Source organism: Peromyscus eremicus, chromosome 4 (assembly GCF_949786415.1).
Source record: "Peromyscus eremicus chromosome 4, PerEre_H2_v1, whole genome shotgun sequence".
In the NCBI taxonomy this organism is placed as follows: Eukaryota; Metazoa; Chordata; class Mammalia; order Rodentia; family Cricetidae; genus Peromyscus; species Peromyscus eremicus.
In genome coordinates this window covers 106,099,609-106,382,970 of record NC_081419.1, presented here as the reverse complement: position 1 = coordinate 106,382,970, position 283,362 = coordinate 106,099,609, and the positions used below count along the sequence as shown (strand labels likewise).

General features: G+C 44.7%; 5 protein-coding genes, 1 long non-coding RNA gene and 2 pseudogenes across 7 annotated transcripts; 4 read left to right on the top strand and 4 right to left on the bottom strand.

The window, feature by feature from the left end:
- Nucleotides 1–22,257: 22,257 nt before the first annotated feature.
- Prokr2 (prokineticin receptor 2) lies at nt 22,258–30,226 on the top strand. The gene is made up of 2 exons (XM_059259594.1): nt 22,258–22,730; nt 29,229–30,226. The coding sequence occupies exons 1-2, from the start codon at nt 22,273–22,275 to the stop codon at nt 29,923–29,925; spliced, it is 1,155 nt and encodes a 384-aa protein (XP_059115577.1). The 5' UTR covers nt 22,258–22,272; the 3' UTR covers nt 29,926–30,226.
- Nucleotides 30,227–50,184: 19,958 nt separating this feature from the next.
- LOC131908556 (voltage-dependent anion-selective channel protein 1-like) lies at nt 50,185–51,358 on the top strand (annotated as a pseudogene).
- Nucleotides 51,359–51,555: 197 nt separating this feature from the next.
- On the bottom strand, nt 51,556–54,450 carry LOC131907869 (U6 snRNA-associated Sm-like protein LSm5). The gene is made up of 2 exons (XM_059258945.1): nt 54,184–54,450; nt 51,556–51,627 (listed from the first exon to the last, which is right to left on the bottom strand). Exons 1-2 carry the CDS (start codon nt 54,448–54,450, stop codon nt 51,556–51,558), a joined length of 339 nt encoding a protein of 112 aa, XP_059114928.1.
- A 31,340-nt stretch (nt 54,451–85,790) lies between these two features.
- Cds2 (CDP-diacylglycerol synthase 2) lies at nt 85,791–135,070 on the bottom strand. Its single transcript, XM_059261474.1, has 13 exons — nt 134,788–135,070; nt 100,249–100,385; nt 99,266–99,362; nt 98,149–98,246; nt 96,357–96,496; nt 96,016–96,074; nt 95,134–95,216; nt 91,281–91,368; nt 90,623–90,691; nt 89,707–89,859; nt 86,938–87,057; nt 86,459–86,562; nt 85,791–86,025 (listed from the first exon to the last, which is right to left on the bottom strand). Exons 1-13 carry the CDS (start codon nt 134,839–134,841, stop codon nt 85,893–85,895), a joined length of 1,335 nt encoding a protein of 444 aa, XP_059117457.1. The 5' UTR covers nt 134,842–135,070; the 3' UTR covers nt 85,791–85,892.
- Nucleotides 135,071–141,602: 6,532 nt separating this feature from the next.
- On the bottom strand, nt 141,603–147,485 carry LOC131909692 (uncharacterized). The gene is made up of 3 exons (XR_009378901.1): nt 146,449–147,485; nt 143,590–143,683; nt 141,603–141,828 (listed from the first exon to the last, which is right to left on the bottom strand). It is a non-coding gene; the product is annotated as an uncharacterized LOC131909692 (long non-coding RNA).
- On the top strand, nt 146,780–151,087 carry Pcna (proliferating cell nuclear antigen). The gene is made up of 6 exons (XM_059261473.1): nt 146,780–147,173; nt 148,196–148,293; nt 148,444–148,511; nt 148,880–149,074; nt 150,495–150,618; nt 150,699–151,087. Exons 1-6 carry the CDS (start codon nt 146,953–146,955, stop codon nt 150,776–150,778), a joined length of 786 nt encoding a protein of 261 aa, XP_059117456.1. The 5' UTR covers nt 146,780–146,952; the 3' UTR covers nt 150,779–151,087.
- A 1,521-nt stretch (nt 151,088–152,608) lies between these two features.
- Tmem230 (transmembrane protein 230) lies at nt 152,609–163,358 on the top strand. 2 transcript variants are annotated; one of them, XM_059261471.1, is made up of 5 exons: nt 152,609–152,843; nt 153,796–153,894; nt 154,409–154,527; nt 156,176–156,298; nt 159,768–163,358. In XM_059261471.1, the coding sequence occupies exons 3-5, from the start codon at nt 154,429–154,431 to the stop codon at nt 159,906–159,908; spliced, it is 363 nt and encodes a 120-aa protein (XP_059117454.1). In that variant the 5' UTR covers nt 152,609–152,843; nt 153,796–153,894; nt 154,409–154,428; the 3' UTR covers nt 159,909–163,358. The 2 variants fall into 2 exon arrangements, with proteins under 2 accessions (XP_059117454.1, XP_059117455.1); XM_059261472.1 differs by lacking the exon at nt 153,796–153,894.
- Nucleotides 163,359–166,898: 3,540 nt separating this feature from the next.
- On the bottom strand, nt 166,899–167,855 carry LOC131908554 (large ribosomal subunit protein uL18-like; annotated as a pseudogene).
- Between the last annotated feature and the right edge of the window lie 115,507 nt (nt 167,856–283,362).

Below are 283,362 nucleotides of genomic sequence, written 5' to 3'. Positions count from 1 at the left end.
TCTTGGGACCGCCTCCTTCTTCCTTGGTGTATATGGTTCCTCTAAGCATCATCTGCAGAGCTGACTCAATAGTCACGAACTGCCTTAGCTCATGCTGGTCTGGAAATGTTCCTATTTACTCACAAGTCTTAAAGGCTAATCGTGCTGGATCTACCACTCTGGGTTGGCAGGGTTTGAAATACAATCAGCCTCTCTCTGGGTTCTGAGAGTTGCCGATGAGAGACCCGTTACTAGTTTGCTGTTGTCCTTGTATTTTTGACATCCTGACTATAATGTGTCATGGAGATATTCTTCTCTGGTCATCACATCTGTTAGGGGGCCTCCCATATGACTGGCTATTTCTCTCCCTAGATTTGGGGCATTTCCTGCCGTAATTTCATTGAGGATATTCTTTGTGCCTTTGGTGTTTACCTCTGCTCCTCTTGTGGTAATTTGTGATTTGGTCTTTCAATTATATCTAGAAGTTCTTAGACGTTGTGGCCCTGATCATTTACTTTTTCTTTATCGATATTTGAATACAATGCTGCCAGCCTCATCCTCCAGCCCTGATATTCTTTCTTATGCTTGGTTGCATCTTTGGTGGTACTTCCCACAGCATTTCTATGCTAGTCATTGGGTTTTCCATTTTTAACATTTCTGTGTTGTTTTTTTTATCAGATCTCAGTTTCCTCGCTGAGTTCTCCTTCCATGTTGCCGACCTTTCCATCCATACTGATAATTTCCTCATCCACCTTGCCAACTTTTCCCTCTGTGTTCTTGACTTTCACCTGCTTCTGTGCGTCCTCTTTCAAGTCATCGCTCATTTAAAACACGACTTTGAAAGCTTCTTCTGGCGTTTTACCTGCTTCCTCGTCTCTGAGCTCAGTGAAAGAGCTAAATCTTCTAGAGGAGTAACATGGCCTTTTCATGTTTCTTGTGGTTTTGTGTTGTGATTTGCACATCTCTTGGTTTAAACATCTCTTCTGGATTTGGGGAGTGATGTCCTTGTTGAGTAGCCTCCTGTCAAAGGCTCAACTCCCCAGTACCACTTGATGAGGAGGAAACAGACTGCTGTAGCCCCACCAGCATCAAACAACACAGGACACAGGCATATAGGTCCATCCGTTACAGCTACCAACAGGTCATCTGTAAGCACAGGACTAAAGATACCGAAATTGGAGGATGTGCTATGAATGTAACATTATTTATGGTGAGTATGGAAATAGTAAATGAAGTAAAAAGAAGAGACAAGCTGGGGAGACGCAGGTTTAATAAATGAAAGGGAAGGAGGGGAGAGTGGAGGAGAGTGCTCCAAAAGGGGGAGACCAAGAGATTAGAAACAGTGAAAAAGCAACAAACAAACAAACACAAAAATCCCCATAGTTCAAAAACAAAACTGATGAATTTAAAGAAGGGAGGTAAAGCCTAAAACACAGCTCACAAGATAAAGTGTATCATAATGCTGTGGCTGTTTCCCATGTACCCTAAGCCTTTGGGTGACACTCTCCTGCTGAAACAGCCACGCAGAGGAGCATTATGTGGGGGCTCTGGGGAGGATGAGGATCCACACAGCCCACAGAATGAAAACCTAAGCGTGGCCAGCAGGGGCCTCCATGAACACAGGTCTGCGGGACATCCGACGCTTGTCCCATACCCATTCAGCAATAATAAAAACCAAAGGAAAGCTCTCAACTGACCTTCCTGCCTTGCGCAGGGCTGGCAGGCTCCGCTTCCAAGGACACAGAAACCTGCTCTTATGCCCACCTTGTCTGTTCTTTTGTGTGCTTTTGACTCCTTTTCCTTTCCTCCTACACACTTAACAGGATGTGGAATGCATTGTGGTTTTAATTTTTTTTCAATGCTTTTGTTATGTCCTTTCGTCAATTCATGTTTGGTTTGCTTTCTCTTTCTCCATTTCTTTCTTCTTTTGTGCTTCCAGGGTGTCCTCCCCACTACACTTGGTTGTATTTTCCCCTTACCTTACTGGCTTATGGTGTCTTTTTTTTTTCTTCTTCTTCTTAAATTCATCTGCCGGAAAGTCTTCTCTTCCGGTCTTACTAAGGCTTTAGGTGGGTGTACAACATGATGGTGTTCGTATGGAACTGTCATGCTTGTGCCATTAGATCTTGTTCTCTGTCATTCTCCTGCTCAGCTCCATGCCCTTGCTAGTTAGTTTCTCTCCTTCTCAAACGAGTCCCCATCCTGCTCACCACATGTATTCCATTACTCCCTTCCCCCTCATTTTATTAAGATCTCTTCCTCTCATCTCACGATCCCTCTTCTAGTTTCATGACCTACACACATACACACATATGCATACATGCACATATACATCTCTAAGTTTGTACATTACTTACTTGAGTGTGGTTTATTTCATTTAACATAAGGAAACACAACAGTTCAATTCAATCCCCATCAAAGCCCCAGTGGCATTCTTCACAGAACTAGAAAAAAACAATCCTATCGCAGTGGTTTGAATAAGAATGGCCTCCACAGGCTCATAGATTTGAGTCCTTGGTCACCAGGGAGTGGCACTATTTGAAAGAATTAGGAGGTGTTGTCTTATTGGAGGAAGTGTGTCACTGGGGCTGGGCTTTGAGGTTTCAAAAAGCTCATTCCAAGCCCAGAGTGCCTCTCTCTCTCTCTCTCTCTCTCTCTCTCTCTCTCTCTCTCTCTCTCTCTCTCTCTCCCTCCCTCTCCCTCTCCCTCTCCCTCTCCCTCTCCCTCTCCCTCTCCCTCTCCCTCTCCCTCTCCCTCTCCCTCTCCCTCTCCCTCTCCCTCTCCCTCTCCCTCTCCCTCTCCCTCTCCCTGCTGCCTGGGAATCTGGATGTAGAACTCTCAGCTACTTCTCCAGCAATAGAGAATTAACTAAGACAGCTGTATTCACATGGAAGTGCCCAAGGCCCTGAACAGCCAGGACCCTCCTCGGAAGCAGGAGCAATGCTAACATTATCACAACACCTGAGCTCAAATTGTACTATTGAGCCATAGTAACAAAAACACCATTGTGCTGATACATAAAACAGACATGTAGACTGAAAGTCACTCCATGATCACATTTAAATTCTGTAGCAACCCTTTGAAGATCTTCCTAGTTAGCTTTAACTGTCAACGTGACACAGCCTTGAGTCATCTCAGAGGAGAGGCTCAAGTGAGAAACTGTCTCGATCAGACCGGCTTATGAGCACATCTGTGCAAGGCTGCCTAGATTGTTCATTGATGTAGGAGGTAGGAGGGCCCTGCCCACCGTGGGTGGGACCATGTTCTAGAGAGGTTGCTAAGCACGAGGCTGCTCGAGCCATCAAACAGCATCGTCCATGATTTCTGCTGTCATTTCTTGGCTGTAAGTGAGTTCTTTGTGAAGAAGCAGTGCTGTATGGAACAGTAGCAGGCCCGTCTTTCTGTTCTGGCCTTGACTTCCCTCAGTGATAGACTGTGACGTGGAGTTGTAAGCTAAAATAAACCTTCCCTCTCTTACGTTGTTGTCATGGCAGCAGTAGGGAAACAAGAACTTCAGAACCCATTGAAACGCCATCCATAGCCATTACAAAGACAATCCCAGCTTGAGAAGTCCACCTACCCACTTAAGTGTGTGCTGTCCTCTCCCCAAACACTTCTCTATCAGCCCCACATTGAAATCTGTGTTATAATCTCCTTGAGCTACTCCAAATCTGCTTTCTACTGTGACAGGCGGGGCTTCTCAGAGTGTCCCATGATGCAATGCCTAGGTTCTTTGTGTCTCAAAGACTCCAAGACACAAGTTGGTAAGGAATCAGAATTCTCTTTTGAAAGTTCATAGTACTGTTGATAAAGGAATTTAGAAACAGACTCAGAAGGAAATTCAAGGACCATTTTACTAGAATTTGAGAGATAAACACTAGGCAGGCAAACCATAGTCGTTGGTTGGAGAGAAATGAAGAAGAGAAGTTGTGTCTTGAGTTATCACCAGCAGTGGAGTTCTGTGAACAGCTGGGGAGCTCAAGACAGTTTCAAACTTGCAATCCTTCTGCCTCAACCTCTTGAGTGCTAGGATTACAGGGTTTGCTACCTTTCCTAGCATTTCCACATGTTCTAAACAACAGCTGCTATGGAGAGTCCCTGAGTATCCTGGGTTCACATGGCTCTTTAACAAAGTACCAGAAGTCTAAAACCAAGGCACTGACAAGATCATGCTTCTTCTAGTCTCTAGGAGGAGATCACTCACTCATTGCCTCACCTGGTTTCCCTTCACCCCATGTGGTCCTTGGTCCCTGGGGCTCTTGAGATGGCTCAGTCAGTAAAGTACCTTCTAACAAGCATGAACACCTGGTCCAGATCCCCAGTACCCACATAAAAATCCAGGTGTGGTCTGTAACCATAATACAGTGATGGCAGAGATGGCAGATCCCCCAGCATCACCGGCCAGATAGTCTAGTCAGTGAATTCCAGATTCAGTGAGAGACCCTGCCTCAAAATGTAAGAGAAGACACCTAATAACAACTCTTCACACCGATATGCACACACACACACACACACACACACTCACACACTCACACACATACATACTCATACACATACAAATTTATAAATTAATTTTTTAAGCCCTGACACTTTTTGCCTTTTCAAATAGAGATTATTTTTCTTAACGACTGAAAGTGGAGAATGTTTTTTCTTTGAGACAGAAGGTCTCTACTTCATTTTTTCTAAAGCCAGACCTGAGCATGATGTCTCCTCCAGCAATCTCTGTCCACCTCATAGTTAGCTTCAGTAGAGGTGGTAAGTGGGAAGGCATCCAGGTTCCAGTTACATCCTCATCTTAACCTTGATTATGTGCGAAAGTTCTACTTAAGAGTAAGATTGCAAAGAAGAGTGTGGAGAGCAGTTCATCTCGTCACACTGACCTGTGTGTAGGAGAAGGGAGTTATGACTTAACACGTGTGGTGGTTTGAAAGAAAATGGCCCCCAATAGTGGCATTATTAGGAGGTTTGGCTTTGTTGGAGTAGGTGTGGCCTTGTTGGAGGAAGTGTGTCATTATGGGAGTGGGCCTTGAGGTCTCCTATGCTCAAGCTATGCCCAGTGTCACAGTTCACTTCCTGTTGCCTGTGAATCAAGATGTAGAACTCTCAGCTCCTTTATCCAGCATCATGTCTGCCTGCATGTCACCATGTTTCCCACCATGACAATAATTAAACCTCTGAAACTGTAAGCCACCCCAATTAAATGTTTTCCTTTATAAGAGTTGCCATGGTCATGATGTCTCTTCACAGCAATAGAGACCCTAACTAAGACAGCATGTTAGAGTGTTCATAATTCGGCATTGTCATGACTGTCGCCTTGAATGACCTTCCCACTTCCCTCCAAATACCTTTGGAAACCGATGATCTCCATTTTCCCAGTTGACTTGAGAAAGCCACTCATCTGGCCTCCTCTAAACTCAGTATTCAAGGACACAAACTCAGAGTGCTGGCATCCATGTTGGAAAGTGGTCACCCTCACCACCCTAATTTATCTCGGGACACATTTACAAAATTACAAGGAGAGGACATTAGGGTACTATCATGTAATTATTGCCACATACTTTGTATGGAAATGCCAACTCTTTGAAATTCCGGAAAGATTAAGTCAGGCCAAAGCAAACACGTTTACGACCAGGAAAAAATTGGCATAGTTTTGGTTTATGCCAAAAACAATGAGGCATTCTGATTTTGGAAGGAATTGTAGCTCTTCTCTAAAGCATGAGCATGCTCAGAGTCTTTGTCTTCGCTGATGCTTGTGCACACTAACACTTGAGACATCTGTGAATTATCTGAGCAGGACTAGAATGTTCCAGAATCTTCAGAAAGCTGTGTGAGTAATACTTCAAATGTGAATACATCCAATACCTACACTTGTAAGGGATCAGTCATGCAAGCAATTATAGAGAGCTCTTCCAAGCACCTCTGATTTGGGTTTAGAGCTGACCACAGAAATGGACGTTTACAAGAGAAAAGCAAGCTTTACTTGGGACACTTGCTCAACAGCACAGTCTAAATGTTTAGTGGTTGCTAAGCAACCAGGTCCTTTGGTATCCCACTATTGCCTTTGGGGAGCCTTTTAAATATGGTGGTTATTGAGTATATCCTGAAGTCAGCCAGACCAGTCCAGCTCAGCTGCCCTCTGCTGAATGCCCTCAGGCACATCACTTGCTGCCCTGAGCCTCAGTGCCCCACCACTTCCCTCAAAGCACTGTTCTGAGCATGCGCTGAAGTGCTTAGCACAGGGGCTGCCACACAATGGCAATAAAGATGAGCTATTCTTAAGGACTGAGACTTTGTGTCCCCCTTCAAATTCATATCGAGAGCCGGTTATAGAGACACACATCTGTAATCCTAGCAAAAAAAACCCGAAGGCACCAAAGCAAGAGAAGTGCCAGTTTTAGACCAGCTTGAGTGAGAAAGAGAGAGAGAGAGAGAGAGAGAGAGAGAGAGAGAGAGAGAGAGAGAGAGAGAGAGAGAGAGTTGTGCTCATAACCTTCAGTGCAATGGTATTAAGTGGAGAGCCTCAAAGGATAGACCCCGTGGCTTAGCACCAGGCTTTTGTGTGGGTGCCCTAAGTATGTACGCTTCAATAGCATTCGCCTACACAGCCAGTGTCACAAGTGGAAAATACGTAAAACGCCAAATATAATGTTCAAATATTACACTTCTCTTTCAATCTGGAAATCCCGATAATCCACCCAGGGTATTTGACACTTCTCTCTCTCTCTCTCTCTCTCTCTCTCTCTCCCCCCCCCCCCCTTCAGGAGACTTTTTTTTTGAGACAGGGTTTCTCTGTATAGCCCTGGCTGTCCTGGAACTCACTCTGTAGACCAGGCCAGCCTCGAACTCAGAGATTCACCTGCCTCTGCCTCAGTGCTGGGATTAAAGGTGTGCGCCACCACCACTCTGCTGACTTTTGTGTCTCTTTAATTTTCTCTTATCTAAAATAATTCTACCACATCCTGTCTGGTGACACAGAGTACATATGACGGCAGAGAGAGGCGACCTCGGGTACTGGTCCTCACTGACCCATAGGACGGCACAAGCAGAGATGAAAAGAGTCTTTGTGCACTGGGTTTGCCTTCTTGGAGCCCCAAAGGTGTGTATAATATGAGTGAGCCCAGGCTAGCCTGCTAGAGGATGAGGTCACATGACCCCTCCCCCTGTTGCCTCTACAGCTGAAAAGACAAGAGACAGGTAAGCAAAGCCGTCCCAGACTCAGCCCACACCCAACTCACACATCGACCTCAGTCAAGTGCAGCCAAGGTTCCCCAAGTCCCACTCACATCAGTAGACTAGTGCCACTCACCCACAGACTGACAGAAAATAACGAATACTATTGTTTTAAACCACTAAGTGTGGGAACAATTGGTTATGCGCCAAAATCTAAGTGAAAAAAATTATTCTTCCTCCCCGAAGTTCATCCACAATGGGAACCGTTGCCTGTTTCTTTTTGGAAGCAAGTTACAGATTATAACCTTTGTTAAAACAAGTGTGTACTTAGTCCTTTTCAGCATCCACAAAACCCCTATGGTTTTAAGTTATTTCAGAAAATTACATTCAATTAAGTTCAGGATTAAGGTTTTATGACTTTCTATACACATGCCTACTTTCTCACATGGTGGAATTACGCAGCTGAAGAACACCTTAGAACATTCTAACGTGCTTTAGATGGTTGCTAACAAACACACTCAAGTACAAACCCAGTTCTCCATGATCAGCCCAACCTCCAAGAGCAACTTCATTTTTAAATGTTTACAGTAGTAAGGAAATCCACGTGGAGGGTGCTCAGACTCTTCTGTGTTTTAGAATCATCTGGAAAAGCTTTCAAAGCTCCCCAAACCAGGCCAAGCTCCAGACCTGTAAGTCAGAACCACTGAAGTTAGTCCACAGGGGTCATTTTCTTCATTTTACAGCAAAGCCCAAGAACCGTGGGTACCGAATGCATGCTCACAGCTGCACCAGCAGTGGATGTACGAGCCTGGTCTCCTTAGTCACCGAGAGAGTCTAAAGTACAGTGTGTGACTCTCTCGCTGATCTGCACTCTGCAGCATCCCTAAAACACAGGCAGGCATCTCCATTCATCCCGCGATTTCCACGTGTGACAACTTCATCTCCTACTGAGAGCAATGCAAAATGACCTGACGACCGAGCTTCACAATTCCCCAATGATGCTGACAATATCTGTTGTCTTTTTTTTTTCTTTTGCATGTGTGTCTCCTAATTCCTGGATCCTTACCAACACCCCAAAAGGTCTCCAGCTATTAATCAGAGACATAAATAGCACATCATTTTCTCAATAACCTACTTCACTCAGGCGTCCCCGTTCTGCCTCTTCCTGCCGGATAGGAAGCACTTTGAAAACCCTTTGTGAAGATTGCTCTTGGCTTGCCTAGTTCCCCAGCCCCCGTAGTCTCTTAGTTTTACAGCTCATCAAAGAGATTCCTAACTGCACACAAAATCACTGCATCTACCATGACCTTCCATGAGGGGCTTTTGGTGTTCAGAGATTTTTATCTGCTTTTAACAACTTGGCCCCACAAATCCGCAGCAGCTTCCCTAACCAAAGGTCTCCCAAATGAGGCAATCCATTTTCCTTTCTGTCTTGTTTAAACCTTTCCAAAATACCACCAAATAGTTGCTTAAGTCACATCACATCACATCACACACACACACACACACACACACACACACACACACACACACACACAAAGACATAACAAGAAACCGATTAATCTCTGAGAAAAAAGAAAAAAGATAACACCCTGTTGTTGGAAGTGGCTAGAAGAAATTCAGAGAGTTCTTACCCCAGAGGAGACTTTAATCATTCATGCCAACTTGTGCACATGTCCATCAGCCCTCTTGCCAAGACTGCCCATCCAATTTATGCCTTGCATAAATCAAGTTGGAATTATTTCATATCAGAAAATTGATAATAAATATGGAACAGAAAACCCACCCAATGTCTCCAAAAGTGTCCTAAGGTCAATTACAACTGTTTACTTCCAACTATAAGAGGAGAAAATGTCTTGTGACTTCTAACAGAATGATATTTGAGATGTATGCCCAGCTACACATAAAGTGCTGGAAAGAGCAGTGGAGGGAACTGGGTCATAGGGGCTCTGAAAAGGAGGGAAGCCAGAGGGGACAACGGTCCACCAGGCGAGTCCAACACAGATGGAGTTTTACATCTCATATAGGGGTGAAGTTGACAATTATAAACAGATTCCAGAAAAACACAAACCAATTTATAGAGAGTGGGTTCGAGCGGAGTTCAAAGAGGAAAACCGTGATTGCCTTTCTGGGCAGACATAACCCCTGCCAGCCAGATATTTCCAAGTGTCTGAAGTGGAGATTTCACAAGGAAGAACTCTTCCTTCCTCCAACCATTGAACAAGCCGTCTACTGCTCAATAGTGAGTCCTCTCAAACTACCGGAGTTACACCTTAGCATGGAGGACTCGGACTAAGCTCTGACCTCCACGTTTTTCCATAGCTATACACAGCCACACATCTCTCAGCTCTGTTCACTGTGTTCACCAAACTTGCCAGCAAGGGCTCCAGGCTTTTTAATAGACTATGCCCAGATCTGGTGTCCCCACCCCACTGTTGCGTGACTTGCTTGAGGAAGATAAGGTGGTGGCTTCTTGAGCTTTTTTTTTAAGCTTGGGGTCAGAAGAGGGGACTGCTGCCCCCCCCCCCACACTCACCTTCCTCTCACTGTATGCCTCTGCTGCCCCTACTGGGCCACACGGACTGGACACGGGTAGACACGGGCTGCTGTGTGTTGTCTGCTTGTGCCATGGGTACGCGGAGAGCAGTGGGTGGGTGCAAGAGAAGCCTGGGTTGTGCCCTGACTTGGGGTTTCATCTGTCTGGAAGGAGGGCACTCTTCCAAATAGAGCAGATGTTCTTATGGGCTGGTGGCCATCAGAGCAAACGCTTGGCCCGGGCTGGGCCAGTTAAATTTTCTTTCTCTCCAAGGTCTATGAAAGTTCTAGACTTTGAAACTGGAGAGGTCTGGCCCAGTTGGGTATGGAGCAGGAGGAAAGCACAAAGGAGTCATAGGAAATCAAGTGGAACCCCAACAGAGTGGCCACAGGGCTGCAGGAATGCCTTCCAGCTGTGAGTCCCCCTCCCAAGTCCTGACTTCAGACCTGTGAGACACACCTGGTTGTCTCCAGAGCCCCTTCCTCTGATTGGCTGGTTCAAGCGTGTTTCTCACAGCTGCATCAAATGATGTGCTTCTGACCTGTGAAAAATTACTCCCCAGGGGTGGGAGAGATGCCTCAGCACATGCCATTTCAGCCATTTCAGAGGAAGAGCTCGCTTCCCAGTACACCAGTCAGCTGTAACTCCAGCTTCAGGGGAAATAGATTTTTCTGGCCTCTGCAGGCACCTGCACTTGCATGCACATACCTACACATAGATATATGCACATACACATAATTTAAAATAATTTTAAAACTTCTAAAAGTCTCTCCAGGAGCCTTTAAGGTGGGTCCGCTGAGTGTTGTGTCTGATCGGCCAGCATGGCTTCCCCATGCTCCTTCACCGATGGGGGCTCCAGACGTAAGGACGTTATCAATATAACTCCTCAGCGAGTCCTCCAATTAGTTTGATCAGATGGCTTTGAACCAGCTGTTTGGTTATTAGAAAGCAGGGTTCAGGAAGGAGAACCACACAGCCTGGAGGGGCAGCACTAGCCTAGTAGGTGCAAGACCCCGGGTTCCGTCCTCAGCTCACAAAGAGTAATACAATGAGGAAAACGCTTGGGCAAAACAACTTCACTGGCTTACTCACACCCCAATTAACTTTTCCAAAGCATTGAATGTGTCAAAACGAGGTACTATTGTTTCCATGTTGTCAAATCTCTGTATAACTTTTTGTTTGCATGTGTGTGCCCATGTTCTTTGTTACACAAGTAATCTATATCTACTGTGTCAACTTCAAAATACACACACTTAAGATTCCTCCATGATGCCAGCACCTGGGGATAATCGTTCCAACACATGGCAATTTCCACTTCCAGTTTTTTTATTCACATGTCCAACAAATCTGGATGCTAACCAGGTTTTCATTACAAGAATTGCCTTCTTGCAGAGCCCGCCTGCCTTGATGTACTACTTGCGATAATAACAGTATTTAAAGTGAGGTTAAAAGCACTTAGGGAGAAATCATAACTCGGGTAACAGATTTGAGTGACTGCCGGGTGCTATGAAGGCATTGTCTCAGCCTTGGTGGTGGTGGTATGGCATTTCAGTCCAGTTACCCAGGATACCCCTGGAGTATTAAATTCCTGCTGGCAAAAGAAAGAAGTAGGAAATGGTTGTCTCTTTCAGGAGCTCATTCTGCTTCAAGAAAACAAGCAAAGAGGCTGAGTGTGGTGGCGCACGCTTTTAATCCCAGCACTGGAGAGGCAGAGCCAGGTGGATCTCTATGAGTTTGAGGCCAGCCTGGGCTACAGAGTGAGTTCCAGGAAAGGTGCCAAAGCTACACCGCAAAACCTTGTCTCAAAAAACAAAAAACAAACAAACAAACAAAAAAGCATGAAATCTTCTATTTGTGTGTCAGCTTTTTAGGTTACAAAGCACAGGGCACTTTATGTAAATGGATGTACCGTAGGGAAAACTATTAACGCCAAGGAGAACTTAGCCATTGCGGGTTGGGAGAGCTAGAAAAGGGAGCACGGCACCTGGAGTGAATTAAGACACAGGAGATGTTCACGGTGGGCTCACTTCTCCACACATAGCTCCCTCTCTCCATGGCATGGCCACCCCTCACAGGTGGTCCTAGGACGAGTAAGAACGGGAGCCGGATGTGAGCCTTGAAGCAAGCCAGTGAGCAACCTTCCTCCATGGTTCTCTGCTCCCGCCTGAGCTTCTGTGATGCCTTCCCTCCGCGGTGCACGGTGCCCAGGGTGAGTAAAGCCAAATCCACTCTCTGCCCTCCAAGTTGCTTTTGGTCACGTTGTTTGTCAAGGCAACTGAGCAGCACACTAGGACAGCCATGAAGGACTGAGATCTCCCCTAAGTGGCTCCTGGTGGGTGTGATCAGAGCATACAAAAGTCACAAATACATCCCCACACTCCCTGACCTCCTAAGTCTGGAATCCTGATCCCAGGCTGGACTTCCCAAGGGAGGGGATGACGTCTGATTTGAATCTCAGCTCCATGACTTATTACATGCCCTTTGGCACTTCATCTTTCTTAGCTGTTTTTTCTCTCTCACACACAAATTACCCGGTTCTGTTAGGTTCAATGGCAGCAAACATCAGAATCTACCGTAGAGTAAACTAAGTAGAAAAAGAGGCAATGGGACTCCAAAGAGACTGAGGTAATGACATCACATCCAAAAGCAAGTGTGGCGGATTGCATCACTCGGCCCAATTCCTCACTTCTCCCGTTTTAGGCCTTTCACTATGGAACTTTGCAGTGGCATTCTGAGGAGGTGGGGTCTGGGTGGTAGAAGTATGTCTCTGTGGGCACCCCTTTGCAGGGTGTATCTTGTTCCCTGTCCCTTCCTTTTGACCACACTTCATGTTTTGTAGTTTCTGTGACATGACGAGCTTTCCTCCCGTGTGCATTTCTTTCTTTCTTTCTTTTTTTTTTTGGTTTTTAGAGACAGGGTTTCTCTGTGTAGCTTTGCGCCTTTCCTGGAACTCACTTGGTAGCCCAGGCTGGCCTCGAACTCACAGAGATATACCTGGCTCTGCCTCCTGAGTGCTGGGATTAAAGGCGTGCGCCACCACCGCCCGGCTCCGTGTTTCTTTCTTGGTGTTCTGCCTTACCACATGCCCAGAAATGTGAGACCAGCGGACTGAGGACTGAAGTCTCTGAAACCAGAGGCAAATAAGTCTTTCCTCTTCTAAGTTCTTTCTTTCAGGTGCTTTTTCCCAACAACGAAAAGAACGCCTAGTGTATCCCCTCTCTGCTTTCTCTAGACAGAGCAATCTATCTATCTGCACATCATCAGCAGACTGAGCTGCTCTGGGATTTGACTGACACCTTCACCGTTCTCGGTCAAGGACTCAACCACGCCCTCTGCTGGCAGAACAGGGAACTGGTTCTGTGCTGTGATGTTTCCCGAGACTGAGCTGTCTTAGCACTCCTGTTACTTTCTCTTTCTTGGCCAACTCCCTTTCTCCACCGTGTCCTTCCATCCCCCCACAGCGCTTCCCATGATTAGCTCCCTAGCAAGCACAGTGCACTCAAATCTTGGTCTCTAGATATTTTAAGTACCCCAACCAAAGGCCTGATTTCACTTCAGAAATGCAAATCAAGGTCGTATCCTTTTAATATTCAGGTGAACCCGGAACCTTATGTCATTCACAATGAAAATGGCTTCCACTTCCTCCTAAAACGAGTCCAAGGATACTTATGCTTGATTGATTGGCATTTGCACACATCCAAGAAAGCCCAGGGGAAAAGGGTCACCCCTCAGGGGCAGAGAAAGAGGTCAGCTTTTCCACCTAGCTACATTATGTGACTTTTTCCTCACACACGTGCACCGACCCAGAATTCAAGTGGCATGTGGCATGTCTACATCCTTTCCTGAGTTCCCAGAAGGGCGACATGAACACCCGAACACCAGGTCTTCACCTGGGGGAGAAAGCCCAAGACACAGAGGCGCAAAGCCATCAAAACGGAAGTGCTTCTCTATAAAAAAATAAATCTTTCCCAAACTCAGTTCCCAAACTCAGCTAGCAGTACTGGAAAGCCATTGATGTTCTTCAATAGCTAGAACACTCTTAACCTCCCACCCTTCCAGCAAAAAATCACCACAAAGGAGATTGCTTTAACTAAACTTTCTGTTACAGAGCCCAGTGTGTGTGTGTGTGTGTGTGTGTGTGTGTGTGTGTGTGTGTGTGCTGTACACCAAACTCAGAGCCTTGTACATACTAGGAAAGTGCTCTAGCACTGAACCACATGCCTAATCCTTGGTTCTTTTAAACAGGCTCTCACTATGGGTCCCAGGCTGGGCTTGAACTCCTGACCCTCTGACCTCAACCTCCCGGAGTGCTGGGATTACAGGTGAGCATGCCCATACCCAGCTAGAACTCAGCTTTGAGTCTGGTGACCAGCTCCATCCTTCAAGGGTCCACTCGGTCATCACACCTCTCCCTACTACTGCCTCCTCCAGGGGCTGCAAAACCTCTGAAATAGTTTTTAATGGCAATCCCAAACTGATCAAAATGTCTCCAGGGCTTTTGTCCACAGACAGGAAGTAGGGCTAGTGGCCATAAAATCTGACACTCTTCATTCTCCCCACTGACACCTGGTATTGCCTTCGAGGCAGATGAAGCCAGAGAGGCAGCCAGAGATCCACCTAATCAAGCCAGCCCACCAGTGTCTTACTCAGCCATTCTCCAGAAGCCTGGATAAGCAGGTGGAGTGTGTGAAAGGTGGAAGAAGCTAGGGTACCTTCCACCTCTACTGAAGAGTCCCCACCTTTCCAACTACAGTAATTTATGAAGCTGAGTTACATTTAATTTCAATAGCCTTACAGAGCTTACCTAGCAATGTGTCGATGGTCAGTAACAACAGCATGGTCTTAACTTGATTTCTGACTATTCCACAAGAGATACACAGACATAGAAAAATGACTGGAAGGATTTTTTTTAAGACCAGAGTCCAAAAAAAATAAATTAAAAAAAAAAAAAAAAAGGCAAGAGCCCCCTCTCTCCTGTACTTTGAAAGACTAAAGGGATACCATGTCTTTGGGACTGAGAGCAGGAAACATTGCTGAGAAATCTTGTTCTGGAATGTTGCTTCTTCCAGCTTGACAGACATGTGTTCATCAATTGAATGTGGGGCCTTGACCTCTGCGCGAACGGACTGCTTAATAGAGAGGCCTTCAGAGCTTTCTGTGACAGGATCTACCACAAAGCCTTGTGCAAATGCATTTTATGCTTTGACTCAGCAATACCACTTCTAGGAATTTGTCACACAAATATACCTGCACATGTACCAGAAGATGCTCTGTGTACTTGTTCACTAATGAACTGTAATGTGTACGTCATTCTACACCACAACAGGAAGGAACCAAAAATTGTAAATAATTTGTAGTTTTACAGACATTTTGAAACTGTTACAATGTATCCAGCAATGTGGGTTTTAAAAAGCGGCAACAGCGTGTCCCCACAATAGACTATGTTACAGTAGAAGGATGAAGATATCAACTATATATTGGATATGGACATGTCGGGCCATGGAGAATAAATGAGAACATGGTATTGTATTTGCAAAGCAAAACTCTACAAGAATGTAAAGGAACGCCCGAGAAGAATGGGGGTGCACAAGGTAGAAGGAGAGGGGTAAGAGTGCTACTTTACAAGGTATCATTTTATGTGCTTTAATTTTTGAATTATCTGAGTTTACTGTTGACTGAGAACTATCCTGCAGCACGCACTTCCTAAGGACATTGGTAGGACAATCAAGCTCCAGGGCAGCTGTGTGTTCCAGTTCCTTATAACCAGCAACTCCGTAGTGGAGTCTTCATCTCGGCCATCCATTGTTTCCAAGGGAAGTGGTGCTGGGAAACCTTGTTCCAGAAAAGAATCACTTTCAAGAAGAAAAGCAACTTAAAAGAGGCTATCTGGAGAGCTGGTGGACTCAAGAGCCCTGGCTTGTCAACTACGTAACCAAGAACTAACTACATAACCAAGAGCTGCCTCCATCATATTGGCCTATGGCCATGTCTCTGAGCGACTGTCCTAACTGATGACTGCTGCAGGAGGGCCCAGCCCACTGTAGGCAGAACCATTCCTAGAAAGGGGGGCCTAGGCTGCACAAGAAAGCTAGCTGAGCGTAAGCCTGTGAATGAGCTAGTAAGCCGTGTTCCTCCATGGTTTCTGCTTCAAGCTTCTGCCTCGAGTTCCTGCCCTACTTTCTCTCAATGGTAAATTGTAACCAGGAAATGTAAGCCAAATGAACCCTTTCCTCCCCAGTTTGCTTTTGGTCAGAGTGTTTTGCCACAGCAACAGAATGAAGCTAAGACAGGCCCGGCACTTTTTCTCCTATGCATACACCAACCAATATTCAAGTACTGTGGTGGTAGGAAGGGCTGGCTAAATGGAGTTCCATCTGGCAGTCTTAGGCTCACCCAACAACTCAGTGCATCCCTTTCGCAGCCAAGAATCTTCAAGAGATATTATTCTGAGGCGGCATTAACCCACTCTAGTTTCCTGAATAATGCTGGAGTGCCTCTCAGGGAACATCCTTTGTGATGGAGGGTGCTATAGTTCATCTTCTAGGATTTCTTGTGTTTGAAATTTGGTCCTCTGTGGTGACAAGAGGTGATGGGACCTTTAAGAGGTGGAACCTACTGTGACATCTGAGGTCACTTGGGACATGTCCTTGGAAGGGATAAACAGGATTCCTCTGGGACCTCAGTCTTGCTCTGGCTTGTCTTGTCATGTGACCTGTTTCTCTCACACAAGAGCTCCCATCATGACATGAAAACATGTGCCAAGAGCTGATGCTGGCATCATGGCCCTGAATCTCCAAATCTGTATCCTAAATGAACACTCTTTTCTTTATAAAGTACTCAGGCTCAGGTACTTTGTTGCAGTAAAGAAAAGTGACTAATGGGAACCAATCCAGATATAATATTTTCAAAATGTTACCACTGTTGAATTTTTATTATTTATGTCTCTCAAGTAGATCCAAATATATAACCTCCTGGCCCCAAATTCAGACTCCTTTCCTCATCTACCCATTTCCTCCACACCCATGTCAGCCACTGAGACCACTACTCAAGGATGTGTGTCGACGTCAGCCTGCACAGTGTTTCACGTCCCCCTTTGCCCTCCCTTCCCCTCAGAATCATGTTATAGAGTTCAGAAGATTTTAACTGACAGTTTGAGAAACTTCTCTGACTAGAGGGGGTCGTTAATGATTAGCATCTTCTCTGACTAAGGAATCTCCACTTCCAGGCTTGCAAGCTTAGGAGACAAAGTCAGGATACGAAGTTGTCTCCAACTGTATTCTGATAAATCTCCAACCCTTCAACTCCCTACTTACCCAGGGTTCCCTGGCTTCACCCCATCTCAGTGTGAATGCCACTGGTAAGCTCCTCGTCCAGGGGAATGCTCCTTTGGCCCCGTTTGTAGCCTTGCACCAGCACGACCAGCCCCATAACCCCCTGCGCACCTGATCTCACCCATGGCGTAACTCTTGGCAGCTGACACCTCCCACTAAAATCTTGAAGCTCTCTCCTTTTCGGCCTTAGGCTTTCTCCATCACATAAGGGGTTTCATGGCTCACATGGAAGGGCAGTTATCACTCTCAAGAAAATTGTCCAAAAAAGAAAGGGAAACCGTTCATTAGAGCTGGGGGTTGGGGCAATGGTTGCATGTTCCAACTGCCCTGTGCTGCCATGAACAACCATGAGGCAGGCTCTCCATGCTTTTGCAGGTGTTGTGAGCCCCCAGTGGCCACAGCATCCCTTGCTCATTAACACAGAATGTATTGGCTCTCCTTCACCCCAATCACTTCCTGTGATTCTTACTTTCCATAAGCTGCCTACACTTAAATTTGTTTGAGGGTGCTTTTGAGGAGCCTGAATGAAGACAACTACCTCAACATTCTGAAGCACTGTCCTCCTTGTCTCTTTGGGGACTGCATGCTGGTCTCCTGACAAATACATTCTGCTGAGAATCAAGGTGCTAGGATATGACAACTATGGGTCTCCTCATCTGTGTGACTGCGACCCTGCCCTAAATCTATCTTGGGGGATGTTGTGAGCATACCAGAGGGTCCTAAGGGTCTGTTTGTCCTGTATAAGGGGTAAGCTGATGGACATGACCCAGGAGGGTGTGAAGTGTTTAGCTGAAGTTAAGTATGAACAAGCCCTTTGAAAGAATGACCTAAAGAGTATGTTCAGGTATCTGGCCACAGCATCAGTCCACTCCTTGTACAAAAACAAAACAAAACTACAAGGATCTTCCTCTGGTCTGGAAATTGTCCTGACCAGCCACAGTACCAGCCAAACCACAGCCTCTCCCTATGAGGAAGGCAGAAAGCCGGGCCCCCTGTCCTGAAAGGGGGGAGGAGGGAATAGATCAGGACAGTGGGTTAGTTTCACATAAGTTAGGACAGGCAGAACCACAGAATGCCCAACTCCAAATAACTTTTCCAATTGGCAGCCTATTGGTCGTGCCCCATCAAGAAAATGCTCTCCATGGCCAACACACAGTTCCTGCTTTAACGGGGTTAATTTATAAAGCCCCCCCGTTTCTGGGGGAAATAAAATAACTCCTCTGGAAACAAAGCAGAGGTCCAGGAGACTCCACAAATACCCTGGAAGATGGACTGGGGTTGTCTTTGAATAGCCAAGGAATATTATAGGAAAGGTCATCTCAGAGTTTGGATGGGGACCTCAGAATTGAAGCTTTGTGCAGGGTAAGCGGTGCTGCCGCCACCACCATTTCCAGCTCCACCTCTTAAGGTCTGCATCCCAGTATGGGGGCCTCCCCTGCACCACCTCTGAGAGAAGACAAGGCTTCACCCCTGGCTTGCAGAGGGCAAGAATGCTGACGCTGGGAAGAACGCGCGCGCACGCACACACACACACACACACACACACACACACACACACACACACACACACACTCCGACTCCGCACGCTGGTGGGACTAACAGCTGCTTGCAGAGGACACTGCTCTGTCTCTGAGATGCTGTGGATGCCCGGCTGCGGGGGTCCCACCGGGTTCAAGAGCTTAGAAAGCCTATTGAGGGACCGCCCGGTAGTCTGAGACCCCCTTTTAGCCGAACTGGGAGGCAGGCGGGGTCCCCTGGGCGGAGTCGGGCGCCCGGAGGGGCGGGCCAACAGGGCTGGGTCCCAGGCTGTGGGATGAGCTGCAGGGCGAAGCTGCAACTCTGGAGAGACAGATGCGCAGAAGCGCACCGAGGAGAGCAGGACAGAGCGACACACGCCCACTAAGCACGCGCGCCTTGGCCAAAGCTAGCCAGTGTCCCCAGAGCCTGGGCCGCGCCCACCTACCGCGCCAACGCAGGCCTGGGGGTGCGCCCCTGGAGGCACCGAGGCAGGTGAGTGCCGGGTGGTGGTGGGCGAACTCCGGGCACTGAGCGTTGCTTCCAGGAAATCCCCTCGGCCTTGGGACATTGGGGTTGGGGACTAGGGCATAGCTCGAGAACCGGGGACACGGACAGAAGGAGAGCTGAGAAGGGCAGAGGTTTCCCGGGCGCTGCCACGCCCCGTAGACACCCCTGATGGCCGGCTTTGCATTTTGGGCTTGAATTTCCAACTGATTTCCTAACCCCGGGCCAGTGCCCCGCCTCTCATCTCCGAGGCAAGTGGGAAACAAGAGACCCGCAGGCGGGCTCTCCCTTTTAGTCTCCAGGCTGGTGCTGAGAAGCCAGTCATAACTCTCACTTATAGTCCCCGGTGGCAGTCTGTGGGAGATCAATAGACAACTCAGAAGGAGGACACTGGGGTGCAGACTCCGCTGGGAACCCCAACTGTCAAGTCGGGTGGAGGGCGCCGCTGATCCATGTGTAGCAAGTTGGGGTTTCATTAACGCCCCTGTGACTGCTGTTCCTGGCCAGGGTGATGATTCCTGTCCCCCAACGCTCACCCTCACAAGGCTGGACAGACCTCACTATCCAGTTTAATAGCTTCTTGCTCTTCTAACTCGTAGCTCCCACGTTGGCCGGTGTACTGAGGTGTGAGAGGAAGGTGTTTTGTGGATGATGAAACAGACCAAGTTAGGTTGGGGAACTCTCCCCAGCCACTCAGGGACTCCTTTCCCTGTAGCAGTCACGTCCTGGGGGCAAGCATTTTAGAGACCGTGTTCCCTCTCCCTCTGTGGACATCTCAAGACACCAAGAATAATATAAAGGAGTTCTAAAGCAAGAAAGGACAGCACCTAGAGTCCCTGGTCATCCCCAGCACCTAGAGTCCCTGGTCATCCCCAGCACCTAGAGTCCCTGGTTATCCCCAGCACCTAGAGTCCCTGGTCATCCCCAGCACCTAGATTTCCTGGTCATCCCCAGCACCTAGAGTCCCTGGTCATCCCCAGCACCTAGATTTCCTGGTCATCCCCAGCACCTAGAGTCCCTGGTCATCCCCGGCACCTAGAGTCCCTGGTCATCCCCGGCACCTAGAGTCCCTGGTCATCCCCGGCACCTAGAGTCCCTGGTCATCCCCGGCACCTAGAGTCCCTGGTCATCCCCGGCACCTAGAGTCCCTGGTCATCCCCGGCACCTAGAGTCCCTGGTCATCCCCGGCACCTAGAGTCCCTGGTCATCCCCGGCACCTAGAGTCCCTGGTCATCCCCGGCACCTAGAGTCCCTGGTCATCCCCGGCACCTAGAGTCCCTGGTCATCCCCGGCACCTAGAGTCCCTGGTCATCCCCGGCACCTAGAGTCCCTGGTCATCCCCGGCACCTAGAGTCCCTGATCATCCCCACGCACTCTTAGGAGGCTGTTATCAGTTCAGTCTGCTCTCAGAACAACCACCACTTCAGATGACAAGGCATAGTCCCTCTTTAGTCAAGGTTGGCTGAGGATTAAAACCTGGGAGCCTAGGGATGGGGTCCAGGAGCAGATCCAGGCAGCAGGGTCAACCTGGGGAGAAATGATTTATTCTAGAGGAGGTTTTTCCACTCAGGAAGACCTCAGTCACCTAAGATTTTCTTACTTGTCCCTGGGTTCGTAAGTGTATAAAGTAGGCATATAAATCAATCATTTACTGATAATAAATCATTAATGTATTTTAAAACAATTCTTTGATATGCATATAATTTTACCATTTATTAATGAGGAAAGCAAATTTGCACACCAATGAGATGGATTGATTATTTTTACATAAAGCATTAAATCTTGGCTGAATATTTGATACAGCATCTTCAACATTTTTCAGAGTTGAGTGACATTTTGATTTTATAATCATCAGTGCTGAGAATGTCACTTCATATAAACTTGTGGTACAAATGAAGAAGTGTTTCAGGGCCATTTGAGAAACTGTTGGAAATCCTGTCCTAATTCCAAGCCAGATTTCACTTAATGATTTTTTTTAAATGGAAGTCAAGTCAGCTTGTCAAACAGCAATTTTTAAATTTTTATTATACTTCTGTGTCTCTCTGTGTGTGTGTGTGTGTGTGTACACGCACGTGAGCGTGCTGCGTACTATCTGAAGCCAGAAAAGGGTATCAGAAAAGGCAGCTAGAATTACAGTTTTAAGCAACCCAGAGTTAGTGCTGAGAACTGAACTCTGAACTCTGGTCTTGTTCAAGAGAGCCCTCTGCAAGAGCAGCAAGCACCCGTGACTGACTCAGCCATCTCTCAGCCCTTCACATAGAAATTTTTAAATCAAAAATGTTTTAGTACAATAAATCCAAGGATGTGCTAATTAGTAGCTGGGTGCAACAGTGGGTATCTCACTGCTCGGGAGATTGAGACAAAAGGATTAGGAGTTTAAGGTCAACCTAAGTGTCATGACCCTGCCTCGAAAATAAGTCTTTGTTTTCCATAATTAAACCATTACGTTTCTATGAGATCAGAGAGCTTTGGTGCACAATAGTTGTACAAATACAGTTCACAGCACAGTGTGGGTCTGAGGCAAGGTGTTTCAGGCCCCGTTCCCTGGCACTGCAAAGCGCGACGGCACACAGGGCAAAGTGCCCATGCGTGTTTGGAAACAAGGCTGCAGCGCAGTCTCCTGATGCAACGTGGTTGAGGGATGCCAGAAACAGCTTAGATTCATTGCACGTTTGAGTTTGTTTTTTGAACTGATTTTTTCCATCATTCAGAAACCATTTACTGTCGCCCAACTTTTTGCAACCCCCACATCTTAAAAGGCTGTTATACAACCACAGTTTAAGAGGCCAGCTTCTAGAACCCCTAAGCAAAGAACAGGCAAGCCACTCCCACCCACTAACAGATTCCTCTCCATCCCGTGCCTGTGCCATTGTCTGATAAGGTTGAGAGTAACAACAGTCAACCCAGTACTGTCTGCTGGGAGAAGGGCAGGATGCCCATTCCCCTTGGGTTTCTATGGAGAGTCCAGTTCATTCTGTGGCCAGCAGGCAGAGGGTCTCCCATCTCCTTACCCCTGGGTGGGTCTGGTTGGACTGTACCTAGGGAACTCTGAGGGTATACTGTCAGAACTGATGTTTGCTGTCCATTTGTTGTATTTCCCTCACCCCAAGATCTTGGATGTAGTAATTCTTCCCAAGGATTCCAGCAGGGAACTGCACTCACTGGCCCCCGCTGGAGGTGCTGGACTCCACCTGGACACACCTCCCTGATACCATCCCTCCTGCAGGAATCAACATGGCGGCCCAGAACAGAAACACCAGCTTTGCATCTGACTTGAATCCACCTCAAGACCATGTCGCCTCGCTCCACTTCAACTTCAGTTATGGTGATTATGACCTCCCCCTGGATGAGGATGAGGACATGACCAAGACACAGACCTTCTTTGCAGCCAAGATTGTCATTGGTGTGGCGCTGGCAGGCATCATGCTAGTCTGTGGCATTGGCAACTTTGTTTTTATTGCTGCCCTCGCCCGCTACAAGAAGCTACGCAACCTTACCAACCTCCTCATTGCTAACTTGGCCGTCTCCGACTTTCTGGTGGCAATTGTCTGCTGCCCCTTTGAGATGGACTATTATGTGGTACGTCAGCTTTCCTGGGAGCATGGTCACGTGCTTTGTGCCTCTGTCAACTATCTTCGTACAGTCTCCCTTTACGTCTCTACCAACGCTCTGCTGGCCATCGCTATTGACAGGTGAGGTTCACGTCAGCTTTCACAGGCTGGTATCGCTCCAGATGTGACTCCGCAGTGATTTGTTGAGGGGCTAGAAGGGGACTTCCTCCAGCTGTGTTCTGTTCACCAACATTTGAGCAAGCTGGAAGCTCCTGAGTCTCACAGTTCTAGTCATGACCTGAGATACGGTCTCTGTTTCAGATGTAGGCAGTTCGTGGCCTCCAACACAAAAGCAAAAAGCAGAAAATTCAGGCAGCAACTACTCAAAGCCATGGGATACTTAACTAGGGCAGCTTCCAGTCAAGACGATGGGTACCAAGTTTCTCATGTAGCTGGATCCAGATACGAAACATTCCATTGTCTAGGAAGCTTCCTGTGCCCCTAATGATTTCCACTCCCAGTCCTAGAAATCACTCTGTCATCACAGTTCAGATCTGTCTGTTCTTTAATCGCTTCATCAGAATCATGCAGCATGTAGCACGCCTTCTGGTGACTTCTTGCAGAGCTGATTTGAAAATAAGAGCAGAATTTGCTTACAGGAAAGCGGGAAGGACATGTTTGCTTTTGCTGTTTTGCATGCATCTGCATGCTTATTTACATACATTTGCATGAGACCTTCCAGAAGTCCTTGCTCTGTTATAAATTTATAGGTAAGATTTGTAATAGCAGCCCACGAGGACTCTTGCATGTTTCAGGTCAGCATTGTCACTGGCGGCAGGGTGGGGGGTGGGGACCTTGATGAGTTCACCCTTTTGAGCTGTTCTGAAATGCATTCTGATGATGTGCGTCGTGACCTCCCCTTTCGTCTTCTTCAGCTCTCGAGTTTCTCCCTTGTTCTGAGTGCTGTGCAGTGCTTTTCAATATCCCAGTTAGTTATTTCTCAGTTCTACTAACAACAGACACAGGAACAAGACGCTTCTTCCTTTTTGTAGCAGGATACCCGTGGGAAAGCACCTTTATTACACACAGCTTTGAGGCTCTGTAGTCCAGAAGCCAGCTTATGAAATGCACACTCACCAGCCAGCTGCACAAGATTCCTCGGGAAAAATCACCAGACTATCACTTGCTACAGAGACTGAGTCTAGTTCCTGAGCCCCACCCACCCAAGTCTCCTGAATGGGCATCCCTTGAGCTGGGAGTTGCAAATCTGCATTTGTCTTCGCTTTCCTGAGTGACTCTAAGGTTTGCCGAAGTGAGAGCAATGGCTGTCCTCACCCCTCGTCCTCCTGTGAGCTTTGTGTCGGTGACGTCAGTTTTACTTTATCTTACGGTCTGTGCAGCTAGAACTGCTTAGGAAGCAGTCACTGGGCACAGACAGCAGAGGTCCCATTTCTCCCCAGCCAACCCTTCCCCACACAGCCTCCACACTCCACCAGCTGGGCCACCACTCCCAGTGACCCAAGCAGGGAAGGGACTGTCATCCCCTGCTTTTCTTCCTGTCCCTCACCCGCTGACCCCACACTTAGGTGCAGCTCTAAGTCCGGTATGTGTCCCCCCCAGCTTTACCACTTGGCAAGTCACGATGGACACTCTGATGCTCTGCTGACCTGTCCCTTGTTCTCCAGTAGCTTCTGACTGCTCCCTAAAATCCACATCCATCCACAGGAAGGAAGCATCTGAGCATCACCGTTGTAGTCAGATTTTTTCTTGGGGCCACCAGCTCCCAAATAATGACATGGAGGCTTATTAATTAGGAATGCTCAGCCTTAGCTTAGGCTTGTCACACTAGCTCTTATAACTTAAATTAGCCCCTTTATATTAATCTACATTTTTGCCTTGCATCTTTTTACCTTTCTTTCAATCTATATGTCCGATTCCCACCCCACCCCCGTCTTGTTGGCATCTCCTCTGCACCTCAATTACCTCCTCTTACTTCCTCTCTCTGCCCGGAAGTCCCGCCTATAACTCCTGCCTAGCTATTGGCCCTTCAGCTCTTTATTAAACCAATCACAGCAACATCTTCACACAGTGTACAAATGTCCCACAACAGTCACAGGCTATAAATCCTGAGTCTCACATTGTGGACTACGCCAGCCTGACCTTCCAATTCATATTGTGTATGGAAATATAGATATCCTTCCCCAAAGATGTATTTTAAGAGCAATCATCATGTCTTCGGTCTTTCTGTCTCCAAGTAAGATAGCTATATCTTAGTTTGTGTTATTCCCCCAAACCCTCTGACGCAGGGATCCTCATGCAGATTGAACTAGAAGGCACCAAGAGGGAATGAGAAGTGAGGGCAGCAGATACATTACTAAAGTTTCCATGGGGGATTCCCAGAGTTTTCCCAGGAGCAGAAGGAGGGAGCTGGGGTGTTTATACACTTTCAAGTTATTGCATCTCTGAAAATACTGCACAGGTAGCCAGAGGACTCTGCAGGCCACTCAGACAAACAGACAGACAAAAAGGCAGGTGTGGGCATGCTGGAATGCACACACATATGCTGAAATGGCAAAGCAGAGAGGAATGAGGGAGTATATACCAAAGTGGTAAGAACACAGGGTATGAGGACGTATGCACTGAAATGGTAAAGGTGGAGGGTTGTAGGTGAGTATATACTGAAGGGATAAGAGCAGAGGCGTATGGAGGAGGTACTGGCGGCATCTGCCATGACCACAATCAGTTTGGGGTCTACTGTTCCCAGGCTAAGTACATGGAACAGCAAGCAGTAGAAGATATGGCTGTTTAACACAAGAAGTTGTTTTTTTTTTTTCATTTTAAAAACTAGGAATTATCAAACATTAAGAATAATAAAGATACACTAATTTATAAATGCTTGTTTTTCAAGAGAGGCAAGCACCTCACGTATGTAGTCCAGAATGATCTTGAACTAAGGTACTGGGATAACAGACATAACAGATATACACCCCTAAATCTAGACTTAGCTCCCTCACGAAGTTTATACCTGCCTCGGCTAGTAGAGGAGCTAGATGGAAAGGAAGCTTCATGGGCAGGAGCACATCTGACAAGCACAGAGGAGGTCATGGGTAGGTGGTGGGAGTTCTGTAAGGCTCAAGGGGTAAAGACAGCACATGGGACCTTAGGCCCTAGGATAGCGATTCCTGATAAATAGCACCCTTCTCCCATCACCAGGCTCTAACTCATCAGAAAGTTGCATCAGATGCCCTTTCTCTTAAAGTGCTGATTTTAGTAGTCTTTTTACTGGGGCCATGGTGGGTAGTTTTTCCTGGGATGGTATTTTTATTCACATCTGACAGAGAAACAATGTAAGTTTGTTGTGAGTTGGAAGAGACTCGTGAACCTCTGCCCTCCTCCCACATAGATTCTCTCCTAAGAGCCCCCCAAAACGAATGTCACCCGCCAGCCCCCGAGCTTACCCAGTGACAACTGTGCATGATCACAGTGCGTGTCATTTTAAGCGAGGGCATTTATTATAGACAACAGGAAACAGCAACAGAGTGGGGCTGACGCACCGCCCCATGCTCAGCCTGGGCTCCTTGCAGAAGCACAGAGTCCCTGTGCACTTCTGTCCACTGTCTGTCCAAATATGCCTGCTCTGCTCAGTAGACACCAGAAGGGCCACCTCAGGCTGTCCTTGGAAGTTGAGCCCAGAGACTACGCTCATGAAGGGGGATGTTTTTCTAGTTGTAGAGAATTAAAGGAATCCATTGACCTCAAAAGCATTTGCACACACACACACACACACACACACACACACACACACACACACACGTACATTCAAGCAGATAGTTGGCAACAGAGACCTTGCAGATGTCTCTCTTGCCAACAAATGAGTCAGGGAAACTAATCAGCATAAGCAATGTACCATAACTCCATCATACATTATGAATGTTTGCTTTCTTGGAAGCTGACAAAAACCCTGACAGATTGTCAGTTAAGTCATTATTATCCCCACTTCACAGATGCAGAGACTAAGTCTCAGGAGCATAAGTTATTTATCCAAGTGCACAGCTTGGGAACTGGCCTCCTAATTAACGCCCTAAGTCAATGCTTTTTTCTTTCTGATTTACTTGATGTTAACAGTGAATTTTGGGATGCCCTTCAGAGTAAGGAAGATGAATCAGACGACAAAGTATTTGAGTGTAAGAGTTAACAATAGGTGGGTCCACAGGGTGGTGGTGGTGTACACCTTTAATCCCAGCACTTGGGAAGAAGAGGCAGGTGGACCTCTGTGAGTTTGAGGTCAGCCTGGTCTACAGAAAGTTCCAGGACAGCCAGGGCTACACAGAGGAAAACCTATCTCCACAAAAAAATAACCAGGCTGGATAGCACACACCTTTAAAAGGCAGGCTATCAATCAGGCTATAAATCTGGTGTGTGCTGGTGTGTGTGTGTGTGTGTGTGTGTGTGTGTGTGTGTGTGTTTTAGGTTAGCTTAATCTATAATTAAGTTGCAGGCCACCCAGGACTACATTAAATTCTGTCTTTTAAAAAAAATTGACAACAAAATTAGCAGGAATGTGAAAGTTTTCTTTGTATTAGTTACTGGTATACTGTGAGTGGTGATAGAACCGGACTGAGAGCGCTATTGAGTCCTGAATTTGTTTTGCAGTATCTAAAGATCAGTACAGTACACAGAATACTGAATGCCCGACAAAGATAACTACATCCAAATGCCCCAAGCCTGCGACTATGCTAAATGGTACCCTATGGAGGAGCAAGGTAACTTATGGAACTAAGGTTGCTGATCTTAAAATAGAGACTGTACTGGGTAATTTGGGTGGAGCTAATAGATGGCAAAGATTCTTACCTGAAGGAGATGGGCAGAATGTCACAATGGGCCTACATGAAAAATAATCCACTGGCCGCTGCTGGCTTTGAAGAAAAAGAGGGTTAAAAACCAAGAAATATAGGCAGCTCTTGAAAAGTTAGAAATGCCAACAACAGCAAAACACACACACACACACACACACACACACACACACACACACACACACGTTCTTTCCTGAGAGCCCCTAAAAGGAATGCCATCTGCTGGCTCCCAAGATTACCCAGGAAAAAACACATGAGACTTCTGACCTCCAAAACTGCACTATCACAATGTATTCCATTTCAAGTGTCACTTTGATTATAAAGGCAACAGGAAACATTCATCCAGCTAGCACAGAGAGACAGTGACTGTGAGATATTCCTACCCCAGTCAAATGGCCGGTGCCTGTTTGCCTCTCCGGCACTGTCCTGTGATGCTTGTCCTCCTAGCCTGGTCACACAGATGGGTGGAGAGCTCCACCACTTGGTATGGTAACACCCAGCCAGGATCCCACCCACCTACCCCACTCATCCCATCTACCCCTTGTGGTTGGGATGGGTCCAGCTTTCTCCTCAGTATTTGGAAGTGTCAAATATGGAATTAGCTGGAGAGCCACTAGCAAGCAGGGACAGATGGGACAAGATGGCCAAAATACCACAAGGGACAGAAAGTAGCAACATGGCAGAGGGACTTCTAAATCAAGTCAGGGGGTTGGAAAGGTGATCGAAGGGTCTGGTTAGACAGAACTGTCTACGGGCGGCTTCCTGCTCTTGGCTCACACACTCGTTTCCAGGATAGTTTGTCTCTTACCTACCTCTCACACCTCTTCTCTTCCTCCACCTCCCCCTACCACCCTTCCTGCCCCCACCCACATAATGCACAGAAATTATTCCAGGACCCAAATATCTAAATAGCGATCATTCCATCTCTCTGGAAGGGAGACATGCAACCCACACAGGTGAGCTCGTTTTCCACGAAGGGAAAAGGCTGGTGGGGTTTCTTGAGCAGTGACTCACTGAAAAGAACAAGGGTAATGCTTTAAGGAGCCACATTGAAGTATCTTCATTAGGCACTTTCTCTTGAGTGTGAAATGGCATGGGGAGGGGGGCGTGAAAGTATTATATTAGGAGGCTCGGGTCTGGAATCTGCCAGTCATGAACCTAGGCATCGTACTTATTTCCCACCAGAGTCCTTAATCCCACTGCCTCCATGATGCAGGCTGACGTCCAGCAGGAGGAGGAAGAAGCCCGGGCAGTGTCCACACCTCACTCTGAGGTGCACAGCTCTGCTTTCCCCTTAGATCATGGGGTATTTGGAATAAGAACTGTAAGAGTACCTTGTTTGTGGGCAGGACAGCAAGACTGAAAACTCAAAAGGGTATAATAGTACCGTGAACAGATGAGCACATGTATCTACTGAAAGACACTCACGCAAGTACATCTTTATCATGTTTAATGTTCACAAACATCCTCAAGGTAAGTATCATTTGTCTCAGGTTGTATTCAGAGAAACAGATCTCAGAGAGAAAGGAAAATTCCCAGATCCCTATTCCAGTCAAGGGAGAAAAGCCACATTGATTTCACCTGTCTGCTCTTTCTATTAAATCCCTACTCTAAATGCCAAGTGGGGCTGTTAATGAGCTAGTACTGCTTAAACCCAGGTAGTGGGTGCCTGGGGATTCATTGTGCTGCTCCCAGGCTTTTACATATGCTCTGGGCTGGTTAAAAAAAAAAAAAAAAATGGTGCTTCCAAGTTTAATCATCATTGCTGACTTCCCTCTTCCTCCAGATACCTCGCCATTGTCCACCCCTTGAAACCACGGATGAATTATCAGACCGCCTCCTTCCTGATCGCTCTGGTCTGGATGGTCTCCATCCTCATCGCCATCCCGTCTGCCTACTTCACCACCGAAACCATCCTCGTTATCGTCAAGAATCAGGAAAAGATCTTCTGTGGCCAGATCTGGCCAGTGGACCAGCAGCTCTACTACAAATCCTACTTCCTCTTCGTCTTCGGCCTTGAGTTCGTGGGCCCGGTTGTCACCATGACCCTGTGCTACGCCAGGATCTCCCAGGAGCTCTGGTTCAAGGCCGTACCTGGCTTCCAGACGGAGCAGATCCGCAAGCGGCTGCGCTGCCGCCGCAAGACAGTGCTGTTGCTCATGGGCATCCTCACGGCCTACGTGCTGTGCTGGGCGCCTTTCTACGGCTTCAGCATCGTGCGAGACTTCTTCCCTAACGTGTTCGTGAAGGAGAAGCACTACCTCACCGCCTTCTACGTTGTTGAGTGCATCGCCATGAGCAACAGCATGATCAACACCGTGTGTTTCGTGACGGTCAAGAACAAGACCATGAAGTACTTTAAGAAGATGCTGCGGCTGCGCTGGCGGCCTTCTCGCTACGGCAGCAAGTCCAGCGCTGACCTTGACCTCAAAACCAGTGGGGTGCCTGCCACGGAGGAGGTGGATTGTATCAGGCTGAAGTAGTCTGCTGGTGATGCCCAAGGGAAAACAAATTCGATACTCAGTGTATCACACGCCATCAACCACTCACAAGCTACATGGGGAAAGACAGCTGTATTCACGCTCTCCTGCCCAAATGTGTCTGGATGTTTCTATGTCCTAACATACAGCACAATTGCTATCTGTGTAACACCTTAAGAGGCTAGACATAAATGGCAGCAAGTGACATGACTGAATGCCTTCTGTCTGCAAACCACACCAAGAGATTATTCGAAGGAACTACATTTGCTGATTACCTGCTATGTGCAGAAAGTCCCCCCCCCCTCCAAAGAAATGGTAGAATCTATTTGGCTGTTATCAAGCTCTATATATCTACTTATCTATCTATCTATCCATTCTTCTAGGTCACTAGAAAGAGGTCATAAATGATTAGCCAGACTCATGCTCCATATTCTCCCATTCTGTATCTCATCTGCACAGAACTGCCAAAAGGCAATAGAATAAAGCACTTAGATATGGCAGAAATGTAAGGATGACTCCATCAGTGTTGAGTCCATGGTCTCATAGGAAGAGAGTCCATACAGCACATTTACCTTCCCCACCCAGCTCCAGCTATCTCCTTGGTATTCTGTACTTACCTACAATGGTGTTATTTCAAAAAGGGAAAATGTCTTTACCACTGATGTGTCAAATCTCATCAGCCTGTAGGGTGAAGATGGGAAATCCCAAGACAAGAAATGCATCCAGTTCCTGATACTTCAATGCCAAGTATTGCAAGGCTCTGGGGTCCTGAAGGAAGAGGACACAGAAAGAGGCAGAGGTTGCCAGCACCAATGAATATAATCTGTGTCCATTTGCTACAATTTGGACGATTTTCTAGAATGTGTTCTGTCTTATAAAAGGAGCTCTGCTTGAGATCCAAAGATCTGTGTGAATGTCCTAACTCCAGGACTCATCTCTGTGTGTCTCCACTTTAATGAAATGGGAAAAATGAAAACAGATCAGTAGGAAAGCCCATTGAAGTCATGGTACATATGGTTTTCAGCTCTACCCTTGTTAAGAATGTGATACTGAAGAGCTCATTAGAGGGAGTTTGGAAATAGCATTCATTATGGTTTTTTTTTTTAAAAAAAAAAATAGAGGAACAGCTCCACATTTTCATCCCTGTTCTTTGGACTGGAGACTCCTGAACTCATTTTGAAGTAGCGTATCTATAGTGGGGCATAGAGGTCACCCTGTCCGAGGTTGCAATTGGGAGGATGCAGTCAATAGCCATACTCTCAGCCTCCCTGTGGTCTTAGAAGCATGAACAGTCTTCCCAGCACAGCATTGGTGAACTCCAGGACTGAATTCATTTGTATTATTATGTCATCTACTCAACAGTAGGGTTGTTTAGGCTGACCTGCCTGGCTAGGTGTCTCCTTCCTCCTTCATAGCCCCATATGCATCCCTCCCTTAACTGCACACTCACTTACCCAGAAGACCTTCCTCCACACAGGAGGGCTGCTATTCTGTCAAGGGCATAGGCATGTCACGCTTCCATGATAAACCTCCAATCTCTCCAGTAGACCCTGTATCCTTTGAGTGTGTCAACAGACTTCACCTCCTTCTTACATTCAGACGTACTCTCCTCCTTCCATTTATATTTACCTGAAAAACACTTCTGTAAATATCAATGTGTATATGTGATATTCCAGTGAATAAAGTGTATGCAGTTGTCATATGGGATAGTTAATATAAAGAATTATAATCACAGTGTTCAAAGGGTTCCTTGCTAATGTTTTATGCTGTGTTTATATGTTTCGATGTAAATGAAGTAATAGTTGTCTAAGCAACTCAAGCATGAAAGAGAATTTCTGAAGGCCTTCTTAGAACTTGGCCATCTCATACTAGCAAGTGGCCTCATATCTGTGTTCTCTCAGGAGTGTGTTCTTGAGTGTAAATTAGCAGGGAACCATTACCCTACACACCCCCTTATTTATTAATGATTTTTAAAGTGCAGGCTTCTTTCGCAAGGAGACTATTTATGCCTCCAGTTAGAACTAAGGTACTAAGTTAATTGCATTTGTGTTCACTCTTCTCAACACTAACTAAAGGCAAGGTTAAGATACTTTTTAACATATTAAGATAAGTATACACTTATACCTACTATTTCACATTGAAAAGTTAATCACATTTAGTAAAGCAGATCCATTTTCTTGGCCACAATAAGAGAAAAGATGGTTATACAATGAAGCTGTTACAGGTTTTTGTTAAGCATCCAACATTTAAAATAAGTTACTTCTAAAATTGGAGAAATCAAAAAATGCTTCAGGCCCTCAGGCATGACAAACAATTTCAGACTTCACAAGGAAAAATGTGACATGTGGGAGGTAATTAGAAATCTTGACACAAGTTCTGTTTCTACTCAATAATGGTGGTTCTAAAACACATCCTCCAACCATATACTCCCTTGGCCTCAAGAACTCTCTCTCTCTCTCTCTCTCTCTCTCTCTCTCTCTCTCTCTCTCTCTCTCTCTCTCTCTCACACACACACACACACACACACACACACACCAATAGGACACTAGACCAGGAAATGCCTTGAGGACAAAATTCAACTTCTTTCTTTGGTAGATCAAATTCCAAAGAAAGAAATGACCTATAAACGGTACACAGTTAATTCTCAAAGAGCTAAAGCCTTGTCACAGGATTTTAACTCTGGGCCAATGAGCAGCATCCAGTGACTGCCTATATTTCGGTCCAAAGGACCTGGCACACCTTGGTGCCAAGTTCTAGAATATATCAAACCTTCTTTAAGTCCCTAGATTTCTTTGCTTGTTCATTAAAAAGGGGTTGAATCCCCCTTCTGGAAGCCTTATGGTATAGGCATAAGATCAAGAGACAAAGCGTGATTTGCACATGGGGCTTCCTTGTAGATAGCTGTTGGAACCTCATGGTACCCAACTCTATCCAGAAGACATTCAAAGAATAATATCCAGTTCTTATAAATAAGTATTTCTCCAAAAAATTTTTCCATGGTGCATTCTAATTAATATTTGTTTGAACACAAACTCCCTTTTCTACATTCAGTTGAAGATATTAAGTATGTGTATCCTCATGAGTTATGACATATATGTATATGCATAATCTTGTTATTGTGGGATTGCATGTTTGTGAATTTGTTTACAAACTAAAATTTATTTGTAACCCCCAAATCAGTACTCATGATGCTTGTTTAGACACACAAAACAGTGACTTTCAACTGATCCAATGCACATGGTTCTAGCAGAGGTTGAGCAAGCTGAGACTCTGCCTTCTTATTGCAGTTGTAAACAAGTATTTGGTGCAGGACAGGAGGGGCATTTCCATTCCACAGTGCAAGGGTCCAAGTTGAACTTCATACTGCAAAAGACCTTCACATACACACTGCTAACAGCCTTTTTGTTCTGAGTTAACCTTTAGCCTGGGTGTGATCTAAATGGGGCTCAGGAGAAATAGGATACTCATTCACCAAGACAACCCCTTCTCCACTCCGCTTCCCAATCCCAATCCCCTAGCTACATATGAAAAGTGCAGGAGGAGACAAGGAGAAAGCCACCAACACTTAGGATCTCAGAGACCAAGCTGACCACCTGACAAGAGGGGCATGGGAATTATTTACAGGCCTCTGTCCTGGTTCACTATAAAATTATGCTAACTAAGCTGGGCGGTGGAGGCGCACACCTTTAACCCCAGCACTTGGGAGTTAGAGACAGACGGATCTCTGTAAGTTCGAGGTCAGCCTGGTCTACAGAGCAAGTTCCAGGACAGACAGGGCTACACAGAGAAACCCTGTCTTGAAAAAAAAATTATGTTAACCAGGGTGATCCAAGCAGATCTCACTCTGGCTTCTCGGGTACTAGTGCCCCTGTCTCTACTCACTGGCTTCTGTGGTAGCAGACAGTGTGGGCTCCACTATCCTGCTATGTATGCTTTCAAAGTCTATTTAGGTCATGTCTTGTTTATAGAGCCCCAAAATGGTGCTTAAGTGATGTCTGGTGTTCCCAGGTACAAAAAGGCTAGGATACATCTTATATAGAAAATAGATATGTTAGAGAGGCTTTATTATAGAGGCATTGGCCTTGAACTCAATGTCAAGGACTCAAGGGCATGTTAAATAAAGTATGATTAAATGGAAGCATGCATTTAAAAGGTTATATGGTGACCAGTTGACAAAATACGACCAGTGGCCTCAGGTGTATGGCCCTAAGCTTTCCTTACGAGCAACTGATAGTATTTACTAATTCTTTGTGTGTGTGTGTGTGTGTGTATTTATATATATATATATATATATATATATATATATATATATATATATATATCTCCAATTCTGTGTTTAATCACTTTACTGGACATTCTTGTGAAGAACGAGAATTGAGTCCTGTCTCTTGAGTTCAGACCTTGCTTGTCATAACACATAGCTTGGGACACTAGCTAAATGAAACCTTAAGGTCTAAGACTTTAATTAGTCAAATGGTCATTTCTTGCAGCATCCCTGTCTCCCCTCCTTCCAAGTCTGTCACTTTGATGTGGATTGAAACCCTTGAAGAGGGAGCCCTGTTGATGGAAATACACACACTTACCCAAGCCACAGCCCACACCTTCTGCAGACCACATGTCTTAAGAACAAAAGCTTTCTCCCCACCAGAAACCTGGTAACTACAGGCCCGTAGCTCCGTAGTGCTGTTACAGGCAGGGAGGAAGAAAAGCACACGCCCACCTCTTCATCCCACCGTGGAAAGGAGAACAGCACTGACAAATGTTTAACTGAGTGTTTATGTGGCATGTCCAAAGAAAGATGATGATCTTTGCAAAGCCACGGTGAGACACTCTTGCTAATAGGCAATGCCATTTCTTTTCTGTTCTTTTTGTTGTTTTGTTTTTTGTCCTGTTTGTTTGTTTGGTTTTGGTTTTTGTTTTTTCAAGACAGGGTTTCTCTGTGTAGCTTTGGAGCCTGTCCTGGAACTCACTCTGTAGTCCTAGGCTGGCCTTAAACTCACAGAGATCCACCTGCCTCTGCCTCCCAAGTGCTGGGATTAAAGGCATGCGCCACCACCGCCCGGCCTGTTTGTTTTTTGAAGCAGGATCTTTCTAAGTAGCTCTGGCTTCCTGAATCTTGCTAGGTAGATCAGGCCGATTCCTTTTTTTGTTTTGGTTTGGTTTTTAGTTTTTGTTTTTGTTTTTTTTTTTTTCAAGACAGGGTTTCTCTGTACAGCCTTAGCTGTCCTGGAATGTAATATGTAGACCAGGCTGGCCTTGAACTCACAGAAATCTGCCTACCTCTGCCTCCTAAGTGCTGGAATTAAAGGTGTGTGCCACCAATACCCAGCAACCAGGCTGGTTTCTAACTCACAGAGATCCAGCTGCCTCTGTCTCCTGAGTGCTGGGATTAAAGGCGTGTGCCACCACACTTGGCTGGCAATGCTATTTCTTCCAACAGACTCAAACATACAACTGAAGAAGATTGAGAAAAAAGAAAGGATCCCTTCAACACAGATGATGTTCATCTCCACCTCGGAGATGTGGTCTCAGAGATCATGGGCAAATTGTGAAGGAAAACCTTCTGTCTGTATCTGTGTTTCAGCTGTCACTGACAATCCCACTATGACAGTCACATGGCCTTCCACTCAATTCAACATCCCTCTCTGAGAAATAGAAAGGAGAAAGAGGCTTGCCTGTAAATGCACAGATATGCAGACCCAGAAAAGCTTGTTCTGGGCTGCCCTGTGAATTGAGAATGGCAAAAGCCACCTCTTACTTACCTGTGGGAAACACCTTAATGAAAAATGTATACCTTCCCGCTTACCCATAGGGTAGGGACACTGAAAGGGACGAGACATGGCAGGGAAGGAAACTGGGGCCTGCCCCATTCCGTCCCTGTTACGAACACCAGAGAAGTGCAGTGATGTCCAGGGATTGGGAGAGAATTGGATTCAGGTACCCACTAGATCACCAGCAGCAAGGACAACACAGAAGTGGAGCTGGGAGCCATGATGCTATAATCTGACTTGCCATAGGCCAAATGACTTTATTTATCAACCAATCAGAGCAACACATATTCACAGTATACAGAAAGACATCCCACAGCAGAGAAGACGTGAATGGAATTGTCATTTGTATCGGTGGGGTGGGAACCAGGGGGCTAACAAAGGGATGTGGCTCCCAGAGACCAGCAGCAAACCACAGTGCTACTTCTTCCCCTAGGACAAAAGACGGGGGGGGGGGGCACAGGAGCCCAGTGAAGGTTGCATTCCACTTGGAAGGGTCACTCCGGAAGGATGGAGCTCCTAACTAGCAGGTAGTGGACGTATCCCTCCCCTTCCATCTGCCCTTGAGTCTCAGGTAACTCCTCCCATTGGTCCAATCTAACCCAAATCCTGAATGCAAGAAGATTTAAAAAGTGCCATCCAGCTGGGCGGTGGCAGCTCATGCCTTTAATCCCGGCACTCAGGAGGCAGAGGCAGGCAGATCTCTGTGAGTTCGAGGCCAGCCTGGGCTACAGAGTGAGTTCCAGGAAAGGCACAAAGCTATGCAGAGAAACCCTGTCTCGGAAAAAAAAAAAAAAAGAAAGTGCCATCCATAGCTAAGGTTAACTTCTGGGGCACAGATCAAAACCCAGACTGCTTCTGGGCAAGAAGTGGCAATCAGATGGATACTTTGAGGCAGGGCCTTATTTTGTTTGTTTAACAATGGTGACAGCTTCAGCCTTAGAAAGCCACAACATGGGCTCTCCTGTCCTCCTGTCAAAGGGTTTCTCTTACACCCTTCATGAGGGTCTACCCAGCATAATGGTGTCCAGAATGTAAATTGCTAGTCCATCTACATGGGTGTGAGTAGTCGGAGGCTGTGACTCTGCCTTCTCCCCGTGTCTAGGAGTGGTGGATAGAGAAGGGATCCAGTGCTGGAGTCACTGGGGACTTATGGGAAGAGGCTGGGGCCATGTCTATCCCAGGAGCTGTCCATGGCAAACACAGGCAGTTGTGACAGAAACAAAAGTAAGGAAGAACACACTGGAAAGACAGAGAGGACCTCCGGTCCATCCACCAGGCAGAGGAGACAGAGAAAGGCCCTCCTTTCCTTCCAAAGGATGGCAACAGGGTCAGATGGCTTCGACAACCACAACCATAGAGCAGTGCCCATTCCAGGTTCACACCCCTCATTCTGTCCCTAACACGAGAGTTCTTGTGTTCCCACACAGACACATACCATAATCCTGTGTTGAATTTCCTCAAATGAAAAAATTTCCTGCTAGAGAAAGGAGGGATATCCATAAGACTCGAGAAGTAAGTGAAGCTTATAATTCTCAGGAAACTCCTTAAACGTATAAGACTCATAAAGCCCACTCCAACGTTATATATGCAGTAACAACTGCCAGGGAGACGGGGCTCTCCAGACAGTCAAACTGCCTACAAGTTGTACAGAAAGCTCAGGGATGCAGCTTTCATGAGCTGTCATCCATTCTGGAAAGGGCTTTCTCGTGACAAAACTGCGTTTGAGTCACCCACGATCCTGTAAGTCCCCCATATAAGTTAGTCTTGGAGTCTGTCATTGGTGTCCTAGCTGGGGTCCGCAGGCCCCCAGAAAAACTCATCCAAATGTCTGCCTTCAGTATGTGCTTCTGCACCTGCTCTGGGTTCTTCCTGCCTTTCTTGTCTTCTTTGTGCTATCCCTAACTCTTCTTATTGTCACATCGTTCCAATGTTGTGTTCATTGCCAAGTTAGTGACTTAAAAATATGGTTGCCATAACAACTCTTGCAAAAATCACAGGCTGGCTGCTTCAGTAATCAGCTGGCAAGTCTTCCTAGAAACATACCTTGGGAAAAGGAGAGCCGGGTTTCTCTTTTATGGTGACTCAGCACTACGGTCACCACACTCACTGTCAGGCACATACGTTAACTCATACAACCTTCCCATCAATCCTCTTAGTCCATTTTATAGATAAGGGAACTAAGGTTCACAGACATTGAGGAACGCATAATATTAGTAAGGTCCAGAAGTGGGGCATATAAGTATATAGAAACAGGAGTGGAATGTGGATTACCAGGGACAAAGAGAGGAGAGAGAAGAAGGCCTATATGTCACAGGGCACAAAGCTGTAGTTGGATAAAAGATGTGTAAGTCTACAGATCTAATAAGAGTAAGATAACTATAGTTCACAATATTATATTGAACGCTAAAATTTTTCCAAAAAAGAACTCAGGTACACATCACACACACACACACACACACACACACACACACACACACACACACGCATATGCAAGACTGAACTTCAAGTAGCACCTAGATGATCCTAAACCATCCAAGCCAGAGTAACAGCTAACAGAGATCCAAACACCCACACAACACAAGTGGGTTATAAACACATACCAAAATCCATAAACAATGTACTAGCTCCAGATGTGCAAGTCTCAAGAAAACACAAGCAACATGAGAAACTAAAACAAAAGATGTCCTCCCCAAACCACCAGTACCATAGCAATGGTCTCTCATAGAGCAACTTGGATGAACCTCCAACCAAAGAATTCAAATGAACCATCATAAATGTGTTCAAAGACTTCAAAGAGGACACAGATAAACTACTGACTGAAGTTAAAGGGAGCAGGAATAAACTCCTCAATGACTTCCAAGAGAACATACACAAATAGCTGAATGAAATAAGGTTGACAATTCAAAACATGAAAATAGAGTTCAATAAGGAGAAAACAATGAAGAAAACCCAAACTGAAATGAGGCTATAATTCAAAGACTCACTAAGTCAAATAAAAAAACTCAGTGGAAAGCCTCGCCAATAGAATGGATCATGAGGAAGACAGAATGTAGGAGCTTCAAGACAAGGTAAAGGAATTGGATCAAAGAAAATAAGCTTTTTAAACCCATAAACTGAACACATGAGACTTTCCAGAAACCATGAAAAGGCAAAATCTTCTAATTCTGAGGATAAGGAGAATTCCATACTTAAAACCTAATAATAAATAAATAAATAAATAAATAAATAAATAAATAAGCAAATAAAAGTAGAAGAGGGGTTCGTTGGGAAGAGGAAGTGGATCAGTAAGAGTGGGAGGGGGACCAAGAGGGGACCACGAGGAGTGGATGTGATCCAAATACATTATGTACATAGATGAAACTGTCATAATCAAACCTAATATTCTAGAGAATTAATATATGCTAATAAAAACAGGTGGGAAAAATAAAACGCCTGCGTAGACCTATACCCTGAAGGGCTTTGTTTTGGCACCTTTGGTGTTTCTGGTTCTAAGCTGAGGTCTTTGGTCCGGTCTGAACTGATAGGTGAAAAGGATTTTCCCAGTGCAACTTTTTATACATTTGGATTTTTGATTTGCTTTTTTTCTGTGACTATGAAAGTCCATGTAACCATTTCCATTTCCATGTAGGAATATGCTATTCAGGTAAGCTGAGCCCATGTTCTTGGGACACGGCCACTCATATTTGGCTCAGATTAAATGACTTTATTCTCTTTGAAATGAAAGCTATGTTTTTGTCAACAGTTTTAGGGTCTGAAGTGTGGTGCCAAGGATGATCCACTTGCACCAAATGAGTCACCCGGAGTGACACTGTGTCAACATGGGCCCTTTATACTCAATTGTTTGTGTTGCCATCTCAGGTAGAAGTTGGTGAGTTCTTCCCGGGGCCTGGCCCTTCTTTTGATTTGGTCAATAGACAACCAGTTTATTTCGAGTTATTGGAAATTCTCTCTCTCTCTGTCTCTGTCTCTGTCTCTGTCTCTCTGTCTCTGTCTCTCTCTGTGTGTGTGTGTGTGTGTGTGTGTGTGTGTGTGTGTGTGTGTGTCTGTGTCTGTGTCTGTGTGTCTCTGTCTCTGTCTCACATGCATATTTATTTGCTAGCATTTGGCCGTTTTCTCCTGCCACCCCTTCAATATCTAATTCTGCATTTCTGTCTGGATCCTCTCCTGCCTATCAAAAGTTGATTCTTCTGGTTTAGAAATGCTGAGTGCCTGATCGTAAGTATGCTGAAGAGGCATTTATTCCTCCAGCCCAACAGGGAGGGGGATATCAAAGGGGACTTCCCAGGATGTGCAATGGCCTCTTGAGAAAGCCCAAGACAGCATATCTAGACTACAAGGAATCTTATTGGCTCAGCCAAGTAGATACACATGGGAGGTCGTCACCCAATGTCTTAACCCCTCACATTCCCACAAACATGCAGGGTGAACCAGGACTACAGTGAGAAGAACCAATCTGGGGGTGAGAGCTGAGGGGGCCACTCTCATGTGTAGTGCCTGGATTTGACCTGAGCACAAACTCCTCCAGCTGACTAAAGGAGGTTGCAACTTCCAGAAAAAAAGAAAGACACTAAATGGGAAACAGCCCACCATTTGGTACTCCAGCTCATGTTATGTTTGATTATTATGATAATTTAGCTCACAAATATTTTTCTTTTTTTTCTTCTTTTTCTTCTTCTTTTTTTTTTTTTTCTTTTTCTTTTTCTTTTGCCGGAGCTGAGGACCGAACCCGGGGCCTTGCGCTTGTTAGGCAAGCGCTCTACCACTGAGTTAAATCCCCAATCCCTCGCTCACAAATATTTTTAAATGAGCAATATTCCCAAATTGTTTTGTTTTATTTTTTACACACTCAACTGAAATCCCAGGCAATGGAACTAAAGATCATAAATGGGCAGCCTACTTTATTTGGAATTTATAAATCTAAGAAAAAAGATGATGAAATTGTTAACTTACTTTAAAAAAGAATTAAGAGTTTGAAAACTGGAGAGAAGAGAGAGGGGGGAGAGGGGTAGAGATTAAAGAACAGAAAATTAATAAGCATTTTTATAGGTGCATCAGAGTTAAAGATAAGTAACTCTTGGGACTCATGAGTCTGAGCTCAACATCCTCTCTGCTTCTCTGACCTTCTGTATGGTTCTCTCCCTCTGTTCTCTTCTCTAGTAACCTCTAGCAGAACAACTCTGCACCAACAGAAAGGTTGACTTCCTAGAGAAGTTCAGGCCCTACTTAAAACAAAGCAGCTTTCATCAGGACATCACTCTTTCTGACGATTAGCTCCTAAGACAGGGAAAGACATTCCAGTTCTAGCCAAAGTCTGCCTAAGAAGCTTTGTCCTGCGGTCTTTCATGGGCCTCGATTACAACTTAAGACAGAGAGATGTTTGATTTCGGCCTTGTTTTTCTGAGACTGGACTCTGATTGGTGGAAATGTGTTATGTGTTCTTTAGTTTGTGTTCATGAGAATCGTTAATTCCACATAGTCTTTGTGCTGCGCTGTCTGTTACCTGTTAGCCTATGACTACGATTTGATATTCTTCCTTGAAGCCATAATATAGAGGTTTTTATTTAACTACAAATGACAGGTTTGTAGGTTTGGCCAATTAGCAGGTCATCTTTACGTTATCATAACTTAGATTCCTACAACTTGTCTTACGACTAAATATTAACATAAAAGTTATTTAATCTTTGTGTGTCAGTGAATATATGTGCTATCATGAGATATATGCCTGTGATACACTTATATAGTAAAACCTTCTATTCTGTGTATGATATTGCGAGATATATGTTCTGTGGTATGCTTACATAGTAAAGCCTCCTAACCCATGTGTCAGTGTACATGTGTGCTACCATGAGATGTATGTTCTGTGGTATGTTTTACATAGTAAAGCCTCTCACCCAAGAATGATTTACTAAAACTGGTTTATAGGCAAGAACTCATGTAAAGTTAATTCAATTCCTTTTTGTTCAGAATGTAAAATAAACTTGAGGACAAAGTCCTCCACTCCAGCAGCCTCCAAAAGACTAGATTTGTCTATCTGTCTCAATACGCCGATCAAAAAGACAAGTAAGGGCAAGAGACAAAGAAAATAAATTTGTCTGATGTGGCCCTATCAGGAAGACCAGGTAAAGGAGCCCAGAGACCCGTGTCTGTCTTCCGAGTACAACCTAACTTTAAATTTCAAGAGAGAACTGAGACAAGGGACAAGCGATACACATGATTAATTAAGCAAATGTGGTCAGGGTGTAGTCTGTTGGTCATTTCCTGCGTTTTGTCTCTGCAAGGTGTTTCAAAGAAGTCCTTATTGCTTGTGAGGATAGACTGGTTCTTGAGGGGTGATTGCTGCTGCCCCAGGATGTGGCCATGATGCTCTCCTGGATAATTCTCTCATATGGAACATGGCACCCCGGTTTGCCTTCTATTGCCGTGATAAACACCATGACCAAAAGCATCTTGAGGAGGAAAGGGTTTGTTTCATCTTACGAGTTTCAGCCCATTATCAAGGAAAGCCAAGACAGGAACTCGGGGCAGGAGCTTGAAGCAAAATCCACAAAGGAGGGCTGCTTACTGGCTCACTCCCCCTGACTTGTTCAGCTACCTTTCTTAGACAGCCCAGACCCACTGCCCAGGAGCGGTACCACCCACAGTGGCTGGGCCTCCCGCCATCAATTAACAATGAAGAAACGTCCCCACAGGCCTATCTGATGGATGCAATTCCTCAACTGAGATTCTTTCTTCTCAGGTATGTCTACGTTCGTGTCAAGTTGACAAAAAGTGATCAGCATGGGGGGTCTGTCCTGGGATCCAAGGTGACTACAGGTTTGGGATGATAGTTTACCTCCTGCCTTCATGTTTGAACAGGATGAAATGTAGACTTGCTTAAAGAATCAACACATCTACACAGAAACAAGCAGGTGCATGGCCCTAAGCAAACGAGACAGGCACAGGACAAAGACTGAGGTGCCAGACTTTATCCCGACCTTTGATGGCTTGTGGGAAGGCCCAATCAGTGAGTGGTTGATGCTTTTTAGAAAGGGCAGTGCCTTCGTACCCATTATAATAAGACCTGCCTCTTTAACAACTAGCTAATTTAAATTTGTCAGTAAGAGAAAATGGAAATGTCTCTGGGACAGTCAGCATATTCTGCACATGTTTCAAATACAGCTTCTCGGGTTTCATCAGAAAACAGAGAGTTATTTTATCAAGAAAGAATATTTATAAAATTTATTAAGTAAGATAGAAAGTGTGAAAAGAGACAAAAAGGGATATGGATGTGGAAATACGTTTCTGGTAAAAATGGAAATACTTTAGGGTAAGGAAAGATTTTGTATAGTAAAAGTCATACAGTTTTGGCCTAAAAAATGAAGGATTGATTCCCAAATTGACATATGAGGATGCTCTGAACAGGGGAACCTTGTATCTGAGCCTGCTACCCAACTGGTATGAGACTGTCTTAGTTAGGGTTTGTACTGCTATGAAGAGACACCATGACCATGGCAACTCTTATGAAGTAAAACAGTTAATTAGGCTGGCTTACAGTTTAGATGTTTAGTCCATTATCATTATGGTAGGACATGGCAGCATACAGGAAGACTTGGTGCTGGCTACATCTTGATCAGAAGGCCACAGGAAGTGGACTGAGTATGACACTGAGTGAAACTTAAGTAAAAGAGACCTCAAAGTCCACCTCCACAGTGACACACTTCCTCCAACGAGGCCACACCTCCTAATAGCACCACTCCCTGAGTTAATGGGGGCCAATTACATTCCAACTACCACAGGGAACTGCATGCTAATTCACTGGTCATGCCCTTTACTCTGGCTTTCAATTCTCCCTCTTAGGAAAAGCTAATTCCAGGGTCTACACCCTAACCACCCATGTTCCCTGATTAAAGGAGGCTGCCAGAAACTCTGCCATCAAACTCACAGCTTTGGAAAGTTGTGCAGACTGTCCAAGAGGCGTCTTTAGAACTAGACAATTGCTAGACAATCCTATGAAAAGATTCAATAGGATCTTATTTCTCTTTTAAATTGTCAGTTAGATGCCAATTTACCTGACTTCTTTTACAAAGCTTCCAGGAGCTTGTTCCTTATGCAGGAGTCTGATAGAAACAAACTACAGTTACCTCATCCTTCTACAGAGCTCTGGTACATGGTCCAGCCAGTTATACAATTACATTTATGCTAACTTTATATTTAGCCTTATATTAACTTATCTTAATCTTGATTTTAAAATTTTCCTCATTAACTTTGTTCCTTAATGTCCCCCACAAAGTTGTCCAGTTATTACCTCCTGACTTATGTTCTGAATCTTTGCCCTCTGTTAAGTTTTATTGTAGCCCCTTGGATGGATCCTCCTCTGAGGTGCTCTGACTGCTGCCCCCTTCTATGTGGCCCATTTTGTCAGCTGGAAACAGTTAAAGAGAGACCAGTGCCCCCAGACCCCCGAAAGCAGTTTGGGTGATCTCTGAAGGGGGACTAATGGGCCATGGGCCATCCGGCTCACCCCTGTTTTAGCCACTCCGGGTATTGTTTTCAGGACTCAGAACTAAAGCAGCTGGGTTGAAGCCTTCTTTGTGTCAATCAGCCTCTCTGTCTCATGAGCTCTCAAAAACCATTAGGAAAATCTCAGATCAATTTAACATCCTTCGAGACCAACTCGATTCTTTGGCTGCTGCGTACTCCAAAACTAGATCTGACTGCTGCTGAGGATGGGATTTGCACCCTCCTTCACCAATGCTTCTGTGCTAGAATTCTAACTGGTTTGAGATGGGCCCAAAGACCAGACAGAAATTCAACCCCCAGCCTCCTCCTGTGTGTGGATGAACTTTTGGTGCCCTTCACTCTGGCTCCTCCTCATCAGGACCCTGTCACTGAAGAACGGCCTGCTGGTCCAGATCACACAGGGACCAGACAGAAATTCAACCACCAGCCTCCTCCTGTGTATGGGCTTTTGGTGTCCTCTGGCTCCTCCCCGTGATCACTTTCCTCCTTGTTATCCCCATATTAGGTTTCACCCTGTCTTTTAAACGTTTACTTACTGAACTCCCCCTATACCCAAACAAAATGTTCCACGTAGGCTCTCCCATTGGCTCTCACCCTACAACAGCTCCATTTGCTCCGGTTGTTACTGATTCATCTGCAAAAGGAACTTTCGGATGCTGTGGAGAAACTCTGGTTACAATAGACCTGCATCCTTTCCATCCCAGGCCAGCTACAATTCTTTACATTAGTCCCGTTTTCTTCCGTTCCCTCCCTTCAATGCTCCGTAGCTCCCTGATGCTTCTGCTGGCTCATTTTGGTGCAGCACTCTTGGCAACGGGACTAGTCACTGTCACCCTCAATCAACTCCATCCCTACTTGGTCTCACTGGCTCACTCTGTCTCTCCTGTCTCTCCCCTTTCCCTCCCTCCACCGCCCTGGGCAATCTCTCAGCTTTACACTGAAACCAAATCATCTGCTTACAGCCCCCGCCCCCCAGGGGGAGTATTTTTCAAATGTCTCTCCAGGAATGCAGGGCAGCAATCGCATGATCCATCAGGGTGGATCAAGTTGAAGCTCTCCTGCTGTCACCAGAGGACCCCTCTTGAAGGTGTGTGGTGGAGGTAGACTGGGCACTACTCCCCTCCAACAGTGATGCTTCTCAGCAGGAAACAGCTAAGAAAGAACTTACACCCCCACTCCACATTTTCTATACCCCTTTGGGTATATCTGTCTTGGTTAGGCAACTCCAGGAGGGGGGGTCAGGCGGGGCTGCAGGAGGAAACATGCTGCCCACATTCCCTTCCCTTTAGGGTCGCAGCCATCTTTTTTCCTGGCAGACCGCTCAGCTTCCCCTGAGAAAGAGTCTGTCCCCTCACTGTGTGTCCAATAAACACCATCCTGTCTGCTGAAATATTAGATTCCCATCTCTTTAAGATACCTCAGAAATCTAACACATACACTCTCCCTCATACACAGACACCCTCCCTCACACACAGACTCATACGCAAGAAGAGAAAATACACAAAATACATCTAAAATTTAGTAATTACAATTTAAAAATTAAATTTTAAAAAGTACATGGAGTAAGGACTTTACTAAATGTGCTGCCCTAGATTGGAACATCCATTTTTCATCTCTCCCACTACCAGTTATACAAAATTTATTGGTGAAATTTGGCAGCTCAAGTTCCTGGATTCAGACTAGTCAGTGCTGTTTACATATCAAAACGCTTCATTTCAAAATCTACTGAACACTTCAGATGGAAGCTTTGAAAACAGCTCAATAATTCTCTGTCCCCGGGGGTCTTCTTTCCATAGGGTTTTTTTTTAATACATCACAAAACACTGATCATCTTCATTATTTTAAAATTATGGTCCAATGGTACTACGTATATTCATGTTGTCAGATAGACCTCTGGACATTTACATCTTACAAATCTGGAACTCCATATTTATTAACAACAGGGCCCTTTGTCTCCTTGCTCCAGCCCCAAACAGGCAGTCACCTTACACTAGTCACATTGTACTACCTGTTTCTACGAATGTGACTGGACTAAACACCCACATGAGTGCAACGACATGGTGTTGTGTTTCTTCTGTGACTGTCTTATGTCACCTGGCATGTGGTACGTCATCATCTTGTCATATCCGTCAATGCACAAAAGTTTGATGTGAACTCATTCACCTATTTTTGTCTTTTTCTTTTTTGGGGGTGGGGGTTATTGAGGAGTGCAAGAAATCAAAACTAATCCTTCCTCCACTTCCCTGAGAGCTGGGATTACACATATGCACCGCAATATCTGGTCTCAATGCCACAATATGTGGTCTTAATTTTCATTTACATGTTAGGTTCCCTCCCCCCAATTTTTCAAAAGTATAACAAGGGGCTGGGGAGATGACTCAGTGGATGAGAGTACTTACTACTCTTCCAAAGGACCTGAGTTCAGTTCCCAGCACCCATGTCAAGCAATTCAGAACAGCCTATAACTTCACCTCCAAGAGATCTGATGCCCTCTTCTGGCCTCTGGGTACACCAGCACTCACTGCACTCACCTGCATATAACCACACATAGACACACATACACGTACATAATTTAAAAACAAAGTATAAAAAGAAGAGAGTTGGCAGGTGACCCCCTTGTATTTCAATTTCACTCCACATATTTCATTCCAAAAGACATTTACTTTCTACCTTAACACTGAAGTATCCTTCTCATCTTAATTCAAATTGTTCTTGTTAATTTCTGATTTACTATAAAAGACTTCGTTATAAACATTTTCAAGCATGCAGAAAAGTCTGGCCTCAGATTCTAGCTTAGTAGTGGAGTACATGCCTAGTAATACAAAAGACAGACAGACAGATAGAAAGCCAGATCTCCGGACTCACCAATACAATCACAACACTCAGCACTAACGCTGGGACAGAAGCACTAACAGAAGCAGGCTAACCCAGAATTCAGGATGCTTTTGGACAAACCATGTTACTCCAGGGAGGCAGAGGGCATAGAGAAAGCTGTGTTTATGCCCTCGTGTCATGAACTCCAGAGTGACAAGGTAAAATTTCAGAAGGTCTGAGGGAATCCTTATAAATCAAGTGTTATTATCCAACACTTCACAGACTGGCACTATTTCACACAAATGTGTGGTCCAGTTACTATTTGGTCTCTGTGGTGAATTCTAACTATGCCAACTTCCTCACCCATGACAAAAATGAACCCTGGGGGCTAGGCTGGGAGTACAGTTCAGAAGCAGGGCACTCAACCTAGAGGTGATGGCATGTGTCTTTAATCCCAGAGGCAAGTGGATCTCTATGAGATCGAAGCCAGCCTGGTCTACAGAATGAGTACCAGGAGAGCCGGGGTACACAGAGAAACCCTGTCTCAAAAAAGAAGACAAGAAGGAGGAGAAGAAGGAAGAGGAGGAGGAGAAGAAGGAGGAGGAGGAGGAGGAGGAGGGAAGAGAGGAGGAGGAAAGGGAGGAGGAGGAAGAGAAGGAGAAGGAGGAAGAAGAGAAGGAGGATGAGGACTTGTCTAGCATGCTGAAGGCCCTGGGAGAGAAAAAAGCAACTGAAAATGAGCCTTGCTGACTTGTCCCTGCTTGTTCGCCTAGACCAATAAGAACCCTCGTCACAGGTCAGAGCCACTGGGAGCCTTGGAGTTGCTTCCCAGAAAATGTCTCCAGATTGCATGGTTTATTTCGTTGTAAATGCAAACTACGTCACTCACCCTTGAGTTAGGAGAACCCTGGAGAACTTTGCCACAGGATAATCAGAGAACTCCACTGCACTCAAAGGGCCTCCAGCTCATCATTATTCCATGTTCACACAAAGCAAGGCCCACTTCTCACCATGCCTGACCTCTGCCCCACATCTGGCCTATGAAACCATGTAAATGAATTTGTGTACAATACTCAGTGTTCTCATCCCGAATCCTCTGCTCCCCTCACCACCAAATCAAAGCCAAAGATTCCCAAGGACAGCTTTTTAATTTTGTTTCCTGATACACTTTTAAGTATGTTTACTCCATCGGAATGAGAAACCATTAGCATGGTCGTATACAGGTTTCTACCATTTTCTCTTAAGAAAGCCTGAGAAGGATTATGGATGGATTGTAAAATTTTGTAAAAGTCTAAATCATGCTTGAAATGGCTTTTAAAACAGAACCATGAGGGTAGAGGCATAGCTCTGCTGTAGAACATTTGCTAGAATGTACAAGGCACTCGATTCTCAGCAGTACACAAAGGAAATTTTGTGAAATGAAACCGATGAGAAAGTATGAATCTTTGTCCCCTGGAACCTTTCCTCGGGCTTTGGGTTGTTTTGTTTTGTTTGTTTGTTTGTTTGTTTTGTTTTGTTTTGAGACAGGGCCTTCCTATGTAGCCTAGACTAGCTTTGAACTCATAATCTCTCTGCCATCATACTTGGCTTAATTTTGACTTTTAAAAACTAGTTCCTGGACAAATATGATTGGATTCTCATTATTCTATGCTTTATAATTTATAATTACTGGAAATGGAGACTATTAGCCTTCCATTTTCTTCTACTCTTCTCTTTTAAAATTATTTTATTAGTATTTTATGTGTATGAGTGCTTTTACTTGAATTTATGTCTGTGCACCACATGCGTGCCTGGTCCCAGAGGTGAGAGGAGAACTTCAGGTCCTTGGGAGTGGAGTTACAAATGGTTGCCAGCTTCCATGTGGGTGCCGAAAATCAAACCCAGATTCTCTGCAAGAGCAGCAATTTCTCTTAACCATTGAACCATCTCTTCAGCTTGCTTCTGGTCTTCTTGACTTGTCACATAACTATCTGGGACTTCTTCACTGTGACCTTTCAAAAGTCGTTTGCTCTCTGGGAGTGTGTAATCAGTGAATCTATTTGGAGGTACACAGACACCACAGAGAGGAGGCCACCAACAGTCCCTCCATGTTGGAAGCGCACTCTCTTTCCTTAGGGCCTCATGCATAGGCCAGGAACCCCTACCGCCTACAGTCCAGCCAGGACATCAGTGTCTGTTGAACCAGCCAATAGTAGCAAGGTTTCAAATAGAAATGAACTAACATCAGGTACTCTCTATTGTGTCCTCGCCTGGGCTGTGTCAGCACGAGCATCTCTTCTAAGATCACTGGTCTAAAGCCCGTCCCACGGGCTGCCCATCACTCTCCAGCCCCACAACCAGCAGCTAATCAGAGGAGGCCTGTGGATGACAGTCCAGCCTCTCCCCAGCCACAGTAGCAAGAAGTCGCTAGCTCTTTCCCTCTGCCTTTGCCTGTCTGCCCCACACTACATTGTGTTCTTAACCCGCACAGCCTCTGGCTCCCCAGTAAGGGATTATGCTAATGAAAAACGGCCTTCTATCTGACTGTGCAGAAACTCATTTGTAAACTGCACCACACAGCCTTTGAGCAATGATGTCCTCAGTCATCACCCAGAGCTGGTGCATCTGGGTGTGGGCTAGAATTCTGCCTTTATATACAACTTTCTTTCTACTTGTTACTACAGTTGTGCATTCAGTCAGAACTTCAGTATTACACACCATATTTCTAGCTAACTCGTATTTTAGGAAATTTCTAATAATTCGTGATGTCAACGTTTACACGGTTCATTGGTGAACACGTTTACACGGTTCATTGGTGAACATGTTTACACGGTTCGTTGGTGAACATAGAACCATATGTTGCACTTTTTGAATGAATAATTCCTCTAGACTTCCAGGAAGAAAATAACACTTTGTGCTAGTTGCTTAGGAAGAAATCTACCTAGGCTCTCACTGAAAGACTCAAATGCAGATTCATAACTAAGTGTCATCATTGGAAGAATGGAGAAGCAAAACATGGGTCATCAGGAAGATTTGTTATTGTGTTCTTACAAAGACCTGGAAGAATTCTGTTTTTAAAACCACAATCACTAAAAAAGAAAAAAAAAAACACTTCGAGGCTCCGAGCCACAGCCCCCGCCATAGCTGCCTCTGCTCCCGCCGTTCCCTTTCTCCGAGAGCGTGGCTCTGCCTCCCACATATGCTGATCTTGCCAAGTCTGCCAGGGATGTCGTCAACAAGGGCTATGGTTTTTTCTTAATAAAACTTGATTTGAAAACAAAGTCCAAGATTGGACTGGAATTTACCAGCTCAGGTTCAGCCAGCACAGAGACCACCAAAGTGAATAGCAGCCTGGAAACCAAGTACAGAGCACAGGCTGACCTTTGCAGAAAGTGAACACAGACAACACCCTGGGCACCGAGATCACCAGCTTGTGTGTGAACTGAAGCTGACCATTGATTCATTCTTCTCCCCTAACACTGGGGGTGAAAATGCTAAAGTCAAGACAGAGTACAAGAGGGAGCATATTTGCTGTGGATGATTGAGTGATAAATAAAGTGCTAATTGGCCAGTAGTCAGGCAGGAAGTATAGGCAGGAAAAGGAGAGAAGAGAATTCTAGGAAGTGGAAGGCTGAGGCAGAGAGATGCTGCCAGCCACCATGATGAGAAGCAGATGTTAAGATACCGGTAAGTCATGAACCATGTGGCAACTTATAGATTAATAGAAATGGGTTAATTTAAGATTAAAAACTAGATAGCAAGAAGCCTGCCACAGCCATACAGTTTATGAGCAATATAAGTCTCTGTGTGTTTACTTGGTTGGGTCTGAGTGGCTGCGGGACTGGCAGGTGAGAGAGATTTGTCCTGACCGTGGGCCAGGCAGAACCAGGAAAACTCTAGCTACAGCATATTAACTTGGACTGTGATGTGGACTTTCACATCGCTGGACCCTCAGTCTGGGCCCCTTGGCTATGAGGGCTGGCTGGCTGGGTACCAGATGAATTTTGAGACCTTGAAGTCCTGAGTGACCCAGAACAACTTCACAGTTGGCTACAAGAGGGACGAATTTCAGCTTCATACTAATGTGAACAACGGGACAGAATTTGGTGGCTCCATTTACCAGAAGGTGAATACGAAGTTAGAGAGTCCTGTCAATCTCACCTGGACAGCAGGAAACAGTAACACTCACTTTGGAATAGCAGCCAGGTATCTGTTGACCCTGATGCAAAGTGAACAACTCTAGCCTGATTGGCTTAGGATACACCCAGACACCAAAGCCAGGTATCAAACCGATGCTTTCAGCTCTGCTGGATGGCAAGGACATTAGTGTGGGTGGCCACAAGCTTGGTCTAAGACTGGAATTTCAAGCATAAATGAATATTATACAATCATTCATTTTAAACTATTTTGCAGCATAGCTACCTTCAGAATTTGGTGTACCTTTCAATGTATGTTGGGGATGCAAGAATTGATAAACACCACGTTAGAACTCCAGGCTAAGGATGACTCGGCTTTAAAGTGTTTACCATTTCAGAGGTACAGTAGAAACTCTGTTCCTGAAAGGGTCCTTTTAGCTGTAGATGTGTGGTTGAGGATGCCAGGCCTCAGGTGGAAGCTGGGAATGTGCGGGCTCTTTGTCAATCTGTATCGAGACCACAGATGAAATTATGACTTCCTGAGCATTGGTGTCCCGATCCTCACTGCTGTGAAGGAGGCACACACCTGTGTGAAAGGGACCTTTTTAGACAGATCTCCCCTCCTAGTCCATCAGTTACCTGTTTTACACCAAGAGTAGTCTTCGGGGTGTGGTTAGCTATTTCTTTTGTGCCATTTTAGGATGGAGAGGGTGGGCATGATGGAGCCAGTCATTCGGGATTTAATTCTTCCTTGTGCTGTAGTGTGGTTTTCTTTTCTTTCTTTCTTCTTCTTCTTTTTTTAATTCCTTTTTTTTATATATATATATACCATTGCACCCGAGTAGAAGCAGCTTCCGGGATCTCCAGCTCTGAGCTGGGCAGGTGACTGTGGTCACACCATGACAACACTGGGGATCTAAATGACCTCTGTTAGAGACTCACCATTCTATTTTTTAGCAGTTTAATGGGTACATTATAGGGTCTTCCATTTTGTGTGGAGTTAGCTCCTCCCCTTCAAATGCTGTAATTAACATCACTTAAAATAAAATTTGAATAAAATATTGAAACCTCAAAAAAGAAAAGAAAATCTCCAAACAATGAATTTATGTCCATTCTCATTAGCTTTGAATGTTGCCTTGGGTGAATATGCTTTGAAGAACTAATGATTGTAGCCATGTATGGGGTGCGCACTTTGAATCCAAGTACTCCAGAGCAGAAGTGGGAAGATCTCTGTGAGTTTGAGGTCAGTCTTGTCTACATAGTGAGTTCCAGGGTAGCTGGGGCTGCACACTGAAAGTCTATCTCAAGAAAAACAGAACAATAAAAGAGGGGTGATAATATTGTATTGACTCACCTGAGTCCACAGAGAAAGTCGTGTGCAGTTCTGTGTTTGCCTCTGGAAATGGCTTTCAGTGAGATAATTGGTGTAGGCTGTGAACCAGAGGAAGGACGAAGGTTCTAATGCAACCATGGGACCCAAATGTAGTGATGCTGCCATTGTGGTGAGGAGGATGTGAATTGTGGAGAGGCCGGGCCTGGGCCCCTGGTCTCTTTCTGTAGCAGAAATGGCTGAAGCAGCATAGAAATAACCACTAAATAAAACAAAGAATTTAGTACTCAGGGACTGTCCTGGGCAGGAAGAAAATAAGAAAGCAATAAAAAATAAAAACAAAGAGCGGGGGTGGGGTGGGGGGCGTGGTTGTGGGGGCCAACCACACCACTGCGCAGAGATGTCTACACAGCAAGGCCTGGTAGGCTGGAGTTCCTCCAAGAGCCTGTCTTATTGAGTTCTCCTGGGCTGTCACGACCTGGGCTAAGGGTTATACAACCCTTGGCAGTAGAGCCCTTTGTGATTCAGAACCCTCTCATGCTTGTCTGTCGTTCTAAACCAAGCATGTGACAGAAAGTCCAAATGGAGACACACAGATTTTGTGCTCACAGAATTGAGGGCAGACTGTGTGTTTCCTCCTCTAAGTAAAAGTGAAATGCAGGCATGCATTACCTTAAGGTTAGACTAATCCAAAAAGGTAGACATGTAAGAGGGGCTTATATCCATTCCACAGGACTGATGTAACAATGGACCATCAACTGATGGCTTCGAATGACAAGATAACATTCCTAGTTTGGAGCTACAAGTCTGAAAGTGAGGTTCAACAGGCCACACACTCTCTGAAAGCTTCAGGAGAATGTATTCTGCTTCTCCTAGCTTCCCATCTTTACAGACAACCTTTCTATTCCTTGGTTACAGATGCCTCACACTGTTCTCTGTTCTTCCTCTCTTTCCTCTTCCAATAAGGACGCTCACCATATCAGATTACTGGTCCCATATTCCAGTAAGACATCATCCTATTTAACTATATATGCAATTATCCTGTTCTCAATAAAGCCATCTTCTTCTTCTTTTTCTTCTTCTTCTTCTTCTTCTTCTTCTTCTTCTTCTTCTTCTTCTTCTTCTTCTTCTTCTCCTTCTTCTTCTTCTTCTTCTTCTTCTTCTTCTTCTTCTTTTTTAATGTGCATTGGTGTTTTGCCATGGGTGTTGGGTCCCCTGGAACTGGAATTACAGACAGTTGTGAGCTGCCATGTGGGTGCTGGGAATTGAACCCTGGGTCTTCTGGAAGAGCAGTCAGTGCTCTTAACCACTGAGCCATCTCTCCAGCCCCATAAAGCCACATTCTTTTTTTTTTTTTTTTTTTTGGTTTTTTTGAGACAGGGTTTCTCTGTGTAGCTTTGTGCCTTTCCTGGATCTCGCTCTGTAGACCAGGCTGGCCTCGAACTCACAGAGATCCGCCTGCCTCTGCCTCCCAAGTGTTGGGATTAAAGGCGTGCGCCACCACCACCCGGCTTAAAGCCACATTTTTTTTTAACCAAAAACATCTTTATTTTTTCAGTCTTTTAAAAAACAAAACAAACCTCTTTCTTTCTCAAAAGAACCATGATTAGCTTAGAAAAATGGTGTATATATTCAAAGTATTTCCTTTTAACGGAAACTTCATTTTTATAGAATATAGACATGAAAGGTTTAAGAAAAAGACAGAATCTAGCATAAGAAAATCCATTTGTACTTCAGGCCCTTCTCCAGGAACCAGCATTGTTATATTATTTCCGTTTAGTAAAACCTGATCTAATTTTGTAATCCTTCTTCCTTCTGGTGTAATTTCAAACTCAGTGACGTCTTCCAACACCATATTGACAAAGTCATCGAATCCTGGAAGTGTACCAACAATTGCTTTATCACTCTTCATCACAATGTGAATTCTGGATCCTATACACTTGTCCACGAGCTCTAGTGGCAGGAGCTGGGACGGGTTCGTGGTCAAGTTAGCCGCCATGGCCACGCCAGAAGGCTTAAAGCCACATTCTTAAGTTCCAATATTAGGACTTGAACACAGTTTGGGGGGAACACCATTTGTGTCAGTTAGGTGTTGTTGTTGTTGTTGTTGCAGTCAACTTGACACAGTCTAGAGTCACCTGGCAAGAGAAAACCCTCAGTTAAGAATGGCCTCCATCAGATGGCCTGTTGGCAAGTCTCTGGGGCTTTTTCTTCACTGATTGATGTGGGAGGGCCCCGCCCACTATGGGCAGTGTTACCCCTGGGCAGGTGGGCCTAGATAGTTTAAGAAGCAGGCTGAGAAAGCCATGGAGCAAGCCAGTAAGCAGCTCTCCTCTGTGGTTCCTGCCTCTGCTCCTGCTTGAGGTCCTGTCCTGACTTCCCTCAATATTGACTGTGATCAAGACACAAGCCGTATGTGCTGGTTGGGATGAGAATGGCTCTCATAGGATCGGGTGTTGTTTGGATCCTAGTTGGTAGACTGTTTAGGGAGGATTAGAGGTGTCTTGTTGAAGGAGATGTGTCACTAGGCGTGGACTTTGAAGTTTCTAAAGGCTCACTCTCTCTCTTTCTCTCTGCTTTTGACTTGTGTATCAGATGGGAGCTCTCAGCTACTGCTCCAGCACCATATCTGCCTGCCCCCTGCCATGCTTCCCACCATGATAGTCATGGACTAACCCTCTAAAAATGTAAGCAAGCCCCCAATTAAATGCTTCATTTTATAATTTACCTTGGTCATTTTTTTTTTTTTTTGTCACAGCAATAGAACAGTAACTAAACACCAAATAAGCCCTTTCCTTACAAGCTGTTTTGGTCACAGCCTTTGTCACAGCAGTAGAAAGTCAAGCAGAACTCAGTTCAGTCCCACACAGGACCTGTTGGAGAAATGACTGAGGCCCCTGCAGCACTTACATTCTGTGTATCTCTGAGACAGTGAATGTGAAGTGCTGTAGAATCAATAAATGACACATGTAAAGGGTCATGGCTATGTCACATGACTGTCAATGGGGACAAGGCTGGCTGAAGACCCCATTCTGACATCTGGCTCTGCCATCGGATTCTGCTTCGTTCCTGACGACATGCTGGTCTGGCTGCTGTTAGGGGATAGTCCCCTACAAGTTATCGTCTGACTTACACACACACACACACACACACACACACACACACACACACACACACACAGGGATGTATGCATACTCATACACATAGACATATACAAAATAGACTAATGTAATTTTTTTAAATTAAAATGCTTCATTGGGCTGGAAGTCTCTCTTTATAATCTTGCTAGGAAACTCTGCCCGCCAATGCCCAGAGGCTATTAGTACAATTTGCCCTGGTGCATGTTTGCTGGAATCACTGCTAACACTCAGACATCTCATTAGTGTATTTCCCATGCCCGTCTCAGGATAGCTTATGCAACTGGAAGCAGGCTTTACTTTGCTATGAATTATACATCTCAGAGCCCCCTTATTAAAGGTGATTTAAATAACAGTGGGGGAGAAAACTATTAAACTAAGCATGCTTGTTGTCTTCTGTTTCTAGAACATGTTCACTCGGTAATGGTGTTGGGAGATACGGGAGCATCTTGCTGGGAAAATGCTTCATAATAGCATTTTACCCTGACACTGGTTGGTAGTTGGAGTATGATGGGACTCCACAAATCGCTACTGATCTCTGCTGTACTGCAGAGAGAAGATAAATTGCTTTGGTTTTGTCATTCTCTCCTAAACAGTTGGCAATGACTTGCTCTTTGGTACGGAAGGTGTGAATACTTGTGGGACCATTAGATGGGGAGCGGGCTTGGTTAACTGAACTAAGAATAATTCCCTGAGATGCAGGACAAGGAACAAGATCTTCTCCCAAAACATCGGGGTGGGGCTAATGGCATCTTAAGGGCACACTGAAGCTTTTCAGAGGGGTCGAGGATCAGGCAAGGACCTGAGGATCAGGCCTACTGACTCAACAGGGATCTACCCTTTAGCATCAGCGCAGCTGAAGTGAAGGGCATGGGTAGGCATCATGGAGCCACTGAGCCACTTCTGAGATGGAAGAAAAGGCAGCTGGGAGAGGGAGGAGTTTTGCTTCCAGCCACCTGTATCAGTATAGAGGAAAATCAGAAGAAAGACCTTGTTGATTTTCTTGATCTACTTCTCTGTTCATAAAGGATGTAGTTGGTGGAACACGGCAGCACACACCTTCAATTCCAGTGTTTGGGAATGGGAATAAGGAGGACAGTGTGTCCAAAGCTGCCCTGGGAATATAAAGCTAATTCTAGACCACCTTTGAGACTTTGTCTCTAAACAAACCAAAGCAAAAACCATCATGACTAAAGTAAAACAGTGTGGAAACACAAATAGTGTCTCCCACAAATTCCACATCATTCCCAACCTATTATGAATATAGTCGTGTCTACTCCCCCCATATGTGCACATATGTGATTTTAGATGAATTACATATATATGTAATGTGAACATGAATATAAGAGCTACTCACTATTTCATTTATCATTTACATCTGTCTATATAATTTGTTGTCAGGCTGTATGTGTAGGTCAATGGTTGAACACTTGCCTAGCAGATGCAAGGTCCTGGGTTCCATCCTCAGCAACCTCTCAAATAAAGAAATGGGATGACTGTGCATTCTGCTCTACAGTCTCTTGTGAGCACTTTTCCTAGAAGGCCTTTGTGGTGGTTTGAATGAGAATGGCCCTGACTTAGTTACTGTTCTTTTGTTGTGAAGAGACATCATGACCAAGCCAACATATAGAAGAAAACATTTAATTGGGGGAGGGGACTTGCTTACAGCTTCAAAGAGTTAGTCCATTATCATCATGGTGGGGAGCACGATGACAGGCAGGCACAGTGCTGAAGAAGTAGCTGAGACCTACATCCTGATCTGATGGCAGTGGGCAGAGAGAGTGGTACTGAGACTGACATGGACTTTTGAAACTTCAAAGTCCACACTGCCAGTGGCCCACCTCCTCCAACAAGGCCACACCTCCTAATCCTTCCCAAACAGTTCTACTTCCTGGTGATTAAGCATTCAAATATATGAACTGATGGGGCTCATTCTCATTCAAACCACCACAGGCATCCATAGGTTCATGTGGGAGCCTGTGTGAGAAAGCTGTGAACTTACTGTGAACTATGGATGGGACAGAGTGTAGAATGTTCTCCCCGCAAGGTAGCCTTCTAGAAAGAATTGCAGAAACTATGATGATAAATAAATGCACTTGAAAGTAAGGACATGAGGGGAATGCCCTGGCATGTCCACACCATCTCTGTGGAAAGGCCAAAAAAAGAAGACCAGGAAGGAATATTCTTGGCTCTTTTCACATGACGAGTGATGATAAAGCATGATACCAGGTGCATTCCCTGACTGTACTTTTGTTTGCCTAAGTTAACTGTTTCCTTTATGAGTTCTCGTGGTGTTTCTTTGTGGCAATAGTACAGCAGCTGAGACAACAGTATTCTTTGGCATATGATGGTCAAGCTCTGATGCCACTCCTTGATGACCTACCTGCATCCCAGGGGTGGACTTTAAGTGACTAGAGTACAATCAGCTGAGTGCATTTTGAGTTAGGCTGAGGTAACCAGGTGGAGATGAGAACTGGTGTCCTTGTTTGCTTCTGAAGTCAGTGTTGCCTCGCTCCTGCTCACCTTCCGATGCTGGTTTATAGTGTGGTTTTCTCTATTTCTCAGTGCCCTTCTGCCCTTTTTGTGACACAGAAGTGATGTTTTCTAGCACTTTCTTCTTGTAAATGTGTTAAAGTGATGATTTCTGTAAATTTGTTTAAGCAAAAATGACCGCTGTGGTTTTCCACGTAGTCTTTTTGGGGTTAATAGTTAAGTGTCCTCAAAAAGACCAATGTGTATTTGGGAGCCATGTGGCAGCTTCTAGAAATAATTGTGACTCCAAACATTAATGCAGTGCCTTTAATACGTCCAACAAAAGGACATATTGTGGCTATAAATCATTTTTTTCTAAATCCAGGCTTCCTTTTCAGCATGTCCATTTAACATGTAACAACCTGTGCAATTCCGTTAGCACACCCTGCAGACTTGGCTTCCTGCTGGAAGAAAGGCTTAGCAAATGGATTGGATTGCGTTCTCACACCCACATCACCGCCCCAGGCACCCTGTGTAACCCAGGATCTGCACCACAGCACTCCAGTCTGAGTCCGCATGAGCCAGGCACCCTTCAGCTAAAGCCAGTCAATTATCCAGATACCTTAGACATGCATTCCTGCAACAACCCTGCCACTCCTTGTCCATTATGGAAATTCTTCTACTGTTCATAAGTTATAAGGATCTCAAGTCATGAAAATGCCACAGGCAACAACGTCATCCACTGTGCCAACCCTGGTATCCCAGTCTGCATGCTCTGTGGGCATTGCCCCAATCTGACAGCCTCCTTCATGCCAGAAAGCTGCCAGAGGAACAGCCAACGGCATGGCCAACCCCCTTAGAGCTAACCATTCCTGTGCCTGCACTGGCTTCCAGCTGTGAGCCCTTGTGACTAAGTGCCCCCAAACCACCTCTGGCCTGGTGGATACTCTCAGCGGTAAGTGCAGTGGGTAGGGTATGCCAGGAGAGTCGATGTCCCCACAAGTTCTCTTCAGCCAAGAACAGAAGCGGATTGGAGGAGGGGCCTCACTCCTGGTGGTGGCAACTCTGAGGGATCCCTACAGCCTCACAGACTGCTGCAGCTGACCCCCCACTGTCTCCCCACTCCCTGTGTGGTCTCCTCGCAGGCATTCCTGCACACACACACATGCACTCTCAGCCTTATCAGGTAAGTCAGTGCTCACTACGTGAGGTGAGTTGATTCTGCCTTTCGATCTTTTTATTATTGTTGTTTATTTTGTTTGTTTGCCTATAGATCTTGACTTTCATTCTTCAGCCTCCAGTGTAGACAAGAAGTGATTTTCACAGAGGAATCTAAAATATGCAAACTCCATTCAGTGAGCAGAGTAAAACTTATTACTTCTGCCAACCTAATTACGCTCACACTCACCAAATATCAGAAAAGACAATGTCAAAACGGGTTACAGAAGAACATAACACAGCCATCAACCCCAGCCAACACTCTCAACCCCAGATGAACAAGCCTCTGCTGGAAGGAGCTCAGATCTCCAGAGTGGGCATAGAGAAAAGGGAGAAGCAAGCATCCTCCCCCTGCAACATCCTCTCCACCTTCATCCAGCTGCTGTAGCTCCCATGCTCCTGGACTGTCCCTACCTCCAGAACAGCCCTAAATGAAGTGCAAGACCCTTGTGAGGAAATACTGGTACCCTGTCCACCTGTCAGGGGCCAGGAAACAACCTGTTTTCTGACTTGAGTTTTCTGTTTATTTGCTTGGTTTTCATGAAATGTCTGTAGCCCAGCTGGCCTGGAACTTGCAATGAAGACCAGGCTGATCTCGGATTTGAGGCAGTCATGTTTTTCTGTCAGCTTAGCGGCTGCACGTGAATCTGCTGCTATGTTAGTTATTGTCTGCAGCCCCACAGCCCCACAGCCCCTCAGTCAACGCCCCATCAGCCACTCAGGCCCTTCCAGCCCCACAGCACCAGCTCTGCCTCAGCCACCATATGCAGGTTTAAAGTAAGTCTCTGATGTTCTATTTGCCAACAAACACTCAGAATCAGATATGGGGATGAAACCTGCTGGATCAGAGAAGCCAAGAAGCAACCAGCTGACCTCTTTTTGGCTGGAGACCCTGTGGTGTGACACCTTGCACAGCCTTGGTGCAGTGGGAAGGGGCTTGGACCTGCCTAGGCTCAGTGAGCTGGGCTCTGCTGACTTCCCATGGGAGACCTCGATTTGGGGGATGTGGGGATGCGGGGTGGCTTGAGAAAGAGGGCTGGGGGGTGGGAGAAGGGAGGAGGGGGGATCTGTGGATAGTATGTGGAGTGAGCAGAAATTTTCTTAATAAAGAAAAATGAAAGTAAAAAGAAAAAAAAGAGACATGTCTCTTCACTCGTCCCCAAACCAAAAGGAATCGCCAAACTGAAATCCCTGCCCTTTCCTCCCTGTGCGTCTTCTCGATCCAAATTTCTGGCTTCTCTATGTCCAGTTCCAGTTAGCTAGTCACCAGCTCAGTCTCCTGATTCTATTTAACAGTCTTGGAGTGTCACAGTGTGATCAAAATTCCCACAACAAGATAGTCCTGTTGCCTCTGCCTCCTGGGTGTTAGGATTGGAGGCATGTGCCACCACACCCCACTAACACTGGTTCTTGATTCCTCTTTACTTCACCCTCATCCAATTCTTTGATAAGTTCCGTGGGCTCTACATCTAAAATATGTATATGTAGAATCTTTGCCTCTCTGTAGCTGAACCAGCCTGCTCCAAGCCACCACTAGTATCCACTCTAGAGGGCTACAATATCTCCTGCCTGGCAATGGCTGCTTCCACCCTTCTCTGCAAAGGGAATTTGAAGACTGCTTTTCCTAGTCTATGATGCATGGAATCTTTATTCATGATAAATCCTGCTTCTGAATCACCTGTTTCTACTAGTCAACACACCTCTGGAGAGACTGGTTCTCTATATCAGCGATATCCCAGTGCTGAGCCCTAACTTGGTTTGGATTAAGGTGCAGGACTAGCCCTCCAGGTGGCATGCACCATTGCAGCAAAGAGCTGCTCATCTCAGCAGGGGTATTTGTCCCACAGCTAACTATCTGGACAAAAATTCCCTGCTTATGGGAAACAGACACTCTCTTGGCTGCCAATTTTACAGTGTCCCTTTGCAAAGTGGACACAGAGTTCAACTGCCAGGCTGTTCTCTGGTTTGTTCGGTGATTTTTGCAAGCACTTGGTTTTCTATTAAAAAAAAAAAAAATCCCTTGGAGCTTGCTCCAGAGATAAGAGTTTGTTCTTACAGCTGACTTCTGTTACCAATGGAGAATTTAAGAATAAAGTTACAAAGGCTGTGGGTACAGTTTAGAACCTTCCTAATGCTGCGATCCTTTAATACAGTTCCTCATGTTGTGGTGACTCCAACCATAAAATTATTTTCATTGCAACTTCATAACCAGTTTTGCTACTGTTATGAATTGTAATGTAAATATCTGTGTTTTCTGATGGTCTTAGGTGACCCCTTTGGAAGGATCATTCGATCACCCCACCCCACCTGCCCCCACCAAAGGCTCATGACCCACAGGTTGAAAACTCCTACTTTAGAGGAATATGCTTGAGGCCAGCCTAGTAATCCTTGCAAGAGACAGAGATGAGAGAAGGGAATGTGTGCTCTTTTTCCACAATCACTGACGAATATACCCAAGAACAGAAGTGCTTCCCAGAGGGTCTTCTCACTTGGCCCTGATTCTAACATGCTTCCTGAACTTGGTAAGAGTTCACATCTGCCTGTCAATCTCTGCTAGTGAACTCCCATATCCCTGCCTAGAAGTTATACGATCTCCTCCCTCAGGATTGTGCTCAGAGCTCCTAGCTGACATTATAGCAGAGCCTTTGTCACTGAGGCTGGCCAAACAGTAGGGAGAGAGCACCTGATGGCTGAGTCCCACATAGCAGTCCAAGGTGGGTACTGTCAAGTTCTTTCCCAGGTCTCCTCACCAGGCAGAGCTATAAAGACTCTATTTTATTTTCCAGTCAGCTTATCTATATCCTATAGACACTATTTTAGTTTTTAAAATCTTTCTGTTAAAAATGCTACCGAGAATTTGCTAGGGATTGCATTGACTCTGCAAAAAACTTTAGATAGTGCAGACATCTAAACAGGATTGTCTTCTAATCCATGAATATGGGATGTCTTCCTATCTATTTACATCTTCTGTAGTTTCATCAATATTTGTAGTTTTCAGTGTACAAGTCTCTTACCCTCTTGAATAAGTTTGTTCCTAAATATTTTATGCTGTTGCGAATAGGGCTTAAAAAAAAAACTTTTCTGACAGTTCATTTCTGGTACACAAAAATACAATTGCGTCCAGAATAGTCACAGCTATACAGAGAAACCCAGTTTACACACACACACGCACACACACACACACACACACACACACACACACACAATTGGGTTCTGCTGTTGTTTTGAACCCTGGACCTTGAATATGCTAAGCAACTTTTATACACTGATCTAAAATCTTAATATCTTACAGAACTTTCAGTTTTGCTGGAATTTCAGTGAACGCCTCTGTTTCTTTATGTTACAGGCTCGTCTCATCACAAATTGAGATAGTCAATCTGGGTGCCTTTTCTTTCTCTTTATTGTGTTGATGGTTAAGATCTTCAGCATAATGTGGAATAGAGTGATGAGAGCAGGCATTCCAATCTTGTTCCTAATCTCGGAGAGCAGTGGGTTGATGTTGGCTTTTATCAGTCTGAAGAAGTCTCCCTTCTCTTCCTCACTGATTGGTTTTTATCACGAAAGGGTTTATATTTGGTCAAATGTTTTCTCTACATTTATTAGGATAATCATGTAGTTTATTGTGTTAATTGACTATCAGTTGCTAAACCAACCTTACATTCAGTGGATAAATCCCACCTGACTACACAGTCACTCATGTCATAACAACATTTTTAGTCAACATAGACTATACATATGATAGTGGTTCCATAGACTATATTACCAACTTATATTGTTGCCATGATAGTTTGAGTACACTCTGTGATGTTCACACAATGATTAAAATCATCTAACAATGAATTTCCCAGAAGTGTCTCCACTGTTAAGCAGTGCATGGCTGTACAGTCTTTTTGTACTCAAACTCAATTTGGTTGCTAGTACTTTGGTTAGGTATTATATCTATTTTCATAGGAGTTATTGGCCTATAGTTTTCTTTTCTCATACTGACTTTTCTGGTTTAAAATAACACAATAATGGCCTCACAGAATGAGTTCTGTCTTCTGAGGAACTGACTGAGGAATTAATCTAGGGCTTTTCCAACATGGGAAGGAGAGTTACTGTGGTGGTATTATGTTCCCCAAAATATTGTGCACCCTAATAAACTTATCTGGGGTCAGAGAACAGAACCGCCACTAGATACAGAGGCTAGAAAATGGTGGCACTCACACCTTTAATCCTAGCATTCCAGAGGCAGAGATCCGTCTGGATCTCTGTGAGTTCAAGGCCACACTGGAAACAGCACGGCATGGTGACTCATGCCTTTAACCCCAGGAAGTGAGCCTTTAATCCCAGGGAGTGATGGCAGAAAGCAGAAAGGTATATAAGGTGTGAAGACCAGAAACTAGAAGCTTTTTAGGCTGGTTAAGCTTTTAGGCTTTTAGCAGCAGTTCAGCTGAGATTCATTCTGGATGAGGACTCAGAGACTGAGGAAACAAGATCAGCTGAGGAATTGGTGAGGTGAGGAAGCTGTGGCTTGTTCTGCTTCTCTTATCTTCCAGCATTCACCCCAATAACTGGCCTTGGGTTTGATTTTTTTTAAAGATTTATTTATTTATTTATTATCTATACACAGTGTTCTGCTTGCTTGCATGTACCTGAATACCAGAATCTCATTACAGATGGTTGTGAGCCACCATGTGGTTGCTGGGAATTGAACTCATGACCTCTGGAAGAGCAGCCAGTGCTCTTAACCTCTGAGCCATCTCTCCAGCCCCCAGGTTTGATTTTATTAGTAAGTACCTTTAAGATTGGTGCTACAAGTTACTAGTTAAATCTTTATTTGTTGCAAGTCTGTTCAGATACTCTGTTTCCCCTGGGGTTAAGTTCCGGTAGTTTGTGTGTCTTTCCTTGAATTTGTCTACTTCATCTGTTACTGAACTCGCTAACATGCAGTGGTCTCTTATAAACCTTTTTATTTCTGTAAAAATGGTAATGATGTCTTCTCGATCCTGACTTTGGCTGTTTAAGTACTTCTAATGGCTAAACTTGGTTGTCAACTTGATTAAATCTGGTATCAATTAAAACCCAACCAGATCTGTGAAGGATATTCTTAATCAGATGTTTAAAGCTGGAAGGCCCGCCCTAAATGCGGATGGCACCCTCTGGTGACGCCCAGACAAAGAGCGTGGGATTTTGCATGTGTCTGCTTGACTTCACTCTCACTGGCAAGTTCATCTGTCTTGTTGCTATGACATTCCTTGACCAATATTAGAACCAACTTCTTCATTCCTAGACTGAAGACCAGCAGCTCTCCAGGAATCCTCCAGGCCTTCAGCACCACATTGGGGCTGCTGAGACATCCAGCCTTATGGACTGAGACAGCCATTGTTGAACTGCACGGACCACAAGCCAATCTGATAGACCCCATATATACTAAATCCTTCTGTCAGTTCCCCGATCTTTTAGAGAATAAGGACTAATAGTCTTCTTCGCTTTTTTCTTGCTCAGTTCTAGATAAAAAGCTTATCAATATAGTTGACCTTTTCAGAGAATGAAATTTTCAGCCGTAGTAATCTTCTCAGTGTTTTTAGCCTCCATTTTCCTCTCTAACATTTGTTGCTCTCTTCTTTCCATTTAATTTAGGTTCACTTGGCTTCTTCTTATTATTATTTTCCTTCATCTTGAAGTGTTTTCTAATTTCCCCTGTGATTTCTTGTTTTCATTTCGCAACCCATGAAGCGGCTGGAGCACAGCAGGTTCCTATCCAGTGCCTCGAGGTGACTTTACAGAAGACAGCCATTGGGTTTGCTCTATGTGGAGCCATCATCCTGACCTTCCTCAGCAGGGACATGGAATTGAAGAGATGCTGCCTTGAGGTACAGCTACCAACGATCCTCCTTAGTCTCACAGATCTAAAAAAAAGTCACCATACTCCAACTTTCAAACAGTGCTCAGTCCTATCATAACCATTACAATCACATCAACCAGAATTTTAACTAACCTCAGACTTCAAACTATCTGAGGAAGAGTCTGACAGTAAAGTAAGAAGCAATCGTTCCTGATGGGTGAGATGGCTCCTCGGGCCCAGGCGCTGGCCGCCAAGCCTGCCAACCTCAGTTCAAGCCACATGGAAAGGGAACCAATTCTGTAAGTTGTCTCTGGGGGAAAAAAGAATTATTACCATTGCTTTGTGAGTTTTTTTGTTTGTTTTCATGACAGGATCTCACTCTGCAGCCCAGGCTGGCTTCGAATTCACAGCAATCCTTCTTTCCTCAGCCCTCGGGCACTGGGATCACAGGCAGGAGCCACCCCCCCAGCTGACAAGTGACATTCGATTGAAGGGTTAGGCAAGAGGACTGTCTTGGGGTCGTGAACAACTAAATCCTGGAGCTCAATATCATAATGAAGCAGGCAGCGAGCGTCACATTTCACTGTCAGAGATGCTCTAGGGAGTAAACAAAATGGTGCTAATGAAATCTTAGTCACAGAACAAGCTTCATTGTGGAGAGCTTTCAAAACATTACTGAAACTGCTAATAAATCTCCCCACATAGTATTGTAATGGCTTACGATTATCATTATTTTATCAGTTCAGGTCCTCGTGTACTAAACTGCATCCCAGCCCTATGATGGTCTATTTGAACATCTATCTTTCTGATTAATCAGGGCCAAGGGATGACTTCTTTGTCTCTGCTTATTATTTTCATAAGTGAAAGGACAATTCCAGGCCATTGACTCCTGTCATTGCCTGCGGACCAAGGCTCCTTATACATACCTAGTCCGTAGTATACAGAAAGGGGAGAGGAGGGGAGGGGAGGGGAGGGGAGGGGAGGGGAGGGGAGGGGAGGGGAGGGGAGGGGAGGGGAGAGGAGGGGAAGGATTTCAGAAGCCAGTGAATAGTCAGGATAGAGTTCTATACAGCAGCTTCTCCATTTCCCTAAATGCCTCAGGTTGTGTTCTCGGAAACCTCTACCCTCCCTTCCCCACAGGACTTATCAGAATCATCACTGACTGAAATTCCCCGACCTCAGTATGTTGATGACAGGATTGAGCTGGTGACGCATAGGAGAACCATGTTTCTTCCCCCCACCCAGGTTCTCATTGCTCAATTGCTTCGCTGGCTAGTGTTGCCAACCTGAGAGAACCCAGAGTCACCTGGAAGACAGCCTCTGAACAGGCCTTGGGGGATTTTCTTGTATTAACTGAGTAGGAAGACCCGCCCATGGGAATAGACTATTCCTGGGTGGAAGCTTGGATTGTGTTATAGGAGGCCAGCTCCCGCCTTTTGAAGGTTCTTATGAGAGAAGGATAAAAAATATTAGATAGAAAGAGAGACCCAGTTGACGAGAAGAAAGACAGAAGCACAGGATAGCTTCAGGAGGGCCTGGATCACTACCCAATGGCCTCTTCCATTTATTCAAAAGGGCTTTTTATAACAATGCCAAGGGGCAGGGCAAAAGACCTCCCCATTGCAAGATCAAAGCACACCACACAGCCAAGTGTGGACCCTTCCAAACACCTGGTAACCACGCCCGTGGTCAAATCATCCCCTTATGCAGCCCTGCTGGGTAAAGCAAGCTCAGATTCTTGGACCTGAGCTTGTAAGTTCTCACTAGGAAACCTCTGTGGGTCTTCACACTGTGTAAGTGGAGGAAGGGAGCTGAGCTGTAGGATATACTCACCCCTCTCTGTCCCCAATGGTGGACGGGACTGGAATTACAGACGGTTGTGAGCTGCCATGTGGGTGCTGAGTGTTGAACCTGGATCCTCTGGAAGAGCAGCCAGTGCTCTTAACCACTGAACCATCATCTCTCCAGCCCTCCACAAGTTATTGAGGACATAACTTTGCCTTGTTGTACATGCACCCAAAACCAGTTCAGGCTGGATCAGCCGCCTCTACCCTGTACCAGGATATATTGAGAATATATCTGAATAGAAACTGTCCAAGTTTGATGGTCATTGAGGGGAAGAGACAAGTCCCATTGTTCCAAAAGGGGTATAAGTGTAGCCCCAGTTCAGGTGGGGGTCCGAGGTGAAGGCTGTGTGTACAGTCTGTGCTGGTGAAGGAGCTAGGTGGCCAAGTGTATTCTTAGAAGACAGAATGTGCACACCCAGGTCAAGCAGGTTACCATGCTTGCATGCCTCAATGGGAAAAAAAAAAAAGACAAGACAGCCATTGAGCCAGCTCTTCAAAGTAGGGCGCCAACAACGTGAAAAAGAAAAATAATCAGGTTTACTCAAATATACTTCAAAGACAAGAACCGGGTTTACAGGTGGGGTGTGTATGTATGTGGTATGTGTGCTTACATTTGTGAACACGTGTGTGTGTGTGGGAATGTGGAGACTGGAGGTTGATGCAGGGTGTCTTCCTCTTGGCCTGCCTGGCCAGAAAGTTTATTCCAGGGGTTCCCTGTCTGCTTCCCAAGTGCTGAGGTTGCCAACAGGCCACCACACCCACGTGGCTTTAGATGGGTTCTAGGGAGCCACCTTCCTAACCTAAGGAGAACCACGTTTTTCTTTTTTTAATTGAAAAACAATTTTTTTTCACACAATATATTCTGATCATGTGTTTCCCACCCCCTAACTCTTCTCAGATCCTCCCACATCCCCACCCATACACAACTCTACCCCCATTCTTTCTCTTCCCCCTTTAAAAAACAGACAAAAAAACCAAATAACAAAAAAACATAAAAATGGAAACCAAAATATACAAGCAGGTTATCAATAAGAGAAAAATTGCCCAAATAAAGCAACAGGAGACCAAACATCTACAGAGATAACACTGGAAGAAGCAGCTTTTAACTATTTTATCCCTTGAGCTATCCAACATAATAGCTTTTCAATTTAGCTACTGTCTTTCATAGACTTCCAGCAAGCTTGAGAAATCTTCGCATGCTCCAAGGCCATGAAGTGGCATCCTAGGTTTTTTCCAGAAGCTTCATTGTCATTTGGGGATGTGGTGCAGTTGGTAAAGTGCTTGCCTGGCATGCACAAAGGCTTGCATTCCATCCCCAATACATATAAATCTGGGAGTGATGGCAGTAGGCTCAGAAGTTCAAGGTCATTCTTGTCTACAAAATGAGTTCAAGGTCAGCCTGAGCTGCATGAAACTGTCCTACCCTCAAGCCCTTGGGAAAAACAAAACAAACAAACAAAAAACTCCACAAAGTTTGATTGTTTTACCTTTCACATCCAAATCCACAATCCACCTGATACAGATCTTTTAATCCAATGGGAAGTAACTTTTCACACATGGATAACTAACTAATCTAGCTGTCTTAGGGTTTCTATTGCTGTGAAGAGACACCATGAGCATGGAAACTCTTACAAAGGAAAACAGTTAATTGGATGACTTACAGTTCAGAGGTTCAGTCCATTATCATCATGGCAGGACATGGTGGCATGCAAGCAGACATGATGCTCAAGAAGGAGCCGTGAGTGCAAGAAGAGCTACAGCTTGATACCACAGGCAACAGGAAGTAAACTGTCTCACTGGGCATGGCTTGAGCATATTCGAGCCCTCAAAGCCCACCTCCACATTAACACACTTCCTCCAACCTATTCCAACAAGGACACACCTCCTAATAGTGCCACTCTCTTTGGGGGCCATTTTCTTTCAAACCACCATACTAGCACACACCTCATAGGGATGTAACTCAGTGGCAGAGTCCTCTCCTCACCTCACATGTGCAGCCCTTAGGCCCATGTTCAGTTAAAAACGGGGCGGGGTTGGGGGGGCATGCATATGGCTCCATCTCCCTGCTCACTTGTGTCTCCTTTTTCACAGGCTTTAAGATTACCATGTAGGTTGTTAGTTCGTTCGTGTTTAGGCAGCAGGCTTTTCAGGAGCAGGACACAGTTTGTTAGAAAAGGCAAGAGAGACAGACACTGCTGCTTCCCACCATTAGCATGCCCCAGTTTTAGAAATCGGCTTGAGTTACTAACATCATCCCGTAGCGGAAGTGTGTTTCAGTGTCATTATGGGTGCACACACTTAAATATAATGGGGACATTTCAATCAATCCCATGAATTATCCTGATTGATGTTCAAAATGTCCCATTTTAGAAGCCCCTTCTTATTGGCTCAGAGTCGTTCGACAGTTTTTATAGCTTCCTTGTACTCCCGTACTTAAGACAACACAAAGAAAGTCTTTGCCCAAAGGTCCCACAACACAGAGTGGCCACTATGAAGAGTTCTGTGTGCTGCCACTATGAGAGTGCTGCTCAGGGGCATGCTGGTCCAGACTGGGGCTTACTCCCTGCCCACAACAGGGCCATCACCCAGATGACAGGGGAGGCTAATGTCAGTGTGGGAGTTGCCAAGATGACAGGGAAAGCTAATGTCAGTGTGGGGGTCGCCAAGATGACAGGGAAGGCTAACGTCGGTGTGGGAGTGCACAGCTGCAGTCCCGTACTTGGGAGACTAGAGCAGGAAGATGGCACATTCAAGTCAGACATGGCTACACAGACTGGGTGGATGGGAGAAAGGAAGGTGAAAGGCTGAGACAAGAAATAAAACAAAGGGGGCTGGAGAGATGACTCAGCAATTACAAGCACTGACTGTTCTCCCAGAGGACCTGGGTTCAATTTCCAGCACCTGCATGGCAGCTAACAACTGTCTGTAACTCCAAGATCTGACACCCTCACACAGATATACATGCAGGCAAAACACCAATGCACTTAAAATAAAAAATAAATAAATTATTTTAGAAAGAAAAGAAATGAGTCGGGTGACGGCGGCAGCGGCAGCGGCGGTGGTGGAGCACGCCTTTAATCCCAACATTCAGGAGGCAGAGGCAGGCAGATCTCTGTGAGTTTGAGGCCAGCCTAGTCTACAGAGCAAGGTCCAGGACAGGCACCAAAACTACACAAAGAAACCCTGTCTCGAAAAACAAAAACAAAAACAAAAACAAAAACAAAAAACAAGAAATGAAACAAGGGCCAAGTTCTTCACATAGACCACAAGAGCCAAAGGGAAATACCAGTGCTTTGCTGGAGGCAGTGGCTTTCACTTTGGGATATTTGAAACAGAGTCTCACTCTGTATTCCAGGCTGGCCTGGAACTCAGCATCATCAGGCTAGCCTAGAACTCAGAGGACTCCTCCTGTCTCAGCTTCCTAAACACTGTAATTACAGGTATGAGCCACCACCCACAGCTGGCTAGGTTTACGAAGTTGACTACAGCTAGTGCTTATGAAAATTTACTGTGTGCCAGAGGTTAGACACGCCCTGTTCGAGCAGAAGCTTATTCAGTCCTTACCCTTGCATGGAGTGGTGTTATGGCTTGAATGGAGAATGTCCCCCACAGGCTCAAGTACCTGGTCCCTAGCTGATGGTACCATTTGGAAAGGTTGGATAACTTTGGGGACATGGTGCTTCCATGCAGGCCAGGGGGATGGACCTTTGAGGATTCTGTCTCACACCTACCTCCAGTCCTAGTCTCTGCCTCCTGGTCTCACAAGACACGAGGCGCTGCCTGCCTCCTGTCCTGTCACTATCTGGAAGCAGATGGCCACACTGCAGCCGCCATGTCTAGCCCACCATGGTGGGCTGTATCCCTCAAAGCTATGCATCCAAATAGCCTTCCCCTCCCTTACATTGCTGAAATGTAGCTAATACAGGTGGGCACTGCATTACTCATTATCCAGTGGTTCTTAATCTGTGGGTTATCAGATATTTACAACAGTAGCAAAATTATAGTTATGAAGCAGCAATGAAATAATTTTATGATTGGGGGTCTCCACAACATGAGGGACTGCATTAAAGGATCACAGCCTTAGGAAGGTTGGGAACCACTGCGTTACACAGTGAGGAAAAATAATGACTACAGGTGGGCACTGCATTGCTCGTTACGTAGTGAGAAAACCACAGCGCAGACAGGGTAACTAACCTGCCCAGAGCCACCCAGCCAATCAGGAGTCCCCCAACTGAAACAGGACAAGCCATCCACCTCTCCAGGTGTGTTAGGACGTCTGTGGAGGGAGGTCCAGCACTGGCTGCCAATCTGGACAAAGCCATGAAATAGTCAGCCGACAACATCACAATGTACTTTTAGTACCAGCTGGCCCTAGGGTGCCCAAGCTAAGTCAACTCTAGTAGTTATAACCTGCCTCCCTCTTTGTTCCCACGACTGAACTTCTAGGCACATACAGCTGCAACATCCAACTCCAATTTCCCTGGAAGACGGATGCCCGTTCTTTCCTTTACGTAGAAAGAGATTCACTTCTCAGACCATAGTGATCACGTTACAAATAGAAATTTCTGGCCAACCGTTATTAGATGCTAGGAACTGGACAAGTGCTTTGCATATTTCCTCAGTTACCTCTACTTCATACAGAGGAGGCTGAGTGGTTGAGCAATTTCATCAAGGCAGAAAAGCCAGTGATCCTACTCAATTGTGTCCTGTGCTGGAGCGCGAGTCTAGCTCCCGATTCACTGCTGCCCTCTGCTGGGCCTATAACAGCACTGCCTGGCTGCAGTGGGTACTGCGTCTTTGGTTTGGATGGTTGGTTTGGATGTTTTTGTTTTTGAAAAAAAAAAAATTTTTTTTTTTAGATACTTACACATTTCCCCTTCACTTTCCTCACTCCAAATGCTCCCAAATACCCTTTCTTGCTCTCTTACAAATTAATGGCCTCCCTTTTCATTAATTGTTGTTACACGAATATACATATACACATATATATTTCTAAATAGGTACTGTGTTTTACTCAAGTCTCTCAAACTGCAAAGGCCAAGAACAGCAGTGTTTCCATCAAAGAAGAGATGGGGCAGAAAGAGAGGGCATTTCTTCTTCTCCAACCCACAAGGGGCCCCTCAAATTTGTACCAGACAAGAGTTCACATATTGTAGAAATGAGGATGTAGCTCAGACAGTGCCTGCCAAGCATGTGCAAACCCTTCTCCTTTACAAATGATCAGGATTAAAGCTGGTAACTTCTCAGGAATTCTTCTGTGTAATAAAGACTCCGTACAAAGTAAATGACAATTCCTTTATTGCTGTGAAACATTCATCTCCGTCACTAAACAAATACAGCAGGGTTGCTCTGGGTTTCTTCTCCCTTTTTAAGAATCAGATACATTTTAGGTAGATAGGTATGTAGATAGTAGGTAGATAGGTAAATAGATGATAAATAGGTAGGTAGGTATATAGATGATAAGTAGATAGATAGATAGATAGATAGACAGACAGATAGATAGATAGATAGACAGATGATAGATAGGTAAGTAGGTAGATAGATGATAGGTAGATAGATGATAGATAGATAGATAGATAGATAGATAGATAGATAGATAGATAGACAGACAGACAGACAGATAGATAGTATGGTGGTCTGAACAAGAATGCCCACCACAGGCTCCAATGTCTGAATACTTGTCCCCGTTTGGTGCTGTTTGGTTAGGTTCAGAAGACACGGCCTTGCTGGAGGAAGTAAGTCACTGGGGTGGGCTGTAAGGTTGCAAAGCCACACGCCATTACCAATTCCCTCTCTCTGTTTGGAGCTTGTGAGCCTGCAGCTTCCCCTCCAGCTGCCATGCCTGCCGCCTGCAGCCTCCACGCCGTCCTGGACTCTTATCTCTCTGGAACTATAAGCCCAAATACACTTCTTCTATAAGTCGCTTTTGTCATGGTGTTACCCAACAAACAGGAAAGTAACGTTTTGTTTTGTTTTCAAGACAGGGTTTCTCTGTTTAGTCCTTGCTGTCCTGGAACTCATTTTGTAGACCAGGCTGGCCTCGAACTCAGAGGCCTCTGCCTCCCGAGTGCTGGGTTAAAGGTGTGCGCCACCACCACCCGGCAGGAAAGTAACTATTACAGATAGATAAGCCAGGTAGCTAGCTAGACAGACAGACAGACAGCTTGTGCATCCGGGCATTTTGAAGCCCATGCTGAAATCCCTCCCTTTGTCACGGTTTGAAAATTGTACATCTTTGAGTTGGGTGGTTCCTGTTCTTAACAGCTGTTCCTGCTCTCTCTATTTCTGTTTGAATTATCAGGAAACGATTTAACGTGTAAACAAAATCCTTAATACCAAAAATAAAATTATCCAAACCTTAAATCATTGAAATCAGCTGTAAACAAGCTAATTGATTTTTAATCATAGAAATAAACACCTTCTGTGGAAACGTGCAAATGATTATGCCATTTGAAGACATCCTGCCTTAGTGAGTGGGACCAACTTGTAAAGTTTGTGACTTTAAAGGAATTTCTATGATTAAAAAGTTTTAGGTCAACTCAAACTTATAAATAAGGGACTAGAGGTGGTCACAGTGTTAGGGATGAAGGGGGATGGCAGCTTTCCAGAAAAAGACACACATACAAATTATCTCCTGTGGGAACTACTAGGCAGGTCTCTGAAAGGAGAGTCCCCAGACAAGGTTTGGATGCAGCCCGGTAATATAGGAGAAAATTGCAGTTCAGCTCATTCAAATCCAAAAGGAACATTATTTTTACAGGAAAGTGTGTGTTTAATGGTCCTTGTTTTTTTTTTTTTTTTTTTTTTAGAAACAGGATCTCCTGTGCAGCCAGTGATGGCCTCAAACTTAGGACCCTCTGCCGCTCCCTCCCAAATGTCTAGCTACAAGAAAGCCCACACCTGGCCCCATTCACAATCCCCTATCCACAGCCCCCATCCACAGCCCCCATCCACAATCCCCTATCCATAGCCCCCATCCACAGCCCCCATCCATAGCCCCCATCCACAGCCCCCATCCACAATCCCCTATCCACAGCCCCCATCCACAGCCCCCATCCACAATCCCCTATCCACAGCCCCCATTTACAGGCCCCATTCACAGTCCCTATCTGCAGCCCCCATCCACAGCCCTTTTGTTTTGTTTTTCCTCTGCAGCATCGGGCTTTTACTTCTGTCTTCCACTTTCTTCAGGAATCATTTCATTGACTTTGCTGTAGTTGTGTTTGGTTCTACCCTGAGCCATCCAGCATCCTTTTCCTGGCCATCTAAGCAGTGTTGGGCATGGGCTCCCTCTCGTGGCATGAGCCTCAAATTAGACCAGTCATTGGCCACTCCCACAAGCTCTGAGCCACTATTGCCCCAGCAGATCTTGCAAGCAGGACAAGTTGTGGGCCATAAGTTTTGTGGCAGGGTTGGTGTCACAGCCCCACTGGAAGCCTAGCCTGGTTACAGAAGATGGCCAGTTCAGGCTCCATAGCCTCCATTACTAAGAGTCCTCACTAGGGTCACCCTCATAAGTTCCAGGAAGTTTCCATGACACTAGGTTTCCAGATAGTCCCCTAAATGCCCACCTATTCCGGTTCTCTCTTCTTGTACTCTCTACCTCTGTCCCACCCTCCCCACTGGATTCCTCCTGTTCCCATCACCACCCACCCCCAGTCTACCCACAAAATTTATTCTATTTCCCCTTCCCAGGGAGGTTCATGATACCCCCTCGACCTCTCCTCTTTAACTTCTCTGGGTCTGTGGATTGTAGCATGGTTATCCTTTACTTAACAGCTAATATCATGTTTGTCTTTCTGGGTCTGGGTTGCCTCACTCAGAATTTTTTTTTTTTCAAGTTCCATCCATCTGCCTGCAAATTTCATGATGTTATTTTTTTCTAACGGTTGAGTAATACTCCATTGTGTAAATGTACCACATTTCTTTATACATTCTTCAGTTGAAAGACATCTAGGATGTTTCCAGTTTCTGACTGTTATAAATAAAGCTATTAGGAACAGAGATGAGCAAGTGTCCTTGTGGTAGGATAGGGTGTTTTGGGGGTATATACCTGAGTGGTATAGCACTGAGGAACTGCCATATTGATTTCCAAAGTGGCTGTGTAAGTTTGCACTCCCACCAGCAATGGAGGAGTGTTCCCCTTGTTCCACCATCTTTGAATCCCAGCATGCAGGAGGCAGAGGCAGGCGGATCTCTGAGTTCAAGGTCAGCCTGGTCTACAGAGTGAGTTCCAAGACAACCAGGGCTACACAGAGAAACCCTGCATCAAAAAAACAAAGTACTCTCTAGACGTCATCCTACAAGATGAAGGTGTCTTGATTCAGAGACTGCCTTCCTGGGAAGACAGGGGTCTTTACAAAGTGGCTTCCCTTATGAGTTACTATCTAAAACCATACAGTACATTTCTGATCATTGTTCCCCCCTCATCTCCTCCGAGATCTTCCCCACCTTCCCATTCTTCCAACTCCACACCTTTCTTTCTCTCTTTAGAAAGTAAATAAGCAAATAAAACAAACAAACAGGACTGGAGAGATGACTCAGAGGTTAAGAGCACTGGTTGTTCTTCCAGAGGTCCTGAGTTCAATTCCCAGCAACCACATGGTGGCTCACAACCATCTGTAATGAGATCTGGTGCCCTCTTCTGGTGTGTAGGCATACAAGCAGGCAGAACACTGTACATATAATAAATAAATCTTAAAAAAAAATCAGAATTTTTTTTAAAAAGCACGATAAACACATTCATATGTAAACACACAGTCACACAGACATGCACACAAAGACACACAGAGACATACACACACAGAGACACCAGCACACACACCAACACAGACACACAAACACACATACACAGACATTCCCAGACACGTGTGTACACACACACACACACATACACACACACACACACACACACACAAAACATGTAATTCTTCTTGCAGGGCGGTGGTGGCGCCCACCTTTAATCCCAGCACTCGGGAGGCAGAGGCAGGCGGATCTCTGTGAGTTCGAGGCCAGCATAGGCTACCAAGTGAGTTCCAGAAAAGGCGCAAAGCTACACAGAGAAACCCTGACTCGAAAAACAAACAAACAAACAAAAAATGTAATTCTTAAACTACTACAAGTGAAAATTTAGAACAATAACTAGGGCAGGCCTCAGAACCATGACAAAAGTTTTTACAAGTTGTGCATTTACTACTTGGGATCTGGAAATTGGTTTTGTTTTTTTAACAGCAAAAAGAACAGTGTAGTAATAGGAAAGTTCTAGAAGATGCAACACTTCTACTTTAAAATGAGAATCTGGTGTTTCTGCATTTTATCGCTTGCAATAAAACCATTTTTTTCTTCAAAAACAGTTCTACTATGTAGCCCAGGCTAGCCTTAAGCTTGTAACTCCCCAGTCACAGCCTTCTAATTGCTAGGATTACATGTGTAAACCATCCCCACCCAAGAAAACTTCTAACTGTTCAAAAAAGAAATTCATGTTATTTCACTGTGAAGGACACACTACGATAACATGAAAGTTGAATAAATCAGTAAAGGGACACTATGCCCACAATTTCAAAGAGTTCAGAAAAAAAAAAATGTAAAGAGTGCATGAGAAAACACAAACAATGTGGCAAAATGTTAACATCTGGGCAATTGGTTGAAGGATGTAGGGTGTTCTTTGTGCTATTCTTGTGACTGTCCTAGAAGCCTGAACTAGTCAAAATACAGGGCTAACGGCTGCACCCGAGGAAGGGACCAGCCACGCTCTCTCGTAACCAGTGGCATTCATGGGCGACTGTGCCTGTCATTTATGGAGCTTCCTGCCTGGCTCCTCTGCACGGTGACCACCATGGTAGGCAGGCAGCGAAAGGACCCTTGAAGGCAGTGGAGGAAACAGCTGCCTCCTGACAAGTGGTTCTGGGGATCTTCAGGGTAGAAGATGCACATCCCCTCTAATGCATGCACACACACACACACACACACACACACACACACACACACACACAAAACTACAGGAAGCGATAGAGAATCCCAAAAGGATAAACGTATATCCAGACACTGGCCGGCACAGCAGTAGGGGGACTCGAGGAGCAGTCTGATTTAAGAATAATGATGAGAAACTCGGGACAAAGAAACCAGGAGGCCAAAGGAGACAGATGGGAAATGTTAAAGACATTTGCAACTCTGAGGTGCCAGAAGGACTGGGCAGAGGTACCAGAGATACACATCATCACTCTATACCATGGGCCACCACTGGCTCAAAGAGCATGGCTACAGCAGAAGGGTCCCCTCGGAGCATCCTGGGGATGATCCAGCAAAGGGTGCCAGCCACTGTGAAGGATGGAGGATGTCAGAAAACTGCATTCCCTTCAGGGAGAGTCAACTGCTCTTATTCATCCATTGCTGCACATTGGAACCAGAGTGAGCTTTTTAAAAATAAGATGTACAGGTCTGATCCTCAGCATTTCTGGTTTAATTGGCCTCGGCTACCTGGGTACCAGGACTTTTTGAAACTCCTCGATATTTTTCATATGTGGAAACAGGGTCTCTCACCTTTTTGGGTCTGAGGATTCGGTAGAGGTAAGAAGTCTCTCTAGTGGCTGCTCCTTTACTTCTCTGATCTTTCAGCATTTACCCCAATATCTGATTCCGGGTTTTTATTATTAAGTCCAATTAGAAGTCATGCTACAAGCCGGACGGTGGTGGCGCACGCCTTTAATCCCAGCACTCGGGAGGCAGAGCCAGGCGGATCTCTGTGAGTTCGAGGCCAGCCTGGGCTACCAAGTGAGTCCCAGGAAAGGCGCAAAGCTACACAGAGAAACCCTGTCTCGAAAAACCAAAAAAAAAAAAAAAAGAAGTCATGCTACAAAAAGGCCATGAGTTTGGGTTTGGTCATGTAAAGAAGTACCTGCAAGCACAGGCCCTGGGAGCTACGGCAACATGGGAATGTAGTGACCGAAGACCTCGGAATGATGGGAACACCTAGAAAACTAGAACAGGCAGAGAAGCTTGGGCAGAATGCCCATCCATGAGATGGACAAGTGATGAGCCACTTAGAAGGAAGGCTGAGAAGGAGCAACCCCAAGGATGAGAAGAGGACCAGGAGAGCTGGCACTAAGACCAGGGGCAGAGATGCCCCTAGGAGCAGGGGTGGCGGGCAGTACCTTGGAAGGCAACACTGGCTGGACACAGTGCCCACCCCAGTAGCAGGAAGTAAACACACCAGGTCACCACACTCCTGTCCCACTTTCGGCTTTCCAAACTTCCTGGGTGTTGAGGAAAGGGCTCAGCAGTTAAAAGCACTTGTTTGTTCTTCCAGAGGACCTGGATTTGATGCCCAGTACCCACATGGTATTTTACAACCATCTGTAAGTCCAATTGCAGGGGATCCAATGCCATCTTCTGACCTCCGTGGGCACCAGGCATGCAAGTGCCGCACATACATACATGTAGGGGAAACACCCACACATAAATAAAAAATGAATGAATCTAATTTTAAAGTTTTTAATATGTTAAAAAACAAAACCAAAAACACTCCCCCAGTGCTGGGGAGATGGCTCAGCAGGTAAAAATACTTGCTGTACAAACCTCAGTTCAGACCCCCAGAACTCACATAAAGATTAGATGGGCAGGACAGCCTGCCTATAATCCCATACTGTTGGGAGAGAAGACAGGGAACCCACCAGACTATCCAAAAGCTGAGCAATGGGGTCATCATGAGACCTTGCCTCAGTATATAAGGTGGAGAGCAAATGAGGAGATAAAGACACCCAATATCAACCTGGGGGCCTCCACATACGTGCCCACACATCCAAATACATCACACACACATACAGGCAGTAAAGACAAAAACAAACAGTGATATACATGACCCCAGCATTCAAAGGATATTACATTCAATCGTCAGCCTAAGCGACATAGTAAGACTATCTAAAAACAAACACAGAAAGCAACCTCTTGGGAATAGAGAAATGGCTCAGAGATTAAGAGCACTGGCTGCTCTTCTAAAAAACCCAGGTTCGATTCCCAGCACCCATATGGTAGTTCACAACCATCCATAATTCCAGTTGCAGGGGGATCTTTTGGCTTCTGCAGGCAACAGACACTTGTATGTTACACACACACATATGCAGGCAAAACATCCATACATGTAATTTATAAAGGGCTTCTCCCATCAAAAACCACACACAGCCGGGCGGTGGTGGTGCACGCCTTTAATCCCAGCACTCGGGAGGCAGAGGCAGGCGGATCTCTGTGAGTTCGAGGCCAGCCTGGGCTACCAAGTGAGTTCCAGGAAAGGCGCAAAGCTCCACAGAGAAACCCTGTCTCAAAAAACCAAAAAAAAAAGAAAAAGAAAAAAGAAAAAAAAAAACCACACACAATCTAGAATTTAATATATGTTTATTTGTTTAATAGGAACATTCAGGTATATAAATAAGGTAAATACTTTCCAATATACAATATATCACATTCTTATACTGCACTAAAAAGAATCTACATGTGTCCTACACCAATCCTAAGTGCAGAGAGAAAGGTGGGACATCGTGAAAACACTGATTTAGCGAAACCTGGCTTGGAGAAGTGGTCTAACAGGAACACAAAAGCACAGACCTATCTGGGGAGACCCAAGGATTGTCACATGGATTCCACACGGCCAAGTGCTGCGCCCCAGTCCCCCGAGTCCGAGGGTAGGAAAGCAGGCAGGCAGTGTAAGACAAGTGGACTCAGCAGGGCCCTCTACACAATGGACGAGGCTGAGAAACTGGGGTGCTCTGCCCTGCCACTGTGATCCCCACTGCCATCCGGAAGGTGTTAAACTTCAGCTGAGATCTGAGTCCACACAGGCTCTAGAAGGGGCCAATGAGCCCCTAGACTCCCAGGACATTTTTTCTGAAGTGCTCTCTGGTCCCTACAGCCACTGAGGAGCACTGAACAGGTTTGAGTCTACCTTTGGTTGTGTGACTCCCACCCAGTCCCCTGCTCTCGGTCCTGTTGCTGTCCCCGTAGCTTCTCAGGAGTCCCTGAGCTGGACAAAGTTGCTGCCTCCCAGGGTCTGACTGGCAACCCTGCCTCCGCTCTTTTTCCCTTTGTATTCAGCCTTAGACACCCACTCAGTGTGACCCACGACAGAAACCAAGACATGAGAAGAAATCTCACACAAAGGACTCTCATAGATATGTGCACATTCAGCTCACTGCAAAAACACTCTTACCCCTTTTCCTACATCAGTGTTCCTTTGAGGAAAGCCAGGAAAACCAACACACAAGCCTAGTGGATGAGGAAAAGATTCTAGTAAGGAGGGCAGAGATGGCTAAGAAGGTGACATCTAAAAGCACACTTTCACTTGGGGCACATGGCCGTGTGCTGAGTCTTTCTGAATGCTGTGTTCATTCAAAGTCCTTCAAGAGCTATGGAGCTGGGCCTAGCCAGGGTCTAGGAAATCAGTGCCCCAGGACTTCTGCTAACACTGGACTTTTCTCTTCAGATAAAGGACCAGGCAGGTCCATCAGAGGGCACAATGAAGAAAGAAGGGCCAGGGCTGGCCAACAAGTCCAGAAGAGCAAGGGAAGTTCCAGTGTCTGAATTCCAGCAACCAGCCTGCAGGTCCCATTAACACCCTGGGAGAGTCCACAGTCAGAACAGAAGTTCCTGTTAACATGGTCTGAGAATCCCCTAGGTCATGCTAACTAATACCACTCAATCAAAGTGAAGACTTGTCCAAGACACACACACATTCTCTCTCTCTCTCTCTCTCTCTCTCTCTCTCTCTCTCTCTCTCTCTCTCTCTCTCTCTCTCTCTCATTTTCTCTCCCAATTCCCTACATCCATTCAGAGAACTGATTAAACATTTCTCCATTCATGATTAATAATCTATGTGATATGTGATCCTGCTAATCTAGAACAGACAGAAACACATCACCTGTCCTCAACGGTCACGTGCTCTAACCTGTTCTTTTAAGAAACACAGGGTGGAACGGTTATGGTGTCAAGAGTATAGGCAGGGCTTTTAGGGTTCTGGCTGGTGCACTCAGCCTCAGGACCGTTTTCTCTATCCTGCTCTATTCCTGAAAATACCCACTTATAGAGAGAACCATGGATTCCTGAACTGTACAACAGAGTACAGGCCTTGGCTGGGGAAAGTGGGGTCCAGAGCAAGACAGGCCCTTGCTATCCAGAGTGGAGGCACCCCCAGGTCAGAGCAAACAGCCTTCCTGTGAGCAATCTCAACCACAGGGAAAAGAGGAACGGAAGCAGCCTCACATCTTCCCTTGGTCAGGGTGGCCTTAATGCCACGGAAAATGCCAAGCTGCTGCTAGGGCTCTTCCCAACTGGACTGCTGAAGTGTGGATAGACAGTGGTCACTTTATAGGACACAAACACCAAACTATGTGCAGGCAGTGAGAGTGTGGTGGCTGAATATCCAGCAGCCCATCAGTGTGGGCCAAACTACTCACTGGGCTCCGTTTAAAAAATAAACTAAAAAAGCAACTACCATTTATTGAGTGCTTACTATGTGCCAGGTACCTTGCTAAGTGCTTACATGCATTAGCTCATTAAATCCTCACAAGCATCCTCACGGCCAGCTGGTTGGACGTGAAGGCTGCCAGCAGCCTATAACCTGGCCAGATGTAGAGCTATCTGAGCCTCAAGTCTGTCTTCTTCACATTGTCCTCAATCTCTAACACAGAGCTTCAGTTTTCCCATCGATAAGATGGGATAACACCTAGCCAGAGCATCTTCTGGATTAAAGGAGATAACACATGCAAACCCTTGGCACTGTGTCTGGCACATATTAAGCACTATACGATTACGATTGTTAATAACACACTGCTGCTATTTCACCAGCTAGAGAATAAGATAAAGAGCCGGGCAGATAGGCACCTGATGAATGGGAAGGATGGGGACAGGGTCTTCAAACAGCCAATGGATTTGAAGATCACTGGTCAGAAAACTCTAGCTTTTGCATATTCTGCCCTTCTAGTCTCAAAAATCAACCCTATGTTCTATAACCCCAACAGTTCAGCATCCAAAGCACACCTCTGAACTGCCCCAACACCAAGGCCTTTGGACCTTTGGAAACAATAGAGTAGCTTGCCCAGTGAAGGAGCAACCCCAATGGTAACAGCTGCTACCCACAGGAGAGCCCAGAGCCCAGGTAGGGTCGCTGCCAGTCACTGAAGAGAGGCAGGCCAGAGGGGGCAGAAAGGTGGACCACATTCTAACAGAAGTGGTCAGCAGCTATGAATGCTCCTAAGCACGGGCTCACACTCAAAGAATTTGAATGAGGACTGGCTAGGACACTGAAGACAGGCCTAGCAAAGCCCTTAAATAACGACCCTCCTCTACCACCTGATCCAAACCCCAGCACCCTCTGTAAGGTCCTCACTCAACCAGGGAAACTGAGTCAGGAAGTGGAAGCTAATAATCTCTTTAAAAACAGGATGCTGCGCAACTGCCTAGAGCGATAAAGAGGAAAGGAAGTCTCATTTACCAAGATCAGGAAGAGTCTGAAGCTGGGCCCCAGAATCAGCCTCCTCTCTTGGGCAGCTGACGGTTCTTTCTGGGTGCCCTCTGCACCTCATGCTCCAGAAAGAGTCCACTCACTGACTATCTCATATTACGTCTGCAGTAACCACCTTGTCACCCTCTTAGGCCTCCCTCCTCACCCTGTCCTGGAAAGAACAAGCCTGGGTGCAGGCGAAACCACCCTCCTCCCCACATGAGCCCAGTGTGCAGGAATGGTGGACACAGATATGATACTCTGAAAGACAACAGACAACGTGGCTGTGGATGGTCCTAACACAAGAACTTTTAGCTGTGACATCCCCATTGGTAGTGAGGAAAAGTCTCGCATGGAGATCTACCTCAGGCTGACTTCATAAGGAACATACAGTCTTGTGTGTGAGACACTCTGTCCTAGCCCTTAAGTCTCTCCTCCTCCCAGCCCCATCAACACAGGGACTGACCTCAGCTTGCCATGGGCTCAGTGAACTCAGGGACTCATTCAAATCAGGCCCTTGCCAACCCAGCAATTAGCCTGTAAGGTCTTTGATGGTTCTTTTGAAATATACTGCTCCAATTTTCTTGCATAATACAGACCAGGTTACAGGATGAAAGCAAGCATGGGTGAAATATCGTAAGAATAGTTTCACAGTCCACCTATGTAAGATTACATATGAGATTGCATACCCCTGAAGCCTGGTTCACGTATACTACAGTACATTAAGAATACATACATTTTAAATGTGGTTATAAAGCAGAAACTAAAGGCTGAGACTGTGAAATAGGCCGTGTGTGTGTGTGTGTGTGTGTGTGTGTGTGTGTGTGTGTGTGTACACTCTCCCAACTTCTTTACAGGACTTCACTTTCAGAAGTAATGCAAATAGGAGCTTTGTTTTCATACTGAGGTGCTTAAGAGGGTGGGAAACGCACACAGAGGGAAGGCTTCGTTTCCTGGCAACACTCATGAGCAGAACTCACTTCCTGGCTTGTTCTCTGTCAGCCTCGGTTCTGGGAGCCCATTGTTCACCAAATCCTTACCTTACCAGTTATAAGCTAACAACCATCTAAGCACTGCCCAGGCCTGGCCTGGCTCAGGCCTTGCTCAGGCCTCTGGGGCCCGAGAGAAGGAACACCGCAGCACTCCCAGTGTTGGGGACACAAGGACTGTATCCTCTTGTACGCAGGCACACTGTGAGATGGAGCACTTTCTGGTTCCACCCCATGGCTCTCATCTGAGTGCCTCCGAAGGCTGTTATGAGTAGAGGGCACACAACAGGAGAGCCAAGCCCTCCCAGTTAAGACTGCACAGTATTTACAGTCGCCCAACTGGAAACACAAAGCCATGCATGAAAGGGACAAACACTGACTTCATGACAAGGAAAGGCACAAAAATTTTATTTCTGACAAAACAAATGAGTGTAAAGCAAGTTATGTGAGCCATTGAGATCTGCATGGTGCATGTTAAAGTAGTCTCTAGGATCCTGCCTGTTCAATGGGACAGACAGCAAGCTGGACAGACACACGGTGACATTGCTCTCCTGGCTACTTGACTGGGAAATTCTCCTCTTTCCCGAGAACTCAGAAAAGAATCAAAACCTCTGGCTCCTGGGTTTCAGTTTTTCAGACTCCAGCAACTGCTTCCTCAAGCCTCAGTCGCTGCTGCTCGGGAGTGAGTCTCGCTGCTGGGGACTGGTGTGCCCTTCTCTATCTAGTTTGGTGATCTGAGGTCATTCTTCAGTCAGAAAAGGACAGTCTCATTCCTAACCTGAAAATCTTAAGACAACACTGACTCAACCCAAAGAGGAACTGTAAAATCCGCCTGGGTGTATTTCCTTTTTTGGGTGCCCATGACACGACTCAGTAGCAACAGGAACTTTTCTGTAGAATTACAGAACTGGTCAACTTCAAGGGTAAGTCAGAAAAGGAGAACCCTGAGAGCAAAGCTTCCCATCCAGGGCCACACGAAGAACCAAACCCAAGGCAACAGCAGGTCCAACGCAGCCCTGGGAGCCGAGAAAGAAAAGCCACAAGGCTGACATGGAAGTTGAAGGTCAGAGCCAAAAATGTGTTCCATCCCCTCCCACGTGGGAGGCATGGTGGCGCAGGGCAGACATTCTGAGAGCGGTCTGTGCACTGGAGGGGACAGGAAGGCTGATCTGAAGACAGACTGCCACAGACCACGGTGCTGAAAGCAAGTCACCGCACCCACCATGGTGTCAACACGCTTGAGGAACAAGTTTCCTCTCTGCCACCTGCTCCGGGGCCTGACAAAGAACCAACCTCTCAACTTATCAATCTCAACTTATGATTAAGGAGGAAAAGAACAATCACAGTTTATACAAACAACAGCAAGAGGTCCCCCAGTAAAGTACAAACTACATCTAAACTGGTCACAATTCATACAAAGTGCACACTGAGCCTTGAGAAGATTAGCCTTGCCGCAGTTCTAAGCAGGACTCAGGGACTCTGGGAGGAAGTCCGGGTGTGACTGAAATCATGTAGGAAACAAGGGACTTTAAAACACACGGACATACACTCACCTCAGGAGTACTATATACACAACAGAGCAGCAACACAAGTGGGCTTCCAGGCAAAGGGGGTGTGAACCAAAGCCCTCTGCTCCCCACCTCTCGGGAGTCCCCAAAGAATTCAGCAGCAGCAAACCCACAGCACAAATGCGAAGGCCTCAGCTCTGCAGACCTCCCCCCGAAGCCACTGGAGCCCGGGTGGCAGGGAAAGGTGGTGACAGTGCATTCTACTGCATACACTTGAAATACTACCGTGTGGGTTTCTCTTTTCAGACTCCGAAAGTTCTTCATGCCTTCTGAGAAAAATGAAGTCTGAAATCCTCTTTCGGTCTGCATGGTGAAAGCCAACTATAAACAAAGTGCATGTGCCTTCTGCAGGATTCTGGCTTGGACGAGATACTCATGTGATCAGTGAGCCTCCCTCCCTCAGGTCCACAGAAGGCAGCCCTCCACTGCTCCCAGGCAGGGAGGCCTGCAGAAGCCCCAGTGACAGGTGTTGAGCAGAAGCCACGAGGCGATGAAGCTCTGCCAGGTGAGAAAGCCTCTCTACCATCAGACAGAGACCAATGTATGGCCTCTCACAACCCGGAAACAACTAGATGCGTGGGGTTAGAACCACCAAGCAGACCCCCTGAGCTGGGCAACACTGTCTTTCATGTTGTTCAATACCTGTACTTAAGAAACCCAAATGGTTCTTCCCTGTGACTTCTTTGCAACTCAAAGCTAAAGCTTACTCACAGCCCACATTATAAACAGACTGTATATACAGATTTTTAAAAAATGAAACAGAACTCACAATTTAAAAAAAAAAAAAAAAACAGTGAGTTGAAGCTTTTCATTATCTAAGTCACAGCATGTGGGCTGGCCTTGGTGACCTGCCCCTCACTCAGTCCTGCTCCGGCTCTCCTGGCCCTGGGTGGACACTACTCATCTTCCAAGGCAGAGGTCAGGATCCCCTTGTCAGTCAGATGAGACTTGAGTGTGTTGAAGATGTGGAGCTGCTGATCTGGCCGCAACGTCAGAAACTGCTGAATCAGTTTGCTCGGGTTTGGGCCCCTACAACAGAACATGAAGCATCCCTGAGCAGGGCGCAGCCACTTCGCTAACCCCGTTATCTATGTGGAACTCAGATCCATGACTTCACTATTGGTGGAGGGAGGGACCTCAGACGACTCATAAACAGTAACAACTGAAAACCATACTCATGCTTAGGATGGTTTGTACTGAACTTAAGAGACTAATTGAGGATTTCACAATACTTAAATAATGTGCATGGTGGCACACGCCTTTAATCCCAGCACTCAGGAGGCAGAGGCAGGTGAACCTCTGAGTTTGAGGCCAGCCTGGTCTATAGGGCAAGTTGCAGGATAGCCAGGGCTACACAGAGAAACCCTGTCTCAAAAAAAAAAAAAAAACAAAAAACAACCCCCCCCCCCCACACACACACACACAAATCCACTCATCTGGTTCGGATAGAGTGGAACCATACCTGATAAAGCTGGCAATGTACACATTGACAAAGGTGGCCATCAGGTACTGGCAGTCAAAGCGATCCATGATGCCTCCGTGACCAGGAATGGTATTGGCAAAGTCCTGTTAGAGAATGAGGAAAGAAGAATGAGCCTGGGCTCACCGGCAACCAAAGCCCAGACTAACAGATCTACCCCATAACCAAAACCCTGCTGAGTAGAGAAGGAGATGGGAAGAGGTAAGAATACAACTGTAACTTACACCGTGTTCTTTTGTTGAAACACTAACAAACTACAAACTGACTTTTACTTTCATTTACTGCCCCCCAAATTCAGCACATGGGTCAAGAAGAGCAGACATTAAGTGCCAGGGTGCATAAGCTGGTATGGTGAAGGGGTGGATGCTGATGGAGCAGGGCAGAGAAGACAAGATGGATAGGTAACAAGGGGTGAGGGGTGAGAGGTGAGGGATGTAAGGTAGAGAGGAGCGCTTCCCTACTTTGATTTTAAAGGCTCGTTTGAATCCACTTGCGAAGAACCCTCCAAATGGACCAATGAGCGAGGCAAAGGTGGAGAGGGCGATGCTGTGGATCTGGAAAGGGTACATCCTCACTGTTTTCTGAGGAGAGTAAGGGAAATCCAAGTCAAGGAATGTTCCATTAGCTGTAAAAAGCCAAGCTTGCACAAGTTAATAAAACTAGTCCTCTCTCTGTTCAATCAGAAGACTGAGGGCAGGAGAGGTGGCCCGGGGGTTAGGAGCACCTGCTGTGTCTGCAGAGAACCTGGGTTCAGTTTCTAACACACACTGGCTCACAACCACCCTAAACTCCAGTTCAAGGAGATCTGTGTTGTTTTTAAACTAAATCTCAATCTTACTATTTTACCAATAAAGACTCGGAGTCGAATGCTGGGGTGAAAACCTGCTAGTTCAGAGAGGCCAAGGAGCAACCAGCTGACCTTCCTCTTTAGCCAACTTGAAAGAAAAGAGAGCTTTCTTCTGCCGTCCCAAACCAAAAAGGCCACCAAACTCAAAAGTCCTTCCCTACTACTTCCTACACGTTTCTCAATCTGTTTTCCTGACTCCCTCTAACTCTCTCTGGCTACTTCCTGCCAACTAGTTGCTGGCTCTGCCTTTTGACCCAAGGTTGATTTTATTTAATTAACGCAATCTCAGGGTTCACAGTGTGATCAAATTTCCCACAAGAGATCTGGCACCCTCTTCTGGCCTCCACTGGCACTGTACACACATACAGCCATGTAAGCAAAACATTCATACATATAAAAGAAGTTAGCCTTAAAAAAATTAAATAAAATAAAAGACTGGATGCTTTTAAGTCTCTAACATCTGGCCCAATGGTAGACATTAAGATATTCTGGCCTGGAGTAGTGGTACATGTCTATAATCCCAGCACTGGGAAGGCAGAAGCAGTAGGATAAGGAGTTCATGGGTACCATCAGCTACAGAGAGAGTTTAGGGCCAATCTAAACTACATAGAACTTGTCTCAAACAACAAACAAACAAAAGGAGAAATTCTGCAATCAATTTCTTACACTGTTTTGCAGGCAATAAATGAGGAAGTTCAGCCTTAGCTTTAAAGAGAATGTAATTTCAAAAAGACAAGTATTTCAGCAGTCTTCTAAGAATTGTGGGTATTCTTTATCTTTTCACCAGAACTTGACAAGGCATAGTTCCTTAAAACACAGGGGCAGACTGGGAAGATGCTCACTGGTTAAAGTACTTGCCCTGAAAGAAAGAGGACCAAGTTCGGATCCCCAGAATTCATGGAAATGTTGGGTGTGCATGGCAGCCACCTGTAATTCCAGACTCTGAAGAGGATCCCAGAGCAAGCTGGCTGCAAGAAGCCATAGTGGTAAGCTCATGCTTTACTCAAGAAACCCTGCCTCAAAAAAATAAGGTAGAAGACCAATTGAAAAAGATTTCTGACATTAACCTTAGGCCTCCATACACGTATGTATGTATGTATGTATGTATGTATGTATGTATATATACACACCTGAAAATATGCATATATTCATACACACACACACACACACACACACACACACACACACACACACACACACAGGAAGAGAAGAAAAACAGCTGCAAGCCAGGTGGTGGCACACACCTACAATCCCAGCACTCAGCAGGAGGCAGAAGGATTCCAAGTTCATAGTGAGATCCTGTCTCACAAAAACAAAAGCCAGAAAAAGGTTAGCTACAGTGTGGAATCCGAAATCCTCTTGATGAATGTTTTGTGCTTCTTCACATAAATCCATTGGTCTACAATGTACTGTGGATGGATCTTTTATCCAGACATGACTGTGGAACACCATACACTGATCATTTAAGAAATACCAGGTCACACTCTGTTCTGTGACGTCAGAAAGCCACCACGTTCACGACAGGGGCACGCCTTCCCAATTCTCATTTTCACCTGGTAACAGCTGCTATCAGTCATTCTCGTTGAAGAGACAGACTTACTTCACTCTTCAAGAAAAAGGTCCGTTACATCCAAGTCTTTTCAAATAAAAACTCTATACCAAGAACTAAGCAGCAGGGTGCTGGAGAGATGGCTCATCAGTTAAGAGCACTGACTGCTCATCCAGAGGACTGGGGTTCTATTCCCAGCACCCACATAGCAGCTCATAGCTGTCTGTGACTCCAGTTCTAGAGGACCAAACACCCATTGCAAAACACCAACGCATATAAAAATAAAATAAAAATTAAAAAAAAAAAAAGAAGAACTAGGTGATTTTTCCTTGGAACACTCTATGCTTCAGTATTTGGCAGAAATGTTTTCTGTGTATTTTCCATTTAGTACAGAGAATATTAAAATGGTGTCAAGATCAGGAATATTTTAATGAAGTTACTAATTTTAGAATCCCATCAAGGGCACTCACAAGAGCAACTGGCTTATCTATACTTGTCAGGAGGCACACATGAATCAGCTGCTAGTTCAGGCAGTGCTGTGGTTCTAACTCATATCCAGTGGCCCAAGTTTTCACCACTACTTCTGTATCATCGGGAAAATGCCATCCCAGTCAAAGAGGCATATATTATTCGGAAAGCAGCTGGGACTTCACAGAGCCCTTTAGAGATATCTTAGGATCCTCTAGAAACCCATACAATTGAGAACCATTCCTCTAAGTGACATGGAGTTGGGGAAAGGTGTCCTCACCCTGATCCTGACCGAGCTCTGAGCTCTGGGACGGGGGAAGCTAAGAGGACGCGTCTCTGCAGTCACCCCATGTACATCGTACATACCCAGCCAACAACGGACTGGATCACTCCAGGAATGTTGTATTCCTGCAGGCGGAATAGGTCGGACGGCTCACAGTCCACAGTGAAGCTGTTGGTGTCATTGTTGTATTCCACAGGACAGACGAAGCATCTGTACCCAGACATCACATAGGAGAGCTGGGGATGGAGAGCAGAGGGGCAAGCAGGAACACCAGTTACAGACAGCCAGCCCGGCGGGCCAGCACCTGATTGGCCATGACTCTCAGGGTACCTCCCACCCTTGTTCACTGTATGCCATGGGTTCAAAGAGAGGCTTGTGTTTCACCAACATATATTTTATCTGAATTGTTAAGCAAAAGGTTCATATGTTTCACTGGGTACTTATACATGTATGTCCAAACACAAACCTTGAAAAATCCCAGGAAAGATCTGAGCAAAGAACTGTAAGACAATTCTTTCAACCTGTGGAGCTCTGCCCCATTGTGCTAAGAATCTCTAAAGTCGGTGGTACATAGAAGCCACGGTGGGGGTGCAGGGAGGGTACAGTGACAGCCAGCCGACACTAGAAAGGGGAAGGCCTGAGGACCAGCAGCAGGGAATGGTGTCTTCCAAAGGGCTAGAAGATGGCACTCCTCCAGGCAAGTGATATGCAGAAGAAGATCTTGAGTGAAGCAACACTTCTTACCAGTCATCACCCCAATCTTAGTATTAACTAGTGCCTGGGCATAGAGGACATACAAGGTATGCATGGGCTCCTACACGATTACTTGAAAACCAGAAACTGCCATGCTAGTTACAGAACGTGTTCTTTTGGGCAAGGTTAGCACTGGGCAGGAAAGAGTCTGTGCTTTGGGAAGACATATTCTCCACTCCTGCACAGGCCTTGGAAGATGGTGTGAGGCCCTGTCCCCTCCCTATCCTGACAGCAGCTACCACCTACCAGAAGGCCAAACACCACAGTGGCAAAGAAGCCCCCAATGAAGCCTTCCCAGGTCTTCTTCGGAGACAGCTGCAGATAGAAAACACACTGTCAGCCAAGGATACTTCTGTAACTCCAGTTTGGTGCTCGATTACTTATAAAAAGTTATTTCCAGCCAGGTGTGATAGCACAGCTTGAAGAAGGTAGAGGCAGGAGGATCTCTTCAAAGCCAGCCTGGTCTACACAGTGAGTTCCAGACCAGCCAGAGCTACACAGTAAGACCATCTCAAAACCATACAAACAAGAAGTATTTCTACATAAAAATCCCTCTTCAATTAATCATGTCACTTTCAAAACTCCCCCCAAAAATGTTTTTTCTTGTTTCCTATCCTATGTTCTTCAGATCTCATTAGTGACTTATACATTTATTATATTATAAAAATATACATTAACAACAATAGTCAAATAAAGACCAGAGCCCCAAAAGTATGTCTACATAAAAATATTTTATTCAGTAGTGTTTCTGAAATAAGTATTTGCCTGTGTCTCTTTGGGCTCTTTTTTCTCTTACATCTCCCTGGAATGACATGAAGACAGTGGACACTCACCAGCAAGATCTCCTCTCTATCCACTGACAAGCCCTAGAGAAAGCATTACCACCCCAGGGTGACCCACTTACCTTAATGAGTGGGGTCCGACCAAAGAAAAAGCCAAACATATAGGCCATGATATCATTACAGATGACACATGAAATGGGAACAATGAACCTAGGAAAAAACCCAAGAGAGGAATAACTACCAAGATGATCTCAGAAGTCTACCAAAGAGCGTCAATAAAATTCAATACCAAAGGAACTCATGGTGTATTTGTAACTCATTAAGGTTTAAGTTGAGAAGAAAGAAAACAAACATGGGAAGAGGAAAGGAATCAGTGAAAGTGGGAAGAAGTAAGAGACGGCAGTAAGGGGTGAACAATCAAAATACATAGTATACACGTAGGAAAGCATAGTAAAATACATTACTATGTTTAGTTGACATCTGTAAATAAAAGTAAGTCAGGCATGGCTGTACACATACGTCTCTAACACCAGCAGAGCAGGGTAAGAAAGGACTGCTCTAAGTTCAAGGCTGGCTTAGGCTGCACACAGACACCATCTCTAAAACAAAAAGCAGCAGGGGACCATACTGTACCTAGTGCCTAGCAAGACTGGTATTCAGATGTTCACTGAGTGACTGAACAAACAAAGACAGCATTTTATAAATGCCATTTGTTCCTTTTTCTTACAAAGTAGTACAGGAGCAAGAGAATAAACTGTTCAAGGTGACAGTGGGGGGTTGCTTATTTCCCCATCCCTACTACTATTCCCCAAAATAGCCATTTAAAATCTTTTTTTTTTGGCCTAGTAATTATCTTTATGTTTTTAAGTAATATACATCATTTATGTCATAGTTAAATTTCCCACTGTTTATTACTAGCACTTATAATCTCTATGATATTTGAATGAGAATGGCCCCCACAGGCCCATATATGTGAATACTTGGTCATCAGTTGGTGGAACTGTTTGGGAAGGATTAGGTGCGTCCTTGTTGGAAGAGCTGTGTTATTGGAAGCAGGCTTTGAAGCTTCAAAAGCCCAAGCCACTTCTCTCTCTCTCTCTCTCTCTCCCTCCCTCTCTCTCCCTCCCTCCCTCTGTATATGTTGTCTGTCTGTCTATGTCTGTGTGTCCATCTCTGCCTGTGTGTGTGTATATCCATGTCATCCCTCATCTCTCTCTCTCTCTCTCTCTCTCTCTGGAGTTATAAGCCGCAAATACAGTGTTTTCTTTTATGCCGGGGGTGGGGGTGCAAAACAGCTTGACAACACAGCTGCCATGACATGCTTACCAGCAGGCATCACCCGAATCCAGGAAAAGCTATGAACTGAAACCACGCAGGGACCCAGGGACCCACCCAGGGATGGGCCAGCATCTACGGGGAAGTACCCGACATCTCCAACATTCCAACCCTTAGATAAGATTAGATAAAATCGCCAGATGTCCCTGAGTCTAGCTCACACCTATTTTCCCTTTTTACCTGAACCCTGGAAATGCTCTCATCCCAACCTCTGCTATGATAAAAACCCCACCCCACCTGGGCTCAGGGCTCTCTGCTCTCACTGCTGTGTCAGACAGACAGAGAGACCAAGCTCAAGCTTGAAATAAAGGCTCTTTGTTTTTACATATGGGATCTGGTCTCTGTGGTGGTCTTTTGGGAGTCCCCACAATCTGGGCATAACACTTTGGTCATGGTTTTTGTCATGGTAACAGAAAGTAACTAAGACAAAACCAGGGAGTGAGCTATTGCTGTAACAGGCCTGGCCATGCTGGTTTTTGAAGGAATGTGGAAGACTTTGGGACTTTGAAAGAGGTTTCAAAAAACTTGCCATTCCAAATTAGCTCTCTCTCTCTGCTTCCTGGTTATATCTCAAGATGTAAGATTTCAGGATCTCAGCTACTGCTCCAGGTGCCATAGCTGCCTGCTTGATGCATGCTCCCTGCCATGGATGATCAACCCTCTGGAACTATGAGCTTCAATAAATCTTTTCTTTTCTAAGTTTCTTTGGTCATTATATTTCTCACAACAATAAAAAAATAACTAAAGAAAGACACAGGGAGAACAAGTCCAGTGCTCAGAGATACACTTCTTCCTTGCTCCTCTCCTGCTGATGTGTCCTTCCAAACAGAACTGGTCCAGTCCGCCCCTCTCCTCACTCTGATACTGTTCTAAGCTCCTCTGTTACAGTTTTAACATGCTACATGTAAATCATAGTTCCTGGCCCAAAAACTACAGATGGTATTTCCTGGCTTACTCTGAGAGAGTTGAAAGTGTATGAACATCCTCACTCTCTTCACCTCCAACTCCCACAGCATCTCCTTCACTGAGGCTTCTAGCAGTCTCTGTTCTATAGAACTGTGTGTGATGAAGCCTTTATTAGAAACATTAGTATTAGTCACAAATGATCCTCGTGGTCCTGAATTTAGCACTCTTTAAATACCTAGGTGCCTGGAGAAATGGCTCAGAGGTTAAGTAGCACTGGCTGCTCTTCCAGAGGTCCTGAGTTCAATTCCCAGCAACCACATGGTGGCTCACAACCATTTGTAGTGGGATCTGATACCCTCTTCTGGCATAAAGTCATACATGTAGATAGAGCACTCATATACATAAAATAAATAAATAAATCTTAAAAAAAAAAAAAGAAATACCTAATAAAAACCCAGACAGGGAAGGAGCTGGTTGGTGCCTCCGTGGGCCATTGCACTTGTTTTAAATATAATACATAAGGCTAGCATTTACAGGCACTCTTTAGAGGTGAACACATTCGGAGATGAAGCTTATGGGCTTGTCACCCACAACAGTTACCATCTCTCTCATTACACCAGCTGTGACTTGACCTCCAGCCGAGAGCATCTATCTAGCTTCTCCAATCACTCTGTGACTAATAGACAAGTTTCCAGGTAAAACACACACTTAATCCAAATCACACAGAAGCAGGATACTGTTCTGCTGACCCACTGTCAGATTCAATTCTCCAGCATTTTATTTACTTTTAATCATAAAGGAGATCAGTTTCCCATCTACTTCTCCCTCTGTATGATCTTCAGTAGGGTCAGTAACTACCTGCTCTTGCTTGACCCATCTGGCCCTGTTTCTTCTGCCACGTGTGGAATTAACAGCTTTTAAAGCTCCTGACCTATTCAAGTGTGTAAGTTGTGGAATAATCTTTTTGTATACTGTGAAGATGTGTCATTCTGACTTGTTTAATAAAAAGCTAAACAGCCAATAGCTAGGCAAGATTTTCAGGGCAGAGAGAATGCTAGGAAGGAGGCAGAGTCACCAGTCAGGCATGGAGGAAACAGGAAAGCAGCATGGGCAGTACAGAGTAAAGGTAAAGCCACGAGGCAGAAAACTAATAAAAATGGGTTAATTTAAGTTATAAGAGCTAGCTAGAAACAAGCCTAAGCTATCGGATAAGAATTCATAATTAATGAAAGTCTCCGTGTGGTTATTTGGAAGCTGGCTGGTGGGAGAGAAAAATTTGCCTACATGTGTACCTTCATTATCTTCCTTGTTCACAAGTTGTAGGAAATCATGATTATTTCACCTACATTATCAAGTCTGTTGCCACAGCTTTTGACCTTTGGTTCTTTAACTTTCAATTAACCTGTCAATCTAGAGTAGAGCTGCTCAGAGTCTGGCTCTCAACAACAGCATCTACATCACCTGGGAATGGACTACAAATTCAAATCAGCTGCCACCCCAGACCTATTGAGTCAACTGTAAACCAGCCCACAGAAAATTCTAATAGGCTCAAGGAGGGAAGCTTGGAAATGGAGGCAGAGGTCCTTAGCCTACCTGTGTATGAGAAACAACCCCCGACCACAAAGGCAAAAAAAAGGCAATGTCCCAGTGTCCCTACTTACCATATCATTCCTTCAAACAAGTTATGGATAACAAGGTGTGAAAAAAAGGCAATGTCCCAGTGTCCCTACTTACCATATCATTCCTTCAAACAAGTTATGGATAACAAGGTGTGACTGGGTTACGACAATAAGCAAGGTCACATGGGTCCAGCCAAACTGCAAGAGAAGGAAAGGAACTCTACCTACCAAGTTTATTGCCAAAACAGCTTCAAACAACAGTAAGGACCAAATGGGAAACTACTGAGAAATAGGGAAGACGTGCTTTACTGCCTGGTTTACAGGCAGTGAAAAGTACGGAACAAGCTTCTCAAAGTAATGCAGTCCTTCCTAGTGACAGTCCCATCAAAGCAGAGACTAAGTCAGACATGGGTGAGGAGTGCCTGAAATCTCAGCACTCCAGAGGCAGGAGAATTGTAAATGTGAGACCAGTCTTAGCTACACAGTGATACCCAATAATCAAACAACAGAAACTAGCAGGATCTGCATCCTACTAGTGAGTGAGGCCTTTCATGCCCTCCAGTCTGCAACATTTTGTTTTCTCTCCAGGCTGAGACACAGAATGACAGCACCAAAGAGAGAGAGTTGGAGGATCTACAGCAATGTCTCTACGGCTGCAGCATGGCCCTCCTGGAGCCCACCTCAGGCCCCGAGGAAAGACCTCCCAGGGTGTAAGTTGAGTGTCTGGTCTGTTGAATGAAGGACTGCAGCAGGACCCTTGTTCTTCCTGCCCTAGGTTCTAGATGAATACAGAACAAACCCCGCGAAGTTTTGATTTGTCCCAGAAAACATGAAAGGCCTGATGAGTTTCTGCAGATCATCTGGCCAACAAGCTCAGCTGGTTAGTTTCTACAGATCTTCAAGTAAACCAAGAAATCAATTTCCATCTCTCACACATCCCCATAACATACACATTCCCCCCAGCGCACACACACACGCACACGCACACTCCCCTTACCATGTAGAATTGCAGTCGATAATGCTTCTTAACTAGACTCAGTACAAACATACAGAACCCTAGTTGGAGACAGGAGAGAGATAAAATGACTCATACTGCATTTCTTTCTCTTTTTCTTTAGCTGAGTTAAGTAGTCCATTGACTAACTTATTTGTAACAATTAATCAGTGCAATGACTTCAAAGCCCATGGGGAAAATTAGTTTACAGTCAATGTAAGACAGAGCTGTCAGCTCACTTCCTAGCATGGTCAGTTAACATCAGAAAACTTTAACCAACTCATACAAATGAAACATGATGGAACGTGATGCCCCGAGGAGACTGGGAAACACATGATACATACCTGTGAGATACAGGGTAAAGGAAATGAACCGGTGGTATTTACTGAGAATCCGCAAAGGCTCCTCTCTTTGGACCAGAGTGAAGAAGTAGTCTGTCACTGTCTCACCATAGAAGAAGTAGTTTACACACAGGAGGAAGTACCTGGAAATGAGAAGACAGTGCCAGGGGAGTGCACGCAGCTCTCCATGAAGCCATCAGACAGCTCCGAAAAGAGAGAACAGCCCGCCATCTTGAGAGCTCATCTAGACATGTATGGCACATTTTATTCACTCCCCTTTATTACAAACCTGGAAGCCAGTTTTCCCCCTTTTGTAGTGTTCCCACACCTAATCTTGGGGCCCCCCAGAGTGTGCCTCGCCCACCTCCCGAGGCTCACTCCCATTATTCCCACAGGAACTCTCCACTTCTGTCAAAAGTGGTTCACTTGCCATGGTCTGTTCTGCTTTATCTCTTCCTGCTTGGAACGCCCCTTCATTTACACATTGTTTTCATTTGTTGTTCCAACATCATTTAAAAAAAAAAAAAAAAAAAAAAAGCTGCATGACCTGACAGCCATCTACCACATTATATTTATTTCTATAGCAAGCAGAAGCTGATGACGTCATTAGGTAACCAGGCTCCATCTCAGGACATATCCCCCTGTGGAAGCCTGGCTGTGACCCAGATCCTATGCATTTGTCTACATCCTCTCTTCAACTGGAGGAACATGAAGGGGAAGCCACAACCAACACTTCCATTATGCTTCTGGATATGGGATCATGCTACATCACCCTAAGCTCTCAACAGAAGAAACCGAAGAGCTTCTCTTTCCCATCTTTTAACTATGAAGTACAAAAACTCCCACATTGGGTTTATTTTCCACTGTGTGGAAAAATTTCCTTTGCGAAGTGACCATAGCAAGGGTCAGGCCTCCTGAGTATGTTAACAAAATTCAAAACACAGCTGTCTAACCAGAGAACAGCCACAAAGAGAACAACATCTGAGCCCAGAGGGCAACCACAAGGGCAGGTGGAGGCTGAGGCAGCTTGTACTGTTGAGTGACGGGATACACGTGGAAGAGTGTACCCAAGTCTGAGCAGGTCAGCTTCCTTGGCCATAACCAAGTTTCTAACCACAAATCGTTACTATCCATCATTAAGTCACACAGTATTGCTGTCAGTGAGTCTTCCCAGCTCTGCTAGAACAACGCCCCCTGAGAACAGTGTAGCCAACAGCACGAGGGTCAGGAAGGGCTCGGAAATCATATGCACTACAGTTCTTTATCTATAGCCCTTGCTGGTAGGCAGCCAAGCCTCTCTAGGAGAAGAAAAAAGAGTCTCTGAAGGAACCCAGATCCTAACCATGCTGGCACCCCTGAGTGCCTCAGAGGAAGCAGGGCTCTGACAGAGGAAGCCTACAACAACCTGCTATAGTGATGAGAAATCAAGTCCCGAGACAGCAACACCGACACGAAAACCTGCCGGCTCCCGCTGACTCCAGTGAGGTGCTGGGTCGCAGCATAAAACTACACAGATCTCAGGTAAGGATGCAAACTGCCATCCCTGGCTGGAGGAATCTAAGGAACCCTACTACTGAGGTAAACCCAGCCACAGACACATTTGTTTCTTCTAGGGAAGTCCCCAGCTACTGAAGACTCCACAAAGACAGCCATACAATCCAGCCTATGAAAGACACAGACTCAAAGGTTCTGTGCAAGTCTGTGGCAATGACTGTCTCCACCATCACTGTAAGTACCTGCCACAAATCACATCACCCACACCAGGCAAGGTGTCCCGTGGACCAAGAGAGCTTACCAGCTGAGGGTCCTGAACCAGGGCAGGTCGTAGGAGTGGTATACATTGTAGCCAATAGTGATTATCTCGTGGAAACACTTAATCTGAACACACATCACCTGAAAAACACAGAGGAATCGGAGAGCTCTTCTTAGGGTCTCACAGGCCTTCAACACAGCTATGACACTTAAGAAATGTTTCCACCTTACGCCGACTCTGCTATCCCCCTTTTCTCTCATACCACCCCAAGGTAACGCAGCCCTTTACGGCACAATTTCTCATAGCAAAATGCATAGTCCTGGGGTCCTGATTAACCTTTTATTCTAGAACCTTCCAGGACTCAGCCAATCCTCTTCCCACTGTGACCTGGAATAACACACGTGGGGGCTTCAACTGCTTTGCTCGCATCCAGCTGTCGTCATCTAGAACTCTCTGTAATGGTTGTACGTGTTGACTGGGTTTTGTCCACCTGACACAAACTAGCGACGTCAGAGAAGAGTGAAGCTCAGCTGGGAAAATGCCTCTACTAGACTGGGTGATGACTGATGGGGAAGGCCCAGTCCACTGTGGGTGGTGCCATCACTGGGCAGGTGATCCTGGAGGTCTAAGAAAGCACAGTGAGCAAGTCGTGGGGAGCAAGCCAACGAGCAGTGTTCCTTTACGGCCTTTGCTTTAGTTCCTGCCTCCAATTTCCTGTCCTGACATCCCTTCATGATAGACTGTGATCAGGACATGTAAACCTAATAAACCCTTTCCTCCCCAAGTTGCCTTTGGTCATGGTGTTTATCACTGCAACAGAAAGCCTATCTAAAACCGGTGGGAAGATCGGACTCCTGTGGACTGCAACTTCTTAATGAACGTTCAAGTCTGTGAGGAAAGCCCCAGGAAAACAAGAAAGGAAACCAGAGTCTCACACAAACCAACAGCCAGGGTCACCGTTCACGCCAGTGACCCTGCAGCTGCACGTGAAAAACGGGAGGTTACAGGTGCTCTAGGACAGAAGGTTCTGAGGAACTCGGGGCTCCAAGGACTCCCAGAACCAACCCAACCCAAGGCACTGTTGGCAGCAGACACTGCAGATGACCAATCCCACAGGCAAAGTGATGCAGCGCTCAAACGGCCTGTCAGTGGTACTTACAATCATCATCAAAACCATTGGTCCCAGGTAAATGATAATGAAGAAAAACGCAATCATGGCCAAAGTCAGGATGCCTCTCACCCACCAGTTCTTCCATCTAGGTGAGAGAGAAAGACCCGTCAGGCGCCCAGAGAACCAAAGCACAAGCCTAAAGGAAGTGAGACTGGAGGGCTCTGAATGGAATCGTCTCCAGAGCGCCCCCTTCACCTCAACAGAGGCACAGCTGGTGAGGGCAGGACCTCCACACCAATGCCTGCTCACAGCCAAACTCAGCAGGCGCAGAAGCCACTGTAGAACACACCTTCAACAAAGTCTGAGGGTAGTGTGGAAGAGCTGGGGATAACATATGCCCTTTGCTTCTCTGTCTACGTGGATGGCTTCCATGGCCACTTCTAAGGCTAAAATTATTTTTTCCTACAGCAGGCTTCTACTTGGCATGGCCCTGAAATCACAATGATAACAGCTGTCTCAGACAAAGAGAGTACCAACTACCAAAATTATGCAACAGGCATATCTATAAGAATTTTATGCACTAACCCACTCAACCCTCAACACAACTGTCTAAATAGGTTTTATTTCAAAGGGCATTTTTAAATCAGCATAAAATATTTGTACATATTATGCTGAGAAATGGAAACAGATCCTGCAGCAAGCTAATGGCAAGCTAGGCTTTGACCCCTGGATCCACGATGCCCTTACCCACAGAAGGCACACAGAAATACTTTCAGAAAACGCTTTGGAGTCTTAGGGTTTGTGCTTCTCATACATGCACACAGCTGGGGCTAAGAGGGCTGGTTTCTTGAGAGTCAGGAGTTTTACCCCTGATGCACTTAAGCTGAGACACTTCTTAGTTCTTCCTGGAGGACTGAAAGAAATGTTCACAGTGGCTATATGTGGAGAGAAAAAAATCTTGAAGCAGAAACCCTAAAAACCTCAGTCTTACACAGCAATGGGCACAGTGCACCACTAAGCCGGTTGGTTACCTTGAAGACAAGTTGGAAAGGGCCCTGTTAAGGACCTCTGGGGTGTCATCTATGGAGGTTGGTGGGGGAGCTGGTTCGGCTCGGCTCTCACTGTCTGATGCAGTCTCTCCATCTATTTTTGCTTCTGACTCTGATTCCTACAAGGCAAAAACAGAAGAGTGAAGGTCAAAATTGTGGGGTGAACTACTAAGAAGTGAGTAGCTATGGCGGGAGATCCACGGGACAAGGACTCAGAGCACCTGGCACAGGGAGGTGACAGAGCAGATGGACACAGTAATCCTGACAGGGTTCTGACAGGAGCAGAGGTATCTGTGCCATGCACACCATGGGGGCGGGGGTGGGGGGGTGCGGGGGAGGCATGAGAAGACAGACATGGCTCACTTGGATCCAGAGAATGCAAAAAGGAGGCGGCTGTGACTACTTCCTGAGGGCCTGGCTGTGAGTCTGCCATTGTCCAAGTACCCCAGGCTCAGCCCTGTCAGGCCACTTCTGAAAACTCCTCTCCACCAGCACTTGAACCTGAGGGCGCAGCCCCTACTGTGCCAGGGCATGCTGTGGACTCTCAGAACCTCCAGAGTGGTCAGTGGCATTGTCCAGGCTCTCAGAAGCCGCCAGATTTGGGGCTTCTTGCCCCCAGAGATTAGTAAATACCACCACACCCAAATCCCAGAAGACTTCTGGACTTCACAAGAATGCATGTGTGAAAGCTGCCACAGGCAGAGCAGAAGGCCACCTCTGGTCCATTCAAGTCAAGGCTCTAGCCAGAACTGGGTACCTCACCTGCCCCACACATGACCTTGGCCGTCAGCAAACCCTCTGCAATGGAACTTGCAGAGCTGCTGCGCAGGATTATCCTCAAAGGAAACACCTGCAGAACAGACCTGTCCCTGCCTGAGAGGGAGGAACAAACGTACACCAGCCACACACTCTACCCCAGTACCAAGCGACAGACTATTCTGAGCCTACAAACCATCCTGTTTCCCAGATCTTTTCTTTCTTAGAGGAACTCGACCAGGTGCTGTGAGAAGAGGTGGAGGGGAATCAGATCACTTAGAAGTGAACAACGGCACCACTTAGCAATTTCTGGACTGCCCCAACCCGGACTTCACACAGTGTGAAGTTCAGACCTCCTCCCAGTGAGCCCTGGAGCAGAAGTGAGAGGAAAGGAGACAGTCGGCCCTGTCTACAAACAAGAAACGGGCTCTGGGAAGTGAAGGGTGTAGCCCAGTGTCCCGTACTAACCTATGTCTTCAAACTTCACATGCTCACCCCACTACATTTTCCTTCTGTCTGGAATTCATTTTATTCTTCATTAAGAAATTCGCAACAAAATAAACTAAAAATGACAGACATGTTATCACATCTTCAAAACCTTATGAAATATGACATAGAAACCATCACTTTTTGAAAGTTAAATAAATTTTCATCTCTCCCATGCATAATTTCACAACTATTGACCACTGTAATCTTCTTTTGTGAAATGTTTGTCAAGTTATCGGTAAGCTTTTTTCTTCTGAGCTTTCTGTCTTATTAGTTTGTAGAAAATGTATCCCTTATTTAAGAACTCTGTGTCACAGACATGTTCTCTCCCTCAGCCTCATGTTCTCTTCGCCCTGGGACCTTCTCTCTCAATGCTGCTCACAATGAAGGTTCTTTTATAAAACCGTTTCCCAGGCAGCTTCTGAAGATTGGACCGTGACATCCTGTTCTCATTTCCTCATGCCTGGCCCACAGCAAAAGGCCTACTAATGGATAGAGGGGAGGAGGGGGATTAATCCCAGGTGTGACCGAGACACCCAGACGCTGCCCTAAGGAAGCTGGCTACAGCTGGGTCAGCTTACAACCGTGATAAACTCCGACACAGAGGGCCTTGGCTAGTATGGACTGCTGACCTAAGAGACAGCTACAGGCTCTGGGAAAGGACCTACAGGCTCTGGGAAAGGACCTACAGACACGGCATACCCAGTGAGGAGAAGCCACAGCTTCTGTCACCACTGACCCAAGATGGCTCTGAATCCTTTGATTCCGTTCTCTGGGAGTTCCTTTGGTGTGTGCTGTTTTGCTTTGTTTTACAGTACTGGAGATTAAAGCTAGGGCCTTGCACATGCCAGGCAGGCACATGACCTAACTACCACGGATCCATATCCTCCAGTCTAGTATAGGGACTCCCTGAAGAGAGAGAAGCCAATTCCACCAGAGCTGTGTCCTACTCCACTGTCTCAGAGACACACTAACACTTTCATGACTGATCCTCTCAGAGGAAGTCCAGTCCTGGCACCAACAACAGTTTCCCACTCAGTAACATTTTCACTCAGCCGGTACTGGCAACCAACTACCTGGAAGACAAGATAATAATGCCACGTGGTGGTTATCCAGTTCTGACGCCAAGCCTCAGGACTTCACAATGTAAGCACACACACACACACACACACACACACACACACACACACACACACATACACACACACACACACACACACACACACACACACACACACACACACGCCACTCACTGACACACTCTAGGAGCATCCAGAAGCCCCAGGAACTGAGCCAAGCACCAGAGAAGGCTCAGCGCAAGGTTATTTTTAGCTTATCTATCCTGTTGTCAAGGAGACTCGCAAAGGCTGCTGGGTCCCCTGGTGGAAAGGACAACAACAAGCTAGTGCTGAGGAAGCTAAGGGAAGGATGCTCAGAACCTCTCCGGCCAGGGACGGTGGTGCACACCTACAATCCTGTGATCTCAGCCCTGAGTCTGAGGCCTGCCCGGGGCCTACAGGGAAGTTCAAGTCAGTCAAAGACACATAGTAAAACCGTCTCAAAAATAAGTCTCCAGGGGTCTTTTATGGACCTCAAGCCTGACACTACACCTTCCCAAACCTGATTCTACTTCCCTTTAGAAGAGGAGGAGAAGGAGGTGCCCCGAAACACAAGGCAGTAAAAGGAGATAAAGAACTCTCACAAAGGCCTTCCACTGCCGTCACTACCAAGACCTCAGGGTGACTGGGACGAGGGACTAAGAAATGAAGTCAGTCTGGAAGGATCAAGCCTGAAGGAAGGGAACTCCCTAGGTTTCACCTGCCTCCAATGAGCAACCTCAGGCTCCCTCTGGAATAAAGGCCTTGGAGCCCTACTTAGGAGTACCTCTAGACAAGAGGCCGACACCCATTCACGACACCACACTCCTACCCAACGGCAGGGAAAGGTGGAGCCGCCCACCTCTCCAGCTATTCATGCTTACGCCCATGCGTGGAGGTCAGGACCAAGCATGCCAAGGAACAGAAACCTGCAAGAACCTAGAGCCTGCTACTTTTCTGGCCTCTCCTCAACCTGCAGGCAAAGGCCTTCCACTCGGGAAAGCGACTGCTCATGTGGACACGAGGAAGCTCACAGCAGCTTCCTGGGTGGACGGAAGGCAGGGACCTGGACCCAAATTCCAGCCCAGAATCAAAGCAGCACATCTGAACGGACAAGTGAGAATGAGGGACTGGAGGGAGGGCCGCTCTGAGGACTGGAGGGAGGGCCGCTTTGGGGGGCTGGAGGGAGGGATGCTCTGAGGGACTGGAGGGAGGGATGCTCTGAGGGACTGGAGGAAGAGATGCTCTGAGGGACTGGAGGGAGGGATGCTCTGAGGGACTGGAGGGAGGGCCGCTCTGGGGGGCTGGAGGGAGGGATGCTCTGAGGAGCTGGAGGGAGGGCCGCTCTGCTCTGAGGGGCTGGAGGGAGGGCTGCTCTGAGGGACTGGAGGGCCGCTCTGCTCTGAGGGACTGGAGGGAGGGCCGCTCTGCAGTGACAAGGGCTTGCTGCACACACATGAAAATTTAAAGGTTTGGGGTTGCTTGGTTTTTTGTTTTGTTAAATCAGAAGTGGAGCCAGGAAGATGGCTCAGTGGGTAGAGACAGTTGCTGTCAAGCCTGATGACCTGAGTTCAATCTCTGGGAACCACAGGGTAGGAGAGAACTGACTTCCATGAAAGTTGTCCTTACTTCCACACGTCCTCATCCCACAATAAGTAAATAAATACAAATTTAAAAAAAATAATAATTCAGAAGTGCTGAGCTCCAGGTGATAGCAAGACAGACAGATGCCCAGCAAAGCCTTCTGCAGGAGGTGGCAGCTTCAGTCTGGGAAGCTAGGCTGGCGCATGTTCACCACACTTAGCACGAGTCTCCTTCTCTGGTCTTACAATAGGGAAAAGACTCCCTTATCTCAGGAACTTTGGAAAGTCTGCTGTGGCTATCCTGCCAGCCTCTCCTGCACCCACCTCTCAGTACCACAGTTCAGACGCAAGAGAACCTTAAACACCCAACCAAGCTGGGCATCACTCCCAAGGAGGACAGGGTCGAGGGAAAAACAGTAGACTGGGAAACTAACAAATTGTTTGAATGCAGCATTTGCCTGCGGGGCTTCCTTATTTCATATAGGCAGCCCAATAAAAAATGAAGATTCCTTAAGCCACATATGCAGGGTACCTGTTAAAGCAACAATGCATGTATGTGTTCACTCTCCACTGGGATGCACGCAATACAAAAGTGAGGGCCGCCTCCTCTACAAATTTGTTTTCATTTTATAAGTGTTTCGTTGTCTGCACACATTATGTGCATCATATACATGCTTATGCCTTGAAGACCAGAAGGGGGTGTTGGATCCCCTGGAAATGGAGTTACACATGGTTGTGAGCTACCATGTGGGTGCTGGGAACTGAACCAGGTTCTTCTGCTCTTAACCACTGAGCCATTTTTCCAGACCCTAGATTTCTTATACATTTCTGAGAACGGGGGTGGTTTCATAGCTGTCTGATTCCCATGCAAGAGGCAGGGAATGTGGGAAGCAGGCTATTTGGCCAATGCTCTTCGACGTATCACTTCCTAGATAAGATCCTGACACCTGGAAGTCTGTTAACTAGGAAGTCAGACAGTGTCTCAACAGAGGGCTTATAGGTATCTGTGAGAGGACTGCTAAAGGTACTGTGGTCTGCTCAGACCGACTATGCTGTTTTTCTCTGGTACTGGGGCCTGAGTTCTCCTCAAAGCCCATGCAATGCTGTTTTCTGACTGTCTGTGCATTAATAACTCTTCAAACAAACTCCATGCCCCAAACAATCCATCGCAGTGTCCCTCTTGAACCTACATTCAAGAGCTTATAGACTCTACCGAATGAACGTTCAGCAAGCTCACATGGACAGCTCATAGCCTGCCTCTGTTGCTACTCAGTGCTCCTGGAACCACTCTTGCCTCTCTCCTGGATGGGCAAAGGTCGGTGCATGAGGAATAGGTTGCTCCCAGGGCCCCTCCTACTTCCCAGGACCCCCATTTCTCCTCAGGACCCCCATTTCTTTCTAGGGCCTCCTCTCCTTCCCCAGGGCCCCCACTTCTTTCCAGGGCCCTCCTCCTTCCCAAGGCCCCTCTTCCCTCCTAGGAAGTCCATTTCTTTCCAGGGCCCTCCTCCTTCCCAAGAGCCTTCCTTCCTTTCCACTCCCCAGAGCCCAGAGCAGAGGATAAGCAGAGCAGCGCCTCAGCCTCCACCCATCCTCCCACAGTCCCTGAGCCAGTCCCAGAGGAGTGGGGATGCTGATAAACAGGAAACAGCACCGCTCTGCAAGGATGGGGAAACCACCCCTATGGAAGCCTTTTCCTGTGGGTTCCACACAGACGCTTCAGGAAAAGGTGGTAGCAATTAGAGTGGAGGCACATGGACAGTCCTGGACTCCAAGAGCCAAGCAAAGGACACTGGCATTTTTGGAGAAACTCAAAAAGTGCCCCTAACCAGCCTTCCAGACTTCACCACCACCACCACCACCACCACCCCCACCCCACCCCCCCACCCACCCACCCACCCCCCCTGCCCAGGACCACACTAGTCTCAGCACAGCACAGAAGTCTGGCTCCAACACAAAGAAATGGTGGAAGGAAGCAGAGACAGTGGGTGGGCAAGGAAGCTCCTGTGTCAAGGTCTGGCTTCTGCTGTGGAAGGACCTCACCCAGCCCGCAACAGTTCTCAAATATTATTATGGACCAGTCTTAATAATCTTCTTCCCAGGGGCCCAGAAGAGAAGCTATAAACGGCAAAAATTATTTTCAGGAAAAGAATCTAAGTACATTGTAGCATGAATCTTAGAAGGTCTTACTTATTAATAAAAACAAACCTGGAACAAGGTATTGGGTTAAAGCTGGAAGATCAGAGAAGCAGAACATGCCACAGCTTCCTCACCTCGCCAATTCCTCAGCTGATCTTGTTTCCTCAGAATAGAAGCCTCCTCATCTGAATGGGTCTCAGCTGAACTGTGCTGCTCAAAGCCTAAAAGCTTAAGCAGGCCAAAAGCTTCTAGTTTTTGGTTTTCACGCCTTATATACCTTTCTGCTTTCTGCCATTACTTCCCGGGATTAAAGGCTCACTTCCTGGGATTAAAGGCGTGAGTCACCATTCCTGGCTGTTTCCAGTGTGGCTTTAAACTCACAGAGATCCAGATGGATCTCTGCCTTAGGAATGCTAGGATTAAAGGTGTGTGTGGCACCATTTTCTGGCCTCTGTATCTAGTGGCTGTTCTGTTCTCTGACCCCAGATAAGTTTATTAGGGTGCACAACATTTTGGGGAACACAATATCACCACAGTACATCAAGCTCTTTTGTCTGTCTACTTTATACCTCGGGATAAAACTCTGTCTACACAGCTTCAGTTATGCTCTCACGCCTAGCGCCTTTCTTGCCTGATTTTTCTCTACATTGATCTGCTGTCCCCTCTAAGTTCTATCTTAATTCTCTCATCTTAGTTCTGCCCCATCTAGGTTCTCATCCATCTAGTTCTTTCCCATCTTAGCTCCTCTCCCATCTCCTCCTTTCTTATCTTGTTCTTCCCCATCTGGCTCTTCCTCATCTTCCATCTCGTTCCTCTAGTACTCTCTTCTCGCCCTTCACTGTTCTTCCCCATCTCAGTTCATTCCTCTCCAGTTCTTACCCATCTAGTTCTTCCATTCTCTTTTTTCTTCTCCGTCTAGTCCTTCTCTGAAAATAAAACTGCCTTTTATCCCTTTGACCCTTATCTCTTCAAGCTATCTCTGCTCCCGCCATTTCTGGTAAGTGTGCTCAGTTGCTAGGCAACTTGGCTAGGCAACTTCAGTGACAGCTAGATGTACCTGTAAGTTGGAACCCTTTAGTTCTGAGTTAATTGTTAAGGGTGGATCTAAAACTAGAGATAAGACTTTGGAAAGGAGAAGGTTAAGCTTAATTAGCACATCTAGGTCTTCTCAAACAGATAGTCGGGATGCTTAAGTCTGTTCTTAGGGGGTACTGAGGTATCTCTGGTAAGATAGTTTCATCCATCGGGGGATGATCCTGGCCAGATGCTGCTAATGACAATAATTACAGGAAGGCCTGAAATTAGGGATCCTGGCTACGTTACTGCTCAGAAAGTTATCTAAATATTCCTTTAGTACAGGGGAAATTGTGCCCAAAGAATGATGGAAAAGCTACAGTAGCACATGAGAAAGTCATAGTAGGAAACGGCTAATAATCAAAAGCCAGTATCACCAAGACTCCCTGAACCTCAGCTTGACCTCTGGAAGGCCATTGGCTTCTTCCAGGTATTAGCTTTTCATAATCAGCTGAACTACCTCATGTATTTTTGCGGCTTGCAGCAAACGGCCTACACTAACTCATGCCTGCTACTGCTTTCTAGGTGAAACCCTGTTGACTTACACCCCGTTTTCTTCCCAGTATTTCATGAAGGGCTGCAACCGTTTGAAGCTCCCCATTCGACAGAGTCTGACCTCTTAGAAGAAGTGTGGCTGGGGCCTGGGCTGGACAGAAGCCCCTATGGACTAGGATCCAGGTAAGTAGGACTCACTTGGCCTGCTCTACACCCCATTTCTTTACCAGACACTGACTTTTTTGTATCCTGCTGAAAATTTCACATTTTTCCCCAGTTTGTCAAGAAGAGCTAAAAACTGGGGCAAGGAAACAAGCAGCGCCACCCATTAGGCTTCATTCTTTCATTCATTCCCAAGGAAACGTCAAGAGGTGGCATTTGGCACACTGGTCACTATGCTCCCCGAGCCCTCCCCTCTCTGGGGACCAGCAGTCCAATCCGTAAGTCCCACTTACTGAAGTGACTCCACAGCTCACAAACTACCTTTTGCAAATCGCAAGCCTCCTCCTGGAGCAAAGTCAGCCTAAACATAATCGTAGGGCTGAGAACCAACCCTGTCATCTTAAAGAAGCCTTCGGCCAGCTGCTGGGGTAATCAACTCCCCCCACTTATGGAGACAGGTCCCTGGGAGAGAAACTGCTAGACAGAGGGTGCTCAAGGAATGTCAGGATCCCTATGTCCTTCTCAATGGGAAAGCCCAGTGGTTTCCATCTGAGTTCTTACAGGACAAAATGATGAATGCCTGCATGTGTGCTGTATGGGGGCAGGGGTGTTGTTAGGAAGAACAAAAATACTTCTAGCCCTTTTCAATACTAATTCCATTTGACAAGTTCACATGTCTGAAGAAAAGGTCAAAGGTAAGTTTACTATGAGTTTGGGACTGTAGAAGCAAAGTGAACTTCCTCCCTGCCCCACACAGATCAACAGGAAAGGCAGCATACAGATTTTACCTCCGGAGGGAGGGGCAATCACAGGCAAGTGAACACTCACGAACCACAAGCTTACTATGGGCACTCCTCATGAGATTCTGAGGGAATGAGAGCCGGCTAACTGACCAAGTCTATGCTGCATGGCGTCAAGTCCTTCCTGTGATGTGGTTCGGTAGCTAGCTGCTGAGGAATCTTCAAACAGAAGGTGACAACTGCATCTCTGCTGGAGGATATGGCTGGCCCTTTCAAAACATTAAAGAAGTCTCCTGAGCATCGCGACAGTTAGGTGGTCAGAGTGACCGCGGGAGAGAAGCACCAAAAGGTGTTGGTTCTGAGACTTAGTAAAAAAAACTCAGCATGCCAAAGTGCCACACACTGGGGCATCATTTCTGAGCCCTAACAGAGCCACCCACCAGAGCATACCCCACCCTCCGAAAGTCTCAGTCAATACTGAGATCTACAGAAAGTGCACTCAGCTTCCCAAGCTGAAAGTCATTACGGGCTCTGCTTCCAGCAACAGCACTCAGAGAAAAGATCAAGGTGGGAGTGCAGTCAGCTTTTAATAACCTAATTGGCCTGTAAAGCATTTCAGCAATGCAGGCAGAACTACGTAAAAGGGTTTGTAAAGGCATTTGCAGAGGACACAGCACTGATGGCCATGGACCCACCAGGGCTCCTGGAAAGCTACATGGGGGTCGTCATGTGCTTGCCCGGCCTTGATCCACCCACCCACTGCTTCCGTCTTCCCTCCCCTCACCACTTCCTCCAGCCATCTAAGCAGGCTCAGTAATAAACAACTCTAAAAGTTCATCCAGTAATGCACTTTCTTCAGCTCCACAGAAAACCGTAGCGGGGAGCTATCCCTGGCTGCACCATTCCTCAAACCACAGCAAGCCAGCTTCATCTAAGCCCAGTCCACTAGGCAGCTCCCTCATCAACATAACCTCACCACTAAACCCCTCTGAACGCTCCGTCCTCAGCTCAGCAGCTTCAGATACCATGAAAGAAAGAAAGGAAGGGAAGGGAGGGAAGGGAAGGGAGGGAAGGGGAGGGGAGAAGGAAGGGAGGGAAGGGAGGGAAGGGAGGAAGGAAGAAGGGAAGGAAGGAAGAAAGAGAGAGAGAGAGACAGAGAGAGAGAAGGGAGGGGAGGGGGAGGGGGAGGGGAAGAGAGGGGAGGGGGGAAGGGAGGGAGGGAGGGAGGAAGGAAGAAAGAAAGAGAAAGAGAGATAGAGACAGAGAGAGAGAGAGAGAGAGAGAGAGAGAGAGAGAGAGAGAGAGAGAAAGGAAGGAAAGAAAGGAAAGGAAAGGAAAGGAAAGGAAAGGAAAGGAAAGGAAAGGAAAGGAAAGGAAAGGAAAGGAAAGGAAAGGAAAGGAAAGGAAAGGAAAGGAAAGGAAAGGAAAGGAAGGGAAACTCCTTCAGCTTCAGGCAGCACAGCCTCCTGGTCTCCATCTCCATCCCCTCTCTGGCCAGGCTGTCCTAACCAGCCTTCTCTTTAGCAGCCTCTCTTTCTCAGCCATCCCTTAATGTGGGCTTCCTCGGGAGCTTGTTCTACTACTGGACATGCTCTGAGTAATCTCACTCAAATTCAGGCCTCCAGCTGTCCTCCTCCTCTGGGGGGTGGGGGTGCTGGGGACCAAATCCAGGGCTTTGCACACGCTAGGCAAGCCTTCTACACGGCTAAGCTATGTTCCAGCCATCAAGTCTCTCTTGACTGCAGGCATCCATGTCCAAATACCCCTCAGAGGTCTCCACAAGCACCTAAAATCCTCCAGTGTCCAAAACCAAATCCACCAGTTCCTCTACCAACCTCCTCCTCCTGTGTAACCTTTCCTTCACCTTGACTGTCCTAGCGGCTCCTCCCTCAGTCCTCACACCCATCTCTACACTTGTAAAGGCTACCTCCCAACTGCTTCCAGCTACACTTCATCCTACTACTCTCCGACTCCTTAATTCAAGCTGGTATCATCATCCCTCCTCTAAAAATGTCAACAGCCCAACCAGCCACCTTCCTCCAGCCTTGACCCCACTCTTCCCACTCTTGACACCGCAGCAAAGAAAGAACATCTAATCTCATCCCTCCCTGAGGAGGTTTGATGGGATGTCCCCATAGTCTCGGGCATTTGACTACTGGGTCCCCAGTTGGTGATGTTTGGATACGATTAGGAAGTGCCCTTTTGGAGGAAGTAAGTCACTAGGGGTGGGCTTTGAGAGTTTAGAAGACTCTCATTCCCAGTTCACTCTTCCTGCTTCCTCTTTGAAGTTAGAGATGCAAGCTCTCAGCTGCTGCTCCAGCAGCCACACCTTCACTCCACCCTCGTGGACTCCAGTCCTCTGGACCTGTGAGCCCAAATAAATCCGTTCTACTAGATGGTGTTTTATCACAGGACTAAAAAGTAACTAACATACTCCTTCATTCTACACTGCTTGCAGAGTAGTCCAGGGTCCAAATACTACGTCTAAAGCCTTTCCAACTCCCTTAGGAGCAGTTCTGGGCTAATCTCTCAGCTTTGTCTTTGCAGCCATTCTAAATGAGAACTCGTGTCTAAAAACCAGTGAGTTCTCAAACCACCTGAGATGCCCCTCAAGGCTTTAGAAAAACAAGAAGCTGAATCTGAAAAGATGGCTCTTCCAGTGAATTTGATTCCCAGCAACCTTGTCGGGTGGGTCACAATCATCTGTAACTCTGGCCCTTGAGGATCCTATGCCTTTAGCTTCTGGGAGCACCTGCATTCACATTATATACCCACACACAGACACACAGACATACACACACACACACACACACACACACACACACACAAAATTAAAAATAAATCTTTTGTTAAAACACAGAAGAAAGATGCTTAAAATTCTTTGTTTCCCACAATTAAATCATTATGTCTCTTTCTTTAAGATTTTATTTTTAACTATGAGTAGATGAGGGGAGGCAGTATGTACCATGTGGGTGCAATGCCTGCAGAGGCCATAGAGGGCACTAGATTCCTCTGTAGCTGGAATTACTATACAGTTATAACCCACCCAACATTGGTGCTGGCATCTGAATGAGTAGTATCACCTCTTAACCACTGAGCCATATCTCCATCCCCAAACCATTATGTTTCTATAAGAGCAGAAAACTCTGTACAGCGAGAGGGAAAAAATTTTAAAAAATTAAAAAATTAAAATAAAATAAAATCAGTGTATAACATAATAGTCCTACATCTACACTGAAAACATTTCAAGCAGAATGTCACATCATAACACATGATGCAACAGTATGTACACTGCAAAGTGCATTTGTCTTATGTTCAGAACCAAGGCTTCAGTGAAGTCATTCAATGCAGCATGGGTAAGCACTGCCAAAAAACACCTCAGATTCATTCTGCATTTAGTTTTGAAGCAATTTTTGGCCCTGGTATGTTCAGAAACCTTTATTTACTGTTGGCAATTTTTTATATAGTTTTTATTAATTCTTTTATAAGTTCATGCATATTTACACTATATCTTGGTAATATACGCTCCCATCATCCTTCTCCTAACTCTCCCAGGACCTTCCTACCATGTGCCCCTCCAGCCTTCACGCCCTCTGCTTTGCTAGTTTATTAGTTAAGAATTTTATAAAATGCATTTTGATCATATTCTCCCCCTCCTCCACTTCTCATCCCTTCCCTATTCACCCAACTTTGTGTCCTCCTTTTAATACCTGTTTTTAAACCCATCAAGTACAGTTTATACTGCCTATATACTCTTGGGTATATAGTCTCCACTGGAAGTTGATCTAACCACCAGGGTCCACACCCTTAAAGGAAACGGATTCTCCCTGCACCTATCAACTACCAACAGCTTCTTAGCTTGGGGCAGAACCTCAGACCCACATCCCCTTGCTGCTGGAATTTTGTCTGGCAGAGCTTGCACAGCTTTTGAGCATGCTGTCTCAACTGTTGTGGATTCCTATGTTCCTATGCAACTCCCTTCTGTGTCCGGAATGTTTCCTTGTAGTCATCCACTAACTCTATGGCTCTTACAATCTTTCCATTTCCTCTTCTACCATGATCCCTGAGCCTTGAATGGAGCTGGTGAGAAACAGATCATCCTGTTTGGGGCTGAACATTCTGCATTCTCTTATAACTGCAACTTGATAAGTTATTGGTCTCTGTACTAATCACCATCAATAGAAAAAAGGAAAAAAAAAGCTTCTCTGAGAATAATGTAAGTCATCAGAAGTTCATTTTACCTACTGAGTACAACTAATATTGCCCATATGAGCATAAGCAACTGGCCCATGAAGAAAACACATACACACAGCAGCCATACACACAGTTGCCAGTACCTTCTCGTCTGGTGGTGGAGCCTCATGAGCTTCTCTATCCAGCCTGGAATTATTGACTGGCTTGATCTTGTACAGGTCTTGTCCAAGTAACCCTAGGACACTAAGTTCATGAGCTACACTAAGCCATGTCATATCCAGAAGACAGCATTTCACAGTGCTCCTCCCATCCTTCGGATCTTACACTTTCCATCTTCAGCAATGTTCCCTGATGTCCAATTTTAGGCTGAGCACACACAGTCACTTATTCTCAGCACTCTGACCAGTTATGAGTCTCTGCATTGACTGATGCCTATTGCAAAAAGAACACTGTCTAACCAAGACTGAGAACAGCACTAACCTATGGGTTTGGTGGTCTGAATGAGATGCTCCTTATAAGTCTTAGACATTTGAATACTTGGTCCCCGCTGGTAGAACTGTTTGGGAAGAATTAGGAGGTGTGACCTTGTTGGAGGAAGTACGTCACTGGGGGCGAGTTTTGAAGTTTCAAAAGATTCACCATTCCCAGTATATGTATGTAGCCACCCCGCCTCCTGCTTTCAGACCAAGATGTGAGCCCTTAGTCTGTGCTCTGCCACCAGGGATTCTAACCCTCTGAAACCATAAGCCCAAATTAAAAGTTTTCTTTTACAAGTTGCTTTGGTCATGGTATTTTATCACAGCAATAAAGAAGCAGCTAAGACAATGGATATAAACATAACTATCTAGGAGACAGTTTGACAACATGCCCATTTAACAAGACAACAGTAACAGGTCATCTTCACCAGGTATGAATTCTCTCCTATGGAGAAGGCCTCCAATCCAATCACAAAGCTTTGGTTACATATATACTGGTCATGCCACTACTGCACCATGCCACATCTTGCCTAGCAGGTTAGTACTGTAGCATTTCTTTCCCAGGGGCCTACACAGCACCTTTCAGCATTATAAAAGATACCCAGCAGCTAAAAAGTTCTAGGTCAGGTCCAGCTTCATTTCTCTATGTCCTGCAACCAAGTGTGTTGAGTCTTACATCTAGTTATGGTGGGTAAACAAAAGCAATAACCATAGACTATGCTGTTTTGGTGGCCTTTGGAGCCTCCCTGACCAGGAACTCACAGAAAGTATCCCATAAGTAGCCTATGCGTAGCACTGAGATATTCATTTAATTTTTTTAAAAAAAGAAAGAAAAGCAGAATCTCACTCTGTAACCCTGACTGGCCTCAAACTCAGAGATCTGCCCCCCCCCACCCCCTTGTTTCCCAAGTCCTGGCATTAAAGGCATATGCAATCACATTCAGTAAAATTCTCATTTGATAACCATGTCTTCTGGGGAAAGCACTGTCCACTCATGCAGGGTACCAAAGGTTCAAACTCCTTTGAAATGAATGAATGAATGAATGAATGAATTTTTGATTAGCTTATAAATTGGATCCCTATAAGGCTTTTTCATGCATCTTTAATTTTGGTCAACCTACTCCCCATCCCTTCCTCTTCACCAGCACGACTTAAGCCTGTAACCCCAGTACTTCAGGCCCCTACTTTCCTATCATATGTTCTGCTATCCCCTCTCCTGTCATAGGCCCTTTCTAGCTTCCTGGAACTACAGACATACCAAATTAAACATACAAATCTAAATACTCAAAACTAAGATCCATATAGAAGAGAGATCAAGTGATATTTGTCTTTCTGGATCTGGGTTACCTCACAGCATAGTATTTCCCAGATCCATCCATTTTCTTGCAAATTTCATAATTCCACTTCTCTTTACAGCTGCATAAAATCCCACTAACATTTCATTATGTGTTCATCAGTTAATGGATGTCTGAGTTGATTCCATTTGTTAGCTATTGTGAATAGGGCAGCAATGCACATGCATATGCAAGGATTTCTGCTGTAGGATATGAAGTCATTTGGTATACGCCCAAATGCTACAGTCCAATGAACTGTAAAGTCTTAACATAAATTCTTCCTTAAATAAATATATGGAAGATGATAAGTTATTCTTTGGCCCTTATTCTACATTAAGTGGTGCAAATTTCTATATGGTTTTCAAAGCAGCCCATTTATCATGCTTATCACACAGGCCCACTGCAGCAACACACATATTAAAATGTCTCAGTCATCTGTACAGAGGATACGGTGTAAATGAAAGTCTTGTCTTATACCATCCTCCCTACTAGATTTACATTTTGTAATGATGAGAACCCCAACACAACTGCAGAAAACAGTTAAAAACCACTGCACAACACCTGGCACAGTGGTCCACCCTGTAAAGCCAGCTGTTCTGGAGCCTGAGGCCAGACGGAAGGAAGAGATGGCAAAGAGGAAATCAGTACACAACACTACACCTCTGGCACTAATCAGCACTGCTCAGGGACAAATCTTATGAGAGAGGAGGACCATCCAGGTACTAGATCCTGGTCAGCCCCAAACGCCCAGAAACTACCTGGGTTCTCATTCATTTATGAAAACGAGAATTTGGAAACTGATGGTTCCGTTTGTATACTCCACCTACGTTTCACAAGCTTAATTGTTAACTGAAAAGTATACAACAGTTTATAACCTGGAAATCCTTCATCTGATGATCTAGAGCCTGCAGCTCAAACATAAAAGTATGCAGATTCCATTACAACATGGAAATGGCTGAGGAGGTCTGGAGAGATATTTCAGCCTCCCTTTTAAAATTATTAAAAGACTCCAGGAATATGCTCTTATTCTGTATAACTCATTAACTCTTGACAGTAAGCATTCATCTGTCTCCTTCAACTCAACGGAACATGAACTCCATGTTGGGAGGGACTTGGTTCATTCACTATCTCCCATGTCTGCCTCCCAGATAATTCTACCATGGGTAAAGAAGAACCTGAAAATTCAAGGCTCTTGGAACAAGTCTCAGCTAAGCATTAACAAAGTTAGGGAACACTTCCAGCCTGATAGAGTCCCTAGATGCATCCTCGAGCAGGAATTTCTGGATATAAACTGTGGGACATGACCTCAGCAGCTCTCGGTGTACCAACTCCCAGAGAAGCTAGTTCGAAGCAGTAGTCTCTCAATCAGAAGGCAAGGCGGACAGGACTGCTGCACTGAGGCTTCCAGTGGTATGCTAAGCCCCTGAGACATGGGCTAGACAGAAATCTCTCCAACAAGCTACACCAGGGAAGCAAGGGAGGCACTAAGCTTTCCTGCACGACAGCCCACACCATCTAGCCCTGCAGTTTCCATCTATCCCGAGACCAGAGGACAAATATCAAGAAAGCTTCCAAAACACCACCAAAGCAACAAGCAAATGGAAGTGACTCATGCTCAGAGTGCTAATATCGGCAGTTCACTAAAACTGTCTTCCTAATGAACATCCATTCTGAAAGCACATTAAGAGGGATAGACTGAGCATAAAACAAACAGCTACAAGTGACCTTCTAAACAAGACACCCCATCTCAGGAAGAGGACAACATGGAAACGAGACAAACAGCACAAGCCATGTGATCCTGGGAGAAACCAACTCATCTTGGACTTCATCTTTTTCCGTCTACAAAAAAGAAAATTCCTACTTCAAGAATAATTAGGTGAAATATGGCTAATTTTTTCCAAGTAGCAAGTTGAGACCCACTAGGTCTTGAAATCACAACTACCCCCCCAACACACACACACACACACACACAAGTGCCAGAAGGCAGGCTGCTCCCATGAGAGAGGTCATCGAACAGAAGATGTCACACAGGAGCCTCCCCACGGCAGCCAGCCTCCTTAGGGACAGGGAATGCTCTGTTTGGTCTCATGCTGTTGATGGTATGTGCTTAATTTATGAAAAGTCACTGTGAAATTACCGTGTGTGTGTGTGTGTGTGTGTGTGTGTGTGTGTGTGTGTGTCTGTTACAGTCAACAAGGATTTACAAAAAGAGTAGATATGATAAAATCAGAGAGCAGCAAACTCAGACATGTTCGCAGACAGTAAGATTACTGTTTTGCAGCCGGGAGGTGGTGGCGCACGCCTTTAATCCCAGCACTTGGGAAGCAAAGGCAGGAAGATCTCTGTGAGTTCAAGGCCAGCCTCATCTACAGAGGCCAGCCTCATCTACAGAGGCCAGCCTCATCTACAGAGGCCAGCCTGATCTTCCAGAACAGCCAGGGATGTAATGTTTCGTGAAGCTTTTACTCCCAAATAACATGTACATGGAAGCTGCCATACACAGATGCAAATCCTAGTGTTGGGGGCCAACAAGGGTGTCAGGCAGACAGAAGACACCCTTATTACAATGAAAATCTTGGGTTTGAGGGTATAGTTCAGCAGAAGAGCACTGGGGTAGCATGTGCCAGGCCCTGGGTGTAATCACCAGCACCACACCCCAACCCTGCACCCCACCCCAGCCCTGCATGACACAATGCACTCTGAAGGACAAGCCTGTATTCACTGTGAGGCCCACCCGTACCAAGTGTCAGAAGCCTTCTTCCCTGCATAACCCTCAGGAGAAGAAAAACAACCAACAAGGCAAAGGTTCTGTCTGAAGACTGTCTCACCACATTCAAGGACTTTCTAAAGAGATGAAACTGAAGGGCAGCAAGACAAACAGGAAGTCCTGTGTTGGAGACATAGACCAGAGCCCACTGGCCTCAATGTCCTCAAAGTTACCACACAACAGGGGACCCAGCAGCACCGTAGGACTAAGAGGAAGAGTGGCAGCAAACGGTCCCACCATTCCCTCCTAGAGTGAACAAAATACCTAAGTCAATGTCACCATTGATGCACATCTTAAAAGGGCATTTCACTTTAAATCTATGTTTTGGTTTTGTATTTAATAAACTCAGTTAATGTGGGACATTTTGGTAAATTTTAATTGGAAATAATATTTAAATTTTATCTACTAACTACCCAGGAACAATAATTGATGTTCAAAATTACATTTTTATTAACTTAGGTTTTTAATTACTATTCTGTGGCACGTCCAAACACTGACTATGTGAACTACTTGACCTTAGTCATTTCTTAACTCCTAAGTCCTCTGGAATAAAATCCTTGGGTGTGTTAATGAAGCATGAACACAGGCACTGCAGCACTAAAACAAAACCCTGACAGGCCCATTTGCTTTGTGCTTCCCAACACTTCGGTCACTAACCGCCCCGAGATCAGAGGCCTGCTTCTCACTGCCAAGCAGCTGTTACTTCCCAGCTGACCACCACCAACTCCACCTCAACCTCCTGCCAAACTACACATGCTAGGACCTCGGTCCAGCCGTCTGAGAGGAGTTCATGACTGAGTCTGCAGGAGAGCCAAACCTGGGAGTCGAACACACACACACACACACACACACACACACACACACACACACACACACCAGTTGCAGAAATCTAAGACCATCTGCTGAGAGGATGGCCGGAGATGCCAACTAATGGAGGTGTGGACGTGATTTCCACAGACGAAAGGGGAAGAATAGATATGGAAATGGGCTGGAAGAGTCCAGAGAGCTTCTCAGAAGAGGCGGGGTTGATCGGGGTCTCAGGAGACAGGTTCTGTGGTACATCATTTCACACTGCTCCAGGATGCTCCCGCTTCCAGTAGGCAAGCCACAAGGAACTGTAAGCCCCGCCAGCACCTCCGCTCCGGAAAACTGGGTACAGAGGAAGGTGGGGTGCTCCTGAGACACTCAGAAGGCTTCCTTCTTTGGGAGGCTCTTTCACCAAACCCGAGAAGAAAACTGACTTAGGAAGTGACGTGTTCTGCAAGACCAAAGGGGAGAAAGTGGACCAAGCCCACATACTCTGCAGCCCCTTCCCAGTTAATGTTTTCCTGGGACAACACACAGAGACAAACACACAAACTTCATGAAGATATCCTTAGCATGGTCTCAGCCAAAGCTTAAACAGAAAGTAAAAGTCTTGCAATTCAAAACCCAGTCAACACTGTAAATGAATGCACAGGAAAATCCTCACAAAAAATGTCACAGAACAGAGAAACCATCCATTCTGCAAAGTATACGAAATTTCAAATGTGTAGTCCCCAAAGCTACTAACATTTTGAAGCTTGAATTAATAATATGTTCTTTGTGGCAATACAATGGAGAAATACTTTCCTTTAAAAAAAATGAGGGGCTGGAGAGATGGCTCAGTGGCTTAGGAGCATGTGCTGCTCTTCCAGAGGACCTGAGTTTAGTTCCATTTGTGGGTGTGGCTTACGACCCCTTGTAACTCCATCTCAGAGGATCCCACATCCTCTTGTGGCCTCAGGTACCCTCACTCATCTGACATTCACTTACACACACACACACACACACACACACACACACACACACACCACACACACACAAATACCTATAAAAATAAGTAGATAATTTTAAAATACAGGTCCAACATTTAACTAAAATGTCTTATAACGCCTCCAATTAAGTCTTTTCTTATAATACAGTGTCACTCTACCCTTTTTTCAGCCTAGAGCTTGACTGGAGTCCACAGGTCAATTAAAGATTGACAGCAACACAGATACTGAAGGAACCCATACCATCATTGTGATTTCACCCAAACCAGAACACTAGAGAGCAGATGGTGTGTCACCCTGCTCAAGATCCAGTCACACACCATCACTTCCATACCCAAAGACAGTGGCAGCTCTCGTCCTCTGCTGCTTGATGAGTAACACACTTCATTCATTATAGTGGCTGCTCTTATAGTGGGGGTGGGGAGAGCAAAGACAGATATTTGCACACTCATGTTGAAAGCAACACTTTTCTTTTTTTTTTTTTTTTAAAGATTTATTTATTTATTATGTATACAGAAGAGGGCGCCAGATCTCATTACAGATGGTTGTGAACCACCACGTGGGTGCTGGGAATTGAACTCAGGACCTCTGGAAGAGCAGTCAGTGCTCTTTACCTCTGAGCCATCTCTCCAGCCCCGAAAGCAACACTTTTCACAACACTCACTGTACTTACTGCAGGTCTCCTACATCTCTGAATGGATATTCTAGACTGTCTTTCAGAGGCTATAAGTATAGAATTTCCATTGGGCAATCAATCACCTATGACTGGAAAGGCTTGATCACAAAAGAGAGGAGTGTTATTGGTTTTAGACAAGCCATGCTGGCCTCAAGTTCACTATGTAGGTGAGGGGGACCTTGAACTCTTGATCCTCTCATCTGCCTCCAGTGCTAGGATTACAGTGTGGGCAGGAATATGCCTCCAAACCTAGCTGGTTCAGGTATATACAGCTTCCATACATACTGGCCAACAACTTTCTACATTACTTGTACCACCTTATACTCCCCAAACAATGCATTTGTTCTGCATATTTGTTAACTCTTAGTACTTTCATCCCCTTTTTAATTTTAGCCATTGAGAAGGATAGTTGTATCACAGGTTTAAATTTTCAGTATTCGGATGATATTGATATCGGATAGAAAAATCAGCACTTCAGATGATCAAACCATAAGAAAAAGTATTCAGGGCTAGAGAGATGGCTCAGCAGTTAAGAATGCTTGCTGCTCTTATAGAGGACCTGAGTTCATTTCCCAGCATCCATGGTGAATGTCTCATAACTTGCCTAGAACTCCAGCTCCAGGGAATCCAACAACCTCTTCTGGCCAATGCAGGCACAGACACGCACACACACAAGCAAAACAAAAATCTTAAAAAAACAACACTTAGCCTGGCAAATGCCTTTTATCCCAGCACTAGTGAGGCAGAGGCAAGCAGATTTCTAAGAGTTCCAGGCCAGCCTGGTCTACACAGTGAACTCTAGGACAGCTAATACTACATAGTAAGACTATTTCAAAAAGAAAAAAAATCTTAGAGAAAATTAAGTTCATTATATTATAATAAATACCCAATATTAACGAGCCAGAGGATGGATGTGCCTGTAGTTGAAGCTACTTGCAAGACGAGCAGAGGACTGTTACAGCCCAAGATTTCAGAGCAAGCCTGAACTCAGCAAGACCACACCTCTTTTGTTTCACGTTTTGTTTGTTTCTTTGAGACAGGGTCTCACTATGTAGTCCTGGCTGTCCTGGAATTCTCTATGTAGACCAGGCTGGCCTCAAACTCAGAGATCTGCTTGCCTCTGACTTCCAAGTACTGGGATTAAAAGGCATGCTGGCTTTTACCACACCTGGCTAAGACCACATATCTTCAAAAAAATAAAAATTAAAAATATAAATATGAAATATTCAAATATACCCAATAATTTCAATTATTTTTCTGCATAAGTTTGATTGAATCAATATTCAAATAAAGTTCAGAAATCATTAATATTCTTTAAGTCTGTCAATGTGACAAGTGATTTTACCTTCCCACCATCTCTACCTTCCCCTCACACTCCCTGTCTCAAGGGGAAGTAGAGTATCTCTGAGCCATTTATTTACAGAAGCACCTAGGCCATTAGTCCAGTGTGTTTTTCAGAGTATTCTTCTGTCCTTCAATTTCCTGTCAATTAGTCTTTACAACTAAAAGTTCTGATCACTTGCAAGTGAGATTTTTCTAAGAACACTCCCCAGTCAGAAGGTATGGAATATATCTGGCTACCTCTATGACAGCACAATTACTATCTCATTCCATTAATTCAATGTGGGCTGATATAGCTCCATTATTGTTTTGGTAGTAATGGAGATTGAGCCCAGGGTCTGACTACTCATCTACAATTCCTCAGGCCCTAATACTCTATCACTCCATTGCCACTTTCTAGAAAGACAAACTTTCCCTAATTAACTATTTGGTTGCTCTAAAGTTCAGTGTGGTGGCTAGTTTTATGTCAACTTGACACAAGCTAGGGTCATTTTGGAAGAGGGAATCTCAGTTAAGAAGATGTCATCTTGCCAGGTAGTAGTGGCATGTGCCTTTATTCAATCCCAACACTCAAGAGGCAGAGGCAGGCAGATGGAGCTCTGTGAGTTCCAAGCCAGCCTGGTCTACAGAACTAGTTCCAGGACAGCCAGGGCTACACAAAGAAATTCTGTCTTGAAAAACCAAAGGAAAAAAAGAAAAAAGAAAATGCCTCCAGCCTGTGGTGCATTTTCTTGATTGATGACTGAAGTGGAAGAGCCCAATTCAGTGTAAACAGTGCTAACCCTGGGCTGGTTGGGCTGGTAGTCCTGGGTGCTATATACAAAAGCAGGCTGAGCAAGCCAGAAGGAAAGACTCCTCCACGGCCTCGGCATCAGCTCCTGCCTCCAGGTTCCTGCCCTGTGTGAGCTCCTGCTCTGACTTCCCTCGGTAATGGACTGACAGTGAGGGGGACTGCAGGCGGAAACAAACCCTTCCTCCCTTGCTTTGGTCACCGCGTTAAACGACAGCTGAGCCCTCACTAAGACTCAATCCTACGCCTGCCGCTTTGGGTCCCTGTTGTCACTGTTCTGTTGTTTGTTTCACTGTTTCCAGACAGGGTCCCTCTGTAGCCCAGGCTGGCCTGGAACTCGCTCTGTAGCCCAGGCTGGCCTCCAACTCTGTGAACTCAGATCTGCCTGCCTCTGCCTCGAAATGCTGAGATTAAAGGCGTACGCCACCACACCCAGCAACACACACCAACTCTTAAATTATGGTGTCAACTCCATATAGAGCAGTGGTTGGCAACCTTCCTAATGCTGCAACTTTTTAACACAGTCCCTCATGTTTTGGTGACCCCCAACTATAAAATCATTTTCATTGCTACTTCATAACTGTAATTTTGTTATTTGTCATAACTGCTACATTATAAAGTGTAATATAAATATCTGATGTGCAGGATATCTGATTCGACCTCTGTGAAAGGGATGTTTGACCCCCAAAGGGGTCACAACTCACAGGCTGAGAACCACTGATACAGTCACCTAACTGAATGTGGTCTCAACATTTGGCAACAGTAAGAGCTTTCTATGGGAGGAATAACCAAAAATTCTAAATCAAACACATAATGAATCCAAGATGTTTGTGAGAGCATTCCCACACTTTGCACAGCATGGGGCCCTGGTTCTGAGCACACAGAAAGGGTTCTTTGCACATGTCCACTATCGAAGCACCTAGCACCAATGGACAAGCAGTGCCTGAAACTCTTGGCTCGAATTCTAGGCAACTGTGTTGTGGATTTGTAATGTCTTTACAAACAGTTTTCTGCGCTGATAGAAGCATAATAGTTTAATTATGAAAAGCACAGACTTAATATGCTGTTGTCACTCCTCAGTATGTATTAAATTGGTTTTAATTTAATTTAATTGTATTAAATTCACTTTGTATATCTTTAGATTGTATTGTGTTAGAATATTTGATTTTAAAAACAGCTGTATGAGTTACTGACTTAATTTCATAAAAAATTACTAAATGAATTTTGGCTTCAGATCAGTTTCCAACAATTTCTGCCGTCTGAGAGATGGCTCAGTGGTTAAGAGCACTTGCTGCCCTTGCAGAGGACCTAGGGTTTCGGTTTCCAGCACTCACATGGCGGCTAACAACTGTCTGTAGCTCCAGTTCCCAGGGATATATTGCCCCCTTCTGGCCTCTGGGGGCACTGCACACACATGGTACATAGACATCCGCAGGCAAAATACTCATGCACAATTTATTTTATTTATTTTTTTATTTTTTATTTATTTATTTATTTATTTTTGGAGACAGAGTTTCTCTGTGTAACAGGCCCAGCTGTCCTAGAATTTACTCTGCAGACCAGGCTGGCTTCAAACTCACAGAGATCCACCTGCTTCTGATTCCCTAGTGCTGGAATTAAAGGTGTGTGCCACCATGCCCAGCAGTTTTTAAATTTAAGATTTCCTTTTATCGTTTTCTAACTTTGTATGTATCTATGTGTGGGTATGTGCCAGAGGCCTCAGGTCCATCAGAGTTGGAATTACAGTTGTGAGCCACCTCATATGGGTGCTAGAAACTGAAGCTGAGTCCTCTGCAAGAGCAGTATGCACTCTTAACTGCTGAGCCATTACTCCAGGGCCCCCAGAAGATAAAACCTTTAAAAAAAAAAAAAAAAAAAAAGGAAGGCAAGAAACTAAGACAGCAGGGAAAGCCAACTGTTACCAAGTATGACAACTGAATTTGGTCTCCCAGACCCACATGATGAGAGAATCAACTCCTGAAAGCTGTCCTCTGACGCCACACATACACCACGGCTGGTACACTCACACTCACACACACACACACACACACACACACACACTCACACACACACAAAGCAAATCATAATATTTTCTGTTTGACTTTTGAGATAGGGTCCCTCTACCACACAGCTCCTGCTGTCCTAGAACTCACTATGTAGACCAGGCTGACGTCACATTCACAGATCTGCCTGTCTCTGCCTCCACAGTGCTAGATTACAAGATGGGCCACCATGTCTAGCTTTTTGGGATGGGTTCTGGGTACCAAACTCAATTCCTCATGCTCATGTAGCTATCAATTTGATTAGCTAAACTATTAGGGATGGCCCCAATCCCTAAATGAAATTAAAAATTTAATTAAATGTTTGACTTGTATAGCTACTTTGTTTACCTATATACCCAGAGTCAGGTAAAAATTCCTCTGGAGAAAAAGGGGTAACCTGCTCGAAAGTATGCTTCATGTGGAGAAGGAAAGAATGCCTCAGAACCATCAAGAAGCCCTCATTCCCAGCCCACTGTTAGATGGCAAATTAGTCCAGCGCTACAGTATAAAGCCGGCAAGCCACTCCCAAGGCTGCACTGTCATCGCCAGGCTATAATACTTCTCTTGAAAATCAAGAAGCAAGTGAAGGAAAGATTACACATTGTGGAATCTACCAATTTCCTGTAGAAGGAAATGCATTCATTGTATCAAAGGCTTAAACAATGGACATCCTTTTCTGGGTCAGTAATTCTAAACAAAAGAATCTTCCAAGAAGATTGTGCACGAATAAGAATTCAGTGTTGTTTTTAATCACAGCTCTCATATAGCACTACTTTTTTTTGTTTTTTTTTTTGTTTTTTGTTTTTTGTTTTTCGAGACAGGGTTTCTCTGTGTAGCTTTTGCGCCTTTCCTGGAACTCACTTGGTAGCCCAGGCTGGCCTCGAACTCACAGAGATCCGCCTGACTCTGCCTCCTGAGTGCTGGGATTAAAGGTGTGCGCCACCACCGCCCGGCTAGCACTACTTCTAATAGCCAAACCAGTTTATTAGACTAAGGCTCAGCACACAACACAATGGCCTATCGCTATTAAAATGAAGAAGGATGGGGCTGGAGAGATGGCTAAGGGGTAAGAATACTTGCTGCTCTTGCAAAAGACCTGAGTTTGGTTCCTAGCACCAACGTGGCAGCTCATAACCTCCTACAACTCCAGTTCTAGGGATCCAACACTCTCCTCTGGCTTCTACAGGTTCCTTCACATACGGGGTGCACACAAACTTATGCAGGCACATACACATAAAAATAATGATCTTTTTAAATTTAAAACAATGATAGTAAGGGCCAGCAAGACAGCTCATAAAGGAATGGCACAGCCACCAAGCCTGGTGGCCTAAATTAAGTCTCCAGAACCCACAAAGAGAAAAGACAAAAAACCAAGTCCCACAAACTGTCCTCTGCCACATACACAGAAATAAATAAATACAATAAAAAATATTTTTTAAGGATGCTGAGGAGCTGAAGAGATGGCTCAGTAGTTGAGAGCCCCAGCTGCTCTTCCAGAGGACTCAGGTCCAATTCCCAGCATTGATGTGATAGCTCACAACCTTCTGTAACTCCAGTTCCAAGGAATCTGAAACCCACTTTGGGCCTCTGCAGGCATCAGTCACACATTTGGTACTCAGATATGTACATGCAGACAAAACACACACACACACACACACACACTAAAATTAACTAATCTTTAAAAATACTGAGTTTAAAAAAATCTCAATATTCAAATCACATTTTTAGAAAAATGGGGAAATCATGAGTCATAAAGTAGCTGTATATACAGAATGCAACAATGTGTAAAGTATCTAAAATAAAATGACTTACAAATCAAAATATTAGGGTGGTACCTAAACAGCAGAATTAAGACCTTTTCTCTCTCTCTTTTTGGTGCTTCTACAATAAGTATCTTTATCTTCATCTGTTTCTTCATAATCATGAATAAGTTTGAAACACTGTCTACAAAGAACCGTAAGGGCATTGTTTCCATCAGCACAAAGAGGAAAGATAACTCATGGCCACTATTTCAGTCACACAGTGGCCTGCACAGGAGCTGAACCGTGGTTGGGTCTCTCATGGCTTCACAGACAGATTTTATTCGGACATGTACACATTCGTTTGTTTCTGTAATATAGGCCTGAATCGTGTCCAGTGAGAAAGTGGGATGTAGACAAGCCAGAGTGGAAGAGGATGACAGGGAAAGCTACTTCAGAGGTTGGAGCCAAGGACCAAGATCAATGACAGAGGCATCCAGCAGGAGGCGGCACCAGGGGAGACACAAAGGACTCTATGCTTTGTCCCACAATTCACAGGGTGGCTTCAGAAGGGCTGGAGAGGCAAAGCACAGAGGGACCAGAACAGCAGGTGCTGAGAGCCAGAGGAAGCTCAATGTGAAGAGTTTAAAGATGAAGGCGTCGAGTCCTGAACTCCTGACAATGTGCCAGGGCAGCAGGTAAGAAATCCAGGAAACGGGCTGGAGAGATGGCTCACAGGTTAAGAGCACTGGCTGCTCTTCCAGAGGTCCTGAGTTCAATTCCCAGCACCCACATGGTGGCTCACAACCATCTGTAATGAAATCTGATGCCCTCTTCTGGCCTGCAGGCATACATGCAGGCAGAACACTGTATGCATAATAAATCAATCTTAAAAAAAAAAAAAAAAGAAATCCAGGAAACACTGGGTCAGAACCTGAGTCCCGGACTGGGCAGAAGAGCAGAGGAGATACACAAGACTAACAGATTTCTTTTTAATAATTTAGATTAACAGTGTGTGTGTGTGTGTGTGTGTGTGTGTGTGTGTGTGCGCGCGCGCGCGCTCATCACAGCACATGTACAGAAGTCAGAGTACAACTTCCAACAGTTGCCTGTCTCCTTCCACCACGTGGAACTCAGGGATCAACCTCAGGTTGTCACACTTGGCAGCAAGCTTATCCACTGGGCCCAAAGACTAGCAGATTCAAGCCTGGTAACTGAGGGATCCGTGGTTCTAGCTGAGGAGTAAAAAGCTGTAGGCACAGGGTCATCATAGAGAACATGACAAATTCAGACACGAGACAAACCCAGTTTGCACTGTCGGAAGGCCGGAGGAACGCGTTCAGAACAGGAAACGAGGCGGGGAAGACACAGCTCTAAGAGTCACTAGGTTGGGGGTGGGGAGGTGTGTATGACGGGCATCTCTGAGTATCAAAGACTCAAAAACACAGCAGAGCCTGCAGATCCTAGGTCCCAAAGGCCTTTTCAAACTCTCAGCCAAGTCTTCAGGACACTCAAGATGGCTCTGTAGGGACCCTACTGCAAAGAGGTTGATGCCACAGGCCCCAAATCAAAAGGACATCTGATCTTGGCAAGGCAGGCTAGGCCTCTCCACAGGTACCAGCAGCACTCGGGAGCTCTACAGCTTACCATGGAAGGGGGTGTGTCTCTGGAGAAACACAAGCAGGAGAAAGGTGCCTCCCGGAGCACCCTTCCCTTCCAATCCCGACCCAGCAAGCTCTGCCACTGAAATAACACGATACAATTGAACTGTCTTTCGAGGTCAGGCAGCTCTGTGGACCCAATGCCATCCCTACTGTTGGATAAACACGAGGTCAAAGATCAGTGACTCCACAGGGAAGGTGGCTAAGGGGGCAGGGGGCACCTGACCACTCCCCCAATCAGACAGCTACTACAGAACAAGACTTGGAAAGCAGAAACTCTGCTTAATGCCAGGAACAAATCAGTATTCACTCAACAAGACTCTGGCAAACTTAACAGTCAAGAGCCCAAGTCTCCTTTCCAAACTGGAGGAGTGGCTGTACTTTTTTAACCCCACGGCCTCCTGTGCCAGTCAGGGACTAGAAACTGTCACAGCACAAGCGCAGGCAAACAAGCTGTATGAAGGAATCCACTCAGCCTATACAACGTCAGAATGACAAACCATTATGAAAACGAGAAATATGGACACAGATGCTTTAAACGATCTAAAGAATGATTATTTGCACTGTGAGATATATGACAAGAGTCATTTTCAATGAGTTTCTCAGCTGGGGACAGTGATGCATGCCTATAATTTCAGCACTTAGGAAGCAGAAGCAGGATGATCAAGAGTTCAGGGCTAGCTTGAATGTCTCAAAAAACCAAGGGCTTGGCCTGAGAGATGGTTTGAACCTGAGTTCAAACACATAGAAGTGGAAGGAGAGAACTGACTCCACAAAGCTGTCCTCCAACCTCCACACACTTATTGTAGGGTGCTTCCCTACCTACACACAGACACAGACAGACAGACAGACAGACAGACACACACACGCACAGTAATTTTTTAAGGGCTCGGGGTATAGAATACTACACACACACACACACACACACACACACACACACACACAATAACTTTTTAATTTTTTTTAAAGGGCTAGGGGTATAGAATATTTGAAGTGCAACCAGTATGGCCTGGGTTTGACCCCCTGCCAAAAACAAAAACAATTATTTAAGTCAGAAAAGAAAAAAGATCACTGGAAATCAAATTGGTATAGTGCCTGTGGACATAGGTCAGTTGGTAGATGATCTCCCTAGCATGTCCAAGACCCTGGGCTCCATCCCACATGTGAGCATGAGCACACATACTGGAACTAAACTACAGATATGACCCAGACACACTGATATCAACATCAACCAGAGCCACCAAGTATATTAGAGCCACAGGCAATGTACAAAGCTGACTGGAAGAGAGAATGTTCTGGGAGCTGCTGACACTGATGACTGATGATGCTAGAACACATAGTTCTGATGCTTAGTCATGCCAGCCAGCACTTCCTCTAAGAGCCTCACACACTGCCTGCCCTGAGTGGAGTTCGGTGGTGGCCAAGCCCAAACGAGTTCCACTCAAGGATGCCCCAGCAGCGACTCTCAGGGATGGACTTCAAAATATATAAATCAGAGAACAAATGACTGAGAATCGTCTAATCTACTCTCTCCCTCTTTTTTTTTTTTTTTGTTTGTTTGTTTTTGATTTGCTTTGTTTTTTGAGACAGTGTGTAACAGCCCTAGCAGTCCTGAACTCACTAAAGCTGGCTTCAAACTCACAGAGATCCGCCTGCCTCTGTCTCCCAATTGCTAGGATTAAAGGCCTGTGCCACCACTGCCCAGCCTGGAGAGGCTTTCCTGACCAGAAATAAAACCCAGGCCACAGTGATTAAAGTGCCAAACTCTAACCACTAGGCCACCAGGGTTCTCCCCAACACTCACTACATACACTGAAACCATACTTGCTTTTACATTTTACATTTTAAAAGATGATTGTGCAACTTTTTATTTATAACTACATAAGAAAATTAGGCCTCAAGTAGTGGCACATACCTTTAATCCCAACACTCAGGAGGCGGAGGATTTTTGAGTTCAAGGTCATCCTGGCCTACACACTGAGTTCCCGGACAGCCAGGAATATATAGTGAGATTCTGTCTCAAAAAAAAAATAAATAAATTAAGGAATAAAGAAAAACAGATAAAATTTAGGCTTTTTTTTCCAAGTCAAAACTCATCAATATAGGAACTCCTAAAGACTGTAAATTAAAGCATTAATCCTATATTCTTTTTTTTTTTTTTTTTTTTTAAAGATTTATTTATTATGTATACAGTATTGTGCCTGCATATGTCCCTGCAGGCCAGAAGAGGGCACCAGATCTCATTACAAGTGGTTGTGAGCCACCATGTGGTAGCTGGGAATTGAACTCAGGACCTCTGGAAGAGCAGTCGGTGCTCCCAACCATTAAGCCATCTCCCCAGCCCTAATCCTATATTCTTAAAGACAGCATTTTGCAACATGAGAGAAAAAACTTCACGCTATCAACCCCTCTACATCTAACTAGCTATGTTACTTAAAAAAATATGCAAATGCATGCAGAGTATTTTGAATGAAATTAGCTTTGTGGGAAAAATGATTTTCAAGTGGTCATAAATTGGGAAGTAACTGAGTCTTTAAAATAAAATAATATTGTTTTACCAACATAAATACCAGCAAGATAACTCAATACCCAACAACCTAAATGCAATCTCCAGGATCCAACAGGTGGAAGGAAAGAACCCATTCCTCAAATTATCCTCCGACCTCCACAGGTGCCAATGCACACCTCACACAGGAGGGTTCAGCAGTCAACAGCACAGAGGACCAGGGTTCAGTTCCTAGCACCTACATGGCTGCTCACAACCATCAATAAATAATTCCAGTTCCAGGGGATCTGATGCCCTCTTCTGACTCTGTGGGCACACATGCAGGCAAAACACTGATACATATAAAATAATTTTTTTTTGTTTTTTTGTTTGTTTGTTTGTTTGTTTTGAGTCAGAGTTTCTCAGTAAAACCATCCTGGCTTTTCTGGAACTCACTCTGTAGACCAGGCTGGCCTCACACTCACAGAAATCTGCCTGCCTCTGCCTCCCAAGCGCTGGTGTTAAAGGCGTGAGCCACCACCACCCAGTAAAATAATCTTTTTTAATTATAAAATTAAATATAAATTGTGCTTCCGAAAACCTAGTTATAGCTATTAAAATAAGATTTCAGTAGTTTATTCTCAAAGTCTACCAGAAAACCACTTTCAGGAGAGTCTTGAAGTATATCCTAGTTAATGCTATAGAAGATAACTACAACCCTGACCTGGTGGCACAAGCCTGTAGCCTACCTATTCTCAGGATGCTGACGCAGGAGGAGCTCAACGTCAAGACCAGCCTAGTCAACTTAATGACACTCACTCTCTGATGAAAGAAAAAAGTAAAAAGAGGACTGGAGATACAGCTCAGCGGCAGAGCACTCGCCTGATGTTCTTGAAGCCCTGGGATCCACTTTTCCTGGTACCAAGGAGCCAAAGGCTGCACATACTAACGCCTAGTGTTCCTTCTACAATTAAAGTGTGCCATTTGAGCACTGAAAAATTCAAGAAAATGAATTCAAAACAGGTCACAGAAGGTCAAGCATTATTCTAAACATCACTTGAGGGTTTAAACACATGCCAAAACAAGTCATAATAATAACAATAATAATTGAAACCCTACAAAAATCTACTTTAACCAGAAGCCACAGTAGCTGACATGTTCTGACGATGCACCACGCTTAGGGTGCACTTCAGATGACTGGAAGCATGCAGTTTCACAGCCTATAGTTTAGGGCTTGACAAACTGACTTAGAGAAGTGGTCAGTGGCAGAGCCCAGGCACGAGGTAGATTATTTGCAGTTAAAATGAATTCTCCTTTCTAGCCAGATGTGGCATACACCTGTAAGACCAGTCCTGGGAAGGCAGAGACAGAAGGACTTCAGTTCAAGACCAGCCTGCGTTACACAGCAAGCAAGTCTGAGACCAGCCTGTGTGCCAGCAGGGAACACGACAAGACCCTGTTTCAAAATACATACATAAATAGATAGGTGGATCAATCAATAACTTGCTACCTGTCTATACTAACTTTATCCATCTTGAATGGAAGCCTTCGAAACAACTAAAGCTGTAATTTTCACACCATTTCAGCCTGAAAGTAAAGCAGAAAACTCAGAACCTTCCATTTAAGTCCATAACAAAAGTCTCCTGAAATGCCAAACCAAACATTTCTAGTATTTTGGTCCAAGTTTCATCCTTTTGCTGAGAAAACATGGTCAGGCAGCGTAGAACTGTGCTAAAGCTTAACTTCCAAGGGTCTTAGTTTGGCAACTGCTTTGGGACTCTAGATCCCAGAGAACATTTCCTTTATTAGCAACTAGCTTTGAGAACTCCATTCTCAGATGCTAAATATAACGAAATACCTTCTGACTTTTATAAACACATTCTCCAGCTTATTTTGATCGTGGTGATTGTCTATTAACACAACAGATTTGCAAACACAGTTTAGCAACTGTAACATTTTGAGGAATCTTTCAAAATTGTCCTTTAAAGAATTGACCTGAAAAATGTTCTCTGAATTCTTGTGCTATGAAGTAACAGAGTTCAAATTCCATAATTTCATTTCCCTAAAAAGGCACAGAAACGGGCTGGAGAGATGGCTCAGAGGTTAAGAGCACTGACTGCTCTTCCAGAGGTCCTGAGTTCAATTCCCAGCAACCACATGGTGGCTCACAGCCACCTAATGAGATCTGGCTCCCTCTTCTGGTCATATATGCTGTATACATAATAAATAAATAAATCTTTAAAAAAAAAAAAAAAAAAAAAAAAAAAAAGGCACAGAAACACAAATAAAAACAAATCCTTTTTAAAAAATTAAGATTTTTAAAATTTTACTACATATATTCATCAAAAGAAAATAATGTATTACACTGTTTCCTAAATGTACTTTATTAAAAATATTTTTATTGTTTGATTTTTATTTTTTAAATCCCATTTTTATCTTACTAAAATAATTTGTATTTTTTTTATTTTTCTAAATCCCATACATAACAATTTAGATATAAGTAACCATTACCCTGCATCAGCTAATTGCCTACAACAATCTTTTAAGCAGAATGCATAACTGCTATATTTTAGGGAGCATATACCTAGCAGACCTCACAACCACAAGCCTCTATGGTGCACACGTGGTTTAAATGCACTTGTAATTACTAAGGCTGGACAGCTCCTCGGAGCTTCTCTATATAAAATATGGATGTGAATGGCAGAATCAACGGGCACTTAATGCTTGGGGAATGGAGCCTAACAGCTGGGTGGGGAGTGTAAAAACTGCTTCACCTACTAATATCACAGTGGTTTTGTCTTATCTAGTTATTATAGTTAACTGAGAGAGAGAGAGAGAGAGAAAGAGAGAGAGAGAGAGAGAGAGAGAGAAACTGTACTCCGCCAGCTATCAGGCTCCCCCTCAAAACAAACAAACAGAGTTTCTCTCTGCAGCCCTGACTATCCTGGAACTTGCTCGGTAGACCAGGGTGGCCTCACTCAGAGGACTCAGAGATCCTCTGCCACTGCTGGGACTCCGCCCCTCTAGGCCCTCTTTCTTCTCCCACTTCTCATACCTCCTGGGTCCAGAACCCCCACTAACTTTAAGTATGCAGTCACCCCTCACTAGACAGGGTCACAAGGTAGCCTTCAAACTCACCAGCGAGTATCCAGAGTGAATACAACATTCTTCAGGGCCAATCTACCATACCACAAGGGGAAGATTAGAGATTTTTAAGTACTGTCTTTGCAAGATCCTCCTAAGTCTGGACCTCAGCCCCAAGCTTTCTCCAAAGGGATAGAGAGTTCTCCTCTGATGATCCACGGTCTACAGTAGTAACATAGTTATTTAAGCCCTTTATCTTTCATCTGGAACATTCTTCCTAGTAAAATTACTGTTGGCATACTGTCACCAAAGCTTACGCTCATTTCCTTCCTGATGTTCTCTCTAACCAATTCAAACATAGCCAAATGGTACAAGCTGGCTGGGTGGCCCATGCCTTTAACTCCAGCACAGGGTAGGCAGAGATGGATGATGTCCAAGCCAGCCAGCAGGGCTTCATAGCGAGATTCTGTCTAAAACCAAACAAAAGTTCAGAGGACAAAAATGGGTGCTGTAGGGCTTGATGTACAAAAACCAGAATGGGGGGGAGGGGGGTAATACTAAGCCAGGCATGGTGGCCCACACCTTTCATCCCAGCACTCGGGAGGCAGAGGCAGGCAGATCTCTGGCTTCAAGGCCAGCCTGATCTACAGAGCCAGTTCCAGGACACCCGGGGCTACACAGAGAAACCCTGTCTCAAACAAACAAAAAGATACTAAACTCTATCAACTATTCATCAGAGGAAACGCGGCAAATGCTCCAGTACTGAAGACAGGCTAGAAACCGTCAGAAGAACCCTTATCTCCCTATCAGCTTGTGGGCTTAAGAGAGCATCTGCAGGTCACCAGCTGACAACCCTGAGTTAACCAGTCTCCGTCATTCCGGTCCAGGATCCCTCAATGTGTTCTACCCATCACTGATTCTGACCACTGCTACTTCGGGAAGCGCAAACGCTGCCATACAACGTCCACAGTAACACAACCACTCTCCACCTTTCTCAACCTCTCCACACAAACCTTGCACTTTCAATCAAAGGAGCGCCCCCACATTGGTTGTGTCCCTGCCAAAATGGCCTCCTCCTTACCTTCTTCCTTTACCCCATCAATGCCCACACTTGGCGCAGTAAACAAACCCACCACACACCTGCTGATTAACCCGGATGGCACACCGTGTGAATCAAGATGCCTCCCTGATAGAACCCAACAGATTTCATGTTTTAATCAATCAAATTCAAGAATGGGTTTTAACCTCCCAGGGGGCAAATGCTACGGCCTGAAGCCTCCCCACTCCCCAATTAAAACAGCATCATTTTTAAAACGAGCGGTGAGCCTTCATCGCACGCACGGGGCCCCAGGCAAGGTCTGTGGGGTGTCCAGTCTCCACATCAGGAAGGCCTAGGGAAGGCGTGGACACCACCACCACCACCACCCCCCGAGCTCACGCGCTACTCCCCGCGCCCATAGGCGGCTGTCCCCACGAGCGGAGGACGCCGGCCGACCCTCTGCACAGCCCAGGCCTGGCGCCTAAGGCTGCGACAAAGGTCAGAGGGCGAGGCTGCCGGCGCCCGCGCCCCCACCCCACCCCACCCCCGCCGCACTCAACGACGCCTCTACCTTGTCCTCCGGCGGTGCGTCCTCGCGGACAGCCCTCTGCCGTAGCTCGGTCATGCTGGGGACCCCGGGACGACGTCACCCAGGGCGAGGAGCGCGGTGGCCGCGGAGGTCGGCTCAGCGCGCACGGCCTCTCCGCCGGCCCGAGCGCCTCGCAGCCCCGCAGTGCTTCGCACAGCCCCTGCAGCCGCGCCGCTAGCCCCGAGCCCGGCCCCGCCCAGCACCGCTGCCGCCGCCCTTGCCAGGAGAGGGGAGCCGCTGCCTCCCTAGCGGCCGCTCGCTCCTCCTCCCGGGAAGCTGTAAGCCAGCGCGCACGCGCACCGCCGCCATCTCGGCCCGGGAGCCTAGACGCCAGGGGGCGGAGCAGCGGGACCGGGGAGGCGGAGTTCGAGGCGCTCATTGGACAACGGCAGGAGGGGAGGGGCACAACGAACCAATAGGCGCTTGCGTCCTACCGCGTGTGCCCGCGCCGGAGGTAACCCGTTACTGGGGGACGACAGCGCCTCTCAGCGGTCGAGATTGGCCAGCACTTGCGGCTCTCAGATTGGAGTCCAAGTAGAGAGCCCAGGTGGACCTCTGAACAGAAGACGTCATGGCAGAGACAAAACCCGAACTTCAGAGCACGTTGCCTTGCCAAGCCATGGTTGCTAGTAAATTAGTGAGCACTGATTCTGTCTAGGCACCGAGCTTAGAAATCGCTTTGGTTGGTTTGTCGCGTTCAAATCACATGCCTTTTTTCTTCCTAGCACAAGTGAAGAGACAGAGACAAGTGGATCTGATCAATGTAGCCTATTCCAGAGCTACACAATGAGACCTTGTCTCAAAAAACAAAAACAAAAAACAAACAAACACACACACACACTTGGAAATGGATAGATATGATTTTTGCAAGTAAGATCATCCAAAGTATTACAAATTTCTTGTCTTAAGTCATTGTCTCATTTTGTGCTGAAGATAGAACCCAGGCCTATCTTATGTTAACAAATTGTACTAGTGATTGATTTTTGGAAGATCTTTTGGCTGACAGGAATGTTTTCTATGGCTCCCCTATATCCCTGATACAGCCTAATCAGTTGATGATTTTAAACTTCTAAAGGAAAAGCATTTAGCTGGAAACTACAAAATAACTAGTAAGAATTAGAACCCGGGGGCTGGAGAGATGGCTCAGAGATTAACAGCACTGTAGCTCAGAGGTTAAGATCTTCCAGAGGTCCTGAGTTCGATTCCCAGCAACCACGTGATGGCTCACAACCATCTGTAATGAGATCTGGCGCCTTCTTCTGGCATTCAGGTGTACATGCGGGCAGAACACTATATACATAATAAATCTTTAAAAAAAAAAAAAAAGAATTAGAACCCAGATGTTTGTTAAGTAACACTGGTATTGTGCCAGCATTGCCCTGTGCAAACCAGGGGCTCCCAGTCCTAAACCACATTGTAATCTAACAGTAAGAGGTCTTCGCCACAGGCAAGATTTAGTTTCCTAGCGATTTTGATCTGAGCTGTGAGTTTTCAGGAAATATCTGAAAAAAAGACATTAATAGCACTGGTCTCTGTAAGTATATTCTGAAGTTCTTGTTAAGACGATTCAAAGTAACAGTAAAATATTTAGACAGCCTTCAGGACCTCTGAACTCTGAATTTTGTTTCCTGTTTAACAGCTTTGCATAAATACTTGGGTGTTCTTGTTGCTTGGCTGGTTGTTGATGTTTTTGTTGGGTTTGGGTTCGGTTTGGTTTTGTTAGAAAAGGTACCACTGCCTTCAGACCACAAAAGCTGTTCTGTCTTGTCTCTAAAAATAAGCATGCAGATGATAATTTTAAAATTTTTTATAAATGCTTTGAAGTCTGTGTGAACACCAGTTTGACCTACACCATTTGTCACTGTTTTATCAAAGTATCTAAAGGACTTAGAAGAGCGTCAGTTCAGAATGACCACATCTTTGGGACAAGTAAAGGTATTACTATGCAGAGCCACACCTTTTGGGTACCAATCATGTAGTTGAAGAATGTTGCATTGGTCTGTACAAGCTCAGCTCTTCCATTTCAAGCCCAGTCTAATATAAGAAGGCTAGAGGGCTAGGGATATAGCTCAATTGGCAGAGTGCTTGCCTAGCATCCATAAAGCCTGTGTTCAATCCCCAGCACCACACAAACTGGGTGTGGTATGAGGGTACACATCTGGAATACCAGGATGAGAAAGGAGAATCAAAAGTTTGAAGTCATCTTCATCTATATAGTGAGTTCAAGTCCAGCCTAGAATACATGAGACTCTGTCTCCAAAACCGAAATACGGTTGAGATGGCTCAATGGTTAGGAGCACCTGTGGGTCTTGGTGAGCCATTTGTTTGATTCTCAGCACTCACAAGGTGGCTCACAACTGCCTATAATTCTGGTTCCAGCTTCCTCTCGTGGCCTCCAGGAGCTCCTGCATGCACATGGTCCACATGCACACATAAACCCGTGCAGGCCCACACATACACAAAAATAAAATAAATATTATTTTAAAAAATAAAACTGAAGGGAAAAAAAAGCCAGGCAGTGGTGCCACACACCTTTAATCTCAGCAATCAGAAAGCAGAGGTAGGTGGATCTCTGTGAGTTCAAGACCAGCCTGGTCTACAAATCAAGTTCCAGGACAGCCAGAGCTGTTACACAGAGAAACCCTGTGTAACATGAAATCTAATTTGATCTTTTCAATAAAAAAAAAAAATCTGGAGCCAGATATTGGGGAAAATGCTGAAAGATCAGAAAGACACAGGAACAAGCCACTGCCACATCTTACCCTTAGGACTTCTCAGCCTGAAAAGCTTTAGTTCCCGTCTCCTCACGCCTTAAATACCTTTCTCTGCCCAGTCATATCACTTCCTTCTTAGTGCTGGGATTAAAGGTATGTGTGCTTCCCAAGCAAAGGCATGAGATCTCAAGTGCTGAGATTAAAGGCGTGTGACTCCCAAGTATTGAGATTAAAGGTGTGTGCCACCACTGCCTGGCCTCTATGTTTAATCTAGTGGCTTTTTCTGTTCTCTGATCTTCAGACAAATTTTATTAGGGTACACAATATATCACCTCAACCCTGTCTCAAAAAAACTAAATAAACAAGTAAATAAATAAGTAAAACAGGACTAGAGAGATAACTCAATGGCTATTCTTCTAGAGGACCCAGGTTCAATTCTCAGCACCCACATGGTAGCCCACAATGTCTTTGACTCCAGTCCTAGGGGATACAATATCCTCTTCTGGCCTCTGAGGGCACCAGTTGTACACATAGGGCACAGACATGCATGGAGACAAAACACCCATTTATATCCAATAAAATTAACCAAGACCTGGAAACCAATTAACATAAGTCAGAATTATGGAGTCATGAAACATGTACTCAACTAGATAATGCCTTAGAATTTGACCTAAACAAAGTTCTCAGTTATCATCATCAGACCTACTGGGTTAATTGAACTCACACCAAGTAGTGAATTGAACTGGTTAATTGAACTTACACCTAAAATCAGTGTTGTGGAGAGCAAGAATTCATTAATCAGACATTTCTAGAAGCCATGCTAATAGCACTTGGTGTCCGTTTTAATGCCTTGCCTTCAATTGCAGAAAAAATTTAAAAGTAAAAAGTCTTCCTCAGCTGGGCAGTGGTGGTGCACTTCAATCCCAGCACTTAGGAGGTGGTGGCAGGCAGATCTCTGTGAGTTCAAGGCCAGCCTGGTCTACATAATGAGTTCCAGGACAACTAAGGATACACAGAGAAACCCTGTCTCAAAAAACAAAACAAAACAAAACAAAACAAAAAAGTCTTCCTCTATCCTCAGCCAAAGCATCTGGTTCCCTCACATTCTCTTGTGTCTCCTTAATTCCTGGGCTTTGTTATATTATTTTTTCCCTGCTCATTATATTTAGTCTCTCCTCGGTGTCTTAGTTGGGATTTTTATTGCTGTGAAGACACACCATGACCACAGCAACTCTCATAAAGGAAAACATTTAATTGGGGCTGGATTACTGTTCCAGGTGTTTAGTCCATATCATCATGATGGGACATGGTGGTGTTCAGGCAGACATGGTACTGGAGAAGGAACTGAGAGTTCTACATCGTGATCCACAGGCAACAGGAAGTGAACTGTTTCTACACTAAGCCTAGATTGAGCATAGGGGACCTCAAAGTCCATCCCCACAGTGACACACTTTCTCCAATAAGGCCAAACCTACTCCAGCAAGGCCAGGCCTCTTAATAGTGCCATTCCCTGTGAGCATATGAGGGCCAATTAATTGAAACTACCACACTCTGAAATCATTTTTCCAGGACTCAGACATTTTGTAAAATTTCTTTTTAGATTAATTTTCTTTCATGTGTATGTACCTGATAACTGCATAGGCCAAAATAAGAAGGCATTGGATCCCCTGGAACTGGAGTTACAGATGGTTATAAGTCATCATGTGGGTGCTGTGAATCAAACCTGGGTCCCTGCAAGAGCAACAAGTGCTCTTAACCACTGTGCTATCTCTCTAACCCTCAGGTGTATTTTATTATAGTGTTTTCCCTTCATTACAACCCTTTGTTAATTCCTTTATTTTTAAATACTGTGTTGATTAATAGAACTTGGGATTCTAGTCTCCCAGAATGTGCAGACTGACTGCAAACCCAGTCTAAGAGGCAGTTACTATTATTGGGTATAATAATATTTCAAAATAAAACACCTCCCATCTTTTGTTTGCTTGGTTTCTTCTTTTTCTTCCTTCCTTCCTTTCTTCCTTCCATAACCCACCAAATAAACCAAAGACTACCATACTCCCAAAGTCTTGGAAATGTAGGCATAGTTTTCTCCATATTGCTTCCTGCAATCTGTGGACTAAGTATCTTTAGGATCCCAGACAGAAAATTTGAGATAATGGTCAAATCCTGGGAAGACCAGCTATAATCTTTGTTGATAGATACCACCTGTCAAGGTTCAGGAGGTCTCCCTTGATCAAACCTGATCCATATTACTCCTTTTTTCGTAAAGATTTATTTATTATGTATAGAGTGTTCTCCCTGCATGTATGCCTGCAGGCCAGAAGAGGGTGCCAGCTATCATTACAGATGATTGTGAGCCATCATGGGGTTGCAAGAAAATAACTCAGGACCTCAGTGCTCTTAACCACTGAGCCATCTCTCCAGCCCTCCATATTATTCCTAAAGGAATCCACAACCTCTCGTCTGTGGGAACAAAACTTCAAAGCATTTTTTATTTCCATTTGACAAATATACTTTATGACTTCTTTTTTAAAGTTAGAGTAGCCCTAAAATATCTAGGTTGGGTCAGTTTAGCAGTGCTGCTCACAATCCCATGTCTCCCAGCAGCTGTTGTTTGCTTATCAACAATCAAAACATTCAAAGTCAACAATAACATACAGGATCCAGACTCCCTGTGTTTATCCCAGCTCTACGTGGCTATTTTTTATTATTTTACTTCTCTTTAAAGACTTTATTTTTAAACTATTCATATTTTTATGACTATACATACCCTTTTTCTTAAGCCCACGCACATTGTTAAACACACTGTAACCCATTTAGAGGTTTTTTCAATCTGGACCTCTTTTACTGCATATCTCTAGTCTTTTTTGACCCCACGAACAAACTTTTGGACTGCTAAGCTACACCTGGATACTCCAAGGCACTCTCTTGGCTGGTTTTGCCGGCTCCTAGGTTTGTGAGAGCCAAGCCTAAAGCTTCAGGCCTGGTAGGAGGAGGTTTGTTTCACCTGAAACCACATTCAACCCCCCACCCCCACCCCCAGCTATGGAATGCCAGTGCCCCACACTGTGGCAGGCATTTTTTACTTAGTTTTTTCTTTGTTTGTTTGTTTCTATTTAGCGTGAAAAAAAGCTGTTTAAATGCTCTGCTGTACAGCAGAGTTTCTTAAAAGAGCCGTATCCTCTTTTCTTTCTTCTTCTGCTTTCTTTTTGGCTTTCTCAGGCCCTAGGGATATTCAAGCCTCACGTTGGTATGCCAAAATGTTGTTGGTTGTTTTTACTCATTTACTCTTTTTGGCTCTTTCGAGGGGCCCACCAACCAGCTCCCAAATAAGTCACACATGGAGGCTTATCCCATCTACATTTTGCCTCTGGGCTTTCACCTTTCTCTTACTTCTGTAAATCTTACTTTCATTGTTACTCCATGGCTGGCTGGGTGGCTGTCCCCTGGCATCCTCCTCTCCTTGTTCTCTTGCTCCTTCTTCTCCTCCCAGATTTCTCCTCCTATTTATTCTCCCTGCCTGCCAGCCCTGCCTATCCTTTCTCCTGCCTTGCTATTGGCCGTTCAGCTCTTTATTAGACCATCAGGTGTTTTAGACAGGCAAAGTTACACAGCTTCACAGAGTTATACAAATGCAACATAAAAGAATGCAACACATCTTTGCATCATTAAACAAATGCTCCACAGCATACACAAATGTGACACATCTTAAAATAATATTACACAACACAAGATCTCATATGAATTTACCAAAATATTTTTCTTAATAAATTTACATTCATTTGAACTAAAATTTGACAGCCCCCACCCCCTTCTCATTTTGGGCTGGGGGGTGGGGGAGGCAAGGTCTCATGTAGCTCAAGCTGGCTGCAAACTTGTCTTGTAGCTAGGGATGACCTCTAACTCCTGATCCTCTTGGGACAGTAGTGGTGCACTCTTTTAATCTCAGCATTCGGGAGGCAGAGGCCGGCAGATCTCTGAGGTCAGCTTGGTCTTCAGAGAAAATTCCAGGACAGCCAGGGCTACACAGAACAAACAAACAAACAAACCAAACAAACAAACAAAAAAGACGTCAGTCCCAACTCCAGTTTGCATTCTCATTTTTATATTCTAGAACCATAGGAAGAGGTGAGCAGGCAAGTAAGCAGGACTTCTTCCAGAAGCATGCATGGTAACTAGCCCTCTGCTTTTCAAATGCATCCGTTACAGTTGACAGGTGTATGCTTTTGTAGTCAGGTTGCTAAGGGCAACGACTGCCTTGGAGCTGGGAGTTTTCAATTGTCTCAGCCCTTGTGCAGGTCATTCTGTTCTAGGTAGCAAGATGAAGTTATGTTGGACAACACACAGTACAAGCAGTGCTTCCACAAAATCAATCAATAAACCAATATCTAATAATTGCTCTTTTCTACTTCATTACCAACTTTTGTCACCACACCTAGCTTAAATTTGAATTCTTCACCTGGAATTTGAAGAATGGTTACTGGGAAGAGTCCATAGATATATTCTACAAGTTTAGCCAGGCTTCAGATAAAAATGTGCATAATTCATTTATATCTTTTCTAAATGTTAAAGAGATCCCTTGAAAAAGTAAATTGAGGGGCTGGAGAGATGGCTCAGAGGTTAAGAGCACTGGCTGCTCTTCCAGAGGTCCTGAGTTCAATTCCCAGCAACCACATGGTGGCTCACAACCATCTAAGAGATCTGGTGCCCTCTTCAGGCATGCAGGCAACATGCAGGCAGAACATCGTAGACATAATAAATAAATAAATCTTTAAAAAAAAAAAAAAAAAAAAAAAAGTAAATTGAATCATTTCAAAGACATGTTGTAGAAGGGTCCTAAGTTTGAGGCTAGCCTATGCTATGTAGCAAGTTCCAGGGTAGCCTAACCTACACAGTAAGACCTTGTATTGAAAGTGGAGGGGTCTGTTTTAATGTTTCCTTGTACTTACAAAGGACAGACACAGTCCTCATGATCCACCCTGCTTCTCTCTGCAGTCTCACCTGCATCATTCTCCCATTGTTTATCATGTTCCAGCCATGTGAACCTCTGGGTTCTATCACAAGCTACTGAACTGCACATCTCAGCAGGCCTCTGTCTCTCTTTCCCTCTCCTCCACCCCTCCCCGTGTGTGTGTGTGTGTGTGTGTGTGTGTGTGTGTGTGTGTGTGTTGCTGGGGATGGAACCTAGAGACTTGTGTGTGTTTGGCAAGCACTCTCCCACTGAGCTACATCCCCAGCCCTAATGCCATTTTAACCATTCTATTCTCAGCCTCCTGTGCTCTTTCTTCCACTCTTGAAACAGCTAGCGTCTTTGGGAAAATGCTACCTCCTTAGACAGGCCTTCTCCAACTAGAGCATAGCTATTTTTAAGTACTTGTTTGCAACTAATTCATGGGCACTGCAGGTACCATGCCAATGGAGTTTATATGCCATTTAAAATATCTTCAGGGGGCTGGGGTGTGGCTCAGTGGCAGAGCTCGTGCTTAGCTTGCATGAGGTCCTGACATCAGTTCCCAGCATTAAAAAAAAAAAAAAAAAGTCTTTAAAAAGATTACTCTGTGGCTAGGTATTAAAAAAAAATATTATGTAAGCCCCCTCGCACTGAGACAGAGCAACAGAAAATGCACATTTGTTGTTCACAAAGAAGTACCATGGGTGGGAAAGAACACATTCTATGGTTTGCAAAGGAAAAAAGGGTTTTTTGTTTTTTCGAGACAGGGTTACTCCGTGTTGTTTTGGTGCCTGTCCTGGATCTTGCTCTGTAGACCAGGCTGGCCTCAAACTCACAAGAGATCCGCCTGGCTCTGCCTCCTGAATGCTAGGATTAAAGGCATAAGCCACCACCACCCGGCAGAAATAAAATTTTAAGAAGCCCAAGAAAAGAAAATCCTCACAAATGTATGTAGCTATATCATGGGGTTTTATTTTTGTTTGTGGTGCTGGAGCTCTAACCCAAGGTCCTAACTACACACACAGTGACACTAACCTACAAGCCCCGCCCACGTTATATTTTGATATGTGAAGGAATAATTCAGATTGCCAAGATGGCTTAGCAGGTAAAGGCACTTACCACCAACCCTGGCAACCTGAGTTCGATCGTGGGATCTACATAGTGGAGGAACGAACCGACTCTTGAAAGATTTCCTCTGACTTCCATACACCAGCTTGCACGCACCACATAGAAATAAATGTTAATAAAGCAAGAAAGTGCTCGCATCAAAACTTACAAATGGATGGCAGGGACTTGAAAGAAATTCCAGAGACAACGGAATAGCATTCTTTTTAAAATTACTCTTATTTTACGGATATGAGTATTTGTCTGCAAGTATATCTGTATACCTCGTGCATGCCTGGTGCGCTTAGAGTCCAGAAGAGGGTGTGAGATTCCCTAGAAGTGCACTTACAGAGGTTTATAAACTGCCATGTGGGTGCTGGGAACTGAACTCAAATTCTTTACAAGAGCAGCCAGCGCCGCTCTTAACCACTGAGCTACCCCTCCAGCCCTAGAGTGGTACTCTTGAGTTGCTGCATCAATGATCTTAACAAAGCAGAGTGTAATACATTAAAAAAACAGCAGTAGCAGCAACTGAGTGAGAAACTCGGAATGTAAGAATGTAAGCAAATAGTGCAAACGCCTCTCTGTCTCTCTTGTGATGTTGTGGATCATGCTAGGCCTTATATACCTCAGGTAAGCACCCTCCCACTACAGAACCCCAGTTCCCATGGTTTTCTTTCAATGTTCCCACAAGAGTATTTTTGATTTTAAAGGAGGGCTGAAAGTATCATAGTGCTTTGTAATCATTACAAAATTGAAATTTTAGGTAATAGAGCAGTGTATGGTAGTTTTCCTCTTTTGCTCTGCGTAAAATGATGGTACATCATATAAATTGACATAAATCGTGGGCCAGACTGATGGCTCAGTAGTAGTTAAGAGCACTGTGTGTTCTTCCCCGGACCCAGGTTGGACTCCCAGAACCCACAAGGCAACTCCTGTAACTCCTGTTCCAGGGGATCCAATGCTGTCTTCTGGCCTCCAAGGGCACCAGGCAAGCACACAGTGCACAAACATGCGTGCAGGCAAACATCCATACACGAAATAAATTTTTAAAAAATCAAATTGTCCGACTAGGCGGCGGTGGCACACACCTTTGATCCCAGCACTCAGGAGGCAGAGCCAGGTGGATCTCTGTGAGAAGGAGGCCAGCCTGGTCTACAGAGTGAGTTCCAGGACAGCCAAAGTTACACAAAGAAACACTGTCTCAAAAAAAAAAAAAAAAAAAAAAAACACGGAAAAGAAAAAATTCAAATTGTCAGCCTGGTCTACCTAGCAAGCTCCAGTACAGCAAGGGAACATAGCGAGACCCTATCTCAAAAAAGGAGGTAAAGGGGTTGGGGATTTAGCTCAGTAGTAGAGCGCTTGCCTAGCAAGGGCAAAGCCCTGGGTTTGGTCCTCAGCTCTGAAAAAAAAAGGGGGGAGGGTAAAAATCACACTGAACATATCTTAAATCCAATAAAACAGATACTTCTAATAGATATGCCAGAGGGAGTAAATAGAGTAGGGAAAATTGGCAATTGGAGTCAGAATAGTCCAGAGTATTCCAGACTTGATGAAATAAATGAATCTTCAATTCTTTGAGTAGGATAAATAAGTCCATATCTCATCATACCTAGACATAATGGCAGGGGGGGGGGAAGCTGAGAAATTCTACAAACGAAGATAAGATATTTAAAGCAACTAAAGAGTTAAGAAAAAAAAAAAAAAAAGAGTTAAGCTTGGTGGCACAGCCCTGTAGTCCCAGCTACTCCAGAGGCTGTGGCATTGGATTGTGAGGTCAAGGCCGGAATGGACAACAGAGTGAGTTTGAGGCTAGCCTCTTAGCAGACTGGGTTTGTAGCTCAGTGATAAGAGTTCTTATGAAATTTTCTGGCTAGATCTCCGAGACAGGAAAAGCAAAAACAAAATGAACTGAAGAGAAATGCTGTAAACAAGGGAAAGATAAATATACAAGATGTGTGATTAACACTATCATATGTAAAATATTCCTTTTCCCCCCTTTGTGTCAGTCTTGGTAGATGATCCAAGACGACTCTAAATTCCAGACCCTCCCACCTCAGTCTTCCCAGGTGCTGGAATTACAGTTGTAAACCACTCTGATCAACTAAAACATTCCTTTTAAGTTTTTGAAATTTCATAAACCTTATTTTAAAAAAAAAACTTGCAAATAAAAACAACACACACCAAAAGTCTGTATACTCAGTGAACTTCTATACAGTCAGAAGAAGCATTCGAAATAGAAGCTGTGGAGTTTCACGTTAACATTTTACACTTTCAGTATCAAATATATTTTATCCATCACCAAAAACAAAACAAAAAGAAAAAACATTAGAAGTAGAAAACCAACTAGCTTTATATTCGTTTGTAGCTGTTCATTATCTGCATTGTTTTCCTCAACCTTGTAATGAACAGGAGAAAGAAATTTCAGTAGAACAAAATGCAGCAGCCCAGAAACACCTGAAAGTCGCTCCAGATACTGTCACGAATGGGTACAGGTACAGATTTTAAAGTGAGGTTAATGGTGCTTAGCGTCTGGCGCAAAGAGATTTGTCTAGGCCCTGGGTTCATCCCCCAGCCTAGATAGGGTTCAGGCTGGGTTCATCTCCAACCTAAAATTAAGATGAGAACACTAATAACACAGGAAAATAAGGGAAACGGGCATAACAGGAAACTATTAGGTGGCACCTATGGATTACGTATCTTGAGAGACAGCAATACTTTGGGGTTCTTTGCATAAGTGTTCACAATAGGAAGTATTCTTTAATCTTTAGGGAGGAAAGTTCAGAGCGACGCACACAGTGAGGTGATAGGAAATTGAGGTTAAGATACGGTGGCCTCTCTATTACTCGGTATTTTGCAGCGAATTTCGCTTACGCAGTAGTAAAAGGAAAGCGTTCTGTAGTGCCTGAAGCAGGTATACGCTTCGGCTTCAGGAGGGCCGCCGCACACAGTGTGCATGTGACTTTCATTTCCGTGGCGCGGAAACGTCTTAGGAACGAAACAGCAGCCACCCTGCAGCCACAAAGCTGGGCCTTGACGACAGCCTACGCTGATCCCATGATGCCCTACGCCTCCCACGCTCGCACGCCGCGGCCCCGCCCCTGTGCACGCAGCAGGGGCGGGCCTTGCGCGGAACACGGATGCGATTGGTCCTGAAGGGGAGGTGGGTGGGGCGTCGCGGTGACGCCACGACCCTCGCGCACGGGAAGAGCGCGCGCCGAGGACGCGGCAGCATTAAACGGTTGCGGGCGCAGCGGGCTGGTAGTGCTTCCCTCTAGGTCCTCGCTGCGACTCCTGCATCGCGACCCGAGAGACCTTAGCGGCTAGACCTCGCTCCTGTCACAGTCTCTAGCATCTAGTCGTCGCGACTCCGCCACGATGTTCGAGGCTCGTCTGGTCCAGGGCTCCATCCTGAAGAAGGTATTGGAGGCTCTCAAAGACCTCATCAATGAGGCCTGCTGGGACATCAGCTCGGGCGGCGTGAACCTGCAGAGCATGGACTCGTCGCACGTCTCCTTGGTGCAGCTCACTCTGCGTTCCGAAGGCTTCGACACGTACCGCTGCGACCGCAACCTGGCCATGGGCGTGAACCTCACCAGGTGAGCCGGTGGCGGGAACTGGGCCCCAGCCCTCCCGCTTCGGGGCTTGGCGGGGCTTGGCGGGGCTCCGGCCCCGTCGTCTCATTGGCTGACGTGGTCACCCGCGCCTTCTGATTGGTCTGCGAAGCCGGGGGCGGAACCCCGCGAAGCGCGCGGTTCTGAAAAGCCCGCGCTGGCGGCCGCGCGAACCCGCTGTTTCCGCGCCAAAGCCACAAAACGGGTGTCGGCGGGAAAATGCCTGCTGAGTTCTGCTCATTAAGTGCCAGCAGCCTTTTTATTTTTAGTGGCACAGCCTGGTCCTGCCTAATCTGAGCTGCCCATTAAACGTGTTCTAGTGAAAATGTGGTACTGTCCACTTGGACAATGGGCCTTTTCTGATTTGGATTCTAGAATCTCACTACGTATCACTTGTGGGAAAATTTACCAGTCTTAGCTTTTAACTTTGCTACAGCTACGTGGATTAGTGCCACCTGTATATGTATTCAGTGGCTATGTATGACTTAATTTTGCTACAGATAACCTAGATGAGTGTCACCTGTATACGCTTTAAAAGATTTATGAAAAGACCAGAGGTGATGGACGCACCCCAGTATACTGGAAGCCAAGGACACCCTGCTCAAAAATGTTTCCTTGCATATTGCCTTTTAGTGGGTTTTACGAAGCCTGTTTCTTGGTTTTTTGGTTTTGTTTGGTTTGGGTTTTTTGAGATGAGGTTTCTCTATGAAACAGTCCTGGCTTTCCTGGAACTCTGTAGACCAGGCTGGCTTCGAACTCAGAGATCCGCCTGCCTCTGCCTCTATGGTGGGATTAAAGTTGTTGGCCACCATCGCCCAGCTACAAAGCCATTTTTTTTAAGGTTCACATATTCCTGATTTAATTCACCCCCGAGAGTATTTGGGGTACTCTTAGCCTCTAAAAGTTCCTCCATCGGGGTGGGTGTGAAATGGTAACATCTTGTAGTTGCCTTTAAAAATATAGTTGTTGAGCACATGTGTTGATAAGCCCTGTGTCTTGTTTTCCAGCATGTCCAAAATACTAAAATGTGCTGGTAATGAAGACATCATTACATTAAGAGCTGAAGATAATGCTGATACCTTAGCGCTAGTATTTGAAGCACCAAGTAAGTTACACCTTTAAAATTCAGTTGTTACAGAAAGCAAAGTATGATGTTCTGTTTCTCAAAACTAAGAATATTAACAGAATTGTGGTTGTGAATTTTACACCATAGATATGAACGTGTGCTTCAGTAACATTTGCTTTCTTTTGTTAGATCAAGAGAAAGTTTCAGACTATGAAATGAAGTTAATGGACTTAGATGTTGAACAACTTGGAATCCCTGTGAGTATCTTGCTTTGGTTTTTCAAGCCAGGGTTTCTCTGTGTAGCCCTGGCTGTCCTGGAACTCACTCTGTAGATCAAGCTGGCCTTGAACTCAACAGAGATCTGGCTGCCTTTGCCTCCCTAGTGCTGAGAGGGTATCTTGTTTTTGATGGTGCATTTTACCAAGTTGTGATACCAGCTGGTGCATGTTCCAAAGTGGGGTTGTGGTACTGAATGAATGACACGATTTCACTAAACTATGAGAGTCTAAAGTTGAGTTGTAAAGAAATCAGAAGTTTTGCGTTCTGAGTTCTGGTTAGATGCTCAAAAGAAAGTGAAGCAGTCTTCACACTTCTCTTTACTGACCTTTAACTTTGGAATTTACAGGAACAGGAGTACAGCTGTGTAGTAAAGATGCCTTCTGGTGAATTTGCACGCATATGCCGGGATCTTAGCCATATTGGAGATGCTGTTGTAATATCCTGTGCAAAGGATGGGGTGAAGTTTTCTGCAAGTGGAGAGCTTGGAAATGGAAACATTAAGTTGTCACAAACAAGTAATGTTGATAAAGAGGAGGAAGCTGTAAGTAGTAAGAGCTGTCGCCCAACTAATGTCTGAAAGCTTAACTATTGAGCTAGCCCTCCAGCCCTAGCTTTTGAGATGGAGTCGGAGTAGATCAGGCTGTCTTTGAACTCAGATGACTCCATATTCCACATGCTTTCACTAGTGAGATTGGAAAGCTAGGTATCCAACCTAAAAATGACTGACAAATAAGTGAGGATTAGCAAGTGAACAGAAGAAAGTGGTTGGGGGTTGTAAAAGTGTTGATCATGTAGATCTTCTCATAGCTTTAAATGTTGGAGGTTCACTTGCTAGCCCATTTAATGGTACAAAAGCAGACTGAGCAAAGTTGAATGGCAACTTAGACTGAGTCACAGGCAACAGGGCTTAATATAGAGTACCCACAGGAACAAAGGAAATAGACTTCATAAAACTTTTTTTTTTATAATTATACTAAGTTTTTTAAAAAGTTTTGCCATCTAGCCTAAGCATCAAACTCTCTAAATTGCAGACAGAAGTCTGAACTAAATAGGATTTTTTTAGTGTTAAATATAGTGAAACTCGTGATGCTTATCACAAAGTATTTAATATAATTTTCTTGCCTTCTGCATGAATTTAAATATATAACTAAGGATTAGAACATAGATATATATACAACCCATAGGATTGGTTCTTAACTTTAATCTGTCTGCTGAATTATTTCTACTTCCCTGTCATCCTCAGATCTCCAGACACTTAATTCATAAGTATTTTTGTGTGAAGTATAAGTGTTACTACAAGGAAAATGAAGGAATTTTTCATATTCACATGCTCCTTATTTTATTAGTTTGAATTGGGACTTGAATAAAATTGATGATACAGTGAAAATTGGTCAACATGTCCCTTAGCTTGCATTCAACCTGATGAGTTTTTTAAATTCATTTTTAGAAATGGTTGTGTATCATGTGAGCCCATGAGGTCAGAAAAGGGTGTCAGATCCCTTGGGACTGAAGTTACTAGAGTTGGTTATGAGCTGCTGGCTGTGGATGCTGGGAACCAAATTTGGGTCTTCTGGGAAAGCATCAAGTATTAACTGCGAAGCCAGCTTTCCAGCCCTGGGTACTTTTGGGGGTGGGAATTGAGTGTTCGACATTGAACCTAGGACATTACTCATCCTAGTCACGTACTTACTGGTTAGCTGCCGTTCCACTTCTTTTTCCTCTCTATATACATTTTTTGGAAGAGATTGGTGTTTGCAATCTGGATAACAGCTTCCTCCTTTGTCTTGGTTGCTTGGGGTATGGTTCTATGGGAGAGACAAGCTAAATACATTACTTTTCCTTAGTCTTCATAAAACCCTTCAAAGTGATAACTAAAGGTTTTTGTTGTGTACTGTATATTAGGAACTAATTTAGTATGAGTTTCTTGATGTTGTCTATAATGAGCCTGTTTTCTCCTCTAGGTAGCCATAGAGATGAATGAGCCAGTTCAGCTAACTTTTGCACTGAGGTACCTGAACTTTTTCACAAAAGCCACTCCACTGTCTCCTACAGTAACACTCAGTATGTCTGCAGATGTACCCCTTGGTAAGACATTAAGTATGAACATTGTTTTGTAGTGTGGTATTTATGGTACTCGTTGGTAATTAATTTTTCCTGTCTTTCAGTTGTAGAGTATAAAATTTCTGACATGGGACACTTAAAGTATTATTTGGCTCCCAAGATCGAAGATGAAGAAGGCTCTTAGGCATTGCTAGAATCTGAGAAAGCGACGTCTTTGAGAACATCTTCTGAGATGCCAGCGTGTTCTAAAGTCTCTTCTGTCACCGACTTTGTACCTGAGTACATATGTAGATATCTTCTGTAAATAACCTACTTCTCCTCTCTATTCACCATTTGTCTAAAGAATAAACTCCAAAGTAAAAGCGTTCTTTTAACATAAATATTTCTGCTTTAGAAATACTGGTGATTTTTATAAAGGATTTTGGCACTAAATGCAGTTTCAAGAAATGTTTTTCCATTTAAATAAAGTTAACTGAATTTCAGAAGTCAAAAAGCAGTGTCTTTGAACCATGTCTACTGGACTGAGTGAAAGTTACCCTTTTATGTAAATGGGTTTTTGTTCTCTTCCATTTTAAAGCAGCCTAGAGTTAATACATCATGGAGATAACAAAAAATGTTTAGCTTTAGTCTGTGATTGTTATACAAAAAATTTTCTAGCATGAGTAGTCTTGTTTGGGACATAGCTTTTAAAATACTTCCAGCACAGAGGCATGGGGCAGGTGGATCTCTTCCTAAGCCAGCCAGGACTACATAGACACCACCCCCTCCATCTCAAAGGCCTAATTTAAATCTTACGGATACTTGGTCCAAGCAAGGGTTAAAAAGGCCTTGTGGGTTTGAAGAAAAATCATGACATGCTACATACTAAAGAATACTTGAATGCTTTATATCCACTGTGTATGTGTGGAGGCTCATATGTTGAGTGCAGAGGACACCCGCTATGATGTGGCTTCCAGGGATTGAATGCAGTTCTTAAGGCTTGGAGACAAGCACCTTCACTCAGTAAGCATTGCTCGTCCCAAATTACCCCACCATCCCTTTGTAGTTTTTAATGTGTGAGTGTATTTTGCAGGTATGTGGGTATGCATGTAGAAAGCCTGGGTTGATGTAGGGAGTCATTTTTTGTTTCTACCTTATTGAGGCAGGGTCTCAAACCCGGGGCTAGTAGAACAAGTCCTATCTGCTTCCAGGCTGAATTTACTGGTGAACCACACTTTTGAGGGCTTTTAAATACTAAGCTATCTCCACAGTCCCCAAATTAGTTTTCCCATTGTATCTTGTATTTGGCAGTTTGTGGAGGGTACAGCTTTGATAATTCTAGGATGTTGATTAGAGCTCATAGCCAGTAGCTACTACATTCAAAGCTTTGTGCCAACACATAGAGGAGGAAATTGGCTGCAAATATTCCTCACTTAGAACTCTGGGGTGATGGGCATGCTTTATGAAGTCTGGTCACTGTTGCATGTAATGTGTCTAGTCGGTAGGACTCTAACCTGGGTGTGGTCTGATTACCAGACAGGGAAACTAGCACAAAAATCTGGGGCTAAGAGGATGACAGTGGGTACAGACCAGTGTCAGCTTAGGGCTGTCTAGGACAGGGAAAGAGTCCTGGCCAGTCCCTTGCCCACCCTCCGGGGCCCGGGGATTGCGCTGTGCAAACTTGTTCACGGAGGGTCTGGGCTGGAACCACATTAACAGGCTTGCTAGGTAGGGTTCCATCCCGGTGGGAGGAACCACCCACTATATGGAGGTGACAGGCCCAGGTCACCAGCGCAAGCCCAAACTGCTGGCCCGCTGGATGTTTCCAGCACTCGGGAGGCAGAAGCAGGAGGAACTCTGAGTTCGAGGCCAGCCTGGTCAGCGTAGTGAGTCCCAGGACAGCCAGCACTACATACAGAAACTTAAAAAAAAAAAGTTGAAGCGCTCCAACCTTGCGCCGCTGGGTGCGATGACGTTGCTTCCTGGTGGCGCCACTTCCGGTGCGCCTCCATTCGCACACCACTTCCGGCGGGCCAGCGCTCTGACCGCGGTTGGCTGTTGGGCGAGCGCTCCTAGCGCGCCTAACGGAGAACGGGGCGCGCTGCGCGGGTAGGGGCGGGAGCACGCTCCCGGAAGCCAGCCGCCAGGCCTCGCCCCGCCACCGAGGCTCTCCCCGGAGCCAGTTTTGTTAGTGCTAAGTTCGCGTGGGTCCTGACCGTGGGTGGAGACGGCGGAGGCCGGCGGGAGGCTGCCCACAGCGCCACGCGCAGGTGCTTGGCGGGTGGGGGGTGGCGAAGGTTGCGGTGGGACCCCTAAAAAGCATAGTAGAAACTTGGGCTGCTATTTTTTTGACTTGTCATTTAGGATGTGATAACTAACTCCCTTCTAGAATCCTTTGCTAAGAAAAGCACAAATCTCGCTCATACCCCGCAACATTTTTGTTTTGATGCGAGTTTAATGGCAAAGCACGTAACTTTGTAGCATGTGGTTTATTGCCAAAAAAAAAAAAAAAAAAAAAAAAAACCAAAAAACTGTTTGTTAGTTTGAACTTCCAGGTTTGAGGAATTAAGCTTATTATGGGATGGCAACACCAAAAACCTGGTACTTAACGCAACTTGATCTAACATTTTTTAGAACCTCAAGTGGATTTGCGTTGCTCCATTTTAATACTCAGCTTCTGGATGTAATTAACAAAAAGGCAGGACCACTTGGCACTAGGTTTTGCATGCTAGTTACCTTAGGTCGACTGTAATAGCAGAGTCTGGCACCTCACCAACATGGAATAAATACCACATGCCGTTGTGGAGATGTGCAAAATACCACACCAGTGAAGGCCTGGCTACTGAAATACTTAGTTTTCTTCTTAAAGATAGGCTTTTACATTTAAAATTCAAATACTTTTGCAATTGGAATAGTCTGTTTTGCTTACATAATTTTATGACTTTATAAAGAATCAACAAATTTCAGTTTTGGTAGGGAAGAGCATCTGGTCTCAATATACAGCCCAGACTGGCCCTCAACTTCGTATAGTCACACCTGTCCTCCCAATTAGCTGGTATTACAGTCGTCTCCTGCAGTACTGAGCTCACATTTCAAATTTTTTAACATTTAAACATCATTGTTTTTTAATCTTAACTACTCTCAAGTAATACAGTAGATGTGGTTTTATTACTGCTGTCTGGATAGTTGGAGTAAAACAGACTTTTAAATCCATTTTTTCAGGCGCTACATGATGTGGAAAGTAGAATCACTTGTTTCATGCTTGGGATGGGAGCAGAGAGGCAGGTGGCTCTGAAGTGTCTGGTGTGGTATTGATAGCCAGTAAGTTACCCACATTGATAAGATTTTTCGGATCGCTTGCACTTAGGATGATATCATATTTGAGTAGACAAGATGCTTATGTGAGTGTACACCATTCCTTATCCTCCTCTCTTGTAGCAAACAAAAAGAGTTACTTGAAGTGCCTGAGGAACTTTAAGGGGCAAGCGGTGCTGTTGGGGGGGCGGGCCTTGAAAATGTGAACATTGGGTTCAAGTCTTCATCACCTCCGTGTGACTTTGGAAAAATTAGGCGGGAAACATTGGTGGCAAAGTACACTGGGTCTGATTCTTTGTGAAATGCCTTTGGTGTCATTCTGTGAAGACAAGCCAGCTACATAAAGGAAGTATGCTTAGTGTGTCCAAGAAGTATCAGGTCGTCGTAAGAGCAGTGAAGCCTATGTTGCCGTGTATGTGATACATAACATGGCAGCCCAGAACTCCAGGACATGGTATCTGATGTCCTTGCCTGTAACGTACTGTTATTCCTACGGACAGTAACAGTCTTTCCCTTTCAGACTAGCTGTGTCACTGTGTTATGATGCCATCTCGTACCAACCTGACCACTGGAATCCCCAGTAGTAAAGTAAAGTATTCAAGGCTTTCCAGCACAGACGATGGCTACATTGACCTTCAGGTAACACAATTGAAAAAAGAAAAAAAAGACAAAGCCATTTAGCTGCTGTGTATGTTATCGGGACCAGCAAAGAGCAAGCGTATTTCCAAGACCCTTTCAGCCCCAGCCAGAGAAAGGATTTTGGTGGAGCAGTTTTAGATCGTTCCGGGGTTATCTGCTTGCGGTTTCAGTTGAAGTACCAAAGCCATGTAGCTACAAACTTAATTTAACTTACCCAGAAAAGATCTTCTTTCCTCATGTCATGAGATGCAGTTAGTTATAGATATTCTTTATGGTGAACAGAAAGTAATAAAGTTTGTGCCCTCTCCTGACCCCTACCTAGTAAGTGGGCTAGCGTCTCCTTTGTCCTGCTCTCCCTTAGGATAGAGTAGTCTATGTGGAGCTTGAGCCAAGAGTGAAGTAGCAAGCAGGGATCCATTCTTTTAAAGGTAAATAAATCAATTGTTCTTTGGACTTATTTGGAGAAGAGGTAAGAATAGCTCTGGGGTGCTTCCAAACACTTAACGTCAGATTCATTAATGAGCCAAACCTTAGAGGGTTGCCTCCAAACCTTTTTAAAAATGTTTTTAGTAGCATATATTGTTTGTACATAATAATGGGCTTCATTATGACATTTTCATATGTGTTCATGCTGTATTTTACCCTGAATCTTAGCTGAATTTACTCATAATGCAGGGCTTTGGGAAAGCTGAAATTTGGGCCAGAGAGGTGGCTCAGCAGTTAAGAGCACATACTGTTCTAGTGTTTTTAATATTTTATATTTATGTTTTATGTGTATGAGTGTCCTGCTTTCATATGCCCCACGTGTGTGCCTGATGCCCAAGGCAGCCAAAAGCAGGCATTGGATCTCCTGGAAGTAGAGTTACAGATGGTTATGAGCCACCATGTGGGTACTAGGAACCAAACCTGGGTCCATGTACCATGAATATACAGTACCCAGAGAGGCCAGGAGAGTTCCAGAAGATCCTCTGGAACTAGAGTTACAGACTGTGAGTCACCATGTGAGTGTTAGGAATTGAACTCAGATCATCTGGAAGGCAAACGTTTTGACCCTGGAGCCATCCCTCCAGCCTACAAGTACTATTCTGGCAGAGAACCCAGGTTGGTTCCTGGCAACTATGTCCAGTGACTTACACTGCCTGTAACTCTAGCTCTTGGAGGATCCAGTTCTTTGACTTGCACAGGCATCGGTACTCACATGTATGTATCTACACACAGACACATAATTAAAAACAAAATGAATCTTTAAAAAGAAAGGAAAGCTGAAATTCTGTTTCTAAACTTTTGACTGACTGCATGCTAAGTTACCTTCATTTCCAGAAGTCACCTTTTCACTTTGCATAGCATGGAGCTCACTCTGAAATCCCCGCAGGTTAGGACAAGCTTCCATACACGTCCCCTTAGTAAACACATGTCCAGCACCTAGGTGACGGAGTAGTTTTAAAGGGCTTTCCTTGGTTGTAATGAGGGGTCTGGAGTAGCAGGACTCCACCTACTCATGTTCCTGCTCTGCTGCACTGACTGGTGGACGTACTTAAGACACTTGACGCATCCACTTCGGTTCTTAGTTACCCTCCCTGCTTTAAGGACAGTAGGCCTGGCGTTTTCATAATGTTCTTTGTCATTTGTTTTTCTCTCTCTCTTCCAGTTTAAGAAAAGCCCTCCTAAGATCCCTTATAAGGCCATTGCACTTGCCACCGTGCTGTTTTTGATTGGCACCTTTCTCATAATCATAGGCTCTCTCCTGCTGTCGGGCTACATCAGCAAAGGGGTAAGCTAATGGGTGTGTGAGAATATGCCATGGGTCTTTCACCTGTGAGCCAGAGTGCTGTTTTATGTTCCAGAAGTGCAGTGGATTCCACTAAAATAATACAGCATGGTGTCCTTTTGTTTTGCTTTCCCCTTTGAGCAGATGTCTCCATAATTCCTCTAAGGTGGGTGCTCGCCAGGTATGGCTCCTGATACAGTTCAGAATAATGCAGCTGTGCCTGGTTTCGGGCTTCCAGACTAGTACAAGGCTGTAGCTAGAGTAATGTATTATCGTTGTAGTTTTGTAGCAGTATGGACACGCTGATCAGTGTCTGGGGAAAAGCAGTGAGTCTTGTGTATGTGGCTGCTGCACCTTGTAATTGGTTTCCTTTTTCCATTGGTTTGCTCTGAGTCCTGTTGAGTTTCAGTATTCAAAGCCTAAGTCGTGCTTGGTAGTTCTCCTTGGGTAATGTTTATATATTTTGAGAATATATAAGTTGTATATAAGAGAATATGTAAGTTGTGAGTACTTCTAAAGAGATATTCTGGGGCCTGGAGAGATGGCTCAGAGGTTAAGAGCACTGGCTGTTCTTCCAGAGGTCCTGAGTTCAATTCCCAGCAACCATATAGTGGCTCACAACCATCTGAAATGAGATTTGGCGCCCTCTTCTGGCCTGCAAGCATGCATGTAGGCAGAACACTGTATACATAATAAATAAATAAATCTTTAAAAAAAAAAAAGATATTCTGGTCATAATGAGGGCCCATTCTTTCACACTCTAGAAAAAATGCAGTTTCTACTGGTGTTTTATAGTTTAAAAAAGCAAAAATTAAGCATCTAGTTGCTCAGATGACAGTTAAATAAAATTGTGGGACATGCATTTCAGAGAAATGTTACATGCCATTATAGCTTAAGCAATATTTGGGGTGGTTTTTTTTTTTTTTTTTTTTTTTTAAGACAGGGTTTTCTCTAGCCAGGCAGTGGTGGCGCACGCCCCAGCACTCAGGAGGCAGAGCCAGGCAGATCTCTGTGAGTTCAAGGCCAGCTTGGTCTACAGAACAAGATCCAGGCCAGGCACCAAAACTGCACAGAGAAACCCTGTCTTGAGAAACCCCTAAAAAAGACAGGGTTTCCCTACGCAGGCCTAGCTGTCCTAGAACTCAGCTTTGTAGACCAGGCTGGCTTTGAACTTAGAAATCCTCCTGCCTCTGCTTCTAGAGTGCTGCAATTAAAGGTGTGTCTACCTTAAGTAATATTAACTAAATATTACTTAATATTAGTAATATTAGAGGACAAGAGTGTGGTGTGTTTACAACAAAGAACTTGAAAAAAGTGATAGGGAGGGAGGTTGCTTCTCAAGAAAGTGCTTAAGGACCTGAATTCTGACTCCTAGCACCCGCATAAAAGCCAGATGTGTTGGCATGCTTCTGCAGGGCGGAGGCAGATCCCCAGAGCTGGCTAGCCAAGCCATTCTAGCCAAATTCGTGAGCTCCAGGTTCAGCAAGAGATGAGACTGTCTCACAAATAAGGCAGAGAAGCTGGAAAGATGGCTTCACCATTAAGAACTTACTCTGCTCTTGCAGAGGACCCAAGCTGTATTTCTAAAACTCAAGTTGGGTGGCTCACAACTGCCTGTAAGTCCAGCCCCAGGGGAACCCAAAGCTTTTGACCACTTCCAGCACCTACTCTTAGGAATATAATTAAAAATAAATTAAAATAAATGTGAAACATAATTAAAAAATAATTCTTGGGGCTGAAGGGATAGCTCAGTGGTTAAAAGCACTGGCTGCTCTTCCAGGGGATTGGGTTCAATTCCCAACACCCACATGACTGCTCACAACTGTCTCTAACTCCAGTTCTAGGGCATCCTCTGACCTCTGTGGGGATTAGGTACGCTTGTGGTGCACAGACATACATACATGCAAAATACATGCCTTAGGTTTTGGGGGCTTTGTTTGTTTGTTTTTGTTTTTTTTTAAATATTTATTTATTATGTCTAGTGTTTGCCTGAACTCGAGAAGAAGGCACCAGATCCTATTATAGCTGGTTGTGAGCCATGATGTGGTTGCTGGGAGTTGAACTCAGGACCTCTGGAAGAGTAGCCAGTGCTCTTAACCTCTGAGCCATCTTGCCAGCCAATTTTTTGTTATTTTATTTTGTGTGTTATTTATTTTGAAAAATGTCTTTTGAAATTTAACTTATTTATTTATTTGTTTATTTAATTAGGTATTTTGAGACAAGGTCTCACTATGTAGCACTAGCTGTCATGGAACTTGCTCTGTAGACCAGGCTGCCCTCAGAGAGATCCACCTTTCTGCCTTCCTAGTGCTTGAATTTTTTTTTTTTTTAAAGATTTATTATGTATACAGTGTTCTGACTGCATGTATGCCTGCACACCAGAAGAGGGCACCAGATCTCATTACAGATGGTTGTGAGCCACCATGTGGTTGCTGGGAATTGAACTCATGACCTCTGGAATAGAAGCCAGTGCTTTCTTCCTCTGAGCTCTCTCTCCAGCCCCCGCCTTAGTTCTTTTTAATTGCTTTGATAAGACACCATGGCCAAGGTAACTTACAAAGAAAGCATGTAATTCAGGACTCTCAGTCTAGGGACAGGTAGAGTCCATGACTATGGTCTCAGAATAGTCTTTAGACTTTTAAACGGTTGAAACTGTAAAAGACTGTGGGGACCTTTGAAGTTGGACTAATACATTTTGCATTATGATATGGCAACAAGCCAATGGGGACCAGAGTGTGGGATGTGGTGGTTTGTGTGAAAACAGCCCTCATAGGCTCATTTATTTGAGAGATTGCTCCACAGCTGGTGGACTGTTTAGGAAGGATTAGCTCTGTTTTCTCTGCCTTGTGCTTGTGGATTAGAGAAAGGGTCTCAGCTACTGTTCCAGTGCCCTGCCACACTTCTCACCATGATGGTCATGGACTCTAACCCTCAGAAACTGTAAGCAAGCCTCCAGTAAATTCTTTATTCTATAAATTGCCTTGGTCATGATTGCTCTTCACAATAGAAAAGTGACCAAGACATACCCATATATATATTTAAAATAAGTAAATCTTTTAAAAAATAAATAAGGTGGAGAGCCTTGAAGAAGTTGCTTGAGGTCAACCTCTGATGCACATGTATACATCTGCATGCACGCTTGTAGACACAGATAGTATGTACCCACCAAACTTACACACACACACACACATACACACACGCGTACACACATATACACACACAGCTTGAAAGAAAGAGCAGAAGGAAATAAGCCTAATATCTGGTTAAAAATAATTTTTCTTTATAATTTTGAATTTATGGCTTAATTTGTAATCAGAAGGAAATTGGGAGTGTAGTGCTTGCCTAACATGCCCAAGGTCTTAATTCGATCCCCAACACAGATAAGAAAAAGAGGAGGTGACAATTTATGATCAGAAAGAAGAGATAGAAGGGTGTAATTTATATGATACTAATGTTTTCCTTCTGCCACCAGGGGGCAGACCGAGCTGTTCCTGTCCTCATCATTGGCATTTTGGTGTTCCTGCCAGGATTTTACCATTTGCGCATCGCCTACTATGCATCCAAAGGCTACCGGGGTTACTCCTATGATGACATTCCAGACTTTGATGACTAACAGTCACCTCAGCCTTGAGAAGAGACACAGTGCACCCACTTTAAGACATCAAGCAGGAACTTTGGCTAAGGGCTGAGGAAGTCTACAATTTGTAGATGTTTAGCAAAACAATGGCCGGATTGTATGAGTCCTTTTCCAAAATGCTCATGCTTTATAATTAGCTAATTAGGACCTGTTATGTTTTCATCTGCTGGCCCTGGCAAAGCTTGACAAGTTTTTCCACATGTGTATGCATCATGTAAGAACTGTGAGGCTAATTGTCTGGAAAGGCAGGCTGTATTCTGAGGTGGAAAGTGTTCTTTTGGGGTGATCCTGCATTTCGCCTCCATCATCAATTTGTTTTTGTAGCATATGGAAAATGTATTATGTCTAGTTTCTTATTACTAAGTAATTTATTTTTAAAATATCTATCTTATCTCTCACACTCTCCTCTACCTTTACATCCTGGTAAAATTAAAATATCTCTTATCCCATATACTTTTCTCTACCTTCATATCCTGATAAAACCAAATATCTGGGATCCATCTGTAATAGGCTTTTTAAAAAAATTGACAGCAACCTAGAATTTTTAAACCCCAAAGTAGGTTTTCAAAATGTAAACTTTGTGGGGCCAGAGAGACAGCTCAGTGGTTGAGGACTGGCTGCTCTTCCAGAGGACCCAGGTTCAATTCCCAGCACCCACATGGTGGCTCACAACCATCTATAGTGGGATACGATGCCCTTCAGGCAAAATTTCGATAGAGCACTCATATACATAAACAAATCTTTAAAAGAAAAATTTGCTGGATATGATGGCACACGCCTTGATCCCAGCACCTCAGAGGCAGAAGCAGGTTGATCTCTGTAAGTTCAAGGCCAGCCTGGTCTTCATATGGAGTTTTAGGACAACCAAGGCTACCAAATGAAAGCCTGTCTCAAATAAAAAAACAATAACAAAATACTTCCTCTGGTTTCTCCATAGGTTACCCACCAAAAAACTCGGGTGAATCTGTCTTTCATAGATAAAGAGGTTGTGTGAATCATCTTTAAGGACTAGACTTTGGCTGTTTCTTAGTAAAACTGTAGATAAGTGTACTTGGAGTTTGTAACCCACTGCTGGCACCCAGTACTATGACATCATTCTGCTAAAGATTATGAGACTTGGCCAGGATCCCTACAAATGTATTAGTTCAAATCTGGTTTTTAGCTTGCAAAAAGTGACCTTTTTTTTTTTATATAAAATATTAAAGTGTCATAGTTCAAATTCTAGGCTTAAAACAATTAACTTTAGGCATGTTTTAGAAAAGCACTCTAATGATTTGATGTATTTAATCCCGGTACCCAGCACTACCTTTGTTTTTAGGTAACTGGCTTTATGAGTCAGACTCTGCTTTCCAGTCAGTGTTTCCTCTGAGGTTATGGACTTGGGCAACCTAAAGTCTGGATGTGTCATCAGCTGAGACTGGGAAGGCCGTGAATGGGACGTTTGGGGGGAAAGGTAACTTTTGGATGTGTTGAAACTAAATGTCAACTCAGCACCCAAGGAGAGCTATGGAGACGGGAGACAGTTGCAATGCTGTATGTCTGGAAATTGGATTGGGTCTCATCTGGAGATAGAAATGTTAGAGTCGGTGTTTGGATAGTATCTTCAGAGCCATGGGGCTAGGGAGCTCACCAGTGGAGTTATACACATAGAAGTAAGACAGTGACCCCCAGCAGCTGCCATGTTTGGCTGTATTTAAAAATTGGAGGGGAGCCCAAAGGGTTTGGTGCTGAACACCTCTAGAACCTTGCTGGTAAAGGTATAAAGTGGCATAGGATAGTTAAAGCTCCCTGTTGGGCACTGCTTACAAAGCTAAGGCTAGATTGGCTCAGCCAAACCAAAGAGCTTGGCGGTATTTATAGGGTTGATGCTACAAAGAAAAAGAAATGATAGAAGGGTGTAGAATGCAAGGGGAACATCTGTTCGGGGTCATCTCCATGTTGCCCACATAAGCTCCTGTGTTCCTTTCCAGACAGTTGTGAGCACAGAAACCCATGCCTCTGGTGAGCATGGTGGTGTGGCACACACCTTTAATCCAGCACTCTGGAGGCAGAGGCAGATGGATCTCTTGAGTTCAAAGCCAAGCTGTTCTACATAGTGAGTTTTAGTACATCCAAGGCTGTATAGTGAGATCCTGTCTCAAAAGAAACTGAAAACAGGCACAGTTGTATGGTTCTGTGATCCCTTTTTTCTGTTTTATTACACATAGCTTTATATATATATCCAAGGAAGCCAGCCACATTTTCCCCAGTGCCCGGTCTGGAGGCCTCACTGTTGGTAGCACTCTTCCCTCTTACTATGTCATAGACAACACTTCTATCCTGTATAGGTACATAATTAGACTTCTGTCTGGGGCTAGAACCCCCCTCTACTGTCCCATGAGGAATGACACTAATCACACTAGTAATCTCATCTTGGTGGCCTCATTAAGAAGAGACACACAGATATCTCTTATTAAACCAAAATCAGACTTGTATGCATTGACTATAATTGTATTCTTTGGTGCTTTATAGAAAAGGTCTAAATCTCCATATTGACGATAAACTTTTTAAGATTTAAAAAAAATTTATGCACATGTATATGGTACATATATATGGGTACTCACAGAGGCCAGATCCCCTGGAGCTGGAAGTACAAGCTATTAAACTACTAATATGGGTGCTAATATGGTTCTCTGCAAGAGTACTACATGCTCTTATCCACTGAACCATCTCTCCAGCCAGTAAACATTTCTTGAACTGTTTGCTGAGACCTTGTGCACCTAGCCTCATTAATTCTGTATGATTTTAATCTCTGCAAAAGTCCTGTGTTAGGAAAAAATTCCCAAGCTTAAATGAATGCCTTTGGGGGTTGAGCAAGAAAAAGGAATGGGAACAGGGGTTTGTACAGTAGGGGCAGTAGAGACCAAGGCCATTTATCCAGCAAGTGTTTGCCTAAAAGCAGCCTGCTCTCTTGGGCTGTTGACTAAACTAGGTGGCACAAGTAATTGTGACAACTATTACACTTTCCAGGAAATCCAAAGCAGAATCTACCTCAGTTACGTGTGGGGTTCTGCATGTGATGGAGAGTCCAGACCCATTCATTGCCATTGCAGTGGAAAGTGCCACGTATGGCTGGTATATCAGACATGAGTTGACCGTTTCTATTCTTCTGGAGGTACAACAAAAAAAGATGGGATGATCACTGAGGAACAGAGGTTACGTTTTGTTTAAAAGTTATGTGATGCTGATGTTTGATTTCTTTTAAAAAGGAGGTTGTTGAGCAGGTTGGAGCAAATTGTAAAGGTAGCTTTAACTGAGCAGGACTTCCCAATTCACTGTAGTCCCCACTACTTGGTTATTTCTTTACCAGACTACAAATTTCCTCCCAACAACTGTTTGTCAAATGAAGCGCTGACATGTAGGCATTACATTTTCCTTTGCAGTATGGACAGGGGAGCTGGCTCTGCTTAATTCAGACTTCTCTGTGGTCCTCCACCTGCTGCCATGTAGGCCAGCTACCCTTTGAACAGTTGATGAGTCAGGCCTCCGCCTGGAACCTTTTCTTTCTTCATGCCCTGGGTCCAGAATCTACACTGACCAGCTAGCTCAGAAGAGTGTCTTGGTGTACAACAAAGGAACCTTTCTACAACAATGCCACGGTGACCTCTGGCCTTTGAAGTATTGCCTGCCAATCATTGCCCTTTGGCTTTTTGACCTGTCATCTTAATCTTATCAAGAGATTTCTTGTCCCAAAGTTGTGTGGCTTATGGTTTAATGCATGGGAGCAAAGGGCACTCTTAGCTATGAGGTGTTGGACAAATCACCTTACTTGCTTTATAAAGTGGGGTAACTTTCCTTAGGGAGAAATCAGCAGAGTTCAGTGAAGCAGTTTCTGCCCATACCTAAGTCTGTCAGCATTCAGTAAATGAAGCTGCTGCTGCTGGAAAAAGTGAAGGTCAGTCCATTAGGGGCAGGGCCTGGAGTAAGGCCAAGGATGCCAGAGAGCTCGTTTGCCATACATCCCTTCTGAGGAACCTATTCTGTAACAGGGCTGCCCCAGAGGCAGAGCTGCTTTCCTAGATGGAATGTACAGGAGGTTGTGAAGTAATCCTTTGCCTGTATGCGGCTGGGCCTGGGCCTTTGTGTGCCCGGGTTCTTAAAGGCCTAAAACAGGACCTTGCAGAGAAGACCTTGGAGATGAGGTGTGTGACAGCTGTGACCTCAGCTGAAGCCGTCCTTTCCGTTTCCATCCTCTGCTTTACTTGGTCTTGCCCCTTGCTCCTTAGAAGCAGTCTTCCTTTTCTGTGGCTGTGAAGAGACATTTACAGAAGAGTTTATTGGGGCTTGCATAATTTCAGAGGGCGAGTCCATGACCATCATGGTGGGGAGCATGGCGGCAGGCAGGCAGGCAGGCCATGAAGCAGTACCTGAGTGCTTACATCTGATCTCCCAGTAAAGGGAGAGAAAAGAGCTAACTGGGAATGGCCTAGTGATAGACCTCCGAATCCTACCCAAACAGTTCCCACCAACTGCGGACCAGTCGCAAATACATGAGCCTATGGGGGCCATTCCCATCAGACCATCACAGAAGCTTGCTCTGGGCCAGCAGCATGAGGATCCTTTGGGAGCTTGTCAGAATGCAGCAATGTGGACTTGCCTGTTTTGTCAGCTTGCAGTGTTAACAAGACCCTGGGATTTTCATTATCGCTGAGCACTTGGCACCTTCTAGTCCATTTCCTCACCTTAGGGCTAGAGCTCTTCCAGCAGTGCTAGTGGTTAGAGGAGGAGAAAATTCAGGGTAGCCCTCTTGAGCTACCATCACTCCAAGTAAAGCTAACAAGGGCAGAGGGTGAGGATGCTTCACATCAGGTCAGGGAAACAGTGCAAAGACTCAGAAAACTTTTGTGAGGCATGAGAAACCAAAACAGCCCCAAGATGGGAACAGAGCAGCAGCCTGTGTGGTTTTTTTCCCCCCAAGAGAGGCATTTGCAAGCATGATGTAAGGGGTTAGTCCTGATTATTGGAGGTGGTGGCTTTGCTCATCTGTAAGTCTGACAGCCCCATTCTTCTGTCCCTTCAGTAACTTGAGAAAGCCATCTAGAAAACACTCCAGTCTGAGGTGATCCTTTGAGAAGGTTTTCTCTGGAATTCATAGAAATCTGCAGATTGCTGAATCTTTTCCCCCAGGCCCGTGTCTCTTAAAGCTGAAAATGGCATCAGTGGACTCACCGGCAGCCAGGGAGGGTTTGTGGCCTGGCGCAGTTGAGGCTGGCACTCCTTACACTTGAAGCAGATGTTGGGTGTGGCCACATGAGCAGCCCAAGGGCAAGCCAGGCCACCTGCTCTGGTGTCTATGGCTTTTATTTATGCAGTGCTGATGGAAGCCAGGGTCTCACATCTGCTAGGCAGTTGCTCTACCTCTAGTCCAGCTCTGAGTGTTGGTTTTGTATCCTGAAACTTGGCTTAGTTTGATTCTAGCAGTTTTGAGGAGTGGAGTTTGTATTGTTTCTAAATTAAGGTCATGACCTCTGCAAACAGACTGGTTGGCTTCCTTATAATGTGAATGCCTCTCCATTTCTTTTAACCAGTATGTGATGGGTGAATGAAGGTTCCCAGAAAGAAGCTGACCTTCCACTGAACCTCCTGCAAGGCTGATTAACTAACTAGAACTTCAAGGATTGTAGAGAGTTTGGAATGTTGCAAGCCTAATTACAATTTATATAAATAGGCATTCCTTGCCCACTTCTGTGTCTGACCTAACATCCTGTGACTAACAGATAAACCCTTTGGAATACATTAACAAAACTCTAGTCCACCAACCAAAAAAGCAAATGTCATCAGAGAGCATCTGAGGCTTATAGTGAGTTTTCCTGGCTTGCCATAACCCATCTTCCTAATGTTTCCACCAATGTGCTCAAATAGTGCCTTAACCAATGTTTGTTACGTTACTATAAAAACTCCCTAAATCTGCCTCCACATTGGAACGTGGAATCTGGGGTTACCTAAATCTGTGTTCCTGGGCCATGGTCACTCATTTTTGGCTCGAGAATAAATTCCTTTGGGACTGGAGAGATGGCTCGGCTATTAAGAGCACTAGCTGTTCATATTGTGAACCTGAGTTTGATTCCTAGCACCCACATGGTGACTCACAACTGTTTAACTCCAGTCTCAAGAAATATGACACCCTCTTCTGGACTCTAGGCATCAGAAACAGAAATGGTGCATAGATATGCAGGCAAAACACCCATACATATAAAAATAAATAAAAAATTTAAAAGGTATAAACGATCTCATATACCATTTGAGATAAATATTGTTTTGGTATTGATGATCTTTATTATTCGAAGGCATATTCCTTTTGTACCTACCTTATTGAGAGCTTTTACCATAAAAGGATGCTGAGGTTTTGGGGGTTTTGTTTTTTGTTTTTAAGATAAGGTTTCTTTGTGTAACCACCCTGGCTGTCCTGGATCTCACTCTGTAGCCCAGGCTGGCCTCTAACAGAGATCCGCCTGCCTCTGCCTCCTGGGTGCTGGGATTAAAGGCATGTGCCACCACTGCTCAGCAGGATGCTGAGTTTTATTAAATTTTTCTACATCTTTTAAGGTGATAAGTACTTTTGTTTATTCTGTTAATGTGGTATATTGTTGGTTTGCCTATGTTGAACAGGAAACATCAGAAAATGGTAAGACTGGAGGGAGGGGGAACAGGGGTTGATATGTAAAAGGAAAGAAAATCTTTTTTTTTTTAAATAAAAAATTATATATAAAAAAACCAAAAAACACATTCTTGTTATAACCACCTAATGAAAACAAAGCCTTGGCAAGGAAAAGCCACTTTTCCAAGGCCACACCAAGGGCAATGAAGCCAGGATTTCAATTTAAGTAATATGAATATGATTCAGTATCCTATATTCCAGGAACTGAGTGGGAAGACAGGGTATTGGGAAAGAGAGAGGGAGAAAGAATGGTATTTAATTTTTTTTTTTTTTGGCTGCTTAGTCAATAAGTTTATTATCTTTATGAAAAAATCTTCATAGAAAATTGCTTTAGCTCTCAGCAGCCCTTTCCTGAGCTCTGAGGAAGCTTGCCTTCTTTTGAGCAACCCGATCTTTCTTCTGGGGAAGAGACGTTTTGGGTCGGTTCCACCTCTTCTTCACTTCTCTCTTGGGCTTCTTCTCATAGACTGGATTCTCTCGGATAGCAGCGTGAGCTTTCTTATACATCTCCTCCATCACGTCTGGAGTCACGTTGTTCTTGAGGTACCGAGAGAACTGTTTCTTATAAGCATCTTCGTCTTCCTCCATCAGGTAGCACATGTAGTCTGCGACATTCTGACCCATGATGTGCTTACGGTGTACTTCTGCGTTGAACTCCTTGCTTTCAGAATCATAACCAGGGAATCGTTTGGTACTATGAGGAATAGACAAGCCTCCATCCACAACTCCCTTCAGGGCCCCAAAAACTTTATTGCCAGTTGTAGTTCCGGCAAGACCTGCATCCAAATAGCAAGTGAAGGCACCTGGCTGACCATCAATGCTTTCCACATTGTATTCATCTCCAGTCACCTCCACTTGGCCTTCATAGATCTTGTCCATACCAAACCTATTGAGAAGCCTGCGGGCCAGCAGCAGGCCAGTGCAATAGGCGGCAGCATAATTTGTCAGGCCGACTTTCACACCGTACTTGGGCAGCTCGTGTACATATGCTGCGCACACGATCATGTCCCCTTCTATACGGGCATAGGCAATCTGGCACTTGATATCTCTGTTGGTTACACAAACTATCATCCTGTATTTGGGTGTGTTGTACTTATTTTTTTTTTGGATCACCAATCGTTTCCGAGCATAGTAGTCAGTTTTACCCACTCCCCGCCTTCTAAATCTCACTTGGTATCTCTTAAAGTAGGCTTATTCTTGACAACTTTCACAAACCCCATCCTGTGGAACAGCAACCCGAGACCGCGGCTCCACACAGACCTGTGGGCCCAGCGGCGCTAGGGGGAAAAGACCAGAGTGTGGTGCCGGTATTTAAAATTTTATCTGCTTCCATCCTTTGTACAGCAACCCAATATTAGTATATATGTTTATTGCTCATCAGAAGAAAAATGGTAAGACTTTCCCCCATTTAATGGGGGTTTTACCCAAAGAGCCATGGAGTGGTGCTGGTCTAAGGCCAAGCCTGTGTGTTCTGAACATTGATCACCAGGCCTCCTGCTGTGCTGCCGTTCTGGTGCTTCTGTGGTGCTCCTGCAGCGAGGGGCAAGAAAGACTTCTCTCTCCCAGTCTTACCAGATTGGCATCGAAGACATGAACCTCACACTGATTTTGCAATCTAGAAAACCAAAGAAGGCCGGTACGGAGTCTATGAAGGCATTTCGAGTATTGGCAGAGTGGACCTGCGTTTGCCTACCAAGGCCCAGATCACTGAAACTAGGCACTACAGAGTACTTTTGGAGCAAAATATCTCTATGTTAAAACAGTTCAACTTAAACATTAACCAACCAACAAAGCAGAGCAGGAACTTTGAAGTCTACTCTATCATACAATTAGATCCTTTACATACTTTTAACTATAATCAGTCACAGCATTAATCTAACCTTGACTTTTATCTCGAGGCTTTGACTTAAAATTACATATGAATTCACCTTGAATCCTCGCTTTTCCCATGTATGTGATTTCAGTACCTACTATAGACACAGCACTTTAATCAGGCATCAAGAAAGGCATCGTCAGCAGCCCGATGTCCTCTGCTGACCAGTGTGGGCACCAGGCACACACCTAGTGCCCAGACATACACACAAGCAAAGCACTCCTTCACATAATTAGTTCAAAGTCGACTCAAAGAAATGGAAGTCTAGATGGACCAGCTATTAAAGGAAATTAATTCTAGTGGACTGGAAAAGGTGTTCAAAAATCTTATCTCAGGGGCTATAGAAATGCCTCAGCGGTTAAGAACACTGGCTGGCTGCTCTTCCAGAGGATCCAGGTTCATTTCCCATCACCCTCATGGTGGCTCCACATACAACCCAGCAAGGCAGCCATACACATAAAAGTAATAAAATGTTCAAGAAACTATTTAAAAAAAAAAAAAAGTCAGACATGGTGGTGCACCCCTCCCAATCCCAGCACTTGGGAGGCAGAATAATCGTTCTCTTAAATTCAAGGCCAGCCTGGTCTAAGTATCGAGTTACTGGACAGCCACGGCTACACAGAGAAACCCTGTCTCAAAAAACAAACAAACAAACAAAAAAAAAAACCTAAAAGCCTTCTCCAGGGCTGACTAGATGGTTCAGTATGTAAAGAGCTTGCTGTTCAAGAATGAGGACCTGAGTTTGAATCCCTGGAGTTTCAGTAAAGCCAGGCTAGGTAGCACATATCTTTTACCCCAGCGCCCCAACAGCAAGAGGGGAAGCGGACCATTGAAAGCTCATGAGCCTGCTAACTTATGTGCAACAGCAAGCAACAACCTTCCTCAAGGTGGAAGGCAAGGACAGACTCTGAGATTGTCCTCCGACCTACACACACACACAGTCTAGACTGCAGCTGTGCACGCACACACACACACACACACACACACACACACACACACAGTCTAGACTGCAGCTGTGGCTCTGGTAGAATGCTAACCTTGCATGCATAAGGCCCCAATTCCTAGCACTGAAGAAAGAAAAAGTCTCAGTAGTTAAGATCACTTGTTCAGTTCTTAGCACCCACATGTGCTGTGGGATGGGCTGTATGTCAAATGTGTTGCTGATTGGTCAATAAATAAATCACTGATTGGCCAGTGACCAGGCAGGAAGTATAGGCGGGACTAACAGGAGAATTGAAAAAACAGGAAGCTGGGTGAGAGAGACACTGCCAGCCGCCACCATGACAAGCCTCATGTGAAGATGCCGGTAAGCCACGAGCCATGTGGCAAGGTATAGATTTATAGAAATGGATTAATTTAAGCTGTAAGAACAGTTAGCAAGAAGCCTGCCATGGCCATACAGTTTGTAACCAATATAAGTCTCTGTGTTTACTTGGTCGGGTCTGAGTGGCTGTGGGACTGGCAGGTGAGAGAGATTTGTCCTGACTGTGGGCCAGGCAGGAAAACTCTAGCTACAAACATGGCAGCTGAGCTCCAGGGAATCTGAACCCCTTCTGACTCTTCTGTGGGCACCAGCACGCACGTGCCGTTACACACATACCCAAGTAAATAAATATTAAGCTTTTAATCCCAGCACTGGGGAGGCAGAGGCAGGTGAGTTTGAGGCCAGTCTGGTCTACAGCTAGTTCCAGGACAGCCAAGACACAGAGAAATCCTGTCTCAAAAAAAACAAAAAACAAACAAAAAGTACACACACACATACATAAATTTTAAAGTCTTCCTAAATTTTCAGACCTAGTTGATAATATGTTGTAAAATTTCTAGTAAGCCTTGAGGACTGTGGGTAGTTTTAGAGTCTAGACCATGAAGAATGTTTAGATGTATCACTGTTTACAAACCTAGTATAACCCTCATAAAATCTTGCCCAAATTAATATCCAAATATTGATTTTAAGATTATAAATGAATTACAAAAGGAAAAGCCTAGCTTTTGATTAAAACAAGTAGGCAAAGCCAAGGATATTGTGTTGTATATTTACCTGCCTTCATAGGTGGAGGAGAAAAATCATATGACCATTTTGATAGGTACCCAAAACTGCAGCAGGTAAAACTGAATACCTATCCTGACTTAGTGTTTACAAATAGACCCCACCCAACTTCAAACAGATGGCGGTGGGTGCCTAACCCCATCAAATATTAATAATTAAATTGTAAAAAATTCCACTGAATTTTGACTTTCTATCATGAGTCACCATTCTTTCAGGTGATGGAAATTTCCTCCCAGTCATTATGGGCGTATTCCCCTTCCTGGAGCTTTGCCATCTCACTTGGGAGCAAGGACGTCACTTAGAGTCAAGAACTCCAGAGAGGGGAAGCCTCTGACCCATGAGTGTCTACACTAATATTTGATTTGTAGGTTTTAATTAAAAAAAATTGTTGTGTGTATGCACGTGTGTGTGAGTGAGGGCATGTGTACCAGTGTGAGCATGCACACATGACAGTGTGGGGGTTGGGTTCCAAGGACAGCTTTGGGGAGTTGGTCTTTGTCTTCCACCTTGCTGAGGCAGGGTCTCTGTGCTGTGCTGTGTAGTCCAGGCTGGCTGACCTGAAGTGAGTTCTGGATGGTTCTCCTGTTTCTGCCTCTTATCTCACCACAGGACCGGAAAGATGACAGATGTGCCCGCCGTGTCCTGCACCCTCAGGTCATCAGGCTTGTGCCGGCAGTGCGTCTACTCCCTGAGCCATTTCCTTGGCCCTGACTTTTTGTTGTTGTGTTTGTTTGATCCATACTTCAGTGACGTCAGTGTCAGTCTGGAATTGTTCCCTCTGATTGATTGGTTGTGACACCATCTGGGAAAGCTCATGAGGGCTTGTTCTCCATATCTGTGAGACCCAGCTCAGGAACTTGGGTCAACACTGAGGAACCTGGCATATGGTCACTACTTCATCTGCTGTCCCACAGCTGACAGAGACTCAGCAACGTGACTTCCTTTTCCTCCATTCTGCTGTGTCACCTCTTCCCCTAAGTCAGCAGGCAGACAACACCCGAGCTAGAAAGAATGGGTCATGAGGTCCCAGAAAATAGTGGAAATGAAAACTGTATCATCCAATATGGCAAGTTTCACTCTTGCAACAGAAATGAGATGTATCTAGGGGAGAAAAAGTGAAAACTTAATCACAATTTGTAAGTAAGTTGATTACAGCCCTCAAAGAAACAAGAGAATGTTTTCAAAAGCAGAGCCAAGTTTAGTGGCTGGTGCACGCCTTTGATCCCAGCACTCAGGAGGCAGAGGCAGGTGGATCTCAGTGAATTTGAAGCCAGCCAGGTCTACAGAGTGAGTTCCAGGACAGGTAAGCCTACACAGTGAGACCCTGTCTATGAATGAATGAATGAATGAATGAATGAATAGGGGCTAGAGAGATGGCTCAGTGGTTAAGAGCACCAGGACAGGTAAGCCTACACAGTGAGACCCTCTCGATAGATAGATAGGTAGGTAGGTAGATAGATAGATAGATAGATAGATAGATAGATAGATAGATAGATAGATAGATAGATATAGATAGGAGCTGGAGAGATGGCTCAGTGATTAAGAGCACTGGCTGCTCTTCCAGAGGTCCTGAGTTCAATTCCCAGCAACCACATGATGGCTCACAACCATCTATAATCTTAAAAATAATCAGCACAAATAAGAGAATTTGGTAAAATAGGTGATTATTAAGAATATAAACATTGAGAGTGTTTCCACTATAGCATGATAACATCTAGGTACAACTTATCTTACTTGTCTCCATGTTCAATAAAACAAAGTCTATTCACAAAAAACTGAAAACACTTAGATTAAGTTAATGGGAAGGTGCTTAACCCATTTGATGAAAATCGTGGAACCTTACTGAGATTCATGAAGATTGTTTTGTTAATTGAGTAAATCTCAGTTTTCCAAAGCAGAAGTGTCTCTACAACTGCAATTCCATCCTAATTAGAACCCTACAGGAAGAGTGGGGAGGGGTCTCAGAGTGACCCTAAAGTCTATCTAAAAATCAAAGGTAAAAGCTGTAACATAAGCCAGAAAGAGTTTCAGAGGGACTCGGGGAAATACTGCCCTCCAACATTAAACAGCGATGTATAGATGTTACAATGGTGATTCTCTAAAGGAATCTACAGGAAAATCAACAGAAAGGAAATCTGGCCAAGAAGAAGCCCAGGCTAAGGTGGTAACTGTTGGTTAAGTGTCTGCCACCCAAGGATAAGAAGTTCAGATCCCCAGAACCCACCTAAGATTAAATAAATAAAATCTAAAAATGAATAAATAAAAAGTCAGGATATTGGTAGAACATTAAGACCCTCTATGTGTAGGTCTATGTGACCACACAAATCACATAGTCGTGAAGCTCTCCCTGGCTACGACTGATTGACTGGTATCCTCCCTTCTCCCTTGAGTGACTTTCCCTGCTAATCTGCCTGAGATCACACTTCCTGGGGCAGCAGTGCTGGTGTGTGTGGTCCATTTGTGAGGTCAACCGTCAGATGCCATCCTTTATGCTCCTGATCCCTAAATCTGATTTGTTTTTCTTCTAAATCATTACCACCATCTGCCGCAGTGTGTGTGTGTGTGTGTATCTCATGACATAACATATATACCCATTTACTGTGTCCCCATTTACTAGAAGGTAATGCAGAGGAGCACAGACTTCCGTTAGTTTGTGTCACTTCAGTCTCTGCTAAATGAAGGTTTGCTGAGAGAAGGAGTAACTGAATCAGAGAATACGTGGCATGCATCTGCACATTGGTGGGCCCATGCATTCAGCCGGTTTTGTCTGTCCAGTCTTTGCGTCACACGGTCCTCTGGGGCACAAAACAAGCCCACAGCATCTGCTTCAGAACGTTCCCCTGTCCATGAGGGAGTAGTGGGCATTTGGGGTCCTGATGGGGTTCTGAAACATGTCCCGGGATACCATGAGATTGTGTGCTGTGGGGAAACTATTCTTTTTAAAATCTGTTTTACTAGCTGGGCATGGTGGCACACCTTCACTTCCAGCACTGGGGAGGCAAAGGCAAGCGATATCTTCAAGGTGCAGCCTGGCCAACCTGCAGAGTTTCAGAACAGCCAAGCCTACACAGAGAGGCCCTGTTCTGGAAAAAAAAAACAAACCAGCTTTACTAGAGCACAAGTCCTTTGCTATAAAATGTACTCAGTTCTAACTTTACAGCTAGATGAACACATATATACCAGCATTCTACAGAATTCTAAAATTGTGCTTAAGAAACATACTGCTAAGCTTCCCAATTCAGTCATTTATTTATTCATGCATTTATGTGTTTATTTATGCATGTGCATATGTGGGCACATGCATACTTAAAAAATACAAAAGCTCTAAGGACTCTGTTTTCTCCTCCTCCCTGTGGCATGAGGGGAACCTAGTGCAGATTGTCAATTCTGAGCCGTGATGCCGGTCCAACTTGAGCATTTTTAAGTTGCAGATCGGCAGTGGTAAGCACATTGCTGTGCACTGTGCCTGAACCTTTTCATCTTGCAGAACAAGCTCTCTCTCAGTCAACACCAATTCCCTTTCCCCCTTCCCCCAGGGAAAGAGCTCTTTTTGATTCACCCTTGAAAGTGGAGCATTCAGGATATTTAAAGAACTCTTGAAAATGATCTCAAAATACAGCTGCTTCCAAAAAGAGCCAGTGAATCATTCAGGGCTCATGAGAGTGCAAATTTTCAAAACACTACTCAAGTTGACTAAAATTTACAAGGGGATATGGGAACTGCTGTGGGTTCAAATGATGTGGCTGGGCCTACATCTCATTCTTTCTGGGTCAGGATGGGCTCCAGTGTTCTCCCCTTCACAGGCAGCCTGGCAGCACCAGTGATTATGGGCTGTATTGTACCTCCTTTTTTTCACAGTCCTCTTCCTGGGCTTTCCAAACTGGCTGACCTGTTTCCTCCTAGAAACCCGAGCAGAGGCCTCCTCAGGTCTCTGGTGGGTCTGTTTGGGTCTGCTGGCCACCATGGCCAGAGAAATGAACCTGTTTCAGGGAAGTGGACTTCAGTTACATTGCTGTTTGGCCTCTTTCTCAGGTCATCAACCACCACAGGGAGGCTGGAGCCACATTCTCAAGATGCTTCAAGCTCATGTGCATGGCCAGTTCTCTCCTAAGATCCCCAGGTAGAAACATCCCAGGGCCAGTTCTGCTTGTCCGCCATAGATTGTGTGTGCTTCCCTGGGGCCATCCCTATGGGCAGAGAAGACTCAAAAAAAACAACCCTACACATTTACAAAGTGGAAGTTGGTCAGTTTTACACAATGCAGGACTAAGACAAGAGACCTGACTATTCAACAGGCACCCCTTGAAGGTCTGTGATCAGGGACATGAGATAGCTTAAATCTATAGAAAGATCGCTGCCTAGTAGGATAAGGGGCCCATGGCTCAGTGGGTGGTGTGCCTGCCACCTAACAACCTGAGACACACAAGGAAGAACAGAACCGACTCCCACAGTTTGTCTTCACACCTCCATTCATGTACTGCGACACACACACACACACACACACACACACATTCACATTAGATACCAATCAAACATCTACTAGTTATAAGTCATAAATTTATTTTTAAAAATTTCTTTGATACACATATCATTTTAATATTTTTTATTAAACACAAAAGCAAATTTACATGCTAATGACATGGATGTGATTCTGTCTACATAAGAAAGTGTTGGCTGAGTGTTCGACACTTCTGATGGAGAAGGGCTTGAGTGTTTTTCAGAGTTGATTGACATTTTGATTTCATAATGCTGAGATGCAATTTGCATAAATTAATAACATAAAATGACAGAAGTATGTTTAGGGTCATTTCAGAAACTGTTGGGAATTATCTCCTAATCACAAGTCAAATTAATATTTTTCCTTTCTTTTTATTTTCTTTAACAATTTATTTGTTCATTGATATTTTGCCTGCATGTATGTCTGAGGGCGTCAGAAGCCCTAAAACTGAAGTTACAAACAGGCATGAGCTGCCATGTAGGTGCTGGGAATTGAACCTGGGTCCTTTGGAAGAGCAGCCAGTGCTCTTAACCACTGAGCTATCTCTCCAGCCCTTTAATCCATTACTTACTTTGTTTGTTTTTTGAGACAAGGTTTCTCTGTATAACAGTCCTGGCTGTCCTAGAACTTGCTTTGTAGACCAGGCTGGCCTGGAACTCACAGAGATCCACCTGCCCTCTGCCTCCACTAACCTCAGTGGAGTGCTGGGATTTTTGAGACAGGGTTTCTCTGTGTAGCTTTGGAGCCTGTCCTATAGAACTCGCTCTGTAGACCAGGCTGGCCTCGAACTCACAGAGATCCATCAGCCTCTGCCTCCCAAATACTGGGACCAAATGTGTGCGCCGCCACCACCCTACTGTCATATTTGATATTTCTTACAGAGGTATGTGCACATGAGTGCTGGTGCCCTTGGAGGTCAGAGGCATCAGATTCCCCTGAAAATAGGGTTGCAGGTGACTGTGACCTGCCCAGTGCAGCTGCTGGGAACTGAACTAAGGTCCTCTGTAAGACCAGTTCATGCTCTTAATAGCAGAGCCATCTCTCTAGTTCCTTGTATAACAATTTAAAAAAAAATGAAATTCAAGCAATGGTTTTAAAGACTTTGTTTTCCATAGTTAAACCATCATGCTTCTCTAAGAGCAGAAGACCGTGTGTGCTCATTTACACTTCAGAGCATACAGCACTCTGGAGTCTGAGCCCTGGTGTTTCAGAGCATGTGCTGCAGGTTCAGAACCAAGGCTGCAGTGAAGTTGCAAGTGCACCACCAGCAGTAACTCCATGCATCAGGTATTTTATTTTGAACTAGTTTCTGGTCATTGTGCATTCAGAAACCTTTTACTGTTGCTGAATTTCCAGTGAACCTCACATTCAGTTACACGGATCAGCACGGGGCTTCTACCTCATAGTTTTAAGGGGCTGGAGTCTAGGGAGTGTCCTGCTATGCAGGAGATCCTAACACAGATAGCAGAGAGCCTCGGTCTGTCTCCTTCCTATAGCCTAAACACGGATGGGGCTGTCCAGCCTCCAAAGAGGAAATCAGGACACACATGAGTCGGCACTTCTTGTTTTAATTCTGACACAATTAGTGATTTCCGGTTTTAATTTCTGGCCTGATTTCTTGTAGAGGACTCGGAAAGCATCTGATTCAGTGCCGGCCCTCTATACTGCTTCAAGGGTAAGCCTAGTGTCTCCCAGGGGCTTCAGACAAACATGATCTCCAAAGCAAGCACCATTCCTACCTGGCTGATCCAGATTTTGTTTTATTTTATTTTTTTAATTAATTAATTTATTTATTTGTTTGTTTGTTTATTTATTTATTTTTTGGTTTTTTGAGACAGGGTTTCTCTGTGTAGCTTTGCGCCTTTCCTGGAACTCACAGAGATCCACCTGCCTCTGCTTCCCAAGTGCTGGGATTAAAGGCGTGCGCCGCCGCCGCCGCCGCCGCCGCCGCCGCCGCCGCCGCCGCCACCCACCGCCACCACCACCACCACCTGGCCTGATCCAGATTTTAATTCTTGTGTTTTGAGACAGGATCTCATCATGTAGCCTGTGCTGTCTTTGATTAGACAGGTCTTTCTGCCTCAGGACTTTACCTCCAGGTCCAGCTCCAGAATTAAAAGTTTTTGGTACCTGTGCTGGTTATTTTCTGTCAACTTGACACAAGCTGGAGTAACTTGGGAAGAGGGAACCTTAATTGAGAAAATGACTCCATCAAATTGGCCGGTAACCACATCTGTGGGGGGCATTTTCTTGATAAAAGATGGATGTGGGAAGGCCCAGCCCAGTGTGGGGCAGTGCCACCCCTGTGCAGGTGGTTCTGGGCTATGTAAGAAAGCAAGTCAACCACGAGGAGCAAGGCAGTAAGCAGCACTCCTCCATTGCCTCTCATCAGTTCCTGCCTGCAGGTTCCTGCCCTGACTTCCCCCAGTGATAGAGTGTGACCTGGGAATAGAATAGTGAGATGAAATTAGTCCCTCTTCCCCAAGTTAATTATGGTTAATGTTTTATTAATCTCTCTCTCTCTCTCTCTCTCTCTCTCTCTCTCTGTCCCTGTCTGTCTGTCTCTGTCTCTGTCTGTCTCTCTCTTTGTCTCTGTCTGTCTGTCTCTGTCTCTGTCTGTCTCTCTTTGTCTCTGTCTGTCTGTCTCTGTCTCTGTCTCTGTCTCTTCTCTGTCTCTGTCTGTCTGTCTCTGTCTGTCTGTCTCTGTCTCTCTCTCTTCCCCTACAAGAGTTTTGGTTTTTTATTTTGGTTCCTCCCCACCCCTACCCCAGTAGCTGGGACTCCAGGTTCTCATTGCTACACCCAGCTATTGAACTTTCACTTTTTAATTGTGTTTATTGACAAATACTGTAAAACAATTTTCAGTGCTAAATAAAATGATCACATGCTCCACTCTCCTAAAAGTTTTTGTGTATTGCATCTTTGTCAGTGGAACATTTTTTTTTATGTGCATGAATGTTTTGCCTGTATGGGTAGCATGGGCATGCCTGATGCCCTCAGAGGTCAGAAGGAGACATTGGATCCCCTAGAACTGGAGTTCAGGATGTTTGAGAGCTACCTTGTGGATGTTGGGAACTAAACTCAGGTCCTTTGCAAGAGTAGTAACAAGTACTCTTAACTGCTATTGAACTTTTATTTTAGAATAACACCAATAAAGTGTTTTATATTTTATTTTATTTTATTAACTGCAGAGTACCAATGGGCCGTAGTCTTGAACATTTTTATAATCATACCTAATAGTATACACGCTATTCTTCATACCAATTTTTAAAAACTATTTCCATGAAAAATTTAAAGAATATTCTAAGCCGGGTGATGATGGTGTTCATCTTTAGTCCCAGCACTCTCGAGGCAGGTGAATCTCTAAGTTCAAGTCCAACCTGGTCTACAGAGTGAGTTCCAGGACAGCCAGGGCTACACAGAGAAACGCTGTCTCAAAAAAAATAAAAAAAATGAAAACAAAAAGAGGAAGAGGAAGAAGAGGAAGAGGAAGAAGAAGGAGGAGGAGGAGGAGGAGGAGGAATATTTCTAGGCTGTTTGGAAGTTTCTATAGTCATAAACAGGTTTGAAAGAATAACACCAATAAAGAAACTTTAAGAAGATCTTCAAGTTACCAGCCCTCTCATAATTCTCTCTCTGTACAGATACTTGTCTTTATCACACATAGACAAGTTACCTGAGTGTGCATATGCCTCGGGCATCTATATTTCTATAGACTTATTTCACTAAATGCAGATATTGATGTCTCTATTCATTCTGCTGTGCATCTATTACTGTATTTACAGATCCATACTCAAATCCCATCTGTCCCCAGCTCCGTAGAGCCACACCCATCCCTGCATCTGCTCTGCGTGTTTCATGCTGTTGATTGTCCCTGTCCTACGGTAGACTATGTGCAGCTCAGTGGTGCATACTTCCTGAACTGAGGCATTCACTCACAACTGGGGTCTAATGTATTCCCAACTGTCAAGTTTCACCATCATTTCTGAGGCATCTAGGATGTGTGTGTGTGTGTGTGTGTGTGTGTGTGTGTGTGTGTGTGTGTGCCTCCTGACAATCACCCCCTTGCCCCTTGCTTTTCACCTAGAAATGGGGCCTCCACCGCTTCTGGAAGACAAGAACAACAAACAGGAACGCCCAGGCATCTTCGGAAAGGGCTCTGTCCTGCTGCCACACTTGCTCCAAAGCAACCAGCACAAACAAAAACACAACACAGAGACATGGGGCAGGAGTGAGCTGGGAGTGTAACTTGTCAGGTTATTCACAGGGAAGGAACAAAAAACTCCTTATGCAAATATCTATGGAGTCTTCACCCACTCCATAATTAAATCCCGCTTTCCACTTACATCTGCCCAAGTGCACCCACCAGCTGCCGTCTGCCAGCCGTTAGTGCACCTGGAGCAGGAGGTGGGCAGACAAGGGAAGCTGGCATTCCTGGGTGATTAAGACAGACTTCAGCTCCTGGCTCAGTCACTCCTCTGGTTGCCTGTTCCTAAATTGCAAATACTAACACTCAGTTGTGGAACACTTGGTTTGTGTACTATGTTTGGGGGAGATGCTGGGGCCCAGATCAGTTCTTACTTGGAGTGGGTTGGGTTTGGGTGTTGGTTGGGGTAGCAAGTCATCTGAAGACTTGATTGGTTCTAAATTCAGGACGGCTCATTTATACGGCTGGCAGTTGATGCTAGTGGCTAAGAACTCAGCTGGAGCAATCAACTGAAATGCCTAAGATGGCCTTCCAAAGTGACTTGAGACTCCTCATGAAGAAGTCATGAAGAAGTTGGAGACTAAGGAGGAGTATCACAAAAACATATGTTTAAGATGGCCAGATGAGAGCTACATGGCTTCTTAGGACTGAGTCCTGAGCTCCCCAAATGCCCCTACCACTCACAGAGGCCATGCCCAATTCAAAGAAGGAGTTAGACGACTAAACCACTAAAAGTGATTTGCCAAATTCCCATGTAGAGAGGGAAGTAATTGGAGCAATGACCCTCTTCAGGGGTAACTTACTCTTTTCATTCAATGAATGACAGTTCAGAACCAAGCAATGAACAAGCAGATCTCAAGCTCCTGACTCATATGGGCCCTTGGGAGGTAATGTCTGTAGAGCAAGGCTTCCTGATGACTAACATTCCTTGTGGATTTCAGAGGTTGGTGACACAGGGAAACCTTATGATGGGATTGGTGACATTGAGAGAGGATATCTCTAAGGGTGTCAAGGTCACATCACAGGAGCAATGCAGAGCAGTACAGTGGCCACACTGTGCATACATGCAACAAAGCAAGAAGTCCCAGAAAATGACTCAGCTCAAGGCTTCTAAATAGAAGAAGGAAGACAATATCACTTGATATGGGTGCAGAGGTGCCCTCAGTTTGGGATAAATGTTAAAAGGATAAGTGTGCTAGTGTCTGGGGCATAACTATTTGAACACAAAACAGTTGCTTGTAAGATGTAGTGAAGCTTCCTGTGCTAAGAGCAGGATCTGTGGAATGAATGCCATAGACAGCCAGGGAAACAGGCAAAAGGGGTTCCTCTGCCCTCCTACCCACTATGCTTCTCCTCCATAGGTGACAAGAATGTCCCCAGCACCCTTGGCTCCATTCTGGTTGGTGCCTTCTCCTTCCGGCCATGCTTGGTATTCAGAGCACTGTTTTAGAAGACGGGATGTTCCTATTCTCCAAAAGGGACTGCCTTGTGGTCTGTATAACAGGAGGCAGGGCTGAAGGTTACAGCCCTAAGCTTATTTTCCTCTACTTCACAGCAATAGAATAGTGAAATCTTGGCTGAGGAAGTAACTCAACCACTACATTACCTGAACTTGGACACCAATATAAAAACTTTCCCACGGTGGTGGTGCACACCTTTAATCCCAGCACTTGGGAGGCAGAGGCAGGCGGATCCCTGAGTTCGAGGCCAGCCTGGTGTACAGAGCAAGTTCCAGGACAGCCAGGGAAACACAGAGAAGCCCTGTCCCAAAAAACAAACAAAAACAAAACAAAAAACCCAAAAACTGCTTCCCAGTACCTCTCGTGGATAAGCATGGTCATGTAATTACATCTGACCAATAGAATGTAGGTGGAAGTTCTTGGTGGAAAAACTACGTAAGAAGAACGTGTTAGGGGCTTGGAGATGCATCAGTGAGTAAAGCGCTTGCTGCTGAAGCATGGGGACCTGGGTTCAAAACCCAGACCCCACATAAAAGTCAGGCCTGATTGTGTGTGAGCTTGGAACCCCAGTGCTGTAGAGGGCAGAGACAAGAGGGTGCTGAGGCTTGCTGGTTACCAGCAAGTTCAAGTTCAGTGAGAGACCCTGCCTCAAAGGAATAAGGCAGTCTCCTAGTTAGCTTCAGCTGTCAATCTGACATAGTCTAGAATTATCCGAGGGACTCTTTTTTTTTAAATTAAATTTACTCATTTTATTTTGTGTGTGAGTATTTTGGCTGCATGTATGTATGTGCATCACTTGCATGCTTGGTATCTAAGGAAGTCAGAAGAGGACATCAGATACCCTAGAACTGGAATTAAGGATACTTGTGAACCATCATGTAGGTACTGGGAATCGAACCCAGGTCCTCTGGAAGAGTAAAAAGTGCTCTTAACCACTTCCAGCCCCTTTGAGGGAATCTTAACTGAAGATTGCTTTGATCAGATTGGGCAGTGGGCATGTCTGTGGGGCTACTTTCTTGATTGCTAATTGATGTGGGCGGCCAGCCCACTGTGGGCAGTACTAGCTCTCAGTGGTGGGTACTGGACTGTATGAGAAAGCTCCCTGAGCAGAAGCTAGGAGTGAGGCAGTAAGTAGGTTCCCCTGTTGTTTCTGCTCCAGGTTCCTGTCCTGACTTCCCTCAATGATGGATTGTGACCTCGACATATAAGATGGAATCAACCTCCCCCTAAATGCCTTTTGGTCAGAGCGTTTCATCACAGCAACAGAAAAGCAGACTAGAACCGGCTGAGAGTGCTAGGTCAAGTCACTTGATGTCCTCCTCCGGCCCCTGTACACATGCACACACACACATGTGCACATACAACACACAGAGGGAGAGGGGAGACAGACAGACAGACGAGAGCGAGCTGTTATTGTTACATGTACTTTTACCTTTCTACCTGCCTGGGATATAGATGTGGTTTCTTGGCTTTCCAACCATGGTGGATGTGGGACAAGAAACATTCAGACCCGATACTACAGCTACACCGACATATGCCCCCTTCAAAAGCCTCAGAATCTTCTCCAGCGCACGATCACTCCTCCAGCCTGGGATATACTCGTACTTTTGCAACCTAAGCACACCCCTCAACCAGGCCTCCGCTCCCTTTCATCAGACCACTCTGAATAACCTTCAGCAGGACTACTCAGAGGGACCCAGCAGGCCCGAGCCTGTGTCTCACGGTGATAACCTAGCTTTAACACGCCTTCCTTCCTTGTCTCACTCCCCTACTTCTTGGAATAGTTTCCAAACAACCTATACACAGAATTCACTTTTGCAGAAGAGAGACGGAGGCAGCATTTGCTTCATTTAGAAGTCAGTCTGAGCACTGAGGTCATTAAACAGGGGCTCACATGGCTGTAGGTTGGAAGCAGGGGACCATAGAGGTGGAGGCAGGGGACTGGAAACAAAGAGGTTAGCAGGGAGATGAACATACTTTTGTTCACAGGTGGTAAGGAGAGCTGACCCACATGAGTGGCCTTCAAGGTATGACTTCTTGACCTATGTGATACTAGAATACACTCCTCTGGGTGTGTTTGAGTTTTGACATTTTTTTTTTGGGGGGGGGGTTGGGTTTTTTATTTTGATTTTATTTTGATTTATTTTTTTGCTGCTTTGCTTTGATTTTTTTAAAGACAGGATCTCACTGTATAGCCTAGGTTGGCCTTGAGCTAGCTATGTAGTCCAGGCTAGCCTCCAATTCACGACTTGCCACCATACCTAGCAATACTTTTCTTTTTAAAGAAATGCTCTTTGCTCCTCCACATTGTCTTTTCTGGAATGCTCTAGGAGGAGAAAGAAGCACTTCACCTCCATCTGAAGAAGACAGTGTCTTCCAGAGAATGACTCATCCTGCCTGGCTGGCCGAGTGGCCTGAGGCCAGAGCCTGGGACTTAGCTGGCCAGTCCCAGCCCCATCCAGGAGGCAGGACAGCGTGGCAATGATGTGTCACCTACTTGGTTTACGGGATTTGGTTGGTCTGACCATGACTGAGCAAGACTGTGAGGTTCCCAGTATGTGCCAGTGTGGGAATGGGCACCACACAGTGTGATGCCTAAGCAGAACTCCAGAGCTTAGAGCTGTGGTGTTGTGGAATATTATTTTAACTAGGCAAAGATGCGTTGCATTTGTTTATGCTATAGAATATTACCTTAGCTGTGTAAAGGTGTGTTATTTTTGTTCATGCTGCATTTGTTTAATTATGAAAAGATGTCTTGTATTTGTGTCACCTTGCCTGCTTAAGGCACCTGATTGATCTAATAAAAAGCTAAACGGCCAATAGCTAGGCAGAGAAAGGATAGGTGAGGCTGGCAGGCAGAGAGAATAAATAGGAGGAGAAATCTAGGCTTGGGAAGAGAAGGAAGAATGAGAGAAGGAGGAGAGAATGAGGGACACACCTGGGACATGAAGCCATGCCAGACAGCCAGCCAGACATAGACAAGCAGCAAGAGTAAGATATACAGAAGTAAGAAAGGTAATAAGCACCAAGGCAAAAGGTAGATAAAGAGAAACGGGTTAATTTAAGTGAAAAGAGCTAGCCAGGAACGTTCCTAAGCGAGACTGAGCTTTCAAAACTAACAATAAGTCTCTGTGTCATGATGGGGGAGCTGGTTGGTGGCCCAAACGAAAAGGCCTGGTACACTTTGGGCAACTTCCCTTGCATGGAAGCTTCTGGTCCAGCCCCGGGTACGTTGGCTCCTGCTCCTCTGGTCTCCTCAGCCCCCACCCAATATGGCATTGGTGGTCTCTAGAGAAGCCCTGGTGGGGATGTGGTCAGTACTCCATAAGCCAGTGAGTCAGAGTCTTTCTGTGGCCCAGTCACTTCCTGTTCTTTGTGTGCCCCAGGACTAGATCCTGCCCTGATGCCCTGTCAGCAGATAGGCCTCGTTTTGTCTTTTAATATTCTTACTCGTTCTTTGAGATTTTCATACAATGTATTTTGATGATACTCACACCCCTACCTCTCCTAACTCTGCTCCAAAACACCCCACCTCCTTGTATCCCTCCAAATTCATGTCTTTTTTTTTTTTCTTTTTAATTTTATAAAAAACGTAACCCATTGAATTCAGTCCAGACATTGGGATATCCACGGGAGTGTGGTTGACTTACTAAGATCCACACCCTCAAAGAAAACTGACTCTCCTTCCCCTAGAAGCCATCAGCTCTCCCTAGCTCCTTCTCTGGGGGCGTGGCTCATGAAAGTGGCTCAGCACTGCCATCTCCATGCTAGAATGCTGACTGGCTTGACCTTGTGCAAGAACAGCTGCTGTGAGTTCATGAGCCCAGCAGTTCTGCCACATTCAGAACACCCTGCTCTGGCCCTCCCTGACTTCTGGCTCTTACAGTCTTTCTGGCCGCTCTTCCATGATGGTCTCTGAGCCTTTGGGGAGAGGGTGTTACAGAAGTCCCATTGTGGCTGAGAACTCCATGGACACTACAAAACTTCTTTGAGGGGTTGGGGATTTAGCTCAGTGGTAGAACGCTTGCCTAGCAAGTGCAAGGCCCTGGGTTCGGTCCTCAGCTCCGGAAAAAAAAGAAAAACAAAACAAACAAACAAAAAAACTTCTTTGATAAGGTCTGGTTTTAACCTAATTATTCCTTACTCGATTTCAGCAGGCTTGAGAAGCTGGTGGAGGGGAGGAGAAAGGAGTGGTAAGAGCCTCCTCTGGAGTGCAGGCCCATGCCCATGCCCAGTCTATGCCCTGCTGTTTGTCCCCTGCTGGCCAGTCTCACAAGAGCTTTGGAGCATCTTTGCTGCCCATAAAAAGCAAGGGACCTAGTCCCAGTTCTACAAGGGAATATCCTTATTGGAAAGAATAACAATCAGCTAGAGGAGGTAGACCATGGAAATCCAGGGCACCCTCCATGTGCCCCTGGGAGCACACGCACTCCATTTCTGATAGCAGCTCACTTCTCAGTCGGTCCCGATACCCTTTCTAGTGAGTAGTTGATACTATTTGTACTGGTTATGTCGGTGTGTCAGGAAATCATTGCTAAAGTGAGGCCAAAACTGCTTTGTTATTGGATGTCTGTGTTTTCCTCAGGCCACACAGTACCTGAGCGGCTCTAGGAGGGCAATCCTTAGTCCTGGCAGCTAAGGATACCCTAAACCACAAGTTCAGATTAGCTGGGCAGCATTGTTTTAAAAGCACACACAACATGCAGCTTCTATTTCACCATCTAACTTTCAGAACTTAGAGTTTATGAAGTTGTACTTAGAATTTTTTCTGAAAACCAGTTCAAGGTTTCTGTGTTTTGGTATTCTTAATACGTGTTATCTTTTCTTCCCTTATTTTCTTTCTTATTTAATTGTGATCTGTCTTTATTTTAATATTTTGTTATTAACGGATTTTTGTTAACTTCATAAAATATTATTAAAGTATGATTTACCTTCCTTTTAAAATAATATTTTTATTTGTTCTTTGAAAATTACATGGATTAAGCTGGGCAGTGGTGGCACTTGCCTTTAATCCTGGCACTTGGGAAGCAGAAGCAGGAGGATCTCTGAGTTTGAGGCTAGCCTGGTCTACAGGAAGAGTTTGAGGACAGCCAGGGTTTTTTGAGACAGAAAAACCCTGTCTCAAAAACCAAGAAAGGAAAGAAAAAAATGAAAGAAAATTGCATGGATTCATGGATTTCTACGATGTATTTTGATCGTATCTGTCCACCACTACCTTCCTTCCATTCCCCTTAGTGCCCCTCCCTCCCAACTTCATGTCTTCATTTTAGTGTTGTTATTCATAACCCCCCGAGTGCAGCTAACGCTGCTCATATGTGCAAGGATGTGGGGCCATCCATGGGGCTTGACGGGCAACCTGTCAGTGGCCAGGTCTACAAAGAAGAGTGACCCCCCTTCTCTCCACAGTGACCAGCTGCTCGTAGCTCCTCCTCAAGGGTGAGGCCTGGGAGCCCCTCCTCCATGCTGGGACTTTGATTGGCTTGATCTCCTGCAGGTCGTGTGTAGGTAACCGCAACTGCTGTGAGTTATCACGTACGGTAGCCATGCCATTAGAAGTAGCATTTCACAGCCCTTCTCCCATCCTCGACCTCTCACACTCTCTCTGCCCCTCTTCTAGGACGTTCCTGCAGCTTTAGATGTGGGGATGTTAGTACTGATGACTCGGCTACAACTGAACATTCACAGTTACTTATACCCGACTCTTTGGCAAGTTACAATCTCTGCATCAACCATTATCTGCCGAAAAAAAAAAAAAAAAAAAAAAAAAAGACGTTTCTCTGGCCAAAGTTGAGATGAACACAGATTTATGAATAATTAGAGGGCAGTTTGACAGCTTGACTCTAGCGTAATAACTGCAGGCTCCCTATGATCTCAGTCATGGACCTTTGGCCAGGTTTAAAGTACCACGCGTTAAATCCTTTCTGTGGAAGAGGCCTCATATCCAGTGATAAAACAGTGATTACCCCATAATTGTAATTGTTGTTTTAAATAAAAAGCAGCGCTGGTTACCGTGCGAGGAAAGGTCAGAGGCACGACAAAGCCCAGTATCAGAGCTTTATTAGGAGGAGGGGGAGGGGGACAGAAGAGAGTGAGTGACCAGGCCTGGGGAGACACACGTGCAGAGAGAGAGAGAGAGAGAGAGAGAGAGAGAGAGAGAGAGAGAGAGAGAGAGAGAGAGAGAGAGAGAGAGAGAGAGATATTAGGGGGAGGAGAGAGCAGAGAAGAGAGCTTTTTAAGGATTCCCTTGCACATGCGCAGGTGGGCTTACGGAGCTACACCATGCATGTGCTGTTTGCATGACCACGCTGTGCGCATTTGCGTGATCATGCAGCACACTGATGACGTAGGGCGTAAGACCCCTTTGCTTAGCTACTGAACTGCGCGCGCGCGTGCACTTATGCAGCTGGAGTGGCAGACTAACAGTAATGCCACTATTTTACCAGTGGGCACATCTGGCCAGCCCTGTTGGTATTGTAGTGCAGCAGGGACGAGTGCTGTATGAGATCACTGCCCTCTGTTCTCCCCAGGCAGCATGGTGTAAGCTGGTCAGCAGGGAGGGAGTTGCCTGGGCAGTCAAGATTGATTCTGCTGTGTCATCCAAAGTGGCTAGCTTTTTTTTTTTTTTTTTTTTTTTTTTTTTGTGATAGTGTCTCATATGACCCTGACTGACCTCACATTCCCTATGTAGCTAAGGATGACATTGAACATCTGATCTTCCCATTTCCAACCCCTTCGTGCTAGCATTCCAGGCATGTGTCACAGTGTCCAGCTCTGTGAAGTGCTGCAGGGTGAACCCAGGGCCTTGAGCATGCTAGGTGAGTGCTGCTACAACCTGAGCTACATCCCCAGTCCCTGCTCACACTTTTCACAAACATTTAATTTGTACTTCCTTCAATGCATTAGCATTGGCTTGACTGATCAAATTTCAGTTTTCAATTTATTGACTTCCACTTTATTTTTAGTGGCTTCTGGTTGTACTTTCTTGGTTTGTTTTCTTCTTATTCACTTCTGGGTTTCCCAGGCTGAGCCCTTTACTCACCAAAGGGCGGTCAGTCTTCTGTGGTTCTCAGTGCCCTTGTGGATGTATAGTCTCCTGAATGTCACTTTGAGCACAGGTTTTTTTGTTTTTTTGTTGTTTTTTGTTGTTGTTGTTGTTGTTGTTTTCGAGACAGGGTTTCTCTGTGTCATTTTGGTACCTGTCCTGGATCTCACTCTGTAGACCAGGCTGGCCTCGAACTCCCTCCCGAGTGCTGGGACTAAAGGTGTGCATCACCACCACCTGGCACGGCACAGGTTTTTGACAATAGCTCTCCACGTACGTTTATTCCATCGGTCTCCCCTGGGAGGAGCCCCCTAATTGTTTATCCAATACCAAGCAGTCAGTCCTGCGGTCAAGTACACACAAGCAACACTAAAGGGACTCAGCAGGTTGTATTTATAGACTTATGTACATATATGTAATCATAACAAAGAAAAAGAGGCCTTGATTTTGGAAAAGAGTGAGGGGTGATATGGGAGAGGTTGGGAGGAGGAAGAAGAGAGGGGAAGAAATGTAAATAAATATATATATATGTATATGCATTATGTGTATATATATGTATATACCTACACACATATCACACACACACACACACACACACACACACACATAATGTGCATTGGTGTTTGACCTGTGTGTATATTTGTATGAGGCTGTCAGAATCCCTGAATCTGGAGTTACAGACAGTCCTGAGCTGCCATGTGGATGCTGGGATGGAACCCTGGTCCTTTGTAAGATCAGCCAGTACTCTTAGCCACTGAGCCATCTCTCCAGTCCTATATTTTAATTTTTAAAAATTGCAAAAAATAAAAGTAATTTGGGTGAGAAAAAATTCTAAACACACTATACCACTATTATGAATCCAAATGTTTGCTAATCTAAAAGCAGGTATAATATTTTAGGATTGGTGCTTTACACCTGAGTCCAATCCTAATCTGAGGCCTTGGTGGTGTCCAGTGGCCATATGGCTGCCAGAATCACCTGAGTGGCCATTCCTTATCCACCCAGAGCTGGGATGTCATCCCAGCCCAAGCTGCTGCCGAGCGCCATGTCTGGGTCCATGGTCCAGCTGCAGCTGGGGTCTGTGTTGATGTCTGTGGCCTATGTCACCTCGGGAGGCCTTAGGAACCATGCGAGATGAAATCAGCGGGCCATGAAGAGCCAGCCCCGCTTTTTACTGTCCTGGGAAAGCTGGCCCTGCCCCTCGCTGGACACTACAACAGGAAAGCTGGCCTCTGCACTCTGTTGTGGTGGCATTTGTTTTGTTTTGTTTTGTTTTGTTTTGTTTTGGGGGAGTTTGTTTTTGCTTTTGTTTGCTTGCTTGTTTTTTTTTTCTTTTGGGGTACATAATGTGAAACTCCCAAAGAGTCAATAAAGAAGTTTAAAAAAAAAAAAGAATGTTTCCCATAGACTTATATATTTAAATACTTAGTCACTAGGGAGTCTAGGGAGTGGCACTGGTTAAAGGATTCAAGAGATTAGTAGGAGTGGCCTTGATGGAGGAAGTGTGTCACTGGGGGTGGACTCTGAGGTTTCAAAAGCCCATGCCAAGCCCAGAGTCTGTCTGTCTGTCTGTCTGTCTGCCTATCTCTGCCTGAGGATCAGGATATAGCTCTCAACCACTGCTGCAGCACCTGTCTGCATGCTGCCACACTCCTGACCATGTTGACAATAGACTGAATTTCGGAAGCTGTAAGCAAGCCCTCAACTAAATACTTTCTCTTATAATAGTTGCCTTGGTCATGGTGTCTTTTCACAACAATAAAACATTGACCAAGACAGCCAGCAAGCCCAATTGTTGTTTTTGAAACAAGACTTGCCGTTCAACCCACGATGATTTTGAACTCTGTCTCCCTGCCTCCATATCCTGACCTCATGCATGACTTTTCATTTCTCTGAAAATTTATTCTATTTATTTAAAAATATTGTCATCATCATCAGGGCTGGAGAGACGGCTCAGCAGATAAGAGCAATGGCTGCTCTTCCAGAGGACCTGGGTTCAATTCCCAGCATCCACATGGCAGCTCACAACTGTAACTCCAGTTCCAGGAGATCTGGCATCCTCACACATACATGCAGGCAAAACACCAGTGCACATAAAATAAAAATAAATAAATCATTAAAAAAATATTGTCAGCATGATTTGGTTCTGGGACCAAACCCCAGTCTATGTGAGTGCTCAGAAAATGTTCTACCTTCTCTGTAACCTTAATCTGCCTACCTCAAGTCTGTTCTGTGGTCCCCTTCCAAGACATTTTATGTCCTTTTCCCAGGATGTCCCATTGAATGTTTCTCAGCCATTTCCCAGTGACCTCTGCAGAAGTAGCATGAATAATCCTTATCTGGAACCATTTCAGCCCTCTTGAAGCTTCTTCACCATCCTTATATCCTGCCTCCCCTAGCTACCCCTTATAAGCATCTTACATTGAGACAGGAAAGGAAAAGTGTAAGAAAATGTTCTTATGAATTGCTAAACAGTCTTATTATAAAAACCTGGAGCCAGATATTGGGGTAAAAACTGAGAGATCAGAAAAGCAGAAAGAAGCCAGCCATGTTCTTAACACTTGGAATTCCTCAGCCAAAGAGACCTACTTCCTGTATCCCCATGCCTATATGCCTTTCTGTTCTACATCTCACTTCCTCTCTCTGCCCAGCTACATCACTTACTGTCTGTCTGTCTGTCTAGACCTCTAGACCTCTGTGGTTAGTGCTGGGATTAAAGGTGTATGTCATCATGCCTGGCTCTGTTCCCCAGTGTGGCCTTGAACTCACAGAGATCTAGATGGATCTCTGCCTCCCGAATGCTAGGATTAAAGGTATGTGCTACCATTGCCTGACTTCTATGTTTAATATAGTGGCTGGCTTTTTCCTCTGATCCTTAGATAAGCTTTATTAGGGTGCACAATATATTGGGGGACACAATATATCACCACAGAAAAGCCTGTTCCGTGACAGCTTTCACACCAGGACATCTTCAGGGTGTGTTCACCAACCCAGGAAATCGAGGTCTCTCCCCACCCCTCAGTCAGTATCTATGAAGTCAACACGGTAGCGGGAGGTGCACCTTCTGCAGGCTCTGGACACCGCTCTTTCTTGATGTACTTCAAAGCTGGTGTTTTGTCCTTTTCATACTCAGACCACAAATAAAAGACCAGGCCAGTGTTTCCCACACTGTGTTCCACAGAACACCAGCCTTTTAGGTATTAATAGGTAATGAGCAGACAGTATTTTGCTTGGGGACTGGTGGCTTAAACAAAGAGACACTGATTTCTTGTGTGTAAACTCAGTTACAGAAGAGGAAAAGCACAGGGTGTTTCTCAAGCAAATGTGGACTAGAATCTTCTAGAACATTGGTACACATTCCAGAACAGACCCTGTACTGTGCTGCCTAGAGCCCTATTTGCAAAAAAGATTTGGTTTGTCTTGATCCACTTTTATTTCCCTCAGTGGCTCGTCTCTCGTCTCCCCCTCTCAGCGTGTTAGCACTGACTCTACAGTGCAGCGCGGCAGGACAGTTCTGGTTATTTGGTCAGATTCCCTTTGTTTAGGACATTGTCACCAGTACTGCCATTTGGGGGGCCTGCTTTGGACCTTACACCGTGGTGGACGAAGATTCTATTAAACATCATCTAGAACACATGGCCGTATTAGTTACTTGGAGTTCCTGTGACCAGAGTGCCTGGCAGAAAGAAAGGAGCTGAGGGAAGAAAGGCCTGTTATGACTCGTGGTTTCAGAGCATCGTGGCAGGAAAGGCACAGCAGTGTTTGCAGCAGCAGTAGAGTGTCAGGGGCTTCCTGTATGGTCGTCTGAGAAGCAGCGTGTGGAGAGGGGCCAAATCAAAAGGTGAGGACAGCCGTCAAAGGGGTCTGTCCTAGTGACTGACTTCTGGCAGCTAGACCCATCTCCTACATGTTCTACAGTCTCCCAAAGTAGGGTCACAGGCTGGGGAGTAAGTATTCAGAAGTGAATCTGTAAGGGGTGCTTCAAATTCACAGCATGATGTTGTGCCCTGGCCCCCAAAGGGTTATGGCCATCTCATAATGCAGATGTGTTTGATCTGACTTAAACTTTTCTGAAGTTTTACCAGTCCTGACATTACTCAAAAGTTCTCAGTCGAGGAATAATGAGATGGTTCAGTGGGTTAAGGACATTCTACCAAGCCTGATGATGAGCTGACACACACACTGTGGCAGGAATGAACGCAACCCCGGCCACACACGTGCATATATAAAATAATTATTAAAAAATCTAAAATTAGTCCATTGGTGGTGACACATACCTTTAATCCCAGCACTTGGGAGATAGAGACAGAGGTAGGCGAATCTCTGAGTTCAAAGCCAGCCTGGTCTACAGAGTGAGTTCTAGGACAGCCAAGGAGACACAGAGAAAACCTGCCTTGAAAAACAAACAAACTAAAAGTCTACAGTTCAAAGTTTCTTCTGATACTCAAAAACAAAAACAAAGCCGGGCGGTGGTGGCGCATGCCTTTAATCCCAGCACTTGGGAGGCAGAGTCAGGCGGATCTCTGTGAATTTGAGGCCAGCCTGGGCTACCAAGTGAGTTCCAGGAAAGGCGCAAAGCTACACAGAGAAACCCTGTCTCGAAAAACCAAAAAAAAAAAAAAAAAAAGCTAGGAGGCAACAACAACACCCCCCAACCAACCAACCAACCAACCAACCAACCACCCAACCAACCAAGATGTCCTGGGAACCTCAATAAATTCACAAAGAAAATTCTATAGTTCCAATATACAGTAGTATAGAATAAACAGCTGAGTTTCCAAACAGGACTGGAGAATAATGAGGGGCTAGAGCAAAGCAAGACCAAAACCTGGCAGAGCAAGCATTCAATCCCAGAGCTCCGTGTTTGGCAATGGAGACAATTCAGTGGCATAATGGGTACACCAAGAGGCTTAGCAACCCCAGGCCCTCTGCACATCCCTGCCAGCATGGATGTCTTTTGTTTTATTGTCTCAGTCATTCTGGCTGGGGTAAGATGAAATCTCAAAGTAAGATTGTTGAGGTTTTCAAGTTTTTTGGTTTTTTTTTGTGTTTTTGTTTTGTTTTGTTTTGTTTTTGTTTTTTTTTTTAGAGAATGTCTCTGTGTTATCCTGGCTTGGAACTCACTATGTAGACCAGGCTAGCCTAAAACTCACAGAGGTCTGCCAGCCTCTACCTCCTCAGTCTTGGGATGAAAGGTATGTGCCACCATGCTTGGCTTCAAAGCAATTTTAATTTGCATATCCCTGATGCTCCTAGCCAGTCCTTAAAAATTCAGGTTAAATTCTTCATAATCCTCTAATTTCTGTAATCTGTAAACCCTCAGAACCAACAGCGAGTGGCAAACACCAAGTTCTGCTGATAGCTCAAGAACTAGCTGTGCTTCCTTGAACTACAACCACAGAGGCTTCCGAGGTATACACTGAATCCAGGAAAATACTTCCCAGAGGACCCTTTCCACTAGCATACCCTGGATATCAATGTAAAGGGATGTCTTCCAAGTGAGCGTTTAGTTCACACACCCTGCGGCCACCAGCGGGTGTGGTCTTGCTCTCAGAACCATTTTCTATTGTCCCAGGACAAAGTTCACAGCTTTTTAGCAGCACTCTAGCAGCTGCATCTGCGCTGGTTTGTGGTCCACGACTTTAAACTCACCTCTCATGGCCAAATTGTGTTGTATGATAATTTGTTTGTGTTCTGACAAATAAAGCTTGCCTGGAGATCAGAGGGCAGAGCTAGCCATTAGTTAGCCATAGAGGACAGGCAGTGGTGCCACACACCTGTAATCCTAGCACTTGGGAGGAGGAAGCAGGAAGATCAGGAGTTCGAGGTCACCCTGGGGTACACGAGGTAGATCCAGTCTAAAAGAGAAACAGAGCTGGACATGGTGGTGCATTTAATCCCAGCACTTGGGATCTCATGCCTTTGAACCCAGCACTTGGGTGGCACATGCCTTCAACCTCAGCGCTCAGGAGGTGGAGACAGGAATATAAATTGGGTAGAGACAGGATTTCAGCTCCCATTCAGTCTGAGGATCCTTAGAGGCAGGATCTGCCCTATTTAGTCTGAGATTTTGTAGAGGTAAGAAGTCTGGTGGCTGGCTGCTCTGCTTCTCTGATCTTTCAGCTTTCACCCTAATATCTGACTACAGGTTTTTATTGTTAAGACTAATTAGGATTGCATTACAAAACTGCACATTTTTCTGTTCCACTTTCTGCTCCAGATCCTCATGGCGATTCCAGCTAAAACCCGCCAACAAAAAACCGTTCAACAGTTTGAATGCTATACTGCCTTGAAATTACTCTGCCAACGTAAATAGTCCATTCTTTCTCTTTTTAAATTTTATTTCAATTTATTTTATGTGCATTGGTGTGAAGGTGTCAGAACCCCTGGAACTGAAGTTATAGATAGTTATGAGCTGCCATGTGGATGCTGGAAATTGAACCCGGGTACTCTGGAAGAGCAGCCAGTGCTGCTGTGAGCTATCTCTCTGGCCCCAGCTCATTCTTTCATAATGCAGCCTCATTTCATAATGTTCAGGACAGAGACAAATTCTTTTCCAGACTACAACATGAGTGGTCTCTAGCTCAAGTCCCAATGGTCTTCTCCCCGTCTGAAACTTCACGAACTCAGTCTCTTGTCCATGTTTTTATTGTTATTGTTGCATGTGTGTGCTTAATGGGGGCTGATACATGCTAGAGAGCAAAGACAATTTAGTGGATCCAATTCTCTCCATCGACCTTTTTTTTTTTTTTGGTTTTTCGAGACAGGGTTTCTCTGTGTAGCTTTGCGCCTTTCCTGGAACTCACTTGGTAAACCAGGCTGGCCTCGAACTCACAGAGATCCGCCTGGCTCTGCCTCCCGAGTGCTGGGATTAAAGGCGTGCGCCACCACCACCCGGCTCTCCATCGACCTTTATGTGGGTTCTGAGGACTGAACCCAGGCCTTTAGGTTTGTCATGGCAAGTGCCTTTATCCACCAAGCCTTGTTGTTTGTTTTGTTATCTTGTTTTTTGAGACAAGGTTTCTCTGTGTAACAGCCCTGGCTGTCTTGGAACTCACTTTGTAGACCAGGCTGGCCTCGAACTCACAGAGACCCAGCTGCCTCTGCCTCCCAAGTGCTGTGAATAAAGGCATGTGCCACCACAGCCTGGCTGTTTTGCTTTTCTTTAAGAAAGTATTTACTTTTAATTGTTGTGTATGTGTGTCTGCCTGCACGAGTTTATGTGGACCACATGCATGTAGGTGCCCATGGAAGCCAGAAAAGGATGTTGGATCTCCTGGAACTAGAGTTACAAGCAACTGTGAACCACCCAGTGTGGATACTGGAAACTGAACCAGGTCCTCTGAAGAAACTACTCCTAAAGCAGAGTCATCTCTCCAACTCTACAATCCTTTGTTTTCCTTAATATTTTATTTTATTAGAGAGTATGTGTTTGTGTGTGCTCACATGCATACATCATAGAAGCATGTCCCAAAGGACAACTTTTGGGAGTCAATTGTCCACATTTCCTTTGAGATTCTAAATTTTTAAATTGCTGCTGAATTGCCCATTGATGGGTAGTTAGGGCATTCTGGGGCTTTTCTTGCCCACATCTGCAAACTCTTCCACATTCCTCCTGAAAAACAATCCAAAGGCTGTAGATGAATTTCTAAATGATCTTATTAAATAAAAAACACGGAGCCAGAAGAAATTTGGGTTAAAGCCTTGCTTTTCTGCCCTCTCATTGGCTCTCTTAGCCCAGCTACCTCACTTCCTCTTCCTACATAGTTCTGTCACTTTCTGTCTGTCTGTACAGACCTCCAGGTCTCTATGGTTGGAACTAGGATTAAAGGCATGTGTCATCACGCTTGGCTCTGTTCCCTCGTGTGGCCTTGAACACACAGCGCACGGCCTGCTAAGGGATTAAGGGCATGTGTGTGCTGCCTCACTTCTTTGTTTACTTAAAATGGCTGGCCTTTTCCTCCTGATCTCCAGGCAAGCTTTATTTATTAATGCACAAATAAAGTATCACCACAAAAGGCTTAAAGGTCACCCGGTCAGGCTTTCTCACAGCGACAGCCAAGGTATGCTGCCATGCGAACACGCCATGCACAGCAGAGTTTATGCAAAAGGTTTATTGGGGGAGGTGGGAAGGGGAGAGAGTGAAGAGAGAAAAGCTGTCTTGGAGTGGGGACATGAGAGAGGCAGGCAGACAGGCAGAGAGACAGAAAGAACAGGCAAGAGAGACCAGAGCAAGAGAGAGGACTGTGGCTGCTGGACACTTTTAAGGAATGCGCCTTGTCTCATAGCTGATGGTGGAAAGGCACCTGGCAGCAGAGGCAGGCTAGCCAGGCCACCATGGCCGGAACTAACAATAAGCATATGGCTTCATGAGTGCTCCACATCTGTTTTCCCTTTGATGACATACATACCTTTTGTCCACTTTTCCCCTAAGAAAAGATTATGGCCATGAGTCATCATAATGGGCCTTCAGGTACTCAAAGGATAAAACCTGGACGTCCCTGCCTCTGGCTATGCTCTCTGTTTTATCTACAATAAACTTTCTCCTTCACCACACCTAGGAACAGTCCTGTCCTTTCCTTTTTATTTCTTTCCTTTTCTCTATTTTCTTTTCCCCCATTCAGGAGGGACTTTTATTGCCTAGGTTCTCTTCACTTCCTTTTCCAGTTCCTGAAGACGTCTTTGTCCTGCCCCAGGGCAGAACTGGAGGCCAGTGTCAGAACAGGTCATTAGCGACACACCAGGACGACAAAGCAGGCTTTTTAGCAGGCACTCGAGCAATTGCATCTGCGCTGGTTTGTGGACTGAAATGTTTTAGGTAGACTACTTTATTTTGTGTTATTGTAGTGCTGGAGATTGGAACCAGAGCACTGTGTATACTGGACAGGTGCTCTACCATCCAACTATTCTCCCAGTGTCAAATGGTTTTGAATAAATTTTATGATTAACTAAGCTACCTCACTGCTGTTGATGATCTGAAATTTCTTCTCCTCCTTTTTGGAATGAATTAATGATTTCCAAAATTTAGGGTTTTAGAGGAAATTTTTCAAAGGCCTCTCTAAGCATATGCTTATTATAATCCTGACACTGGGGAAGCTGAGGCGGGAGTTTGAGGAATAGTGAAACCCTCAAAAAAAAAGTCACAGGGCTGAGGATGTAGCTCAGTGCCAGAACTTGTGCCTGGCATGCACAATGCCCTTGGAGTGTGTCCATAGTGTGTGCATGCGCACACACACATGTGTACATACATACATGCACACACATATACACAAATACACATACACACATTACATGGGCATTCACACATACATGTGGCATAACATAAGATCTACTAATGTCTGAGCATTCTTTTAGGCCACTTCCTGTTACTATAAAAGAATCCTTGAGACTGGGAAATTGATGAAGAGTTATCTCCTGGCTCATAGTTCTGGAAACTGGAAAGCCCAAGACCTGCATCCACACCTGGTTGGCTTTTAGTGACAATTTCATGGTGGAAGACAGAAAGGAAGACACATGCAAAGAGGTAAAACCCAAGGGGCAGCCATACTTTATAAACAGCCAACGCACGGGTTACTGATCTAGTCTTTGGCGGGTGAGAACTAAGCATGCTCATCCATCCATGATGGTTCTGTCTAGTGACTTAGGTCCCACCTTCTGGTACTGCCTCATTGAGGAATTAACCTCAACAAGAGCTCTGGTGGGAACAATTCATATTCAAGCCATAATATTCATGCTCCTATGTTTCTTTTTTTCCACCCATTAAATTTATACAAACAGGTGTCTCTCTGTATTACCCTAGCTGGTCTCAAACTCCTGAATTCAAATAATCTGTTTGCCTCAGACTAAAGTGTTGTGTTCACAGGCATGCATCCCCATGACCGGCTCCTTTTGTCTCCTGTGGTTATATAGAAAGATACATATTATATACAAGTATATATTATATACAACATCTGTTGTCCTAGCTACTTAAGGGGCAGAGACAGAAAGGATTGCTAGGAGTTCAAGTCCAACTTAAGAAGTATAGAGAGATTCCCACTCAAAAAACAAACAAAAATAAAGTAAATGAATAAAAGAAAGAACAAAACGAAAATAAAGGAAGATAGGAAGGAAAGAAGTGGTTGCCTGTTGCCACAACGTGGTCTTCACACCCTGTGTAGCCAGCCTCTGTTTGAAGCGAGGCTGGTCTGTGTGATCCGTGATCAATACAACAGGGCAGAAGCAACGCTCTACCTTTCAAAGCTGGGTCATAAAGACATTGATGCCCATCTCTGGCCCTCTTGGAGTTCCCAGTCTGGGCAAAGCCAGTTTCTATGCTATCCAGCCACTCAAGCGGTTTCTGGAGACGAGAAGCCCAGATGGGGAGGAACCAACTTGGCAGTTATAGGATGAAGCAAGTAGGTACTTTGAGCCCTGGATGACATCTGACTATGAATGACATCATATGAAAGCCTGACCCATAAACTTTCATACAAACCACTCCCAGGTTGCCAAGCCGTAGAAGCCATGAGAAATGGTAAATGTTTATGATCATTCTAAGCAATTTCTTACATACTGAGAGCAGCTAACACATAAGTCTTTGAGCTCATGGCATTAGTATGGTTAAAGCTGAAGATTTGATAAGGTTTATTGACATAAGGGGGAAGGTGGGTTGGAACAAGTCTTGCTTAGCTGCAAGAAATGTTCTCAACACTTCTTCTTACTAAGAAGCTGATGAATTGAACTAAGTTGTTTTAGAGACAAAAGTGACTCAATTTCTCCTTTGAGTCCTAAAGTCTTGAGATTTTGTATGGTTTAGGGAAAGTTTTCCCACCAGAGTCCACACTGATGCGGCTGAACAATCTTGAACTTTCTTTTCTCTCTCTCTCTCTCTCTCTCTCTCTCTCTCTCTCTCTCTCTCTCTCTCTCTCTCTCTCTCTTTCTCTCTCTTCTTTTTTTTTTCCACACAGGGTTTCTTCATGTAGCCCTGGCTGTCCTGATACTTTGTAGACCAAGCTGATCTCAAACTCACAGAGATCTGCCTGTCTCTGCCTCCAGAGTGCTGGGATTAAAGGCCTATGCTACCACACCAACCAACTCAGTCTTAACTCTCAACATTCATAATTGGACCACACTGTCTTAGTTACTTTTCTGTAGCTGTGATGAAATACTCTGATGAAGGTAACCTAAGAGAGGACGGTTTATTTTGGCTCACAGTTCAAGGATACAGTTCATAGTGACAGGGGATTCCTAGCAGCAGGCTTGAGGCCATGGGTCACGTCACACCCAGTCAGGAAGCAGAGAGTGATCAACAGTGATGTTCAGCTCACTTTTTCCTTTTTATTTAGTCTAGGATCCAAGCCCACAGAATGGTCTCATCCATATTTGGGGTGTGTCTTCCCACCTCAATTAACTTAATCTAGATAATCCTTCATCAGCATGCCCAAAGGCTTGTCTTCTCAGTGGTTCTAAGTCAGTGGTTCTCAACCTGTGATCAAGACACCCTTATGGGGTTGAACAACCTTGTCACGGGGGTTACCTAAGACTGTCCTGCATCTCAGATATTTACATTAAGATTCATAACAGTAGCAAAATTACAGTTGTGAAGTAGTAGCAAAATAATTTTATGGTTGAGGTCACCAGAATATGAGGAACTGTATTAAAAGGTCACAGCATTAGGAAGATCGAGAACCACTGCACTAGGCCCTGTTAGATTGGCAGTCAGTATTAAGCATCATATAAGCCTTTTGTTATAGAAACAGAAAATAGTAAATGTTTTAAGCCAGATTAAAATATATTCTTTTTTTTTTTTTTTATGAGTGCTCTATCTGCATGTACACCTTTATGCCAGAAAAGGGCATCAGATCTTACTACAGGTAGTTGTGAGCCACAATGTGGTTGCTGGGAATTGAACTCAGGACCTTTGGAGGAGCAGCCAGTGCTCTTAACCTCTGAGCCATCTCTCCAGCCCCTAAAATATATTCTTGACAGCATTACAAAAAGGCAAAGAGATTATTCTTTGTTTGTTTGTTTGTTTTCTGAGACAGGGTTTCTCTGTGTAGCCATGGCTGTCCTGGAACTCACTCTGTAGACCAGGCTGGCCTCGAACTCAGAGATCCACCTGCCTCTGACTCCCAAGTGCTGGAATTAAAGGTGTGGACCACCACCACCCGGCGCTGTGGTGAATTTTTGTCCAGGAGAAAGTTGTTGATGCTCTGAGGCCCTGGTTGTAGGAACAAATTCAAGGACCGTTTCAAAGACAGAGTGTACTGTGTACTAGCTTGGTAAATTGCCATATACTATTTTAGCACACTGAGAACATCACTCTGGAAGCAAGGCTGTGTTCTGCCTTGTTTCAGACCCAAGCAAGTTTGTCTCAAAGTGTGCCCCATGGTCTCTCGGTTGAAGGTAAGATGGCCTCACCAACTGTGATAAAGGGAAGAGAACAGCAAAACAGCCAAAGAGTGAAAACATCATGTCCTTGAGACTAGCTAGAAGGTGAACCATTTCCAATACTGTTACTATTGTTTATCACACGCTATGAAAGAGCCCGCAGTGTGAATGGGAAGCTCATGGAGAGAAAGTTCAGCTGGGAACTCCAGCTGACTTCCTCCACTTTCCCAGTCAGTTTCACTAGATGTTGTGAACGCCCCATTTGATGGCATTATCTCTATCTCTTGCTGTTTGTACTGTTACTTGGAAGCCTCAGCTGAGGGGACACAGTTCTTCTGGGACACTGTTCTGTTAGGAATCTCTTGATCAGGAACTGTAGCTGATGGCCTAAACAAGGGCTTCCTCAGTCTACTTCTGCTGGATGTTTGAGCACCCAATTTAGTGATGTTTGGATATCTAGCAATCTATTTATCTACCTACCTATCATGTATCACTTGCTATTTATTCTTTTACTTTGGCTTGCTCTATACTTAATAAACTCACTCATTCTAAACCAAAAGTAAGGGCCATAGCCATTTTCTGGAGCATACAGAACAGAGGAGACAAAATACAGTCATAGTACCACTTTTCACTTCCCATCCTTAGATTCTAGGGTTTAAAATGGAATAATCTCATTCATAATAGTTCCCAGGAAAGTACTTAGGAACAAACCTAATCAAAAAAGAGAATAGGTCTCTGTGATGGCTATTTTTGGTTGTCAACTTGACTATATCTAGAATGAACTACAATCCAGAAATGGAGGGCACACCTGTGAGAGATTTTCTGCTTGGTTTGAAGTGAGTGAATCCGCTCCTAGTCCAGACTTTTGAGGTAGGAAGATACACCTTTGATCCAGATCTTGAGGCGGGAAGATATATGTCTTTAATCTAGGTCTTGAGGTGGGAAGACACGCCTTTAATATGGGCCACACCTTCTGCTAGAGGCCTGTATAAAGGGCATGGAAGAAGGAAGCTCTTGCTCTTTGCCTGCATAGACCTTTAATAATCTCAGCACAAACTGAGGTAGGTGGATCTCTGTGAGTTCAAGGCCAGCCTGGTCTACAGAATGAGTTCCAGGACAGCCAGGACTACACAGAGAAACCCTGTCTCAAAAAAAAAAAAAAAAAAGCTAGCCAGCAATGAGCTTAATAGAGGCCAAGCATTTATAACTAATAAGGTCATGATTTGGGAGCTAGTTGGTGGCTCAAAAGAAAAGGCCTGATGCAGGCTTCTTTTCTTTTCTTTCTTTTTTTTTTTTTCCTCTAGCTATTGCTTCTAGGGCTCTATCGAAAAGGAGTGGGGATAGTGGATTTTTTTCAGAGGTTCCTTCTAAATCTATTAAGATAATCGTGTGTGTGTGTGTGTGTGTGTGTGTGTGTGTGTGTGTGTGTGTGTGTATGTCTTTAGGTCCATTTATATGACTTATTATGCTTATTGACTTATATATGTAGAACCAAATCTGCATTTCCCAGATAAAGCCAACTTGATAATGGTGAATGATCTTCTTGTATGTGTCTATACTCAGTATGCTAGGATATTATATTATTAAGGATTTTCAAATCTAACTTCATCAGGGATATTGGTCTATAGTTTAGTTTTTTGTTGTGCATTTACCTGATTTTGGTGTTTTGCAAGCTGCCAAGGCATGGAAAAGCAGTTAATAGCCCTACCTAGCCACAACAAGTATAAACTACAGCAATGACCAGCGTGGCAAGATATTGTAAAGGTGTAGTAAGCGACACTCACATGCTGGTGATAATGTAAAGCTGTCTAATTACACTTCAGGGCCAGTCAACACAAGGGAAGTCATGCCTGGGACTAGAAATCCAGCTAACTGGCCAGGGCTAGCGAGGTCAGGGATCTTAGAAGAGAATGGACCACAGCCACTCTATCAGACCAGGGCAATTCCTAACTATAGCTTAAATCTTATCCTTGCACCACAGATAAGTAGCTACCACCCCTCATAAAAGAAACCTTGTCTCTCAAAAAAAAAAAAAAAAAAAGGAAAAGATGAAAAAGAAATTTGACAGGGGTTGGAGAGGATGTGGAGAAAGAGGAGCCCTTATTAGTTGCTGGTTGGAGTGCAAATTAGTATATTCATTATGGAAATCTGTTTAGAGAGTTCTCAAAAAATTGAAACTAGATAGAACTACCATATGATCCTGCTATACTATTCTTGGACACACGCTCAGAGAACTCCATATCCTACTACAGAAATATTTGTACAAGCATGTTTATTGCTGCTTCATTTACATAGCAAGTAAATGTAACCAACCTAGATGCCCCTCCACACATGAATGGATAATCAAAATGTGGTATGCATCTAAAACGGAATCCTGGAAATGTGGTCTGGGGAATTATGACATTAAGTGAGATAACCAAAAAGAAAGAAAAAAATTGATGGGTGCTGGGTGGTGGTGGCACCTTTAATTCCAGCACTAGGGAGGCATGAGGCCAGCCTGGTCTACAGAGTGAGTTCCAGGACAGTCAGGGCTACACAGAGAAGCCCTGTCTTGAAAAACAAAACAAAAATAAAAAAAAGAGAGTATTCTCCCTCGTGTGTGTGTGTGTGTGTGTGTGTGTGTGTGTGTGTGTGTGTGTATTCTATAATATATCCTTGTATATATGTAAACAGGCATAAGTATAAGATGTGATAGCTAATCTTGGCTGTCAACTTGACTGGATTTTGTTTTTGTTTTTGTTTTTTTTTTGTTTTTTTTTCCGAGACAGGGCTTCTCTGTACAGTCCTGACTGTCCTGGAACTCATTCTGTAGACCAGGCAGGTCTCAAACTCACAGAGATCTGTCTGCTTCTGCCTCCTGAGTGCTGGGATTAAAGGTGTACACCACCACCACCTAGCCCTACAAGTTGATTGATTCTTTTCTTGACCCATTTTCTTTCTTTTCTGTGTTGGGAAGTTCATCTGTCCTGTGACTGCACTATTACTGTACCACTATTAGAATCAGTTTCTTTGGTTGTCCTACATACGCTGAGACCAGCAGCTCTCCAGGAATCCTCCAGGCCTTCAGCACCAGATTGGGGCTGCTGAGACATTCAACCTTGTGGACTGACCAACTACCAGATCTCAGCCTCTCCTAAAGTCGCTAGGCACTGTTGGACTGCTCAAACAGTGTTCCCTTTTACTATATAATCATTCTATCAGTTCTGTTCCTGTAGAGAACCGTGGCTAATAAAGTGAGTATAGTCTACAATTTAGAAAGGAGACCAGAGCTGGTAGTGGTGGTGCACGCCTTTAATCCCAGCACTCAGGAGACAGAGGCAGGCAGATCTCTGTGAGTTCGAGGCCAGCGTGGGATACAGAGTAGAAAGGAGACCAAGAGGGAGTTATATTGAGTGATAAGGAAGAACAGAATGGAGGCAAAGGAACATATGAGACATGAAAGAGGTCATGGGATGGCTAATCTACAATGTCAACTTGGTACACCTAGGAAGAGGGAACCTCAGTTGAGAAATTGCCTCCATCAGATTGGCCTGTGGAATGTCTGTGGGGCATTCTTAATTGCTGATTAATGTAGGAGAGCCCAGTTCACTGTGGGCAGGACCATCCCTGGGCAAGTGGGCTTGGACTGTATAAGAAAGTTATCTAGGGGGCTGGAGAGATGGCTCAGAGGTTAAGAGCACTGACTGCTCCTATCTAAACACCAACCTGGGAGGAAGCCAGTAAACGCCATTCATCTGCTTCAGCTCCTGCCTCCAAGGGTCCTAACTTGAGCTTCTGGCTTGGCTTCCCTGGGTGATGAACGACAGTAAACCAATTAAACCCTTTTCTACCCGAGTTGCTTTTGGTCCATGTTGTATAATAGCAACAGAAAACAAGCCAGAACAGGTTACAAAGCTATTTTTTTTTTCGAGACAGGGTTTCTCTGTGTAGCTTTGCGCCTTTCCTGGAACTCACTCTGTAGACCAGGCTGGCCTCGAACTCACAGAGATCCGCCTGGCTCTGCCTCCCGAGTGCTGGGATTAAAGGCGTGCGCCACCACCGCCCGGCTACATTATTGCTTTTTCATTTTTCTTTTTTTAATAAGTGAATTCAATAGATAAATTATTATTAAAATAAATAATAATTAAAAGTAATTCAGTGTGGTAATCTGAATGAAAATGGCCCCCATAGACTCATAAGGAGTGGAATTATTAAAGGTGTGTCCTCGTTGGAGTAGGTGTGGCCTTGGAAGAGGTGTGTCACTGGGGGGTGGGTTTTGAGGTTTCAGAAGCTCAAGCCAGGCCTAGTGGCTCACTGTCCCTTCCTGCTGTCTTCGGATCCAGATGTAGAACTCTCAGCTACCTCTCCGGCACCATGTCTGCCTGCATGTCTCCATGCTTCCCACCATGATGATAATGGACTAAACCTCTGCACTATAAGCCCTAACTAAATATTTTCCTTTATGAGAGTTGGCAGACAAAGACACAGAGCCTGAGACAGGATGTAGGTGTGCACTATTTGATTTATTGGGCTAGTGTCTCAATAAAGGAGCGGAGAAGGGAAGAGAGGGAAGCCAGATGCAGCAGAGGAAGAAGCTGAATAAAGATGTGCTTTTCAGCTGGGTGGTGGTGGCACGTGCCTTTAATCCCAGCGCTCAGGAGGCAGGCAGATTTCTGACTTCGAGGCCAGCCTGGTCCACAGCGAGTTCCAGGACAGTCTAGGCTACACAGAGAAACGCTGTCTCAAAAAACCAAACCAACCAACCAAACAAACAAACAAGATGTGCTTTTCATTCTTAGCCCATTCCCCCAGCGAGCTCAGGAGCTTGGAGAGCATCAGTGTCTGACTCACCTGAACACAAGATCACTGTACTAGGCGGCATTGTTTGAGAACTACTGGAGGGTAAATAACCTCCCAAGCAAGACAGCCCTTGGCTGGCCAAGAACAAAGAAGATGCAGACAGTAGAGTCACTTCACCAGCCATCAGCTTTGGACAGCTGAGGGAGGCATTCATTAGACAACCCTATGGCTTGAGTTCTGTTTGTTTGTTTTTTGAGACAGGGTTTCTCTGTATAGCTCTGGCTGTCCTGGAACTCACTCTGTAGACCAGGCTGGCTTTGAACTCACAGATATCCACCATCCTCTGCCTCCCAAGTGCTGGGATTAAAGGTGTGCGCCACCACTGCCAGGTTTATGGGTTGAGTTCTTATCCCTCAAAAACTCATGTTGGAAGCCCTAACACCCAGCATGACTATGTTAGGACTTTGAGGAAAGAATATTAAAGCGAATTCCTTAAGACACTTCCTTATTCCAGTCCGACTGGAGTCCTTATAAGAAAAGGTAATCAGAAGACACAGAGACATCAGGGATGCAGGCACACAGAGACATCCGGGATGCAGGGATGCAGAGACATCAGGGATGCAGGCACACAGAGACATCCAGGATGCAGGCATACAGAGAAAGACCATATGAGGACATAGCAAGATGATGGCCATCTGCAAACTGAGGAGAGCCACCTCAAAAGAAACCAGTCCTACTGGCACTGTAACCTTGGAACTTTCAGCTTCCAAAATGCTGAGGAAAGTTCATTACTGTTCAAGAAGCCATCTGGTCTGTGGCATCATTATGGTAGGCACAGTAAACTTAACAGGTATGGGATCAGTGTCCCTTCATCTTAATGGAGGCTCTTTACCAAAACCTTCTCCTTTTCCCCTCCTACTTCCAGCCTAGCTCGTTCAAGTCTGCTTGCCCACTCTTGTTGCCAATTATAAGAACTAGCTAATTTTCTTGATGGAATACCAGCTGCCTTCCACGGATAGAAGCCAACTGGCTTTCCCAACTTCTCTTCACAGCTTTGACATCTCGATGGAAACAGTGCAACAGCTTAGAGATTTATGATCCTTCAGCAATAAACAGCAGGTAATTACATGTGTTGCTATAGTTCAGCCCTTAGCCTTAACATCGATATCCAGATCTAATGACCTGGGTGATTTGTGCAGTCTTGCCTAAGTCTATAAAGAGATTAAGAATTGTTTCCATGAGAGGCAGGTCAATCAGAAAGGGAAAGAGGCAGAGCTGGCTAGACTTTCTGAGATGAAATTTTAACTTATGTGACAATCATGAAGGTTAATGTTTATTGATGGCCAATTTTCCTCCCAATGCTAGATTTATCTTGCACTGCTAACTCTGTTGATCCAGTTTCCATGTAGCAACGAGATTTCTGTAACCTTCCAATTTACTGGAATAATGAGTCCTCAAGCAGTGGACACCACGTCTGTTAAGTCTGTTGTTCACAGATTTGTAGCTTTGGTAATGAAATGTAGCTTATTTTCTGAATCACTGATGAGTATACTAGCTTGCCAGGGCTGCCCTGAGAAGCACCTAGACAGTGTCTAAAACAACAGCAACATATTCCCCCACCCTGCTGGGGGCTAGAAGTCTGAGGCCAAAGGATCCACAAGGCTGGTTTCTCCTGAGACTCCCCTCTTTGGCACATCAATGACTACCCTCTCTATGTGTCTTCATGTGGTCTCTACTGTGTGTGTCTCTGTCAAATGTCCTTGTTATGAGCACAGCAATCATATTGTATTAGGCCCCTTCCTTCCTGATTGACTTTTTGAAGTCACTGCTTCAGAAATAGTCACATTTTGGGGAACTAGGAGTTAGGACTTCTCAAGGCAAAAGGATAGAATTGAATCTATTTTGGAGAGTGATACTTAAGTTTGCTTTGAACACAGCTATGGAAAGATCAGAGGTGAAAGTGCAGAGGACCATAGAGGACAGAGATGCACAGGTGTGCCAAGTCCTTCCCCTTGCTGATAGTATTGGAGTTTTATCGGAGATTGAATTAACAGGATGTTATACTGTCTTCCTCATATAGGGGCCATCCCTCATTCTTCCCAATGTCTTTCTTATTCCTTCCCTTTGAATGGTGAATGTGATGGCTGGTGCTAGTGATGCTGAATTTTGAACAAGAGGAACGGCAATGGCAATCAGAACTTTAAAACACTTTCAGTGTGGTGTCCTTCCTTTAAATGACTTTGGATCTTTACCAGGGCAGCTCTGCTGGATGTGGCTTTGCCTCCTAGACACCCTTGCTGTTGTCCCAGGGCCACAGGATGTCCCTTTCCTGTAATGCTGACGCCCTTAACAATTAGAGCTGCTTTCTCAGCAGCACCTAGAATGTTCTCTTGTCCTGAAAGTTCCTCTGCCAAATGAATCCATTATCTTTAAATTCAACTTTGAACTTTACTCAAGTGCGCAGAATGAAGCCAGATTCCTGGCCAACGTATCACATAAGTGGCCGGAGTCCAGTTCCTGATAAGAGTCTCTGCTCCCCTCTGAAATCTCATAAGGTGTGCCTCCACTGTGATGTTTCTTTCAGCATTCATTCTTTCCAAACTCCCACGAGAACAGCTGTTAAGCTCGGCTTCCCCACGTTGATTTTTCTGCCTCCAAGTACCAAACTCTTCCAAATTATACCCACAAAACAGTCCCAAAGGCCTAAGAACTACTTAGTATATCACTGCAATAAGAAAACAAACAGCTGCCGCATGGTGGAGGTGGTGGTGATGGTGGTGGTGGTGGTGGTGGTGCACGCCTTTAATCTCAGCACTCGGGAGGCAGAGGCAGGTGGATCTCTGTGAGTTTGAGGCCAGCCTGGTCTATAGAGCGAGTTCCAGGACAGCTAAGGTTACACAGAGAAACCCTGTGGAGTTACCCCCTCCTCTGAGGAAAAAAAAAAGAAATTAAGGGGACTAGAGAGAGATGAATCAGCAGTACTTGCTGCTCTTACAAAGGACCTGAGTTTGATTGCCAGCACCTACATGATGGCTAACAATATCTATGACTCCAGTTCCAGAGAATCTAATGTCCTCTTTGGTCCATAGGGGCATCAAGCCTGCACAGAGTCACAGACTTATCGTGCAGACAAAATACCCACACATATAATTTTTTTTTTAAAGAGCCTAGTGTAATGGTACACACTTTTAATCCCAGTACTCGGGAGGCAGAGGCAGGTGGATCTCTGTGAGTTCGAAGCCACCCTGGTCTATATATTAAGTTTCAGGCCAGACAAGACTATATAATGAGACCCTGTTTCAAAAACAAAACAAAACAAAACCAATAAATTAATAAATAAAAAAGAAAAGGAAAGAAACTAAGACAAAAACAGGGTCTGGCAAGATGGCGCAGTGGGGTAAGGCTGCCTTCAAGCCTGGTGACCTGAGTTTGATCCCAGACACTCACATGGTAGGAGGAGAGAAATGACCCCTGTATATTATCCTCTGACCTACAAATGCACACCATGGCTCATGTGCCTCCCCCACAAAATAAATATGAAGTAAATTAGAAAGAAAAGAAGAGACTGAAGAGATAGTTCAGCAATTAAGAGCTTAGACTGCTCTTGTGGAGAGCTCAGGTTGGTCCAGAACATGTCAGGTACCTCACATCTGCAAGTCCAGCTCCAGGCGATCTGACACTCTCTTATGGCCTTTGCATTGATGTGCATAAGCCCCCACACAGATAGATACTCATATAAAGTAGTTAAAAAGTAGAATAAATCTAGGAAGGAAGGAAACAAGCAAGCAAGCAATTTCTAGAGAGAGTGTACTGTAATGTGCTTCCTCAGAGACCACAGTTTCTACGTTGACTGGAGGGCTGCTTAGCCTCGAGTCTAGTTATGGGTCTATAGGCAAAAATGGGTGGACATTGAGGGATACCAGCTTTGTCTTGCTTGACATCTTCAGGGAAGGTCACTGCCAGTTCTAGCCAATGCAGAATTAATTCCCTCAGGCAAGGACAGAGATAGCAACACTGAAGGGTGAGGTTGGGATGCAACCTCTGCTAAGGATGAAGAGACCATTTCCTCTGGAAAAATAAAGCCACCAGAATCGGAGTGTTTAGTGTCCTCAGCCTCCTTGAGGTCCTCCCACACATCTCCACCCCAGGTTACAAGATTCCACTCTTTTCTAACCAATGCCCTTACTTTAACTGATCCTGGTTGGGGCTTAAATTTGTGTTGTCAATCAGCCAACCTTTCAATCAAGGCTTGGGTATAGTTTTCTGCAACTTGAGTACTGTGGCTGCTGTAGAGCGTGCCCAGGCACACTTAGAAACTTTTAGATTGTTTTCGCACACCTGGAGCTGGGTAAATTCATCACTCAGTTCATTCTTTTCCTTTGTTACTTTATCCAGAGATGCTGGATAAAGTAACAGCCAGCGTCCTTCTACTCTTTGCTGTCCTGTATATGTTCAAAAGATGTATATGCACAGTCACCAAACTCCTTGCTTCTCACAAGAAGGGAATCAGAAGTATCACGCGCTTTTATGCATCCTTCTTTAAGTAACTCACAGCTTGGATTTCCAGTGCTTGGATTTCCAGTGCTTTCTATGGTGTCTTCAGCAACTGTAGGTTTTGTCAATTTAGAGAGCTAGCTCAAGAAGCCATCGACCCCATTAGAGAAATTCATCCTCACAATTTTACTTCTCTACAACCACTTTCTGGTACTGTGAAGTATATTCTTTAGAGGAGCATAGCCAATAGAAGGAATATATATTAGAGTATTTGGGAGGAGTTTTTTGTTTTGTTTGTATTTTTTCCCCCTTGAGACAGGGTTTCTCTGTGTAGCCCTGGCTATCATGGAACATGTAGACCAGGCTGGCCTTGAACTCCATCTGCCTCTGCTTCCTGAGGGCTGGGATTAAAGGTGTATGCCATCATGGCCTGACAGGAGAGGATCTGTTAGATTGGCCTACAGGACACAGACTGGGTGGCCCAACAATGGCTGTCTTTACCATGGAGAGGCTAAGAATCTGGTAACTGCTTCGTCAAAAAGGTTGAAGTGCCTCAGCAGTCCCAGTGAATCCTGGAGAGCCAATGGTCTCCAGTCAACGTTGAAAGCCTGAAGAAACTGGATTCTGATTGAAAGAGTATACCGCGCCGGTTTGGTCGGTGGAAGAGTCACAAGCCCTGGTTACCAGAGTTAGAATGGGCTTTATTAGAGAGAAGAGGGGATAGGACAGGAGAAACCAGGCCTGGCAGAGAGGAAACAGAAAGAGAGGGGCGTAGAGAGGCCGAGAGAAGCGCAGAGAGAGAGAGAGTGCGTGGGGGTGCACATCGGGTTTTTAGGCTGGGACGCAGTCGCCTGCTGCTGATGTAATAAGGCGACAGATGAGACCCCAGCTGCGAATATACAGAATCCTTACACTGATAGCAGCAAAGGAGTGCAACACCAGTAGCAGAATCAACAGGGCAGATGAACCTGCCAGAGAGAGAGCTAGGACAAGCAAAATGAAAAGCGTTTTTTTCTAGACTCCCTTTTATCTGGACACACCAGAAGGTGCTGCCTGCATTTAGAGTTAAGTCTTCCCACTTCAAATAGCCTGATTAAGAAAACCCCTCATGTGGGTGGTGATGGCGCACACCTTTGATCCCAGCACTGGGGAGACAGAGGCAGGAGGATCTCTGTGAGTTCAAGGACAGCCAGGGCAACACAGAGAAACCCTGTCTCAGAAAAAAAAAAAAAAAAAAAGTAAAAGAAGAACAAAAACCCTTCACTGGTGTCCCCAAGTGTTGTATTTTAGAAAGTGCAGTGGCGGGTTTGAGCCAAGGCTGCCCCGTGGCGGGTGAGGGAGATGCACCATGCCATGCAGACGCCATGCAGAGAGAGAAAGCAGAGGCGCACGCAGCCTCATGACGGACGAGAGAAAAGGAAAGAAAAAAGAAAAGGAAAGAGAAGGGGGAGGGGTTTTCTCTTAAAGAGGACTTGAGGTAAGATGAGTCAGGATGCTGGGTGGGTCCCCAAAGGGCAGGCCAGAATGGTAACACCAGGGGCCTGCCTTTTAGTTGATTCTAGACCCAATCGTGTTTACAACCAAGATTTGCCCTCACAGACATAAATCAGATAAATTATGTCAATTGAAATAGCAAATATAAGGTGATTGAATTCTATTCATACAAGACAATGACTTGCTGACTAAAACAGAAAGCTATAATCAGAAACTTATGCATACAGTGAAGTGGTCAGTCAGATCCACTTTTGTTACATCAATGCATTAAAATGTTTGAAAAAAATTATTTGAAATCCTAAGAGAAATCGTAATAATTTTAAATATTTAATTTGTAGATCAACCTGCCAAGGAAGATAAGAAATAATACTAGATAGGACCCAAATAATGTAACTAATAAAATAAGTTATTAGAGACAAATTAAAATGTGTCCTACAGCCACAAAATTAATCATTGCTTTCAATATCAAAGAAATAAGCGCTAGGAATACGTTATTTATCATACTAGCCACACATACACACAAAAAAGTACAAACTCTTAGTGTATTTGAAAAGGCACAGCATATCCAGGACATAGTCTTGGACCATTACGTAATAAAGATATAGATTTAAAAATAAAAATTTAATTAAAAAAAATTTAAGTTGCTGGGGACATAGCCTAGTTGGTTGAGTAACTTGCCTACCATGCTTACAAAACTGGGTCCAATTCCCAGCACTAAATGAAACCATGTGTAACAGTGCATGCTTATAGTGCCCAGAATTTGAGAGTTGGAAGAAAGAAGATCAAGTTCAAGGTCATCTTTGGCTGTATGGTGAGTTGGAATCCAGCCTTGGCTTTGTAAGGCCCCCGTCTTAAAAACAGGAGGGGAAAAAAAGAATGAAATGTAAGATGACTTTTAAACCATTTATTTAAATAATATTTAAGACAAAGTAGAAAAATCAAAACCACAACTGTTTAGAAAACAAAAATGGTGAGCCAGGCATGGTTGCATCCACTCAGAAACTCATGAGACTGAGGCAGGAGGATCTACGCAGTGGGTGACAGTGAAGTCAAGGCCATCTTTCCATGTGCAGCAAGACCTGATCGTGAAAGAAAGGAGAAAGGGAGACCGAAAAAGAAAAAGAGGAGACGAAAAAGAAAGAGAAGAAAGTAGCAAAATTATATCTAAAAATTTATGCAGAAGGCTAACCTTAATTTAGGACAATTCATAACTCAAGTACCCAATTAAAAGACACAGACTAGAAAGACTAGCAGGTTGGATAAGAAAATATAATTCCTCCTATTTGTATTTTTTGTTTTGTTTTGTTTTGTTTTGAGACAGGGTCTCACTATGTAGCCTTGACTAGCCTGGAGTTTGCTACATAGATCAAGCTGGCCTCAAACTCAGCAATACGCCTGCCTCTACCCTTCCTGGAATGGGATTAAAAATGTGTGCGACCAAGTCCAGCAAGATCCCTCTTTCTGCTGCCTCTAAGAACACAAAAATAGAAACTACCATAGCATGAAAAGATGAAGATATTCCAAGCAAATAGAGCCAGGGAACAAGGCATCACCTTTCTAATATGACAGAATAGTTTTCAAACTATAACTAGTCAGAAGAGATAAAGAAGTTGTGGCGGTTTGAATAAAAGTGGGCCCATAGGGAGCGGCACTACTAGGAGATGTGGCCTTCTTGGAGTAGGTGTGTCACTAGAGGATGGGCTTTGAGGTCTCAAAACCTCAACCCAATTCTCTTCCTGCTGCTTGCTGATCTAGATGTAGAACTCCCAGTTCCTTCTCCAGCACCATGTCTGCCTGCATGCTGCCTTGCTTCCCATCCATGACAATAATGGACTAAACCTCTGAACTATAAGCCAGCTCTAATTAAAGGTTTTCCTTTTTAAGAGTTGTTGTAGTCATGGTGTCTCTTCACAGCAATAGAAACCCTAACTAAGACAGAAGATCACTTCATATTGATTAAGAGAACAATTCAACAAGAGTCTATTACAATCCTATCATACATATCAAACACGACGTTACCTAGTTTTGTGGTATAAATACTATGATGTATAAAGACTAACCCCAATACAGCAATAGTGAATAACTTCAATATGCCACTGTGGTTGTTTAAAAGAGAATGACCTCTTCCCCCATAAACTCATGTTTGAATGCTTGGTCCCCAGTTGGTGGAGCTGTTTGGGAAGGATTAGGAGGCATGGCCTTGTTGGAGGAGGTGTGTCACTAGGGGTGGCTTTGAAGTTTAAAGCCCACCAGGCCCAGTCTTCCCTGCCTCTCTTTCTGCCTGCTGCTTGTAGATCAGGAAATAAAGCTCTCAGTTACTGCTCCAGTGTCATGCCTATCTGCTTTCCGCCATGATGATCATGGGCCAACAAACAGAGATGAGGTGGTGGTATGGGTCATAGGGTAAAGGTACTTGCTACCAAGCCTGACCACCTAAACTTAATCACAGAACCACACAGTGGAAGAAGAGAACTGACTCCTACAAATTGCACCATGGCATGTGTGCCCATGTGCGCACATGCGCATGCTCATACACACACACACACACACACACACACACACACACACTCACTCTAAATAAATAATAAAAATAAAATAATAAACACTGAAGTTAAATAATTAAATGACACTGTGTATCAAATGGGTTTAACAGTCATAAATAAAACATTTCACCCAAATATAACAGGATACACATTCTTCTCAGTAATCCATGGGACTTATTTTAAAATAAATTACATATTAGGGCAAAAGCAAGTCTCAACAAATACAGGAAAAATTTTAATAGCTTATTATAGTCTACCTAACCACAAGAAAATAAGACTAGAAATCAATAGCAAGAGAAACTTCAGAAAATAAACTCAAGAAGACTAAACAACACACTATTGAATGATAAATGGGCCATTGAAGAAGTCAAAAAAGAGACCAAAAAGTCCTTGGAATTTAATAAAAATTTAAACATGTCATACCAAAATCTGTGGGAAACAAAGCAGGCATTCCTAAGAGGAAAGTTCATGATCCTATGTTTACAAAATTAGAGTGATCTTAGGTAAACAATGATGAACCTTAAGACCTTGGGAAAATAAACAAGTGCAAATCAAACCCAGAAGCAGTAGATAGGAAGAAATAATTAAGATCAAGACAAGAAAAAAGGAAAAAAAAAAGAATCAAGGTTTTTTTCTTTTCAGATAAACAAGATTGAGAAACCTTTAACCAAATTAACTAAAAGAAAGATGAATAAGACCAAAATTTAAATAAAAAGGGAGACATTATAACAGATACCTGTGAAACTGAGAAAAATATAAGGATGTGTGTGTGTGTGTGTGTATATATATATATATATATATATATATATATATATTTCATGAAATTAAAAATTTAAAAGAAATGGATGAATTTCTAGATGCATCTCATCTACCAAAGTTAAACTAAGATGAGACAAGCTACTTAATCGGAACTATAACAAGCAACAAGATTGAAGGAGAAAAAAAGTCCCAGCTAAAGTAATAGTGCGCCCAGATGGAATCACTGAAGAATTCTACCAAACCTTTAAAAACTGAAATAGTGCACCCAGATGGAGTCACTGAAGAATTCTAACAAACCTTTAAAGAAACACTAAAATCAATGTTTCCCAAATCATTCCATAAAACAGAAAGGAAGGAATGATTCTAATTTATTTTTATAAATCCAACATTATATTGAGAGCAAAACCATACACACACATACACACACACACACACACACACACACACACACACACACATACACATACCAATTATATACCAACATGTCTGATGAACATTAACACAAAAATTCTCAGTAAAATGCTTGCACACTGAATTTAAGAGCATATCAGAAAGATCATATCACCAAGATCAAGTTAGCTTCGTACCAGAAAGGCAGGGATACTTCAACATAAATAAATCAATAAATGTAATTCACCATATAAATATACTCAAGGACAGAAATCACATGATCATCTCAATAACAATAGGTGCAGAAAAGCATTTTGACAAGATTTAGCATTTTTCATGATAAACACATGGAGAGACTAGCATATTAAGAGTTATATACCAGCCGGGCGGTGGTGACACACACCTTTAATCTCAGCACTCAGGAGGCAGAGCCAGGTGGATCTCTGTGAGTTCGAGGCCAGCCTGGACTACCAAGTGAGTTCCAGGAAAGGCACAAAACTACACAGAGAAACCCTGTCTCGAAAAACAAAAACAAAAACAAAAAAAGAGTTATATACCACAGACTGTCTAGTCAACATCATGTTAACAGGAAAAACTTGAAGCATTCTCACTAAAATAATGCAGTACTTGGAGTCTTAGCTAGAGCAATAACACAAGAGAAGGAAATAAAAGGAGTACAAATAGGAAAAGAAGTCAAAATATCCTTATATACAAATAATATGATTCTATACATAAGAGACCACAAGAAAAAACCCAGAGTCAATGCACATTTTAAGCTAAGTGTTTATAAATAACTCATAAAGGTCAGTAATCTTTCCACATGCCAATGACAAACGTACTGAGAAAAAAAAAAACAGGGAACAATCCCATTCATAATAGTCTCAATAAAATACATTGGAGGAAAGAAATACCTCGGAAAAAGCCTAACCAAGGAAGTGAAAGACTTCTACAATAAAAAACATTAGAACCTTGAAAGAAGAAATTGAAAAAACACTAAAAGATGAAAAGAACTGCCATGCTCATGGATCAGAAGAAGGGATACTGTGAAAGCTGCCATCCTACCAATGATAATCTATAGATTCAATGTATTCCCAACCACAATTCCAGGCCATTCTTAGATATAGAAAAAAAAAAACAATTGTAAACAGACAGTTTTTCTGTCCCAATACCTGGCGGTTACTTCCCAAATTACCACACAGAGGCTTATATTAATTATAAATGTTTGGCTGATGGCTCAGGCTTATTATTAACTAGCTCTTACATTTAAATTAACCCATTCCCATTAATCTATTTATTGCCACATTGTCTGTGGCTTACGGGTCCTCCAGCATTCTGCTTCTTGGGCAGCTTGCTGCATCTGTATCGACCCTGCCCCTCTTCCTCTGAGTCCTGGTTTTGATTCTTCCACCTAAACCTTATCCTGTCTTGCCATAGACCAAAACAACTTTATTATCAACCAATGAGAGAAATACATATTCACAGCATACAGAAGGACCATCCCATAGCAAACAATCTTAAAAGTCATCCAGATGTGAAAAAGACCCCAGGCATCCAAATCATTCCTGAGTAAAAACAACAATGCTGGAAGTATTACCAAACCTGATCTCAAGTTATACTATAGAGCCATAACTACAAAAACAACATGGCAGTGGCACAAAAAAAAAAAAAGACACGTGCATCAATGGAATAGAGGGTAGGTCCACACCATGATAGCCGCTCGATTTTTAGCAAAAATGCCAAAAAGTGATAATAATAATAATAATAATAATAATAATAATAATAATAATAACATAAGATAAAAGACAGCTACTTCAACAAATGGTGTTGGGGAAACTGGGTATCACCATGTAGAGAATACAACCAAATCAATCATCTCTAAAAGGACCTCAACATAAAACTTGGAACTCTGAAAGTGCCAGAGAACAAATTAGAGTACTCTGCAAGAAATAGTCATAGGTAAGGACTGTGTAACTAGGACTCTGGCTGCTCAGGAAATAAGGTCAGTAATTGACAAGTGAGGCCTCAGGAAACTAAATATGTTCTGTACTGTTGTTGGTGGTTGTTGTTTTTTGTTTTTTGTTTTTTTGCTCTTTTTGCTCTTTACTCTTTGGCTCTTTGTTCTTTGCTCTTTTGGGGGCCTACCACCTAGCTCCCAAATAAATCACACATGGAGGCTTATTCTTTCTTATGAATGTCTGGCCTTATCTTGGCTTGTTGCTAGCCAGCTTTTCTTAACTTAATTATTCCATCTATCTTTTGCCTCTGGGCTTTTACCTTTCTCTTATTTCTGTGTATCTTACTTTCACTCTTACTCCATGGCTGGCTGCGTGGCTTGGTGGCTGGTGTAGATGAACAGTCTTATTAAATAAGAAACAGAGCCAATTGCAGAGTTAAAAGCCCAAGAGGTCAGAGCAGTAGTAGTAGCTGAGAGCTGAGCTTACCCTTCACTGCCGCTGCTGTCTTTCCTCTCAGCAAGAGCGCTACTTCCTGTGTGTCTGTCTTTTTATAGACTTTCTGTTCTGCCTTCTCATTGGTTGTAAACCCAACCACATGACCTCCTCGTCACTGCCTATCTATACAGACCTCCAGGTCTTCTATGGTTGGTATTGAGATTAAAGGGGTATGTCTCCATGCTGGTGGTATGCTTGAACACACAGAGATCTGCCTGTCATGTGATTGGGATTAAGGGCATGTGCTACCACTGCCAGACTTCTGCTATGGCTTGCTATCAGCTCTGACCCCCAGGCAACTTTATTTATTAACATACAAATAAAATCACATTTCAGTACAAATAAAATATCACCATAGGCTGGTCCTGGTGTCCTCCTCTCCTTGTTCTCTTCTGATCGGTTCCTCTTTCCATTTATTCTCTCTACCTGCCAGCCCCGCCTCTCTCTCTCTCCTGCCCAGCTATTAGCCGTTCAGCTCTTTATTAGACCAATCAGATGTTTTAGACAGGCGAAGTACCACAGCTTCACAGAGTTAAACAAATGTAACATAAAGGAATTAACACATCTTTGCATCATTACACAAATGTTCCACAACATAAACAAATGTAACACATCTTAAAATAATATTCCACAACAGTACACAGCAAACGCAACTGTCAATCAAGTGAAGAGGCAAGCTAAAGAATATAAGAAAATATTTGCCAGCTGCACATCTGACAAAGAATTAATATATAGAATATACAATAAAATAAAAGAACAAACCATCCAGAAACATCCAACTTCAAAAAAATGAAAGGTGTGCTATGGCTGAGTGAGGTGGCATATGTCTTTAATCCCAGACCTCAGGATGCAGAGGCAGGCAGATCTCTGAGAATTTGAGCCCAGCATGGCCCATACTACAAGTTCCAGTTGGCCAGGGCTACACAGTAAGATCCTTGTTGTTGTTGTTGTTGTTATTGTTGTTATTGTTTTTTAAAAAGCTAGGTTTTTGAATTTGAACAGAGAGCCCACAAAACAAGAATTGCAAATGATGAATAGACATTTTAAAAGTGTTCCACATTGTTAGCCAACAGGGAAATTCAAATTAAAACTCTTCTGAGATTCCATCTCATCCTGTCAGAATGGATGCCAAGAAAACAAATGGGAACAGGCATGGTATAATCCCAGCACCCGGGAGGCAGAGGCTAGCCTGGTCTCCATAGAGTTTCAGGACATCGAGGGCTGCATAAGAGACCCTTGTCTAAATAAATAAATTAACCCCGAATGCTGATGTGGATATGACTCAAGGAAGAACCCTATTCACTGCTGACCTACCCCTGGGCATATGCATAAAGATTAGTTTTTGTTAACTGGACACAAACCTAGATATGCCTGGGAAGACGGAGTCTCAGTTGAGAAATTGCCTCCCTCAGATTGGCCTGTGGGCATATCTGTGGAGTATTTTCTTGATTGTAACTTATGTGGGCCCTGGCTGCTGTGGGTGCAATCATCCTTAGGCTGATGAGGTGAGTAAAAAAGTTACTGGGGTAAGCCAGAGCGAAGCAAGCCAGTGTGCAGCATTCCTTCATGGTCTCTGCCTCAATTCCTGCCTTGAGCTCTGCCCTGACATCTCTCAATGATGAACTGCAACCCGTAAGCTGAAGTAAACCCCTTTCTATCCAGGTTGTTTTGGTGAGTGTTTGATCACAGCAACAGAGAACCAAACTAAAGAAAACTCTGTAACCCATGACAGAGATACTTTCACATCATGTTTATTGCTGTTCCAATCACAATAGCTAGGAAATGGGATAAGCCTAGATTCCCACTGACTGGCTGATGAATGGATAATGAAGTTTCATGGGCCATTTCCCTATGAGTTGTTGGTCAGAGGGGTGCCCAAGGCTCTTGAAACAATACAAGCTACTGCCGATGCTCATGGTTTCCCACCAGAGCTGGATGATAAGGCCTATTTGCTGAAAATGCCACTGGCTTTAGTTGCAAGACATAGAGAAATGAAGTTGGAACTCAGCTGGAAGCTTCTTCCCCATGGGCTAGTATCCTTAATGCCAAAAGGTGCTGGGAGATAAAAGACATCAGTGTGGTCTTACTCAATGGTAGATACTGTATGCTATGATATTGACCTGGTAAGCAAGATGTGCCCCCTGGTGCAATAATGAAATGACTATTTAAGGGTTAGAGTTTATTTGTTTGTTTGTTTGTTTGTTTGTTTGTTTTTTATATGAATGTTTTACCTGCATGTATGTACCTGCACCACATGCCTGCTTGTTAAGGCAAGAAGAGGGTGTTGGATCACCTGAAAGTAGAGTTATGGGTAGTTGGGAGCTGCCATGTAGGTGCTGGAAATCAAACCAGGTCCTCTGCAAGAGCAACAAGTACTCTTAACCACCAAGCCCTCTCTCCAACCCTGGTGGTTGGTATTTATTATCAACCTCATACAACCTAAAGGTTGAGAAGAGGTATTTCAAAAGGGAATTATATAAGTCAGGTTGGTTTGTAGGTGTGTCTGGGAGTTGTTTTTTGTTTGGTTGGTTTTTTGTTTTGTTTTTGTTGTTGTTGTTAATTGAGATGGGAAAACCCAACCTCGGTGGGTGGCAAGATTTCATGAGCTGGGTTCTGAACTGTGTAAGAGTGAAGACTGCTGAGAAGGAACGTAAGAAAGCAAGCAGTACAGGCACGTTCATTTGCTGTGACCGGCTGCTTGAGTTTTACCTTGACCTCTCCTCAATGATGGACTGTAACCTGGAATTGTAAGCAAATTGTAAGCCTCTTCCTCCCTTCAGTTGTCAGAATATTTTATGATTGCAGCAGAAATGGTACTACAAGAGAGGGTAACCGGACACTCTCTGATTGGATTGAGAGCCAGCTTGAGGGGAGGGTATCTCGTTTATAAACCCGGTCAAAAGCCTATGGCTAAAGAGGTCATAGGCCCTAAAGGAAATCTACTACTGCTGTTTGCTGGATGTTCATGTAGTAAAAGTGCATTCTAAACAGTTATCTTCAGAGCTGATGAGATGGCTCAGTGGGAAAAGATGGAAGGAAAGAATTGACTCCACAGAGTTGTCCTTTGACCTCCATAGGCACACTGTGGCTTGGGCACTGGTAGGAAAGAGTTGGGGATTGCAAAGGTTCCAACTGAAGTGTCTGGACAGGCAACCTTTACTCTTGATCAAGAGGGTGAGCCCGGCTGCAAACCTAACTTACGTATTTTTAAGAATTCTCACTTCACTGGGCAGTGGTGGTGCATGCCTTTAATCCCAGCACTCAGGAAGCAGATGCAGGTAGAGCTCTGACTTTGAGGCTAGCCTGGTCTACAGAGCAAGTTCCAGGACAGCCAGGGCTACACAGAGAGACCCTGTCTTGTAAAAACCTTTGTTCCCACCACTCACTGCAGACACCACCGACCCTCCAGCTTTTGGACCATAGCCAACCTTGAGGACACCTTCATTGCCATCAAGCCAGAATGCATGCATCGCTGCCTGCTGGATGAGCTCCTGGTGGCCATGAAGTTCCTTCAAGCTTCTGGAGGATGCCTGAAGCAGCACTGCCTTGATCTGAAAGACCATCCTTTCTTTCCGGGACTGGTGAAATACATGAACTCAGGGCCTATGGTGGCCATAGTCTGGGAGGGGCTCAACATGGTGCTGTCAGCCCTAGTGATGCTGGAAGAGACCAATCCAGCTGATTCTAAGCCAGGCACCATTTGAGGGGATCTCTGTAGCATTCAAGTTGACAGGAACATCATGGCAGTGATTCAGTAGAACATGCTGAGTTAAGCCCAAAGACTGATTGACTACAAGTCTTGGGCCTCTGACTGGGTCTACTGAGAAAAAGCGGATAAACCATGGTCCTTTTTAGCATTGTTGATGGATCCCAGGACCTAACTCTTCATTCCACTGAGTGGATGGATCATCTTTTCTAAAACAATAAAGATTTTGGAACTGGGAGTGGGGAGAAAAAAGGATTTTCAATCAGTTGAAAACAATTAACAAAAAAGAGGAAGAAAATGTATTGGATAGAGAATCAATTAATAATTGGTAGAATTTATTTTATCTATTTTTAAGAAAATATTTACCTCAGAGAGTTAAATAACACGTAGGTAGTGAGACCTGGTAGAGGGAAGTCAGGCCATTAGGACTCCTCATTTAAAAAGATACTGAGACCCTGGCTGTTTCCTTTTTCTCTTTTGTGTTCCCAAGCCACCACGTATGAGCAGCTCTGGTTTGCCAAGGGCCCAAAGGCCACAGCATCAACAAGGCCTGAAACCTCAGAAATCATAAGCCAAAGTCAACTGCTCTAAAATAGTAAATTAAGGCACACAAAGAACTATCAAATTCTTCTAAAATAGCATTTTTTTTTTTTTTGAGACAGGGTCTCACTATGTAGCTCTGGCTGTTCTGGAACTCACTATGAAGACCTGGCTGGCCTTGAACTCACAGAGATCGACTTGCCTCTGTCTCCTGAGTGTTGGGATTAAAAGGTGTGTCACCACATCCACTCAAGCAGCGCTTCTCGGTGAGGATGCCCAAGTCCTCTGCTGATCTTGTTGGTTTGGGACAAGGCGTGGGACCTGGGGTTCTGCGTTCCCAACAAACCTGAGAGGTGGGAGGGTTGCAGCTTCAGGGCCCCATCCCTAGAAGCAGTGTTCTAGAAAACTCTGCCCAGGTCCCCTAAAGTAGAAGTGTGTCCTGCTCACAGAGCTTGAGACACAGATAGGAAGTTACATAGGCCACCAGTGCCTGTGGCTTTCCTGCCTATTTTAGGACTTGTTAGAAGCTTGACCTAGCCTACAAACCTTCTTTCATCTCTCCCCAGCTGCCGCCAGTGGATTTTAAGAGCCTCCTTTTTTTTTTTTTTTTAAACATCCCCCCTGACTCTCTTTTTATCACCGAGACTTAGTTTCAGTTTTCATCTTTTCAGCCTTTGTAAAGTTCACTCTTTTGCCTCCCTTGTTCTCCTTAAAACTCTTAACCTGGTTTGGAGAATTTTAAGCTCTAGTCTTATCCTGCTTTTTCTCCTTTTCTTGCCATCTACGCCCTCTATGGAAATGATCACTGTTTGATCTAGCTTGTCCTCTTAATTTCACAGACTCGCCACTCTTTCCAATTCTTTTACACACTCTTTCCCACACACTCCTGCCCCTCATCTGTTTTTGTGTTATTTTCTTCCCAAATCTTTGTAGCCTTGGCTGGCCTGGAACTCGGTATGTAGGCTGGGCTGGTCAGCCTCCACATGCCTCTGCCTCCCCAGTGCTGGGGTTAAAGAGGTGCATCACCCAGCAAGGCCCATTCCCAACTCTTCTGATTAGTTTAATTGCACTCATTCGGTGACTTGTGAAGGCAGTTTGACCTCTGAGAAGAATGTCCTGTCCTAAAAACCTTTAGGAATGGGTAATAAGCACACAAAAAGATGCTAATGCTATTAATCATACAGGAGTACAAGTCAAAACCACCAACTACCCTCCGTGCCCCTTAGGATGACAGAAAGAGGGAAAGAAAAGAAATACATGTGCTGGTGAGGACGGGGACGATGATGTCTAATGACTGGTGGTGGGAAGACAGTATGGTGCAGTCGGAGTGGAAAATGTGGTGACCCCTCAAATACTTCAAAGCCGAGTTCCCTGTATTAGTGACTGAGCAAGGCTGGTATCTTCATTTAAAGTTTATAGTGCAAGCTGAACACACCCAGAAGCATCTGTCCATCGCTTTTATTTTTTACATATGTGCTTTATGACGTTGAGCTAAGAGTACCCAAAAGTGTGTTTACTGTCTTCTTTTTAAATTGTGACCTTAGGGCTGGAGAGATGGCTTAAAACAGTTAAGAGCACTGGCTGCTCTTCCAGAGCACCTGGGTTCAATTCCCAGCATCCACATGGCAGCTCACACCTGTCTGTAACTCCAATTCCAAGGCTTCTGACACCCTCACACAGACATACATGCTGGCGAAACAATGAACATAAAATTAAAAATAAAAATTATGTATTGGGCCAGGCCTGGTGGCGCATGCCTTTAATCACAGCACTTGAGAGTCAGAGGCAGGTGGATTTCTGTGAGTTTGAGGCCAGCCTGCTGGTCTACAGAGGGAGTTCCAAGACAGCCAGGGTATGTAGGGGAACCCTGTCTAAAATTTTTTTTTAAAAGTGACCTTAAAGTAGGCATACTCTTCAATAGAATAATTAACTAAGCACACTCAGGAACGGACTCACCCCCTTTGAATATGTACAGATCTCCTGAATAAAATCTGCATTTCCTTTGACCCAGTGGTCTCTTTGCCACTGCAGGCCACACATCTTTCTCCATTCTTTATGTCGTGTCTCAGTTGATTTGGGCTTTGTACACAGCAAGTTGTGAGTTTCCGTCATACCTATGATCAAACAAATCCACTTCTAAGTATATATCCACTTCCTTACCCGTATCCACAGCCAACACATGCCCATCAACAGAGGAATGGATGAGCAGCTTGTGAGATACAAGGGCAGTGGGAGAATAGCCTTAGTAAGACTGCAGCGTGGGTAAGCAGTGAGGACATTACAGTGTGTGGGATGAACACACCTGTTTGAGGTATTTAGGACAATGTGCCCGCTAATTTTATGTCAACTTGACACAAGGTATGGTCATCAAAGAGGAGGGAGCCACAACTGACAAAATGCCTCCGTAAAATGGAGCTTTACAAAAGCCTGTCCGTAGGCATTTTCCTAGCCCATTAGGAGTGGGGCCGCCCATGGCTGGTGATCCTGGGTTCTATTAAAAAAAAAAAAAAAAAAAAAAAAAACAAGCTGAGCAAGCCACAGGAAGCAAGCCAGGAAGCAGCACCCCTCCATGGCCTCTGCATCAGCTCCTGCCTCCAGGATCCTGCCTTGCCTGAGTTCCTGTCCTGACTTCCCTCAGTGATGGCCTATGATGTAGACGCGTAAGCCAAATAAATCCTTCCCTCCCCAACTTGCTTTTTGGTCATGGTGTTTTAACGTAGCCATAGTAACCCTGACGAAGAGAGACAGCTCCCTTCACAGAGACAGTGAATGAGGTTTCCAGGAGCCAGGGAAGCCACAGATGGGGAGCAGCAGGCAGCAGGCAGCCGGTGCAGGTTCAGCTTTTGCAAGCGCACAGGGTTTGAGAGACAGAAGTGTGGCAACACAGCAGGGCTTAACAGCAACACACTACACTTTAGAGCAGGTAAAGGGGTAAATTTATGTAGTGTGGACTTGGCTATGTTTAAACATTTTACAATTCTGGAAATCTGTCCTAAAGAGAGTATTTAACTTACTTGATGTTGATTTTTTTTTCTTTCTTTTTTTTTGAGACAGGGTTTCATTACCTAGCCCTGGCTGGTTGAGGACTCCCTATGTAAGCCAGGCTGGCCTAGAACTCACAGATCTGCCTGCCTCTGCTAGGCTTATACACCTGGCTTCAAAGTTGATTTTTGATTAATTATTTCAATGTCTTCTTCCCCCAATTACTAATCAGCTATTCCAGTATGGATTATTAATTAATATTTCTCCCTTCTGTATTAATTGAAACTTTAAATTTTTTTTTATTTGAGAGTTCCTTTGTAGTAAGCCCTTCAAAACTTTAATACATAAACTTTGGATTTCATGTATACTCATTCTTTTTCAAGAGATTTTATTTATTTTTATGTACATGGGTTTTGTTTTGGTTTGGTTTTGGTTTGGTTTTGGTTTTTTGAAACAAGGTTTCTTTATATAGCTCTGGCTGTCCTGGAACTTACTTTGTAGACCAGGCTGGTCTCAAATTCACAGAGATCTACCTGCCTCTGCCTCCTGAGTGCTATTGTTAAAAAGGCGTGCGCCGCCACCTCAAGCCCCTTTGAACTTTTATTTTAAATAACTCAGTCTTTGCTCGTCCTGGAGCTTACTGGTGCATTTTCACTTTCTGGAAAAATCACCCCCGTCATATTTATGAATCTGCTCCTTCCCTTGCACACGTCTTCCCTTCCCTTATGCCTCGGCCCAGAGATCGTGAGTCTGTTGGAGGGAGGCAGAGCATCGCAATGTAACGTGTGTGCCCAGTAAAACGTGAGTTACTCAGAGGTTGAGGCAGGGGATTTTTTTTAAAGCCAAAATAAGGAACATATGTTTGTTTCTCAGTCATGCTAGGCAAGCACTCTGCTACTAGCTACATTCCCAGTCCTGGGATTTTTGAGACAGAGTCTCCCTCTAGCTCTACTGTCTTGAACTCACTAGGAGGAAGGAAGTTAGGTCATTGGGGACAAGCTCTTGAAAGGGATATTGGAATCCTGGCCAATTTCTATTACGTTCTGACCTCCATGTAATGAGCAGCTTTGCCTCAGCATTGTACTGCCGTCCCCACTTACACCCTGTGACATCCTGCCTTGTTGTAGGTCCAGAAACAGCAGGACCAAGTGACGGTGGACTGAAACCTCAGAAACCGTGAACCATAAGACATTCCCTCCTTATAAACTGGTGACCTCAGTTAGTCTGTTACAGTGACATGAAGTTAACAGGCACAGGCGCACGAGAGCTCAACCCTATCACAACCTCCTGGACTTATTTTGTCTTTATGTTTTTTGTTAGGGTTTAACACAAGTGATTCCATTTTTGTTCTGACACTATGGCCGGCAGGCTGATGATCCTAGCAGCTATGTCCTTGAGTCATCCCTTTCTGTTGATTACAAGCTGGACAGGAGTCCACTCTAATAGAATATAGCAGTAGTGAGTGAGGGGTCATTTTCTGAGTTCAGTTATTAGGAGACTGCACTTCTCACTTTTTTGTTTGTTTGTTTTGTTTTTCAAGAGGAGACAGGATTTCTCTATGTAACAGCCTTGGCTATCTTGGAACTCCTTTGTAGACCAGGCTGGCCTCGAACTCACTGAGATCTGCCTGCCTCTGCCTCCCAAACTCTGGAGTTAAAGGCATGCGCCACCACCCCAGCTCTCTTCACTTTGTTAGTGTTGGTGATTAAACCTACAGAGCCTCACACATGCCAGGCCAGTTTAGTTCTGGCCACTGAACTGAAGCCCACCTTAGTTCCCTCTGTTCACTTTCTTAGCTGTCTCTCCAGAGGGAACCTACTATCCCAATGCCACAATGTGTAAAATCCGTACACGTAGGTCCATGTGAAAAATGAAAGCCAGTCCAAAGTCATAAGAGCAGGATCAAAAGTGGGTCCTCTTTCCCATCACATGATGGGAAAACTTCTCAACAACTTGCCTTCAGCCTCCTGAGAGCCCAGGCAAGACTGCCACCCCATATTCCTCACTCTCAGAAAGTGGATTAAATGTTTGTTTGTAGTTGCTAAATTTGGGATTACTTCTTACACAGCGTTAGCTAACTGATATACCTAGCAATTCTGATTTTTCCATGGCAACCATAATGCCTACAAATAATGACAGGCTTGTTTGGTGCTTCTTCCCCAGGCCTCACTCTTCTTCACTTTCACTAAGTCCTCTTTGTCATCCTGGAATAAACACTCCTGAGTGAGTCTTCTTTTGTACGTCACTCTTGAAGGGGGTCTGCAGAAACAGTTCCCCACTATCACAAAGTACGTACTCAAGTTTCCCACATTGGAGGAGATCACAGGATCAGCACATCGGGAGCGCAATGGCTCCTGGTAACCCGACCACGGTGTTTATCCCGCCCCGCAGAAAGCGTAGCTAATGCTTTATCGCAATTGTCAAAGCTGTTATGAGTGAAGCAGAGCCACCACTGTCCTTCCACTGTCCTTTCTGGCTTGGTGACAGATCTGCTGGAAGTAACTAGGTTTTGTTTCTTAGTTGTGGCAAGGCAAAAGGTTTCTCTTCCTCTATGGTCATGAGAGTTGCTCATGGACACAGGGTTTGGTGAAATGTTCAGTGGCTGGAATTTTTAATTTACATTCAATGTTAGCATTAAACATGAATTTTTTTTGTTTCCTCTTGAATGACTTTTAGCAGTTGATATTTTTTCAGTATTTATTTCAACTAAGTTTTCAAATGGTCGGTCTGACATACATAGTTCAGAAAGGGAACAAAGAAAAGTGATGAGCCCTCAAAAGAGACATGGGATAGATGCCACCTGTTTCTCAAATACCCCCAGTTCTGTCCCTCAAACAATTAGTATAACCCTAAGAATCTAATTCAAGGCTGAGAGGCTCAGTGGCACAACACTTTCCCAACACGTGTGAGGCCCTGAGTTGGATCCTGAGCACCACTCGGGGAGGTGGGAACAACCTTCCCAAATAACAAGCACATTCTGAGTGAGCAAGAGTGCAGGGCAGCCAGGAAGGACAAAGGTGGTTCCAGTTGAAGGTGGGTCCAGCATGGAGAAGACAGTGACTTCCTGGGTCAGGCATGGAGATGAGGCAGGAGGCTTACCCAACAATGATGGGGACCTTGAGACTCGAAGTCAAGGAAGCACAACTGTATCCCAGAGTCACCTGGTCCTCAGCTCTTTGCTAAATGCTTCCTCTTCAGGAATTGCCCTGGAAAGAGTTGGAAAGCCGGGGTTAGGGATTTGGCTCAGTGGTAGAGCGCTTGCCTAGCAAGTGCAAGGCCCTGGGTTCGGTCCTCAGCTCTGAAAAAAAGAGTTGGAAAGCCAAAGCTGACTCCCAGTGAAGGTGATCCCCACTTGGGTAAGAGAGGGGGAAAGACACAAACTTGCTTTTCTCTTTAATTAATTGATTTATTTGAGACAGGGTCTCACCATGTAGCTGACCTAGAACTCATTATCTAGACTAGGCTGGCCTTGAACTAACAGAGATCTGCCTGCCTCTGCCTCCCAAGTGACAGGATTAAAGACTTGTGCTACCACATCTAGCCCTTGTTTTTATTTTTAAAAAGAATTTTAGGCCGGTGGTGGTGGTGCGTGTCTTTAATCCCAGCACTCCGGAGGCAGAGGCAGATGGATCTCTGTGAGTTCAAGGCCAGCCTGGTCTACAGAGCAAGTTCTAGGACAGCCACAGCAACACAGAGAAAGAGTGTCTCAAAAAAAATTTTTTTTTAAGAATTATATTTACCTATCGTGTGTGTGTGTGTGTGTGTGTGTGTGTGTGTGTGTGTGTGTGTGTGTGTTGGGATATGCTTGTACAACAGCATGCATGGACGTCAGAGGACAGTTTTTAGGAGCTGGTTCTTTTCTGACAGTCTGAGCTACTGTGAGCATGTGGAGGTCAGAGGACAACTTGTGGGAATGTGTTTCTTCTTCTAATATATTTTTCCTGGGAATCAAAATCAAGTTATCAGGCTTGACAGAAAGTGTCTTTACTGAGCCATCTCCCCTGCCCAAGCTTGCTGTTTTTACACCCTCTATAAACCACTTTAAAAGATGGTTTGAGCGTTCATTTCAGGAGTACTCATACTAAACCACAAACAATACAAAGAAAGCTAGCGTGGGCCCCACACAACCAATGGGACAATGGCTCAGTCGGTAAAGTGTTTGTCTTCTTGTAAGCAGAAGAACCAGAGTCCAATCCCCAGCACCCCAGTAAAAAGCTGAATGTGGTGGCATTCACCTGTGGTCCCAGCCCTGGGGAGGAGAGTCTTTGAGGCTCACTTGGTTAGCTAGCCTAATCAGAAACGCCCAGGTCCTAGACACACGCGCAAACACACACACACACACACACACACACACACACACACACACACACACAAACACACACCATAGCTTGGAGTCAGGAGATGTTAGGCTGATGTGATGCTAGGGCTGGGTGAGGAGAGGAAAAACGGTGAATGTGTCCTTGCATTAAAAATGGAGAGGGTAGCCGGGCGGTGGTGGCGCACGCCTTTAATCTCAGCACTCAGGCAGGTGGATCTCTGTAAGTTCGAGGCCAGCCTGGTCTACAGAGTGAGTTCCAGGATAGGCTCCAAAGCTACAGAGAAACCCTGTCTCAAAAAACCAAAATAAATAAATAAATAAGTAATGGAGAGGGTCATATGTGGTGGTGTTATGGCTTTAATCTTAACATTTGGGGAGCAGAAGCAGATGGATCACTGTGACTTCAAGACTAGCCTGGTCTCCTGGTCTACATAGCAAACTCCAGGCCAGGCAAGTCTGCATAGTGAGAAACTGTCTTTAAAAGGAAAAAAAAAATCACAGAAGTTTGGGAAATCTAGGGGTTCTCACCAATGTAACCTTGAAAAACATGACTCCCAGACTCTTAAACTGTGGGAAAGAGGCTCTGATTCTTAGCTGAGTGATTTTGAATTCCTGTGGGTTGACCTCAGGGATGTGGCCATCGGTGGGGAGGGGAATGCCAATGTTTTATTCTCAAGGATTCCTCCTCATTGGGTTAGCATTTGTACTGTATCTGATCTGTGCACTGTGCACAGGGATGGGAGTCATGATACTCTGTGGGAAGCCAAAATAATGGAATCCTGCTGAACACAGAGTGGCGCATGCCTGGTGGTCCCGGAACTCAGGGTGCCTGGGACGGAAGACTGAAAGGCCGCTCTGGGCTACATCCATCTCAGAGTGAAACAAAACAAAGCCAAAACAAGAAACAGGGAAAAGTAGCTGCCATGGGTGCTTCAGCAATAGTTGTGTTGTTTTAGACAATGGAACACTGTGCTGTGCGTCGTGGACTGAGGAACGAACGGGGAGATGGACCCTCAATCCCAGGCCGTGCTCCCTGGCCACCAATGTCACTATCACCTGGAAGCTTGGAGGAAGGCAGCATCCCAAACTGAATCAGAATCTGTATTCTAACTGTATATGACTTAGAAACACTTCAAACCTATGTCCGAGGACCCAAACCAAAGCTTTCAAATCCAGTCACGGGCCAAGCCAAAGAAGTACAGAAATGAGCAAGGAGGCCTATGTATGGAGCCTTGGGGAATGGCAGAAGGATGCCCTCCAACCCTCGGGCACAGGGCACTTCATCTCAGGCAGAGGCAATGCCAGGACTTTGGATTTGTTTCAAAAGGAGCAGGAAATCCAGATTCCGATGTGAAATCTTCAGACGTTTAAATCCTGCAGCCAATGTTAAAGCTATAATTCCTTTTGGGAATTATAGACAGAGAAACACAATGTTCTAACCTGGGTTGGCTTGGGGACAGGGGAGGGGAGGACAGAAAAAGGAAGGAAGCATGAGCTCTGTCATCTGTGTTAGGACACTTACCTGTGCACAGAATACGTGTGTGTGTGTGTGTGTGTGTGTGTGTGTGTGTGTGTGTGTGTGTGTGTGTGTATTTATTGTTTGTTTGGTTTTCCCCCAGGAAGGAAAGCTGTGAGAATGGCCATTGCTAGGGAGGGAATCTGGGAGGGAGGGCGTACAGTCCTCTTAAAACATAAAACTATTTTATTATTTTATGTGTATGGGTGTTTTGTCTGCAATATATGTCTATGTACCACGTGTATGCCTGGTGAACAAGACCACGTAGGTTCTCTCTGCCTCAGGGACACTGTCCTAAATGAAACAAGCCAGTCACAAGAGGGCAAGCTCTGTACAGTTGCACTTACACAAAGTACATGGTAAAGCACAGGAAGAGAATGTTCCAAGGGCTGGGCTGGACAGAACGGTTTAGTGGGTGGTTTCCATTTTGCAAAATGAAGGTTTTAGCCATCTGCTACATAACAGTGTAAACACGGGTCATACTATTGTACACTTGAAAATTATACCACAAAAGAAGGAAAGAGAGGGAAAAGGGGAGGGAGAGAGAAAGATGTAGGGAGGGGACCTCAGAGTCAGAATGGTTTTCCAAATCACACTATGGGCCAGCCCATTCAAGTCTAGTAGCCTCTGCCACATCAGGATGTGTGGGGCAGAAACCTGCCTTGGCATCTGGAATCAGGTCCTGTGCTTGCTTCTGCTATGCAGGTGGCCTTCCTTCTGGGCCTTTCCCTACCCACCACCACGTACTTCAGCGTTCAATCACATGATCACTGAGGTTCAGCTTTCTGCAGTAGAAGAGGATGTGTTGGAAAGCCAGTTCAGCATGGACCATGAGTTTTCCCACCATGCTCTCCCCACACATATCCTAAGTTCACCTTTTCAGACATTCCCAAAGAAAGAGTAAATCCTGACTGTCTGAGCAATGTCCTCTGATGCTGCTTTGCTCCACCTCCCTCTGCCTGCTATGATGAACTAGAACCTTGGAAACTGTGAGCGGAAATAAATCTTCATTAAGTGGCATGATAGTGTATGCCTTCAATCCCAGCTTGGGCAGCTGCGAAAGGAGGACCCTCTGGAACCATGAATTTGAGACTAGCCAAAGCAACAAATCCAGACTCTTTCTAGTCTATTCAGAGGCTTGGAGAAGGGGTGAAGAGGTCCTCAAGATCTGCGCTCCTTGTCAGGGGAGATCTTCAAGGCTTGCCTGTCTCTGAGTTATCTATTTTGTTGTGTTTTGTTTTAAGATAGGGTCTCAATATGTAGCCTTGGCTGGTCTGGGACTAGATACGCAGATTCAGCTGATCTTGAACTCACAGAGATCCTCCTGCCTCTGCCTCCTGAGTACTAGGATTAAAAGCATGTGCCCCTAGGCTGGGCATGACTCCTTTATCTTAAAAACAAAACAAAGGAAATGGATCCGTCAGTAAAGCTCTTGGCATGAGGTCCAGGTTCAGCAAGGGACCTTGTCTCCAAAATACACAGTGGAGAGGAGCTAAGGAACATAGCTGAAGTCTACCTCTAATCTCTACATGCTTGCCCCCCCCCACACATTCTCTCTCACACACACTTCAGTATATACTCACATTCACATACCAGCACAATTGTGTATACACTCACACTCTCGCCCACACACATACTTTCTCTCTCTCACACACTCTTATACAACACACTTTTACCCACACACAAGAACTTGCCCCTTTTAGGGGCTATTTAGAGACTGGTGATATAGCTCAGTGGGAGAGCACTCGCATCTTTTGCTGCGACCTCCTGGGAGGGCTGGCCTTACAGATGGTGCCACCACACTTGGCTTTTAGTCTTTTTTTTTTTTTTTTTTTTTGAGACAGGTTCTCACTATGTAGACCAGTCTGGGACTCAAGAGATCTGCCTGCCTCTGCCTCCAGAGTACTAGAATTAAAGGCAGGCACCACCATGCCCTCTTTAGACTCTTTTTGACTTAGCTTTTGTAAATACTGTCCTGCCATTCTGAATTTCCTTTATTGTCAAATAAAATGGCTGCACACTGCTTTGGCTTATAAGTATGCCAACATTCACTTAACCAGGCTTTTTTGGGAAGTGGGGGTGGACGGTTGAGACAGGATCTCACTATATACCTTTGGTTGGCCTGGAGTTCCCTCCCCCCTACCCCCCGCCCCCGAAACAGAATTCCTTTGTGTTACCCTGGCTGTCCTGGAACTTGCTCTGTAGACCAGGCTGGCCTCAACTCAAGAGATCCTCCTGCCTCTGCCTCGTCAGTACTAGGATTAAAGGCGTGTGCCACCAGGCCCTGCTCACAAGCCCTACCCCAGCAAGTCCTAGTCTTATGAAAGCTAATAAGTTATTGTAAACTGTTAAGAATAATTTTAAAAAATCTGATTATATTAGGCATCTAAAGTGTGGCACAACTACATGGATGGAGAGATCACACCAGTCGGCACCACAGCAGTCCCCACCTGGGCCTCTCCTTGAACACTCACAACAATCAGCTGCTGCTCTTGGGAACTCCAGAAAGTGGCTCAACAACTTTGCAGAGCTGGGGCAGTAAATATGGCTCCTGACTCTCAGGGAATTGAGGAGGGTGGAGCCAACTGCCAGAGCCCTGCAGCAGAGGGCCTAGCTGCCACATAACAGTTTAAGCTTTGACTCATGCAGTCAGAGAATGCTACAGACTTAGGGGAGAAAAATGCCAGGTCCAGGCTGAGAAAACCTCTTAATAGGTTACAATGTGCTTGAAAACGTGCTTAGGTGCTAAAGAAAGAAAAAAAAAATGGGTATAGATAGTCATAAAAATAAATAAATAACAGTTAACTAAAATAAAGTCTTTAAAGAAAGAGTAAATATTTAAAAAAAAATAAGTCATGTAAGGATGAGAAATACAAAGGGCACCTGGATCCTTTATGTTGCTTTGTTGACTTTGAATTTTTTAAATGCTGATGAGCAAAGAGCTGCTGCTGAGAGATACTGGATTGTGGAAGAAACTGCTGAATTGAACCACCTTATACACTTTAGGGATATTTTGTCTTCAGAATGGAAGTCAGAAAATGTGTTGCATTGGGGAAAAAATTGTGCTTTTATTTCCTCAAGAAATGAAAAGCTATGTATTCCTACAAAGTTAATAAAGATCGGATTTGATTGAGGAGACTTCCTGAGGATCTTAGCTGCAGATGTGAGGGAGGAAGCCAGGAAAGACTATATACCAGGTAACATGTATGATGCTGATCCCTCTACCTGGGAACAGCTCTGAGACTGGATGAGACACAATAAATCTTGTTGGCTACAGAGTCCTCATAAGAGTTTGATTATACAGTCCAAACAGACTTATAAAGTTGACAGATGTCTTTTACTTGCTCAAACATAAAATAAATCATCTTTAGTTAACCTGTATACACTGCACATTCCATACTTGTGTTAATACAGATATGTATGTTACCTTTAAAAGTTTGTATGTTTTCAGAACAAAAGGACCAGATACAAATAAAGACAAGTAGTCCAAATGATGCAGCCTCTCTATTGGTGAAATTATTAAGACCACTCCACATAGTTAAAAGGGAGGTTCATTTTGTGGGGTAACTTACAAGTGAAGGGATAGGTAACAGGGTCTGGGAAAGTTGTAGCTCATTCCGGTGGTGTTCTCTGCTCAGTCTACCTCCAGTGTCCAGGGTTCAGGAACCAAGAGAGCTTCCCCATCTGAATCTCGGGTCTTCAGGGTCCTCTCCTTGTAGGCGTGACAGTTACCGAAGCCTCAATGGGGGTTGGAACTTCCAGATCAAAGCTGGAATGGCTACCCACTACACCTCTCAAAATGCCTCTGTTGCAGTTTCCTCAAAATTCTGCATCCAGAATGATTTCAAAGCTGCTAGCTGAGATGGTCCAGCCTCACAGACTATCTAGCCAGGACTTCAGATAAGTTCTACACTTTCCCATCACACAGAGACTAAACAAGAAATAGTACAGCTAGCTCTCCCAGGACTTGATCATTATTCCTATTTTCTTTTTTTTGTTTGTTTGTTTGTTTTTTGTTTTTGTTTTTCAAGACAGGGTTTCTCTGTGTAGCTTTGTGCCTTTTCTGGAACTCACTTTGTAGACCAGGCTGGCCTCGAACTCACAGAGATCCACCTGGCTCTGCCTCCCGAGTGCTGGGATTAAAGGCATGCGCCACCACCGCCCGGCCATTATTCCTATTTTCTAAGGGTCTCCTAGATATGCCATCACCCCGAGACAACAGGAAGTAGTCTAGAGAACATGATGTGCACATTCCCAAGAAGTGGGGTGGGTGGCTTCTGGTCAATCTGTGCATGTTTGTCATTGTTTAAGGGGGTTGGTTGCAAGTTGTTATTGGTTATGGTCAGGGAGGAAACTGAACAAAGGAGGTTAGATTCAGGGATCTTTTACCAAAAAAGGGGGGGGGGATATAGGTAGATTAGTGAAAGGGTAGACTATTGAATCTACTTTGAAAATAAAAATGATAGGATAGAAGATAGAGTATTAAATGTACTTTTAAACTGAAGAAAACAACTACTAGTCTAAAATATTTCACACTGGTATGGTATTTTGATACAAATTTAAGGTTATTTCTGTTATACATATGTGTGTTTCTACTCTTGCTTAAGGTATTGTACCTATGCAGCTCATTTAAAAATGTAATGTATGGGCCTGGAGAGATGGCTCAGTGGTTAAAAGCACTTGACTGCTTTTCCAGAGGTCCTGAGTTCAATTCCCAGCAACCACATGGTGGCTCACAACCATCTGTAATGGGATCAGATTCCTTCTTATGGTGTACATGAAGACAGATCACTCATATATATGAAATACATGAATAAATAAACAAATCTTTTAAAAAATAAAATAAATCAAAAATGTAATATACAATTAAGAAATACAGCTTAGTAGTTAGTCATCTATAATAATCAAACTTGTCATGTTAGCTATGTTTTCAAGGTTAAGCCTAGGTTTGTTTAGCTCAGATATACTTAATAGATAATGCTCCTCAAACTTGTCAGAGATCTGATGAATATTGCATTTAAAATGTTCAATGGAAAAAGTTTACTATGACAGACAGAGACTCTCAGCTCCTAGCAGTGACCCCCAGGTCTCCAAAGAAGATGATGGGGCACCACAATGTCTCCATCTGGATTGTGGTAATGCTAACCACTGGGAAAGACTGCCCCAATGCAGTACCTTCCATCAGGAACCTGGCCAAACTGTGAACAAGCAGACCACTGGAGAATTGATTGTCATTTTTTTTTTTTTGGTTTTTTGAGAAAAGGTTTCTCTGTGCAGCTTTGTGCCTTTCCTGGAACTCACTCTGTAGTCCAGGCTGGCCTCTGGAGATCCACCTGCCTCTGCCTCCCGAGTGCTGGGATTAAAGGCTTGAGCCACCACCGCCTGGCTTGATTGTCTTATTTTGCCTAGACAAAGTAAAATCAGTCTCCTCCATGTTTCTCCTCCACAAGAAATCCTCTCACCTTCTGGATCTGGCAGCCAAAGGCTGATGCTGTCCTGGTACCTCTGCCCCCAATGACATGGAGACCACAGGAGCCTGGGATGACTATCTAGGTAGTGGGCTAATCTCTGTCATTTTAACTGATACACAGGCCATTTGGATTATATTTTGTGTTATAATTTTGTGTTATATTTCTTGTTATAATTTATCCTTCTCAGATCTATGCTGGTATTGATGGCTAGGCCAACTATAACTTTGTCAGCTTAGCAGCAGCAGGCAACCAGCTTCTTCCCCAAGGCTGCAGCCAGCTTGTTAGCTCATTTCATATTTAAAAATTAGTCCTTGCTTTTCCAGAGCTACTAGGTACCCTGTTGAGAAAAGGCAGACAGGTTTGCCTTGCTAACAGGCTTCATATTAAAGAGAAAAAGGTTCCAGATGTAACTTTCCACTAAAAGAACATAATATGAAATGAATGTACTCAGTAATAACTGAGTGTCTCTGGTAAATGACTAGATGGAAAGAAAAAGAGTTAAAATCTATGCAAGTTTTGAGGGTCTAAGAAAATGTTCTAAGGTGTATAAAGATCTGAGGATGTGAGAGTCTATGTAATTTCTGAAGATCCAAGAAAGTGATTTAAGATGTAAATGCAAGTTGTAAAGGTATAAGTAAATTATTTAAAGTATGTGAAAATGGAAAGTATTTCAGATGTATTTCTCCTTTCTATGCTATTGTTACACTAAGATTTCAAAAGTTCAGAATTTTAGCATTGATTAGTGGAGTTCTGATAATCTGGTAGAGCACTGACTACTTACTGTTCAGTCACAAGCTCAAGATTTTAGATTTCTTTTGGTTGTCTTCTAAGTATAGACTTAAAGGTGCTTCTCAATGGGCAAAAGACATTTCTGTCCAATCTATATCTGTCTCTCTGGACAGAGGAAAAATGTTTATGCTTTTTAACCCAAATCTATAGCTTTTGCTAGGACTCAAAGGTGTGACTCTACTCCAGCTGTTTTACAGACACCAATTGCCTACTTTTTCTACAATGTGGATTTCAGTACAGATTGGTAATGATAATATATCTAAAACTTTTATGTCTTTTTGTAAACTTAAAAAATTCATGTATGCGGGCTGGAGAGATTGCTCAGTGGTTAAGAGCACCGACTGCTCTTCTGAAGGACCCGGGTCCAATTCCCAGCACCCACATGGCAGCTAACAACTATATGTAACTCCAAGATCTGACACCCTCACATAGACATACATGCAGGCAAAACAAGTAAATAAAAATAAGTAAATTATTTTAAAAAAAAAGAAACATTAAAACCAAAAAAATAAGTGAATGAACATAAAATGAGAAAATTAGTTATAGCCGGGTGGTAGTGTTGGACACCTTTAATCTCACCGCTTGGGAGGCAGAGGCAGGTGGATCTCTGAGTTCAAGGCCAGCCTGGTCTACTGAGGAAGTTCCAGGACAGCCAGGGATACCCAGAGAAACCCTGCCTTGAAAAACCAATAAACAATAGATAATAAATATATAATAAATAAAGTCTGTTTAGTTAAGTCACTGTGTCTGTGGTTATAGACATATAACCAGGATTATAGGATGCAGTGTTGGACGTCATCTACCAAACCAGAGCCTATTCATAACCATGGCCAGCAATTCTACCTCAAGGGAGATCTCAGTGGAAAGAAGAATGTATTCACAAACAGAGCAAATATACAAATATGCTCAAGAATATTCACAGCAGGGGGTTAGAGAGATGGCTCAGAGTTTAAGAGCACTGACTACTCTTCCAGAGGTTCTGAGTTCAATTCCCAGCAAATACATGGTGACTGACAACCATCTATAGTGGGGTCCAATGACCTCTTCAGGCATGCATGTGTACGTTCAAATGGAGCACTCAAAAAAAAAATCATGTATGCTTCAGAGAATCAAGGGAGTCATAAGACTTTGATCCATCTTAAAATGACTGTGGATAAGTAAAGCCTAAGTTTCCTCACCTGTCTATTCCTGAGGATTCTCTCTCTCTCTAGTTAGTAGTAAGCCTGAGCTATTGACTGAGCATTTATAATTAATATTGAGTCTCCATGTCGACTATTTGGGAACTGGCAGTGGGAAAGAAAAGTCTGCCTCCAAGACCCAGATCTACCAACAGAAAGATTAATTAGCTGATATAGATCTATAGTATGATAGGGCACTCAACCTGCTCTTTAAAACAGAGGTTAGCTGGGTGGTGGTGGCACATGCCTTTAATCCCAGCACTCGGGAGGCAGAGGCAGGTGGATCTCTGTAAGTTCAAGGCCAGCCTGGTCTACAAAGCAAGATCCAGGACAGGCACCAAAACTACACAGAGAAACCCTGTCTCAAAAACCAAAACAACAACAACAAACCAAAAACCAAAAAACAGAAGTTATTGTACAACTTTAAGAGAAAATAGGTCTTTTTATATAAACCACTCAGGAATCATTAGAAATGATCTGGCTATACTCTGGAAAAAAATTGTAAAAATGAGGGACCTGAGATGAGGTAACTGGCCCCCATTCTCATTTCCAAGATCCTTCTTGATAGTAATTCTTGTTGGCTATCACAGGACCTTTGGCCCTTCAGATTCTGCTAATTGCTGTTGGCTCTCGCATCATTGATGCCTTAACTAAATGGTAATTTCTGTCCAGGTACCATTAAGCTGATGGTTATTAGATACCAATATAAACAGGTACCCATCACAGAGTCAAGGATTTGACTCAATACAACTCAAGGGGGAATGTGAGAGCCAAAGTTACATTTTAAGTTTTAATTACAATACCTTAGAGAAACAAAAAATGTCTCTAATCTGCAAGCCCCTTGCCCAAGCACAGATAGTTCTCAAAGTGCTGGGGGCTATTGTTTATGGGAGATAACAAGTCACATGTTTTCATCGCCCTAGACAAGTTTGTCTGACCCATCTGCACCAGATGTGCTTGCTCACATTGGGCCAGATGTGCTTGCTCACATGTGGGCAGGAGGTACATGGGCAGGAAATGTCAGGATGTATGCTTGCCCCTGATTGGACCTGATGGGAAATGCAATGAATTATGTGTTTTCCTTCTTAAGCCCTTGCCATACTTGATTCTGGGCCACTTCCCAGGAACCTGGGTATGGACCTGGCCAGAGCCCATCCACCTGGCCATTTTCTAAATCAAGCTTGCTTCAAATTTGGCTTTAAACCATGGCAGTGGTCTTATTCTCAATCAGTGGAATTAACACTGTATTTTTTGATCAATCTTTGTCATGACAAAAACTAAGAATTAACAAAAAATTGGTTCTTAATGATCTATGTAATTTAAAAATCTGTATTTAAATATTTCTAATGTGGATTCATGTGTTGTATTGTTAAATAAGCTGCTAGGCTGAGCTTTACTTACATTTTCTGCTTTAATAAATAAAGTAGACGCTGATATGGTGGCACATGTCTTTAAACCCAGCACTTGGGAGGCAGAGGCAGGTGGCCTTCTGTGAGTTTGAGGCCAGCCTGGTCTAGGTAACAAGTTCTAGAATATTCTGGGCCACATAGTGAGGACTTGTCTCAAAATAAGTAAAAAATGAATAGAGAGCTCAGAGTGTGACTTGGTGATAGAGCACTTGCCTTATTCTCACAGGACCCTGGGTTCAGTCCCCAGTTCAGGAGAGGTGAGCAGAATGGGGAACAAACGAGGCAATTAGCAGCTTGTAGACGGTGTTTTGAAATGTCAGACAGTCCTTGCTGTCTGAGACTCCACAGGCAAATGTAGGCAGACTTTTCTGTCCTGTCAGCCACTCCCCAAAATAACCACACAGAGACTTAACATTAATTATAAATGCTTGGGCGATAGCTCAAGCTCATTTTTAGCTAGTTCTTGTACCTTAAATTAACTCATTTCCATTAATCTAGGTGCTGTCCCGAGGCTCCTTTACCTCATGTACATTCTTCCAGTCCTGTTCACTCTGCATCTCATGGCATCTGTTCGTGATTCCCGGGACTCCACTCTTCTTCTTCCAGCGTCCTCCTAGTCTGCAAGTCCCACTTAACCTCTACCTGTCCAGCTATTGGCCAGTCAGCTTCTTTATTAACTCAATCACAGTGACATATATTTACACAGTGTGAAGGAATATTCCACAGGCGAGTGCTGGAAAATCATCAGTGAGGTGGAATCCATGATATTGGAAGAGGAGTCAATCCATTTGGACAGCAGACTCTCCAGCCACTGACAACATTGTCTAACATGGAGTTCCATCCTCCATATGCTGAATTTGGATTCTGGAATAAACCCATTATTTAAAAAAAAATCAGACTTCAGACAAATGAAGATATTACAGAGCCTACCTAAATGGACAGTCCAGGCTAAATTGCTAGGCAAACTTTTCCACCCAAGACTGTACCTATGGAGGAGCCACTTCTTGCATAGTCAAGAATATTTTCTTGAATTCTCACTGTGGCTTGGCATGGTGGTACATGTCTGTAATTCTAGTACTTAGGAGGCAGAGATAGGAGGACCAGCATGATCTACATGACCATGGGGGTGGTTCCAGACCAATTAGGGTTACAGAGTCTCAAAGGAAACAACTCTCCTCTAATAAAACAAAAACAAAAGCCTGTCATAGGGTCAGCTGTGTTGGCTCATGGCTGAAATTCCAGCACCAGAAGACTGAGGCAGGGGAATAAAAAATTCAAGGCTGAGCCAGGTATGGTTGCACATGCCTTTAATCCCAGCCCTTGGGAGTCAGAGGCAGGGCTATCTCTGTGAGTTCAAGGCCAGCCAGCTCTATATAGTAAGTTCCAGGACTTCCAAGCCTACATAGAGAAATCCTGTCTCAAAAATCCATAAATAAATAAATAAACAAATAAGAATTCAAGGCTAGCTAGGTATGGTGGTGTATGCATTTGACCCCAGCACTCAGGAGGCAGAGTTCAATGAGGTCAGCATGGTCTACCTAGCAAGTTCAAGGCAATTCTAGGTTTAAGAGCAAGACCCTATCTTTTTTTTTCTAAAGATTTATTTATTTATTATGTATACGAAAGAGGGTGCCAGATCTCATTACAGATGGTTGTGAGCTACCATGTGGGTGCTGGGAATTGAACTCAGGACCTTGGGAAGAGCAGGCAAGACCCTATCTTAATATAAATATAATATATATGTATATGTATATATATGTATATGTATCAAACAAAACCATGCTGAACTGTAATCAGACATTTCCTGTCCCACCTGCCAGTTCCCAAGCAACCACTCAGAGGCTGAATATTACTTACAAATGATGCTTGGCTAATAGCTCAGGCTTATTACTAACTAGCTCTTACATTTTAAGTTAACCCATATTCCTTATTTACACTCTGCCACATGGCGGTACCTGTATTAGCATGGCATGTTCATCTCCTGCTCCTTCTGTGTCTGGCTGGCAACTTCTGACTCTGCCCTTCTCCTTCCCACCATTCTTAGTTTGGTCACCCCACCTATACTTTCTGCCTAGCTACCATTCAATCAGTGTTTTATTAAACCAATTTGAGTGGCAAATCTTTACAGTGTATGTCAGGGATCAGCCCTGACCTGTCAAAGGGTTCTTGAATGGAGGAGTGAGGAATTGAGAAATAATAGGAAGAGCCAGGTGGTGATGGCACATGCCTTTAATCTCAGCACTTGGGAGGCAGAGGGAAGAAATATAAACGTAGATAAAGAAGAAGACAGAGACAGAGGACAGCTTCAGGAGGGCCCTGGGTCAATACCCAGTCACCCTGAGTTTATTCATGATGAGTTTTTTATACATCAGCAAGGGGAGGGGCAAAAGACCTCCCCCTTTGAAGGTTGAAGTATAAAGTACCAAAAAGTATAGACCCTTCAAAACATCTGGTAACCATCCTAATCATCCTATTATTCAGCCTTGCTGAGCAAAGCAAGCTCAGACTTTCTGACCTTGAGTAAGGCCTTACTGGGAGCCTCTGTGGGTCCCCACAAGTGTACAAGAGGATTATTCCACAGCACTGAACAAATACAACACTTCACAGGACTAAGGATGTAGCTCAGGAGTAGAGTACTTGCCTTGTGCAAACAAAAACAGAGTAAAGGCAACAGCAACAAACTCATCATGTATAAGAACACACAGTTGTCAGATTTAGCAAATAAAAATATGGGAAACTCAGTTCAGTTTGAATTTGGCATAAGGCATATGTATAACTATATTCCAAACAGAAGCCTAGCTGGGGATGTGTGTTCTTTCCATCTTCTTGCTTTGTAATAATATTTGTTTGGCTATTCTTTGGGCCACATGAAAACAAGACACAATCATTTTACAGAAGACTTGTATCAGAAAATCTGTGGCATGTACTACTCCTGAGCTAGGAGCAACTGAATATCCATTGACAGCAGATGGGTAAATAAATGGTGGTCTTTGTGTAATGGAACTTTGTACAGCTGTGCTGTGCAAAACAAGGAACAGAGACCTCTTGTAACAATGAGAATAAACTCAGGCAAAATGGTAGTAGAAGCAGCCAAACACAGAAGAGCATGGCCACATGATTCTGCTTAGACCAAGTATAATAAATGGACAAATCCAACTAACAGTGACAGACTAGTGATTCTCTGGGAGAAGTGAGTAATGACTGGGAGAGTATCCAGGGTGAATTTTGAGGACTCTGAGTCTTGTATAACTTGATGTGAGTGGTATTTCAGAGATAGATACATATGTAAAACTCACTTTACGTATGTTATACCTAGGTTTTTTTTTTAATTAAGATTTAAAAAAAACCTTTTTATTTATGTGTATATGTGTATTCTGACTGTACGCCAAATGAGCTCAGGTTCTCATAGAGGCCAGAAGAGGGTTTTGAATCCCCTGGACTTATAGGTGGTTGTGAAGTACCCTATGTGGGTGCTGGGAACTGACCTTGGGTCTTCTAGAAGAGCCATCTCTTCAGCTCCTGTACCTAAGTTTTAAAAGGAGAATTGTAGCTTCAGTTTTCCTGCCTGGCCCACAGTCAGGACAAATCTCTATCACCTGCCAGTCCCTCAGCCACTCAGACCCAACCAAGTAAACACGGAGACTTATATTGGGTACAAACTGTATGGCCGTGGCAGGCTTCTTGCTAACCGTTCTTACAGCTTAAATTAATCCATTTCTATAAGTCTGTACCTTGCCATGTGGCCCGTGGCTTACCGGTATCTTCACATGCTGTTTGTCATCATGGCGGCTGGCAGTGTCTCTCTGACTCAGCCTTCCACTTCCCAGCTTTATTCTCCTCCTTGTCCCGCCTACACTTCCTGCCTAGCCAATGGCCAATCAGTGTTTTATTTATTGACTAATCAGCAACACATTTGCCACACAAAACATCCCACAGCAGAGAATTATTTAACTTATTTCAGACCATATTCTGGTGCCAGGTAACAAATCCATTTTTGCATTTTATTATTCTTTACTACCTCTGGGCTGAGTACTAACTTCCATAGTGTGTAATTGTGACTGTGTTCCTGTCAATCATGGCAACAATGATCTGCAGCATTCCTTGTATTACAGTCTCCGGTGATGGTGGACTCCCCTAGTGCTCATTTTGGGCCTTTCCTATTTTCTCTCTACACCCTTTTCCTAGATGATCCTACTGAATCTTTGGTGAAATCACACCTCACCGATGACTTGTGTGTGCATGACCCCAGCCCATCCTCCTCACCACGTCCACACAAATGAGTCTGGATGTAGAAATCCAGCTGCTTACCTGATGGTTCCTTTGGGAATTGCACAGATGAAAGCCTCCTAGGTTGTCCCCATCCCCCACTTTCCTATACCCTTTATCTGTCCATGTAAGTCCCAAAGCTACACTTGCTTCCTCCTTTCTCTCTAGTATTCTAGGAGCTTCAGAGTATTTTCTACCTGCCCTCCCTCTCCCCATCACTGCTCTAGGTCCAGGCCCATCTTCCACAGCAAACAAGAGATTTTTAACATGTAATATGACCTTCCTTCCTTCCTTCCTTCCTTCCTTCCTTCCTTCCTTCCTTCCTTCCTTTCCTTTCCTTTCTTTTTTAATTCTATTTATTTATTTATTTAGTTAGTTAGTTAGTTTTTCAAGTCATGGTTTCTCTGTGTAGTCCTAGCTGTCCTCGAACTCACTTTGTAAATCAGGCTGACCTCGAACTCACAGAGATCTGCCTGTCTCTGCCTCCCAAGTGCTGGGATTAAAGATGCGGGCCACCACGGAATGGATTTTTTTTTTTTTTAGATTTATTTTGATTTTAAGTGTATGAGTGTTTTGCCTACATGTATGTATATACACCACATGTATGCCTGGTGCTCTCAGAGGCCAGAAGACGGTATCAGATACCCTGGAGCTGGAGTTACTGGAAATCGTTGAACCCTGGGTCCTTTGGTAGAGCAGGCAGTGCTCTTAACCTAACTGCTGAGCCATCTCTCCAGACTCCATGTTTATTTCTCATAGTCTATTTCTTATAACCAGGAGCCAGCCAAACATGACACCCAGGGCTTTCTCTTTTCGCATACTTAGCAGAAGGAGGGCTCAGTGGGGCAGGTGAATATAAAGTGCCCAGTGCCTGCCGGGCAGAATAGACCCAAGGAAGAATGGGATCTAGCTCAACAGTAGAGTGCTTAAAGTATAGACCCTGTCAGGTCCCAGGACTACAAAAGTAAGTAAATCTTTATGTTCTACACACAAACTTCTCCTGCCTAAGGCACACGTTCTAATAGCTTCACCTCTTCGGGTCCAACCCTCTGTCCCAGGCTCATTCTCAGATGTGGCCTATGCTACCTTACACAGACTTAGATCTGCTAAGTGGAGTTTCTTCCCTGAGTTTAGCTGTCATGTTTAGACATTTTTGTAGTCTCCATGCAGAAGAATGCATGCAACTCTGTGGCATTAGGAAATCTCTGAGTGTTTAGCCGTCAGATCAACACAGGCCAAGCTCCTCAGAAGATCCCTGCTTCTGCTTTGTCACTGTCAACCACAGAGTGACACCCACAATTCCAACAGCTTAGTTCTGCTTCTTTCCCACGGTAGCCTAAGGGACTGACATAATTTCCTTCTACCCTTCCCACAGTGTGCTAAAGGGGCTCTCCATTCATATAATTCCTTTACAAAATAAAGCCAAGCTTCTCAACCCACACCTGGTCATCAGCCTTTGATTTTGTTTGTTTTGTTTTGTTTTCTGAGACAGGCTTTCTCTGTGTAGCCCTGGCTGTCCTGGAACTAGCTTTGTAGACCAGGCTGGCCTTGAACTCACAGAGATCCACCTGCCTCTGCCTCCTGAGTGCTGAGATTAAAGGTGTGCACCACCACTGCCTGGCCTTTGATTTTTTAAAATAATTCATTATGTATATTCAATATACATTAAACTCTATTACTTACGGATATTACTGTATGTTATACACATTCCTCCAATATCTCCTACCCTCTTCTTTATCCTTCTTCCCCCTCCCACAAGTCCCCCTTGACACTTTTACAAAGTTTTTCTTTACCCCAGCATCGGAGACATTCCATGTTTGGCCTCGAGCCTGTTTCCTTCCGGGCTACTGTGTGGTTAATTTTACATATCAACTTGACTGGGACAAGAGATGGCCAGATAGTATTAAAGGCCCACTTCTGGGTATGGCTGAGTCTGTGAAGATGTTTGCAGAAGAGATTAGCATTTGAATCAGTAGCCTCAGCAAAGAAACCTGACCTCCATTGTGTGGGCGGGCATCACCAAATCTGTGGAACGTACAGGTAGAATGAAAAGTCAGAGGACCAGCAAAGCCAAACTCTGCTCTGCCTTCCGGAGCTGAGATGCTCTCAGACTTCAGACTTCCCAGGCCCTCAGTCCCGGACTGAGTTACACCACCAGCTTTTCTGAATCAGCAGCTTTCATGCCAGTACATCATGAGACATTCTGGTGTCATAATTGAGTGAGTGAATTCGCATAAGAAATTCTCTCTTAGATGTCTGTATCTCTGTCTCTGTCTCTGTCTTTTTGTTTTTGTTTTGTTTTGTTTTGTTTTGTTTTGTTTTGTTGAGACAGGGTTTTTCTGTAGCCTTGGTTTGTCCTGGAACTTGCTCTGTAGACCAGGATGATCTCAAACTCAGAGATCTGCCTGCCTCTCTGCTTCCCAAGTGCTGGGATTAAAGGCATGCACCACCACCACCCAGCTTCTTTTTAAAAATGTATTCTTCTCTCATATAATGCATTCCAACCCCTCCCTCCCTTTCTTCCATCCCTGCCTCTTCTTCCCCAATCTCTGTGTGTCTTAACGATTCTGTTTCTTTGGAGAACTTGTCCAACTAGGTTTCCAGTTTTCCAGAAGCCATGGAGGTTGACCCCCGGTCCTCCTTTCCCTTCACAGCTCACCTCCAACCTCCAACGCTTTGTTCAGTTGACAGCTTGTACACAGACAGGAGTGCCGACTGTGTGGTGGGCTCTGTTTGAAGAATGGGCATACAGAAGTGCATGAATCAAGATACCTGCCCTGGAGACAGACAGGTGCTGTGAGGGCAGCACAGAAAGCCAGGCATCAGTCAGTATGATTTCATTCTAACTGCTGAGAAGTGGAGAAAGAGTCCCCTTACGTCAGCCTGGGGGACTTGGAAAGTTTCCAAGAGAGGCTAAAGTAATGAAAGAGAATGCTCCAGAGAAGTGGGGCCATCAAGATGGCTCAGGGCAAAAGTGTCCTCTGACCTGCACAAGTAACCCTGGGCATGTGTGCCTCCCCACGCAATAACTCTTTTTTTCTTTTTCTTAAAGCAATAATTCGTAAAAATTAAGAAGCAGGGAGTTCAAGTGGGTCAGGCAGCTAAAACAAAAAAACGATTTTACTTTTATTTTATTTTTGTGAGACAAGATATCTCTATGTAGCCCTGTTTGACCCAGAACTCACAATGTGGACTAGGCTGGCCTTGAACCCACAGAGATCCATCCACCTGTCTCTGCCTCCTGAATGCTGGGATTAAAGGCGTTGGCCACCACTTTACTGCTTGGCTAGAAAAGGGTTTTGAAGACGGGACGGAGATGCACCTCCTTTGCTACCAACACTAGTGTTAGACAAGGGCCAGAGGAATCAGGGACCTGGGAAGAAACCTGTAGAACACAGAGAAGTAGGCGCAGCAGCAGGAAACGCAGCTGCAAAGGCAAATGAGGACGAGCTTCCTGACAGGACGCAGCATCTGCCCTGCCAAGTGCCTCCAGAAAGTTCCAGTAAAGATCCCCAGATTGTGTAATTTGGAGAACGTGGCTAATTTGCTTGGGCAGTATTAGAGGAGAAGCAGGGAGAGAAGCCAGATTGCCAGTGGGCATGAGAGGAAGTGTGCACAAGGTGGCACTTTCTTGAAGCTGGGCCGGGTAAGGAGCTGATTGCAAGGGTGAGAGAGAGCACTGGTTCCATTAGGAAAGGTGGTCAGTGCTGAAATGCAGAGGGTGCCAGAAGGACGGTGGTCTTTGAGAGCTCTCCCTGCTCGGTTGGGTAAAGGGAACTTCAGGAGAAAGTGGGTTTGTGGGTAAGAGTGTGTGCATGGGGGGAGGAAGCATGTCTCTTATGACCTGCCACCAGAAAGCAAGAAACAATGCTCCTTGCCAGGAGTAGGAGTAGGGGAATGCTTAGGTAGGGAACTGGAGGCCCTCTGCACATAAAAAGGGTCTTTTGTGGAGAACAAATAAATGAACAAGGACTGCCCAGTCGAGGAACCCATGAACCATGCTTTTTGTGTTCAGGTCTTTGTGGCTGACTCTGAACCGCTGTGGGCATCATCACCAAGAAGGAGTGAAGGTTTGAAAGACTAAAGGGCTGTGGACTATGCTTTGAGCTCTCTGACACAGAAGTCCTGTGCCCATTAGTGTGTACTAGTGTGTGGAGAGATTCTCAGAACTAATGTTCTGAGTTAGACTTTGATAGACAATGCCAAGTCATAGTCTAATGACTGAGTCTATTTCCCGCTTCCTCCACCAGTAATGATGCAATTAATCTCTGTCCATCTGCTGGGTGAAAAATTATATTAATGGCTAAATTTTTGTTCCTTCTTGGGGGAAGAGAACCACCAGTCCTCAAAGATCAGGGATCAATCACTGTCCTTCCAGGTCAGCTCCTCTCTGCTTGCCCCCAGGCTGAGTCCTTATCTGGATAGATAATTTCCCACCCATCAGATCATCCCTCCGACCTACATTCTTATCTTCTTCCCATGGGCATAGCTGGCTTTTTCATGCCGATTTCTCATTCACACTCCTGGTTACTATGGGTACCCTGAGGACACTGCCTTTTGTCTTCTGGCACACACAACTGTGTCCTCCTGGTGGGTAACCAGTGGTGAGATGTCATTTATTTCATGGTGCAGCAATGCAATGTAGTATTTTCCAGCCTTAAAACAGAATGAAGGAAAAAGGTTGTGTTTGCACATGCTTGTCATCCCAGCATTTAGTAGACCGAGGCAGGAGGATTGCTGCAAGTTCAAGGTCAGCCTGGGCTTCAGAGTAAGACCTTGTCTCTAAAAGACAAAACCAAACCAAACCAAAAACCCAAACCTCAAACTCTTCACCTTTAAATAAAATTCTGATCTATGCTAAAACAGAGATGATCCTTGAAAATACTGTATTAGGTGAAAAATGTCAGAAAAGAAAGACTAGAATTGTCTGATTCCACTTATGGGGTACCGAGTGGGCAAATTCACGCAGAAAGAAGAACTGTGATTTACAGGACCCGGGGAGTGAGGAAGAGAGGCACTTGGTGTTGAAAGTGTATAGAATTTCAATTTGCAGCTGAAAATTCTGGAGCTGGGTAGGGTGATGGCTACAAAGCATGGGTACACTTGAAGATAGTGAGTATTGTTAGGAATTGCTAAAGGGCAGGGTACGGTGTGCACGCTTTAATTATATCAAGCCTACAGTAGCAGAAATAGGTGGATCTCAGAGTTTAAGGCCAGTCTACATAGCAAGTTCCAGGCCAGCCAGGGCTACACAGTGAGACCCTGTCTCAAACAAACAATATCACCTGCCCCCCCCCCCCCCGGCAAAAAAACAACCCACAAAATAAATCATATATGATGAGTCGGTCTATTCTATATCCATATAGACAAAATCTAAAAAGACAGTGTAGATCACGTGGCTATCTGGGGCTGAAGGAAATGGAAGGGAATGAGATCACAGACTTGAACATGCTCTAAAATGAAGCAGTAGTAATGGTTGTATCACTGAATTGTATTTTTAGATGGAGAATATTATGGTGTGTGAATTATACATCAACTTAAAAAAAAAGAAAGCATGGGGACAGGCAGGAAGAGGGCTCCATGTCATACAGAACGCTTACATCACAGTTCAATCGGCTACTCTTCAACGCATGACATACAGTTTGTTATGTGGCCTAGGCTGCCCGTAACTCTTCATCCTGCCCCAGGCTTCTGAATTTTGAGATTACAGTTTGTTTTCAGCATTTCACTTTTGTTTGTTACTAATTGAAATATTGCTACAATGAATAATGCTGAATTTGGAAACAAACAATAACAACAACAAAACAAAGAAACAAACAAATAAAGGAAGGAAGGAAGAAAGAAAACAGTCACTAGGTGTGGTGGTCCTCTCTATTTAGAAGGCGGAGGCTGTTAGGTCTCTGTGAATTGGAGACCATCCTGGTCTACACAGCTAGTTTCAAACCAGTCAGAGTTATGTAGTAAGACTTTGTCTGAAAAAATAGACAAAAAATAACGAAGAAGTCATTTTAGGCAGTTCTCTCAGAGCTCTACTGACAGAAAGCCAAGGTGAATGTGTGAGCTCTTAGTCTCTTTCAAGCACTTGCCCAGCATCAGGTGAAGGGACCTTGCGACCTTTTTCCTATCACTCAATACGATCTCTTCAAAATTAAAAACATCTTGCCTAAATTACCCTGAAGAGACAACTCAAAGGTGGAGTTATGGCCTAGACGGAGGCTCGGCAAATGGTGGATCAGCTATTTGCTTTCGTATGATCCAGGAATGTTTTTTATAGGTGAACTCCAAACTAAGTAAATATCTTACCAAAATACTGTACTCTGGGCTGGATTTCATTGGTACAGCACTTGTCCAGCATGTACATGGACCTGGGTTCCACACCTTGCCTCCCTAAAGGAAAAGTATATACTTACTATAGTTAATTATTTTTATTGTATTTTGAGTTTCATTAAGTTCCAGGAAAGGCTCAAAGCTGCACAGAGAAACCCTGTCTCGAAAAAAACCAAAAAAAAAAAAAAAAAAAAAGTATGGGAATTTTTTTTCCCCCTGATGTAGAAAATACAAAACATTTTATTTTTTGACCTTTTTCAGAAAACGTTTGTTTTATGTAAACTCCAGGGAAATTTTAGAAATAATATTGCAAAGTATGTATAAAGATATAAAGATGGACTAGCCACAAGCTACAGTTACTTCTCAAAAATAGCATAGCCTCTGGATGAGGGAAATTTCAATCAAAATAACCAGGTCACAAAACATTCTTCATAGATTATGTATATTTGAGTTTAGAGAAGTTAATGAGGAGGTTAGGCACAGTATCTTGTTGGTAATTTCTGTAATAAGGAAAATAAAAGAGAACAGAAGTGAAAGGAAAACACTCATGTCATTTTTGAATTCATAATGATGATAAAATGCTTATATGTAACAATGACGTCAAACACCTGCACGTAGCTGGGCTGAGTAAATATCTAGTATGCATGACCGAATTCAGTCCTCATTAGAGCCATGAAAGGCTAACGTCAGGGTGGCCCTTGATATCAACTCCAGTCAGCCAGCAGTAAAATGTAGTACTTTTTCCAGAAAAAAAAAAGTATGCGATTAGAAAGTCAAGGGAGACTAGATTCTGTTTCTTTTGCTGGGTCATTATAGACTAAGGGGCCCTGAAGGATTCCCAGAAGGGAGGTGAAATGGCCAGCTGTGTTTTAAGAGGGTAACAGATGGCTTTAGGAGGGTACTTTTTTTTTTTTTTGGTTTTTCAAGGCAAAGTTTCTTTACGTAGCCCTGGCTGTCCTGTCCCCTCTGTAGACCAGGCTGGCCTTGACCTCAGAGATCCGCCTGCCTCTGCTTCTGCTTCCTGAGTGCTGGGATTAAAGTCGTGGGCCACCACACCACCTGGGAGGAGGCAACTCTGAAGTCCAGAGCTTGAGAGTTAAGAATAAGTGAGAGTCTGTACCTTTGCTGTTACAAAACACTTCCCTTGTTCAAATCGACTGCAGGTTCTGGGTGGACAGAGTCAAAGACAACTTTCCATAGAAAACACATTTGTGAAAGTCTACTAATAGAGACCGCTCACCGTCATCCCTCTGAATACAGGGGACTGACCGGTTCCAGGACCCCTCTGCCCAGGGTACAAAAGCCTCAGACACTCCAAGTTTTTATATACAATGTTACACTGTTTTCGTGTAACCTACAGAAACCTCTGAAGACTATCTGTAATTCCGAAAATAATGCAAATGCCATGTAAATAACTGTGTACTGTGTAGGGGATGATGAAGGGAAAAGTACACTTTTTTATCCTGATGTGATCAGATCAGGAATCGCTCCAATGCTTGGGAAGTTTTGGTCCACAATTGTTCGATTAGGTAGATGTAGACCCTGTGGGTCCAAATCTTTACAGTTTCTGGAGAACATCTGGGAAGTCGTCTGGTGACATGGCAGAAATGTGTGTCTGGAAGTTCAGAAATGACTGGAAAGTGAGGTAATGGAAGAAGAGGGCTGTGAGGAGGAGAGAGCAGGGGGAAAGACTGGGGAGAAAAGGGGATCTCTGCAGCCCCAAGCCTGAGCAATCCTCCCACTGATACTTGGGTAGAGGGGGAGGTGGGACCATTGGAAAGACGGAGTGGCTTTATCACGTAAAAGCGATTCCTGGAGGGGCCAGTCAATGGAATGTTACTGAGCCAGGGAAGAAGAAAAGGACTGTAAACAGGCAAAAGGATGTGGCACTTGGAAGGTCACAGATGACGTCTGAGAAAGCAGGAGAGTGATGGTGCTTAAAATGCTTGCTGAGTGTTGAGGGTGGGGGAGGAAGAGAGGCTGGAGGAGACACTGGGAGTGAAGTGGTGTTCTAGGACAGAGGAAAGACAGTGAAACATGAAAAACAATGACAATGAAAACAAGTTAGTGAAAGAAAGCCTAGAAAAGGGGTAAACGGAAAAGATCAGGGGCTCTCGATTTCAGAAGGCTGATTTCAGCCCTTCTGTTTTTCAGAAGGTGCCACACTGTTTGCTGAGCAGAATACACAATATTATTATTTTTTAAAAGGTGGCTGGAAACTCCGGCGTAGAAGGAGTTGTAAAACAGTACCCGCGTGTTTCTCTGGTACCTGTCACAGAACCATCTCTCATTTTCTCCATCTCCACTGAAGATGGAGCACTCACTTGGTCTTCCAGGGTTTACTGCATTTTACAATTCAACTTTTGTTTTTTAGGGTTTTTTTTTTTTTGAGTCAGGGGTCTCACTAAGTAGTCCAGGCTGACTTCAAATTCACATTCTTCCTACCTCTACCTGCAAAATGCTGGGATTACAGGTGTGCACCACCAAGCCTCACTGGTTTTAGAGTGAGAAGATTCAGAGAATTACATATTGATTCTCAAAGATTCGGCTTGTGCGCAGTAGCCTACTTTATAAAATATGCCAGTCCTTGATGGTTATGGTGTGCCCCTCAAGACTGCCAAACACGAACAATTCAGTAATAAAATCTGCTTTTTGTCAGGGGAGGTCAGCCGCGGTCCACCATTCCTTACGGCTCTCAGGAGTTGCTTGGGATGTAAGGAAATTACTCGGTTAGTAAAACAACCAAGACAGCGTTTCAAGATGGAAGACAGAAGAAAGGGCTAATTATTAGGGGTTTGTTTGTTTGTTTTGGTGGAGATAAGGACATGGTTTCTTCAGTGCCTCACAAGATAGTATCTTAGACCACCACCCCGCAGCATCACCTGGAAACTTACTGGAGATGCAAATTCTGAAGCCACACTTCAAATGCCGGGTTTCATCACCTCTGGGGGTGGTACCCAGCTAGTGAGTCTTAATGGCCTTCTGCCCAGCCTCGGCGTTATGGGTTTACTGACACATGGCCTCTCGACTCAACAGCCTGAGCGCCCATCCAAGCAGGCATCCCCCGAGGGCACTTGAGAAACACAGCCTGGCGGGCTGCCCTCAACCCCGCTCTATAAGAACGCACGCCCCGGAGAAATCAAGCCTGGTGGTGTCTTCTCCTCCCGCGTCAGCCCGAGCCAGGAGCCTCTCTTTCCCCGGTGAGTTCCGAAGCCTGTGACGGCCCCATTGGATAAGCCGGGAAATTGCTTTAAAGCACGTTTACCCACTGGGCCGGGTGCACTGCCACCCGCTCCCTGTCACCCCGCAGCGGCCGCAGGGCTCGGGGGTTCGTGCAGGGTTGGAGGCAGGGCTCCGGACAAGGGGCCGGGCGAGCGTCGAAGCCTCCCAGGCCGGCCCCGGAGCAGGTGTGCGGGGAAGGGTCTGCGGCGAAGCGCCCCCGGGGCGCGCGGGCGGAGCCGGGGGTCGGGCGGGGAGGGGCCGGCGCGCGGGGCGGGCGGCTGCGCCGCTCCCGCCCCCGGCCCGCCCCTCCGCGGCGCCATTTTGCAGGCGGCTGCCGCGGGGACCCGAGGCGGCGGCAAGGCACTGCGGCGCGAGCGGTGCGGATCGGCGAGACGCGAGCCCAGCGAGCCGCGGGCAGGTGAGAGCCGGGCCGCCGCGCTCCCCGCCCCGCGCCGGGTCAGCCGGCCGCACCTGCCGGCGGCCCCCTGGCCGCCCGCCCGCCGCGCCCACGAGGCCGGCCCGCGCGGCTCCCCCGCGCGCTGTCACCCACCCGCGGCGCGGCCTGCGCCCCCCACGCCGGCTCGCGCGGCCCGGTGGCCCCGGCTGCCGCGTCAGGCCGTGCGTCCCCGGGCGCTCACGGCTGCCCCGCCGGGTGCCCCCACCCCCTCCACCCCGGGGGACGGCCGCCGTGGACTCGGGGTGCTGCGTGGCTTTGCTGTGCGCCCCTCCCCAGGTGGTGCGCCCCGCATCCCGGCGCCCCGGGGATTCAGGGTCAGTCCGAAGGGGCGGGCGGGGGATGGTGGTGCGGTTTCCAGTCTGGCTTCCTTCCCTCTTTTGCGGAGGCGACACCGAGTAATTTTAGATGCCGCTGCTCCGACCTTGCGACCTTTCCCGCTGGCCTCCCCCCCCCCCTCCCCGCGCCCCCCAGGGGTCTCCAGTCGCCCTGTTGCCGCCACTCTTGACGGAGAAATTGACATTGGAGTGTGATAACTTGAAGGTGAAGAATTGTCTCCATCGTTTGGCTGGAGATGTCCCATTAGATGGGTAGCCTATAGGAACTCGGCCTTCTTTCAGGATGAGGGGCTTTAATCGGGTCTGGTGGGAAACTCCTGATTGTCAGCGCACAGGGTAAGCGAGGGCAAGTGCAGGGGGAGGAAAGTTACCTTTGGGGGATTCCTGGGGATAGGGCGTTTGCAGCAGCTGTTGTTAGTCTAATTTTTGCAGCGCTAGGAAATGGGACGTGGAAGATGCTATCCTTTCTGACGTTTGGGTCCTCTGACCGAAGGCGGCCAGGGATGTGTGTGTGGATCTGGGATCTGAGTCCAGAGACAGCCTGGCTTGAGCTGTCATTAACTGGCCATGTGACTTCCCTCAGGCAGTTTCCTCCTTAGTCTAGTAGGCTAGAACCAAGGTGGCTGAAACCTTTCTAGGTTTTGTATTTGAGGGCTCTTGGGCTCAGGCCTCACCTGTTCCGTTTTTCTGCATCTGCCTTTCATCTTAGTATATGACTTTGCTGGCCTGTTCCTTTAAGGCGTTTGACTCAGGTGAAGTTTATGAGAGGCCTTTTCCTCTTAAGTTCAGGATTCTGTTCTGGGTTATAGTTGACCTTATCAGGGTCATTTTGGAATGTAGAACTCCTCTTTATGCTTAACTCATCCAGAAGTTAATAGCTTTGGGCACTTGAGGCTGTGTGCACCGTGTTAGTGCGCTCATGATACATCTGGTAGTTAAAAGGAGACACTGAGTATTTCCAGCCAGACATCGAGGCATGAGGGATTTGCTTTCTAGACAGTGTCCTTTGCGTAACTGTTAACTGGCTCTTTCCTTTATACCAGGGCATTGCCACCCCACCTACCCTGCCCAGTTTTCTTACTGTGGGAGGTAATTTTTGTAAGAAAGTAGGTGTTTCCCAGGGCGGTGGCAGAACTCCACCCAGCACTCTGAAGGCAGAGGCAGGTGTATTTCTTAGTTCAAGGCCAGCAAGTTAAGGACAGCCAGGGCTACACAGAGAAACTCTGCCTCAAAAAAAAAAAAAAAAAAAAAAAAAAGGTAAAAAACCCAAATAAATAAACAAACAAATAAATAAACAAGCAAGCAAATAAAGAGAGTAGATGTTTGAGGAATTTTTCGTAGTGGCAGGTTTTTTTGTGTTTTATTTTCTTTCTGTAATGGCTGACCTGAAGCTTGCTCCAGGCTGGTGGCAAACTCACCGAGAGCTTCTAAGTCCCGGATTAAAGTTGTGCCCTTTCTCCCTCATTCCAGATAGTTGTCTGGTAATTAATTTTCTGAGTGTGGCACATTACACTGAGATTAAACCTCTACTAAAAAAAAACGATTAAACTGGGTGTGGTGATGTAAATGTATAATCTTAGCCACTCAGTCCAGCTGGTGGAGGTGGAAGCTGACAAGTTCCAAACCAGCTGGGATGAAGGGCAAGACCCTTTGTGTTGTAAAACAACACAAAGCATTTCATTCATTCATTCATTCATTCATTTTGAGTCAAAATCTTGCTCTGTAGCCTTGGCTGGCCTTGAAGTCATAGAGATCCGCCACGTTCAGTGCTGGGACTAAAGGTGTATACCACCATGTCCAGCAGAAAGTTTAAAAAAAAAAAAAAAAGCAAAACCTTATGAAGTCTTGACTAGAGGTCTGGGGAGATGGCTCAGGAGTTAAGAACACTGGCTGCTTTTTTTTTTTTTTTTTTTTTTAAACAGGATCTGGGTCTAATTCCCAGCACCCACGTGGTGTCTCATAATCATCTATTAACTTCAGTCCCAGGGGATGTAATACCCTCTTTGGACCTCTGTGGTGTGAACACTGCACACACATGGACAGACATATACTCCAGGAAACCACACACACACACACACATTTAAAAAGAGTACCTGAACCGGTATGACAGTCCAGGTGTGAACTGAACAATCGTGGATACCAATGGACATGCCAACATGGATGGGGAAAGCCCGGGAGGCCTTGACCCTACACGAAGAACTATAGGCAACTGAGGAAAGCTGGGAACGGGAGAGGTCGCCTTCCCCAGGGATGAGCACACCAACTGGTTATCCAGTGCCAAATGGTCAGTCCTGAAAAACACACAAGTAACTGAGTGGGTTCTGTGTAGGACTGTATGCATATATGCATGCAATAACAATTAGTGAGAAAAGAGGCCATGTATTTGTCGGAGAGTAGGGTAGGGGATATGGGAGGATTTGGAGGGAGGAAAGGTAAGGGAAAGGAGAAATGTAATTATCTCAAAACTAAAAGAAAAAAAGATTTGATTAGAGCATTGTGGATGATTTAGGTGGTTTTTGCCATACTGCCTACCTCACTTGTGTAGCAGTCTAGTAGACTTAACATTTTAGAAGTAAGCTTTTTGTCCTAAGGGTAAGGTAGTGTAGCCTGCCCCATCCATTCACCCATCCTTCCATTAATTAGGTGCCGGCTGCGACTGAACAAACCATTCTTGAATTAAACCAAGGTGTTTGCACTCAAGCGGTCTAAGGTTTAGTCTGTTGGTTATGGGCGTATTCTGTCGGCTGTTGTCATATTCTTCTTCCGCTCCATCTGGGGCTCTGGATTTGATCCCACTGGCAGTTTAAAGACTTTTCTCATTTTGGTTCAGAACACTGAGTCATCATCACCAGTAATTTGTCTTTATATGGCACTTTGAACCTGTAAATGTAAGCTTTGAAAACCTTGTTTCATTTACTTATGCTTTTTAAGGCTTCCCTCCACCTGTTCATAGGCCTTAGAGTCTTTGGTGCCTCATTCATTCTTTTCCCCTGCTGCTCCTCCAGTTCTCTGCTCAGCAGGTGTGTTGGGGCTGGTGGTGCCTTTGTCTTATTTAATTCTGTCACTCTTGCTCCAGTTAAGGCTCCATTCCTGCCTCTGGGTTTAAAGGAGCCCTTTCTGTGTGCACTCTCTGGTATTGTCCATCATTCTCTGCTGTTTCTATCTTGTCACGGGTTCTCGGTTGTTGGCTGTTTCGTGTTAAGGTCTGCTTTCAGCTTGTACCTTTCATTATTTATATTGACTCTGAATCTTTTTTTTTTTCAATTTTATTTTATTATGTATACCGTGTTCCGCCTGCATGTATGTCTGCAGGCCAGAAGAGGGCACCAGATCTCATTACAGATGGTTGTGAGCCACCATGTGGTTGCTGGGAATTGAACTCAGGACCTCTTAACTGCCGGCACTCTTAACCTCTGAGCCATCTCTCCAACCCTTGGCTCTGAATCTTGCTGTGTTGCCCAGACTGGCCTCAAAGCCCTGGGCTTACAGGACTCCTGCCCACCAGGCATTTACACTTAGTGCATCGTTTGAGTGCCCGCTCTTTGAAGGGCAGTATTCTTAGAGTCAGCTGCTGTGGGGAGAATTTCATGGCACTTGGTTTTCTGAGTGTGGCACTGTCTAGTGCAGGAGGCGGAAAGTAGGATTTCCAAAGGATCTTAGAAGGCCTGGGGAGTCTGGCAGCATGGGGATGGGAGCCGAAAGGACAAGTCTGCTCACACCGCTGTCAAGAATGCCCCAGTCATTGCTTTCTCACAGTTCTGGAGACCAGGGAGTTCAAAGTCAAGGTTCTGGCTTACAGTTCTGACGAGAGTGTCCTGTCTGGCTCGTAGGCAGTCACTTTCCCATTGAGTGCTCACTCACATGTACCTCTGAGTGATGGGCCAGCTTTTTTCTTCTTACGTATCTTATTAGATAAGACCTCATGTAACCTTAGTTATCTCCTAAAAGCTTTCTCTCTGAATTTAAGCACATTGTAGGGGTTAGGACCTCAGTATATGGATTTGGTTGGGAGAGTGAAACAGTTTACTCCATAACAGAGTACGGATAGGTTTACCGTTTTAATTTTCATGCTGGGGATTGAACCCAGGGCTTTGGCATGTTAAGCAGGTGTTTACAGAGCTCCACCTCTCGCCCGGTTCCACTTGTAGCAGGGACACTTAGTCTAGCCGTTGCTGTTTGAGAATGGGTGCGGATAGAACAGGCCTCAGGTTGTGGGTAGGTCAAACCAGGGTGATTTCCTGTGGGGAGACAGAGAGAATGAAGAGTGATGGATTCTGAGGTAGGGTTAGAGACAGGAGAGAGAAAGGAGAAAGGTGAGGAGGAAGAGTGTCATAGAGGAAGAGGATAGAGAGAGGCTTCAGACCCGACACTTGGACAGAAAGTGGCTATCAGCTGAGATGCCCGAGGGGCAAGTTCAGGGTGTGTGAAGTTGTGGTGCCAGCCTGTCAGCCCAAGTCGGGAAATGAGGCGGATGGGATTTCCTCCTGTCTGGAAATGTAAATCTTCTTGGTATCTTCTAAGCACCTTTAGCTTAATTCTCTTTTAGTCTAGGCAGTCTGTAGCCCTCCTGGGACTTTACTCCATGAAGGAGAGGAGCTTTTTCCAGGGCCTGGTTAGGAAAGCTTCCTTCACTCGTAGGTTCTTCTAAAACATCTGGTGTCTAGACTTCTGTCTAGTTCTCCAGGGCATCTCATTAAGATGACACTCTTTACCAGGTAGGTGACCATTTCCTTTGTGTGTGTGTGTGTATTTGCCCCTGCACAAATGTCTGTCTGTCTATACACATGTATGGACTAGAGGACAACCTTGAGTGTTGTGTCTCAGGTACTGCCCACATTTATTATTATTTTTTTGAGGTCGTATTTATTTTTATTTTGTGTGGATAGGTGTTCTGCCTGCATGTGTATCTGTGCATGCAGTGTTCTTGGAGGCCAGAAGAGGGCATCATGTCCTCTGGGACTGGAGTTGCAGGTGATTGAGAGCTGCCATGTGGGTGCATGGGTCCTCTGGAAGAGCAGCTGGTTGCCTTAACCACTGAGCCATCTTCCCAGAAAGTGTGTTTTGACTGCTGAAGGTGGGACAGAGGTGTGGTAACCTGGTGTGTTTACTTCCTGGGGTTGGGGGTGGTGGGCACTGTCCAGCCAGTGCTGCTGACCACTTCTGCTCACAGAGACATCTCTGCCCTTGGGGCTAGGGGTTAGGAACCGTGTGCGTGCCAGGAACTGAACTGTAGTCTTCTGGAAGAGCAGCCCATGTTCTTAACTACTTTGCTATTCTCCATCCACCATTCATGTGTGTGTGTGTGTGTGTGTGTGTGTGTGTGTGTGTGTGTGTGTATGTATGTATTTTGAGACAGTTTCTCTGTGTAGTTTTGGTGTCTGTCCTAAAACTCACTTTGTAGACCAGGCTGGCTTCAAACTCACCAAGATCCACCTGTCCCTTCCTCCCAAGTGCTGGGATTAAAGGCGTGCGCCACCACTGCCCAGCTCCACTATTTATTTTTTGAGTCAGGGTCTCTCAGTGGCCTGGAGCTGGCCTGCTAGGCAGGGTTGACTGGCCACCCAGCTCCAGGAATTCACCTTAGCAACTGCTATCTCCCTAGCCTAGCCTTTTTTTAAAATATGTGTGTGACTCTTAGAGAGTTGAGTCCTCCCATTTTTGCAGTTGAAAGTGAACACAGCTAAATAAGATTCACTTCTCCGTAGGAACCTGTCTAAGCAATAACAGGGACCCTAGAGGGTGAGGCAGCTAGCCCATGAAGTGGCCGTGGAATGATGTTCCTGCTGATAGGTATAGGTGATATGCTGGGCACTTGGGGTCACTATTGCTAGGGTGACAACCAACAGGGTGATTCTGGTCTGTTTGATCCATATCTCCAGGGTAACTACTGAGTTTGAATTCTCAGAGGGCCCCGGAAGTTCTGGGCACTGAGAGATGGAACTCCATTTCCAGATCTTGTTCCTGGCGCTATGAAGAGGGCAGAGAAGCCGGTAGCTGCTTGTGTGCTGGGTGCTGTGCCCAGCATTGTGTCCCTACTGTGATTTAGTCACAGCCCTGTGGGCTTAACTGTGCCCATTTACTGTGGGGAATGCTGAGGTTTGGAGCTTTCAGCTGCTTGTTCATGGTCATAGTGCCCCTGAGGAGCAGAGTTCCTTGAGTCTGTTGCCAAACTCATATTAGACTATAACCCTGCTGTGCCTTTTGGTCTAGGATGCTCACCAGGAATTTGAGAAGGTAGGTTTGCCTGGAAGGGTGGGAGCAGCACTTACGGAGGGATCGTGGTGAGCAGAGGGGAAAGCGAAGAGGACCGTAGGAGGAAGGAAGTGCACACTAGTACAGTCGAGAGCAGCTAAAAGCAGGATGGATGAAATCGAAAGAGCCTTTCACACCATTGTGGTGGAAAGCCACCAGAAGATGATTAGAATGGGTGACTTATTTAGATGTACATTCTGAGCTGGGTGGTGGTGGTGGTGCTGCACGCCTTTAATGCACACCTTCACACCTTTAATCCCAGCATGGGGGGGGGGGGGGTCTCTGTGAGTTCAAGGCCAACCTGGCCTTCAGAGTGAATTTCAGGACAGCAAGGACACAGAGAAACCCTGTCTTGAACCCCCCCCCCCAAAAAAAAAATAGATGTACATTCTAGAAAAGTCCAGGATGAATGGACTGGGAGGAGGCTGTAGTAGGCCTTCTCTTGCCTCTTTAAGTCTGGAGTTCTACTGTTGCCTGTTACAGACCCCAGGTTATGGACTCTTTGTTAGTGTAGGAATTATCCATAGTGCTTCACCCCCACCTCATCACTCTCTTTTTTTTTAAGCTGGCTTCTCTTTGCTCAAGTAAATAAACACATGATTTATTGACTTAATTCAAATTGACGGAGCATTTTCTTTTCTTTTTTTAATATTTATTTGTTATGTATACAGTGTTCTGCCTGCATGTATGTCTGCACACCAGGAGAGGGCACCAGATTTCATTAGAGATGGTTGTGAGCCACTATGTGGTTGCTGGGAATTGAACTCAGGACCTCTGGAAGAGTAGCCAGTGCCCTTAACCACTGAACTATCTCTCTAGCCCTTGTCTGAGCATTTTCAATCTGGACATTTCATTTGTGTATGGTTCTAGGACAGCTCTACCTTGTTTGGACTTGAAAGCACAGCTTGCTTCTTGCATTTGATGGTAAATGCAATGTTTCAGACATTCTACAAGAGTTGGATTTCCGCCTCATTTGGCTGTTTCCTGCAGTGCTGGCCAAAATCCCTTGCTGTCTCCAAAAGTATATATGTCACCCGGCTGGGGTTGGTCACCACCTTTTCCCGGTCTAATGTGGTAGATCCAGTACTTTGGTATCTTATTCAGAAGGTCAGGATGGGACCTGGGAATACATTTTTAGCAAATTCCTAGGTGATTAGGATGCTGGTTCTCAAGTTTTGTTGCAACATGGACATGCTTACTCGAGACCAGAGGTTCTCAACCTGTGGGTCAAGACCCCTTGGGGTTTGCATATCAGATACCCTGCATGTCAGATATTTACATTACAATTCATAACAGTAGCAAACTTACAGTTATGAGTAGGAAGGAAAATAATTGTGTGGTTGGGGTCCCCACAACATGAGGAGCTGTATTAAAGGGTCACAGCATTGGGAAGGTTGAGAACCGCTGCTGTAGACCATGTAACCTGCAAGACTAAAGTATTTCCTTGTCTGGCCCTTTGTAAGGGAAGGTTTGCTGCCCTACTTCATGGAAGGTGTCATCGGCGCTGACCAAGTCTCTGAGTTCACACGTCTCCTTTATCAAGAGCTCCTTGGCTTCATGATGCTGCTTCGCAGTGTGTTCCACAAACGTGCAATGCGGGGAGTGTGAGTGTGCCCAAGGATCTAGGACTAGGACGTGTTCTTCAAGTCGTTTTACCTAAAAACCCCTGAACTGTTTTCTCTTCCCTCACTACTCTCTCACTAGTGTTGTCACACTCGGTCCTCCTCTCTCACTAGTGTCACACTTGGTCCTCCTCTCTCACTAGTGTCACACTTGGTCCTCCTCTCTCTCACTAGTGTCACACTTGGTCCTTCTCTCTCACTAGTGTCACACTCGGTCCTCCTCTCTCACTAGTGTCACACTTGGTCCTCCTCTCTCACTAGTGGTGTTACACTTGCTCTTCCCTCCACTCTGCTTGAGAAATAGCATTTTCATTTTTGTCCTACAGTTGTAGATTTTTTAATTCTGATTTAAAATCTTTTCTACAATTTCTCTACACCCAAGATGTCATAACTATTAACTCACATTTTCTCTTGGTTTTTAACGTTTGTAATTAATCAGATACTTGTATTGGAGTGCGATATGAAGTAAGGGTGACCCCCCCCCCCCAGTTTCTTTCCCCGACACTGTCCATTGAACTTACCCACCGTGTTAAGTCCGTGGACCTGCCATGGTGCTCTGTTTTCCCACTTCCCGTTCTTTACGTAACCGCCTCTGTGCACGGTCTGCCTTGCTTTCCTCCCCTTTCTAAATTGTGTGTGTACACACCTGTCACAGTTGTGCGTGTGGCGGTCAAAGGACAACTTGAAGGAATTGGTTCTCTCCACCATTGGTCCTAGGGGTCAGATTCAGGTTGTCCGGCGAGGTGGCGAGTCCTCTAGCTAAGCCATTTAACTAAGCTCTTCTTTTGAGAAAGGGTCTTATGTAGCCCTGGTTAGCCTGTATCGCTGAGGATGACCTTTAACACCTGAGTCTCCTGCCTCTTCAGAGTGCTAGGATTGCGGATATGGGCCACCATACACAGGTTTTTATGGCTATCTATCTATCTATCTATCTATCTATTTATCTATCTATTATGAGGACTTCATGCACAGTAGGTGAACATTTACCAACTGAGCTACATCCCTGGCCTCAAGTGTCTGTCTGTCTGTGTCTCTTTCTTTTTGAGACAGGGTCTCTCTTTGTAGCTCAGGCTGTTCTGGAATTCACTATGTAGACCAGGCTGGCCTCAAACTCACAGAGATCCACCTACTTCTGCCTTCTGAGTGCTAAGATTAAAGGTACCCACCACCATGCCTGGCCTCAAGTGTTTTTCTTCTCTCTTCTCTCTCTCTCCTTCCTTCCTTCCTTTCTTTTTTGCTCTTGCAATCAAGTGTTTTTCAATTTAAGATTTTAGAACAATTTAAATGTAAACACAAATTAGTTTGGAGAGTCTTGTCAACGTGTGTGTGTGTGTGTGTGTGTGTGTGTGTGTGTGTGTGTGTGTTGATAGGTATTGAACCCAGGACTGTATGCATACCAGGTAAGAGTTCTACCATTGAGCATCTTTATAATGTTGACTTGTTCTTTCCATGAAGAGAACAAACATAGTTTCTTTTTTGAGACAGGGTTTCTCTGTGTAGCTTTGCGCCTTTCCTGGATCTCGCTCTGTAGGCCAGGCTGGCCTCGAACTCACAAAGATCCGCCTGCCTCTGCCTCCCAAGTGCTGGGATTAAAGGTGTGCGCTACCATCGCCCAGCAAACATAGTTTCTTTACTTTTTTTAATAACAAGGTCAATAAATTACTGTTTATTGTCTTAAAATTGTTTTTAAATTTAATTTTATGCATATGGTTATTTTTCCGTATGCATGTCTGTGTATCCCTTGCATGTAGTACCTGTGGAGGCCAGGAGAGGGTGTCAGATCCTCTCTAGTGCTCTTAACCACTGAGCCATCTCTCTAGCTCTATATTTAAAAAAATGCGTTTGCTGGGAAGGATGGCCACGCCTGTAATCGCAGTGTTTGGGAGGCTGAGGCTTAGGCCAGTCTGGAATATACGGTTCAAAGCCAGCTTGAATTACACAGACTTTACCTCAAAACAATCAGAACAAGTGCTGCCGAGGCTCTGCTGTTGACCTGTATGTACCCTGGCCCCTGCCAGCCCTAGGCAGAGTGGAGGGTTTCTAAAATTTGCTACAAGAACAAGTTGTGGTGAGTCAGTTCTTACTACCATGTGGGTCCTGGGACTTGAACTCAGGTTAACAAGCTCGGCTCAAGTGACTTAACCTGCTGAGCCATCTTCCCAGCCCTGTTGTGTTTCTTAGGATCCTGGTAGGCTCTGTCCTGGTCACTGTGGTAGTTCTCTAGTGAGTTCACCCTCCCTGCTAAATTGAAGATGACTCTACACTTTTGCCAGGAGGAATTAGATGAGTTCTGTTTCTCTTCAGGTCCATCCCAGGGATGGATTTTAGCCCATGCCATTATATTGTGTAGCAGCTTGCACTGTTATGTCAGTCTTTGAAAATGTTCTCGGCCTCAGAGAAGTCTTGTGGGTCTTTGTCTCTTCTCCATGTGCAGATAGACTGAGTATGTACGCAGCCCCAGGTTCCTGCTCTTCCCCCTCTTCTCAGCTCGTCCACCCACCTTGCTGCTGAGGCTCTCAGGGTCATCTCTGAAGCCCCTTGTGAGTTCCTCCTGCTTTCCAGTCACTGGTATGCACGCGCTCCCTCCTTCCCCTCGACCTCCATCCAGGGGCCACTGTAGATGCTATTGCAGAGCTGCGAGTTGATTAGTAGGTGGACTGGGCAGGGAATCTGTCTGTGTTATTACATTACTCAGGACTGTCAACTACAGGTTGAGTTTACTTGCTCAGTACTGATTTAGGTTGATGTACCAAATGCCTTAAACTGTCTTTAAAATTTCTTTTCACATTTGAAATCTCACACTTACGTCTTTCTGTGTCCATCATCTCCTAAAATACATTTTCCAGATTTCATTTTGACCGACCCACTTTCCATCGAGATATCTATCTGTATCACTGTGCATCTCATATGAAAGTCTTATGTGAGCTCAGGTTGTCTGCGGACCACTGGATGGAAAGACTAGTCTCTACTCTGTTAAATTGTGTTAAGATTTATTTCTGGGTTCTCTGTTATATTCCATTAATCCAAATGTATGTCCTTCTGCCAGCGTTGTGTGTCCTTATACCACCCTGTCTGAATTACCATAACTTTCTGTTCAGTTTCGAAGCTGGGAAAAAAGCAGGCTTCTGGTTTTGTTCTTTTGCTATTCTTGGACCTGTGTGTTTTTATGTGAATTTCAGGATTAGTCTGTCATCTTTTGCCAGAAAGGCAGATGGGATTTTGATAGTGATTGCATGGAACTGGTAGATCAGATTTGGTTGTAGTACCAAGAATTACTTAAAAAAAAAAAAAAGAAAGAAAATTAAAGTTAAAAAATTGCTGACCCTCGGTCATTGCTTTATCCTCTCGCTCTCCCCCATCCCCTCATGGGTTGTTCACTATCTATTTGAAAAAAGATGCTTGAAATCAGTGGTCCTCAACTGAAAAGCGAACTGAAATCACCTGGGGAATTTGGAGAAACTGTGGATGCTTGGTCTCACCCCAGAATCTGAGATGCAGTTTCAGCATTCAGTAAAGTAGTGGAGTTTTAAAGAGTATTCAGGAGTTTCATTCCGTGTGTAGCCAGGGGTGAGCCAGTGCTTTGAAGGAACTAAAGCTCAGACAGAGCCCCGGCAGAGCTGACTGGTAACCGGAGCGGAGGGAAGCACACGGCACTGCTGTGGAGCCTCTGTCTCTCTGGTGCGGGGACTAGATCTCTGCTTTGTCTGACAGCTCTTCTTCTGTTCTGTTGTTTTTCGAGACAGGGTTTCTCAGTGTAACAGTCCCGGCTGTCCTGGAACTCACTCTGTAGACCAGGCTGGACTTGAGCTCAGAGATCCACCTGCCTCTGCCTCCTGAGTGCTGGGATTAAAGGCGTGCTCCATCGTGTCCGGCTGTTTGTCATCTCTTAATTTAGTGTGGCACCAACGTTGCTGACTTTGTTCTCCCAATAAATTAAATGGTTTTGCAAATTGAGTTCTCATGGGTATGTAGAGTTGTCCTTGATCTGTATAGAAAGCAGAGATAGAGCAGTCCCTAGAGGGTGTCATTTCTCAGAAATCTGACTCTCTACACTCTTTTTTTTCTTTTCTGTAATCAGAAATGGATTGAAAAATACACTGGAGATTCGAAGCTATATTTAGGACTTGTCATGTAGAGAACATTGGAGCTGTTGGTCAGAATGACTGGAGGGCTCTCTGGAAGTGAGACAGGCATCCTTCTGCTCTGCAATAATGAACTGTGAGGCTTCTGGTGCAGTAGCTCTGTTGCTTTTACTCACTGAATACTCAGGGTTGCACGTCATATGTGAAAGTAAAATTTCTGTGTATGTGTATAAATGCACTCATTATGTGTAACTTCCAACACAGAGATCAGACAGAAAAAAAACAAAACAACTTCTTTAGACCAGTGAGATGGCGTGGCTGGTAAAGGTGCTTGCTACCAAGCTGATGGCCTGGGTTCCATCTCCTTGGCCCACGTGGTGGAGGAGAGAACCAACTTTGACAAGTTGCCCTCTTTACCTCCACGTGCATGCTTGTAGTAAAAAACCAAAGCCTTTAGCACTCTCTCTTGGGAATGTGACTAAATACTTCTTTAAAACTTGATTTTTAACAGCTTATTTGTTGGAATGCACCACAATTTACATGACAAATCCTTCTGTGGAGTCTTTAGCTTCTGAGCCCCCCCTCCCCTTTCTTGCTGTGGTGAACAGTATACAATGGGGATTAGCCTTTTATGTAAATCTATGTGCATTTTTCTGGTTATTTAAATTTTTGGAAGGGGCATCATTTGCAATTTGAAGGATTTTTATTATCATTTGCACATGTGTAGGGTGTGTATGAGTGTGCACATGAATGTGTGTGAGTGTCTGTGACTGAATGTCTTCCTCATTTGCTCTCCACTTTATTTACTGAGGCAGATCTCTTGCTGGAACTTGCAAGATCAAGAAATCTTGCTACCAGCCCTCTATGGGGATCCTGTGGTGGGGTTGCACGCGGACTGTGTGCCTGCCAGGCTTTTACTGAACCCAGGTCCTCTGCTGGAGTACAGAGGTGCTCTGAACCAGGGGGCCGTCTCGTTTCTCCAGTCACTGGTGCACTTTTCATGATTTTGCTTTGCATTTGTATTTTGTTTAGCTTATTCGTTTCCGTTTTCTTAGTCTGTTTTTCCTGGTGGTTTATAATAGTTCTTTTTATATATATATCAAGGATATTAGTATTTTAATAAAAATTCTAGTTTCTACAGCTTCGCTTATAATCTGATTTTATGATACATTTAAGAAATAAGTTTTATTTGAAGATCATTTTTCTTGGGTTTAGTTTTCAAATTAGAAATGTGGTGTCCCATCCAACCCCCAACAGGGGAGTATAGCCCTGGCTCTCCATAGGCCAGGCTGGCTGCAGAACTCAAGAGATCCACCTGCCTCTGCCTCCTGAGTGCTGGGATTAAAGGTGTGTGCCACCACTGCCCGACAAAAAAATGTTGTTTTTCAAATATTAAACATTTCAAATATTAAAGTTTAGCGAGCTTTGGTAGGACTGGGGAGGCAGGAGGCAGGTGGATCTGTGACATTGAAGCCAGCCAGGGCTACGTAGTGAGACCCTGTTTCAAAACAAACAGCTTCTCCCCTCAAAATTGTTTTTTTTTTTTGTTTTATTTCGTTTTTTTTTTTTTTTAAAGAATGAAGAAAAATCTTTCAGACCATGATTTTATTTAAAGTATACCTTAGATTTCAAATTCAGTTGTTTACTAAAATATGCATGGAAAAACCAGCTGCCACCTTGAACTTAGAAATTTAAATACATTTATTTTAGATTTAGTTTATTTTATGTGTATGAGGTTTTGCCTGCTTCTATTTATGTATAACACCACAGGCATGCCTAGTGCCTAGTGAGGTCAGAAGAGGGCATCAGATCCTCTGGAATTGCTGGAGTATGGCTGTGGGTACTAGAAACCAACCCGGGTCCTCTGGAAGAGCAGCCAGTGCTGTTCTTAACTGCGGAGCCGTGACTCCGACCCACCCCCAGTCTTTTCAATGCTGTTTTTACAATGAAAGTAAGGTGAACTAGAGGCTGTGTCGTTACCCCAGAACAAGAGAGGGATGCCAGGTATGATATCCAGACTGAACAGTCCAGTTCTAAGTTTGGGTCCCTTAGGCCCTACGGCTTAGGGGCATAAATGTTTGTCTGGGGTTGATATTAGAGTGCTGTTTTTGATCCTTTTTTTTGGGGGGGGGGGTTTCGAGACAGGGTTTCTCTATGTAGCTTTGCGCTTTTCCGGGAATTTGATCCTTTTTGCTCCAGGAGAATGACAAAACAAAATTCAAAACTGTCCTCATTATGCTAGCTCCAGAAGACTCTGATGCTGTTTGTCAGGCTTTGTTTGAACTGAGCCTCCATTAACATTTACATTCTGGAACCATGTCTTTAATAGGATTAAGGTGTATTGGTCCTTTAGACTATGAGGTCCTGTTTGTGGCTTTCAGGTATCAGCAGGACACTGCATCCTGTTGAGGTCCCGAGAGTTCACCTTGCCACTTGGGACAACTGAGAAAGGAGACAGACAGGTCTAGTTCTGTTCCCTGAGCAGCCTGTGAGCTGCTGCCAGCAGACTGAGTCCAGCTCCTCTGTGTCCTCCCTTGCCCCGTGGAGGGTGGGACTGCAGCCTTTCTAAGGCTCTGTGCTTCCCTTTCATTTGCCCTGCTCTGGGCAGAACCATCTCCAGGTGTTAGGTCTGGGGAGTGACCTGGGTCACTGTAGTGACCGAGTCACTGTGATGTGCATATCACCTCATTTTGATCACGCCCAGACATTCTGGGAAGGCTTTAGGAAGTTTTGGGTGGTGCACATACAATGGCCTTTGCAGTGTGATTGAGGTTGACTGTTTAGAGGAAGGTGCAGTTTATTAAGGGAAAGCAGGATCACTGTGCTGCCGAGTTTGACTTTGATAATTGCCATTGGACTTTTAAACTTTGTGATTTTGCCAAGACTATAAATTGTATTTTTATTACTTAGATCTTCATAATTAGGATGATTAAACCCTAATTTTCTCTACCTCCCATTTTTCTAGAGATGAGAATATATTATCTCATTTGTAATAATAGATTAAACATGCTGTCCTGGCTAGTTTTATGTCAACTTGAAACAAACTAGAGTCATCTGAAAAGAGGGAACCTCAATTGAGAAAATGCTGCTGTAAAATCCAGCTCTAAGGCCTTTTCTTAAGTAGTGATTGATGAGGCCCAGCCCATGGTGTGGTGGGGCCATCCCTGGTCAGGTGGTCCTGGATTCTATAAGAAAGCAGGCTGAGCAAAGCGTGGAAGCAAGCCAATAAGCAGCACCCCTCCATGGCCTCCGCATCAGCTCCTGTCTCCAGGTTCCAGCCTTGCTTTAGTTCCTGTCCTGACTTCCTTTGATGATGAACAGCAATATGGAAGTGTAAGCCAAATAAACCCTTTCCTCCCAACTTGCTTTTGGTCATGGTGTTTTATCATGGGAATAGTAACCCTAACTAAAACACATGCTAAGTGAAGAAAAATGTCTTCAAAAATTTTTGAAGATATTTACAATTTAGTCATTGGGTACAGTTATACTTAATAAATTGATTTGCATATTTATTTATGAAATATAGCCCACAAATACAGCAAGCACATCTGTGTGCATGTGCTGGAGTGGTGATGACTCAGTGGTTAAGAGCACTGGCTGCTCTCAGGGGACCCAAGTTTAGATCTCAGTACCTACATGGCAGCTCATAACAATCTGTAACTCCGGCTCCAGGGCCTACAATGCCCTCTTCCCTTCATGGGCACCAGGCAGTATATGCACAGACCTCTATGCAGGCAAACACTCAAACACATTAAAAACGAAATCTTAACTAGAAATAAAGATCAAGCTAGTAAAATTTCAGCCTGGGGTTGTGGGTGGGGCTCCTGAGACCCTGCCTCTAGTTGAAGAGTTCTTGACAATTGATGGCTGCTAAAAGGGACAGTCACATTTGGGAATGTGAAGTGGGTGGGGGTTAGGGGGTGGGAGGTGTTGGTGGGTCTGTGAAGGAGCTGGAGGTAGATAGTGGGTGTGTGTATGGATAAGATCAAAATACATTGTATAAAGTATGCAGCTTTCAAAGAGCAAATTTTTAAAAACAGATTGTTATCTGCAGTCTGACACCCTTGAGAGTCTCATAGCTTATACTTAGGAAAATGGCCTGCTCTGGTTGTGAGGGAGATGGGGTGGGGAGAGGGGAGATTGAAGACTGCTTGCTTGTGAGTATGTGCCCATGAGTGTAGGTGAGGGGAGAGAGGAGATTGGAGATTGCTTGCTTGTGAGTATGTGCCCATGAGTGTAGGTGAGGGGAGAGAGGAGAGAGATTGCTTGCTTGTAGGTATGTGCCCATGAGTGCAGGTGCCTGTGCTGGCCAGAAGCACTGGATCCCTTTGGAGCTGGAGTTACAGGCAGTTGTGAGCCACCTGACCTGAGTGCTAGAAATCAAACCCAGGTCCCCTGAAAAACAGTTCCTGCTCTTAACCCCCAGCCCGTAGATTGATATTTTTTATTTAAAACATTTATATGCTGAGAATGGAGGTGTGCCCCTTTAATCCCAGCACTTGGAGGCAGAGGCAGGTGGATCTCTGTGAGTTCCAGGCCAGCCTGGTCTACAGAGCGAGTTCTGGGATTAAAGCACCAGGACTGGCTGTTTTTTAAAGGATAGCTATCAAACATTTAAATTTGATTATTGACCAGAAGTATTGAACTGAAAATGATAACTACTTTTCTGGTTTTTCAGACTGGAGGGACACCCCCCCCCCCAGCTGAGGACCGAACCCAGGGCCTTGTAAGCGCTCTACCACTGAGCTAAATCCCCAACCCCTGGAGGGACTTTCTAAGCCTGAAGGTTTAGCTAGAAGGATTAAAAAAAGATACTAGATTTGACTGCAGAAATATTTTTAAATGACCTTTATCTCCTGTTAGAAATAGCAATACAACAAAGGCTTACTGTCCTTAAGTTATGAGGAGCTCTTACAAATGAGTGAGAAAATCTCTAACACTTCCTGCGAAGGTGGGCAAAGCACCCACAGTTCTTAGAAGAACTAGAGAAGATCCAAGGAGTCAAGACTGGGTCCAGATACTCTCAAAGCTTGTGCAGCCGAGTTAGTAAACTCAGTTGTCTTTGCTCTCTCAGTCTTAGTGGGAAGGTTGGGAAATAGCAGCCTGTTGGGCAGGTACCCGCTTGGGGGCAGTTATATTTTCTCTACTCACTTGTTACTTTTTCAGGTCTTCAAAGCAAGCAAACAACTACAAAAAGAATTTTCTGGGGTTGGGGATTCAGCTCAGTGGTAAGGACCTGGGTTCAGTCCTCAGCTGGGGGGGGGGGGGGCGGGGGCGGGGGGGGGGGGGGAATGGCACGGAAAACAAATTTTCCTGTTCTGTTCAGATTTCTAGTTGTAAGGTGTGTTTTTCCTCAAAGTCCTTAAAAGCACGAAGTGTTAGCACTGTGCTGAGTGTACACTGCCTTCAGAGGCAGAGTTCTAATCCGAATTAAGTGTGTTGGGTTCTTGTGATTTGGATCATGCTGTGGTATTTTTTGTCAGCCGGTTACTGTTTCATCTGCTAGACTGATACCACCACCTGGGGGCTGAGGGATGCTGACTTGGGGGCACCATTCCTCTTGACATCTACCCTTCTGGCCTCTGAACAGTAGTGATGGGGAGAGTCAGTGACTGATGGGAAGTCTGGTAAAATGGCAAGGGGATCATTTTGTATTATTTCTACTCCATGTTTTTTGGTAATATTATTTATATATTTTCTGTGTGAAATAAAAAATTGGCAACTGCTGTATGTACAGGTTGAATATCTCTTATCTGGAATGGTTAGGACCAGAAGTATTTTCCTTTTTTCAAAGTTGAGTTTATATAATGAGAGATTTTAGAGATAAGACCCAGCTCTAAACATGAAATTCATTTTATGTTTTCTATACTCAGTATACATGTAGCCTGAAGGTAACTCTATACAATACTTTAAAATAGTTTCATGATTTAAACAAAGTTTCATGGTGTGGAATTGAGCACTTTTGTTATCAGATTTGGGATTTTTGATTAGAGATGCTTAACCAACCCTACCAGGAGCAACCAGGAGATAGATGCACAAGCCTTTGTGTGGGAGAGAGTTGGATAACCCCATGCCCACAGATGTCCTTCTGGTCTGCTCCACCCTTGTGGCTGGAGGCTGTGGGGTGGGGAGGGGACTGTAAGTTGAAGGGTGCTCGCTCAGTGTCCAGGCCTGGGTGGTTTGTGGTGCTGTTTCTTCTGTTAACTCTTTCTAGAGAGTCCTTTCTCGAAGTGCAGTTGTACAGGGTTAGAACTTGTGACCCAGCTCTGTGGTTTGCTCTCAGATCCTTGCCTAGTGGAGGAGGAAGCCGGTCCTTCCACTCACCTTCCCAGTCAGCATTAAACACTTCCCCCATATAGCATCTGCAAAGTGTCTAGGACTTTACTTTGATTTGTACTTCCTGGATTTTTCAGTCATTTATAGGCTAAAGTGACATTTTATTAATTGTGATTTTTGAATTTTGCCCTTGTGGGACCTTTTTTTTTTTTTTTTTTTCTCCCGAGACAGGGTTTCTCTGTGTAGCTTTGCACCTTTTCCTGGAACTCACTTGGTAGCCCAGGCTGGCCTCGAACTCACAGAGATCCGCCTGGCTCTGCCTCCCGAGTGCTGGGATTAAAGGCGTGCGCCGCCACCGCCCAGCGGAACCCTTATTTTTAAAACTAATACTTTTAGCTTTTCTTTTTTTGAGATAGGATCTCATGTAGCCCTGGCTGACCTTGAACCCCTGATTCTCCAGCTTCTACCTCCTGAGTATGGGGATTATAGCTCTATATCAGAAGAAGCATATGTATGTTAGAAAATAATTCAGAGTCTTCAGAATTGTGTAAATTGGGAAAGTCTCACAATTTTTTTTTTTTCTTTTTGGTTTTTCAAGACAGGGTTTCTCTGTGTAACAGCCCTGGCTGTCCTGGATCTCACTCTGTAGCCCAAGCTGGCCTCGAACTCACGGAGATCTGCCTCCAGTGTGCTGGGATTAAAGGTGTGAAGCACCACCGCCCAGCTTGGTCTCACAATCTCTTATGCTTCTCGTCCCACTTGAAAGCAACCTGAGGTATGTCCTCATCAGTGTATACAAATACACGTATGCAGTTAATATCTCTCAAAGGTAGTACCATACTGTATTGCACAACCTGCGTTTTTCAAAGACGGGGACACTTATTTTTAAGTATAAGTAAGCCATTTTTAAAGGACTTTACAGTTTCATGTTCTACCCATATACTTTTTAGTTTTACTTTAAACATTATTTTTTATGTATGTCTATGTGTCTGTGTGAGTTATGCCATGTGTGTGCTGGTGCTTGTGGGGGGCAAGAAGAGGGCTGTAATTACAAACACCTGGCAGCTGCTTCACAGGGGCTCTGGCAGCAAGCACTCCGGACCTCGGAGGCTCAGTGCCCTCCACCCCTGTTATACCTCTTGAACTATCTTTAGTGGTGGCTGCTACATTGTGCCTCTTTTCTGACAGTTACAAAGGTTTATTTTGGTAAATTATATTTTTTTGACCTTGCATACGTTGTTTTTAAAAAGGAAACATATATTTCTTCATTCATATTTTAATCACTTAAAATTTTTCTATCCATCCATCTATCCATCCAAAGACTAGTGTTTCTGAAAATGGGGGGAGGGGGGAAGGCAGGTTCACAATGGCTTATTGAAGGTCAGACTCTGGTATTTCTGTGCCTGTTTACCTCTAGCCTACTGGTAAATGCTGATGCTAAACTAACTTACCCAGTAACAACTGGTAAGGGTGGAAACTTCTCAGCATAAGAGTTTTCCAATCGGTCTGCCTCAAGCATTTTTCTTCACTCCTCTGGGCCAGGCTCATGGCTAGGGCTGAGCTGGCTGTGCCTGAGATGGCCGCTGAGTCTGGCTCTGGGTTTTTATTGTAAATATATGTACAGGTGCATTTTACTTCTCTGTTGCTGTGATATATTACCATGACCAAAGCAACTTATAGAAGGAAGAGGGGTGTTTTGGTTTAGCGTTTCAGAGGGAGAAACCATAGTCATGGCACAGGCATGGCAGAGGCGTGGTGGCAGGTGGTCAGAGGAAGAAGCTGAGAGATTGTCTCTCCAACTACACACAGAAAGTAGAGAGCAAACTGGAGGTGGGCTGGGATTATAAACTGTCAAAGTCCCTCCCCAGTGATGTGTCCTAAAAGTTCCATAACCTCCCCCAACAGTGCCACCAGCTGAGGACCAAGTGTTCAGATATATGCTCTTAGAGGAGACAGTCCTCATTCAAACCACATGTCCCATTTAATGCCTATAGAAGGAGTCTGTGCAGCTGCCCATACGCTAGCTTTAGAAGCAGAGTGAAACTGTTTTGAGAAGCACCTACCTCAGGATGTTATTAAAGCTTGATTGTGGTAGTATTTGGGCAACATGGAAAATACAGGGGCTTTGCTGTCCTGATGGCTCTGACCCCTACTTTTGTCACTCTGTGCTCTAAGACCTGACAGGAAAGAAACCCCTTTACCTCTAGAGTATGGACCAACTTGGTCCCGAGGGTTATGAATGAGCACACAGAATTAATTCACAGAGTACTGAGCGCTATGTGAACTGTGTTCTTTCTTCTGTACGGATACTTAGGATGAAGGTCAGTGTTTAAACGGGCATAGCAGGTAACAGCAATAGCTAAGAATCAAGAAGGACAGCTGCACAATGCACTGATAAACTTGCCAGCACTACTTTAACATGCTCAGGTGCTGAGGGCATGAGGTTTAAATCCACGAAGAAATTCCAGCTGAGACTTGATTTTATAGGTATTTTTCTAAAATACTATCTTTGAAAATTTTGTGCTCTAGCTGGTGGTGGCAGAGGCAGGCACATCTCTTGAGTTCCCAGGGTTATACTGAGAAACCTTGTAGGTGAGTCGGGGGATATTTTTGTTCAACAGAGAATTTTTGTTTTGGTGGTCCTGGGGTTTGAATATGCTAGGTAAATATTCCAACCACTGTGGGGCGTTTACCCACCAACCCCACAGCTCTCCAGAGTTTTCTTGAGTGTGAGCAGCAGGAAATATTAGATAGAAGGATTTATTGCGGAGAATATCGTGGAGATAAACAGATAGAAAATAAAGGATAGCCTTGAGAGGGCCTGGAACCTTTTCCAACAGCCCCGATTGTCTCTGCCCCAGGGTATTTATAGAGATGCCAAGGGGTGGAGCAAAAGACCTCCTCTCCTAGCACAGCCAAGTGCAGACCATCTCAGACACCTGCACTCAGGCCCGTGGTCTAATCATCCTCTATGCGGACATGCTGGGTAAAGCCACGAGGAACCCGAGAACGGGCTCCCACAAACCACTAAACTACATCCCTAGCTCTTAATTTTTATTTATTTATTTGAGACAAGGTGTTAAGTTGCCGAAACTAGCCTTGAACTTATTATGTATCCCAGCTGGCCTCAGACTTACTCTGTAGCCTAGGCAGTCCTTGAACTTGTGAGCCTCCTGCTTCAGATTTCCAAGTAGTTGTGATTATAGATAGGCTTGAGGCAACCCAGTAGGAGGAAAAGGGTCCCATAAGTAGGCAAAAGAGTCAGTGACAGCCTCTGCTCCCACTGTTAGGAGTCCCACAAGAACACCAAGCTACTCAGCCATAACATATATGCAGAGGGCCTAGGTCAGACCTCTACAGGGTCACTGATCTCTACGAGCCCCCATGAGCCCTGGTTAATTGATTCTGTGGGCTGTGTTCTCTTGGTGTCCCTGACCCTTCTGGTTCCTCCAATCCTTCCTCCTCTTCCTCCACAGAACTCCATGAGTTCTGCCTAATGTTTGGCTGTGGGACTCTGCATCTGCTCCTATTGTTGCTGGATGAAGTCTCTCTGGCTTCTTTGAGGATTCTGCTAGGCTCTGGTCCCAGAACACTGTAAGCAGGACAAGCTGTGGGTCAAAGGTTTTGTGACTGGGTTGGTGTCCCAATCCCTCCACTTGAGGCCTTGCCTGGTTACAGAAGATGGCCAGTTCAGGCTCTGTGTCCCCATCACTAGGAGTCTTTGCTAGGGTTACTCTCGTAGATTCCATGGAGTTTTGCTTGTACTGGGTTTCCACCTTGCCCCCAATTCCAGTTGTTTCTCCCAGTATTTACTCCTCGTCACTTCATCCGTCCTGTTCCCAACCCCACCTGCCCTCAGTCCGCCCACAAAATCTATTTCCCCTTCCCAGGGAAATCCTTGTCCTGTGCCGCCCCTCACCCCGTCCTCCAAGCCTTTCTTGTTACCTAGCATCTCTGGGGCTGTGGATTGTAGCCTGGTTATTCTTCACTTTACAGCTAATATATTTATTTGTCTTCCTGGGTCTGGGTTCCTCAGTCAGGATAATTCAAGTTCCATCCATTTGCCTGCAAATTTCATGATGTCATTGTTTTTAACAGCTGAGTAGTACTCCATTGTGTAAATGTACCATATTTTCTTTATCCATTCTTCAGTTGAGGGACATCTAGGTTGTTTGCAGTTTCTGGCTGTTATGAATAAAGCTGCTATGAACATAGATGAGTAAGTGTCCTTATGATAGGATGGAGCATCCTCTGGGTACATGCTACAGGTCTTGAGAGATAGATGGATTCCTTGTTTTCTGTGAAATAGCCATATTGATTTCCAAAGTGACTGTACAAGTTTGTACTCCCACCAACAGTGGAGGAGTGTTCTCTTTGCTCCACATCCTTGCCAGCATGGAGCTGTCACTTGTGTCAAAAGAGGCTTTTGATTGTTGGACTTCTATACTTTGATAGCTGGACCTTGGTAGTCAGCCTCAGGAGGAAGTGGCCGAATAAGAGAATAGGCCTTGGTGGCTAGCTTTAGGAATGTCATCTAATGGTTTAGGAAGGAAAGGGAATGGAGGAAGGGCAAGACCTGCCAGAGCCATGGTTGCCATGCTTGGGCCTGCTTAGAGCCCTTCAGTAAGTAGATTAGAAAATAAACGTGTACAGTCTTGACACGTATTAATTACAAGGTAGGAGGTAAATGTTTGTTTTCTTTTGGCTGTCCTTATTAGCAAAGCTTTGTGAGTGTGCTGCTGTTGACTGCCCTTGGGTCACCATGGCAGTGCAGTGTTCTCTCACCCCGTCCTAGCACTTGGCAGTTTAACATATCACTAAGAAATATTACTCCTCCCACCTTTTCTACTTTTCTCAAAAGCTTGATGGACAATATAATGTTTGTTTGTTTGTTTGTTTCGGGACAAGGGGTTGAACCCATGGCCTTTTGCATGCTTTATTACTGAGCCATGCCCACAGCACCCACCCCCATTTTTTTTCTTTAAAAAAAAAAAAAATGAGGCAAGGTCTCTCTCACTAAGGTGTTCAGCCTGGCCTTAAATTCTGTGGCCCAGGTAGTCCTGTCTCATTCTCCCAAGCACTTACAAATCTGTACCACCAGGCTGAGCCCTAATTTTGGTTAGTTTTGATGTTACAAATGATACTACAACAGCATTTCTTTCTCTCTTTCTTTCTTTTTTTTTAATTTAAAATTTTTTCTTTCCTTTTACATACCAACCACAGTTCCCCCTCCCTCCCCTTCTCTCACTCCCCCCCCATCCCCCATTCACTCCTCATAGGGAGTAAGGCCTCCCTTGGGGAGTCTACACAGGCTGGAATACCAAGTTGGGACAGGACCAAGCCCCTCCCCCATGCATCAAGGCTGAGCCAAAGTATCCCACCATAGGAAATAGGCTCTAAAAATCCAGTTCATGTACCTCGGATAAGTCCTGGTCCCACTGCCAGGGGCCCCACAAACAGATTAAGCTGCACAACTGTCACTCACATTCAGAGGGCCTAGTTTGGTCCCATGCAGGTTCCCCAGCTATCAGTCCAGAGTCTGTGAGCTCTCATGAACTTGGGTCAGCTACAACAGCATTTCTTATGGCAAAGAATGATCTAGCAGTAAGATTGTTGGACATAGCACATAAAACTTTTAAGGTTTTTTTTTTTTTTTTTTTTTTTCCTCCTGAGTGCTGGGATTAAAGGCATGTGCCACTGCTGCCCGGCAACTTTTAAGTTTTTAAAGTTTGGTAGATACTGGCAAATTGTCCTGTAGAAAAGTTACAAGAAAGGGCATTCCTATTCATACATTCTCTGATACTTTGTCTTGTCTTGACAAAACTAAATGTATTGAGTATGGTATGAAATACTGCATCATGTTTATTTTTATTTAATTTTAATTTACATATGGTGAAATCTTCTAAGTGTGTAGTTATAAGACCTGTTATAAATGCATAGGGGTGTGGCGACCTTTAATCCCAGGTACAGGCAGGTGGATTCCTGTGAGTTTGAGGCTAACTTGGTCTACATAGTGACTTCTAGGGTAGCCAGAGTTACATGGTAAGACCCTGTCTTTAAAAAAAAAACCTCAATCAGTAAGTACGGAGTAAATGCTCTTCTTTTTATATTTATTTACTCTGTATATGCATGAGTCATCTCTTTTTTCACCACGTGGGTCCCAAGGATGAAACTGGTGTAGTGAGTTTCATCCTGTTAGCTTAGTCCTTTGCTTATAAAAAAAAAATTGCTTTATTTTCACTTATAGTAAAAGACATCTGTGCTTACTATTAAGATAAACTTGGGCTGGAGAGATGGCTTATTGGTTAAGAGCACTGGCTGTTCTTCCAGAGGACCCAACACCTACCCGGAAGCTCACAATTGACTATAACTCCGGTCCCAGTGGATACAACATCCTCATTTGCTCTCTGCAGGCACAAGGCACAAATACAGACAGGACAACCACATTTACATAATAAAATAATAAAAACTAAAAGGAACCCCAGTTTGGCACATTACAAAAATTAGGAAGACATATCCTTGAGCCTGTCACCATGAGCATTTTTGTATTTTTCTCTATCCTTGTGCGTTCTCTGTGTACTTAAGCCATTGCCATTAAAGTGCATATTATATTCCAGAAAGACAGCACGCACAGATTGATGCTGGAAGCAAAAGGGAGAGGCCCATCTGCGGACACTTGCAAAATAAACGTGCTCCAACTCTTGAGTCCAAGTGACCACCTCCCCTCATTTTCTCTTATGAATTTTCTCTGCTCTTCTTTCATTGAATTTCTCATTTGGTTGTCTTTAATGGCGTTTGTCAAATGTACCACCAGGTTCAGCTTGTCTATATCGTCCCTGGGATTTGCTGCATTAAATAACATTTCTTTATTTCTTTTTCTGTAAATGGAGGTTTTTCTGCCCTTCCCAGTCCTGCAGCTGCCTTTAAAATAATCACTCAGAGGCTTAATATTAATTACAAATGCTTGGCCAATGGCTCAGGCTTATTACTAACTAGCTCTTAAAACTTAAATTAACCATCTCTATTAATCTATGTTTTGCCACGTGTCTCCTGGCTTTCCCTGTGTTCTAATACATTTTGCTCCTCTGGCAGCTGCCTGGCTGGCATCTCCCTCTAACTCCACCCTTCTTCTCCCTGTGTCTCTGCTTGGATTTCCCACCTGGCTCTATCCTGCCTTGCTATAGGCCAAAGCAACTTCTTTATTAACCAATGCTAATAAAACATTCACAACATACAGAGGGGTTGTCCCACAGCATTTTTTCCTTTCTAAGATTTATTGACGTTTGTTTTATGTTTATGAGGGTTTTGCCTCTACGCATATTCATGTCTCATGTATGTGTCTTGGTGCCAGTGGAGGCCAGAAAAGGAACCGGAGTCACAGCCAGTTATGTCCTCTGGGAACGAATCTGCATCTCTGGAAGAGCAGTAAGTGCTCTGAACCACTAAGCCATTTCTTTGACACACCTGCCTTCCTTCCTTCCTTCCTTCCTTTCCTTCCTTCCTTCCTTCCTTCCTTCCTTCCTTCCTTCCTTCCTTCCTTCCTTTCCTTCCTTCCTTTTTTCTTTCCTCCCTCCCTTCCCTTCCCTCCCCTGCCCTCCCCTCCCCTCCTTTTTTTTTCTTTCTTTCTTGCTTGCTTTTTGAGACAGGGTCTCACTATGTATGTAGCTCTGGCTGGCCTGGAACTCAACAGAGATCCCTTGCTTCTCTCTCCCAAATGGAGTACTGGGATTAAAGATATGTACTACCACACACACTTCCTTACTTATTTCTGTTCCTAAATTTTTTTTAACCTAATGTTTTTGTCTAGCCACCCCCACCCCCACCCCCAAACTGGCAAGAGTCTTACATACTTTGCTCAATATATGTGGCTTTTACAAATTCAACCAGTGCCGGGTGGTGGTGGCGGCATACATCTTTAATCCTAGTACTCGGGAGGTAGAGGCAGGCCTGGTCTACAGAGTAAGTTCCAGGACAGGCTCCAAAGTTACACAGAGAAACCTTGTCTTGAAAAAAACAAAAACAAAAACCCAAAAACAAACAAACAAACAAACAAACAAAAAGAAAAAACAAATTCAACCAGTAAGGGATCAAAAATACTTGGAGTAGGGATGGAGAGAGAGATGGCTCAGCAGTTAAGAGTACAAACCGCTCCTACAAATTTTCTAGGTTCAGTTTCTGACACACACATGATGGCTCACAACTGCTTGTAACTCCAATCCTAGGACATCCAATCAATCTCTCTTCTGACCTGCAGGCTCTGGCAGGCATGTGGTGTACAGACATACACTAAGCACATACACATACATCTAAAATTAAATACTTAAAAAATATTGGGAAGAAAAAAAATGTGCTTGTGTTGAAAATATGCAGGCTTCTGTTTCTTGCTTTTACCCCTAAACCAAAATGCTCTACAGCTGTTTCCATGGCCTTCTTGTGTTAGGGATTCTGAGATGGCATGGAGTGTCCACAGCTGTGCATGGTAATGCCGGTACAGGATTGTTCATAGAAGAACTTACCACCTCTGGCTTGTGTTTTGGTTTGGAGAGTTTTCTAGAAGCAGTTCACATTGGAAACCATACTTAGATTAGTTTGTTTGGTTTTTGTTGTGTTGTTTTGTTTTTCCTTTTTGAGACAGGTTCTCACCACATTAATCTGGAACTCACTAGACCAGACTAGCTTTGAACTCATAGAGATCTACCTCCCAAATACTGGGATTAAAGGCATGAACTACCACACCTGGCCTTGTAGCCTCTCCATCCTCCTTCTTGAGATGATTGCAGTGAACTCTGAATTCAGGATTTCCAAAGCTGTGTTCGTTTGAAGACGGCTCTCAAGGCTTCTGACCCTGTGAGGGATTGTCTTCCTCCATTTTGCTCTATGTGCTGTGATGAGGCTTGCAGTTGCCATGCTTGGAGACTTCATACCCCTGCCTAGACTTTCATGAGAACTTCCTTCTTTAGGATTCTAGTCAACCTATAGGACTGGTGGAGCTTGTATGTGTGTGCTTCTCTTATTCACTCCAGACTGTCTAGCTAGATGAGAAACTACTTCAGGTTTGATCCGTTGCCACCTGAGTGCATAGACCACCATCACAGTCAGGAAACTGTGAGTGACTCATGTCATTCATTCCATCTGCTTTAAAACTGTCAATGCCAAACCTGAGATGCCCAAACTCTTCCTAAACGGCCTCTTCATCTCTTTGACTGAGAGCAGGCAGATGACAACACAGTCCTTGACTTGACAGCTGAGGACATCTGCTGTGTCTGGGGGCCAGGAGCAGGATTGAGGAGCGTTGTAGAAGGACCTAGGACTACAGATGCAGAGGGATGTGGGTACCAGCTCCATCAACAGTTTGTTCTATCAGTGTCTGGGATTTTGTTTGGGGTTGACAGTCTGTGTGCTGTTGACGTCACCCTCTTACTTTCTTGCTATCAAACATGTTATATAAAAATGTTGTACTGTTTATGGTTTGATTCTTAGCAACAAGATAATTAAATATTTACCAAAGGAATCGGGTAGTTTGAAGAACACATGTAAACACTGACGGTGACTAGTAGAGGAGGGAGAGAAGAAAGATGGCTGGTTGTGTAATGGTTACCATGACGGAGATTACAGGAAGGTCAGGACTTTCCAACTGCAGAGAAAATGTCTTTAAATCGGCAAGTTGATGCTGGATTAAGACGAGTGTTTGTATAAATGGTCTGAGTTGTTCCCTGCCTTTCTCCATGGTGTGGAAAATGCCTCCAGTGTCTCAGTCTTTTCCATGATTGTCCCCTTTCAGATATAGGTATTGTTTTAGGTTTGCTGGATAACCTGAAGTTGAGCAGCTTCTTTTCTGGATTTGAATAGTAGCTTCCCTGGGGCCTAGTGTTCTATTAGATTTCCTGTGCAGATTCAAGCTTCTAGCAGAGATCCTACTGTGACTTCTTTGACAGAAGCTCGCTGTTAGCCCCTCGCCCTGGTTCCAGTTCTGTGTGAAAGCTTAGGCTAATGCATCTGCTACCTCCATACAGACTGATTGTAGACAGCAGTTAGAACAGCAGCTCTCAACCTGTGGGTCTGCACTTCTTGGGGGAGGGGGCAGTCACCTATCAGATATCCTGCATATCAGATATTTACGCTGTGATTCATAACAGTAGCAAACTTACAGTTATGAAGTAATGAAAATAATTGTATGGTTGGGAACTGTATTAAAGGGTCTCAGCATTAGGAAAGTTGAGAAACATTGAGTTAGAGGCTTTGGTGGTATTTGAACTAAGATATGGGGCTATGCCTTTGTGTGCATGTGTGTATATATGTATGTAAATCAAGTTATCAGAAAATTATAAACTGTGGTGGCTTGAATGAGAACAGCCTCCATAGGCTCATATGTTTGTGAGATATATCTAAGGATGTTTTAGACTTTTTTTTTTTTTTCGAGACAGGGTTTCTCTGTGTAGTTTTGGTGCCTGTCCTGGAGCTCGCTCTATAGACCAGGCTGGCCTCGAACTCACAGAGATCCCGCCTGGCTCTGCCTCCCAAGTGCTGGAATTAAAGGTGTGCACCACCATTTCCCAGCTTTTTTAGACTTTTTTTTTTTTTAAAAAGATTTATTTATTTATTATGTATACAGTGTTCTGCCTGCATGTACTTGCATGTCAGGTTGCTGGAAACTCAGGACCTGGAAGAGTAGCCAGTGCTCTTAACCTCTAAGCCATCTCTCCAACCCCGGCTCAGATGTTTGAATACTTGGTCCCCATTGGTAGAAGTTTGGAAGGATTGGGAGGTGTGGTCTTGTTGGAGGAGGTGTGTCACAGAGGTGGGCTTAGAGATTTCAAAAGACTGACATTCTCAGCTCTTTCTCTGCCTCTTAGTTGCAGTTTAAAACGTGAGCACTTAGCTGTTCCTACTGGTGCTCAGCCACCATGGACTCTAACCCTCTGAATCCATAAGCCCAATAAAATGCCTTCTTTTCTGAGTTGCCTGGGTCTGGTGTTTTGTCAAGGCAAAAGAAAAGTAATTGAGACATATACTCATAGTCTTTTTTAGACTTATTTTTATTTTATGTCACATGCATGAATGTCTGTCTATTTTCCGCATGTGTGTGTCTGCAACACATGCATGCCTAGTGCCTGCAGTGGTTAGAAGAGAGCATCAGATCCCCTGGAACTGGAGTTACAGATGGTTGTGGAATGTCATGTGGCTACTGGGAACCGAATTCAGATCCTCCACAAGAGCAACAAATGCTCATAACTGCTGAGTCATCTCCCTCGCTCCCTATTCTTTCTTTCGTTTTTCTTTTTCTTTTTTGTTTTTCAAGACAGGGTTTCTCTGTGTAGCCTTGGCTATCCTAAAACTAGCTCTGTAGACCAGGCTGGCCTGGAACCCACAAAGAGCTACCTGCCTCTGCCTCCTTAGTGCTGGGATCAAAGGCGTGCCTGTGCCAACCACACATCCTAACTCTTTCTCTAAAAAGTTTTATTTTAATTATGTGTGTGTTGTAGGAGAGGGTATGTGCACATGAGTCTAGGGACCATGGAGGCCAGAGGTTATGGATCCCTTGGTAGTTAGAAGTAGTTGTGAATTACTCTTTGAGGGTGC

Coding starts and splice junctions, on each gene's coding strand:
- Prokr2 (XM_059259594.1), top strand. CDS start 22,273: ATGGCGGCCCAGAACAGAAACACCAGCTTTGCATCTGACTTGAATCCA. Junction 22,731..29,228: donor CTGGCCATCGCTATTGACAG/GTGAGGTTCACG, acceptor CTCTTCCTCCAG/ATACCTCGCCATTGTCCACC.
- LOC131907869 (XM_059258945.1), bottom strand. CDS start 54,450: ATGGCGGCTAACTTGACCACGAACCCGTCCCAGCTCCTGCCACTAGAG. Junction 51,628..54,183: donor TTCCTGGAGAAGGGCCTGAA/GTACAAATGGAT, acceptor GTCTCGATACAG/ATTGACAAAGAGCCCGCACA.
- Cds2 (XM_059261474.1), bottom strand. CDS start 134,841: ATGACCGAGCTACGGCAGAGGGCTGTCCGCGAGGACGCACCGCCGGAG. Junction 99,363..100,248: donor CTTTCCAACTTGTCTTCAAG/GTAACCAACCGG, acceptor TCTCTCACCTAG/ATGGAAGAACTGGTGGGTGA. Junction 86,563..86,937: donor AACGAGCCTTTAAAATCAAA/GTAGGGAAGCGC, acceptor ATTCTCTAACAG/GACTTTGCCAATACCATTCC.
- Pcna (XM_059261473.1), top strand. CDS start 146,953: ATGTTCGAGGCTCGTCTGGTCCAGGGCTCCATCCTGAAGAAGGTATTG. Junction 148,294..148,443: donor GCTAGTATTTGAAGCACCAA/GTAAGTTACACC, acceptor TTCTTTTGTTAG/ATCAAGAGAAAGTTTCAGAC. Junction 150,619..150,698: donor GTCTGCAGATGTACCCCTTG/GTAAGACATTAA, acceptor CCTGTCTTTCAG/TTGTAGAGTATAAAATTTCT.
- Tmem230 (XM_059261472.1), top strand. CDS start 154,429: ATGATGCCATCTCGTACCAACCTGACCACTGGAATCCCCAGTAGTAAA. Junction 154,528..156,175: donor ATGGCTACATTGACCTTCAG/GTAACACAATTG, acceptor TCTCTCTTCCAG/TTTAAGAAAAGCCCTCCTAA. Junction 156,299..159,767: donor CGGGCTACATCAGCAAAGGG/GTAAGCTAATGG, acceptor TTCTGCCACCAG/GGGGCAGACCGAGCTGTTCC.